Genomic DNA, 218,877 nt, shown 5'->3' with positions numbered 1-218,877 from the left:
TTAAAATATGATTTTCTTATAAAATGGACTTTTTCGGGGGTGTGAGACATAATGCTCGACTTACCATCGTTTTCCATTTGGTCCTATTCAAATTTATCTTTTTTTTTCGACGACGATTTTCCTCACCATTACATTTCCAAATTATGGTCTGAAGCATCAATCACCTTAATGGTTCAAGGTGGCGAGCAACCCACAATTTTATTTCTCAAATTCGTACATATATTTAAGATAACGATTTTTCACTTCATTTAATTCTTAAACGGTTAAATAAAAATCTTGCCTCTTTTCGACTTAAATATTCAACACTACATATTTAGTTAAAGCACACACCAACTTCATTGCTCGATTGTAATCATTTTCAAAACTCAAGCCTGGACCACAGAAAAATAACTGAATATGATAAATACCACACAGATATATCAAATATATACATATTTAAAGATTCATAAATCAAAAGTTATTAAGAAAAGTGTGCTTTCGCATATTCTGCAAAAAAGTTTTGTTAAATGTTTTTATATCCGGCCGTTTCCAAATTGAATCTTTAGGAATAGTAATAATGGATTATGATTTTAATAATCATCTAGATAGATATACCTACTAGTTTTCGTCAAGAAAATCGAATACGTTTTTCGAAATCTATAAATATTTAACGCATAGAAAATTATTGCTTCCTCGTGTAAAATTTAAAATCATAAGATGTGTGGTAACAAATTCTTATTGTATCAACATCATCTCTCTTCTCGTTTCTATAATATATTATTCCCCTTCATGAGTAACTGTGTTTGTGAAGAAGAGGCGAGTCCCACTTTAGTTTCGTGCAATGTTTCAGCGTTGCAAATTTTCGTAATGCCTTCAGTCTCTACATAAATCGTTCGTAGAGAAGTTTTTCTACAAAAATTACTCTTGTTGCCTCGGTGTGCACTTGTCTTTACTAAGACGTCAAACACCCACCCGATAAAATCTTTGTAAAGCGACTATGTACCTTTCTAATGAATCCTAATGAGCGGACGGTCCCTTAATAAATGGGGTCGCCAACATCTGCTCTTTTCACCTTGACGATCATTTAAGCGTGATTAAGTATTTTATGCTCGAAATAAATAATTCGATCGCAACTGTCAATCGATATGGTTGTTTGGATGTTGCGAAAAGGAGTCGCGATCACATCGTCATATCCCTGGGGTGGAGTGCGTTCGAAGGGGGTGGCGGAACGGGTCGGCGGGGGGCCCAACAGGGGCTGGAAGCTCTTAGTGCTAAGTGCTGCTGTTAATCCAGCTGTGGGGTGCGCCGCCCCCGTCTGGGGCCCCCATAACACCCTCGCCCCCCACCCCTCTCCGCCCCGTATGTGGAATGGAAGGCTCGTGACCGAGCGGAATACCCACACTCGATAAACACTATCCACTATGAATATTAATTAAACGTACTCTTGCTACTATCATATCAGTTTTTCTATTATATCTACATATTTACCTTATATAACCGCATACGATCTAGTTTATAATTTTGATTGAAATTCAATTTTAATCAAACAAATGTCTTCGTATAGTAATCAAGTTTGATATGTCGTGATGTACAAACTCGTCAAAAATCTGGTTCGTCGACCTTTGGTAGGTTAAAATAGACCAAATGGTCTTAACAGTCTATGACTGATAAAGGTTACTGATAATGTAGAAAATTATTGTAAAGTTTTATAAAATCCACTTCTTTAGATTCATACATTTCGAATTCGATATGTTTGAAAAAGTTAAACTAAGCCTAACTGCTGTTGAATTTGTGATCTTTTATAAATATATTTTTTAAAATAAAATCATTCTAAATTTGATCAAATAGGATCTATGTAGTTTTAAAAGGCTTTACTTAGTTTTACTTTACTTTATTTTGGGAATTACTGAATTCCAAGCAACCAAATTCACTAAAGTTTTGAGTTGGTATTATATTTAAATTTATTATATTACTAGTGTTTTTACCCGGCTTCGCTCGGTATTTCTAATATAAACCGCTTAAATATGGCTAATCTAATAGTAAACAGTTTATTAAATTTATTTGAATAATTTTATTTTATTTAAATTTATTTGAATATTCATTTATTTTTTTATTAAATTGAACGTCACAGATTCTACGACCCAAACAAACATACATACAAAGTCTCTTTCGAAATTATTATGTATTCGATATTCATTGTACCGTTAGAAAATAATTAATAAATCTTTTTTTTTTTTAAATACCCTGTAATTTTTTTTTTATTTAAATTTCATCAGATTGCTATTTAAGAAATAATGTAGTAGTTATTAAGCAAATCCGTATTCAATTTCTAAATTGATAAAGAAATATAAATATATTGTTTTCGACGTCCATGGGAAGGATGTGAAAATAATACGACCCTTAAGATTTTTCCCCACAATGTGAGTAGCTAGTTCTATGGATTTCCTTCTGCGTGGCGTGGGAGCAAAACATCCCTCTTCCTTCTAATGCCCGGATTTCTCTCTTAGTCTTCGCTACAACTCCCCCGTGTAGACATCGAACTTGTGTGGTCTTTTTTCATTCCCTTTATTTCTTTCCAGAAAACCACCAAAAAGTGTACGTTGATTAATCTCAACGTTCGACTCCAGTCTGCACCGCAAAGATGAGGATCTTTGTTGTACATACATATGTGTATATGTATCTACTACACAAAAATAAAATAAAAGAGACATTTCTTTCTCACACGCAAAATCTATATTCCCGCAAACGATATCTTTTATCGTCATCGATTTTTAAAATCGTACGATTGCAGTTGGTTCACTTCGAATCGTGGGGATAAATTGACCTTTCGGTAAATGCTTTCTCGGTATCGTCGTCTGACAGACCGAATCCAATCCAACCGTAAACTTTTTTAAACTTACAATAATGAAAAAAAATATCGTCTTTCGACGATAAAAAGCTCACGGTAATCTAAAAATTATGCATTTTATTCCGATTCATCGGCGCTTCTTCGAAAAAGTCGCGAAAAATAACGCAGATTACACCTCCGTTTATTCGGGTTAATTTGGAATGAAGCCTCGATAGTTTATTTTTATACTTTTCCATTTTTTTTCATTTGCACGATGAAAGTCCAAGATTCAATCACCATGGGAACCGTTTCGTTCCGTGAAATTCAATTTTCGTCATTCATATTTGTATTATTGTCGATAATTTTCACCTGTCCGCGTCGTGGGATGGCAATGCGCTTTAATCCAATTGCAATTCAGGTGGAAAATTAATCGAAAGTTAATATGGCACTTGAGATTATAATCCTCTCGTGTATGTGACATTTCTGTCAGCTCTTTGGAATTAATCCCAATATCAGGTCGTTCACTATACGAATCATTCTCGCGCAACTAACGTGTGGGGCCTCTCGGTTCAAAAGTGGACCAAGCCCCGTATTTTATATGTAAATTATGAGCCTTTTTTATATATATTATATATCGTATACGCACACTACAGTAGATACAATACTCTTATAATTATACCACATGTGTATAGTAGTTCTATTTCGGCAAACCGAATGGCTTTTAAATTACAAATACATATTTTCTAGAATTCACGACTCAATTTAACGGATCTATTTTAAAATTCAATTTGAATAGTCTCGTCTAGTTTCAGAAATAATATATCTTCGCAAACTTTTTTCCAACATATACATAAGACCACCGTGAATTCAGTAATGTTTTGGCACGCGTTGAATTTATATTGTAGTTTTTCTTGTTTTTTTTTTTGGGCTCGTTCAATGTTATGTTTTTTTTTATTTATTATTTTGATATAATTTTAACCACTATTAAATGTGATTGACATACGACACGTAATGCTTTTGACCGCAAACCGTACCGCTACTTTTATGAGAGAAGTCTTCTTCTAAAGTGTTATCATCAGTTTTTCGGTGGCATTGAATTATTTTCGCCGGATGTTGGTTGGTTCCAGTGCCGCACTTTCGTGCACAAAAAATTATAAAAGTCGGCATTGCAAATGGTGTTTATGATTTAGATATCGCGTTTGGGGCGAATGCATTTGGCTTGATGCATTCGAATGCAACGCGCTCTCGACGATTACTATATAAAAAATCGAAACGCTCTGTACTCGTCGTCAACCATTTTACTTCGTATAATAATTGTATCTATAAATATTTTCGGCTGTTAAAAATTGGAAATCTTTTATTATTTTATTTATTTAAAATTAAATATGGACCATAGTGACTTAACAGGTCGCCCCAAAGTGCCACTACGGTAGAGAACATGTTAACAAGATTCATAAAACATATCATAAAAATAATACAATAATATGAAAAAAAAATTAAATAAAACAATATATAATATATAATAATAATAATAATAATAAAGTAATATATAATAAGCATATAAAATAATAAAAAAATAACAATAATAGTGTTAATTTCTAATATTTTTATTTATTTATTTAACATACTTGGGGGAGGCGGCCAAGTCGATAGACCCAAGGGGTTTGATTTATACATATTTTATCAATTTATGCATATTTGTAAATTAAATGAGAAAAAAGTAAAATACATTCAAAATGACAATATTAAAATAAAAATAAGAGAGAAAAAAAAGTAAACAAGAAACAGAAATAAGATATTGGGAAAGAAGAATTACAGAAATCCTTTAAGTTTAAGAAATACATCAAGCTTATTCTTAAAAATATTAAGGTTGTCAGAAATTACAATATCATTGGGAAGACAATTCTAAACTGAAACCACTGTGTTTAAAAAGAAGAAATCTCTGATCAATTTATTAGATTTTTCTTTTTGGAGTCTAAGCGAGTGACCTCTGTGGTGAGTGTTTTCGTTGACTGTAATAATATTGGACATATAACATTTATAATGATTATTTAGTATTTTAAAGACTTCGATTAAGTCGCCTCTTATGATTCTCGTCTCCAGTGTAGACATTCATTCTTTTAAATCTTTCGTTCATTTTTACTGTACAATGCATATAAGTATTCATGATACATGTAGTTTCAATCGATCATGTGTACTTGTGAATTACCAGACGCATATATGATGCAATATCTGGCAAAATTTACGTACATATTTTATGTATTTTATTGAAAACTGAAATCCTTATCAGCTGTCAAAAATTGACAATTTATCATAAATGTTTTTATTCGTGAAAATAATTAGACAATAAACGCTACATTTTTTTAACGAGTCAATCTCCAATTTTCCTGTTTTATTCCATTTTTTTTGACAATCGCATTGAGAAGAACACCAACGACAAATATACATATAAATATTGTATACATATATACATATGTATATAACCAGATCAGTAACTGCTTACAAACTTAATTTACGATTTCTTCTCCGTTTCTTCACATTTACATGAATATTTTTATGTAGGTTAATGCATATACTTATACATACGTACATAGAGATTGCAAACCATACATATACATTCCTCTACTAAGAAAAATTACCAGGGTCTAAGTGGATATGCCCGCTGTGCTTTAACGTACAATAAAGTTAGCTCGAATATTTTTATTTGTTAACAGAAATTAAAATTCCATTATGGCTGTTTTACACAAATTCATTTACTGCAACAATTGTTTTGTACGCTTTATGAACATTATTGAAATCAACGATAGTATTTTTTGCTATTGATTCTCTAAAAGTAGAATTTTCTCTTTTAATTATGTTAAATATTGATCGTTTGCTTGTCACTTCCGAAAAGTTGTGGACCACTGTCATGTGAGGTGTTGTCGGGCTACAGAGCCGCCAAAATGTCGGAATGCTTTTAGCTGGCGCCCGCGTCCCGCTTTATAAACAAACAATAAACACCAGGGGCAGAGGACAGGGCTGACACCGCACGCCACTGTATAAAAAATATATAACTCGTTTAGAAGAACAGTGACCCAAGTCGTAGCGGGAAAACTCCGGAAATGTCTTGATGCATCGTTAAGTATTCGAAGATAGAATTGGATTAAGAAAACTTCTCAATTATGTATATTGAACAAGTTTCCGTAAACAGATTTTCTTATTAAAGATAATCTTAATATAATATAATGCATTAAAACCGGTGTTACTTCACTACCTCGCGGAGCGTTAATTGCGCCGTAAAGATTTTCCTTCTTCGAGTCTATTATATTAACGTGTCGTTAAAGGCTTTATTTGTCTACCGTGCCTTTTACGGAATCCTGTTTTAATTTGTATTCCGTTTTTTTTTTGGCAACCCTATAAAACGCCTTTCGGCTATTATATACGATCGAAGATTGATTTGTGGCATCAAAACATTTTGTCTTACATCATATCAATATAGCGTAAACAAACATTTAAAATGTAGTAGATATTTGAAATTTCTTGGTTTTTTTTAAGTTCCGTAGCAATTTGTAAATAAAATTATTTTCGAACGTATATTTCTCTGTATTTATTCGATAGGAATACATTTTCTCGCATCGAAAACGAAACATATTTTATTCGTAATTGCTTTGATTTATTGATGACGGTATTTAACGCTCTGAAATAATAATGAATATCGCATTTAAAAGCCCATAGCTTTGACTTTTAGCTACTATAAATATTTGAGATTTTCTTAACATTTTCTTTACCCTGGAGCTATTTTTGAATTTTTATTTTCTTTTTGACAAAATTATTTCCGTCTCAAATATATCGATACTCTCCAGTATTTTCTTGTAACCTCATGAAAGGAAAATAAATAGTAGAAAAATAACTCATTTAGAATCCGTAATATATGTGCATATAAGTAACTTACGTACCTACATATACATACACATGCTAATCAATGTAAGTTTTGTCATCGATTGAAACTTTTCCAAGAGACGGCTAATTTTGATTTTAGTGGCATTCAAATACCGAAAGTTACTTTTTATAGGATCAATAATATACACAGTTGTACAATAAAATTCCTTCCTTATAATGGAAATGTCGGAAATGTTCTGTAAATTTTAGATTTTTTTATTAGTGACTTTATACATATGTACATACACCCAACTTATAAATGTTTTAATAAAAAGCTCTAACTACCGGACTTCTCCAATGGATGAATCGTGGATCTTACAGTCTACTTGCCAGACATAATGGCAGTGGAATATAATTACTCCGTTTAAATATTTTAAACGAGTAAAATTTTCGAAATATAGTTTGCGTGCGTGTCCGATCTAAATCAACGGCATTGACACGCGATGGCGCGAATTTGAAATTTAAAATAACTATGCAATCGCACACATCCAGAAAAACCACTTGTCTCCTGTCAAAAAGCAGGATGTGACATTATAACAATAATGGACGTGAAGTCCACTTAACAAAATGTATACAATATTACATATACATAATGCACCTACCAATTTCCCAATTGACCTATAAGCGCGTGACATATTGTCTGAAAATTATCGGTCATTGTCTTCTTCGTCAATTTTTCATTTTACCATAATAATATACTTCGCTCGTTGTAACATCGCGTAATTAAATAAAGAGCTTTCCCGCTGATCGATGACGTTAAAGTGTAACACTTTTTCATTGTTCAATTATTCATGTGCCATCGACGCAAAGTGGCGATCGTTATGTTTAATAACGTATTAACGACGTTAACAAAACAATAAAATGTCGTACATTGAACGGGTGAAGTTAATAAAATAATGCATCAGGTTCGTTTGTCGTCACTCCGAGTAATGAATGTAAATATGACATGACTTTTTCCTACTGTCAAAGCGTTGATAATTTCAATTACGAAAGTTGTTTATGCCGCTTTCAAAACTAAAAAGCTCTATTGAATAATTAAGAGGCAAGTGAACATGTGTTCTGAATAGCTTTTTGTCCTTGCAAACGTCGTTTTGTCCCCAGAGTCCCTACGGGTTGTTCGTTCAATGTATTATATGGTACGTAAGTAGGAAACTAAAGCTCTTTGTTTACACAATTTCGCATTGTTTTCGAACATGGATTACTTTTCGATTTGTATTTCGGGAGTAAAATCATCGTTTTAGTTTATTGCGTCAATGTATTCAAGCGTTAAAATATCTGAAACAAGGGTTAGACATTAGAGAGACGTCTTCCATATTTTCTTCTCTAAGTGTCTCAAACTACATACATATGTACGTACGGTTTCGTAATTTACTACTTAATATTTGAACAATATATGCACATATATATATATATATATATATATATATATATATATATATATATATATATATATATACATGTATATATATATATATATATATATATATATATATATATATATATATATATTTATTTATATATATATATATATATAAATATATATATATTTATATATATATATATATATATATATATATATATATATATATATATATATATATATATATATATATATATATATATATATAATTCTATCTGTGACGGTGGGAAAAGTTGAAAAAGTTGTTAAAATTTTTAATATTAATTTATATCATGTAAAAATTATTTACTATGTATGAACACACAGTCAGCTCCATTGTATTTTTGTGTAAAATAAATAATAAAAGCCCAAAAAACTATTAATATTGACTTATTGTTTAAATTTAAGGTACATTTTTAGCCCATTCTCAAAGAGTGTTTGTCTGTAATAGTCCCCTGTCCAAAAAATGTTTTTAAGTTAAACCAATGAGTGGTGACTACGAGCTTGTTAAAATACAAAGTGTTCTATGGCTCAGGTCACGCAGGGCTGTTTTGGTCCTTCGGACAAATGTATCTCCGGACTCCGGAGTTAGATGCAGTTAGATTAAGCGTTTCTCACCCGGTGATTTCTTAGTCGTTCACATTTTTATATACATTTGGTCTGGTCGGTGAAACCGAGAGCTATGTTCCTGGAACATGTGTAATGAAATTAATTATTTATAATATAATACTGATTCTTCAAAAGGTATAAAATTCCGACTGTTAAAATATTGATCAAAATGTATAAAAATAGCATTAATTTATGTACAAGTCATATGAGATGATCGAAGCATATGTATGTAGTCATATTTATACATAATAATATGCAAATTAAACATCCTCATTCAGCTGTCACTTTGACACTTGGCCACGCTGTCCAGTTCTAAAAAACAACACCGGAGCGCTGCTGTCTATTTGCCGACTCCACGCTTTGAGCAGACAAATTCTTGCCGAATACACGCATTCGCCAAAGAATTTGCCGAATCCGTGAACTGGGCAACGTGCTTGCATTTTTCACGCATTCGGCAATTTTGTTGCCGAATGCGTGTAATAGACAATTTCACGGATTCGGTGTAACATATATATATATATATATATATATATATATATATATATATATATATATATATATATATATATATATATATATATATATATATATATTTATTAACAATATATGCATATATATATATATATATATATATATATATATATATATATATATATATATATATATATATATATATATATATTTATTAACAATATATGCATATATATATATATATATATATATATATATATATATATATATATATATATATATACTAGCTGTATTACCCGGCTTCGCTCAGTGTTTATAATATAAACCGCTTAAACATGACTAAGCTAATTTAATTAAAAAAAAAAAAAAATTAAAAAAAAATTTAAAAATTAAAAAAAAAAATAAAAAAAAAAAATAAAAAAAAAATCAAAAAAAAAAAATTAAAAAAAAAATAAAAAAAAAATTAAAAAAAAATTTTTAAAAAAATCAAAAAAAAAAATCAAATTTTTTTTTTGCCTTCTAGGGCTTCGCCCTCGGCGCCCCCCTGAGCCTTTGCCTTCTAGGGCTTCGCCCCTCCACGCCCCATGAGCAATTGCCGTTTAGGGCTTCGCCCCCCTTAGTTAATGCCTTTTAGGGCTTCGCCCCTCCGCGCCCCCATGATTTAATGCCGTCCAAGGCTTCGCCCCCATGATCAGTTGCCTTTTAGGGCTTCGCCCCCCGCGCCCCCAAGATTTATTGCCGTTTAGGGCTTCGCCCCCCTTAGTTAATGCCTTTTAGGGCTTCGCCCCTCCGCGCCCCCATGATTAAATGCCGTCTAAGGCTTCGCCCCCATGATCAGTTGCCTTTTAGGGCTTCGCCCCCCGCGCCCCCAAGATTAATTGCCGTTTAGGGCTTCGCCCCCCTTAGTTAATGCCTTTTAGGGCTTCGCCCCTCCGCGCCCCCATGATTAAATGCCGTCTAAGGCTTCGCCCCCATGATCAGTTGCCTTTTAGGGCTTCGCCCCTCCGCGCCCCCATGATTAATTGCCGTCTAGGGCTTCGCCCCCCTTAGTTAATGCCTATTAGGGCTTGCGCCCCATGAGGCTGGGCCCCCCGGGCCCCCTTCGGGGGGGCCCAGCCTCATGTTTACCATATAAAAATTCCCCGGTAGTATTAGGAAGTTCATTGCACATTGCGGAGAAAAGACACAAAACTTTGGAAAGACGTTTTTTAGCCAATAATAATTTAAAAATGGAATACAATAAAGTTTTAGAAGAGTACATAAATTTAGGACATATGTCAGAGTGTGAACCTCCGGAGGCACATGAGGTTCATTGTTATTTACCTCATCACGTCGTGGTTAAGGAGTCTAGCCTTACCACTAAATATCGTGTAGTTTTTGATGCGTCCGCAAAGACAACGTCTAATATCTCACTAAATAATATTTTGATGGTGGGACCTAATGTCCAATCAGATTTGTTAAGTTTACTACTCAACTTTCGACTCCATAAATACGTGATTACTGCGGATATTAAGCAGATGTACCGACAGATTCAAATAGCAGAGAAAAATAAAAATGTACAACGAATCATTTGGCGAACAGATCCCCAGAGTAAATTCAAGCATTACAAGCTTAATACAGTAACATTCGGAACTGCTTCAGCCCCATTTTTAGCTACTAGATGTCTAAATCAGTTAGCAGAGGAGAATAGAAACAAATATCCCATCGCTAGTAAAGTGATCGAACGTGATTTTTATGTTGATGATTTGCTCACGGGAACTAATACTATTGAAGCTGGTCAATTATTAAAGGTTCAACTGGAAACCATATTATTATCAGCCGGTATGCCCTTAAGCAAATGGACATCGAACAACTCCGATATAATCACGGATGTTAAAGCTGACGATTGTTCAGATTTTAACTTCTCTAACGAATCACACAAAACTTTAGGTTTATTTTGGAAACCGCGGGAAGACGTTTTTGTATTTAAGGTTCAAACCGAAGTCGAGACTGAAAATATAACAAAAAGAAACTTTTTATCAGTAATCAGTCAGATCTTCGACCCATTAGGACTATTATCTCCATTGTTAATTAATTATAAGATATTAATGCAATCTGTCTGGCAACAAACCATTGGTTGGGATGAATTCATTCCTCAGACAATCTTCAAAAAATGGAAAGATTGTCAATTATCCAATACAGTCATGAAACTTTATAAAATTCCTAGATTGATAATACTAAATAATGTCATTAATATACAGGCACACGGATTTTGTGACGCATCCGAGAAAGCTTATGGTGCTTGTATTTATGTAAAATGTACTGATCAATTGGGAAATTCCAAATGTCATCTTGTGTGTTCTCGTTCGAGAGTCGCTCCGCTCAGTTTTGTAACTATTCCGCGTTTAGAGCTGTGCTCCGCTATGTTATTATCAAAGTTAATGAAGTCAACAATAGACCAATTAACAATTCATATTAATGAAAAATATTATTGGACGGATTCAACCGTCGCATTGCATTGGATTAGAGGAGAGTCATGTAAATGGACCACCTTCGTTGCCAATCGAGTGGCCGAAATCCAATCAATATCTCAACCCATTGAGTGGTACCATGTCTCCTCTACAGACAATCCAGCAGATTTAATTTCTCGAGGGACTCAACCATCAGAATTAAATCATAATTCGTTATGGTGGGACGGCCCTAGTTGGTTGAAATTAGACGAATCACGATGGCCTCGAAGACCTCCTGAGATCACAATAGATCTTCCAGAGAGAAGGGTAGTCACTAACGCTACCCTTGTGAGGGAAAATAATTGGATAGATAAACATTCTCATCTTCCAAGACTCCTTCGAGTTTTATCATATGTTCGTCGGCCACTAAGGAATAAACAATTAAACGTTAAAGAAAATAACGAACCGTCCGCTTTAGAATTAAAAGATGCTTTAAATAATTTGATAAGGTTATCGCAAATGGAATCATTTCCATTGGAATATCGTTTGCTGAGCAAGGGACATCCAATTCCCAGTAGCAGTAAATTAGCTAAATTGTCCCCTCTATTCCACGAGAATTTAATTTGTGTTGGAAGTAGACTTCCTCTGGGAACAACTCTATCAACGTCACCCATTATCTTGTCAAATAAGCATAAACTTACACACATGATTGTCCGAGATGCGCACTTGAAATATATTCACTTGGGTACTCAAGCCTTACTGTCGTTATTGCGGCAGACCTATTGGCCATTGGCCGGACATAATACTGTCAAAGGAGTGGTGCGTTCATGTGTCATTTGTTTCAGAAATAAACCACTGTCACACAATAGATTAATGGGATTACTCCCGCTTGAACGTACCACTGCGAATTTTCCTTTCAGTCATGTGGGGATAGATTTCGCAGGACCTTTTCCTGTGAAGAGTGGTTGCAATAAGAATTCTAAGATAATTAAGGGTTACGTTTGTGTCTTTGTGTGTTTTTCCAGTAAGGCAGTTCACTTGGAACTTGTCGGAGACTTAACGAGTTCAAATTTCTTAAATTGTTTAAGAAGATTCGTAGCCAGACGTGGCAGGCCCAATACGATATATTCCGACAATGCTACTAATTTTGTCGGTGCAAGTCGTGAACTCGTTAATTTAGTAAAATTAATTTACGAACGTCCTCATGAGGAGAAGCTACTACGGTATGTAGCCTCCGAAGGGATTCGTTGGAAGTTTAACCCGCCAAGGGCGCCTCACATGGGAGGGCTGTGGGAAGCAGCGGTTAAATCCATGAAGATTCATTTAAACAAGGTGTTAAAGGCCACCACCTTAAATTTCGAATCATTTTGTACGGTATTGACTCAAATAGAAGCTTGCATGAATTCCCGTCCTCTTAGTCCCTTGTCTTCGGATCCACTAGACCTTTTACCCCTCACACCTGGACATTTCTTAATTGGCAGATCCTTACTCGCTCTTCCAATGGAGGTTAAATATAACACTAATGTCCATGCCAATCTGCTTCAGATACAATTGACCACAGCAGCATTTTGGAAACGTTGGTCGGCGGAATATTTACATTCTTTGCAGTTACGACACAAATGGAAGAAGGACTCGAGCAACAATCTGAGTGTGGGTCAAATGGTCCTGTTAAAGGAGGAACACATGCTGCCAACCCGATGGGTCTTGGGTCGAGTCACTAAATTGTATCCCGGACCAGATGGCAGAGTTCGAGTCGTCGACGTCTTTACTGCCAGCGGAGAGTTTCGTCGGTCCAGTCATCTAGTGGCGCCATTGCCGATTCTACCACAAGGACCACTTGACAGGAAGGAAGATCAGCAAGAGGGAGGAGAAACAGCAGCTTCAATTCCGTCAACTTCGGTAGCTTAGTTTAACCCGAAGACACTACCCCCAACTCATATTACTTATTAGATGTAATCATGAGTTTAAATCATTCAATGTTAATAGTAGTACTCCGTAATTCACTTTAATTGTGTTGTGTGTATAATTTAAGCTATTTTCATTTTAACATTCGGCAGTATATATCTCCGAATTTAATCTAATCATTTTGTCTTTATAATATAAGACTTGTCTCATGTCATCACTCGGAAGGATTATATCCGAGTTTAAAATAAACTGTTTAAATTTGACAGTTAAAATTAGATTCATGATTTGTTAATGTTAGTCTCCAAGCCACACTTAATGGAGCATCTTAAATTATTTCATGTCTACTTAATTATAACCTGCCGGGAGTCATCCGCAGGTCTTATGTTTCTTGTTATGAAAACGTAAGTTAACTCTTACTGTTTATAGTATTTATGTGAATCATAGAATAAGTAAATATTATAATACTGAACATTTCGATGTTTAACGTAGAGACATCTATAATCATAGTTCGCCTTCATTTCCTGCTTGTAGGAATGAATGAATGACTTTCCAATTTACTTTTAATTTAGCAATGTTTGTGCTACTTGTTGATGAAATCAAGTTAACTTAGGAGCATTACACTCACTAATCAAGTTTAGTTGATCGGTAATAGCTGATCTGTCTTGACAACTGTAACAGTGTCAACATTGTATTGTCTAAGTTAACATCAAGATGAGGAATGCTTAAGTTTTAAACCATATACAGTCCACTCTCTCTTCTTTAAAGTAAACTTATCTTGTAATGCTTATTCACAGCTTCAAAGGAGATTTCAAAAATTTTAATGTAAAGAGAAACAACATTCACCAGAGGTATACCTATAAGTTGAAATATTACTGAACCAATAAATTGATTTTATCCTCACACTGGATGAGGCAAAGGTTTCATTATTCACCCTCTATCTAATTATTTTAAGAGCTATGATTTATTGTAAACGACTCGTCAGTAATGCTGTAACTCTGTAGAATAACTGTATTGTTCAACAGTTTTCCTATGTGGGACTATGTTCCGACTTTTGTAATGACGTGTGGCAAACAGTCTTATTAACTGATTGTCGATTGGCATTATTGACGAGTTGGCATTAGTGTCGGCCCAAGCGGAAATACGCGACGGTCGACAGAGTCACCGAGTAGACGGCGTACGGACAGCTTGTGTTCCGTACGCTCCGCTGGCCCACCACGTGCAAATTTTACATTTCAATAAACTACATCAAACCATTATCGAAGTCTTTTCCAAGTTTCTTCCATTGTGGAATTGCCAATACAAGAAGGATACACTCGCTTTACATATAATAGTTTCACCGTAGGAAATACATATGTAAACTTTCTTGAACCATTTAAAGAACGTTTTGGTTGAAATATTTTTCCCAGGGTTCGAGATTAGAATTCCCGGGACACGGGACATCAAAAATTCGGTAATTTCCCGGGAATTCCTATCTCAGGTCAACCCGGGCAGAAACCCTACACGATACATCATTCGTTTGCAGATTCATTATACGCCCAACTCTATTTCCCCTTAAAACAAACTCGTAGAATATTTTTGTGTAACCAAACTTGAAACCGTTTAATCTAAAGCGGGAATTTGGCCGGACGATCGTCGAGAGGGTAGATAGATTCACTCGCCCGTCGGGCAAACATTGAATTTTGCTAACCTGCATATAAATTAATTCAATCGGGACGCTCGCAAATATGTTTGCGATAGACTCGAACGTAGAGATAGAGACAGAGAGAGAGAGGGTAGCAAAACAAATTTGAAACTGGGTTCAATATATAAAACAATTTGTAAGCAAATGAAAACACTTGAAAATTTCATTTCCTTTTGTTTGAAGTGGGGACCCCTCGCCTTCTCCCGTTCATTTTGCGCTCAGGAGTGCCCTCCCACCGACCGTAAACATATTCCATCAATCCGGCCCTGACTGAGGCGATGTGTACGTACCTGAGTACCTCACCTTCCAAAGTAAGATTTTCATTTATACTTTTTATATACTTGACGACTTTATCAACTATTTACACTAGGAATTAATTAAAATTAAATCTGCTTAGAAACATATTTTACTTGAAGAACCGCAAACGTATTGTAGTTTGAATTGTAACAATATATGTACATACATATATGTAGTGTATGTGGGCAAAAGCATTCTAGCCGCCGATCTTTGGTAATGAATATCGTATTACCATAACTCTAAGAATTTGTTCAAAACAAAAAAAAATGTGACTTTCCAACATTTTCACGAAAACTTTAACCTCCATTTAACCTAGTACCAACTTAAAGTTGAACTGTATTTTCTGTTGTAATATATTTTGACCAGTTGGATTATAATTTGCCATATGAATCAACTTACTTGCGTTAGACAGAATATATTCCAACTAGTCAAAATATATTACAACTGAAAATACACTAACTATAGCGGTAGTTTGTACCAGGTTAGTTGGAATATATTCCAACTAGTCAAAATATATTGAAACTGGAAAATACAGTTCAACTGTAACATAGACACGGGCATTAATATGTACACTTGTAAAATAATATTTAAACAAAATTAGTTATCGTAAGCCAACTCTATAAAGAAGTAGCAACTGTACGAATCAATGAATGGGGAATTTCCATGAAAAACTGCTATATGTTAATGCTGGAATTGGGATTTTATTACAATTTTTAATTCGCCGGTTTTCAAGTTCGCTTTTTATCTCTCGTATTTCCTCGCTCTTTAGTGTGTACCTGCACTATGACGCTTCACGTTAGTTTAATTTTAAAAATTGCCCGCGGACGTATATCGTACAGTTGTTTACGATGTTAGTTTCGCCTTTAACCGCATCTAAAATCGTGTGTGACATTTATTCGTGTTCTCGGCTGAAAGCACAAAAAAAAAACTACTAGCTCTTCGCTTTTAAAATAAAAAACGGATGCGCTTAAGTGTTTTAGCGTTTCTCGTTTCCTGCCACATAGACGACTCCTTTTTCCCATTGTTTCCCATCAATCAATTAGCTTTAAATCGTGTCTAATTGGCCGTTTTTAATTTTTCAAAGGCTCGTCTTTTATTGCTCGATAATAAAATTAGATGAAAGTAAATTTCGAACGGACACTTATCGTGGGTGAATCATTTTCGGTAGTCGATCTGGCGCTAGCGGCTCCGTAGAAACACAAGTGTTTTTCCCATGACTGGCGGCATTTTTTGATGACTTCAAACATTTCACTGACGGACGTTAAAAACAAGTCTTTCACATCACAAGTGCAAGTATAAAATTTACTTATAAATCACTGCCACTTCAGATATACACGCATATTTCCTTTCATATTTCACTCTCAGATAAGCTTCTACATATTTTATAATACTAAATACATATGTATATGTGTAATCAAATTCAATCTATCATGCCTATACAGTTATATGTACATGCACTAACAATTTCCTCCCTAGCGTTTTCGCATATGCAAATTTTAGCCGACTATGATGATTTTCCAATAGTGTACTATCCAATCTAATAAATTACCCGCACTATATCCGACTTATATATGTAAGTTAATAAATATTAATTTTGATCGTATCAAAATATGATTTACTGCAAATCGATATTGTATTTTTGCCTTTGCGCGATTTTTTTATGTATTAAGTTGAGTATGTATGTATGTATGTATGTACCTCATATCTGTTTATGTTTAATCAATCAGAATTTTCAATAATTCAGTCGGATGCAGTGTACGAAAACAGCAGATTCCGCTGAAATTTCAGCATAGTTTGTTCATGAATAAACCATGAAGGACAGATAGACAAACATTCGAGATGATATGCTGCCCCAGCGTTCGCATAGACCGCGTATTTGAATAAATAAATTTCGTTTATTGGCCAACCTATCGAGATATTCGGGGACTATACCAATATTTTCTTTATTCAAACGCACACATTATTTTATAAAAACTGCAATTTTTTACTTCTTCCTAATCTTATGTTATTTATTTTAAAGCGACAAGTTTACTAATACATTTCAATTTTTTCGATTTTTATTACTTCATTGTGATAAACATTTTTACTCTCTAACAGATAGTAGTATCTCCGAAAACTAACTGAAATTTATTAGTGATTTTTCCAAAGTCAAAAGTGTGTGGATGCAATGCCAACTTCTGATAATCAGATCTGACAATTTTAATAATGATTTCTAAATACCTTTTGGATATGGCATAGAAAAAAGAAGGGTGATAAGTTTGATATGAAAATTGTTTATTTGAATGTTAGCGTTATATAATTGGAAGAGATAAAACTCATATATTTACACATACAAAAACCAATATTTTGGTAAATATCATACATATCTATCTGCAAATTATGCATATAACTATTAAAAATCTTGTATGCATATAACTATTAAAAAGTTTGATAAAAAAGATTTTTTTATCAAACAGTCGATCTGTTAACTTGTTAGTAATATCAAGAATATTTTACGAGGTATTTTTATCGAAATGAAGAAAAGTGGACTTACGCCAATTTCAAATATAAAGGCTCATATGAAAAATAGGAAAATAAATTAAGAGGATCGGCTTAACATAATAACCATAAATACGAAAGTATCAAATGAATAATTTGAGAATTAAAGTATGTAGGTACCTACTGACTAACGTCGCGTCATCATTCGAGCACAACATACATACATACATACATAGCTTATTTTACTACATTTTATGACAGCTGAATATGCCAAGTATTTAGCATACTTTCGTACACCAAACCAAGCCGTTTCAAGTGTGAAATTCTTCACACACAAATTTTTAAAAGAAAAATAAAAAGGGCATCTTTGTGTAGTACGTCAGTGTTTGAGTGTGTTGAAAGAGGAGCGACATTCTTCGTGTCGTGTCGTTTATATGAAATTCAGTTGTGTCCCCTGACACGGCTCTGCGGTGTGAGGGGCGCCTCCTGTCCCTGCCTCCCTTCCTTCCTTTCCTACCCCCCTTCTGCTATTTACATACGGCAGCGGGGCACGGTCCATTAGCGGAATTAAACCGGGGGCCCCGCCCTGCTGGCCTGCTCGGCCGAGGCGACACTCACCACCCCCTTTACCACCCACCACCCACCTCGTCTACCTCACCGGGCAAGGGTTGCGGACACCATAGAGCGATGATTGATGGACAGACGATGACGCGCTGGGAACCTCGCTATATCGACTAAGGAGAATTTTCTTAAACTCTCATTCTGTATATATATGTAGTATATGTACATATATACATACATATGAATGCGGTTTTTAAATCAAAAATACCACTTTGCCTGAAGAAAAAGATCTTCGATCAACGTGTATTGCCAGTGATGACGTATGGATGTGTAACTTGAACAACGAACGCCAAGTTGCTACACAAAGTCCAATGCGCTCAAAGAAGTATGGAACGTTGTATGCTTGGCATAACGAGGAAAGACATGAAACGGAATACGTAGGTGAGAAGTATAACGAGGGTTGTGGATATAGTGGATAGAGTGAAGAGATTGAAATGGCAATGCGCGGGCCACGTGGCTAGAAGAATGGACCAAAGGTGGACAAAAGAAATTCAAGAATGGTACTTGAGAGATAACAAAAAGGAAGACCGCGGAGAAGATGGGTAGACGAAATTAGGAACATGTGTGGAGAAAGATGGATGAGAGTTGCGCAAAACAGAGACGAGTGGAAGCGTGCTGGAGAGGCCTTCATCCAACTGTGGAAAGCGAATGGCTGTGGATGATGATAATGATGGTGATCTGGAAGTATAATTTCAAACAAGATACATCTGATTGAGTACGAACTGTATAAATTGACCTTTTTATTAAATCTTCATCTACATATACATATAGTACACAATTTCAAAAACAATAATATTATAAAGTGCAGAAAAGCTCTTATAGAAAATAAAAATGTATTTCTTGTCTTTTGTTACACAATTTTGTATTTTATGAGTCTTGAAAGAGACAAATTCGTGTGTTTGTTTCATATAATATTTAATGTATGAGGGTCTATTTATGGGGTACCCCTATTTATGCTTATGCGAATTTTGACTCTCTCTTATGACATTTTTCGTTTTACTTAAATTTCGTATTTTCTGACTCTAGATTAACTTCCATTGCGTAAAATAGAGCATTCATCATAGTGATTTCGGAATGCTTTGACAATATTTATTGTATCCCCAATATATTCCGATTAATATATGCATACATATGTATATAGGGACTCGAAGAAAATTTACCACTGCTGGAAAAAGTCAAGACTCTTCATATCGAGGCGCTTAATATCTTTGGTAGATTTGTATCAGTATGTAATCGTTAGGTGTGGTTCAAAATTGTTTCACATTATACAATACATGCATTATTCGACTTGCAGTTTCACCAGACCCCTGTGTGGATTTTTAATCGTACCATTTTTTATTCATACATACATATGTACATATGTATGTATGTTCAAGAACGCAAATTCTTTATTGAAATAGCAGACAGCATACTACGTCAACAATTGGCACTAGGATGACGCGAAAATGATCGTCGAAGCGTCGCCAATTTCCCGGTGCAATGAACATGTCAAAATATTTATTTCCCGTCGCGTAATCTGTAATTTGGGCGAACGCGAGCCTCTAATAACGCTTTGGTTCAGAGGAGGGCGCGACACACGACAATACATTTTAATATCGCGATGGAACTTATTGCTTCTGAACGGTACCGCTCCAAAGCTACAAGACTTATTTTATTCGCAGAACATGATTTTTCATCTAAAAGTCACACCACTATAAAAACAAATCAGATCGTTTCACATTGTATTATCACACCATACTAACAATGATAATTTTCCTTCGTACTCTGCATATAAATCAATATATTTTGAATTGCGTAAAATGATTTTATTTCAGTCTCAGTATTTTTCGGTTGCGATTTCTTTTCACTTGTCACAATTCCTGTGCAATTTTTTTTTATATTTTTATTTTTTGCCCTTGCCGGCATCCGAACAATGGACCACACTTGCTCCGCTTGACAAATGCGACGACAATGGTCGCACTTGGATAGGGAGAGGAGAGCATACGACAAGTAGAACACGCTTTTTAATCACGAACGTCAATGTTCATTATTATACCCAGATTCAGTGTCGGTGTGGTGCTCATTGTAATCCTCCGAAACGAGACGTTCAAATTCAACAATGGACCCGTGTGCAGTTTTGATTCTGAAATCGAAATGAAACAATGCCTGAAATCAAGAAATGAAAATAGTAGTTCAACAATTGTTCCTAATTTTTATACATGTGTATACTGATGGCGTAGGATTTCTTTTCTGTTTGAAAGTGCTTATTCTTCCTATTAATTTTGTTTTTATATGTAGAAGATGGTTTGTTTATTAAAGTTTAATGATTCGGTTTTGATTCGTTCCATGTATAGTATACTCAGTGATGTAATACATATAATATGTTGCTAGCGACAGAGAAGTCCCGATTTGAAACTCTGGATAAACCTCATATGAAAAGAATCGTTGTATGATTTGAAGTAGATATAATATTCCTGAGGTGATACTCGTCTGATTTGGATATTTGTGACTCCCAGTCGATCGTTTCTTCTCATAGTTGGCCAATTTATTTGACTCGATTGTTGAAATGTTTCGTCACAAATTAGCTACCTACCCTCTATTTGTCACCACTATTTGAATTAACATAATTTAAATTTATATCCATACATATGGGTGTATACAGTGCATACAGATGTAAAAAAAATTGTCACAAGTGTCGATTTGGAGAAATCTGTTTGACACTATGGTAAAAATTTAATAGAAAATAATAAAATGTTCTTAAAATATGTACGTGCTTCTGCATTGTTTAACATATACTTACTTTCTAGTAGGAAAAACATCATTGTGACCTAAATTTTCCAGCACAAGTGTTTTTTATATTTAGTTTTAAATATAACGTGACAACACGATACATGATATGTTCGATCTTCACCTATTGATTCGTTCTTACTTGCCTTCACCTTAATATTGACTTATGTACATGTGTACATAATTCTGCCTAAAGAAACCAGCTTAAACGTTTTTTTTTCTAAGCTGCTACTACTTCATAATATACTAGTGGTTTTACCCGGCTTCACTCAGTATTTGCAATATAAACCGCTTAACATGGCTAATCTAATAGTAGACATTTTATTTAAATTTATTTGAATATTCATTTGTTTTTTTTATTAAAGTTAACGTCACGGATTCTTTGAACCAAAACTTACATACATACAAAGTCTATTTCGAAACTATATATTAGATTATACATATTGATGATACAGGTTTCTAGAAAATCGTTTTCATTTATTTACTTACATAGACCGTTTGTATTGGGTTTCTATAGAATCATTTTTTTTTTTATTTGAATGAACTTTTCCATAAAAATATTGTTTTCCACCCCTCTAGTCGTACATGAAATACGTGAAACGAGTTGCGGGGGTGTCAAATTGACCGCCCAAGCGAAAATTCCGGATGGCCATGTTGCGTCAACAGTGATGAGGTCAAACAATGGACGTGCTCCGGTGCCATCTGTCGTCACCGGTCAAAAATCAAACGATATCGTTGATTACGTCTTTGCACGCGACTGACACACGTCCAGGGACGTGCAACCACCAAGCGATGGTATGTATAGCACGAAATATATGACAATAATATCATTCACACTTATGTACCATATTATGTATATCTAAGTAGAAAAGTAATTTTTTTTCGTTCCGTTTGTTTGACTTTGCGGGGAACAATGGGAATGACTGTTGGTATCGATTTTGAGCACAAGGTAAACAGTACGTGCACATCCCGACAATCCATGATTATACAAATGTCCCTCAGGTTATTCAGGGATGCGTAAATCCAGGGGTGTGAGGCAATGACCCGTGGACCATTATTTAATAGGTGATCATGTGACCCTTTCGTTGAATCGAATTTTTTTATTGCTCCCCGTTCATCATTATGACTATTTACGCTGATCGGATAAAGGTACAGCGTGTTGCAAACGTACGCTTTTTCTATTATTTTTTTTTATTATATTATATATATACAAATTCGCGTCAACGATTTCGATCCTTTTAAGATAAATGAAACGAAAATTTATTGCACTGCGTGCGCATTTATCTCGTTCGACGTGTGTATGTGGAAAACGCACGTGTGTATAATCGACAGCCGTAGCATATGTCGGTTCGATTTGTCTAAAAAAAATAAAAATAATATATTTCGTTGATTAATTAGTAAATGAAATAATCGGTGGATTATTTTGTAATTAATTACAGTCAAGGACTCTCAAATTATTTATTCGTAGTGAAATTCAACTGTTTGCACTTTTACATTTTCAACCTGATCATTTCCATTAATTTCAAAATTATTCCTACTCATCATTCACAAGCACTGATTGAATCCATCTTCACCGTGATTAAAATCAGCTCACTTATACTAAAGCAAATACTCGCCGAATTAAGTGTTCTTCAACCTACTAACTCCTATCGGCAACCTTTTTTTTTTCGGATACTCGCAATATCATCAGTATTATAAAAGCTAACAATGTTTCGATAATTAAAAAAACTCACTTGAATATATTCTTAACTATACAATAAATTTTTAACTTATATAGATACATATTTTACCACGTCAACCTTTTCATTCATTTATTTCCCGTCACCTTATTTTTGGCAAGACAAAATGAAAAATGATTTTGTTGAATTGAATCTGTGGTGCTACTTTTTTATTGTTAATAAGAGACTAGATCAATATCTAGAGTCTAGATCAACCGTATAGATTCTAGACATTATATCCAGATCTTATAAGTAGTCTTAGACACTTTCAATTTCATTTAACCTCCTCAGACCTAGTATACATTGTAATGTACAATAACTTTATCGCTTCTTATCGAACTATTTTCGATTTATTTTTTCCGGGACCTTTTATATATCACAGTTTATACCATATTACATATATCGTTGAGTTTTATTAGTGTCGTCATATGTATATCTTACTAGAATTATGTTTTATGGCAATTCGTGCACGATGTCTCCGCTCGATCACGCCGCTCCAGAGAGCCATGTTTATTTTCGTTGTTTTGTCATGAAAATAGCACAAATAAATTCAGAAAAATACAAAAAAATATTACTAATACCCCTATAGTGTAGGTACTAATAGAAACATCAGGACTGAGGATGTTTAACTTATTTCTATTATTACCTGAATTTGAATCCATCCTATCTTCGAACTACGTTTATGTTTTATATATTACTAGTTGGTTTACCCAGCTTCGCTCAGTATTTGTAATATAAACAGCTTAAATATGGTGAATCTAATAGTAAATACTCATTTGTTTTTTTATTAAATTTATTAGAATCGAAAAAAAAATTGAATCGTCATAGAAACTTTCCCAACAGTTCCCAACCAAAGATATATACATACTTACATACTTACATACATACAAAGTCTCTTTCGAAATTACATATTAGATTTATTTAATGGAAGTCGATTACCGACATAGTTGATTGAATGGAATCTTCTTCTTCTTCCTCGTTTGCTCAATGCTGAGCGTTGTGGTCATTGATGTCGTCTGGAATTTGATGGACAATCCACCTCTACTCTCCTTGTTAATGTACCAAGTTGAAGGCAGCGAAGTTAAGAGACGATCCCGTCAGTTCTTTGATTTGGTCTGACCATCTCTTGGAAAACCATCCTCTCGCTCATCTTCCCTCCAACGTTCTGATGACTACCAGCCTCTCCAGACTCTCTACATTCTTGGCAATATGGCCTAAGTAGAAAATAACCCGTTTCCTACATGCTTTGGACAATCTCTCTGAAACTACCACCTCTTTGAGGATACATTTGAAACAGTAAGTTTCAAATGCACTTAGCATTTCTCTTGGATGGAATGAAATATAAATTCCATAATGTAAAAAGATTTCTTGCATTGAATCTACTGCCCTTATGTTTCATTTCCTTTAGAATTTTCTTCATTTAAATTTGGAATACCCATGGTTAAATGCCCTTCTGCCTTTTAGTAGATCTGACATCTGATAAAATTTTCCTTCTTTCATTCAGAAGGTAGCCCAGCCAGCTTAATTACAATCTTTCTTGAATCTGAACGAACCGTACGCATTTTAGCCTGTTCGTAAACTTTTATTAAACGCGCTCTAATATGCAAATTATTTTACATAGTACATATGTATTCTACTTGTGCAAGATTTGTATACATTCACCCGTATAACTAGGTGTGTATAATAAAGTGAAATAAATCGCAATTACCCAGTGCCTACTTTAATGTCTCATTACGGTCACGTGTAATGGGTTGTGCCGTTAAGTGGTCGTCGGGGCTCTACCACCAACCGTTGCCCATTTCTGAACTAACGACTGAAAGAGCTCGCCCATCGTTCGAGTACCCACTGAGTAACCCTCTTCATTCCCATAATGACGTTTTCGATTGCCACCGCTGGGATTCGAACCTGAACGAGCCGAGAGGGAAAGAGAGGCTCGGAATCGGGGGGGTTAATTCGTCTTTCACTTAACAGCTTGCTCACTGGACCACGAATATGAACCACATGTTTTTATTTTCGCAACTGCGTAACTATTCGCCCGCCACTTCACTTAATCAAATCGAAACAATTCAACACATTTTTTTATTTGCCATTTTTTTTCTGATCATTTTGGCAATGTATGAACGTACGTACGTATATTCAGGGCCTTTTCGTTTAATTGTTCAATAGTGAAAAAAAAAATTCGTTTTACAATCAAAAGCGCTGTCTGTTCGTGCGCTTGAAACTTGATAATGTAATAATAAAACAAAAGTGCGTTCCCTCACAATAGTTTGTCTGGAATCGGGGGGCTCGGATTTATTTACGGGTGCGTTGGTATAGTGTTTCTTTATATTAACGAGTGAAGAATATCTGTTTTGACACGCCGAAATGGCGCCCTTTAATTTGAAGCTGTAAAAAGCTCAGTCATGTAAAAGCTTTCTGTGCCGAGATGCAGGGCCGTTATTAAATTATTGCCGCCCTTGATGCAGCGACCTGGACGGAAATCACGATAATGCATTTTTTTGTGTTGTTGTTATTCGTATGTGTGTAATATTTCGTGCAATCTGCACAACATGGTTCGATTATGAATTGAAATATGTATCAATAATATTCAATTTACGTTTTTTTGTACGCTGTAAGCACCTTGGCATTTTAATTTTAACATTATTTGAAAGGTATTACGTATGTCAATCTGCATAGTAAAAGATCTTAAAATAGCCATTTCAATTAATCGCCCTTGATAAATTTTCATTGAGGATGTACATATGTATGTATATGTTACAGTGCAAGTGTACATTTCGTTCGTTCATGAACATACTAGTTTGTTAATACCCGAACCAATCTAGCCAGTTTTAGTGTACACAAAAATTGACAAACGAATTATGTAGTTTGTTCATGCACGAAATATTGGGCATAGGTTTAAGTATTATCAATCGTTTGTCCCATTATCTATGTATGTATATAAAAGAGTATAAAAGGGAAGTATTGACAACTCTTCAATTTTGTCGGAGCTTAAATTTTGGGCGCCTGAATGCGGTAGAACTTTGCGTAATCGTTGACTTTTCCAACCTACTGTTGCGATAACGTCTACTTTCGGTAATTCGTCTCTTGCAAAGACTGTTCGGTTCCTTAATGTGATAGATGAGCATTTGGACCTGTTTGATTGTCATGCTGATAAACTGGTCAGTTTCATGAGATTCAACACTAGTCTATTTGAATGAGATGAATGATTGCTAATTTGTTACTGTTCTTGTTTTATTGTAAGACTGGTGTGACGCATTGGGGCAACCTGTCAGGTCACATTCGTCATTAATTTGTAATTGTTTTTATTATTCTTTATTCATTTTTATGTATTAATTATAGATAATAATAAATATAATTATGCTTACCCTGGGTAACTTTAAATTAGCGGATATGGGAATTAAGCAACTTTCTAATGAAGTTTAGGATTTACCTTTTAAATACTATTTGACATCTCAAAGGTTTTGACAGCTAAAATTTTCATGCGACACCTGGTGAGTCTTTTTAAATAGCTTTTGACTTAAAACCGACAATTCAAACATGAACAAACTAGTAGGTATGTTCATGAACGAATAATTTAAATCTCTAAAATCAACATTTAAAGTACTTAAATGTTTATCAAAATTTTGAGTTTTATTATAAATATGTACTTAATATATGTAGATGCAATGTATGTAAATGGTAAGTAGATTAATGTGTTTGTTTAAATACGTGAATTTAATTTTTGTTTAAATTTTATAACTATTATTAATTTTATTGTATGATTTACAATGGCGTTTCTAATTGTAATGAATTAATGTCTAACATAAATCAAAATCGATATCTATTTTCCATCAAAATTTAACTCGCATACTTTTACTTTGAAACCACATAAATGTCAATGATAACAACTTATAATCAAATATGTAGAAGGTCTAATTATAATGCACTTTTATAAAAAAAAAGGCTTATTTGTATAGATACCAGTCATATATACATACATTCTAATTAAGGCTTTTAATTTTTTTGAAAATTATCAAAATATGCTTTCAATTTTTTATAACATCAAAACCTATCTCTATAATTCATGGACATTATTTTGATAATTTAAATATGTAAATCAAATTTGAAATTAGTTCAATAGTACACTGCAGTAATTATACAGAAAACTGCCAATGCAACTTTGAAAACGGATAACAGATAGCACGCGTGTGCATGCCATGCGTCAAAGTCAAACAATAATTACGACTTTCTTACCAAGTAATTAAACCAGTGGCTCTCAAAATTCGGTAGCAGAAAACACGTCACTCTACACAAATTGAATATGATGTGATGAATTACGTATAGTGGGGTACGCGTGCCCTCTCACCCACATTACATCTGTTACATCAATTTCTTCACCGAAATTAAACGCAATTTCGATCGATTCAATTACCGGTCGGTAATTGACCGGTAGCCCGCAGTCCAGCGGTCGCGTTCTCAAAACTCACGATGCATGTACATTCATATTTTCATATTGTATGTATGTATGTATATATATATATATATACGGCCGGTCAAAAGTAACGGGTTCGATCTTCGAGGCGTGATGCCTCAATTAATTTTTTCTCATTACACCGCCAATCAAGCGCCAAAAGCGAGTACGGCGAATGCTTAATGTGTTATTATTGCTGTTTAAAAGTAGTTCGTGACCGACGTCGGACGTTTGCACACATCATCCTTAAACTCGTGTATAATAATAAAGGCCGAAGACTAGTTTCTGTAAAATAATACATCGGACCGTTCTCGACTGGTAAATAATAATTTAAAAAAAAATTGAAATCTGTGGAAGAAGGGTTGAAACGTGAGTTACTTGATATTATTAAAAAAAGTCTTGCATAGGGCTCCAGGTTATAATCAGTCTAATGGAAATGACCTCGAGCTGAAACTAACCCTTTATTATGGCTGAAAGCGCCGACCATCCCCCACGCTCAAAGGGTTAATCTTTCCCCCCAATTTTCGTGTAAAGCTATATTTAGCGAAAAGTTACAATGATCATATATCACCTGTGTTATTCTGTATGTTGGACGGGTGGCGCAAATCGCATTTGCAATGGATGTCACATTAATTGAATTTCATATTTATTTATTATCGCCAATGGTCTTCGTTTCGAATCGAATTTTTTTCATGTTTTTGAATTTTCGTTTTAGTGTTATTTTGATGTATCATACATTATTTATTTATTTAGTGCAGGAAAGAATATTATGAAATCCGTATTAGATGATTACCAAATATCAAACTGATTAGAAAATTCATAATCATACATATAATAATAAAAATTGAGATTAAAAACGCTTACTACAATATTTTGGGTCCGTTTTACATACATATTACTAATTTCCCGGACCTTTTGAAATACCGGGATACAAGACAAAGCTCGGGATCGTTCCTAGGATTCCCGGGATCCCGGGACATGTGTATATATGTACATATCTATAGTGTTTTTTTTTCAATTGAATTTATTTTTTATTCATATTAAATTTATTTGTTTATTTACAAAATACATATAAAAAAGTGAACAGTATATTTATAGACTGGAAAAAAATATTTTTAATTAAAAATAAATTTATTTGAAATAGCTTCTTCAGAATACTAAAATATTTAAATGAAAACTCGAAAGCCTATTATTTTCAGCGATTATAAATATTTCAAGCAATAAAAAAACCTCTTTCAGCATGTATTGAAGATTTGTTAACTGTTTTTCTCCTGTCAGAATTTATATTTTTGTTTCAGAAGCTATATTTAATTCTTCAGTCATCATCAAAGACACAATTGTTTCATCTTCATCGGAATCTAAAAGAGTTTCTTCTATTGTGCCTAAGAATCGTCAATACATGAAGGATACTCTCGCTTCATAATAGTTTCATCCTAGGATATGCATTCGCCTATATCATTTAAAGAATATTTATCTCGGGATTCGAGATAAGCATTCCCGGGACACGGAACATCAAAAATTCCGTGAATTCTTGGGAATTTCTGTCCCGGATTACCCGGGTCAAAAACCTTATACATATGTATATGTCAGAAACCTTAGTACATTGTACATATGTATGTACTTAGTACATATATGTATGCAGTGGTCGCTGCCCTGGTACTTATTTTTAGCCAAGTCGCCGCCCTAGCACTGATATAAAAATTGTTTTTCGAGTACAATTAAAAAATATTTTTGCTTATATTTCTTATAAAATTTTGTATATCACTCAGGTCCATTTGAGTACAGAAAAATTTTTAAAAACAGCCCAACAACAACCCATTTAAAAAATTATAAACACTTTGAATGATGTTCAAATCGAATCATCTAACAAAATTTTCAGAACTTTATATTATATTGCAAAAAATAATAAGCCTTATTCAGACCACTTTGGCGGGGTCGTAAAAACTAAACACCGACCTGGTACTTTTTTATTTAGTACTACACTACTGCATATATGTATGTATATATTTAATTCATTTATGTATATATCTATTACATTTATATAATAGTTATTGGAGATTTCATTTCTCATACATACATACATACATAAAATACAATTTCTGAATAAATTTCAGTTGTTATTTCACCCACACCACAAAATTACAAAAGCTATTTTAATATTCACTTGCTGATAACATATTCTTTAAATGGTTCACATTCGAGTTGCATATTCTTTAAATACCTACGCATATTGTATTTCAACTTTCTGTTTATTCTGTACTATGTCATTTATTTGCTTTGCATTAAGATTACTTTATTTTAAATATATAAAAGGCATACATACCTACGTACATACTTACACGATATCAATTCGATGTCCAGAGCTAATGATTCCGTACAAATAACATCGAAAGTGTGTTAATTTTATGCAATCCAACTTCGCTTTATTCAAAACGATAATACTTATCTGAATTTCAACCGATAAGTTAAATATTATCTGTCGTCACGACTGGACTTCAAAGGACGGATCAAATGCACTTAAAACGCAACCTTTCCTTCGGCGCGAGAGTGAGCCATACCCACCCAAGTCTTCGTGGAAAACTTGGAAAATCCACACAAATTATTAATTTTTTTACAAGATGCACATTCGACATGTAGAATTTGTCATAAGAGGAATTCTTATGCGGTATAAAATTGCACCCTTAGCCTCCCCCTTTCCGTTCTAAGGGCTCGTACACATATACGGAGCACCGGAGCGTGGGGCGCCTGTAAATTCACTTAGTAGCCTTACACAGATATCCTTTTATCATCCCCCTACTTAACAGACCCCATTCGGTCGACATATTTTTATCATCACTCTATTTTTGATGCGAACGCCCTAAGCTAACGCCGTAGGAATACGTAATTTCAACGCTCATGTACGAATTCGTGTAAAATCTCTCGTTATTCATACCCATCAAAACAGTCAGTATTATTATAATGTACATTCAATGTGACATTTTTATTACAGGAGTATTGGACTTGTTTTGGATACTATGTATGCTGTTTGGATTGGAACTGAATCAAAATTCATTTTGAAAATAAGTAAGTACGATTTTATGTTGAAATCGCGTTCACTTCTGTTCGTATGTATGTAATTGTACATATGTACATACATAGTGGCTCAAAAGTCGGTTCTGCTTTTTAATTCTCACCGGCTATTGTAAAATTTTCTTTGCAATCGAATTTTGTAATTCAAGCTGATATTTTCAATACACATATGTATATGTGTACATATGTATATAATACATACATATGTATATGTATATACACTTTACTACAAAAAATAAATAATTGAATTCGACATGTTGTGGAACTTATTTTTTTTTTTTGGCAATACAAAGTTTTAGCTTTCATTTCAAATTACGTATGAATTACTAATTAATAAAGCCACCCATTTTCAATAAAACACGAATATAAAGTTATGTGTCTAAAATAAATGAAAAATCTTTAGACTTGCGTACGTAGATATAGCAATATAAGAACGCTTCCATGAATAATTAGGCTTTGTAGATTTACCTTTGCGCTTTAACGAAACGATAGATATGTACTAACTCTATTAATTAAAGGTAGTTTATTCTTATATTTACTTGCTTGCTTTGTATATTTTGCGAACATTATTGCAATTGATAGTACTACCGTGAATATCAGTCCTTTTTTACAAACTTCAATATATTATTGAAGAGAGATTCGCGTTTCTCCACCTTCTTGTATACAAATATTCGCAATCGGTCCGAATTTATCTCTCGCCGTTCAGATCGTAAAAGATTGTTATAAAATGTCGAACAAATCTCGTAATGAATTTTAGTTTAGTGCTGACGACGACTATGTTTCGGAAACCGAAAAACGGATAAATCGCAAAAGTGTCGATTACTTGCGTGATTTTGATTTTACGACACTGTCTTCAATCTCGTAACCTTATCCGTTTGCACTTTTTGTTTCGGCTGATAAATTAAAATTAAACCAATTTCACAATTAAGCGTATTCTAATTGAGATACCTTTTAAATTTTATCTGCACTATAACATTAACCGAAAAAAACTACCATATTGATTTTTTTTATTCGCATGGCAATCTCTTATTCCAATCGCCGTGGAATATTTATTCGCGAATATGTCAATCGTCCTCCCGGAGGATTTATTTGAATCGGCAGGCAGGGAAAGGCCAATTCTAGGGCCGTAATTCCAACACCATCAGATAAACGTGTGATGTGCCACAAAGATACTGCCTCCAGATAGCTAATAGCCTAATAGCCGTAGCACGTGGGTAGAAAGCACACCACATGGCGTCAAACATGTGCGACTTTATCATCAACCCCACTTTTTTATTTAAAAAATACATATACCGTAGTATCGATCGTCGGATGCGCGTCAAAGCATATTTATTATTATTGCACGGGTGAAAAACACGTGTGCTTCTCTTTCCATTTCGGGTGCTCAGAAGTCTGGTCTGTGAATTTCTATTGAATAATTAACTATTTCTCGGCAGTAATGTGGAAGAAAAATGAGCGTTTTGATAGTGGACTCAGTTGCGCAAGTGCTGTATGTCGGTAATGTAGCATCCCTCGTTAGCGCCACCACCTGGTGTCGGTGGTTAATTGGTGACGTCACCGACCACACCCTGCTTACACCCTCGTTGCCAAACATACATAATTAATTACACGCCTCATGCCAAACGATTATATCGGAGAATCTATATACTATGTACCTGACTGGAACGTAGCATCTTTTATGGCGAGCTTTATGGCAACAAAAATCAAAATCATTTTTATATGTAATATCGTTATCAGTGTTGGGTAAATTTTAAATCGGAGGAAATTGTTTTTTTTACTATAGTGTTCATTTTTATTATAATATTTATGGTAATCCTTGTAAAGCTGCTTATCTACAATATATTTGATACAATTGAAAGGAAATATTGTATTTTATTTTTTGAAAAAAAAAATTGCTTATACGGTCCAGATAATTGCCTCTTCTTTTGAGGTAAGACGTGTATACTTTTCCTTTGACATATATCGTTGCTAAACTGTTTTATTTCTTGTTTTTATTGTTTTTAGGTACAATTTAAAACATTTATTAAAATATACAATGCAGATTTCAATTAATATACATACATATATACAGTTTTCAATATACATATGTGAGGACCACCAAATTTGGTATACTATTTCAAGGAGGGGTTTTGGAAAAATTCGAAGCTTTTTTTTAAATTTCAACGCCGGAAATACATAGATATGTTTGGCTGCTATGCAATTTCAATTTTAACTATACACAAATTTCTTAATTATCGCCAATCATGTTTTGGAAGAGGGTAAAAGGATTTTAAAGATTTTTTCCCCAACTTAAATCTGTTCGAGTTTTTTTTTAATTTATATTTTTTCTATGATGCCATTACGGATTGCCCCTGATTGGCACCCATGGTATCAAACTTTTACATATATAAATTTTTAACCCTTTGAATGCTGACCAATGCCGATCGGTATTTTGCCAACAAGTCCATGGACCTGAAAAACGCCGATAGGCGTTGTATTTTTAGCATGTACAAAGTAAACAAGAATACTACCCGCTAAGCCTTTCCAGGTAGCATTGAACATGGGTCGTGTTATTCATGTCATTCATTTGTCAACGTTTATAAAGACTGATTTATACCGGAATTTCTGAATTTATAACCATAGCAGAATTTCCTCAGAATTGCTGAGTATTTTAGATTGTGGCTTGGCATTTAGATTGTGAGCATTACATTTTAACAACAATGAAGAAGATGGAACTACATATGTAGTTTTAGAAAAATACATTCATTAATAGACTTCTTTTGTTTATTTTATATCGTTCCAAGATATATTAGAGAGTCTAAAACACAACTTTACAAAACTCAAAATCCTCGCCGATAGTTATCTAGAGGGTAGTGATCTACGGTTTGTTTGGATTAGCTACAATTTTTATTCCTGCTTTCTATTGGATTTATAAATAATTCTAGTTGGAAATGTTGGCGAAATTTTCAGCTTGGCGGGCTTTCAACAGTAAAGACGTTACCACTCAGAGGGGAGATATTCAAATAGTGGCGACATAGTGGGTAGGATGGTTTTTGCCAATTTGATGAGGAACCATTTCAACAATGAAATCATATAAATTGGCAAACTCAACCCAGGGCTTGTACTCGGGAACTTCTCGGTGGTTAGCATTAACGCAACCATTGAAATTTACTGATTGCTTTTAAAAGTTTATGGTACATATGTATATATTCTAATTCTTAAATGATCTTTGCCTTTAAATTTTTAAATTTAAATAATTTAGTGGTTGGTGACTCGATCATAGTGCAATTTTATTTTACCGCAAAAGTTATATTGTGTATAGGTTGCATATTTCACGATCGTGCGGCCTCACCTCTAATTACAATTATGTTCAGATTAACTTTACCGTCTGTCATTATATATGACTCGTCCCCGGAAGTTTGCCTTACAAAGGGGGATACTACATATACATATGTACCTATAGGGAGTTTTATCAAATAAAAATCCATTCATTTTCAATATTCGAGCATATATAATTTGTACGCAATTGTTTCGATACTAAAATCGATATTTAGTATTCGCCTGTGATTAAGTATTAATGGAAAGTAATTTTTATTGTTGACTATTTGCTTATTTACCGATCAATTTTTGTCCATTATTTTGTCGGCGCGATAATAACAGCGCCCCGGCCTAAAAAGGCTTCCGCGCATTTTCAATCTAATTTTCCCCGCTCGACCCGAAACAAAAGGAAATATTAAATCGCATATTAATGATATGAATTATTAAAAAAATAACGTCGATTCGTAGAGAATGACTTTGTATAGGAAAAAGCTTTCAGTGTAATAACAGTAATCAGGGCCGGCCTAGCGTCGACTCGCAATACATTCATTAGTACGGAGTTATTCCACAAATGTGTGACGCTGAAAATGTACATCGAAACGTATACATATTTTATCGTAAATTATCGAGTGTTCATTTTAGATATTTATCTTAAATAATATTTTTTTCCTTGTTAATTAAACAAAAAAAACAACAATCTGTAGCCTTTTTATTATACATACTATGTATGTATGTATGTACATAAAGTGCCGGTTTTAGGGGGGGGCTAGGTTGGGCGGCGCACGAGGGCGCCAAATAAGTTAGGGCGCCGCTCGATGCGTCAAAGGCGCATTAAATTTTAAAATTAGAGCGCCAAAAGCCATACAAAATTTTAGATTAGAGCGCCATAGGCGAATTTTTTTTCTAAGGGTTTTTATTAAAATATATGTATGCATTCATTTATATTTTTTCGTTACAATTTTTTCGTTACATCTTTATTTCGATAAATATCGTATTGTCAATATAGTCGTGTAATCTGTGTTGATTATCCTAAACCACATTTTCCGTGTTTTCAAATGTGTTTTTATGTTAAAAAATTCGATACCACTTATTTAGCTAAACAACTGGCCACTAGTAAATCGAGCTTTTTAAGCATAATACTCGCAGGTAGTAAAATACAAAATACTGGGTAATTTTATCCAGAAAACGTCGAGTACTTTCAGCTCGTATTAAATGATAATAAAATAACACCATTCGTGTTGGTGTGAGATCGTAAATAAATTGTGTGGAATCGTGAACAAATTGCTCAGTTTGGTTACACGTTCATTATATCGACGTGTGTCCCAGCGATGTTCAACCGTGTACGAACACCGTCTGCGAACCTCGTTTTATTACACCTTTCACGAAGAACCGAGTCAATTGAAAAATTAACCGTAGGAACAACTTGGGGGAGAATAACCATATATTTTAATACCGATTCGATAGTCACACGCGATACTGTTCTATCTGATTATGTACATATTATTTGCATTGAAAATATTTACCATACCTTTTCAATACATTCGAAGAAAGTTGCGTGATGGTCGCGTTTTATATTATTATATTATATATTTTTTGGATACGTCTGTCTGGTGACTGGTTCGCGCCGATTTTATCGACAGATCAATCTCTGGGCGTACAGATAGATACAAGGGGTATTAAAAAAAGAAGCATCGCGAGATGTGGTGTGTTTCTCACACGGTTAGATCGGCGTGTCGATAAGAGAGCGGCGTAGTAGCTGTGTTAAAGGTACCTAGTGAGTGAGTGAGGGTACCCAGGGTCCCGTATTCACAACACGTCCCGGGGCCCCACGTCTCCAGGTGAACGTGCGTCATCAGAACAATGCCTGTCAGGTGGTTTCGGCTAATGAAGACGCATCAAGATCACACACTGACGATCGCAGTCGAATAGAGAGCGATCTGAATCATTTCCAATACACTTTGAACATTCCTGAGAAATGTAGCTACTTCAAACGTGAGAATCTTCATTTGGTATGACGGATTTCAATTGCTATCGCTGTCGCTTTATATTTTACATTTGTATACCTGCAGCAAATTGTGGAAAACTTTTCCATCATAGGAAAAATCCGTCTTAAGTCTTAATATTCCGAAATAAAATTTTGCAGTAATTTTTTTCATCAAAAATTTCCCACTCCATTTATTTAATTACACTGGGAAGGAAAAGTTACGTTTTGTATCTTCTTCTCATAGCAGTTTTTTTGTTCTGATAAGTATGTCTTTTTATTTTTTTTAGTCTTGACCTTTGGGTGACCTTAGCACATGCGTCCATCTGACTGTAATGTGACTATTTTTCTCGTAATTAGTGAACATATACATATGTATGTATTATACTAAGGGCTCGAAAAGGAAATTTTCACGAATTTTCATAATAATTTTCAAAAAATGATTTAATTTTTTTTTATTGTACCTATATTTTTGTATACATTATATGCATACATATCAGAGCCGGTACTAGACATTTTTTCAAAGGAAAAATTAGCTTCCTTATGTAATTTAATTTATTATTTCTTAATAATAAATTAAATTAAGATATACACTTAGTTACACAAAATGTAATTAAATTAATTAAGTGTATATCTTAATCAAAAATAAAGTATTATCCTAATTCAATATGTTCAATTAAAAAAATTATACGCAGGTTAAAATTTTTTTTTAATGTTTAAGAAAGCCTGGTGTAGAATATGAACTTGATGAGCCACTGTTCGAAGAAGAGTATCTTCATAAGTTTTCATATGTATATTATATGCATTCATAATAGATTGACATATTTCTATGTGATGACTGATGAGTCAGGGTTTTTCAAATTAATCATTACTGATTTATTTGATACGTCCGTTAAACTCAAGTTTTCTTATCAGAGGCATATGCAAAACTGGGCGATTTTTAAATTTGCGAAGGGGTATGGAAATATTTGATTTTTAATTAACTATTAGAAGACTAATTTATACCACATATTTATTTACAGACACTTATAGTATAATTATTGGTAAACCTATCGATTATATGTAGATATAGTAATTTAATCGATACACACTAGCTCTTACATTCATATGTACAAAGATACACAGTATATACATACCTCAAATATTCGTATGTATACTTATTCACGTTTAGTTAATATCTTCCCATGGACCTTTGGAAAATAGTTTGGGGTTTCAAAGTATATTTTTATTACAAACCTTACCGTTCTGATTTGAATTTAACATTTAAATTCATAACAAAGCTGCAAATTTCAACATAAATGACTACATATTATATATGTATGTACATATGTATATTAGTTGACTGATTTTTTTGGAAATTTAAAGGTATCTATTCTTCAATATATTTTACTAGTATTTATGCCCGTTAAAATTTCAACGGGTGGTTTCGAAAACAAATTGATACATTATTTAATAAAGTTACAATACAAATAATTAATATAATAATTAATCGGAATCGGAACTGAAACAGGGATCGGAAATCGGAACTGAAACAGGAATCGGGATTCGGACCTGAAACAGGAATTGGGAATCGGAACTGAAAAACGAATTGAGAACTGGAACTGAAAAAGGAATCAAAATCGATGTATAATAATAATTAATAATACAAATAATTAATAATAAGCCTGATGAAATATCATCGCATAGGTTATGCCAGCTAAATTATGCTCATAAGAATAATTATATTTATAAATAAATTGAAATAAGCTCATTTTTAACAGGTTTATATTAGTTTTCAATAAAGTTTATATACATATGTATAGAGAAAAATTTGGCTTATTGCGTGACATTCGATTATGCAATTTCTTAAAGTTTCTGATTACGTGTTTTGTTAACATGTAAGCTTTTTCAAATTAAATTCTATGACACACCTATATGTGTATTTAAAATAATATATAGGTATGTATAAAAATATTTATTCATGTTAACATTTTACAACGCTTTCTGCGGAGTATACCCGATTTGTAGTGTGGAATATTAAATCAAGTTCGACGCGTTCACCTTTTGTCCACACACGGTCAAAGGGGTCCGACGTGATTGAATTTATTCTAAGAATTCGTATTGCCACCGTATCTCCCAAACTAAAATTCATATAATACTTCGATAAAATAAAAATATATAATCACTTCACAGCGACAATTTACCATATCACTCCATCTCGAGACGTAGCGTCGCGTGTAAGAGTGCTCCGTGCAGTTAGTTGCATCCCGCGTATGAAATTATGCATTCGCGGCATAGTGCAACCCTCTCAGACGGGAATAAAAGCATCCCGACGCAAATAACAGGGGTGGGTGGATTGATGCACTCAAAACAGAAGTAACCTAATAACGCAGCGGCCAATGACGTTGCACTAGTGCTTTTGTGTTTCGCCGTGCGCCTTTTGTTTCTGTCGGGGCCCCCATTTCACGGGGACCAACCCTGGCTACTTAGACCCCTACAGAACGCCCAGACATCATCTTTACACGTCAATTTTGACTGCCATGTCAAATTTTTTACATTTTAAACGAAATTGAAGACCGAAAGAGCCGTTTCGATGATTCTTATGGGTGCCAATCACAACCCGAAAAGTACAAATTGAAAGCCTTACAAAATGGTGCAATTATTATACTAAAACGCTTTTTTTCGAATATATCTATATTTTTTAAATCCAAAAGCATATATTTTATATGAGTTCACAACTATTTTATACTAAAAGTACGTTTTAGTATAAAATTAAATTGGTCTAAAATTAGCCTTTGACATTTCGGATTCGATTTCCAGTGATTTTTAGTCTATGGAAAATGCAGCAATTTCCCAATAGGTTTTATTCCAAAACACTAATAATTTTAACCTTCTTTCTAAATATACTAATAAAGATTATTAATATGAATTTGGAAAGTCAATCAAATCAAAAATCTTGTATCTCAATTCGATACTGGTGAGTTTGCATCTACATACATATAATATATGCATATGTATATATTATAAACAATATGAATTCTTATTGTCAAAAGTATTTTTTCGAATATCTACTATCAATTTTTCAACCTCATTCATCTTATTTTCATTAAAATCACTTTTATATGAAATGACTATTTCTTTAATGGAGACGACTATGTACCTCTAGCTCTTATCGAGATAAATATAGAAACTTTGTAAAGCTAGCTGTGTAAATCATATCAATTATATGTGCTTGCATATTTCACTAGCGGAACCAGAAAATGGTCAAGGAGTGGTGGGGCTATTCAAATTTAAAAAAATCTTGTTAAAATAGATCTTGATAAATAGATATTAAAATATTTGATTTGAGAATAGCGCGAAGGATAACTTTAATCTTTAATTAAACTTAGTCTAACTACCTGAAGGGATCGCAATAGAAAGAATCATGCAATTATGTAATATTAAAATGGAAAGAACAAAAAATATATATATATATATATATATATATATATATATATATATATATATATATATATATATATATATATATATATATGTACATATATGAATATATACATATCAATATCTGTTGTGAATAATGTATTTAAAAGTGAAAAATCAAAGAAAAAGTATGTGTATGTGTATATGAAATTAAACTCTAATGATCTCCCTGATCTACACCCAGTCATTAAATTCATAATAACACTGTCAAAATTTTATTGAAAAATTCCCAATATGTACAACATACATATTTATAATAAATGCATTATCCACATCCAGTAATAAATTGGTATTTAATACGTGTGACGGTGTAAAAATATTCAGTATATGTAGTGCGCACACTGAGTAATCCCGCTAATGCATCGCAGGAATTAGAGATTCGTCTCGGTGTATGGGGGTGTGGATGCAATGGCACAGGGGCTGGTTAAATCTGAAGCCATATGCCCAAAAAGGGATTGCAACAGTGCAAACATTCAATGCGTGTCCCGCACTTTATGTAAAACATGCCGATTATAAAGGATTACGCGGAAATTTGGTGATATTGTAGTATTCACATATTGTGTATTTTAAATTACATCGTTTTATTACTCTAAGCTTATCTTGGACTCTTAATTACTCACTGGGGTTTGGCGATTGCCATTTTCAAGTCCACATCACACTGACCTTACCTTTAGAAGTATTTTTTCACTCATTCACAGAAAATGCTCCAACCAGCTTGATCAAGCTAGTAGGATGTATTCTATACAAAGAGATCACCATATTTCTCAATATGTTTTTCCAAAGTAGTACAAAAACTTTTCTGGTAGAACTCTATTATCTTCACTGTTATACATATATATTACATAGATTTCTATTATTCTGTATGGTATATGAAAATAAATTTTCAAATCTAAATGTTCCTGAAGAAAAGGATCTTCAATTAATGTGTCCTGCAAGTGATGACGTATGAATATGAAACTGAAGCATTGAATAGCAGAATGCTGCATAAGATCTTGTGCAGTCAAATAACTATGGAACGCTGTATGCTTGGCATAACGAAGAGATATAGAAAACGGAATACGTGGGTTAGATATATGACGATGAATGGTTGATATAATGGTGATAGTAAAGAGATTGAAATGACGATGGGCGGGTCACGTAGCTAGAAAGACGGACGATAGATGGAAAAAATAAGTGCTTGAATGGTACCCAATAGATTGTAAAAGGGTGCAAGATCGGCCGCAGGGATGGATGGATAAACTCAGAAAAAATTGTGGAATTAGATGGATGAAAGTGGCCCAAAACAGAAACGAATGGAAGAATATCGGAGAGTCCCTCGTCCAACAGTGGATGGCGAATGGCTGTGAATAATGATGATATGAAAACAAATAACTTATATTTCAAAAGCATCATAAAGCAGTGCTATTTTTTACGTATAAATCTATAGATCTAAATCTGTTATATTCAGATTTAGTTGTACTAAAATTTATATTCATAACATATGTCTCAACATTCAAAAGATTCATCCATAGTTATTATAGACTTTATTGCATAGATGCTAATTAGCCTAAAAAATATTCTATAAAGCCTAATAATCGTATTTTCTTCAGAGCCTTGCCAAATAATATGTACTATGTATATAGATAGTTGAAATTAAAAACCATCTATGTATTTATTATCTGTTATGCAAAATAATATATTCATGAATGTTATGTGCCATTTTATTCCTACTATATAAATATAGTGCCTCCATATTAGCAAATATAAGTATATTTATTTTGTTGTAGTTTTTTCGATACAATATCTCGCAATTTGTCATAAAATGAAAAATTGCACTTATTATAATAATTGAGTATGGAACAAATGTGGTCATTGATTCGAGTAGGCAGATAAAGTTACATTAACCGCATCGAAAATGTTAATACGTGTAATGTATTCAGAGTCGGTGCAGTAATCCCATTCGCGTCCGTGTTTGCTAAACATTGGCTTTTACGCAAAACCGCATATTTTCAACATATCGACATAGGGAGAGAAGGGGTAGTTAACTATTATTAGCGTTTATACCCTACGCTAGCATTTTATCCACGGAGGGGAGGATTATCACCCAATCAATCAATCCCTTAAGAAGATTAAGGGAGCAAAGCCGCCACTCGCGTCCATCGCACACCACCGAAGCCACTTCTATATCGATTTTTCATGGAAATTCGATCGGAATTCGTTTCGAGCTCTCGCTGCAGACTATGCGAGGAGTTTCTTGCGTTTTTTATCCGGCTTTTTTTACCTTCACTGGGTAAAATTACCGGTCACGATTGGTGGAGATGTGCCGATTGGCTGTAACGCCATTGGTCGAACCCATCAGACCGGCACAACAAGACGCAACAAAAACGCCGTGGTAGTAACGAAAAAAAAATCACCGGTTTCCAGAAATCACGCCTCTGAACTGATTTACTTTTAGATCGGTTTTTCTTTTTTGCCGCCCCGACGAGTCGGCGTGTTCATAAATTCGATGAAAACCGACGTCAACGTAGCGAGAAAAAAAATTACGAAAAAATACGCTCGCCGTCGTTTTTATGCACGCGAGCATATAAAACAAAGTGTGTTAATAAATAAAACATTCACTTTTTATAGCACTTCATCGCATTTAAGCGAAGGCCAACAGCTTCTAGGCTGTGTTGTTCTTTTTTTAATTTATTCTACAGACGCGTGTGTGCATGTATGCGTTTGTTAATTATTGTCGGTCGCACTATGCACGGCTCTTTTTTAACAATGGAAATGTAATGTAATGTAATGTTTGTAATCGGCGCCCGTTTTCAGATGGCGCCTGGGGCGGCCGTCTCGCGTCACCGTTGATCGGCGCGCCCTTGTACAATTGTGCAATTGCATTCTAACATACTATATATGTAGAACTAGATTCTGGGCGAAATCGAGATTAAATTAGCTATATGCAATCAAAATTCATTTCAACAGAGAACGAATCAATTTTACTCTTTTAAAAATGGAGATATTTTGAATACTACTCGAGAATATTTGTAATTACACTTAAAGCCGATTATTCATTCTCAAGGAGCAAATGTTCATAAAATCCTAAGTTTTAACTTTTTCTGTGTTCTTTAAATAAAAATGTCTTAATCCTATGCATTAGAGGACGCTGAAAATGGTCAAGGTGTCAGTAAGATCTTGTTGAAAGACGAAAATTGTAAGGACTTATTTTTTGAATTTATAATACCGCGTAAGGTCACTTTCTTTCATCTTAAATTGAACTTAGTCCATCTATCTAAAAGGGTCGTAATAGAAACAATCGTGCAGTTATTTAAAATTAAGATACATAGAATGAACTTAAATATATTTATAAAAATTAAAAACAGTTGTGAATAATGAATTTTAATGTGAAAAATTAAGATAAAGTAGGCATTTAATTTAATAAATTAAATTCGTCCAAGTGCAGGGCATAGCACCCATGGCACCACCCTTGGATTCGCATATGATCCGGGGCGCCCAGAGGGGGGGGGGGGGGAAGTTGGGATTTAAGTTCCAGGCTACTTGAGGGGCCCCGAGATGGACCGTTCGACTGATCGATATTGATATTTTATATTATTATACATAAAAATAACTATATTTCTTTAATGCTAAATGATTATTATTTTTTGATCCGTGCAATCTTTGTGTCCATGTGAAATCGTACCTGTTATATCATACTTTATTATTCGATTTATCATATGTTAACATATAAGTATTTTTCTAATAGTTCTGATAGATTTTTCACGTATTAAAAATATATCTATAAGATTTTTTTTTTGGTTTGTCATAGGGTATGGAATTATTTTTCCAGGGCCCGGGATTTCTCTCGGTGGCCCTGCATATGATCCTATGTTACAAATTAATCGCCGGCTTTATATCAATGTAATTCACATACCACAGTGTCTCCACAGTTTACCCCAATAACACTGCCAGACAAAAAATACAACTTTGTATACGTATGATTATATACAAAATAATACAAAAGCAGTAAAAAGAAAACAATACTTAGTTACATATAATATGCACTAGATTTTCATGTTTGAATTCGATTTAGTTTGGATTGATTTTATTTTGTCCATCCTTTTGGCGTTTAGTTATAAATTTTAAATAAACCTTAACAGTAGTTACCTATGTACATATTTAAGTATAAACTATATGACTTTTACCATGGTAGTTTGAATTGCATGTACACTTAAAAAAACAATCATTTATCAAACAAATGAGGGCACTCTTATGATATTTTAATCAAAAAGTTCAAATTTTATAAATTTTCCTTTCATTCGTTTACACGTTTATATCCTTTTATTCGTTTACTGTCAAATTGAGTCAAAAAATATTATATTATTAATTATTGGAAAAAAATCATATGAGCCATTGAAATGGGTATCTATATAGTACAATATGTTAAATAAATAAATAAATAAATATGTCACTCATAATGTTAAAGAGACAGTTAATCTACAAATTTTAATCAAATACTCTGAATATAAAATAAATCAAATTGTAAATACATTGTATTTATGTATATATGGTGCGATACATATTTCTAATTCTTGTGAGCATTATTTAATTGTGATTTTCAATAAAGATTGCCAAATTCGTTTCATTGGCGCGTCCGCATAAAGTGGAAGGAAACAGCCAGGGACCGGATATTGAAATGACCGGAAGTAAGAGAAAATAGCTCGCTGAAACTACCGGATGTACCGTTGCAAAGATAAATTGCGCACGTACACGCCGTAGTACATTCGTATATAAATAAAGCTATTTCGTTATATCGTTCTACACATACATACATACATATATACAATTTACAACCTATTATTTTTGTGTTTATATATTGGGCGTCTAAAATCTCCGTAGCACCGATTATTTTATTGAAGCACTGAAAATCGTGCGGTCCCTGTTATCTCGGTCGTATAAAAAACACTGGAGACTTCAGTCCGCCATAAAGGATATATAGTGAAAATAAGAGATAAAACCGGCGACCCATGTTAATTAGTTGTATTTTTAGTATTAACTCAGTGTGGTCTTAGATATGTTAATTTTAGATAAATTTTATTTTATGGCCGGGCTATGATAAATCACGTCTTGTTGACTTTTTAAATTCGAACGCTTTAGGTAGATATGTATGTAGGTATTCGTTCTAAGAAATTTGTTCGTAAATAAATTATATTCGATTGATCTCGATATGCATACATATGTACGATGTTAAGGCAAACATGCAAGTAGCCACGGATTATTTCCGTCTATCAATGTTTAGCTACCCTTAATCCATTTTCATTGTTGATTTCATTACTACAAACAAAAGCGTTCTGTTATCTATTATTTGCCGGATCGTACCAGATAGAGAAGCGAACGTTTGCTTATCAAAATAAACATCATATTTAGATTTGTCGTATGTCTACATATATGTCAATAAACTTGATTTTATTTAGGCATACGTCGATTTATATCAGCAGAACGTTATAAAGCTCGGTAATTTGATCTGAGTAAAATCGCAAAGCCGAGTATGACCACTAACTAGTATTATATTACAAATATTGTATGTATGTAGATATATATGGATTTATTTAAGTGATCTTTATTCTATAGGAAAATTTATAAATATATTATTATTTCAATGTATAATAAATATAAAAATACGAACTAACCTTAGAATTTTTACAGAAATGAAAATATTAAAGTTAATTCTAAGATTAATTTATTTTATACATAGTTGTCACCTTTTTTATGAATTTACTTTGCAAAAAAATGTAATTGGAATTAGCAATAGTTTAATTTATTACGATCGTTTACGGGACTTCATAAATTTAGGCTAAGTCTACCACTAATACGTAAATACCCCCATGAATAGACGTAGCTCTATCTCATTAAATGTAGTATATATTAATTTGTTGACTATAAACGGGGTCTATATTTTATCGATTGATTTATTATATAAAATGCGTTTTTGACTTTAAAAGCTTCAAGATCCTTGACAGACAGATGTTGTCTTTTATGGATATCTTCAATCTACTTATACTTACATAGAATGAGGGTTTGATTTCCAATTCTTTGAAATGCTTAGAAATTTTAAAGCTACAACTTATGTATATAACATGTACGCCCCTGCTTGTATGTGTCAGATAATTTTTTTCGAACTCTTTATGCAAAATTTGGCATTGACTGATCATATTATGAATAGTGCGCTTTTTTACATTGCATTATTATTATTATTTAAAAATAATGTTAAAAATCATCATCATACACTATAAACGCGTACCCTCGATCATCTCGTGTGTGGGGTGTTGCCTACTTGTATTATTGATATTAATGGCCTTTTGTAAATATTAAATTAGGTGAGCTTGCGCATCATACCAAACCCACCCCGTCCTTATGGCGTTGCATACATCACGCATATAGCCAAATATTTTTTTTAGTTTCGTAGATATAGGGTGAACCGCAAATACTCGTACTTACCGTGCATAATCCCCAATGGGACTTCGCACGCAATGCATACTTACAGAAGAAATATAATACACCGAAAGATAATCGTATTGCATAACATTCATAATTCGAGTGAAATATTCCAAAATTTTTACATTTTTTTAGTAACGTAAAAAAAATTGAGCGTATTTTGTAGGGACACCCGCTACAAAGTGTACCTACGAGCGTCGAAACAAGTTATGCAAATTTTTATATGCATCTCTACCTTTGGTTCTATGGATTCCATTATGCATCCATCAAAATCTGTCTGTCAGCAATTTTTGTTTTTCCTGCAAACTTTTGCCTCTACATCCATGTATGCATTTTTATTTTTTGTGTATCATCGCCATCCATGGCGAGATATTATTCATAGGTACTGTGACGATTCAGACTTAATATTTAATTTGATATAAATCGACATTTTACTGGTGCAATGCTTGAAATTTCATCGTTATTCTATAGTTCCACAAATACTGTGAAACATTAAAAGAAGTCAATAAAAATAGTTCAATCCTCTACTCGGTTCATCGAGCATTATTTCTTATGTATGTACATATAGCGCGACATTTGACTGACTCGGATATTTCAACCGGTGACTTCAAGGGAAGAAAACAGTTTACAATAATAAAATCACATGGTGTTCTGGGTTTTTATCTTCTTTGGAAGCACACATGTAATAACTTCGTATACTGCCTATAATAATATATTTCGTATTCTTTCTCATAATATAATTTTATTTTTTATTTATTTGATTCTTAATAAATAAGTGAACAAATTTATTAGTTTATTTCAGATATACATAATTATTCAATTTACTGATAAACTGGTGACAGAAAGCCAATCGTTGACACTAAAAATCATATAAATAGCTAAATACATACATATATAGGTATGTACATATATTGAATCGTGTAAGAAATTAATTTTTTTATCAATACGTTTTCAATATCTGTCCAAGCAAATTGTTCACCCCTTTAATCCTCAATATATTTGTGAAATATGTCCATAATTCAATGAATACATTATTGCCACCTTACGAGTATAGTACGCTCTGAATAAATTGAATAGAATTTTTAATACTTAGCTATGATGTATCCATATTATATTAGATTGGGGGAAGGGGTTGAAAATTTATCAGCAAAAAAAAGTATAAAAAACATTGAACATTATGTTCAATATTTTTTATACTTTATTGATGTGTCAATTTTTGTATTACATGTATGTAATATTCTTATCAAATAATTTTTGTTACATACATGCATATTTTCATCCCTGATATTATATGTAAAAGTACAAACTATTGTTACCTTTACAATGGCTACAGATGCATTGAATTTCTGGTCGGACACCCTTCATTATGTATGCATATTTAATTCACCACGATGCACTTTTTTGGATAATGCATTTTTCTACTCTCGCATTCCTATTTAATAAACACATGTTACAAGCTATTCAATATTCATACGCAACTGCTCATTTCTTTCACATGAAATTTCAAAATAAAATTTTACTTATTTATAATCTTTGTCCTTGTTAGATTCTTACTAAAACTATTTAAACTAAAAAAATATATTATTAATTCAATTGTTGCGAACAAATGCTATCAAAATTTGCCTTATCATTGCACATTACACTTATCCCATATGGTGCTATACGCGTAGGGAACTAAATGGATACAAGCAATATCCTTATTATTCAATGAATAAATTTATATTCATATTCATGATTTATAACAAAACAGAAGAGATTTGTCGGAAAATTTTATTACACACACATACAGTATAAACTTTAAATATATTTTCACATATCGATTTTTAATAAAGCAACACATCAATCACAATTTATTCACGACATTGAATGACGTGCCCCAATACTTTCCGAAAAAGCAAGTATCGTATAAGATTGATTTATTATAATATTTTCTGAACAAAACAATATCTGAAATTTTAATCAAATTGATACATATGTACATGCATATAATCTAATTTTATAAATGCATTGTTTGTTGCATTTTCACACGGTAGTACAATAAACATGCGCGACCACGTACTGAAAACTTTTCACCTGCTCGAACGCGCGTCGCACACGTGGTCGAGCACGTGCCGATCACTCTACCGTGGAGATGATGAGCACGAAAATCGAAAATGGGTATACTGTCCGAATGAATTTCGGTAAAATGGCACGTGACAAATATTGATACTGATGAAATAACAATTAATTACTTCGGAAATGTTTGTCTTGAACGACTAACATAACGACCTTTTAAGAAGTCGATTTTTTTACGAATCTACATACTTACCTAATAGTTTTTCATGGAATGAAAGGCATAGCTGTAAATTAAATTTTTACGATTTAAATATAACTGACTCACTTATCTTAATGCTAATTTCGCTAAAATTTAAATGCATAGAATATTATAAGTGTACAAACGACGCCGCAGCTCCCACTATCAATCATTTAAATGCCAGTTTCTTTACAGAAAACTTTTTGTTCGAATTTTCTTTATTTCTTATTGGAAAATATTCTGTTTTATAATGGAATATTTCTTTTTATGCTTAAGAATATATTTTATATACCAAGTTTTTGTTTTGTTTTTTAATACGATTCATCACAAAATGTATCATACATATGTAGGTACCTATGTATGTTTGTGTTGTAAAAGCATTTGAATTTTTGAAGAAAATACGTGAACATAGTCATAAAAGTTGTTTCGTACATTTTCATCTGCCTACTTTGTTTGGATTCCTATAGAAATTATTTTAATTTGTTTTTTTCTGAAAATTTTATCTTGCATTTTTATTAACACCTTACAGCCAGATCAGAGTTAGAATTACCTCAGCACAAAGAACATTGACATGACATTGATTTTTTTTTTGAAAACCAGTCCCAAATATTCATTATAATATCAACTTTAGTTTATCAACTTTTCCTTTTACAGTATATGAGAAAAAAGTCAGCATTGCAATTTGATATTATTATTTGTATGTTCATATACATAAATAGAGTTCTTCATTGTACGAAGGTGTGTTTTATAAATTGTATTGGGCAGGTTTAAAATTTGATTTTTATTTGGCAACTAGCTGAACCCGGCATGTGTTGCAATGCCATAATAACGCATGCAATTCCCGTTCCCGCTCCCGTTCCCGTTTCCGTTTGCGTTCCCATTCTCGTTCCCGTTCTCATTTGTCGGAAAAACGCAGACAGCGAACACATTTGAAATTATTGCGTTGCAATGACACTTTTTATCCGTTTCCGTTTCCGTTTTTTCCCGTTTTTTTTCACAGTAATCTTCCCGGAAACGCATACAACAAATCCCGAAAGTTCTATCATAATCGGTTCAGTGGTTTAGGAGCCTATTCGAGACACACAGACATTCATTTTTATATACATATATAGATTATAATATGCCCGATCATCTTTCAAACTCGAACAATGAAAAGCTAATCTTAAGTTAAATATATAGTATGTATGTATGTATGTATGTCAGTCGAGTTTCAAAACACTTTATACAACGAATAAATATTTTATAGTTTAATAAAAGTATTGGTTGCTTCAATGTGTAGGAATAGCATTTTATGTCACAGTGGATGCCTCCTGCAGTGTTAATCGAAGAATATTGTTTTGATAACCGTGGCACGTGTCGGCACGTGCGCCGAACGTGTGCGCCCCTGCATGCAGCACGTCGTCATCGGTACTATGCAGTCTCCATTGTACCATCGTTCACTATCGCTGACTCTCAATTTGAAAATTTACCCCCATGAAAGTCATTGTGGACTGTGACGCAACGAAATTGCAATTTTCATATTATTTAATTACGAGATTCGCACTTACCGCATTGAAATACGTACCTCGAATAGGTGTATTGTTGTAATAAAATTCGAAAATCGTACGCGTTCGCTTTCTCCCCCACGGACAAAAGAACAAATAGGAATCAAGATAAAGCCGGAAAAATAAACGGGAACTCATCGCACGCAAGCATAGAATCCCGGAATGTATTTGTTGATTTTATCCCGGATTTTTTTATTCAACCCACACATGATGGGGGATGGGGTTTGATTTCCCCCAAATAAAACTCGCCGCAAATAAACGGCAATAATTACGCGAGACGGTATCCGAATTATTGATTTCGATAACCTGAGCAATCGCATATTCCCAAATAATACGACACGAGCTTTCAAACTTTTTGGCATTCATATCTCCCAAACCTAAAATTATGTATATGAATATTAGTTTTTAGTTCTATGTATTTTTACTAACATTATAAAATAAATGACGTTCAAATTAAATGAATTTTTTATCTTTCAAATAATTCTTATGCAAAAATTGTCTGGCTCTTACATTCCCAAAAAGGTGTTGTATACGAAACTTTACCGAACTATCGAATGAAATATTATTATACTATTAATGATGAAAGTAATAAACAGGCCATTTTATTATTAGCCAGTAATAAATAGCCAGGATGCTTTTACCCACAAAAATAGTTCAATATTGTCAATTACTATTGTCCTACAAAGCAAGAGAGCAAAAAAAGGTTGATAATAGTAATTGACAATAATGAACCATTTTTTGTGGGTAAAGCATCCTGGCCGCCTAAGTCTGGTGATAAAGTTTATTTTGATTAACAGATTCAAATGTGTTCTGTAAAATTATAAAATTTCCTTAATTTATATTTTAAAATAATTTTTTGATAGCTTTACCTTAAACTCAACGCATATTCTTTAAAAAAATGTGTGCATCATAAGAATCATTCAAATGTTTTTCTTTTACATACAGATGAAGTTTTCTAGTTGAAATTCGGTCCAACAGCTGAAAAATGTCTCGTTACTCGTTGCGTTACATGTTTGTTAAGTTTGTTTTATAAATATTATCAGCCAAATACATATCACAGTTTGAAATCCTCTGGTAAAAACCGATAAATAGATGCAATAAATCCGACATGTTATTTGATTTTAGCAAACGCTTTGACGTTTAATTACTTGTGTATCGGCGTCATAACATTTGCAAGAGTCGTGTCGAGTATTTAAAAATAAAATAGCAATATTATCGCTATTAAGTTTAGATAACAGAATATATATTTTATTTTAAGTGTAACGGCGTAATTAACATTTTATGAGAGGTCTACTATTTATATTTAATCACCAGTGATATGTGTGGAATACAAGAAACAATTTAAAAAACGCATATAGGTAAATACATACATATGTACATAGATGCGTACGAAGATATCTAGGGGTAAAAATGCAATCGCGATGCACCTACCCTAATGACAAACACTGAGTTGATTAGTCACGTGACTTTGAAAAGTCAATACAGGAAGGGTAGTGCATTTGACGATGTTTATCTGATGAATCAAATCAAAGTTAAATTTCACACATTGATTTTTGTATAACAAGAATCTAAAAATTTCCCTTTTCGCACAAGTCTATCTGTTTCAATTCCTGGGTTTTTTTAATTTTAAAATGGATTAGTTGTGGTTTATATGATATACATATATCCACGTATATGTATATCTTACGGTCTTCAAGTTTTCACTCCGGTTCGTTCATAACATACATACATAGATACTAGTTTATTTATACAGGAACTATTCGTTTAAGTTTAAGTGTTGACAGTCAAATAGATTCGCGTCAGGTATCGTACAAAAAAACTGTCAAAGCCTTTGAGATGTCAAAATGCCAAGTATTTAAAATAGAAAATCCAATGAAACCGCACTACAACGTTTATTCTAATTTTTGAAATATTGCAACTTGGGCTTTACGAATACATAAATACCTATGTATGTATGTACATATGTAGATGAAAGAAAATTAAAGATAGGACAAGCGATTGTGAATACTTAAATGCCTAATAGTTTGTGTATGAACAAACTGGTTCATCTGTTAATTTGTTATTTTGTATACAATATGACTGGCCAGATTGGTTCGTATGTGGAGAAACTAGTATGTTCATGAACAAACGAAATATACACTTGTACAGTAACATACAGTAGCGGCTGGTCAGTTGCTATACCTCTATCGCACAGTCCATAGTTGCATGCGTATGAGCAGTGTTTCCGAGGAGCTCTACGAAACACTCCTTCGAAACAATAATATTATTAATAATTATACAGTATTGTAATACATATGTAGTTACATATGTATATGTGGATTGTTGTGAAATTTTATATGTAAATCGAGTACTAACTTATGTTATATTTCTAACTAACTGCATAATGAAGTTGTAACTTTGACAAGAAACTAACTTCATCGGACTATATAAACCAGCTATAAATATGTAGCTTCATCGGACTATCGGACTATATAAACCAACAGAATTGACTAGCGGTTGTCATATAATGCTTTGAGCAAAGTGGTCAAATCCCACTGGTTTCTGCTGGCCACACCTTGGATTGGTGACTCCAGGTCGATCGTTTCCTATCAAAATTTGCTAATTTATCTGATTTTTATTGAAACTGTTACAACAAATTGGCAACCTTACCCATTTTCTCGTAAATATTGAGTTTTCAGCGATTTCGAGTTTCGCTGAATTGTATAAAATGCTGCAAATTTACAAATTTGACCATAGATGTCTCTGTGGATGCTAATTGATATTTATTTACTTTGTATAATTTTAATAACACTTGTATCAAATATACAATGCTTCTGACCGAGAAGGCGCATTGGGATTACCTGTTAGACCTTCCTGGTATAAATTAAAAATAAATAAAATTAAAATATCAAACTCCATGTTGATGATGAAAGAAGTTTCTCAAAAAATGTTCTTCATCCTTTTATTATATTTAATATATTCCTAATTGCATGTCCATACATACATCATTTGGATGATGGTTTCTAAGTATTAGTTCTCTATCAATTGAAAGTTTGACAAACTATGAAACCCAAATACAACTAAATACTTAAGAGTAATCCGACTAGAAAATTATATGCAAAAACTATTCTAAAATTTGTATATGGGCCTCAAAGCATACATTGCCAAAATAAACGTGTACTCGAACTTAACCTATGGGATATGTAATAATACATATGTATGTACATACATATGTATGTTACAAGTTAATATTGAAACAGACACTTCTTAGAGATTCAATGAGAAAGCTCTCGTTTGATATTGAGTAAAAGTAAATTTTGTAATATATCTATTACTATTCGTATGTCTGTAAGTACAATACACTCGGCCGCGAAATGCCTTCCGCAATTAGGTCCATTCATGCGGCACGTGGCTCGCGATTCTGTCTGCCACGTGCGTCGCTAATTCACTTGATAATGTCATTCATACGAACGTGCGTGTAACGTGCACGAGCTCGCGAATTCGTAATCGAGGGTTTGTGGTAAATGTGTTTATACACAACAAATTTAAACAATAACCAATCGAGTTGAATTTATTTTCTATTTTCAGATTACACTGGGAGGGGCAGCTCAACTGAGGCAGATCCTTTTCAGTGCTTTACATAAATAAAAGGTATGGTCTATTTTGTGTTTGAATTTTTTCTACGTATATTTTGTTAGGTTGTAACCTAATGTGGGCAATTAATCTCACGGTTCCCCAATATCGGAACACTCAAGACGTTTCCCCCGGATCATGTTTATTGTCGATGTCTGTTGCTCGCTAGGGACACGACCTTACTGAGACACGTGGCCTGTCTGAGGACACGTGGCTAAAAGCATTGATACTGCTTATGCGAAAATCCCACATTAGGGACAATTCGCATGTGCAGTGAGTTTTAGACGTCGATACAAAAGCATATGAGAAATTAAGCTGTTCAACAATTCCGGTGCGCTCCATTCTACCAACTTGCAATATCTCGAGACTTGTTTTCTCAGCTATATCTTTCATTTCGTAGTATGTCCCAGAGAAAACGGACCAAAATTCTTATTTTTATCTCATTTAAAACGTCTAAATTTTTAACCAGAGCTGCTGGTTGGTTTTGGGGAAAAAAAGCCAGAGTGGAAAAGGTTATATAGAATTTTGTATATTGTATATCATTTATTTTTTGTATACATGTATGTAATATCTTTAATATATGTACAATACATTTATGATCATTAATAAAATTAATAGTAATGTTATTAATGATCACAAATATCTTTCTCAAACTTCACAAACACACCTTTAAAATATTTAAAAATCAATTCTTACTATGTATTTTTTAATGATTAATGTTTATCTCGTAAAATAAGTATTTCACTATGTAAAACATTTTCGTATGTGTTTTGTATATATACGAATTCAACGGTGAAATACACCGAAAATGTTGGGAAAACGAGTCTTAAGATATTGCAAGTTGCAACTATTCACACTCATTTTAAAACATACGAGTATGTATACTTATTCTTAATGGTGTGTTTCAATTTTTAATATCGATATAGGCACCCTCAATTTTTTCGGCCGGCTGGAAAACGGGAAAGAGTCTACCGGAAGGGGGTGTATTTTTTGTTGGTGACGTCACGTGCCGCGTTCAACCGCACCATACCGGAAGAGTGCGACCGCCATTACCCGCCATTAGTCGCCATACGCCGTTAGCTATACCGGATACTATTGCAAATTCAATAAAAGCATGCACACACATTAATTTGAGATTCATTGTCAACACTGTGATTTATTAGAAATATTTTCGTTCAAAAAAAAACCGACGCCGGTGAGTTTTCCTTGTGAAAATATTGAAATAAATGTTTGTATCACACTCGTATCCGAAGGGAAAACGACATAGCTAAATTCAGGGACGTAATTTCAACTTTTTCCAGGGATGGGGGGCAAAAATTGGCTTTTTGGAAAAACCTTCAGATCGACATGTTTAAACTTGTTGCAATTTCTGCAGGCCTAAACATTTAGTAACGAACAATATATTGGATTAATATAGTATAGTATTTGAAATGACATGCATGTTCCTGGCCTGGCCAAACCTAAGGCATTCAAATGCCTCCCCTCTGAACCCCAAATAACGTTCCTGGCTAAATTGAATAGTTTTGCCATAATGGCCTCACAAACTTTTTTAGTTTATTTGTTGCCATTTTTTATTTATATTTTTTTATTGCCATTTTTAAAATAAAATTTAATTTTGCGAGTACCCTGAGTTTTCAAATACAATAAAATGTCAAAAAAAGTTGTAGATGTCTGGAATTGTGGAGGGACAAAATAATGGATCCATGATCTCATATGTACATACATACATACATTCATATGTATTATATATGCATATTCCAACCATGTAGACAATGCAATTGCTATTTCTATTACCGGTTCTCTTTATAGTCGTAAAAAACTCTATTCTACATAGCTCCGGTTAATATTCCGATCATTTTTTTTTCGTACTAGGTACGTGTGTTTTGCACTATTTATTGGACACAATATTGATAGATTAAGAATATATAAGAATTAAGAATATCATATAAAACCCTTTTATAGGATGACATAACAAATGAAACAAATGACAAAAAATAGATTGTTTTTCAATTTTCATAAAATTTTTGAACACATTCAAATTAGCAACTTAACACTAAGTAATCATATTTCCTGATCATAAAAATTGACATACCCTTACTATCTGAATATAAAAATGATAATATTTCATCATTCATTAGTCATTAGTTATGCAATTGTAAATTCCTGCGGATTTTATTTTCTACTAATATTTTTCCCGTTGATATTTTATTGGGTAGTTTTGAGTTGATGCGTGATTTGAAATTTAAGTTGAAACTTAATACTTTTGTATCATATACATATGTATCTATTGCTAAAAAAATGGAAAATATTTTGAAAAGTTACCAATGCGCTCTGATGAAATATAAAATTAAATACAAAACTGCATATTAATATTAATTCAATTTGTGGAGTCATCACCTTTGCGCATCTATAGATTTTTATATATTTAATATTAATCGAATCTCAATTATTTCAGGACATATTCAAATGAATAGTCCAATTATTTCACTAAGTGCCTGCTGACACGATTCTTCGCGTTAGGTCAAGTATTCCTAACCCACTCATGATTACTAAAAAAATGGAAGATCGGTGATCGGTATTTTTGGTGGCACAGACAGACGGTGTCGTGCATTTTTTCGTAACGATCAGGACGAGACATGTTTTGAGTGACAACGCGTACGACCACGGTCAAATTTATCTGTCGTCGCGGTTGTTTTATTGCTTTGTGAACCCCCTTATCTCGCGACATTCGGTATTAAACAGTTGACTCACCCCACAAAACCGCAGACTTGCGTGGCGCCGCGCCTGGTAAGTCACGAGCCGATCGAAAAAAAGAAATCTACCACAAAAAATAAACGCTTGGGTGGTTGGGTGGTGTCGTCGGACCGCCTCCTTAATGTCCGAATCACGAGCTCTATTCAAATTTTTATAAAAGCCTCTCTAAAAGCGTCATTTGATCTTCAGATGATGGGGGCGAGAAATGTCTATAATTTCGACCACGATCGATCGAATCGTCTCGATGACTATTCGGCGCTTCTGGCTGTGTTAACCGAAGTGCAAGCAAATGGAGAAATCTCGCGTGCAACCGTTAACCGCGTGCTTAGAGTGCATTAACGCTATTTGTTTTGACGTTTGCTAAGAAGGTTCAATTTGCGGCGACTCTTGTTCGACGGCAGAGCGGTGTGAAATTTATTTATTATACTCAATTGTAAAACAAATATGTTTAGTCGGGTTTAAACAATGCACTACTATCCGGCAAGCGATGCGCAATAATGCATGTCGACTGCTATTGGCTCGTATGAACCGTGTTGTTAATCACAGTTGCTAAACGACGGCATTGAATTTTAATTATGGTGTAGTTAACACATATTTTTCATAATTAAGTAAGTATTGGAACATTGTGTCCGTGTATGATGTACATATGAGCCGTTATAATTAAAAGTGGCATGTTAAAAGGCAATTAAAAGTTCACTTTTCTTCATTTCAAAAAACATAACAATATTTAAAAATACTGGTGGCCTGTAATACTTTTATTCTGCTTTTCCAAGATTCTGGACATATCGAATTAAAGGAAGTGATAAAAATTTGTAAATTAAGTCAAACAGAAATAGTGTCTTTTGGAACTGAAAATTGGACTTCCGCCACTCTCAAATATGACGGCTCATATGTTTGCAAAGATATAAAAAAGCTGCGAATTATTGAAATCTTTTTACTTTGAGCTGATGGAATGAGCGATACACAAATATATCCATTTTACTTGAGTATGAAAGGCTTTACAGAATTGTAATTTAATTCAAATATATGTATCTGTGTATTCATATGTCTACCCAATTTTAAGATCTTTAAGCTATATAATACAATGTTTATTAAACTCTTTGTGTGTGCAAATCAGCCAGTTATATATGATTAGATCGGTGGATGCATTTTTCTTTCTATTGAAGTGTTCTCCCTTTTCTCTTTATTTATTTCAGGAAGAAAATCTCACAATAGATATTAAACGTCTTTTTACATTTTCACTAAATTTTAAACTCGGTATATAATTTTGAATTTAAAACAGTAATCCTACAATATCATTCCAATTGATATGCGAATTTTTTGTAGGTCCAATCGGTCAAATCAATTTATTTTCAATATAAGCATTTGACGAAATAAAAGTGAAATAATAAAAATTCATACCTGAAATCCATTTGAACACACTAAAACCAATTTTTCCTTGCGATTAATCACACGCACATTGCGGTTGATATGTCAACTTAAAAAGATTACATATTATTAAAATTTACACCAAAATGTATTACCTCCGTTCGAATTTTGGAGTTGTTAATTAATCTAAAATTTAATAATCTAAGTATACTACCGAACATTTAAAAACAGCTGCCATTAAATTTCACGCATTTATACATGTGTAGTTATGTACATATGTACATAGGTATAAATACATCATTTACTAAAAATAGTCGCCAATCTCCGAATTCGGAATTAAATTGTCATTTAAAACCTGTTTTAAATAAATGTCAAGCTCGCCCTGACGAAAAATGTATTTATGATAAGCAGCCAAAGTGATCTATTTATTTTGGTGTTTTTGAGTCTCATCATGTAAATTTTCCAAGCACGCGGAACTGGCCACTTCAGAAGTAGACGTATCCGGATTCGAACATATCATACGTGCCAGCACGTACGATTCGTATGTATGTATGTAATTTTTTTTGAAACACGTGAAAACTCAAATCTCACGGGAATGGACGTTATGACACGACCCATGACTTCCAACATGGAAAAGTCGTAAATTACGTCGACAACGTATAGACAGTCGCCTGAATACCATAAATTTTATGTAGTTTAATGGTCATATATAATACCTACATATATGTATGTATGTATGTGTGTATGCCTCAAGTGGATCTCGCCTTCGGTTGCCTTTGAATATATAATTGAGTTATAGCAGAATAATGTACATAATTAACTTGGTATGTAGTCTTCTCTCTCAATACGTAACTATATTATAATCAGAGCTTGCTATATTGTAACGTACAATGTGCAGGAGGAAACTTCAAAAGCGCAACAATCTGCATTGTGATGCAACTGTTCTATGTATTTTGCACACCTTGAATGAATACGATCACAATACAATGTGTATCCCTTGTAACGATACATTAAACAGACGCATTATTATACTCTCTCGACCCTTTGAACAATTTAATCCTCTTCGCGCAGCGGTTTCAAACTTTTTAATGTAGCATATTAATTTAACATGTACTAATTCGACTGACTGAAGTACTTATCATTTAGTGTTAATTCATATATATGTGAATCTAGTTGGTTATAAATTTACTCGGTACTCGAATTTATATATATAAATTGATTAGGTTTTAGAAATACCTCCGGCAGCAACGACTTTTGCTTGATAGTTTGAGACTGAAAGATTCAAATCCTGTAAGGAGATTTATTGTTTTCATTTCAAGTTTTCCCGTACAAGCATCATTTTGATAAAAACCAGGTCAGTCAACGTTTAAACATAAATATGTTCTTCTGACATGCGTTCTACCATTTTTTTTTAATTTGAAAACGCTTCACTATTGCAAACCTCTTATACTATTCAGGTCCTGGATTTCAATATATTCAGTTATCTTATCTAAAAAAACTTTTCCTATACCAAATCTAAAACATAAAACTCATGGCTAATCCGTATTTTTATCTATTTCACATTTTTTTAACTGAATTTTTATGCTTTGTTGCATACTTATGCATCATACAAAAAGAATCTTGTTCTAAACATCATTTTCAATTATGATGTTATCCTCACATTTTTTCTCACAATCATCAATTTCAGAATCACGAAAGACAATTCAAAAACTAAATATTAATCCAATCATTAAATTATTGCATCTTTCGTAAGTCTTGTATTCCTTCTGAAATAATTACTTAAAAGTGTTTTTTAACCTACATTTGAAAAATATGAAGTAATAAGTAGCAAAAAAAAATACACGTACTGAAGTTAATTCAAGAATAATAGCTATTTATTGCTTTACAAAGTTATTTTATTTCATCGTTTTCATTATTGTGTTGTACATTTGCTGTCAACATCATTGAGATAACAATCGTTTTGTTCATTACAGTCATTTACAGTATCTTTTTTTTCGCATAACTTTGACACAATACTGCGAATTGACTGTAAGTAATCAAACCCCGAATTATCAAATTATTGTTTCACATCGTATTCGTACCTAGCTATCGTATATATACATACATATATTTTATAACATTTTTGTAACATTTTTTCGTGTTTAATATTTATACTCACGAATGTACATTTAAAAATTTCAATAACTTTTGGATAACGTTTCATTGGTCCAATTATATTAGAAATATTTGAAATATTTCTAATATTAAAATTTATTACGTATGCTTATGAAGTGGTTTGTGTCTATCTTTCAACGCTTGGTTTCGCTTCGCGCCCCCAGAGCCGGCGCCCCTTGAACGATCGCTTGAGCGTGAGTTAATTGTAACCACGGGTTGTCACTTCTGTACTGTTACGCCTCTTTACCCGCATTCACGGCAAGCGGACCAAAGCTCGCCTATACAATGCCAATGCGCTTCTGAATAAATACCATCACTGTGTTGAGTCTGGTAATCCCGACAATGACATCGGATAGAATGCCGACTGATGTTCATTTCGTGGATATTCTCTAGATAGGTATGAAGTATCAAGCAACTTTGATACATACAATATGAATCTCAAAGAGATCGAAATTTCATCTCATTTCGAGAAGTTCCGTCCGTGTAAAGTATTCCGAATGTAAAAATGACGTATTTAGCGTATTTTAAAAGTATGACTCATGTGTAAAATATTCATAAAAAAACTCATCTCGCCTATTACAACGAAATATGCAGGTACTTACTGGAAATACTTACCTGGATTTTTTCCTTTTTAAATTACAAAATCGTAAAAAATGACAAGTTTCGCAACGATTTCACCCTTTTTTGCGATACTTCGCAGAATTAATACACGGTAGGTATCTGTAAAAATATATTTTAGTTGCTTTCCAAGAATTCTTATCTGTTGAAAATACGTTATCTTACCTGAATAATTCTTGACTGAGACAAAAAAAAATATGAATGAAGGGTAGTTTGAATTTGCAAATTGTCGCCAGACGGTTGTAAATTTTTTTTGACTCTTATCTGAAAAAAAAATGGTACCCAACCTTCTCGTCGAGAGAGTAATACAGGAAGTTTTGACCATAAAACAGTCGGGGATGCCATCGATGCGATACTCAATCTATTGCAATCGTTAAATACTTCCGTGCAATTTTTATTATATTTTACGAATCTAATTAATTATAAATCAATTCGGGACTGTCTCGATTTGTTTAAACATTTTTAAAGATAATCTCTACGGTTTTTGTACATCAATTGAAACGTTGATCCGATGAATTTCGATCATTGAGATTTGTCGCGTGTTTGAAACAACATTGATAACAAAATACGAGACACGTTTTCTTTGTGAAAAATGTATTTTAAGACAACGTTGAATAATTTAACACGTTTGGCAGTTTTGGGATCGCTATTCGAATACACACTGAGGTAAGGTGACCTATCCATATAAATCTGTCAAAACAGTCTCAAGGGTGGCAGACTGGCGCCTAGTAGCTGTCGTCCGACAGATTAGGACTGGACATCCTTACTAACATGGTTATTGAATTGCACCGTTCACTCGTCTTCTTAGAATTCCTACGTTTTTACTAGAAATTCATTACTTTAACGAAAAACAAGTTCTAAAATACTACGCATTTTTGTCGACATGAAAATAATAACAGAAAATACATAACTATTTATTTATTATATACATACAAGTATCAACAACTTCTATATATGCTCATAGGTATTTTATTTATTTTATTTTTTTTTATTTTTTATTTTATTAATTGAAAAATCAACAGACAGGATGTACAGAGATAGGTATAAAAAAAACAAAAAGTAAATAAATAATATATGTAACATCCGAGTCCAATAATAGATTTTTACAAAAATGAAAAAGATAAATATAAGGAAAACAAATTAAAAAGTAAAGAATAAAGGCATGACAAAATATGCAGTACATTGCATAATTAAACTATAGTATTAAAATATTTGGAAAAGGTTATAAGATAGAATATAAGAAGAAATTGAAATTTACAAATATAAAAAACAAATGAAAAAGGTAAATACAAAATAAACAAATGAAAAGGAAAAGAATGAAAGCTATAATATGATTAAATAGCACATTACATAACTAAACTAAAGTATAAAAATAATGGAAATATTGAAAAAATAGAATAGGAGAAAAAATGAATCAATCGGTCAAGATTCTCTTGATGTTAGACCTGAATTGATGTAGGGAAATACCAAACAGATCAAACATATAATTAACATAAAGGTATGTATGTATGTTAATTATAGAATAAAATGGAACTAACATAACTGCATAATAATCACTTATTTAAATGAACTTTGTTTTCATATCAAGAACCACATGACTTTTTATTACTTAATTTTTCCTTATTACCACAAAAATTTAAACCATTACAATTATGGCATACTTAATATTTTTTAATAAATATCATATGTGCTTGTGTAAATAAATTTGTATTATAAATATCTAACTCTGCGGTTACAAAATACATAAGCAATTCCTTCTTATCTATTAAATGGACATTCTAGATTGTATACCAAAACACATAAATAAATATATACTCGACATGATTATATGTAATATACGCGGATACTTTCGTGATATAAGTAATGCTTGTAAGCGTTACGGTAATCCAATAATGTAATAAATGCATTCTACTTGAGTACTATATTTTATCTGCGCGTTATATTCGTGCAATATTTAATGCTGAAGCTGCGTTTTGTTCAAAATAGTGAAACATTATACTCAGAAATTTCGAATTTTCACGATAAACATCTAGGTTACGGGATTATCCTCAACAATAGTCCTCGAACAGATAATGTGACACGTACCTACTTTTAATCCTCAGAGCAAAAAATGGATGTTTTTGTATGCAGAAAAAATAATATATACAGGCACACATCACACCATCTGCTAATCAGCCTTATTAAATACATCCGAAGCGAGTCAAATGTTTTTATAATTTTATATTCAAAAAAATGGTACATATTTATTACATGTCTATGGTGGAACTTTGATTTTAATTTTCACTGCCGTTTTGATTCATTTTATTGTTTGTTAAATTACGTGTTTTGGACTGTTCTGTCATGGAAGAAAAGGCATGCTGTAAAAAGTCCATTTTTTAAGGTTTTACTGTCTTTTTTAGGGATAGTATATCCGACTCTTGAAAGCCATCTTTTACCGACGAATGATCTACGATTTCCAGTCAAAGAAAGCCGACTGCGAAAGTGCTCAAAAACGTGTGATGGTGCGGGCGAAACATTCGCGCTTTATCTCGTGCTCATCTTCAAAGCGGGCAACCGAATTTAAGAGGGTTATTTTTTTGTTGTAATTTTTAAAAGCGTTCGCGTGGTCTTACTCCGAGACGGCTCGGTTTCGGCTTTGTTTCATCCTCGACGATTCCGCCAAGTCACAATCGCCTAAGCGCCAAATACAAACACAAAGCGTCGAATTTTGAAGCGAGAGATTATCGAGCGAGATAACCGAACTAATTTTGCTTATCGATCTCTCCGAGCCGCCGACTTTTTCACGTAGAAACATCGTATTGTAAAAACAAAAGGGGAGTTATCATCGTAAACTTTTAATTTGGTGTGAAAGTGTGGCAATGCCGATTATAAAAGGAACGTTACTGTATTCGAGTTGTCATTATTTTATTATTCTATTTAATTTCATCTTGTACGTCTACATAAGTATAAGTAGATATAAATAAATAAGAAAAGAAGACAAGTATTTAGCTGTGACGACTATGTATGTCAAAAACGTCAGAAGTTTTGTAATTAGTTGCTATCGCGGAAACCGATCTGGAGAATGGTTGGTTCCCTTCGTAAAATACCTACCCGACAAATTTTGACACACATAACACAGAAATTTAAAAGTGCTCACAATTGCAATGTTCGTTTTGATTTTAGATAACAAAAAATCTAGTCATCCTGTTTTTTTTTTGTCAATTTACCTGCGAGTAGACATTTCATCTTTTTTGTCGAAGGAGCATCCTACTTTTATTTCCAAGGTGCTATTTTAACAAATTCCTATATTTGCAATTTTTTTTCGACTGCAAAAAAATCATCTCATCTAAGTATTTATCAACTCGGATCAATGACAAATCAATGACAAAAATCCCATTGAATATATCTAAATAACACACACGCTTAATCATATATCTTTTCAAATACATATATATATACAGATACATACATAAATTATATCATTTTCTTTGGATATCTACATATGTACATATATGTTAAAATACTTCGTTTTATTTCAATTTTCAAATTTTATTCATTTTGACAATTTTAATATTTAATATAAAACGAATATATATATGTACATATTTGATTTTAAATAATACAATAATGATTAATTGTCTTCTTTTTCTTTATCGTACCACTTTTTTATAAATAAAAATTGTAGGTAATCCTCTACATTTGGGATTGCAATACCAGTTTATTGGTGTACCGGTAAATTTTCAAATTTACCTGTAATTACTTTAAACTATTTTATTGCGAATTAAGTACATATACAGGCACGTTATTTCGAAATGTTACAAAAAGTGTATTGTAGATTAGGTAGTCTGGAATTTGTTTATTTTCATTAAATGTAGTTATTTCAAATTGACAAATTGACCAACCAAATCGTAATAAATGCAATCAGACGGTTGTTTCAATATTATGATAGTAATAAATAAATATTATTGGTTAAAATATAAAAAATAAAATAGTAAAATCATTGATGATAAAATCATTGATACACTAGATCCGCCCTCACGCTTTATACTGGTCTCCCTTTTGGCGCATGCAAAATACATGGCGCATGCACAGTTTCTCTCAGTATACCGTTGCGTCGTAGGGAAAAAAACATTTTTTTCCCAACTTCCCCGCTAGTTAAACCCCCCGCACTCCTCAGTTAGTGAAGACAAGATCTCCGACCAAAATCACACGGCAGGGCCCATCTATGTGTATTATACATCAATGAGTAAAATTTATTAATTATTATGAATTTACTTTAATATACCTATCTGTTTATATGACATTATTCACCTGAGATTTATTTTTAATTATATACGATTCAATAAAGGTTAAAATTTTTAGAAAAAGTAACGGTACACTGGTAATAGGAATAATGATTTATCGTTTACCGGTTTATGAAATTTGACGGTTAATTGCTACCCCTAATCTGCATATATGTAAGTAAGCGCTGATCCCCAAAAACCAAATAATAAATGGAAAAGTAGAATATTTTTCCAAAAAAATCAGGATGGATTTTTTTTATGTTTAACTCTGGTTCCTATTAATTTTAATATTTCTAGTTTAGTTTTATGTGGGATACCTTTTTTAGTCGGGTTTTACTCGAAAGATTTTTAAGATTTAGAGATTTTTTTTATGTTTCACTTCGCAAATGATTGAGCTAAATTCATAGTCTTCCGATCGTTTTAACACAACGATAGAAATTTCAATCGATTTTTATATAAGTAGTTCGATAGTGAAAAATAATCGTAATAAACACTTCTAAATTTTCTAAATTTTTGAAGATGGTGACGTTTAATATGTAGTAACCTTATATGTTTGACTTTCCGCCACCCACTCGTCTTGTCATATTTTAATGTTTAAACGACTAAAACTGTTTCTTTTTCACACTATGTATAGATATCTTATAAAATTTCCACAATATGTAGGTTCTCATTATTATATCATTACTTACACACTTATATCACATAAACCAAATAATCGAACTAATGACTAAGCATCGGCGCGACCCTGCGCACCATTATTCATTTTTATAGTGAACCTCTTTTTTTGTTCTCTAGCTTTGTAGTTTGTCCTCTTTCCTGGAGAAAAGGCCCAAAACTCAAATTTTTTGTCCAAAAAGCACGCTCCCACGCCTTTCTATACTAATGACTAGATATGGGAGCGTAAGCGTGCCGTTCATTGTTAATTGTTCGCTGTGCTTTGTCCAATTTTATGAAGAACCTTTTGTTTTGGACTCTAGCTTTGTAAATAGACTCAAAACGCCCTAATTCCTGGAAAAAGCACGCTTCCTATCCGCCCTTTACTAATGACATATATATCTATGTATGTATTTGTTCGTTTCATCCAAAAAGTTAATAAATCGTATTAAACACTCAAACTACATTCTATGGATCATACAAATACATTTTTGAATTTTTTACATAGATACATATTTTTATATATCTATATACAAATATACCAGGAAGGCCTAACAGGTAAACCCCAATGCGCCTTCCTGGCCAATTACAAACAATGCAGCATTTTCATTACACAAGTTGCTGAATTACGAGTCACTGAAAACTGGCAATTAACGAGACATCTATTAATTTTTACATTAATTATAGTGTATATAATAACTAGAGGTAGGACCGGAAGCGTGCCGCTTATTGTCCAATTGTTGTAAATCCTTTGTAAAAAAGGTTCGGCAAACCTTTAACAATGCATTTACAACATTTGACCAATATATAGCCCCCTCAGGGTCCGGGCTTTAATAATAACATAGTAGGTAGGATGGTTTGTAGCCAATTTAATCAGGAACCGTTTCAACAATGAAATCAGAAAAATTGGCAAACGATCGACCTGGAGTCACAAATGCCAACAACATTACAGATATACATATGTACGTTACAGAATAAATTCTTTTTTAATCGGGATCGAACCCGGCGTCCTCTCGGCGCTAACCAAAAGCCCAACCACCGAGTCATGCTGCTGGCTATATATTCATATATCATATAAATACATATATATATATATATATATATATATATATATATATATATATATATATATATATATATATATATATATATATATATATATATATTTATATAACAATGGGTTGCCTGTCGCCTAGTTTTTAGACCAGTCAATTTTTAACTGGTCATGGCCACTTTTAACGGCAAGCTCGCATCTATGGGCTTGGTATCTGAATCCTTTTATCCGTGTTCTTTTCCGGAGCAGGATGCAGATCATATTCTGTGGTCCTGTCCTGGGATGGAGGCTGAGAGGAGGGTTCTGCTGGACAGCGTCAGGGGTTCTCTCATTGGCCCCCTACATCATGGGGATCTAATAATGAGTAAAGCATCGTTTAGAGCTTTCGAAAAGTTCGCGGAATGCTTTGGGAAGCTGTGTTCCCCTGGATGCTACTACTCCACTTAATTGCAAAAGCATTTATGTGTTGATTTATTATTATTATTTTTTTTTATATTATATTCTGTGAATGTGTGTGTGTGTGAGTGTGCGTTTGCTCTTTAGGTGAGTGTATGTATTTGTGGTGTAAGTGTGTGTATATATATGTGTGTGTGTGTGTGTGTGTGCTTGCGTGCTTATGCACGCATAATCATGCGTACATGTATGTTTACTTGAGGTGTGCGTGCATTCGCACGGCACATCTCAGGTTTTGTTTCCTACCGCATGCGCGCTTTATGTGTTCATGCGTTGTTGTTAATTTTGTACTTGGTTATGTACAGTGCGGTTTTTTTATTAGAACAGTGATGTGCGGTTGTTCTTGTGCGATATTCATGAACAACCGTCTCGTTCTCCGACGAAAGGGTCTCTTGGACTGTATTCGTCGGGGGGGTGGTGGCCTCATGTTGAGGGCTTTAAGGGTCAAATTCCGTGACCTTTAAAGCGGGCTTAGAATATAACAATGGGTGTTTTTCTATAATCAATTAGATCAAAGAGGGTGCAAATCGAACGTTACACCCCTGACGGTAACTTTGCACCTAATAAAACTTTCAATCAAAGAACTTCACGGCAGTAAATAAATATATCTATATATGTATGTATGTATGTATTATTTGTGTTGATCCAAACATTGGCCACCAAAGGTAAATAAGCTGCAGGTTTGATGTGCGGCACGTGAGCTTTTGTCGGCGGCCGTACTGCGAGTATGCGCCTTTGAGTTGGCAGCCATTTTGCGGCAAGCAGCTGAGCGAGCGGATAGGCGGAGCTTGAGTTGCGCGCGTCGACCAATCAGAGAGAAGGGGGGCGGAGCTGCCTCGAGCGGTTGCTCGACCGCTTCGCCAGTTCGCGTTGCGTTGTCGTCGTCGGGCCACGCGTTGCCACGCGCACGTCGCGGTTACTTCCATCTGTTCCGCGTCTCTCGTTCTCATCCTTTTATTACACTATTTTATATATATGTATGTACATCTGCTGAGAATATTGTTGAAACACGACATCGGTTCGTCGTCCTGGTTGGCTTGCAGAGTCGTTGTTGTTGGAAAGAGACGTGTCCGTACACACGCAGCGTATTCGCGTCAAATCTGTGATATACGGTGTAGTTTATTATAATTAAGTAGTCTTATACTTGATCGATAGTATCAATCCGCATAAACAAAATGACAAGTGTTGTCGTCGCATAAAGTGCTCTCGTTATTAAGTTCTTCCAAATATAAATTTTCACTTAACATTAGTTGCCAGTGCCTTAACAAATTGTGTAAGTTTAATCATATTATTTTTTTTTATACATGTATAATGTACCTGCATATATTGTATAAATGTATTATTATTTGAAAATAAATCAATATTGTATTAGGTAACACATTTGATAAAAAAAATGAATTATAATTATAAACAAAAAAGTTGTTCGTCTATGTATGTATGTATGTACATACATAAATTATTTTAACAATCTATAGAGTACTAGTGGTTTTACCCGGCTTCGTTCGGTATTTGTTATATAAACCGCTTAAACATGGCTAATCTAATAGCAAACATTTTATTTTATTTGAATATTCATTTGTTTTTTTTATTAAATTGTACGTCACGGATTGTACGAATCAAAATTTACATACATACATACAAAGTCTCTTTCGAAATTATATATTAGACAATAGCTTCTACGACAAATATTTTTTTCATCAATATTCCTACCTTCTTGCTAACAGCTTCTTTTATAATTCTTACTAAACGTCAAATCTACCCTTCAATATATAATAATTTTTGTATCAAATTACATGCATATCTATATACTTTTTACGTGTTTACCTATGTATTCTAAAAAGTCAAAATACGTACCTACATACATCACACCTGAGACCTGCTATTCCACACTGCGAACAAAAAGAATAATTTAAACATTTGCATAAAATTCCGATTCGTAAGAGCTTTGTATCGGTTTAGATCAGTGTTTATTTCAGTAGCAAGTCGTGAACTTGATAATAATAATACTGTGATGAAATTTTGCATATGGCAGTGTTGTCTCTTAGTTTTGTTAGCAGTTATTCGCTAATCGTGTGTAATAACAGTGAGCTAGAGGCCCAATTTGCCACTATGAGTAGCACCAATGTAGAGAGATTCAATTCAACGATAAAATAACATATCTATCAAACGATTATTACTTGTTTTATAACCTTATACAGGAACAGGTACATAAACCAACCTATTATAACTAAAGGTAGGACCGGAAGCGTGCCGTTTATTGTTCAATTGTTGTAAATGCTTTGTAAAAAAGGTTCGGCAAACCTTTAACAATGCATTTACAACATTTGAACAATAAACGGCCCCCGCAGGGTCCGGGCTTTAATTATAACAATATATTTTCTCATAAAAGTATTCTGAAATACTATAAATATGTTGATATGTAGGTCCTACCTAGATCTGGTAGGATATATTATATGTATTTATTTAATATAAAAATTTCCGTACAATAAGATTTGTGATTACAATCGTGCTTCTAAAATATAACATGTTATTTATTTAATATCCTTTGGTTTTATTTTTTGCATACAACCAGATTTATGTAGGAACACACACGATGTATTTGGGAATTAGTAGATACCTGCCTATGTACATACGTATGTATCTTCAGAAAATACATTACCAATATTTTTTTGTCTACTCTTTCAAAACATAATATAAACTTTTTATATCTTTTATTATGACTTACTATACAACTAAGTTTTAAACCACATTTCGAATTTGGCAATTATATAGCTAAATTTCCATAAGAATCTCCTATACATACATACAATACAGTATTTACATTTGCCTAGTTTTTATTTTAATAATGTCGACCATAATTCAGGTGAAGCTTCAATAGTGGTTCTCAAACTTTCAGATCGTTCTAATGTATGTTTTTGTTTAATATTTTCAGTTAACGTCGATTGAAAACGTCACTTTTGAGAAGATTCGAGAAAAGCGTGAGATAAGAAAACGTTGAATGGTGATGGCGAGTGCGGGGGTGGCGGGCGCGGGGGGCGCAGAGGGAGGCCTCCGCCGCGCGCCACACTTGCAGGTGCAGCCCTCACTGCTCGTCAACACAAGGCACCACCTAGACTGCGACATATTGCCCAGTAAGTACTCAAGTGTAACGATAACAAGTACAGGTGCTTTCGGAAGCTTGCATAAGTGTATATATATTCGTGGCCTCTATCTTAAAAATCAACTTTTTAATCGTTTTACAATGACTTCCGTCAGCTTGATATTATCTTGAGACTTTGTTATGCGTAATTTGTTATATTCACAATACACATGTGTGCGTTATTTATACGTTAAAATGAAGTAGTTGAGCTTACTTTATACGTCGATCTTGATTTTATTAATATATGAATATTGAAAGTAAAAAAGGGCCTAAGTGCCAAAAAAAATCCAAAATCGGTTTTATGCCCGAAATACGTTATACATACATATATGCGAGTGACAATGTTTTAAAATATGGTTTAAGTCTCCAAACATTGTACAACAATTTGATTTTGACATACCGATGTATATCAAAATTTTCAAAATTTTATTTCCGTTATTCATGTATACTTACATACATATGTAACATTTTGAACGTTCTTTTTTTCTTCAAAGCCAACTTTTTATATTTACTGGTTGAGACACTTTTTTCATTCTCTAATTTGTTTACTACTGTAATTCGTATATTAATTAGTCATTTAATTAGCAAAGATCGGTGTTGAGATGATGCTTTTGGCATAAAAATGGTTCACTATTGTCAAGGATTCGTTTTTGATCTCTTGTTTCGTATGTATATAAACTGAGTGGTCTATTGTTATTTGACGAGTACCCAGCCAATGCCGAAGACTAGTCATTGGGGTAATTTATTTATGAACGTATAAATAGGGACCAATTTTCTACAAGTTTGTAATACAATTTTCGAAAATATATTATTTGCTATACATACATATGGTTCGACACTTATTTTTGTTTATGCATTCCAATTCACGTCTTATAAAGTCTGAAATTAAACAAAAAGTAGTTTTTAAATATAAATTTACAACGTCTTCATAATAATCAAATTATTATATTCGCTTAAATAATTGTATATTATTATCGTAGTTATGAATATGAATACCTAAAATTGTCGCATTTTATGTTATTATTGATTTTTCTGTGGGCATTTTCATATATTTTTGTATATTCGATAGCTTTTTAACTTATCTGAATTAAATTGAAATATTCAGAATTGCATTTTATTTGAATGCCGAAATAACTTTCAAGTTTATCATATCAATTGTTTACTGCTACATATATAAAAACGAAATCAGGTTCACTCAAATTTTAAACATAAAAACTAAAAGCAATCTGATGAAAACGAGTAGTATATAATCTCAAATTTGTGAAACGAACTACTTTGATATCTAAATGAAGGTTTCGCGGCTAATTTTTATATCGCAAATAATGTCGCCAAACCTTTTAGTTCACTTCGTTTCAATTAATACAAGTTCTTAATGTAATATGAGCATTTAGATAAAAACTTCAAGCAAAATCGTAGGTCGATATTATTCGGGTTTCGTTGGCTTTTATCTCTAGTATAATATACACGTTTTGTAGATATCATAGTATTTAAATTGCGGTTACTTATTTTATTTCGAAAATACAATATTTCACACGTAGGTAAGATAATGGATTTTAAATTGAAAAGATAATACGAAATGAAGTGCTTGCAAATTTGTCTCGTTAACACTACAGATTTAAAATCATTCGAACAACAGAGGCAAGTACATAAACGATTATTTTAAAATCGCATAAGTGTTTTAAATGCATTTTCTCTGCGATAAATTCATATACAAACAACGGGTGAGCTCAAAACGGTCATACAATTTTTTTTGTAAAAATAATACAATACTAAATACATTGCAGTTATTCTTCGTTTGAAGGCATATGTGTATGTATACTTTAGTATGTATTGGAATTTTCGCAAAGCGGATTATTTTCCTTAGTTCGAAAAAAACTGTCAAGTTGTGACTATAAACATGAATGGCGATTGTATGGGTACAGTTGGAAAAGCCACAATCACAGGTTGAACCTTGGAGGCATAATTTGGGATTGTTGAAAGACCAGCATGAAAAAACGTGTCCACAGCTAGACGGGTCCCTTGTAAGACGAGCTGCAGGCGCCGGCAGGAGGAATGAAAAAATACTACGTATCGTTAGAACAGAGGAAAAAAAATAAGATTTCATTTACACTCTTTCTTGAACAGGCGATAAAATTCTGAGCAGCCGGCGCCAAACCAGGACCCGCGCGCAGTCCTTTTGTCCCTGTTTCGTCAGAGGAATGTGAAAAATAAAAGTGAAATGAATATTGTGGATAAAGGTGTCGCCTGGTCATTTACCGAACAGTGGCGCTACTAATGCTCTTTTTTATAATAATAACAATATTATTTTTTCGATACACAATTTTCTATGCTAATTATCGCGTTAGATTTTGTACCAAATTAGATCGTACGTATTGATAATTCCGTAGTGGTTAGTGTTCACATGCGACCGATCGCCCACGAAGCGATCGAACACGACTCTCGCCATATGTAGTAAATAATATGTACATTTTTTTTCGTCATATCAACATTTTGACTTTTAATCTTGATGGAAAATTCACTTCCGTTCGCATCAACTGAAAATTATGCTCGCACGGTTTATATTGAAATCGATATGTGATTATTATCGTATCTTGGTCATCATTTTAAAGCACTCGTCAATATTATTCTTGCATTGAAAAATTCACGTACGATGTATAAATAATGACAGATTAAACGTGTTCGTGAAAAATAGAGCTTCGTAAAAAATCATACATATCCTTATAAATATATACTTGATTATTTTTCTTCTGTTGACTTTTTTGAACTGTGTATGTACATATGTATGTACCTATATGAAGGATGACCGCAAATAAATCCCCCCCACTCGGTTCCCGGAAAGATGCACTAAATTGCACTGAATAGTAGCGCAGTTTCGAGAAGTCCTAATTTTCAAAGGCGCTCAAAAAGAAGTGCAACTATCTCGAGTGCAGTTTTCCAGTCACCCTCCCCCCACTCTATATATATGTATATAAAAAATGTGTTACAAGGAATTATAATTATATGAATATAATATTGTCAAGGAATTATATATTTTTTTCAGAATATATGTACAATTCTTTTGTACAAGTAAATAGAAACAAGATAAAAAACAAATAATATGACATTTGATGTTCATGCGCCACAGGCTGATATTTTTCTGAAACGTGTAAAATTAACAAATAAAATATCTAAAAAAATTCCAAAAAGATATTCTCGGCTCCTTTTAATTGAAAAAATTATGTGCAATAGAAATTTTTAATTTCTTCTTTTGTTAAGTAATATATTTTTTACCAGAACGTTCATTTCTTTAAAAGAAGAATATGAAACAAGATAAAAAATTAAATACAATTTAATATTGTATTTTACAGTTATTTAACAAAACGGGACTATCCCGGCCAACATGGGACGTATGGTCACCCTACCCTATAAAAGGCAAAATTTAAGTAACATAATCAAATACATAATTCTTTTAAAATAAATTTTATTTATAAAAGTGTCATTTGACTAATATTCAATAATAATCAACATTATTTAATCTTGTACAGATTTTTTTCTTCTAAAATATTCTATTACATTTCTTGAAAAAAATGCACACGCAATAAAACAAGTCTATTTATAGCAGGTGGTAATTTTATTTGCTATTGAAAATCCTTATTTTTTTTTAATTTTACGTAAAGCGTTTAAGATGACTACTAAATTTGCAACTTTCAGATAAGGAGCCGCCGGTTCTCGATCTCTGCTTAAAATCCGTTACAGGTACACATTTAAAATTTAATTCTCATTTATTTATTGAACATCCAAAATCAAATTTACCGTTCTTGATTATTCAAAATATAATATTATAAAATCTTTTTTTTTACATGTGGTACAAACCAATATATTTCAATTGTAAATTTATTACTGATTTGTCCATTGATAGAAAATCCATTTATTTCGTGTAACCAATTTTTAAAATTTTAATTGTGCTTAACTAGTTGCTAAAATCTATATACATATGTAAACATTATTTCTTTACATACAGAATTCACATAACACTGACTGCATATTACATTGCATATTATAAGTGGAGGCGAGCTTTTTAGCGTTGTCTATTTTTTGTGTTAGTTTTTTGTCTTACATATAATAATGATGCAATCGATCCAATTAGCAAATTTCATAGCTTTATAAGACAAATTGAATTTCAATCGCTTTTTTTTACACAATTGGAAATTATAGTTCACCTCACATGCATGGGTATTCAGATATATGTATGTAGTTGGGTATGTTGAACTTTGACCCTTGATATAAATTGAATTTTATATTGGAAATATTCAAAATTCGCTTTTGAATTGGTCACGATTCAAAGTGCAATTAGAAGGTTGCAATGTGCGATGCGGCCACGTGCCTCAAGCCCGTGCTACAATACATAATTCGGCCTGGTTAAAGAGACCGATGCGGCCACGGAACAGGCGGCGAGCGGGCCGCGTGCTCGCAGACTCTCAATGGACCGCAATGACGCACTATAAATCCACATCATACGCGCTAATTGTTACCGTGGATAATTCCTACAACATTTGTTTCATACGAAACGTACAAAAATTAGACGGCAATTAGACCGTCGGGTGGATATTGAACGTTATACATTATTTCGGTTTCGACGAATTTCAAAGAAATAATTGTGTGTATGTACATACATATGTAGGTGCTTTGTATGAATCGAATCGTGCCTATGTATGTCCGAAATTGAATCAAATCGATTTTTTTTTTTAGAATTAATTTTGTTATGTATGTACGTCTCTGCCATGCTAATTTGGAATTCGGCTGTGCAACTCTTCGATCAAAGATACCGCCTTTTTTCTTGAATGCAATGCTTACTATTAAAATTTTGTATAATAGCATGACTTTCGAAGCACAGTTAAATTTGTTTAATTATTTCGTATCTGTATGTATGTACCTATACATACATATAACATATTTTTTTGTAATAGCCTACTTATCTACCTATGAACTATGTATGTATGAATGTATATTATTTCACATATACAATGTTGGTATAAATTATTTATTAAATTATCAATCAAATTGGTATAAATATATTTTTTTATATGCATATACATATTTATATAAAACATCCAGGTATGTACATATATTGCCGAGCTAAAAAGTAGCTCTTTTATATTTTAACACGCTAAAAATTTCGTTTCTTTGAAATAACCTACCTAATTATTACCAATATGTGTGTAGATATACATATCTACATATGTTCATATCAGTAGCGTGCCGTGAATATTTGCCTGTTTTAATCGCACAGCTTTATTTAGGTGTGCGCGAACTAGACATAAGGGGACCAGGTGACGTCATACCGAGTCCCCTTGCATCCTGCTCGCGCACACATGGTAAGGCTGTGCGATAAAAACATGGAGATTTCCGCGGCACGCCCCTGGTACCTACATAGTACATACATACATATATGCTTCACAAACGAAATTATTTCAATGTGTGTTGATACATTTTTGAATATCTAAATGAAGAACTTTAATAATTAAAATAAAAAAATTCTCCATACATACATACATATGTAGGTAGGTATGTATGCGACTAGTATTTTACTATGAAAACAAAATTATGAAAGCAATGTGCCGAAGAAAAAATTTTTTTAGGTATATGTATCAACAAAAAATCGTAATTTCATTTGATGCTCAAGCGATTATACAAAATTATACCTTAAAAAAACACAGCTGATTTTTTTTACATATAACTACCTATTATATGTATATTCATAACTAAAGCCCGGACCCTGAGGGGGCTGTATATTGTTCAAATGTTGTAAATGCATTGTTAAAGGTTTGCCGAACCTTTTTTACAAAGGATTTACAACAATTGAACAATAAATGGCACGCTTCCGGTCCTACCTCTATTCATAACCGTTTGATTGAAAAAAATCATTAGAATACAATACAGTTCATTTCAATCTATATCTACATATGTATAGAAACAATGCCCCGATATCAATATTATTTCAAATAAACGCATTTTCTAAATAGTCCGCCCTTGTAAGATAACTCATTTACCAGACCTCACGCAACATCTCTGTACCTAATTTACATACAAACTCTATTGAGAAGCAAATAAATAAAATTTATAAATAGTGCAAGATTTCGTTTCTATGTACATATACATATACTCGTACATATGTAATAACAAAATAAATCTAATTTTGCATTTAGTTTTTATACAATACATTAAATTTTACACTTACATAGCGACACGTACATATGTTTGTAATATAGATGAATATGCATAGGCGACAATTACAATACTCACTTTCAGATCGGCATATCTCATTGATTTGAAACTTAGTAAAAAGGTAGCGCATTGTACGAGTAGACCTCCTGGTCGCTAAGGCCGGCAACACGTAAAGACGGAATTAACATATTGCCGCGAAGTTTCGGACCCTAAACGTGGCCAGGGCCGGCCTTAATTTGACCGAGGTGCCGCTGGCTGCAACTTGTCCGGCTGCCTCTTATCTCGACATAAGAATGTGGAAAAAATTGTCGGTACCGTTCTCCATTCGACGGAAAGGTCACAAATTGCGGGTCACTGCGCACACACATATCCACATATTAGCACGTTGTCCGAAATCCCCTCCTACCGACCCCTTTGAAATGACTAAAAATCCGGAAACCTGCTAATTATAGAACGATTCGTAATCTCATTTCGTGCGATCGAGTGCATAAAATGATATATAAAATCATAAGTTGTCAATTATAACATTCAAATCTGAACGTATTTATGTACTTAGATTTTGCATTATATAGAATGATAATTTTTATGTGATGCAAGCCGTCGTTCCGTGTCTTCTCCGTAACTCGTGTACGGTTTCGGTTCGTAAATTTTAGGATGGATTATTATTATACGTATACACTCGCTGATGCTATTATCCTGACAAATTAATTCTCAAAATGTATGGTTACTTGCCCGCGTTCAATTGAAAAATTTAAATATTCGCAAATTATTTCTGCAATTAACAAGTGTAATGCTTGTTTGGTGCTAAATTTGTATTAAAATTCTGTACGTACTTATACTTGTATATATGTAAGTGAATAACTGGTCTTCTTTTGTTGTATATTTGGATATATTATACGAAAATTTTTGTCTCGAACTCAAAAGACAAAATGTTATATATCATTTTTCAATATTAATGACAGTAGCAATCGCTTAAAATCTAAAAAACCAAATTTTTTCCTTAGTATGTATGTGTGTTAGTTTTTCGTTGCTTTTCATAGGGAAAATTTAATAAAAAATAAATAGTCGTTACCATATAGTATGGAACCATATTAACTCATTATGAACCATCCGAATTTTCCGAAAACTCTATGCGAGAGTTCTCGTATTTTTCGCGAAGTAACGGTAAAAATAGTAGGTCAATTAAATATTACTCCTAAACCTTTCTATCAATTAAATCGAAAATTATAATACAGTTTTATTTAACCTAATAAATGATTAGATCAGTATTTCTCAAACAGGGGTGATTGTTGTATTCAATTTTGTATAATTTTATATACATTTCAATATATTTTCACGAAATAAACGATCTAGTATATCTTTTATATCGTTGTGTTTTTAATTTGAATGAATCAATTAGAGAAGATGCAAGTACGAATATGCAATTAGATTCAATAACCTGAATTTGAATGATTCAATTAGAGAAGTGTGCAAGTATGCTACACGAGAAAAAAAAAGTAAATCGATATCTGAAGTTTTGAAATATTTTCTGAATTTTGGAATATTATCGATAAATTCCATACAATTATTTTTTTAAATTTATCTATCGATATTTCGAATAAAAGTATGCTGGTATGATATGTCTATGAATGGAAGTTTGATACTAACTACGAAACCATGTAAGTCTTTTGAATAATACTTTATTTTTGTATGAAGTTTGGAGAATTTATAAACACACACGCTGTGTTGGCGGCATTTTAATGAAGTTCCATTAAATACACTGCATATGTATGTATGTGTTTACGGCCTATGGTTAATAAGCAAGTCAAAAAAATATTGAAATTTAAATCTGGATTTTTATTCTATAAATACATTTTATTGAATTTGCAAATGAAACGTAAAGGAGGTAGATATGTAAAAATGCCCACATCCAAAATTTTAAATACCGGGCATTTAACACACTTCATGAAAGATGGTACATCGCTACTGTATATAGATATATAATTGTCACATTTGTTCAAAAAATGTAGTTAAAAAAGTCTATTAACCTTATTTACATACATACTTATGTATTATATATAGCATTTGTATGTTGCGATACATTCCAAGTATACCACAATTTCTTTCAATTTGATTGATTCGTTCCGTCTGTTACTACACAATTAACGTTAATTAGATTAATTGAAGAAATCTCAAAAATTAAATTATCGCATTAATTTTTATAGCCATGTATAAAGCTTCAGTATAGTCCCTACATATATACCTACGTATACGTACGTATATCGGGGTAATTTATTCATTAGGTAGCATTTTAGGGGCTGACGCCGAGATTCGCGAGATTCGCAACGCGCACGCACACGCACACGGACGTGGTCAATAATGGACAACCCTTAAGTTAGTTTGGCACGTGTACGAAAGCCGTGCACATCTTATATAGACGGAAGAAATCTTGTTTGTTGGTCGTGCATAATAAATAGGGTCCGTGAAAGGGCCCCGCGTGACCAGAATGTGCCCGCCATCACCGCCAACACCAAATCACATCACCCTTTGTGGCGGACGCCGACCGATCCTTATCCCTCTTCGCTGTTTTGTTTTCCTCCTTTTCTCCAGATTTTATTTTAAATAAAAACCGAATTTCCTAAATAAAAGAGTGAGCGTGGAGGATGGCGTTAATGTCCCGTGTTCGGGAATCGTTACCGCGCCGATGCTGTAAAAGGATTGCGATCTCGCAATAGCCGCGTCTATAGGTCGGGTTTACGTGTATGGGCAAACATTATTGATTATTGTCGACACTATTTTTCGATCGATTATTAAATTATCGGGTGGTTTCGATGAGAGTAGGTGGTTGTTGCTGAATTAGGGCTCGTTTTCTGCAACTTGAGCTTTTTTCATAGTTATGAGCTGTTTATGCAAATATTTGGTGGATGCAAAAATGAATACATATGTATGTATGCATGTTTGTACATATGTACGTGGGTAGGTGTGGGAGTCGATATACGCACATGAAGCCTACAACCCATACTAAAATTATAAAAAGTCAAAACGTTGAGCAAAAAAGTCCATCAACATTTCTCAGATAAAAATTAAATCAATGTATTTTGACCTCATTGATATACATACATACATATTATGTTTCTATATTGAATAAAATTTATTGCAAAACTACTTATGTACAGTATAATTGTACTCAATTATCATGTTATAATTTAATATTGCCGTGGGATTTTCAAATAAATAGCATTTAGTGTTGGATTCACATTGGTGTTAAAAAACGAGAATCTGTAAAGATTCTTGTTATTCAACACATTATCAGTCCAGAAGCGAAAACAAAAGGATAAAATACAATTTTTCAACATGCTACTAGATCTTTCTAACATCCTTATAAGGAAACTCGGTTCCTGTAGTAACCTTCGAGTCAAGTCTTTTTACATTATAAATTATTCGAACATCTTCCTATATTAAATACAGTGTATTCAAGCAAGTATAGCAAAATCGCTCAAGTCTAAAGTCTAAGAAACGAATGTAACGTGTGTGCTTGTATTCTTTTTTTATTAAAATAAAATAGGTTCTAAAACAGTATATACAAATAATATCCAGATAGTTTGGTTCTGTTCGTATCTTATATGGACGTTATAAAAGTGTAGATTGCTTTTAGATGCGGCATCGCCTTCGGATGACTTCATTTTTACGATGATGATATTAGTTTTAAGGTTCATCATCATCATTCTTCCGTGCGAAATAATCATTCAGTGTCAATTTAGAGAATCGTTATCTCGGTTCGACTTGCAAAACGACGCGAATAAAAACGAGATCTATTAAAAGTCGTTTCGATAGGCTAAATCTGACTTGGATATTTTTGGCTTTTTGCAAGCTTTCCCTCGCTCTGTTTTCATATATGACTATTTATGATTTTTTTTAATCATGTACCTATTTTCGAAGAATGTCTTCTTCTCAGATACATCCATATTCAGATTGGACTGTAAAGACGCTCAAATTGTGAAAGAGTGCAATAAAAGTATACTTAAGCAGACGAATCCATTTTACGTCACGTTCCTTATACTGAGCATAGAACATTTTTAGTTTTATTACTTCGTTTTTTATGTTCGCATCTTGATATTGAACAATGACTGACCAAAATACATACTAAAAGTGTGTTAAAAATAGTTTTATAATCCGTTCAAAATTGCTAGAAACTTGTTAATTACAATTTTCAATTTTTCGATTCGTTTCCATTTTAATTTCCATGATAATTTTTATTTAATTGTATAATATTTATGCATATATAGTTATAATATAAAATCAATGCGGACGGTCGCATTTTCGATTCAATTTATAATATTATTAATCGATGCGAGTTAAACCCTAAACGTCCGAAATTTTATGGGATTTTTTCAATCACGAAACGCGGACGTTTGTTTAGACACAATTAAGACATAAAAATGTAAGAATGAAAAGCGATCCTCGGGTGTTTTATTGGACTTTTGGGTTTCGGGGAACCGCCAAAGACCAAATACGGTAGCCTCAATAAATATCGAACCGGGCAAGCCTCTCTCTCTTTCCCGCCCAAATGTAAAGGGGTAATCCCCCGCTAATTGGGGGTTTTCTAACACCGTAAATATACCACAGATAGGCAGATACATATATAGGCATACCATGCCGCTTTTATGGACCTAAATTATAATAACCGCATAAAAATATGATCTATTCGTTAACTCCGGCCCGTCCTTTTGCTTACCTTCTCGTATTGTTATCGAATAGCTCGTGTGCCATTCATCCTTTTCGGTCTGCAACGAATTCTTTGAATTATTTCAATAAAAAAAAGTCGTATAACATCGGATAAAAATAACTGAAAATTCAATATTTGCTCATTCGTATATAAAACCACATAGTTTTTGGTTTTCTTGTCGTGTTAGAATTTCAAAAGACGTGTTTTTTTATTATTTATTTTATGTTAGTTGAATTCGCATTTTGCCGTTCAAAGTAGGTAATGTCAATCTCAAAGTCATAATTTTGTCTAACCATTTGAAAATGATTATCTTTATTACATTTTTACGATCATAGAACATATCGTGGTCAAAACGTTGGTACGTTTTATTGTTGATTGAGGTTTTACTAACTGAAATTCAAACAATATTCGAATTTTTAAAAAAATTTCTACTTAAATACAATTTATGTTTTTAAATTTATAATATACGAGTTTATTTTATCCTATTAAAATTTAGCGATTTCAAATAAATTACCGATTTCAAGAAATACATATATTGTATTCCTCTCCATATCCGTTATAAAGCAATGAAGAACATCTGGAAAAATAAATACTCTCTGGCATACATTATGGAAAAGTATTTTAAGTTACTGTTTAAAAAAACGTTTTAATTTCTGCCAAATCCCATCCAAACTTTTTCTTATCTTTTCCAATTTTTGGTCGAATTATTTGACGAAATTAAATATAAAATCAATAAAAATTCAGCTACTTTACACATAAATAATATAATCGATGCTAACTATTGTCATATTGAGACTGAAATGAATTGAATAAATTTATCCTTCTCATTATCAACATACAGTTAAGTCGCAATTCAACGTACGATTTGTATGTTAGTAATTCAGTTTCTCTAATGATGCAAATTATTAACAGTATCGAATTCTCCATTTGCTTGGAATTTCAATTATTAATTTTTCCTCAAATTTCAAACTCGTATCTCAATGGAAATAAAGTAAAAATCAACAGTAGCGTTTTTTTACCTAAAAAAATTTACAACCAGATCATAAATATTCTTGGACAGGCTTCACAGTTGTAAAAATTAAGCCGCATACTAATTTTATTTCGATGCTTATTTCTCCAGTTACAAAAATAATAAAAAAATAATACAATGTCACAATTTCCATTCCATTTGCGCAAAATCCTGACATTACAGATATAAATTTCCGTATTGAGAGTTTTAAAGTTGTGTTTGCACAACGCATAATCTGTGTATTTTCGAAACTATTTTTAACATTTCCAAGGTACATACAACAACGCTAGTCGCTTGTTGTACGTCTCTCTATATTCAGCATATTAGATGTGTTATAATTGATTATACTAACAGCTACCATGTTACGCGCAGCGCTTGTAAATCAGTCTTCCTCAAAAATCTTGCGCTTTAAATACACTTTTGAGCGGCACCGAGTGAGAACTGGTTCTACGACTACATTTTTATATCCCTACACATGGACCATTTTATGGGGACAAAATTTTGAAAATAATTTTCTATGCCTACCGTGCTGTGCTTTAATTTTAGAAAGTATTGAGAGGCTTTCGACTGTTTTACTTATTATTACTACACACACGTGTAAGTATCCGAGTATGTGTGTTTCGTATTCGATAGTTGTATTTCAGGCTTCGGCGGTTTTGTGCCTTCAAACAAAACCGAAAATCAGAAAAAATATTAAGGAATAACCGCGTAAGAAGTAGACAAACAAGGAGAGCGTCTCTCAAGTTGGTCATAAAGAAAAAATATTGAAAAATCAACAAACACTGTGAGAACTGTCATACGCCGCGAGCCAATCCGCTCAGGGACTGGTTCTTATACCCTAAGGCCAAAATACTCTATTTAAAATTTTATTAATTCAATAAAATCAAATTAAAATTGGAATTCGAATATCATTCGCTAGATTTGCATTCGATTTTTTCATGTCACATTCGAGTGCGTGTGCGTGTGTATGTGTGTATGTAGGTGGAAGGAATTTAACACCATTAAAAGCCGGGAAATTCTTCAAGACTAACGTCAAAGTTTAAAGAGGAAACCTTGACTAAATGACGAATCGTTATCAATGATAATTCTTTTACAGAAAGTTTTGTCAAAAACACCATAAAATGTTTTAGGCGGCCAACACACGACTATATCTATTATACAATACTAAAAATTCAATTTTGTTCGTCTTACTTTTATGAGTTTTTATACTACATTTTTTTTACAATATCGGAACTTTTCCCAATTCTACCGGTTTAAAACAATTCAAAATAATTAATAATAGTTAATTATGTATGTATATAAAATTAAAAGTGTGTTCGTATATATGTATGTATATATTTTATATTTATTTTTATTCATATACATATGTACATATATACATACATACCTATGTACCAGGAATATCTAACAGGTTAATAAACATACAGTATGATTGTTATGGAATTTTTAGTATCAGTTAATTCCAGATGTGGGTAGCATTTTATAATATCAGCAAATTGGAGATGCTTATAAACTCAAATTTTTATGTACATTATATATGCATGTATAATATATGTGTATACAGTAATACATAAAAGAAACAAAAAAGGTATATGCATATATTTACATACATACATATATTCAAATACTCTATTTATTTATATAATTATGTGTATGTATATAGGAATATTAATTATATATCAATCACTTGTTTTTATTTTATATCAAGGAATTTATTTATTTTATATTAAGGAATTTATTTACCATTATATATTAATGATCAAATTCAAAAATGCTGCTTCTTCACTCAAATCAACCAGGATCAACAAATCAAATCAATCATATATATGTATGGTATATTCCAAATATATTCAAATCAATCATATATAATTATGTATATTCCAAACACGTCTACTATTTGAGCTAGGGTATGCCGAATTTGATAGTTTGATTTTAATAGATTTGATATACATAGCGTACAAACACACTCGCCCAGCGTCGCCCGAGTGATTTGGTATGGAAGCCCTTCGATCTCTTCTGAAATGTGTTCGTCCTATGTTTAAAACTGTAGCCATGCATGGTGTATGTATGTATATATAAACAAAATTTAATTTATATATACATAAGTGTGTAAATTGATTATTCAGTTGATGACTCCATTTATTCAGCTGCATAAATATAAATTTACTAATGTAAAGATTGATTTATTTTATTATTGGTAACAGATGATATGATACTTATAATTAAAATTTTATATTGTGACAAGAAATGTCATTACTTGCACACTTTTTTACTTGCCAGGAAGTTATGCCATGTACATAAATACATACATATATCGATCATGTAGTGCAAGATAACCACAAGTGCAATTTTGAAGTTTTAAAATATTTTAAATATTAAAAATATTGTCTGGAGTATGCAATTATTTTGTTGTAATGGCGAAAAGAAAGGTTGTTTTAAATATTTTTATTAAAAAAAAAGTCTTATTTTAGCACTTCTGGTCTTTTTACAGATGTGCCAAATTTTGTACACCAAAATTATGAAATACACGAGTTTTTTTTTGCGTTCTCAACCCAAGATTTCCATTTTTGCACTTATGGTCCTTTTGAATGACTTGTCGATGTGAAACATTATATCTTCTATATGTATGTATATATATAAAATAAGAAACAAATATAGTAAATAGCTAAATAATATTTTTCTAATACTATTTAGCTTATAGTAGCGTCCGATACTTCAAACAAACTTTCAATACATAGTAGCATAGAATAATATAAATATTATTTTGTGCGTTATTTGTATACAAGCCAACAATAGAAGTTTCGTGGTCATTAGTAGAGGTAGGACCAAAAGCGCGCCGTCTATTTTTCCATTATTGTAAATGCTTTGTAAAAAAGGTTCGGCAAACCTTTAACAATGCATTTACAACATGTGAACAATGAACAGCGCGCTCTGGGTCCGCTTTTTAGTCATTAGGCATTTTAAGACACGATATTCAGGTCAATATACTATAATGCCTATAGTAAAAAAGTGGTATGAAAAAAAATTTACGACGTCATGTCGCTTAAAGTGGACCCAAAACTTTACTCATCTTTAAAAAAATGACAAGTATATAACCATCCACATGATTTAAGTTTATAGCACTACTCGACTAAGCTACTGCCTCCGTGTAGATAGGACCAATTATAAACCAAAAGACAATTATCCACCAAAGGGTACGAAATTAATTTTCACAACTCCCAACGTTCAAACCCTAATCCGTTTATGTATAATACCAAAGAAAGATGAGAAATGAAAAATGGAATTGTATAGTCTGTTGGCAACCTTAGTTTGTCCAGTGTATAGGTGTAAGATAGTCGGCTGGGCGGTCTGTTGACACAGGCCGGCCAGAATTAGCGCCCTCTACCGCGGCGGCCTTTGTCTGCATATACACATATATACACATCTATATATGTATATACCTATACACACTCAAATGTCAGTGTTTGTCAGTTACCTGTTACCCGACACTGCTTCTCAACCCTGGAAAGACAGGTCGATCTGGCGCTCGCTCGCCTTTATGTCGATTAACCCTCAAAGATGATCCGATGATCCGAGCCATAGACTGAATAACTGATCTCTATTTTATATTATAGAAAAACATACATATATTTGGGCGTTTTAAATTAAAAATTAAATTAAATTTTCTTTCATTTCTACCAGTATCAAAACAGGTTGCCCCAAATCGATACTTATGGCCAAACCTGTAATTTTGTAATATACATATACATATGTATGACATTGGTATAAATGGATATAAGTCAGACAGAAGTGACAGATTGAGGGGAGGTATCCAATTTATGAGGAACCGTTTCAACAATTAAATTAGAGAAAACTTTGATAGGAAACGATCGACTTGATACAAATCTAACCAGCAGCACCACAGATACTTCAAATCACACAATGTATGATTTTTTCTATCGAGGGCTTAAACTTGGGACCTTTCAGTTGTTGCAACATACTCTAACTACTGAGATGCTGGTTTTGAATCCATGCAGTACCGGCCTTACACCCAATGGCGCCCTCGGGCAATTTTTTTCTAAGCACTCTTAGAAAAAAATATTCCTTCAGCGCTCTGATCTAAAATTTTGTATACTAAGCCCGCTTTAAAGGTCAAGGAATTTGACCCTTAAATCCCTCAACATGAGGCCACCACCCCCCCCAACGAATACAGTCTAAGAGACCCTTTCGTCGGAGAATGAGAACTTTTGGCGCTCTAATTTTAAATTTGAGAGCGCCTTTGGCGCATCGTGCGGCGCCCTAACTTAACTGGCGCCCTCGGGCGCCGCCCGACCCAGCCCCCCCCCCCTAAAACCGGCACTGAATCCATGAAGGCGAAGCAAAACTATACATATACATAAATGTGTATGTATGATTGTACTGATAGAAAAGAAAGAACATTACATTTTGTAGTATGTATGTACTTTTTCAAATGGATATATTCATAACTATATGTATATTATATTATTGAACTTTTTAATACGCATGAAAATTTAAGATGTTTTTTTTAACTAGTTTTTCTATAATCAATGAAAGTTTGTGACTGATGAACAAATACATTATATTTTCGAATAATTAATTGTTAGGAAGAGTAATGAATAATATTTTAATGACCAACAACTTTATAATACTATTTTTTATATAAATAATACTGAAAAATATATTTAAAAGGAATAAACTTTTTTAAATACTTTTGCAATTGTAAAAAACTGACTTCGATTAGTCTACGTTGAATACGTCCTTGTGTTGACAGGGAAATTACAGTGATTAATATTTCCATGCACACGTGCACTCTGACCGACTCAGATAGTGTATTTTTCTGTACATTCGGTCGACCCTATGTTTATTCCTAACGCGTCCAACTTTATTTGTTGGTGCTTTTAATTTCATCGCATATAAATACATTTAAATATTACTTTGCACATTTATTTCTCATATTTTATCAATTTTAATGTATTGAATTAAATAAATAAATTAGACGTCTTTGATAGATTCAAAATAAATATATGTACATTGAGCAGTATAACTTGCCGTGTGATTATTGCTCATTACCCATAATAAACTAATAAAAAGTTTGACACACTTCAATGCAAATGTGCAATTAAATGGCTATTTTGCATTAATTATTGTAAAATATATCTTGAATGTAAGTAGACATTAGGTCACAAAAAAAATGTAAATATGCACGGATTGCCATGAAATCTCGATAGATACTTTTACAAAAACAAAACCTAGCTTTGTACTCAATTCGCCATAAAGTATAATGTATATAATTAAAGTCTCCGCTATGCATTCAAGTATAATATTGCGATCGACAAATAAAATTATCTTTAATGATTTTTTTACGATTAGCCTCATATATGTATGTATAATATGTACATATATATGTATGTATGAACACCAAAGCCAACTACACCCCCAGGTGCATGTGAATTACTTTTACTGTCCAATACCTTTCTAATATTGCCGTATAAAAACTTTCATATGCTTTTAATGAAATTTTTGAAACAGGAATCACACGACACGTCCTACTTATTAATTAAATGTGTATGTATGTACATATATCGCACGAACTAATTTCCTCGTGTTTTCCTATTCTTCATACCTTTCGTAAATTTCGTATTGATGTATGCGACTGTTTTATAATGGTGAGACAATGTTATTTTATATCCCAAAGAAAACAAACGACCCAAAGAGATCGTTTGACACCACAGCAAAACCAAACAGGGTAATTTGAAACGCCATACCCCTACTTCAAGACGATCCCTCCCGAACTGTCTATTTCAGATCGATGTTTGCCTTTTTTCGGCTTATTTTTCTCACAAACGCATAAAATATATTATATGTACCTTCAAGAAATATATATATAATATTTAGGTAATAAATTATTGCTGTCGAACAGTTTTGCACAGTATTAGATTCGATTCGATTATAGATATTTGATGTGAAAATAATATAGAAGTATTCAATTGTTGAAATCGGGAATCATTGAAATCAAAAAAATCACTAAACGACGAAAATGAATGGAAATTACATACCTATGTATTCAAAAAACCTTTTAATCGCAATTTAAATAATAAAAATATATAAACAATATTGAAAATATATTGCTAAAAATCTGAATAAAATGTAGCAATTATAATTGCACTTTTCCTTGAAATAAAAATCTATTTTTTATTTATTATTCAACAACAAAAATTATGACCTAATAAACAACTAAAAATATTATATGATACGTACAGAATTGTGCAATTTGATTATTGTATCGACTGCGTCATAGTCGGAAAAAGTTTACACTTGTAAGAAAAGCTATTAATGTATAAGGATATGAATGAAATATTTTTAAAATAATTATGAAACAATGATAGGTGTAAAATATGACGAAAGACTGCGTACAGCAAAAAGTTCTGTTAACTTTCAGTGTCATAATCAGTTTACAGCTTCAAATTAAACCTCCTGTCCATAACAAAGTACTACACGATACGATTATGAATTTGAACATGTAAGTAAGTAGTATTGATATATTAAAAAGGCATAACTTTACAGCGGTTCGGTTTGTTCAAATAGGAAGCGGCTCGAGTTTTGAAGCCTAGAACAACATCTGAACTAGTTTTTCTCATTTTTTTTTCGAACTTCGAAGAGTGTATAAGCCAGGTGAGCCTCACAATAGGAAACGCTTAGATCACACGTTCGAAAATGTGACGCTACCTGGAAATCGACAGAAAATTGTGAGAAAAGATGATAAAACCACATCGGAGCATCTCAAACATTTTCCGTTCTATTTTTATTTACATATGTATTCTCTTCTTTGGAACGCGCGTGTTATATTCTTTGATGCCGTTGAAACTTTACACGAGATGCATTCGCGTTTATTTCTGTGAACGTCCAGTACTGTATATGTATGTATGTGCAGATGAATGTTATCTATTCGTCTTCATTCAAGTGGATGCCACAATGGTGGAATGTGAAGATGCATTCTCGATCCATTCAGATGCCGATTGAGACGGATTTAAGACTTCGAATATGAAATTATATGACGTTCACTTCAAGCTATGCTACATACTTCTAAGGTACAATACGATACATTTTACCTTTATAACCTTTCTTTCAAAGTTCTAAAAGTAGGTTTATAATACATAGAAGTCATTTGTGCAGCAAAATCACACATTGTAATACCAGAGATGAGTTCGAAGCACAACTCTATGTACCTATATTAGCTGCTGGTGATAACATATATATGTAAATACATACATACATACATACATACATAGCGTATTACATAGTTTTAGGAATTGATAAAAAATCATTAATATCACCGATGGAAAAGTGTCGATGGCCTACGCTGCATTTTTCATGCCGCTGCCATATCGGTTTGGTCACCAATGGAGATTTAAATTGCTTCCGCTAGTTCGATGGTGAAAAATAAACGTAATAAACACGTTTAAGAATCCAAAAAATTTGGAAACAGTAACAGCTCATTCACCGCCAATGGCCAGTAGCCTTGTTTGTTTGACTTTCCACCCCCCCACTCGTTTTGTCAGATTTTAATTGTTTAAACGCTCATAACTTTATCTTTATCTCCCATTATCACTCATATATATTTTTACTTCACTAATAGTTAAATGAAAATTGTTAAATCCATAGCAGATCTTTTTCATGACAAAACATTAAACATTGAAAAATAGGTTTTCGAAATTCAAAATAGCATCATATAGATACATACATACCTACAAATCATAAGCTGATTATAAAAAGTACACTCTTTGGGAAAAAAGGGTCTAAAAAATTAAATCCTGTTTTGGATCCACATATTTGTGCGAATCTTTAGCATACGAAAAGCAATTTCAAAAACCGCATTAATTGAACTGTTATTTCTTTATTTATAAAAATCTGTAAATTCAAAATAAAACAGTACCAAATATGTAAAAAAATAAATATTCAATTTTAATATTTAATTTTTTTTAATCCGGCTTGTGCCCGCCACTATTTTTCTCAATCTCGAATGTGCCCACACCACATTAAAGTTGGGAACCCCTGCAATTACGTTCTAAAACATTAAATAGCTTTTACTGTATGCAGATTGAAATTAGATCTAAAAGATTTAGTGACCCATAAAAATATAACGATTGTCATTTCGCTATCAAATTGAAAATAGGGTTCCTATCATCGGTTTTATACATTTGACATCGGTAAAACTCTCTAGATGCGAGCACTGATTTAATTTAATGACATAAATTAGTTAATTAGTTGCAATGTATGTATGTCATCGCGATGTTTTTTGCGCCGATTTTTTTTTCATCCGCTTCAATTTGTATATAAAATTGCCAACGGGTAATAAATATTTCACCATGTATAATATGTACGTATTTAATTATCGTCGTACGTTTCGCGGTCAGTTGGAGCTTAATCGATACGAGAGTAAAATAATTGACACTTTTGTAATCGCCAAGGAGCTACTTCCTTTTCGGAAGCTTTGACCGCGCTGAAATACGTCGACAAGTCGCGAACGAAGATTCATATTAATTAGTTAATTAATCAACGAGTATTTGGCCCCGTTTGCTTTGGCGACTTTTTCAAAATTTAATTGGATATATTTTCACGTGCGAACTTTTTGGCCGTTTTGCTACGCGTTTGCATGTGCAGATGCATTTCGGGAGCAGGTGAAAAAGATTTTGCATAAATCAATCGGTCCGGAATGCGTGGCATCCACCCGGTGAGTTTTATCTGCGCTTGTAATGAGCCGAGAACTGAACTAAGTTTGTATGATTTTCGATTGTCGCATTTTCGCTACGAACTGCATCACATCTTATCGCTTTTGTGCAATTTATCGTTTTTTTTTCATTGATTGTGTGATAAAAATGTTGTGTAAACACTGCACGATTTGATCGATACGTATCTCACTTCAAGATTTGTGTTTGTAAATAAAACTTTTTTCATACGAAATAATGTAAACAGAAATCGAAATAAACTTGACCTATTTTTTTATATTTTCACCTTACTGTTAAATTGTATCTAATATCATATACATACATATAATCCAAAAATGGGTTTCTTCTGTTAACCATATGTACACATTAGACATGTATGTATGTATGTCAATCGTTATAAATTAAATGATGCTTTATTTCCTTATACTTATAGGTATGTACGTATTACACATTTTCGAAATATTATTTTAATATTTTCTTCTAAATCCGTATATGTATAATATGTAGAGATGTACCCATATATCAATGAATGCTTGTATGTACATATAATATATATATATACACTATGCAATTCTACAGTTTGACAATTTATCACTTTGGATAATTGGAATAACCCCGTTGCGTCGTAGTCTAAGGAATACCGACACTTTAATATATTTTTAAAACAATATGATCCTTAGATACCAACGTATTAAAATAATATGGTATTGTGAAGACGTATTCAACATTAAAAGTACATAATTTAGAAATTATATATTTAATAAAATAAAGATACCTATTGAAATGGCAATGGCAATCACAGAGCTAGAAGAACGAACCATAGATGAACAAAACAAGTACTAGAATGATACGTGAGAGAACGTAAAAGGATGCATGAAAAGCCACAGGGTAGATGATTAGATGAATTAGAAAAAAAATTGGGATTAGATAGATGAGAGTTGCCCAAAACAGAGAAGAATGGAAGCGTGTTAGAGAGGCCTTCGTCCTACAGTGAATGCCAAATGATGATGATGACAATGATGTAGTATTTCGCATATTTCAATGTAACTATCTAACTTTCAAAATAAACTAATCGTATAATGAAAACCTTCAATACACCAATACACAGTTCTATAGGTACATACATAGTATATTACTTATCTGCTTACAATTTAAAAAAAATAATACGTTATCAATTCTTGTATGTTCAAAAGTGTGTACTCAAATACGATTATTAGTATCCAAAAAACATAGGCTTGGTTGTTCAAATATTATATCTATATACATATCATTGATTTTCCAAAGAAAGATTGTGGATTTCAGAAAATGGTAGGTAGGGGTATTTCAGAAATCTTCTATGTAGAATTTGAACGATATCTACTTTCATATATTAGTATATACGAGTACAACTGATAAAATTAGAGGACGCCATTGCTTAAAAAAATGCACTCTAACATTCAATGTAGTATTAGAAATGGATAAGGTTCGTAATGATATAATTAAAACGGGTGATTTTAATTCTGAAACAAAGAATGAAATATTGTGAGCAATATGGTGTCCATAAGAAGTCGTGTAACCGCATTCTTAGCACGTGAATCATTGTCAATCACGTTATTTGGTTGACGGTGAACAGTTCGCTCTCACGTGTATAAATAATTATTATCAATTCCCAAACATTAGCGAGCGAATTGAAAAACAAAACATAAAATACTAATTCCGCATTTCTAAAATATCGAAATCAATCCATTGATTTTTGCGATATCGTAATTTTTTTCACTAGACTCTTCAATAATAATTTTTAATTATCACATTCGCCGAGTATTTTTAAGAAGTGGTTCTTGCATACGCTTTTATATACATAGGTATATGAATGCAGATCGTCTTCGAACCGGTTATAATCCGATCATTGCACACACACTGACATGCATATGAAAAAAACGAGCATTTCGTAAGGGTTGTCTAAATACAGATTTGCATCGTTTAATTAGCGACGAGTGCATTTATGCAACTTCCATTTGTTTTAAAACTCACTATAGTGGCACTTGACGGTGAAAATTTAAACAATAAGTATATTTCGTAATCAATTTCTTATTGATTCATGTTAAATAATCTGGAGTGTAAGTAACTGTGTTGATCAATTTACCTACTCACCACCTACTGTTGAATGAAAGCCTCTCCAATTTAATGGCTCTATTCTTCAACTACTCTGGGGTACATTCATCGATCTGATTTCACTATTAAGTATAGTCCACAGTGCTTTCTCATTCATTTATTGTCTTACGACTCATATTCAATTTCATTTAATTAATCATTTATCCCGCCTATTTTCATATTAGTATCTTCACTTGCTTCTCTAAATCTAAAATAAGGCATATTTCCATAAATACATTGGATACTACAATACTTACAATCAGTTAGTCTCAGGAAATATTCATCAGTATTAATCCAATAACTTCTAGAGAAACCAACGAACGATACCTATGATTCTTTTGCGCCAACTTCAGCTTTTTTTCATAATTAGTAAAGTATTGATTGTGCTATATTTTAACTCATTTACATACATATATGTACATGCAAATTCTACATATATATTCTCAAATAAAAAAATATATAAAAATAAACAGTTTCTGAGCCACTTGGTTGATAAAAAAAAAAATATTATCATATTGAGCTTTAATTGGAAGAAGTATTAAAATTTTCATCATTTGTATTACTCAATTTCCTTATATATTAAATTAAATAATAGAGATACTTACTTTAGTAAATATGTAGTAGGTATGTATATCTATATAGTATCAAATTAAAACATTCGAAGGGGACTTTCTATACAAAACTCATTCAGCAAGTATATACATCTATGCTAATATCATGGAGTGCTTGTATGTAAATACAGTAGTTAACTTTATATGATATTGTGTATTTTTCATTTTTGAAATATAACTTCTCTTAATAAACAATACGTTTTTCAATATATGTACATACTCGACTGAGTGCAGATCTGTAGTATGTATGTTGCTTGGGAATTGTTCATCAATCTGAGTTGTACACTTCAGAAGTGCATCTCACATGCCGGCTAGTACTTTCTCAAACATATCGTAATATTACGCAGACTGGATTTGTTCCTGTCAGATATCTCGACTATGTTTACTATTCCTGTCTCGTTTTGTCTCGTCGGATCGATGTACTAATGGCCATCGACAGCGCTAGTAGCACTGTGGCGCGCGTTATATAATATGTAGTAATCAATCCGCTGAACGATCAATTCTGTAAATTCATCTTACATATTGTTATTATGGCTTAGATTATTTGCATGTTATTTTTCATTTACATTTTGTGGAAAAAGTTTTCGAGTTGTGAAACTGGGAAAGTTAGATAATAAGTTGCAAAAGATTCTTCTTTTATCGTTGTTCTTCGTAAAACTTTCTGGAATGAGATGATGTGAGACGATTTTTCCATTTTTTTTGGCATTCCACGGCATCATCGACTCCGATTAAGGGTCGTTTTGTTTTCCTCTCTGTCCATTCTTGTTTTCAGTCGCCACTAACTTTGCAATATTATTTAATTACTTAAAAATGTGTTTCAATTGAAAATAGTATTTTCAATTTATTTAAAAATACTGCAAGCTAAAATAAAACATTGTCATTTACTTTGATTATTTTAAACTATTTATAGTACAGAGTAGTTCAATTGAGTCTATTTCCTCAATCTCTAAAATAACAACGGACCTTTTATCATTCTACCTAGTTACTCAATTTTCGCTAAACGTGGCATTAAATATTTTATCATAGTATAAAAAAGATCTACTCTAAATCTTTTTAAGAAATTTGACTATTATATCCTCAAATAAAATGCCTTTTTTTCTAAGAAGCAATACCTACGTATGTAGGTATTTAGATAATTCGTTTAGATATGTGTTTTTGGCAACCTCGATATGTACACGAAGCGTTCAACCCATATTGATAGCTCTACTAGTAATAATATGCATACATATGTACGTATACATATATATGTAAATAAATAAATAAAACAAAATTCTAATACATAATTCAGGCGTATTATATAATAAATAATTTCGAAAGAGACTTTGTATGTAAGAACTTTGGGTGGTAGAATCGGTGACGTTATCAAAAAAATCAAATTGTCTATGACGACAATATCGACATCGATTTCGATTCCAATTCAGATTAACCATGTTTAAACGACTTATACTACAAATACCGAGCGAATCCGGGTAAAACCACTAATTATATCATAAAATAGTATAAACGAGACCTTTTTCTAGAACCAAACTAACAATGAGTCAATAAATACAATACATACAATCAAAGCATAACAATTTGAAATATTCGTATATTGACCTGGAAATTCAACTAAGCTTTATATATTTATTCATCGGCTTAATTATATCACAATGAAACATAGACATACCTGGCATAAAAATAAATACTCATCGTTACTTTTCTCATACTACTGACTTGTTGCCAATTCAGCTTAGTTAGTACTGTAATTAAAACTCTCTAACAAGGTCTAATTATAACCCTTTACTTTACTATGAATGCGAGAAACACAATATTTCTGTTCACCTTGCACTCACCCTACCAAAGAGCCAAAAGTCGACTTCAAATAATCAGTTGATTCGAATGTGGAAACGGAAACTGGTTGCTATCTACATATGTATGTACATAGGTACATATAGAGATTAAAAGGATTATTGCGAGTTTGCGTCGAGAGCTTCATTGTATGCAATTGTTGATCGATACAAAACGAAGGTGCGTGTTTTGAGGAAGGTAGCCGTGGTGAAGTTGTGGAAGTTGTGTGTCTGTCGACCAGCGTGGCCCGGCTCCAGCGTTATCTGCTTCGCTTCTTTTTCTCGTGTTCGTCTGCAGATGTAGCTCGGCGGAGGCTCCTCGAGGCCCCTGTTTATCTTGCGGGACGTGATTCCATCCTATTATTTATTTTATTCAATCATGCACATCGCCGCGACAAACACACCATTTTACCAACTCGCAGCGAGGGATCAACGTTTAATTAACGAGCCTACTATTTATTGTAAGCACCATGACAATGTATGTACGTATGGACTACAGTGCATTATGTGCCACCCCTCCTTAAATGCTCATAACTCGGTGAATCTACCCCAAATATATATACATATATACACCAGTGTACTTGAGACAGTATATATAACCAGCGGTGTCGACTTGTGGTTAGCATAGTATAGGTCACGGGTTCGTGTTCCACTGGAGTCCCGCTGCTGGCCAGACCTAAGTTTGTGACTCTAGGTCGATCGTTTCTTATCAGAGTTTGCCAATTTGTTCTGATTTTCATTGAAAAGGTTCCTGTACAAAAAAATAGCATCTCCATTGCTATTCCCTTTTGATAATCTCTAGCTATTCATCATCTTGAGGTTCGTCAATTTGATTATAAAATGCTGCAAAAATTTCTCCATAGATGTCACCGTGGATGTTTGTATTAATTCGCATTGTATACAACGTACATATATTGATTGACTGTATTGTATCTGTATAAGTGCACTCGTCGCTTTGGAGCGATCTGTAAAGGCGAGTGTTCATGTTCTATGAAATAAATATTTTTCGATGACTTCAATTTTAATTTGCTCCATCTGTACTGCTCATTACTGTATGGAAGTCTCATTAAGTCAAGAATTACAACGCTCTTGTAATTCGTATTGCTTACTGCCAAGTACACTCTCTCGTGTATTCATATATGTACATATGTATGCTAAGTGTCGATTTAAGTTTCGATTTCTATCAGCTAATCATTGTTAATTTATCTGGATGAAAGCCTCTCCAACAAGCTTCCATTTTGTCTCGTTACACTAAAACGTTCGTGTAGTCTACCTAGTTGAATTGGACTTACATTCTCTTAGGCACCATTCAAGTATCGTGCTCGTATATCTTCTATCTTCTTGTCTACTCACACCTCTTGGTCCTGTCCATTGTCAATCACTCGCTCCATTGTGTGTGTATGTGTGTTAGGCATCCATCTATGCTACATACTTTAGGCATCTGAAAGATTTCACAGTTTCTTTATGTCTTAAACGTATCATTTTTCACATCTGCTGTGAAAATAAGTAATATAATTATAATGAGCTCTAAGAATCGTAATTTTTTTGTAATACGTATGTAGCTTGACTCGAGATGTTATACTAATATGTTTCGTAGAATAATCAAATTCCTTGTTTATACGTATTCTTCTAAGCAATTATTCATCAAATTGAACCTACTTTCCTATAACTTACTAAAATTATTTCGGAAAATCATGTCTAGCTTCTTTGAATTCAATGAAGTGATAGCTTCTAAGAAATTATCTAAAAAACTTAAGGAACTGCTTTTTAAGAATCATTTAGTATGTTTTTTATTATTTTTTTTAATTTATATTTTCTCATGATGCCATTACGGGTTGTCCCTGAGGTGCCCCTATGGTATTTAACTTGTAGGTTTATAATAAACTTATAGCTTACAATATTCAAATAGTGGTGACAAAAATAGTAGGTAAGATAGTTTTGCCAATTTGATAAAGAACTGTTTCAACAATTAAATAAGATAAATTGATTAACTCTTATAGAAAATGATTGACTTGGAGTCTGACAAGTAGCACTGCAGAAATACTCTGAATAAATTATATTTAATCGAAGTCAACCCAGGAACCTCTCGGTGGTTAGCTTTAACACAACAATCGAGCTATATGTGCTGTGGCTGAATTTTAGTTTGAATCTTTAGTGATTTTAAAACTACTAGGTGCTACTACTGTAAAATGGTAGAATATATATTTTCTGTATAGTGCCAAGATTTTATTAGTTTTATTCTAACATTGTACTATTTGAATGTTTCAATGTACGACTTGAAGTATTAACAAAAAAATATTAAAGATATGTGGAACGAGTCAGTTTTGAGCTGCTTTCCAATATTTAATGACCTCAATTAACGAGGATATTTGCAATGCCATCATGTTTAAATCTTACAACTTTTTTAATCGACACGTCTTTTGTTTTTTAAAAAAAAACATTTTAAATAATCTTTTTAATACATTTTTGCACTTAAAATCTTATAACATTACTGTTCTTTTTTTAGAATTGCACTTAATCGTGAAATCAAGTCCTCTTCACCTCGCAAATTTCTAGTCCATTGCAATGTTGTCGCGTGACTTCTTTTAAAAGCCTTTTTCTACACTCAATTAAGACTTTTAAATTCAAGATATTCATTTATTCTGAAAACAAAGGTCTATAATTTAATAAAACAAATGAACATTCGTGTTTTCCGAACTTACTTATATTTTAAACATAAAGGACATATTTCGCATTACGTGTAGGTGTTTTAAATTGAAAAAGTGACCTCATAAACCCAATCGTGCAAACTTTTGAAAGGTTAAACGATTTTGAACGACTTCGTGATACGTTTGTTTTTTTTTTATTGCTACACAACTATAATACTTACATACACACACCTACCTACCTATCTCATGTACGATTTTTCCTCATTAAATATTTAATTAGTTCCGGCTCTTTCGTATCAGTGCTGAATTGAATTGACGACCACCTCATCATCGATTCAACTCATATCTGTAATAATATTTTGAACCTACCATTACAATTTTCACACAAACATCATTTTTTATTTTAAAATAAAACACTCGGATCGTTACGAAGCTCGCTTAATCACCGTCGAGCTTAATGTTTTTACTCACTGTGTCACTGTATTTCAAAAAAATATCTCACGGATGTCTCTCGATGCCTAATCGTATTATGTGAGATTAAGTTCAGGACCTCGTACGGGGCTTACAAGCGAGCTTATTCCGTATAATATTACACGGTAGCTATTCCAGTTATTTAAGGTATGGTTAAGACAATATTTATCCCTCATAGCTTACGTATAAAAATAATATGAATTTTTTGTTTATAAAAATGAATTTTTCCTCACGGTCATTGCTTGGTTTGGTTTATAAGCGTATGAAATGAAATATGGAAGTTTTTGGGGGATTGATCCGACTTTGTGGTTACTTGAGTGCAGAATATCTTGTTTGCTCTGTGTTTACAAGTGAGAAGTCCTTGCTTGTATGTTCTCGTCGTGCTCTGACAGCATGTGCTGCAATATGTCAGAGAGAGATGCATAGATTATTGTTAGTGCGAATAGTGCAAGACGGAATGCGAGCTCCGCCCTACACTCCCTCTCCAGCAGCTTTGCTACACGCCTTGAATATCAATAGGAAATTATCCTCGGAGACTGGCTGCAGAGGTCAAATACCTTTTTTTTGTATCCTTTAATTGTGGAATTTGAGATTTGTGTACGCATCACGGTTCGGTATTGAAAGGATTTTTTTTAATATTTACACATTTCTACGTAGATGTTTTCTCGATACATACATTGTAATGGTATCGGTTTATCTATCGTGTTTTTTTTAATCAGTGATCAATCGGAAATCTTGTATAAACTCGTTTGTTTTAAGTGTCGAACTTTATTTGGAATAAATGTCAAATATTTGTATAATATTAAAATATATGTAAGTAAATACGTCTTTCAGTAAAAGTCGGAATTCTCGACAGGGCGGACCCTCTAGGCTCGGAAGCGAGGCTCGGTCGACCCGCTCCTTCCTGTCATTGGCTACTCTTTGCGATACCAATAGTATTTCCGTGCCCTGAATTAACTCGACTTTTACCTGATGAAATACTCCGACATATACTGCCTGGTTCGCATATAATTTCGGACGGTTGGGCTGCGTACTGAAATATCATATTTAGATGAATTTGTATTGAACCACAAACGAATGCGTGTATATTCCATTCGTAATATGTGGAATATTTCCGTACGCTGGCCAAAAGTCTGAAATTATATGCGAGTATTTCATCAGGTAAAAGTCGAGTTAATTCAGGGCACGGCAATACTTATAGTACTCGCCAAGAGCAACCGATGACAGGAAGGAGCGGGTCGACCGAGCCTCGCTTCTGAGCCTAGAGGGTCCGCCCTGTCGAGAATTCCGACTTTTACCGGTTTATCTATCGTGTTTTTTTTAATCAGTGATCAATCGGAAATCTTGTACAAACTCGTTTGTTTTAAGTGACGAATTTTACTTGGAATAAATATAAAAGTCAAATATTTGTTTAATATTAAAATATATGTAAGTATAATAGATACGTCTTTCAAGAATTTCGTCTTTGTTTGTTCGCTATAATAACTAGTTTGATTGTAATGGAAGCTTATTCGGAATTGTTCGATTATTATTGTCTTGTCATTGTGTTATGGAACGGTGTTCGAATTAAATGCGTCATAAATTTGAACACAAATTCTAAGAAAAAAATGGTTAATAATTATATTTGTGTAATTTAATTTACGTAATCAAATATTAAAAATGGGCTTTGTTTTGATGTTTTTCTTTCTAAGGTCAAATTTGAAACAAGGTTTTGTAAACAGAATTATGTAGAGTACATTTTATTTAAATACTTATACGTATAAAAAATACATTGTATAACCAAACATTTCCTGAAAATTTCGAAGGTCTGTGAAGTTTTTCGTAAAAATTTGCCATCAATCGGGTAACAAATTTGGCTTTAATGTTAGATATGTTACAGTCCAAGCGTACATTTCGTTTGTTCTTAAAAAAATTAAAAATTAAAACCAATAGTTCGTGTATGAACAAACGAGTATGTTCATGAACAAACTGGAGTGAACACTTGACTGTAACAGATAAAATGAATTCCAAATAATGTATATCGTATGATTTTTTTGCGAATATGAAAATTCATATTTCTTTTATAGACTGCTGCGTAACTTTTTTTTTGTTTTTATTACTTGATTCGGGGAGATTAACATGGAGCTCGTACGAAGTAGCATTTTTTTCTTATGGAATACATGCGTGGCACAAATCACTAATTTTAGCATCCAAAAATGTACAGTGGATATAGCTCGAGATACTGCGAACGAACTTTTCCATCTAATATGTTATGCTTACAAACACATTGTCTACTTAAGTGAACTCAATTAGTTAGTGCCAAGATATGTAATACGACTTATCCTTGTTTGTTGTTCTAGCGTTATTTTGACACATGTGCAACGTGGGCGTTATTCATTGAATTGTCCGAATATTCATCAGTTTTTGAATTTTGTATTTGCAGAAAAACTTCGCTTGTCGTTATGTGTCGGATGCGGAGGGCAAATCCACGACCAGTACATCTTGAGGGTGGCTCCAGACCTCGAATGGCACGCAGCATGCCTCAAGTGCCAGGAGTGTCGACAATTTCTGGACGAGTCCTGCACCTGCTTTGTTAGAGACGGAAAAACCTATTGTAAAAGAGATTATACGAGGTATTCACACTCAATATGATAATTCCACCCACCCAATTCATTGTTGTAATTAAATTTAATGAATTTATTCGCTGCAACTGTCGGAAACGCTGCGTTTCGAAGGTTTCGTCCACCGAACGTGGCGTGCTTCTAGCTTTAATTAAAAATGGATCATTATCAATTTCACATCACGAAACATTTATCGCGATGCCTAGGTACACGTAGCGATGCCTGTTTTGTTAATTAATACCCATACATATGTATATAAACATATAATATACAATAGCCTCTTTCCGTGGAAATAAATCGGTAATCGTAAAACGCTAACATTTATTACTTATATGGAAAATTTTACTACATTTTTAATTAATAACGTAATATTTATTTAAAATACACATTTATGTTAAAAAATTACTTCTGCTTACAACTAGATAATACTGAAAAAAATTAGGGTGCTTCTTAGCATTTTTTAGTCCGATATACATATGTACATATGTATGTACCTACATACGTATGAAAATTCTTGCTTTTTTTTTCTTACAAATTTACAATGGGATTGGTATTTATTTTATTTAGAAAGGTGATTGATATACATGTTTTCAAAATATATTTTTTTGTTGTTTTTGTGGTCAGATGCTAGTAAAAATAAGTAAAGATTGTAATTAATAAATGTTTGACAAACACTGAGAAATTCTAAGGAAAGTGTCTAAAAATAATTCGCTCGTTTTGTATAAGCTTACTATAAAATGCTACAAAAAATATTTCTCACTGGGAAAAATATTACATACGCTCTGTAACGGTAAGGTTTATAAATAAGTGAACCTTCCACGTATAATTATTTTTTCCTGTTATAATAAATCATATCCATTAAATATTATTGAAATTCTTGTTAAATATGATTTTTTAAATCATAAGAAAACTATAATATTACTTACGTTCTATTTAAAAATCTTTCAATTAATTATATTTAATAAAGAATGGTCTTATTATATCGATTTTGATTGAATGTACCTAAATATGTATGTAACTTGATCGTACATATGTATGTATTTCGAAATGAATGCATATCTACTTATAAATTTGCTAGCATATGCAATTTTTTTACTTTATATTTTCTTCTTATAGCCAAAAAAGCGTTCTTCTTAGAAATTTGTAATTAGGGAGAATTTAATCTAATTTAATATAAAACAAAAAAATAGTTATCATAAAAACGATACTAATAATTATAGAAAAGTTACATTATAACATTTCTAAAAAATACGATGAATCATTTTTATTTACACACTCAATTTTTTCATTCAACTGATTATTGTAAAATCTAACCATCATTAAAAAAAAAAATAAGCCAGTAATCCAGACTTCTTTTATGTGCTCAATAAATAAAAGCACGCGGTAAAGGCGAATAGGTGCATTTTCCGAAAGCACATTTTTCGCTCGGCTGTACCCAAAATCAGTATTTTATAGTACTTTCCGAATAATAATGCCTTATAAATGGGGTGTGCACGGAAAGTCAGAAACTCCCCTATCGCATTTTGTCCTTTTCTCCTTAACGCTCATTGCGGCTTATTGGCGCGTGTTTTCGTCCCTCTTTATCGCTCGCATAATATTTTCGAAACGGCCTTCCAAAATATTTCCATCCGGACTACGCTATTCCACACTTCAAAGCACTCCGGCCACATTTATCTACGTCGAAGATACAAAACAAAAACAAAAAAAACCTCCCGCAAAAGATCTTTGAACTCGAGCTGTAAAATATCCATCTTTCTGAAACACCAACTACATATGTATGTTTGTACCTATGTGTACCCACATATGTATATTCACGTTACGTTGCACCTGAATTCACTCTATTTGTGTGATTGCATTTGCACACTCCGCGTATGAAAAAAAATCTATCTAGAGGGTTTCGTCGATCTGAAAGTTGCAGAGCCACTGGTGCACAGCGGCCCTCCCATCGACTGCATCGTTCGTTTCGCTCTAGCAGATTGTCGATTGTGTGGTTTTGTCTCGCTCGCACTTATGGGAGGGCCCGTGGGGCTCGTGTGTAATCAACCTAAAAGCTTTTTTCTCCACGGGCTTGGCACGCGATGGCAGCCAGCGATCATCAACCAGCTACGCAAACCTCCCTCGTATACGGATATGTGAGGTGTGTGTGTGTGTGTGTGTATGGTATACACTCAAATTTACGTTTGACTTCACTTACCTATGGGTACCTATAAAACGAGCGAGTGAACAGAAGCCCTCCGAAGCGGTCGTTTCAAAGAAAAACCCTCCGTACTTACTTCGTCAATAGCATCGGCAAACATAGGATGAAATATGAAAATTGACTGATCGTATAGTGCGAGCGTTTGTATGGGATTTGAAATACTCGTATGTATTTGTTTCAATCGACTTACTTATAGGTAGTTAACAATAAAAATATACCGTCGGATTATACATATGAGCCGTTATATTTGAAAGTGGCGGTGTTTCAATTTTCAGTTTCGAAAACGCTATTTATGTTTGATTTAATTCACAAATTGTAATCACTTATTTTAATTCGATATATCTAGAATCTCGGAAAAGCAGAATAAACGTATTACAGGTCACCGGTATTTTTAAATATTTTTAAACGCAAAACGTTATATTTAATGTTTTGCGAGATATTTCTCAAAATGTGGAAAAGTGGGCTTATGTCACTTTCAATTATAACGGCTCATATGTGAAATTAAGTAATAAATGCTATGAAGTTCAATTTTATTGATAGAAACACTTTGTATGTAAATATATGTCGTAAGTTGTGTTGCATTTTAATAGGTGACAAAATCATTACATGAAAACTGATTGATAAATAAAACAATATAATATATGTATGTACATATAAATAATACAGAAATTTATTTTTACTGTCTAATTTTTCACAATACATATTATTTACTAAAAATATTTTTTCCTACAGTTAATTCATATTTATAAATCTATGTACGAAATATCAAAGAATGTTTTGATAAAGAATCTATACTTGACTGTAGGTGTAGGTGTAGGTATTCATTATTTATCTCTTCTTTTCATTTTTTACTTTTGTATGCGTACGATATATCTATACATACATATATTATATAGGCAACAAATTAAATGGTCAGAATTTAAATCAACTTTTGGTCAGAATAAAAATCAAATGGTTGAAATGAAAATAGTATATGGTCAGAATAAAAATAGCAAAACTATTGCCAACTGAAAAAAATGATTCTTTCAGAATAAATTATGACAGTTTAAATTCTGACCATTCAATATAAATTCTGACCAATGTTATATATACATATATGTATGTATATATAAATTCTAACCAATGTAATATAAATTCTGACCATATACATACATATATGTACATACTACATATATTTGATCGGTAGTATAATTCTATAGGGTAGAAGTAGTAGGCAGAGTACTGAAAAAGTTGAAGGTAATTTTGTCAATTAGAAATAATCCTAAAGACTTAGCAATTATTTTTTTGGAATATATAAATTCCTACTAGTTCTTTTATTGCTCAAATTCAAATTCATATGATTTGCGTCAATATTTGAAAATTGATAATCGTATTGCAAGCTAATTTTGTATTGTTTGGGGGTTCATTACGGACGATTCAGTGTTTTAAAATCTATTTATAATTTGTGAGTCTTCAATTTTATTATGAGATAAAATATATGCTGAAATGAGACTACAAACATTTTTATTTATAACTATTTACATTAGTTTAAATTAAGCCAAATTTTCTCATGATTTTACCTTCGTAGTACATACATATATACATCTATTTATAGTACGCAGGGATAGAAGTTATATTTTTTTTTTCAAGAGAATTTTATATAAAAATATATCGAGTTCGTGTATTGGATTCTGTCGATTATATAAGCGACTTAAATGTATGTACATACCTACCATTTATTTTTAGACTTGAAAGGAAACAAGTAGACAAATAAATCGAGGGGGAAAATGCTTTCAGAAAATCCAAATATGCGATTTAAATGAGCCGATATATCACTTCCGAATATAAGATCACGTAAAGCTAAAAAAAACTGAAATTATAGGGGATTCAAATATGTTCTTTAATATTTGCCTTGTCAATGCTACAGATATTCAAACAAACATAAATAATTATCTAGAATTGTACAATAATTAAATTTTCTTTTCGTTTTATGTATAAATGAGTTCAACAGTATCATTGTTTTGTTCCGAAAACCGATCCAAATATAAATAGTCAGCTGCGGCCTCTCAGTCGCTGATGTGTTTGCTTTGCCATTTTGCTTCCGTTGTCAGGACCGAGACCCCTCCCGCGTTTCCTACTTATTCCCTTCCCATGCCTGCTCTTCAGCTTCGGGGTCCAGCCAACTGTGCCAACAGTGTAACCTTATATTGAACATACAACTTTGCGGTTCGCTGGGGTTAAATGCGCCCCCGCGACGCGTAACCCTATCGCGCTGTCTATACACGTCGTTGAACTCTACTTACTATCACATATGTGTATGTACGATTTATAATATGTACCAAGTTTAAAATTGCATTGTTTTTGTTTCAGATTATTCGGCACGAAATGTGACAAATGTGGAAATTCGTTCAATAAAAATGATTTTGTTATGAGAGCCAAAACGAAAATTTACCATATAGAATGCTTTAGGTGTTGTGCGTGTACAAAACAATTAATTCCAGGTATTTATTTACTTTGAAATGTGTGATTATAATTTAACTATGTATGTAAGTATGCATTGTACGTAAGCAACGGCGAATCAAATTCGTGCTAGGAAACATTCGATTAGATAAGCTAACGCGTTTAGACCCCTGATTGGCTTTTAGTTTTGTTTATTGTTTATCTAATTGGTACCTTTCTTAATCTCTCCATATATGTATGTTCATATGTACATATGTATGCTCATTTTATATCATGTAATTTTTGATTAATTACAAAAACTCTCCTCCCCCACATTTCAGCTCTTTAAATAATAGTATAAACTGTTTGTAAATTACTATTATAAAATAATCAAAGAAAGCACGGTATTTTCGAACAATTTAAATATTGAAACCGTTTTTAAAATTCGTTGACATTTTTTAATTAATTCAGATTTATATTATTCGAAAATACGTACATTTGAGTTAATTCCAAAAAAAAAATGCTAGATTTTAAGTGTTGAATTTACATTCCATATTATATTTTCAATAATAAGAATCTACATTATTTATAAAAATATTTTCGAATAGCTTTTTAATTTCAACAAAATTCAAACTTTGAAAATTTCGAAATTCAAATTTTAAATACTAGTTATGACGTTTAATAATAAAAAAAAGTGGTTGTGTACCATATTTATGCATCACAACTTTAGTGATAATGTTTGAATGGCACATCATTGACAATTTCACGTCATCCCTGATAGTAAAACCATACATTATTTTATATACATTTATTTTACAGTTCAAGTGTTCACTTCGGTTCGTTCATAAACATACTAGTTTGTTCATACACGAACTATAAGTTTAGTAGATTCCTACCAGGTGACACCCAAAACCTTTGATATATCAAACCGCCAACTATTTAAAATGGGAAATCCTGTGGAAACCACATTAAAACGTTTGTTATAATTCTTATTTCTGCCGATTTTTTAAAACATTTCAATCTACGGTAAGCATACATATCTACATACGTAGAGGATGGAACAGATGATTGTGAATACGTAAGCTTTTGCCTAATAGATAATTTGTGCTTGAACAAACTAGTTTGTTTGTTTTTGTTGTGTACAATTTAACTAAACTTATGGTTCGTGTATGAACAAACTAGCATGTTTATGAACGAACGAGAAGTACACTTGTTCTGAAGCATATACGTATATGTACATACAAACATACTAAAATAAACTATTATTTATTATGCATACATAATAGTCACATTTTAATGATATTTTTATCTACACTTTGGGGCATACGTATGTATATTAAACATATTATATTTGTGAAGCCTTGTTTATATGCGATGCGTACTTAATTGTGTCGAACCAAACAACGCCATATGGGCGATGCATATGCAGTTTTGATTTATTAATTTTTTTTTTGTATTTTCGCACAGGTGACGAATTCGCGTTAAGGGACGGTGGAGCTTTATATTGCAAGGAAGACCACGAGGCAGGGGAGAGAGCGACGGGGTCCGCGGCCGGTAGGGAGTCCAACAATAACACTAGCCTTAGTAATAATAATCACTCGTCGGGACCCCAAGAACTGGCATCCATGTCAGGTGGGATTTATGAAAAATTTACACGCATTTCTCTCATATTTTCCTATAGGATAGGTACAATGCCAAATTTTCAATCGATACCTCCCCCCCCCCACCCCCACCCAATTGTCGATTCGGTTCCTCTCGCACGAGAGTTTCCCGACGCGAATGTTTGTTTTTGTTACCTATTCGTATATTGTTATTTTTGTCCTTAAAATATTTGAGCGGCGGCGAAACACAATCGACACAGGACACGCCTTTATACGTGACTAAGTTAGTGTTTTTTTTTCTTTATTTAATCAAAGGTACCGCTCTCTGTGGACACAAAGATACACGCGTGTATCGAGATATGTATGTATGTCTGCGGACGTTTTGTGTCAATATTACTATTTTGATAAAATATAATAAGTACATACATATATATGTATATATTATATATTTATTCCTCTGGTGCATGAATAATTAATTGTTGTCAATTTCGCATCGTTCGATTTAATAATGTTTTCATGTATTTTGATCCTTTTTTAAAATCGTACTTTTCTATGAACTTGCTCTGTTTATTTTGTTCTAGTAAACCGTAAGCAATTCCGGTTCGGATTCAAGTATGATATTTTATATTAATATTTTTTTTTTTACCTTATCGGAATTTTTTTTAATAATTCAAGAAGTATATATGGAAATATTATTTGCTTGTTTATTTAATATGCTAATATATTTTTTTATTACCTACATATTAACGTAAAGGTTTTGCTTTAGGTTGGTTTCATGTTGTTTTGTTTATTTTATGGGAAAAAAGATATATATTTTTTATTATAAATAAATTTTTTTTATTTCTTTTAAATATAATTTGTATCGACTAACAAAATATACTTATAATGTGATATTTCAGATTATTCTACATTTTTTTCAGAGATGGAAAGATTTATCTATACTTTAAATCTCATTTTAACATCTTAAAATTTAATATGTCAATCTTCTAGGACAAATTTATTTAATAGTATACTAAAAATTGACTCAAATTTTTTAAATACATAATTTGTCAATGGAATAAATATACATACTACAAAATTTAATCATCTACGTATTTCGGTGAACCGACAATGCCGCGCCGACAAACCCGCGCAGAACTACTCCGTCAATGCCGCGAAAAATAGAACTACAAATTTAAATAAAAAGAAGTTTGAACTAGGTTCTTGGTGAATATTAAAAAATAGTCGAAATATCGTATTGTATTAATATTTTCAGTTATAGAGCAATCAATTTGTTTTTATTGTATTAAATTCTGAACTTTTCTTCAAAACGTTATTTAATTTATCTAAATATGTATGTGTTTTATAATTTCATAAAAAGTGTGAAGCCATCATTAGGCTGTATCAAAAGTTTTTTTTTTTGTTAATGTTGAGCTTACGTGATTCCAATGTTTAATTATGAGTATTCTTTTTTGGATATTAAATATAATACATTGGAATTTACTTTTTTCTTGCGTGGCTATGTCGGTGCGGCACTCTCGTGCGGGGTTGTGGGTGCGGCATTGTCGTGCGCGGCTTTGTCCGGGTGCCACTTATTTCAATGATCATAAGCAGACATTGGCGGACAAGTTTATTTTGCCCACAGAAATGGATCACTATTGTCAACCTTCTTTTTGCTCTCTTGCTTTGCAGGACAATAGTAATTGATAAGTTCGCTACGTAATTGTATTCAGAACATTCCATAAAAATATTCCGGTACTATAATTTCTCCCAGTCGTTTGTTTGACCAATTTTGTACATTCAAATGGTGTTCTAACCAAGATATTGCACTATTATTATTTTTTTTTAAATATTTCAATGGCGTCACTTTTCTGCGTTCTTGCGCCACGATTTTCAACCCCTTTCCGCCCGGCGCACGTCAAAACCAATTATTCACCACTTTTCCGTTTATTATGTCGTCGCGATCAGATTAACACAAATAAGCAATGTTTTCACAATATATTTATATATATGTATAATATATAAATGTGTGTGTGTATGTGCCGCAATCTGTGCCGAATGTATGCGATCGGCAATCTGTGACCGAACAAATAGAGCCGCTATCGGGCGCCCACTCGAAATCGGTTTTGATCGTGCCGCTTTTACAAGAGGCGGCTCGTTGTGTCGCACAAAAGTGTAACAATTCACGATAAACCTGCGTTCCGATATATCATCGGCGATAAATAGGCGATTACTCTTAATTTTCCGTAATCGCAAACGCGAAACAAATCCGATGGGGTTAATATGGCGCGACTTTCTCTAATAGGTACACCGCGATAGGATAATCTTTACATTTATAATATGTATGTATATTTTAATTGGATATAAATATGTACCATATATGCATATATTCAACACTAACTATTGTATCATTCTAGTAGTAAACATTTTCCTCACCCAAGCATACATATAATATGTACAGGTGATTCAACGATTTTGGTTATTTTATTTTTATTTCTTTTACATGTGTACATGTATATATGTATATGTCACAGTGAAATTATATTTCAAGAGAAAATATATTTTCACTGACGTTTCATTGAAATCATAACCAGTTACATTTTCTGGTAGGTTTTATTCATTTAAGATTATATTGTTAGTGTTGGTATTATTTAACGGTGAGGATAGGTTAGGTTACGTAAGGGTTGGCCGTATTCATTTAAGATTGGGTTGTTAAGGATAGATTTATAGAGTTAAACGTTATAAATTCATTGTTTGATACATTTTCACTGGTGAAAATATGTTTTCACTAGTGAAAATATATTTTCACTTGAAATATGCTTTTACTGTAACATATATACCATGAAGCATAACAAGTTAAGGGCGAAAACACATAGAGATGAACGGAACGGCATGCGGTCTTGGCTTCGAGTCAAGAATGGGCGTTCCCAGTCCATTGTTAATTCATAAGTTTCTACTACATTTCTTCAAATATGGCACTTGCCGTTATCACTGTCAAGCTTATCTCAATACAAGAACAAAATATCACCGAAAATCACTTCAAGGGGTGATTTTGAGATGTGCTAGGCGTGCCACATTTTTTTCGCGCGTTTAAAAGTATCTAAAAAAAATCATGTGCCGGGTTCCTTTCTGTGTGATTTCGCCCTAACCCCAATGCGCTTTCCTGGCCAATTACAAACATTATTAAACAACTATATTTATACAGTATCAAAGAGACAGAGGGTTAGCATTTTATAATATCAGCAAATTCGAGATTTTATATTTGTTATATAACTTGAATTTGTAAGAGATGAACATATAAGCCGTTATATTTTATAGTGGTGGAAGTTCAATTTTCAGTTCCTAAAACACTATTTTTGTTTGATTTAATTCACGAATTATTATCACTTATACGATATATATCGATACGTCCAGAATCTCGGAAAAGCAGAATAAATGTATTACAGGCCGCCAGTATTTTTAAATATTATTAAACGCGAAATATAATGTATAGATATATACACATATAATGGTTAGAGGTAGAATAACCAAGGTGCCGTTTATTGTTCAAATGCATTGTTAAAGGTTTGAACCTTTTTTACAAAGGATTTACAACGATTGAACAATGAGCGGCACCTTGGCTATCCTACCTCTATTAATGGTAGATATATATATATATATATATATATATATATATATATATATATATATATATATATATATATATATATATATATATATATATGTATATATATATATATATATATATATATATATATATATATATATATATATATGTACATTAATTAATAGGTTCTCAACCTATGGTTGAAGGGTTTTCTGTGGGGTCGTCGGTCGCTAGCTGAATCAATGAATAAAAAAAATATTGATTTATATAATATAGAATTTTCATTTTGAGTCCATGTTTGTATTTTTTAATAATATTTCATATTAGTACATTTAAAATGACTTTTCAAACGTATTGGGGGTCGCGGATCACTTAGCTTTTGTAAAAAGATGTCACCATCCGAAAAAGGTTGGGGCACTAATTGTTTATTTAAAAAAAAACTTGCTCACTAAAAATATTATATGCGAGTGCCTATCTCTAAAACATTTCGCCCTGCAAATAAAAGTATTCCCCTCTCTAAAATAACTCGCACGACAGATTCGGTGTTCGCCCGGAAAATCAAATGTCAAATGAGTTGCCAGTAACAAAAATAAATACCGACACTAACAACCTAATATTCAATGAATAGGGCCAATCCTAACCTAACCCTTAAATAAATAAGTGTTGGCTGCTATGATATTACGATGTGTGAACCATGAGGAGAGTGGGAATGGACAGGAGCTGGCCGACGCGCTATCATCCAATTGTCACAAATTATTATTTCATTGATAAGGGCTAGTGAAAATGTAATTGGATATGATTTCACTGAACTCAAATTAAATTGTTTAGTAGAAATTGTCTAGATCTTAGTTCCAAAGTTAGTTTAGGAAATTGTTCAGATCTTAGTTCTAGATTCAAACTTAAATCTTGCAAATTTTCCAAATCTCAGTGCAAACTGTTTAGTGGAAATTGTCCAGATCTTAGTGCAAATTGTCCAAAAGTTAGTGCAAACTGTTCGAATTAAAGTTAATGTACCAAGTGTATACTATCTAAAACTAAGGGCAATTATATATTCCCCATATTTTATTAGCAAAATCATCAAGAAATAAAGATTAATTACTATATGTACGTATGTAAATATGCCGATTTAAAATAGCAATAGATATCTCGGAAAAAGAGAGTTTTTTTATGTAATTGATGTATCAATTGAAAATATTCAGAAGCAAAGGGTTGAATCCAATGCAACCCTACTATATACGAGTAACTCTTATAATCCACCCAATCCAGCGATTGCTGTGCACTTCGCACTAATAAACACATAAGCTTTGCCGTCGCAATGTCGCAATAGCCTAATTGAAAACGGTCATCGACCAAAGTCTGATAATACCGAAAGATTAGCAACGGCGCTAAAATTCACACCCCTTTAACACCTAGCCAACGTCCGAGCCTTTGACAGACTCGCCCCCCGAAGATTAACATTTAAATCCCTCCGGTCCACCGTCATCATAACCACCCCCCTCTTTTGTTCCGTGCATCATTTTGCGCAAATCCACCAGCGATTCTTACTTAGTCCATCTAAAATTAAACACAATACTCCAATCTATTTAGACAGATGTACATATAATAGAAGGTGTTAACAAGTGTGTCGTAAAATCATTTGCATAAATTCTTATTGTCTTATTGAAAAATTTACACACACATTTGACTCGCAAGCGTACAATTGCATCAGTTTTACAACTGTCAAACCTTTGAATATCATCATGAGTAATTTAATCACTTTTAAGTACCTAAATAAATGATAAATTTGTGGAGTTTCAAATGTTAAAATAATAGAAAAAAATTATTGACATGTTTCAATATCAAAACAATCATATACTTTTCAATAGACTACAAGCCTGCCCTAGTTGCTATGTGGAAATGTTTCCATTGCCAGAATGAGTGAAAAAGGAAACTTTTGTATGTATGTATGTAGATAAATACTCAGTTTGACAAACGGATCAAAAATGTTGAAACTGAATCGCTGGCTTTCCAAAGCCATACAATCGCTAGTTTCTCATGTCTAAATTTTGGCATATGTATGTATGTATGTATGTACCTAGTAGATATATCCATATATTTACACATACGTATAAGGAAACGGTAGTCGCGTCGTTCGTATCGGCTCTTGTCAACATTCGAAGCTCTATTAATCAAGTTTTCGAACGAATTTCAGATTCTGGCAGTGAATCCGGGTCGCACAAAGGGGGTGCCAGGGGCAAAGGCACCGGCTCGGCCAGCGGAGGCTCCGGGGGCGACGGAAAGCCGACCAGAGTGAGGACGGTGCTAAACGAAAAACAACTACACACGCTCAGGTATCTATAATATGTACATATATATATGTTGTGTTTGGTTGAATGCGCGTTCGAAGTGTGTTTGTTGTGTTTGCAAAAATTATGATTTTAAACAAAACGGCGTGTTGTTAATTTTCAGAACGTGTTACGCGGCAAATCCGCGACCAGACGCGCTAATGAAAGAGCAATTGGTGGAGATGACGAGTCTCTCGCCGAGGGTCATCCGAGTGTGGTTCCAAAATAAGAGATGCAAAGACAAAAAGAAGACTATTCAAATGAAGCTGCAAATGCAACAAGAGAAGGTAGATAGTTATTACAATTATCACATATGTAGGTACATATAAGATTGTACAGGAAAACATTTAGTGGAAAAACACCTACATATGTACATATCAGTGGCGTGCCGTGACTTTTAAAACAAGGGACTAGGTATGGACAAAAAATTTTTTGAATTATAATAATCTGTCTTGACATGATGAGTATAATTTTTCATTTTTGTGCTAACAGAAACATCCTAAGTAGCCCACTTTTTTAAATAACATCTTGTTTGTCTTCAAAATTTAATCTTCTGAATGATTTATCGAACAGTCGATCGAGTGTACAACATTCGAAGGCCTCGTTATTTGTTTCCTCGCGCTCCACACTGATTTGTTCTAAGGGAATCGTTTCGCGAGCCAAGTCCCTTGCCATATTTGTACTCGAGAAGTTCTGTATAAAGAGATGCTGTTCTGTATAAAGAGATGAAACTGCTTGAAGAGATGGGTAAACTGTAATATATATATATATATATATATATATATATATATATATATATATATATATATATATATATATATATATATATATATATATATATATATATATGTATAGTACATAACAATTTTCCAGTACCGGGAAGGGAATGGCATAATTGAGATGGCGAGTCCGTGTAAGCGAACGACGTAGTGGACCATACCATAACAATCCACTGGCTTAGGTAGAGCCGATTCTGGCTTCTGAACTTAGCTTATCCGAGTAAACAATATCAATATGTACAACGGTTTGAGTTGATGTTTTTAAATTTGAGGTAAAAGGTTTTTATTAGACTAGCCTAGTTCCTCTAGTCCAATGATGGCACGCCACTGATTTGTATTAAATAGTAGAATATTTAAAAATAATACCATAATGTTTGCCACCATATTTGCATTCAAAGTAGGTGATATTAAATTTATGTATTGTAATACAATTACCAACAGGAAGTTCATTTCGTTATATATTATCGAATACATATAAGAAAATACGTAAGCTTTATAGTGAAATGAATTGGCGTGTACAAACGTCTTTATCGCCTTATATTTAACGATAAATTGAAAATTTTTCGGTTTGTCCTCATTGAAAATGAGTGAAAAAATTCTTCAATAGTGAGCAAGATGAAAATTATAATCCTTGTAATAGCCGGCTTTTCCGTGATCTAAGCTTCTCGTTAGTCAACGACAAAGTACAAGATTTATATAATTGTAAACTATAAACCTGTCTTCATACTAGTACATATATCAGCGGTGTATTTTTCTCGATTTATTATTTCATCAAAGTCGGTATATACATATACATATAGGTATAAGTTCTATTATAAATAAACATTAGTGACTGTTTATGAGACGTCACTACCGCTACCTACAAAAACGGATCGAAAACATCGAAAACATTTTTTTACTAACTTCTTCTTATTAGATAGTGGAAAAATATCTTAAAAAACAACACGTACGGCTTGCCTCTCTGTATGTCTTTACCTTACTGTTTTTATCTCCAGTAAGTCTGCATCAATATAAGATTTTTACATTTATTAGTTACTAATATACCACGGCCGTAGCCAAATTTTTTTTAGAGAGGGCTGAAATACATGTGCTCCTCCCCCCCCTTCCCCAGCGTTTTTCTCAAAAGAAAAAACGAAACTGTTTTTGTTCCTAGAATTTGTGGAACTTATTTGTACCAAATTAACAAATTGATAAATCATGAATGAGTCTTATTTATTGAAAAAAAAAATAGCCCGAGGCGTTGAATTTAAATTTTAATTTGTAAATTATTATTATTTAAATTAGGGGGTTGAGGATGGCGCCCCCATGGCCCCCCTGGCTATGGCCGTATAATATACATACATACATACATACATAGTTTGATGCTTTATTTTTAGATGCTTTTTATTATTACGAAATTATGTTCATAATACATATTATATCTATTTTAATAGCTACTGATCTACTGATCATTTTCTATTTTACAATTTTAATTTAATTTTGTTAGTAATCATAGTATTATATTATTCTAATGTTAATACACAGCATAGTAGGAAAAATAGCTCAAAAACCTATTTACAATTCTTATAAATGCTCATAATACATCTAATACATAATATTAATTAAAGACTCTCTAAAGTCGATGACCTAAAGCAGATTGTGTTTAGGTAATCTGTGCTATACACAGTGGTGTCACCCCAATTTTGGAACAATGTGTTTCCAATTTTTTTTTCAATAAAATTATTTTGAAAATATATACATACAGTTCTTATATATATATGAAAATATATACATACAGTTCTTTTTCGTCCAATGCACTAACTATTACATGAAAGTTCATTCAATTTTTCAAGATTTGTATAAATTTTGATAAAAATTATATGAATTTTTAGATTAAATAACGGATTTCCGGAAACTTTTGATTTTTAACAACGGGTTTCTGGAAACCCATGGAAACCATTAGGGTGACACCACTGGTCATTCACAGTAGGTACTTGTTTCCTATATAGGTATTTAAAAAAAATGCCAATTAGAAAAATTAAAGTACACGTTCGTGAGATGAAAACCTTATCAGACATTCTAAATTGTAAATGATTTAAAATTTTAACCATGAATTTTTTAATCCGAATTCTGGCGGTCCCTACTGTTCCATGTCCCTTTCCCAATTTTCATACTCTTAATAAATGACGATTTTCATTAATTCCACAGTATCTGGCGCAGGAAGGCCGCAAACTGGGCTATGGAGGAATGCAAGGAGTCGCCCTGGTGGCAGGTTCTCCGGTCAGACACGACTCTCCATTAGGGTTGGCACCTTTGGAAGTCACCGCCTATCAACCGCCGTGGAAAGCGCTCAGCGATTTCGCTCTGCACACGGACTTGGACCAAGGAGGACCTCCCCACGGACCCGCTTTCCAACACCTCGTCAATCAGGTAAAATATATCACCTACAATGTACTTTTCAGATTGTTCAGATTGTGACAAATTTTCATTTGTTTTTCTTTGATTTACAGATGCATGGTTACGATTTAGGAAATATGCATCAACCTCCGCCACCTTTGCACCCGCCCATGATGCAAGATGCTCTCGTGCATCCCGACAGTGCGGATAGCTACGTCACATATTTGGAGAGTGACGATTCGATGCCGGCCAGTCCCTAACCTCTTGTGGTACCATGGCACCATAACGAGATGGCTACTTGTAATCTCAACTGATCAAATTAGTTTTATGACTATCCAACTGATAGTAAACATGACAAATCAACAGTAGTAAAACAAATTTACCTCTCATCGCAATACTCATGAGTTAACAATACATTTAAACGTATCATCAATAATGTGACTTTGCCCTACTATGTAATGATAAAATTAATAAAAAAAAAAAACTTTTGAGAAGTACCTACATAGGTTTTAATGACATTTTTATCAAAGTCAAATATTGAATTGTGAATAAATTCTTAATATACATTGTATTATTTAGGAATTTGATAAAAAAAAATGGTATTGTCACATGTTTGATGATGTAGTGATTATACACTATTACTTGATAATAATTTTAGTTCCAATTCTTATACTTGTATGTAAATCAACTTTTTCATATTTGCAGTAAAATAAGTGTGTACAGTATTATTCTTTTTAAATAAACGTAATTGATGTGAATAAAAACGGGCTGCTTACGTTTAATTTACGTTGATGTGTTGCAAAATATATGTAAGTTACATATTTCATCTGGTATGTACATATATGTATGTACATACAGACCGTTGAGAAATTACGTTTCATGAATTTCATACCAAATTTTATTTTATATTTCTTCGTTCCAGTGTGTGTGAACGACGTGTTTATAAAAATTTGTACTTAATTATATGCATAGGTGATCAAAGTAAATAAAAACTGTTATATAAATGTGTAAATAGTAATTGTATCAAATGTAAATACTGTGAATTTGTGTGATAATAATAATAATAATAATAAAAATAATAATAAAGACCTACAAATGGAAAGGATATCTGAAAACTGTGAAATTTTTGAGATTAGTTCAAGCTTTGTTATATAAACATATGTGAATTTAATCACTATTTTAAACAATACTACAAATAATGTGAATAGTGAAATTATGTGTAGCTTAAATATTGTTTTACTGTCTCTTATTAAGACATATTTTGTATAAGTATGAATTGAATTTTCATCGTGTTATTTGTGTATCAATTGATTAAGAACTACATAATTAAGCATGAAAATGAATTACGAAGACGATATGTTTCCATTATTTTGCATTTTAATATCCTTCACCTACAAACATATTTCCTTATTTATCTCCTCCTTAGCTACATACATACATATTGTATACATTGTTATATGCAAAAATACATACACAGTGACTAGGTACATATATGACATTAACAATACAATAGATATTTAACACTTATTTCAAGGCCTACTCTCACATAAATCAAACACCACTTATGTTGAACTAAATACGCTATTATTGTTTATAAACTAATTATTACTAAGAAATAAAAATGTATTCATGTTGATCAAAAGGTAAGTATTACCTACAGTGGGTGGCCTTAACGGGGGGGGCATAAAAACATCTTTTAAAATAGTATCAAGTTATTAAATCGTTGGTACTATTTTAAAATTAAAATTTTAATTTAAAAATAAGAACTCTGTAATATTTGGGAGCATCTTTAATTCTCCTTGATAGTATTTCTTAGTAGTCTTATTATACTGTAATATAGTAACTGATAACAATATATTAAATTGCCATCAATGAATTATTTTAATTCATTGATGGCAATATTTCCACTACTTTGCACTAGCACTTATATCTCGTTTATGCATTTGCAATCTTTTTTACTACTACCAAGTTGTTTTTTTCTTCGGGTTTATTAATTATAAGTTTTTGGCCCTCTTAGGCAATGGTTATCAATGGTTATTAACATCGACTGGTACCCCTTTCTCGTCAGACCTGCCTAGAAGAGTGCATGTATGTATAAATGATTAATATGGCGTGCTTAGGTCGAGTGTATGTTTAAGTTGGTAAGCTGCATAATACCACGACCGAAAGATAGTTCGTTGCGGCATGTCGAGTAATAAACGTGTTTTATAGCGCTAAACGAGTCTTACTGGCCTGTATCACGTGTCTCTTCCACAGAGTCAATTCTACATTACATATATATCTACATATGTACTGTTTTTATGAAAATAAAATAATTTAGAGTTGCAAAAAGTCCCGGAATCAAAAATGTTCGGGTAAATACTTAACATGGAGAAGAGGGACTGTGTTCCCTAATTTTACTTTTGAATTGTACAAAAAATATTTATGAAACTGCAGTTGCCAAAGTATTACTCGTTTGGGTTGGTTTCATTGGGATAAATTACGTAGTTAATAATAACCTAAATAAAAAGAGCTTGTATTTTAGTTTATTATTGTTAGTATTTAAATATGAAAGGTCAGTATTTATATTAAATGGCCTGTATTTATATTAAACGGCCAGTATCCATGGTACAGTATACAAGTGGTCAGATAAATGGTAAATAAAGGAGGTTTGTAAAGAGATCAGTATTTATATTAAATCATCAGTAGTCAAACATAACTGGTCAGTATTAATGTTACATGGTAAGTTTTATTTTGACGAATGGCCAGTATTACTTTTTGGTTGGTATCACCACAAGATTAATACGACGTTAATAAACAATTCCATCAAACAAGCATTGCTCTTTGTTCTGGTGAATCTACGTCAGATTTTATACTGTCCATTTGTTATTTATATATACTAACATTAAATAATATAATACTGACCATTTTGTTAGTAAAATACTGGCCGAAAACTGATTTATATACTTACCGAAATTCATTAAAATATATCGCTGTCGGATCCCTCATCATTGAGGATCGTGACTATGATGTACAGTCAACCAGCTGCCTCCATTCAGTTCTGAATTCAGCCAGGTGAAGACTTGCTATCATGGAAGCCCCCGTCAGATACTTGGTACTTGGACCAGATACTTAGTCAGTCTAGCGTGCGGGGGATCTGCCTCTGGCTCTTCTGCCTTCGACGCCACCAACCACAACCAATCGCTCCAGGCTCTCTTCACCTTTTCGTACAATGTGACTGAAAAACTGTAATATACGTTTTAGGCATGTATATCCTTGATTTTTATTTTTTCAAGGATAGACACATTTGTGTGTTTGTCGGTTCAAGGCACGCGCAATAGCCGTCTTCAAGACCACATCTCGAAGGCATCGATTCTCCGTCTATCCGCCGCCTTTATAGTACACGTCTCGACTCCATAAAGGCAGACAGAAAAAAATGGGAAAGTATGAAAACGATCGGATAGGAGGCAAAATTTTTCTTTAATAGTAATCGTAAGTGAAAGTAAGAAGAGGTAAGTAAAAAGAGACTCTTCACGAGACGGACTTTGACAGCGGTTGTAATAGCAAAAACTTAAATGGATTAAAATACTAGTCGTTTAATTTGTTTCCAATAAAAAGAGATTGATGAAACAAATATTTGGCTGTAAACATACGGGCTTACGATCACTTAATGTTTTGTGCAATAATATTATTTATCGTTAGATTGGCGAACGTGGCGATAGCGTCGGGAAACGTCAAATTGACAGATCAGCGGGTGGGGCGGGTGATTTGCCGAATTGTGATGTGGCCACCTGCAAATGTAGTTGGGGGCGCGGGGGGCGTAGCCTCAGATCGGTGGACACGCCGTTTCTGCTTGGGCCCTACTACTACCCACCCACGCGGCTTTTCTCTCTACCAAATCACTTCATACGTTCGTTACTCACTTATTACTCATTCCCCATATTGATAATGAAATCTATTTGCGATTCACATATGTAGGTCAACGTTCGATATTTGATATCATTCGGTCTGTTTCTCCGATTCAGGTGTTTCCCAACAATTCTCCTGAAGCGATCACTACTGTGACAGTATGGAAGCGGTATAGCGATCTTCAAAAGCTTCAAAGAAAAATGCGCAATATGCACCAAGACCTTCATTTGAGAGGAAACTGTCCATATTATGCCAAATGGAGCTACTTTAACAGATTTGACGCTCAAGTCATCGAAGAGAGAAAACAGACTACTCAAGCTTTATTAGAATTCATAGCAGTACATCCCCCTCTGTTTACTAGCACCGATTTTGTTAATTTTTTTCAGGTATATTTTAATCAATTATATGGTATTATTTTAAACCCAGATATAATAGTTTTAAATTCATTACAGTCGTCGCATCCTGATCCGAATCTCGGCAACCCCAAAAATCAACCTGGTAAAATTGAAGAAATTCGAAATTCGTTACTACTACCCACTGATGCAATGAAACCTTTGGAATATCAAAGCTCCGAAGAAGAATCTTTCTCTACGGCAGATTCTCCTTCTGGTACATTTAAATCTTTTTTTCATTTCCCAGTGAAGAATTTCTTTAGTATTTGAAAAATGTTTATGTGAAAATTTATTTTTAGTTTCAACAATGGATTCAGCTAGTGTAAATAGTTCTATTATCAATAACGATTACTCAATGGAAGCAGTGTTAAACCAGCGTGAAAATAGATATACGTATCAAAATATTGATTCTATAGAAACTTCAATTAATGCGATTTCCGCTGATAATTTGAAAGTCGACAGTAAAAGTATTTCTCAAAATCGAAATTCAACTGATAATTTAAGTAAAATATTCTCAAGAAATAATTCTTCTAGGCATATTTCAAATGATGCAAAACAATGTATAAACAATGTATCATTTAAATCTAATTTACCCGATTTAATATTATTTGATAATGTGAATTCAATGGAAAGATCTCAAATTAGTATTGATTCTGATGAAAGCATATATTTTGTAAATTCAATAGCGGGTGTGAATAATGAAAAGGAAAAAAAATCTTGTAGCGACAGTATTGAGGCTCTTGATTGTGTTGATAATATTCGGCAACATCAAAATGATTCAGAAATTGGTAATGTCAGCATACCAAAGGAAACAGAAAGCAGTCTTCAAGTGGTTGATAAAAATACGAAAGTATTCGATGGGCTAACTCTCAACCAGAAAAATAAATATGAAAATATGAAACTAAGCTTTAAAGATAATAACATATCGGATGTTAAAAACAATAATTCTACCAATTTTATGTCACTCGAGTCTCACATTCAAAAGAATGCAAATTTGGAAAGTAGTGCAAATCAATTGGATATTTTTTCATCATCGACAGATCTACAAGAAAATTATGTATTTGAAGCTGGATATCTTCTCAGTTTGGGAGCTAAAAATGAAGCCAAAGGAGACTATGAAACCGCATTCGATTGTTATAAGCTTGGAATCGAAAAATTATTGATAGGAGTTCAAGGTGTGACATTCTTTTAAATTATTTTTCGCTTTCTTTTAAACATTTAAATATATTCATCATCAATAACCAGCATGAATAATATTTTTGTAAACGTTTATGAGCAAACTTATAAAATTTAGTTACAGTGAGTAAAATTGTTTTTGCTGCTATTACCAAATTTTGTAAGTTTACTTTTTTTAAAAAAAAAACCTCCATCTATTGTTACTTCGTACATTTATAAAGTGTAAATTCGAAATATGTATGTACATATTATTGATGTGGGCTAGATTTTTGCAGAACTTTGTCCATCTATCCATATTATATGTAGTATAATTGCTTTTAAACCCAAACAATATTTACATACATATATTATAGTAGTGCTATCAGTACATTATATATTTGAAGAATGACGAACGATCTGTTTATTTAGAACAGAATGAAAATTTTGATTGTCATTCGTGTAGAAAATTTTGTAAGAAATGGACACATTAAATATTTTCTATCGGTGTTTTGCAGTTTTGCGTAAGTTTATTCTTTCAATTTAATGGTTTTGTGGCTTCTTTGTTTTGGACTGGCTATTTGTAAAAGAACATTTAAAAATATTTAATTTAAAATTTATTTTATCATAGTGTTATTACGGGATTGGACAACTTTGTATATACATATGTACTATATCTATAAATTTGAAATTAAATTCAAATAAGGGTGACAAATTATGGTAGATGGCCAACTTGATAGGAACTGTTTCAACAATGAAATTAGATACATTGGCAAACTCTAATAGGAAGCGATCGACTTGGAGTCACATATATCCAAGGTCTGGCCAACAACACCGGATCGGGGATCTAACCCGTCACCCCTCAGTTGTTAGCATTATACGCCAACCATTGAAATATATTGCCATAATGTTGTTCCTGAAGAGTTATTATACAATGTAAATTAATTTTATAATTTTTTGTCTTTAGGGGATCAAAATGAACATCGTCGGCAATTTGTTAAAGACAAAGTTTCCAAATATTTATCACACGCTGAAAAAATTTACACTCAACATTTAAATTCTGAAAACGAGGTATGTATTAATGTATTTATAATTTTGTTGTTTCGTGTGTTTCATTCTTACACATGCTTTTTATTTTAACACAGCTCTCTGTGGATGGAAGCCTTTATATTAGAATGAACAAACCTATGATTACGGCAAAGCCCAAAAGATATATAAATAAAAGTGATCTCTGTAAACCATATTGTAACTTGAGTGAATATAGGGTACTTGGTATTTTAAGTGGACAAGTTATGTTCGTATTGCATTCAGAAACTCAAGAATGTTTTGCAATGAAGGTTTTTATTATTATTTATTTAAATAAAAATACATATGAATATATTATATCTACATATATACCCACTTACATATACATATGTATGTTGCTTTATTTAATTTTATTTTAATTACAGGTGATACAAAAATCTTGCAATTCAATATCAGATGATGACTATTTTAATAAAGGCCAAATAGAAAACCTACTTCCGATCCTTCCAACTGACATTCCCTATATGGTCAAATTGAAATCGTATATTGAGACTCCAAATTTACTATTTCTTGTTTTACAATATGCATCTGGTGGAAAATTATTTGAATATATACACACTCATTCGAAAAGTGTTCCAAATACACCAATCAGAGAAGTTAATTTAGAAAATATATTTATAAATTTAGACGACTTGCCTAAATTTAATAAGAACGACGTCGCTTCAAACTATCATCCAGATCTCAATAGAAGTATTGATAGTAATAAAATTGTTAAAATTGAAAATGATCAAATCGTTAATACAGAATTTAAAAATGATTCCATTGATGAAATTGCCAAATCTGAAAATTCTACAAGAATTTGCGATTTTGATTTGTCCGTTACGGACATGGTTATTAATTCTCAAAGATTATTATTAAATGTGGATGATGCTCTATCGGGAAAGTTTTTAAAAGACAAAGAAGATTGTATAAAAATATCTACTAACGATATTCAGGGTGATTTAAAAAAGCCTTGTAACAAACTTGATTTAATTGAACAAGCATTTGATGGAATACAAGCGAAATTACAAAAAATAGAAAGTTCCATACAATCCAAGGTTAGCCATTTTTCAATGCTTAGATCTTATTCAATATGCAAACATAATCTTATCGTTGATTTATTTTTTCAAGGTTCCTCTTTGTTCATTACCACCCAAATCAGTGTGTAAATGGGGTGCAGAATTACTATTAGCAATCGAGCATCTTCATCAATGTGGTGTTATTTGTTGGTAAATTATTCATTTTATATATTAAATCTAATAAATAGTTATACTTTATCACTATTTTTAATGTTAATATCACTTACTTATTCTTTATAGGACACTCAATCCTGAAAATTTACTATTGGGTGATGGCGGTCATCTATTTCTAACGTATTTTACAAGTCGTGATTGTCAGGATGTTCTTCTACCATTCCTCAACACCTTCAACAATGGACCTATTTACAATTTGTATATAGCTCCAGAATTGCAACGTTTTCCGTTCTTGAAAAAAAATGAATTCGACGAGAATGTGTGTGACTTTTGGAGCTTTGGTGCTGTTATGTACGAGCTTATCACAGGAATGGTAATATTTCAGTATAAAAATGTTTCAATTGATATTTGTATATTACATATATGTACTTTAATTAATAACGAGATCGTATTTTTAGCCTTTATCTGCCTTACACCCGACTGGGTTTAATTCTCATACTATATTAAACTTTCCCAATAATTTATCACAAGAAGCAGAAAGCCTCCTATCTCAGGTAGAAAAAATACCACCACTTAAATAATTTCATTAGAATTGTATTATAATATATAAAATTCATCATCATTATATTTTCCAGCTACTGACTTTTAATCCAAAGGAACGGCTGGGAAGTGGACCTTCACAAGAAGAGGAAATTAAAAATCATCCATATTTTAAAAATATAAATTGGAAAACAGTATTAGAAGACTTTAATGTTAGCGATAAGTAATACGTACGTGCATACTGTCATTTATCATTGAATGATTAATAGGTGTGTGCTTTTATTTTGCAAAAACTTCGAATATGTATGTATGTAGTTACATGTGTCAGGTTTTTTTTTAAATCTAAAATAACGAATATATTCTGCTTTGAATTTTAATGAAATTTTGAATGTGCAACAGACACCTTTCTTCCAAATTAGTCGGCAATTTTTTTTGTGCTCTACATACTTGCATACTTTTTATTTCTATGTTATTTATTTATTCAATTCCTAAAAGATTTTTATTTATCTATTATATATGTATGTATTTATATTTAGCGTAGTTTATTTTATTTTGCAATCATCATGGTGATACTATAATTTGAAACCTTATTTATCATTCACAGAATATTTTATTTTCAAATAAACTTTCTATTTAAAATATTACGCTATGAATCTACTTATATAAGTTAATACTTATTTTATTTATTTAAAAATGTTACTATTTTTCAAATTTCTATCATTTGCATACATTTTCACTTTTAAAATGTGTGTAATGTCTCAACACAAATTTGAGACTCACCTTCATAGTTTATTGTTAAACGAAAAGTATAAAAAACATGTATTGTTTGCACTTTGTGTACATTGTACCTATATGTTTTATAGTGATATATAATAAACATGTGAAATGAGTTTCATAACATTGTTTTCTTTTATTTTTCCTAGTAGTTTCTACAGCTATTCTAATAAATAAATAAAAAAAAAAAAAAAAAATATATATATATATATATATATATATATATATATATATGGAGTTCGGTCTTTCGTGTCATGTGAGGAGGACGTGCTTCTGCGTTCCTCCCGCTATTACTCGCTTAAACCCGGCTATTGCACGAAATTTAACTTAACCATCTAATCACTTATTTTACTAATTGCATCCTAGTATAATTTAAGTGTAAAAATAAACAGCAAATCGGTCGTAAAAAGCGGTTTTATATCAGTTATTTCGAAAAATATTGTGCTAATTTTTGTGTCAAATCGGTGTCAAACGAGATACATCTCCCTACCTGAATACAAAAAAAGGGTCCTTCGCCAGCCAAGTCGGTCCCACAGAAGCAATAAATCTTCCACATAATTGCTTCCAGCCAAAAATCTTTAACGAACTTTACTTAATAGCAAACAGAAACGGTGTTTCCCAACTGTCTATCAGTTCTTTTTCATATTTAAATTATATTAAAGTAATTCGTGTAATTTTATATACTTTACTAAAGTTATTATTAAAATATTAAATTGCAAACCGCACTCACATATATAAATCCGTTGTCTCCAAAGAGGCGTCTCACGATAAAGATCTGTAAAAAAGTAGTATAACAATTGCTAATCTATTATTATCATAACTAACTACTTTCACTTACAAAGTAACCCTGTTAAATGGCATGTAATAACTCATAAGTGATCCAAGTGATACCTAGGATGACTATATGTCAAAGCTGACCACAGAGAAGAGTTTATGGCGGTAAGAACTCACTCCTTGAATGGAAATCTCTCTCAAGTACCGCCTTTTTCTCAACACATCTTGGATAAATGCGAGAAAAATAATATCCAAACCTCCAACAAGGTAAGAGTGACGATGGATGATAGCTTAGCTAATAGAAACCTGTATTTAGCCACGTACAATGTAAGAACGTTATCGAGTGAAGGAAGTGTGCTTGCATTAGAGAATGAACTAGAAAGTATCAAATGGGATTTAGTAGGACTTAGCGAAGTAAGACGAAAACAGGAAAACCAAATAATCCTAAAAAGTGGTAACTGTCTCTACTGGAGAGGGCTACCAAATGGTAGAATAGGAGGAGTAGGGTTTCTTATCAATAAGAGAATAGAAAGAAATATTATAGAAATAAACGACATATCGGAACGTATATGCTATGTAGTATTAAGAATCTCGAGCAGGTACACTTGTCAAATCTTCCAAGTGTACGCCCCCACATCTAGCCACCCAGACGAGGAAATAGAAGACTTCTACGAAAAACTACAGGGCGCATACGATAATAGCCGCCACCACTTTAAAATAATCATGGGCGACTTTAACGCAAAAATAGGACAAAAGGCAAACACAGAAAGAGCAGTAGGCAATTTTGGTACCGGCCAAAGAAACGACAGAGGCGATCGCCTCATAGAATTCGCAGAACACAACAGGCTCTTCATCACTAATTCATTTTTCAGGAAAAACACCAACAATAAGTGGACTTGGGAGAGTCCTAAAGGAGACAGAAACGAGATCGATTTCATCCTAACAAATGCCCTGCACTCCGTTAAAGACGTTAGTGTTCTAAGTAAAGTAGATATAGGCAGCGATCACAGATTAGTCCGTGCCAAGATGGCCATTAATATAAATTGCGAACGTAGGAAATTAATAAAAGGATGCAGTAACTCTCCAGATTTCGCTCAACTAAGGTCTAGGAAAAAGGAATTCGAACTCGAACTTGGAAATCGATACGGGAAATTAAACCCAGAAGCAGACATCGAGGAATTGAACACTGTAATTAGTTCGGTTCTAACCTCAACAGGTAAGAAATTAGGTGGTTTCAGGAAACAGATTAAATTAAGCAAAATTTCAGCGGAAACAAAAAACCTAATTAAGCATAAAAGGAATTTAGATAGGGATAATAATAAGCAAGAATACAATCTAGTAAATAAGGAAATTAAGAAGAGAATAGTCAGGGATGTCAGGGATTTTAACAGCAAGCTAATAGAAAATACCATTAAGAATAACCGTAGCCTGAAAAAGTGCAAACAGGATCTTTTCTTAGGCAAAAACCAAATGATCGCAATCAGATCAGAGAGCGGAGTAATAATTAGGAATAGAGAAGAAATCATAGACAGAGTTTACACGTTCTATGCAAAACTATACGAGAACGACAACGGCCAATTCCCCACTCTGGAATCGACACACGGCCAAAGGGTTCCTGCAGTATTGCCTAGCGAAGTAGAGGCCGCGCTAAAAACTGCAAAGAATGGTAAAACCCCAGGGGAAGATAATATTCCCATCGACTTACTAAAATGTGGCGGCCCCCCCCTAATTAATATCTTAGCTAGGCTTTTCAGCAAATGCATCCAGAACCAAGCTATACCAGAAGGATGGAATAACGCAACTATCATTTTAATACACAAAAAAGGCGACAAAAGCGATATCAAGAACTACCGACCCATTAGTCTACTTTCAGCGGTCTACAAGCTCTTCACGAAGGTTATTACAGAAAGGCTGAAGAATATCCTCGACGAGAACCAACCTATAGAGCAGGCAGGGTTTAGGGCAAATTTCAGCACAATGGACCACCTCCAAGTAGTTGGCGAACTAATCGAGCGCGCCAACGAATATCAACGGCCACTGTGCCTAGGTTTCGTCGATTATGAGAAAGCCTTCGATACAGTTAGTCATAATGCAGTACTTAACGCTCTAAAAACACAGGGAGTGCCGGAACCCTATGTGGGACTGTTAGCTACAATATATAAGAATGCCACAGCTTCAGTTAAAATTTTTTCAGGTACAGATAGATTTAGCATAGGAAAAGGAGTAAGACAAGGAGATACAATCTCGCCCAAGTTATTCAATGCGGTGCTTGAGGGAGTTTTCAGGAAATTGGATTGGGATACAGCCGGAGTAAGCATCAATGGTCGCTTTTTGAGTCACCTTCGGTTCGCAGACGATATAGTTTTAGTAGCTCGTGATTCAGCTGACCTACTTATCAGACTAACACAGCTGGACAGGGAAAGTAGAAAAGTAGGATTAAAAATTAACGTAGATAAGACTAAACTAATGTTCAATAGTTATTGCATGCCTGATAGCATCCCCTTAGATGATAAACCAGTAGAAGTAGTAAATAATTATTTATATTTAGGTCAAATAATTGACATGTCTGGTAGTAAAAATGAAGAGATAAAGAGACGTATGAAACTGGGGTGGAGTGCATTTGGACGGATGAATGCTGTTTTTAAATCAAAAATGCCACTCTGCCTGAAGAAAAGGATCTTTGATCAATGCGTTTTGCCAGTGATGACGTATGGATGTGAAACTTGGACACTGAACGCCAAGATGCAAAATAAAATCCAATGCACTCAAAGAAGTATGGAACGCTGTATGCTTGGCATAACGAGGAAAGACAGGAAGCGGAACACGTGGGTGAGAAATATGACAAGGGTAGTGGACATAGTGGATAGAGTGAAGAGATTGAAATGGCAATGGGCGGGTCACGTAGCTAGGAGGATGGACGAAAGGTGGACAAAAGAAGTGCTTGAATGGTACCCGAGAGAAGGCAAAAGAGTAAAAGGAAGACCGCAAGGAAGATGGGTGAACGAAATTAGGAAAATGTGCGGAATGAGATGGATGAGTGTTGCGCAAAACAGAGACGAGTGGAAGCGTGTTGGAGAGGCCTTCATCCAGCAGTGGATGGCGAATGGCTGTAAATGATGATGATGATGATATATATATATATATATATATGCATACATATGTACATATATATGATAGGTTTCTACAGCTATTCTAATAAATAAATAATAAAAAAAAAAAAAATATATATATATATATGTATATATATATATATATATATATATATATATATATATATATATATATATATATATATATATATGCATACATATGTACATATATATGATAGGTTCGTATTTTTCGGATCAGACTTTTAATACGTTTGTGGTCAGGATTTATATTACTTGGGTAATCTTCTTTATCTCAGTAACACTAAAATTATACATACATATGTCAGGTATCATAGAAATATTTCCTCGCTTTAATCTCACTCTGATATCCCTTTAGCTATTAAAACTTCTTCATTAGAAGGACGAACTAAAAAATATTAATGACAATCTTTTACACTGTTTAAAAGTAATTAATTACAATCAGTTAAAATAAATTTTCATACGCATTTCATTATATATTTGGTACACTTCGGGGTCATGTGATGATGTTGATTGTCCCATATTTGCATTTTGGTTTGTATATGCTGTACCAATTACTATTGGAATGATGGATTTTAAATTAGAGTGGAAACCTGATATAACAGCTTTTGCCTGCGAATTGAAAACATATATTTTATAATAATAGTTTTATTTATGTATATTATTACAATACAAAAATCACACCTTTAGTTCATATTTAACTTCTATTATTGATGACATTGTAAAGCTAGATGGAGGTAATTCCGGCAGCAGCAGCGACAATTCAAATATTTTTTCTTCCCCACAATTAACTCCACCACCTAGATAGCGTGATACTTTCACCATCTCTACCTTATGTTTTCTAATTGGATATTTAGAAGTGTATAAAATCATCTAAAATATTAATATTACTACGACGATAAGAATATATAATTGATTATTGACTAATACAAAAATGATTATGCAGAATGTTCTTAACATACTTTGACAAGTTGTAATTTTATACATTCAACCTTTATTTTACTTTCATTTTTTATATTACATATTACTGGAATAGATTCTCCGGAGATAAATCCTAAAGAAGGAATTTTTATTGTCATTTCCAGCATTCCGTTGTCAACAAGTAAGTAGTTAAAATTCTTTAATAATTCATGTGTCATAGGCAGCTGAAATTTTTCAACTAATTAGAATTATTTTATAATAAGACAAATCAAAATTTATGACACAAAACAATCAAATATCACACTAAGTTGTCTTTAATTCTAACTTTAGTGTGTGTATATGAAAAATTTACCTGTATACTGGGTAATTCATTAAGATTAAGGTGTGATAGAACGGTAAATACATTTTTAGAGCTAAGATCAATTTTATAGGGTCTTTTTAGTTTTACTTCAGCCAGGTATCTCACGTGTCCGTACATACCCTCAAATGATGATGGTAAATTTGGTGGTAGAACAATTGTAAAATTGAATGTGTGTTTACCTGCAACCAGATCTGATGCACCAGCTGAAAATACACAACTCTTGTTTTCCAATGATTACTTTTATCGTTTTAAGCTAATGTGTAAGAAATAAATTATGTGTACTTTGCACATGTTGCTCTGCCATTAAATTGTTGAGCGTCTCAAAATATACTTCATTTCCTAAGAAAACTTTTTTTCCAATTATTTGTGATTCCGTCCAACTACAACTGGCCACTCCCAATACCTTTAGCATTAAAGCTGTGAAAATGAAAATTATTATAACTAATCGTATTAAAAATAGCACACTTCTTCAACTTAAAAAATTTAAAATTGAATAAATTGCACTCACCTTGACATTTTTTATTTTTCTCTAATGTTAAGCTAACTACTCCCGTCACAGTCTCTCCACTGAAAAATACTTTATCTGGACGATTATCAAATAAAATAATACAATTTCTCAATGTCATTATGCCTTCACTTAAAGAATCAATGCTAAACTGAGTAAATAACAAAATAAATATAAAAGCAAACTTTGATTTGTGACGTACATTAAATACGTATAGATTTCTAAATTATCTAATCAGAACAATCAAACAATGTGATTCTGATTGACCAATTCATATACATATATTGACGTAATCCATGGAAGATAACTACCACAGCCGTATGCTATATTATGTTATAGTACCTAGATAAGTAATTAAAATATTTAAATTCAGTGAAATTACATAATTTTTCGCAAAATATTAAGTGGGTATAATATTCCGCAATATCTGTAATGGTAAACGGATTATTCCGCAAAAAGGCACTCGAGTTTTCATTACTACATTATTTTGCCTGATTGATGGAGTTTTTGGGTGCCAAATGTTCCGTGATCGATATTTTAGTGACTTGCACGAGATCGCTTTTTGCGGAATAATCACCAGGGTAAACGGGTAACATCCCAAATGTGAATCGCTACCAGGATAACCTCCGCTACGAAAATCGCTCGCGCGGTCTCCTGTCGCACAGGAAAATTGCCGTACAGAAAACTGCCCAAATATTGCTCAGCTTTTTTTCCGTGCTTTTTCGTATTTTTTTTCATGCCTTTTTTTACGAGATTTGGGCAGTTTTGAGTAATATTTGAACAGTTTATCGTACGGAAATTTTCCTGTACGACGAATTTTGTGCTACAGGAGACCCATGCGAGTGATTTTCGTAGCGACAGTTGTCCTGCTTCGGCAGGACATATACTAAAATTGGAACGATACAGAGTAGATTAGCATGGCCCCTGTGCAAAGATGACACGCAAAATCGTGAAGCGTTCCACATTTTTAGACCGGTGTGACGCTTTGGGGCAACCTGGTCATTTTATTGTTGTTATTATTTTAAAATAATAATAAATTAAATAAATAAATCCTGGCAGCGATTCACATTTGGGATGTAATTACCGAACCAATCACCAAACCATCTGTAATAAAATAAAATTAACTTATTTAAATTTATTAATATCTGTATAGACGATACCGATATGTATATACACATATTACGATATATATAATCCGTTTACCGCTTAAATGATATCAACTAAATTTTTATCAGCTAATAGTGAACAAGAAAATTATTGAGGGCACAAATGCACTTAATAATATCACTGGGTTCCTCAAGTGACCTACATTTTTAGCAATCCTAAGATCCAATCACACAGGGAAGAACGGCACGTCATGTGCTTGACTCCTCACTGTGGGGCTTCTCCTACATTCCTTCAAATATGGTACAGGGTGGGTTAATGGTTTGGACCGTTTCCCGGCCTATGGAAATTCAGTTGAATTTTGAAGAGGATCTTTATTTATTCGATTAATACAGGTGTATTTTTATGTACAGCGAAGTAGGTAGGGTATAGAACAGGTGGTCGAGTGAAAGGTTTCGACCGTTTCCCGGCCTATGGAAATTCAGTTGCGTTTGAAAGAGGATCGTTTATTTTTGTTCAATTGGTACAATGGTTATTGTATGTACGAAGAGGTTTCTTCGGAAATGTGATCTAGTTGAACTCCAGAGGCTCACTCTGCCGGTGGAGGTTGCTGCGTTGCTTTATAAACGTTTTGGGTTGAAGTGTGTCGTGTGCACATCTTTTGATCTTGGTACTCGCGCTGCCCTAGTTATGCTGCGAGCGTGGTTTTATGGGTTCATACGCCTGGACGTAGTTCGTGGTTTTTATGGGTTCAGTGTGTTCTTCCTTTGTTTCCCAGACAAGTGTATAGAAACACGTGTCGACCTTTTGACGAGGCGAGCGTGTGCCATGCGTTAATGACTTTCCTGGATATGTGTCGCAGTGACCTGATGAGATCATTTCAGTTGTACTATATGCCTACAAGGGGATTCGCTGGAACGAGCCAAGTCGAGTTCCTAAAGTTCACTGGCATCTGGGGACGATGCGCTGGTTTATAAAGGTGTTGCTTGAGCAACGTGTAGCTGGGCTGGTAAGATCACGTTCTGGAAGATTCCAACGGGGTCGAGGTTTTCCTTTGTGTTCTATGTTTGATGCGTAGTTGCATAGCTCCTTGCGATTTCCCGTTTACTCGTGATTGCATATCTGGAGCGAGTTGAATCGCCTTTATGGGTAAGTTGTTCGGCCAAGGCTGACTTTCGTGTACGACAACGGGACGTGATGATGTCATTTGTACAGATTAAGTTCGATGAGGGAAATAGGTGACATCATCGATCTAGTTTCGTATGATACAAGTCGTGCTATATCCCTACAATGGGATGCACCGTTATCGATCACTGTCAAGCAAGGATGAATACAAGGGTAAAATGTTACAGAAAACACTCCAGGGGGTGATTTTGGGACGATGTGTGTCGGCGCTTACTATGAATGTGTGCAAGGCATGCCACATTTTTTCACATGTTTAAAAGTATCTATGAAAAACCATGAGCCGCGCCTTCCTTACTTTGTGATTTCGCCTTAATATTCCCATGCACCAAATTAATGGTCGTAATATGTGATGTTAAGTAGTATACCACGAAGTGACAGTTGGCGGTATAGTAACAACAAGAGACATCAATAATACGATGACTGCGATTGAGAGTGTAAATCCGTTACCAAATGGAAGTTCTAGCAAGTGTTGTTGTTGTCTAGGCACTTCCAGTCCCCGTAGTTTGGTGCAACCTTACTTAGATGATGGAGAGGTAGAGGTCTATTCCGAGATGATTCACAAATGTTTTGGTTTACAGGTTATTTTATTTTTACATATATATATATATATATATATACCAGAAAGGCCTGACGGGTCAACCCCAGTGCGCCCTCCTGGCATCAATTAAAAACATCGACATACAATTTTAACAAAGCATCATATATGTATAGAGACGTTTATAGATATTTTTTGACAATTTTTTGATAAACTTACATTGTCTGAGCATTTTTTACTTTATCTGTGTGCGTAGTAACAATAGATGAAGTTTTGTGATCATGCGAAAATTCGAACTCGAGATTTTGACTGATTCGAACTCAGAATCGATCACTGATCACGTTTTCATGATCTAGATAAAAGTGTGTGTGACTGTGTATTTTTTGAACACCGTTTGTCCTATCGAACTGAAACTTTAATCGGGTACTGAAATTCTTATCAATACGAGGTAAATTTTTTTCAAATTTTTAAGTTGACCGGAAATGGTACCTCCCTTATAGGTGTCCTCTTTTTTTAGGTTTTTGAATTAAATTATCTCCCAATCCGCCGAAATAATCAGACTGAATTTTTTTTATATGAAATATAAATTATAAATTTTATTCCCTAATATTTTTTAAATATTTTTACCTGAACCGGAAGTAATACTTTTACTCTAGAAAATCGAGGGTTTTTTTATGTATAATACTGATAGTAATTAAAAAAAATTTAATTACTCAGTAAAGTTAAGTAATTAAAAAAAATTTTAACCAATCCGACAACTAGAAGTAGAACTTTTGTCTTGTGCAAGTTTCCTTACATATTTTGCCCTCAATCTGTATAGAAAATGCTGTCATAGCTATTAGTATTTCATAATGCAGCCGGTATGTGTGAATGTGTCTGTACGGTTCAATATCGAATTTTGTTTTGTGACCTTCTTATATTCCTCAAATACATATGTAGATAAAGTCATGGGTTGGTCACATCCGATTTTTTTCGAAATGCTTAGAAACTCGAAATTTGCGAGACATTAATGGACAAATTTGCAGCATTTTTAAACGAATCAGTGAAATTCAAGAAATGGGTAAAGGTTACCAATTTGTTGGAACCGTTTCAATGAAAATCAGATAAATTGACAAACTCTGATAAGAAAAGATCGACCTGGAGTCACAAACCAAGGTCTGGCCAGCAGCAACCAGTGAGACTCGAACCGTGACTATATTTGAAAGAATATATGGTAACCACTAGTCTTCGCTGCTGGTTCGGCTTTCCACTATACCACAACTAACTCCAATGATCTATGTACAATACTCACATTCTTAAAGGTAGATTCAATAGCAATGATACATTTAATGGTGTTTTGTTTCAGATTGTAAGTCCACTAAAAGATTTGTATGTTATATGCGATTTTTGTGTAACGAGAGTCAGAAACGCCACATCATTTCGACATCAAATTGAGATTGCTCTGGAAACGATTAAAAAACGTAAATATAATATATATATATGTATATAAAATATCGTAGAGAAAAGTTTATTGAAAATTTTGTATTACAGTTTATATAAAAAATGTGTCAATAGTAATTGAACATTTGAATTACTCACCTCTTTAAATTTTTATGTTTTTCAGATACTATCAAACGCACATTAGATAATGCAGTAGTTTGCGAGCGTGATAATGAAAAGTATTTCAGCGATGATGATAATCATTCTGACATTAATTCCAGTGATAACTATTCTACAAATTTTGAAATTGAAGGAAAATTTTGCAAAACAACAGAAAAAATCAACGAAAGTGAAACTCATAAAGAACGGTCAACAAATTTAAAAAATTACAGAATAAAGACACAGAATAAAAAAACGCGAAAAAGAATTAAAAAAGACGTCTCTAATTTAAAACTTCCAAACGATGCTACAGAAGTAATCATTGAAAGAAGACAAGCAATTGGACTACAACCATTCGAATTGCAAACGATTGAAAAAAATGATATCACAAGTAAAAAATCCGAAGCGCTCGACGAAAGTAATATCACGTGTAAAGTTTGTAACGAATCTTTTGCTTGGTCTAATTCACTCGTACGTCACATGTCCGTTCATTTCCCTAACCATATTTGTGATGTTTGCGGAAAAAGTTTCCTCACCCTACGCAGATTGCAGTGTCATGTTCGAAATCATCTCGATACTAAAGAGAGCGTTTGCAATATTTGTAAAAAAACTTATGCCAGTGCTGGAAGACTTAAAATGCATTTGCGGATCCACAGTGACGTGAAATTAAACAAGTGTCCACAATGTCCGGAACGGTTTAAAACATTTCATGAAAAAGTAAAACATTTAATTTCCGTTCACAATGATGAACCAAATAAATATAAATGCAAACTTTGCCCAAAGCGATATTTAATATCGGGGCATTTGAAGGGTCATGTGAGAAGAGTGCATGCGCAGGAAAGGAATTATAAATGCCAAGAGTGTTCTTCGTGCTTTTATAATCTAAACTCTTTAAAAATGCACATATTGACGCACACTGGTGTTAAAAACTTCCCATGTGACGTTTGTAAGAAGTCTTATGTCAGGCGTTCGACTTTGAAAGAGCACATGAAAATACATAACAATGTTAAGACTTATATTTGTCATATTTGCAGTAAGGCGTTTACACAAAAATGTACATTAAAGGGTCATATGAAAATTCACGGGAAGGACAATCTAAGTGAAAATGGAAGTAATGAAGGTAATGAAAATATTTGAAAGTCTATGCATGTACATATGTATGTATGGCCCTTCTAAAACTGGATAGCCGTATTCCTATACTCCATAACAGGATATTGAAAGTTTGTTTGTCAAAAACAACGTTTTTTATATTTTAATTGATTGTTAATTTTTTTTATTTAAACTTTTATAAATGAAAACTGGAAAGAGTAACAACGAAATGCTTTAAACTTCAAAGTTTAAGACTATTAAGAAATGAAGCCACCGTTCCTTAATTTTTATGTTTATTTTTAACTATTCGTTTTACCCGGCTTCGCTCGGTATTTGTAATATAAACCGGTTAAACATGGCTAATCTAATAGTAAATATTCTGAAACTAAAATTAAAAAAAAAGGATTCGGGATTCGAAACTGAAACAGGATCCTGGATCCGGAAATGAAAAAAAAATCCGGAACCGGAATTGAAACCAGACCCGGAAATCGGAATCTAAATAGAAAACGGAATCGAAATCGATATCGATATCGTCGTCATAGAAAATTAGATTTTTTCGATAACGTCACGGATTCTACGAACCAAAACTTACATACATACAGTCTCTTTCGATACTATATATTAGAAGATATACTTTTTATTGTAAAATAGCTTGATTATTTTGAAAATAAAGATCAAATTTAACATTTGAACTTTAAATGTTTTTTTTTCACCTTTAAGCATACAATTTCAGCAGCAAAAGAAGTTCCATATCCTGGCTTATATTATATTTGTAGAGAAGTTATACTGAAAGAAAGTTAATGCTTCTGGCTTTGAGAGTGAAATATGCACTGCTTCCTTATTATTATTCCTTTATCATTTCTTGGTGTAAATTTCCTCATGTAATTAATTAGTATTGTTACGTACGCCGTGGATTGAGCGAATTGTATGTACTTAGACCAACGGATATCTGTTATCGGTTAACTAAATGCATGCACTTACTTCCAAAGATTATATCTGGACTCTAAGTGCATTTAGGCTAAACAATGACCGTTATTAGTTATTTCTCAGAATCGGTACGGGAAGATCCAATGTCTTGGAAATACATATCCGAATACGTGACTATACAACAGGTAAACAGATTAGGCGTCCTGAGAGATCTACCCTTTATAAGGCGGTACGTAGGCGATATAATGCATTTCTGGACGGAGCAGTGACAGTGCGTGTAACTCCTGAATCATCAATAAATGCTGTGAAACGACTGTTGGCTTTTACTTGGATCCTCCACCCACCCTTACGCAACAGTATTAATAGTGTTGGGTAGAGGTGGGTGGAAGATTCAAATGAAAGGCCAAAGTCGCTTCAGAGCATTTATTGGATGATTCAGGAGGTCCACGTGCAGCCAGCGCACGTTCCTGAATGATCTGATATGGCCTAAGTACCTCCTTAAAAAGTGAAGATCGCTCACTACAGCTTCCTCGATCCGTTTATTTCTCCATTGTTTAGGCACGTACAGTTTTAAGTGAGTCTCGCGCTTTTTCGGTCGTTAGGCCAATTTGGAGGTCTCCGTTGTTAGCCACCGAATGCACTTTAGGCGGCGGTTAATCTCCATAATGTCCCCACGTTATAGTAGTAATAAGTATTTCATGAATACAGGAATTTCATTTAGTAATTACTAAAAGACGGATACTCGTAAGAGTAATCTTAAAATACAATTCAACAGTGTAGAAAACAGGAGAGCAAAAAAAGGTTTCGCTACGAAGCTAACAATAACCATAACTCCAAAAAGCCGTCTTGCCTTGTGAAGGCTACTTTTAGTAAAAAGAATAATTGGTGATTTCTGCATTATCTCATGAAACATAAAAACGTCGTAGATTCCTTTTTTCTGGTTCGGTGATTACTAGTCAAATGTGAACTGGTCACAGGACAACCGGACGCTCTAGATCGGTCACACTTGATCACCCGTCACACTAAAACTGGTCACACCCCAAAACTGGTCACAACCTAAAACTGGTCTTAAATGCATACGGTCACGGACCACGGTCCATACAGTCACGGTCCACATACGACCACGAGGGCTTTTGGCTCGAACATATGTCTAGTCGATAATAGTAAAAATTTCGTAAATAAAAAGTATTTGCGAATAATTTTTTTGTGTGACCAGTTATCATACGACGAATTTTTAATTTTTGGGTGTAACCAGTTTTCTCGTAACTGATTTTAGGGTGTGACCAGTTTTCTCGTGACCGATTTTAGGGTGTGACCAGTTTTCTCGTGACCAGTTTTAGTGTGACGGGTGATCACGTGTGACCGATCTAGGGCGACCGGTTGTCCTGTGACTGGTTCACATATGACTAGTAGTACGTTTACCGTACCGCCTTCCTTACTTTGTGATTTCGCCCTAATGGTTCGGTGATTACTAGTCAAATGTAAACCGGTCACAGGACAACCGGTCGCTCTAGATCGGTCACACGTGATCACCCGTCACACTAAAACTGGTCACACCCTAAAATCGACCAATCAGTTTTCTCGTGACAGATTTTGTGGTGTGACCAGTTTTCTCGCGACCAGTTTTAGTGTGACGGGTGATCACGTGTGACCGATTCAGAGCGACTGGCTGTCTTGTGACTAGTTCACATATGACTAGCCGCTTAGACGCCCAGCCGACGAGCTGAGCGTATAATAGATACGGCTGTTTGCGCCTTAAGGCGCTTTGGGCAGCTAAGCGGCTAGTAGTCCGTTTACCGCCCTAATATTCCCATGCACCAAATTAATGGTCGTATTATGTGATGTTAAGTACTATATCATGAAGTGACAGTTGGCGGTGTAGCAACAACAAGAGATGACTGCGATTGAGAGTGTAAATCCGTTACCAAATGGAAGTTCTAGCAAGTGTTGTTGTTGTCTAGGCACTTCCAGTCCCCGTAGTTTGGTGCAACCTTACTTAGATGATGGAGAGGTAGAGGTCTATTCCGAGATGATTCACAAATGTTTTGGTTTACAGGTAATTTTATTTTTACATATATATATATATATATATATATATATATATATATATATATATATATACCAGAAAGGCCTGACGGGTCAACCCCAGTGCGCCCTCCTGGCATCAATTAAAAACATCGACATACAATTTTAACAAAGCATCATATATGTATAATAGAGACGTTTATAGATATTTTTTGACAATTTTTTGATAAACTTACATTGTCTGAGCATTTTTTACTTTATCTGTGTGCGTAGTAACAATAGATGAAGTTTTGTGATCATGCGAAAATTCGAACTCGAGATTTTGACTGATTCGAACTCAGAATCGATCACTGATCACGTTTTCATGATCTAGAAAAAAATTGTGTGTGTGTGTCTGTGTATTTTGGGGATTTTTTGAACACCGTTAGTTCTATCGAACTGAAACTTAGAATCGGGTAGTGAAATTCTTATCAATACGACGTAAATTTTTTTCAAATTTTTAAGTTGACCGGAAATGGTACCTCCTTTATAGGTGTCCTCTTTTTTTTAGGTTTTTGAATTAAATTATCTCCCAATCCGCTGAAACAATCAGACTGAATTTTTTTATATGAAATATAAATTATAAATTTTATTCCCTAATATTTTTTGAATATTTTTACCTGAACCGGAAGTAGTACTTTTACTCTAGAAAATCGAGGGTTTTTATATGTATAATACTGATAGTGATTTTAAGTAATTAAAAAAAATTTAACCAATCCGACAACTGGAAGTAGAACTTTTGTCTTGTGCAAGTTTCCTTACATTTGAGCTCAATCTGTATCGAAAATGCTGTCATTGCTATAAGTATTTCATAACGCAGCCGGTATGTGTGAATGTGTCTGTACGGTTCAATATCGAATTTTGATTTGTGACCTTCTTAAATTGACAAACTCTGATAGGAAATGATTGACCTGGAGTCACAAACCAAGGTTTGGCCAGCAGCAACCAGTGGGACTCGAACCCGTGACCACTATATTTGAAAGGATATATGTTAACCACTAGTCTTCGCTGCTGGTTTGGCTTTCCACTATATCACCACTAACTCCAATGATCTATGTACAATACTCACATTCGTAAAGGTAGATTCAATAGCAATGATACATTTAATGGTGTTTTGTTTCAGATTGTAAGTCCACTAAAAGATTTGTATGTTATATGCGATTTTTGTGTAACGAGAGTCAGAAACGCCACCTCATTTCGAAGTCAAATTGAGATTGCTCTTGAAACGATTAAAAAACGTAAATATAATATGTATATTATATCGTAGAAAAAAGTTTAATGAAAATTTTGTGGTACAGTTTATATAAAAAATGTGTCAATAGTAATTGAACATTTGAATTACTCACCTCTTTAAATTTTTATATTTTTCAGATACTATCAATCGCACATTAGATAATGCAGTAGTTTGCGAGCGTGATAACGACAAGTATTTCAGCGATGATGATAATCATTCTGGCATTAATTCCAGTGATAACTATTCTACAAATTTTGAAATTGAAGGAAAATTTTCCAAAACAACAGAAAAAATCAACGAAATTGAAACTCATAAAGAACGGTCAACAAATTTAAAAAATTACAGAATAAAGACACAGAATAAAAAAACGCGAAAAAGAATTAAAAAAGACGTCTCTAATTTAAAACTTCCAAACGATGCTACAGAAGTAATCATTGAAAGAAGACAAGCAATTGGACTACAACCATTCGAATTGCAAACGATTGAAAAAAATGATATCACAAGTAAAATATCTGAAGCGATCGACAAAAGTAATCTCACGTGTAAAGTTTGTAACGAAACTTTTCCTTGGTATAATTCACTGAAACGTCACATGTCCGTTCATTTCCCTAACCATACTTGTAATGTTTGCGGAAAAAGTTTCCTCACCCTATGCAGATTGCAGTGTCATGTTCGAAATCATCTCGATACTAAAGAGAGCGTTTGCAATATTTGTAATAAAACTTATGCCAGTGCTGCAAGACTTAAAATGCATTTGCGGATCCACAGTGACGTGAAATTAAACAAGTGTCCACAATGTCCGGAACGGTTTAAAACATTTCATAAAAAAGTAAAACATTTAATTTCCGTTCACAATGACGAACCTAATAAATATAAATGCAAACTTTGCCCAAAGCGATTTGTAATATCGGGTCAATTGAAGAGTCATGTGAGAAGACTGCATGCGAAGGAAAGGAATCATAAATGCCAAGAGTGTTCTTCGTGCTTTTATAATCTAACCTCTTTAAAAATGCACATGTTGATGCACACCGGTGTTAAAAACTTCACATGTGACGTTTGTAAGAAGTCTTATGGCAGGAGTTGGACTTTGAAAGAGCACATGAAAATACATAACAATGTTAAGACTTATGTTTGTCATATTTGCAGTAAGGCGTTTACACAAAAATGTACATTAAAGGGACATATGAAAATTCACGGGAAGGACAATCTAAGTGAAAATGGAAGTAATGAAGTTAATGAAAATATTTGAAAGTCTATGTATGTACATATGTATGGCAATTTAAAAAATGGGTAGCCGTTATACTCCATTACAGGATATTGAAAGTTTGTTAGTCAAAAACAACGTATTTTTATATTTTGATTGATTGTTAATTTTTTTATTTAAACTTTTATAAATGAAAACTGGAAAGAGTAACAACGAAATGCTTTAAACTTCAAAGTTTAAAACTATTTAGAAATGAAGCCACCGTTCATTATTTTTTATGTTTATTTTTAACTATTCGTTTTACCCGACATCGTTCGGTATTTGAAATATAAATCGGTTAAACATGACTAATCTAATAGTAAATTTTCTGAAACTAAAATTAAAAAAAGGAATCGGAACTCGAAACTGAAACAGGATCCTTGATCTGGAAATGAAAAAAAAATCCAGAACCGGAATTGAAACCAGACCCGGAAATCGGAATCTAAATCGAAAACGGAATTGAAATCGATATCGATATCGTCGTTATAGAAAATTAGATTTTTTCGAAACGTCATGAATTCTACGAACCAAAACTTACATACATACAAAGTCTCTTTCGATACTATATGTATATTAGAAGATATACTTTTTATTGTAAAATAACCTTGATTATTTTTAATAGTCATTTTGGAAATAAAGATCAAATTTAATATTTGAACTTTAAATGTTTTTTTTTCACCTTTACGCATACAATTTCAGCAGCAAAAAAAGTTCCGTATCCTGGCTTATATTATATTTGTAGAGAAGTTATACTGAATGAAAGTTAATGCTTCTGGCTTTGAGAGTGAAATATGCACTGCTTCCTTATTATTATTCCTTTACATACCTCTTATTGGCGTAAATTTTCTCATGCAATTAATTTGTATTAATAGTGTTGCGTAGGGGTGGGTGGAAGATTCAAATGAAAGGCCAAAGTCGCTTCACAGCATTTATTGGATGATTCAGGAGGTCCACACGCAGCCAGCGCACTTTCCAGAATGATCTGATATGGCCTCCTTAAAAAGTGAAGATCGCTCACTACAGCTTCTCCGATCCGTTTGTTTCTCCATTGTTTAGGCACGTACAGTTTTAAGTGAGTCTCACGCTTTTTCGGTCGTTAGGCCAATTTGGAGGTCTCCATTGTTAGCCACCGAATGCACTTTAGGCGGCCGTTAATCTCCATAATGTCCCCACGTTATAGTAGTAATAAGTATTTCATAAATACAGGAATTTCATTTAGTAGTTACTAAAAGACGGATACTCGTAAGAGCAATCTTAAAATATAATTCAACAGTGTAGAAAACAGGAGAGCAAGAAAAGGTTTCGCTACGAAGCTAACAATAGCCATAACTCCAAAATGCCATCTTGCCTTGAGAAGGCTCCTTTTAGTAAAAACTCAAAGAATAATTGATGATTTCTGCATTATCTCATGAAACATAAGAACATCGTAGATTCCTTTTTTCTCTATCTTAAGAGTGATGCCTTTGGGCGATTATACAGCTGGCTATCGCGGGCAGAACAAATATTAACAAGTTGATCATGGTGTCGGCCAAGCGCGAAGAGGTATGATATGATTAAAAAATGAAATTCAGTTCAGATATAATTAAAAAATAAAATTGGTAACACCTAAAATACGTAATATCCAGTTATGTAGAAGGACGGGCACAGCCCTTTACTTTTAAATATAAAATTTATATTTAACGTTTCCAATATTTATTTTTTGCAAAACATTTCAAAAAATAAAAATGTTTTAATAAAATCAATTTTGGCCAAATTTAATTTTTTTTGTTGGAAGGGATACACAGATTCAGTATTCCGAAACTTATTTTTTTAGCACTCTACCATTGATAATATATGAAGGTCAGCAGAAATATAACAGAGAACGATCTCTTCTTTCCATATCAACTATATGTCCTTGGTATTGTTGCGTGGACGTGAAGAGGGGGTTTCCAGAATCGGAGAGAAAGACGCAGAGGGTTGTAGAAGTCGTTTATTGGTCTGCTCTCGTCGGCGCTCCAGGTCGGAATGGTTTCCAGGCCGAGAGCGCCCCATATTTATACCCGTTGGGCACAACATACATACATACACATTAGTGGCGTGCGCTGAAATTCTCTCTCTTTTTGTCGTACAGCCTTACTCAAGGTGCACGAGCAGGATACAAGAGGAACAGCCTGTTCCTCTTGTATCCTGTTCGTGCACATTAAGTAAGGCTGTACGACAAAAAGAGAGAGAATTTCAGCGCACACCACTAATACACATGTAATACCTATTGGTCAATGAGTGGGGCGATCCCATTGGCCGTTATATACGGCTTATTCATTCGGCGAGGACATTTTGGCGCGAACGAGAGATCAGGTGATTAGCACTCGTAAGCCATCGGTCCACGAGCACCACCCACCTAATATTTACGTTACAGTATCTTGTCGGAGGGTAACTTTTTTGCATTTAAAATAAAAATTGTCTGGTTTGGTCCTTGCGATTTTTTCATTCTAGCTCTACTGAAATCCGATTTAGATATGATACACCTGGGCGGTTATTCCTGTCGGCATCATCGTCTGGCCGTCAAGTTATAAATCATCCAGAAAAAATTATCGTTGAATAATGGTCGTTATACGTGGTATTGAGATATTGTAGCGAAAAGTGACAGTTGACAAACTCACGTTAAAATCTGCCAAATGGTATTTTGATGTATGATGGCTTCGTTTGTGAGTCCAGGACCTTTAATCAGAAGTGGAAATATTTGTTGCTGTTGTTTGGGTAACTCCAATTTGCAAAGTCTGGTTCAGCCCCATTGTGACAACGACGATACTGAAGTCTACTCTGATACGATACACAGATGCTATGGCATACAGGTGCATATAGTCTTTTTTTACATTAGAATAGAGAATCAAAGTAATACGAGAAATAGTCGATATGTAGGTAAAATTAGTGAAAATTGTAAACTTAAAATTATTGTTTATGGGCATTATATGTATAAAGCTGATGATAATATGCAATACATAATTTCTTAACACGAGAATCAAACTCAAAATAATGTTAGATAAATAATGATTATGACGTTTTAATTTCAGATGATAGGAAATGATGATCCAATAAAACATTTATATCACATATGTGACACTTGCATCATGCGATTGAAAGATGCTTCTACATTTAGGCTTCAAATTGAGATGTCTTACGAGTCATTACAAAAATGTAAATATGTACAATATATTTAAAATCTTAGCAGTACCCAACCTGCCAATCAAATTAATCTATATGTATTTTCAGATCTCATACATGAAAATTTCGTCGAGGAAGTGACTTGTAAATTTGAGACTACTTTTAACGACGCTGAAAACAATTTTGACGCTGACGATAGCTTTAGTTATCCTACAAATCTAAAAACTGAAGAATTATTTGAACCGTCTCTCAGTAATGATCTCAAGATAGAAATGAAACAAAATGAGATTAAAACCAAACCAAATAATGTTATAAGTAATAGTATAGACAAAAAATTGAATAAAAGTGTTTCAAAAATTGGTGGAAAAACTTCCAGAAAAGATAAAAATGGAATTTCAAAAAAAGTTAAGAAAATCGTCACACAAACGAAACCAAATATTCAAAAAATAAAGGCGAAACGTGTTAGGAAAGTAGAGGTGAAACCATTTAAATTAGATGAAAACGACGTCACATGTAAAATTTGTAATGAGACTTTTCCTTGGCATTTCACACTTAAATGTCACATGTCTGTACATTTCCCCAATCATATTTGCGATGTATGTGGTAAATTTTCTGTAACTAAAAAAAATTTCCAAGCTCACGTCCGCTCTCATTTACATAAATCGGAAAAAACATGCGAGATTTGTAATAAAACATGTGAAGCCCGTAATTTCCATTTGCACATGCGAAATCACCGCGATATAAAAATAAATAAATGTCCACAATGCTCGGAACGATTCAAGACCTTTCGTCAGAAAGTAAAACATTTAATCGACGTTCACAATGATGAACCAAATAAATACAAATGCACACTTTGCCCAAAACGATATTTATTGCCCGGCCCTTTAAAGAGCCATGTAAGGAACGCTCACTTAAACGAAAGGAAGCATGAATGCACGGAGTGCTTGCATAAGTTTTTCTATCTAAACGATTTAAAAAAGCACATGTTGAAGCACACTGGTGAGAAAAACTTCGAGTGCGATGTGTGTAAAAAACGTTATGGCAAACGCTGGACCTTAACAGAGCATATGAAAATACACAATAACGAAAAGAATTATGTTTGTCCAACTTGTAGTCGGGCCTTTACGCAAAAATGTACTTTAAAGGTGCACATGAAAACTCACGAAAAAGAGAAACTCGAAAGTGATTTCACATAAAACAAATGGATTTGCCACAAGTGATATTTTTTAGAGTAAGTGTGCACGTTATAAAATGTTTTCCAATATCAAATTAACAAATTTTCACGCCACATCACTGACAATTCTAATACAATTGGGTGAGACGTTTTACAAGTATATTCAAATATAGTATTTCTATTATATATGTATTAAATATGTTTATTAATTTTAGATATTTCTGCTCGAGGAATTTCCCAGTCGGGATTCACATGTATAGTAGCCTGTTGTTGACTTTCACCCTGCATCTTGAAAGTACATACAATAACTTCATTGAGTGCAAAATTACTTAATCGCAAAAAACTGGCGATCGAAGCTAACGGTACGTATTTATATACCTATACAATACATATATGTCAATTTTGGTGATCAAATAATGCTCACAGAAATATTTTACTATTAGAATGATTATTATTACTTATTGCTTTACTATTTTATAATTTTACAGATCCTCTAGTAATGCAGTGCAGTGCAACTTTGAATAAAACAGAAAACTTTTTCAATATACCTACATATATTGTATATGATATTATGTTTTAAATAAGCGCATTCAACTCATATCTATTATAGCTTTAAAATATGTATTGTCAATGGTTACACAAGTACATAAATTGCCAAAATATTTACATATATAAAGGCAATGTTAACTGTGAAACTAGCAATAATGGAGGTACGATTGGTTTGTTTTAAGAAATTTTATAAAATAGCATGAATTAGATGTATGTATGTAATTATCTATTTAATATGCTACTTCACATTGTATGACAGTAGCATAAAAGGAATTGAGTAGTATTTATCCAAGAATGGAGAAAAACGAGAGTCAAAACTTTGCCTTTGCCTATATGTATGTATATACTAATTACATAAAATATAAAGAAAGCTGGCTCTCAAAATTAAAAATTGAAGTGTCATTTCGGCTAATAAGTAGAAATAGCTCTAGTTTTATTATTAAATTGGACTATTCCTTGTTTGTCCAAAAAACTTACTTACAATGTACTTACTAAGGTATTACCCATTATGAAACATTTAAAAATGTAAAACGCTTATTTCGTCACACTGTTCCTACAAATTTTACACCGACAATGCGCATGCGCACACTGATTGCTCGGTAAACGGGTTACATCTCAAATGTGAATCGCTACGAAAATCGCTCGCGCTGGTTTCCTGTTACACGAAAATACGTCGAACAGGAAAATTTCCGTACAGAAAACTGCTCAAATATTGAAAACTGCCCCAGTTTTGAGCAATTTTTGGGCAGTTTTCTGTACAGCAATTTTCCGGTGCGACAAGAGAGCCGTGCGGTCGAGTTTCGTAGCAGCGGTTATCCTGGTAGCGATTCACATTTGGGATGTTATCAACCGATTTTTTGAACATACGTTGTTACGACAATCTGCAGTATTTTAAATGGTGCTAACTTTTTATAAAGTGGTTACTAGTATATAGATATAATATAATTTTTCATACTATGTGTAATATTATTTCGACAATAAAAATAAATCGAATCATTCATGGTATTTATTACAAATATGTCTTCAAATAGTCTTTTTTGTTTTAATTTTTATGTGTATTGCTAGCCAACAGCATGTATGCATTTACTATGTCGATCCAACACCTGGTAGTTTTTTTATTTTTATCCATTTTATTACCATTAAATTACCATAATTTATTTTTCATAAATGAAAATAATTCAAAATCTTATAGCTGCATATGATCCTATTTTCTTTATATGCGATAACATGTGTATTTGGGGGCAGGAGGGGCATTTCCCTCCCCCCCCCACTTAAATTTTGGCCACATTAGGAACATGCATGTCATTTGACAAAATACCATGAATCTTAATCAAATCTAAAAATTAAGAGTGACTTATAAGGCGGGTGATAGGTTTCCTCCGTTTTCAAGAACTTCGTCAACATACCCGCTTCATTAACATAGACATACTTATACACTTGTATACCCAAAATTATAATAAACCATAATTTATTCTAACAATAAAAATAAGTGTAAGGGGGAGTAAAGATCACGTCGGGTGAACCAGTGTAGCACGCGGGACAGGTGTATTGACCGTATCCCGGGCTTACGAAACACAGTTTGTGTAGTTTGTAAGAGGATCGTTTATTTTTGTTCAACTGTTACAATGGTTATTGTATGTACAAAGAGGTTGAGCTTCGGAGAAATGAGCTGGTTGAACTCCAGAGGTTCACTCTGGTGTTGGGAGCTGGTGCGTCGCTTTATATACGTTCTGGCATGTAGCGTGCCGTGTGCGGACGCTTTGTCTTCATTTCCAGGACACGTGTGTTGGAGACACGTGTTGACCTATTTTCGAGGCGCATGCTTTATAGTGTGGCGGCGGCTCAACTGGCATGTTAATGCACGTGTTTATTATATGACAGCTGAAGACAGAGTGAGTAGTAGCTCTCCGAACCCAGCCGAGTTGGTTCCCACTCGCAGGAAGGCAACCAAACTCGACCATGTCGTATAAGCGAGCCGCCACAATAGCTATGGGGTTAGCGCCAAGACGTCGTTCATTTGAGAATGGGGTCGAGTGCCACGAGTAAATGTCTTTTTAAGACACGTGTTACGGTATCCTGATGACATCACTGTTGGGTTTCGTTCGTTTTACGATCGAGCGATGAACTCTTTCTTCTGGAATGGTTGAAGGGGACATTGCCCTTGAGTTATGCATGTTTGTACAGGATCGATGATGAGCTCACTGGTTTTGATTCGTAATAGCCCAAGTCGTGCTATATTCCTACAGAAGCTTCTAAAAAACACAATTGTGTTTCGTTAGGCCGGGATACCTACCAGGATAACCACCGCTACGAAAATTGCTCGCGCGATCTCCTATCGCGCTAAAATTCGTCGCACAAGAAAATTTCCGTACAGAAAACTGCCTAAATATTGCTCAACAAATGCTTTTTTATACGAGATTTGGACAATTTTTCTGTGCGACGAATTTTCGTGCGACAGGAGACCCGCGCGAAACTGACATATTTTGAATGGTTGTTAAATCTCGCGTTTAGATGAATCTTTTTTATACCCGTTTGACAGTCTAAACATCAAAGTGAGTTATCAACATTGGTGTTCACAATATTAATACGAAATTAATAAATGCAGAAGTATGGTTTTAAGTAAAGCTTGCTGCTGCTGCTTGGGCGAGTCAAATCTTCACAATCTTCTATTGCCGAAACATCATCATGGACAGAAGGAGATCTACGCCGATATAATATACAAATGTTATGGCGTACAGGTGAATATGGGTCACTGTACAATATTGGGATTGGGCTCCATATATTTTTACCCCGAATAAAATATATACATTTGATACTGAATATTGCTGCTCAGATTTGGAGATTTGGATCGACTCTGAATTTGATTTATGTACAATATGTAAAAATTTATAATAAATTTATATAGTCTAAATCCATAGATTTCTCTATGGATAAATAAATAAATAAATTGTTAATTCCGTTTTCTTCAGCTTTTCGAAATACAGCGATTTATGTAATAAAAAATGCTGCAATGTTTCGAATTAATTGTCTAGGAAGGTGCATTGAGTTTACCTGTTAGGCCTTCCTAGTATATATATAATAATAAAATATCAGGTTAACAAAACCCCAATTAATACAAACCAAATTAACATATAGGCTGATTTTTATCTTGGATTGAAAACTTAAAATTGATAGTTCTCACTGTAAATTTTATTTTAGATGGTTACTGGAAGTGATTTACGAAACGATTTATATCTCATTTGCGATATATGTATAACACGACTGAGAAATGCCTTTTTATTTCGACTTCAAATGGAGATTGCTTATGAAACATTTCAAAAACGTAAATATACAATATTTTAAAATGTGGAATATGTTAAGCATTTGATTTTTTTCTACAGTTCATTTATTTAAGCGAAAATTTTTAATGTTGCACAATCAAACAACTATGTATGCTTTCAGACCTCATCAGTAACAGTCACTTAAACAAGGATTTGTGCATATCCGATGAGCAAGTTTCTTTAAACAATGGTGCTGATGAGAATTATAAGACTGAACACAGCGACAACTACCATTCAGATGCTAATGATGAAGAATTTTGCATGTCATCTCAAAATGAAACTTCCATAGATACAACTAAATTTAGCGACGCTAAAATTACACCAAATACTTTAATAAATGACCATTCTGATTTAGTGTTACAAACTAATATAATAGGAAACAAAGTAAAGCCTTCGAAACATAATAGAAAGAAACAAAATGAGATCAGTAATGGTAATGAAATTGGAAAAATCAATTCTGAACACAAAAACCGTATGCTTTGTAAAGCCGGACGTTTTTCAGATATTAATACCCACGGTAAATTAATAGTAGATACGAAACAGTTTAACATAAATAGCACTGATCTTACATGTAAAATTTGTAATGAAACATTTCTTTGGAATAGGACACTCAAAAAACACATGTCTGTTCACTTCCCAAATCACATTTGTCATGTGTGTGGTAAAGCTTTCGTTTTTAAAAAAGGCTTCCTTTTTCATGTCAATTCCCATTCAGATAAATCAATGAAAACCTGTAAGATATGTAAAAAATCTTATGAAGGCTTAGGTAAACTGCAACTTCACATGCGGTCACATTCTGATTTACATCTACACAGATGTCCACAATGTCCGGAGCGATTTACAACGTTTTTAATGAAAGTTAAACATTTAATTGATATCCATAACGACGAGCCTAATAAATATAAATGCAAACTTTGCCCAAAACGATTTCTCATGGCAGGATATCTAGCAAGACACATTCGAAAAGATCATTTACAAGAAAGGAAGATTGAATGCTCCGAATGTCACGAGCGTTTCTATTCTACTTCTGAATTGAAAGGGCACATGTTAAAGCACACAGGTGTTAAAAGTTTTCATTGTGACAAGTGCACTAAATCTTACGCCAGACGAAAAACATTGAAGGAACATATGAAAATTCATAATAATATCAAGAATTACGTTTGTATGATTTGTAGCAGGGCGTTCACACAAAAGTGCACTTTAAAGGGGCATATGAAAGTACATGGCAAGATTAAAGATACCAGTCAAGAAATTGATAAGACTTAGCTCAGTATATGCTTGGATACATATGTATATGACCTATGGGTCACCAAGTAATTCGTTATTCAAATCACCTAAAATACATAGACTTTAATGAAACGGGAAATAAAATTGCGCTTAGTAATTTTTACCCTCTGATCATGTAAGGTTTTCAAAACTCAAATAATTTACCTACATAGTTAAACAAGAAGTTGCTGACCACTAAATGTTAATTTTATGTTAATAGTGATATGTAATCAAATATGTACATTTACAATATATGATGTAAAATTAAATATATAGAAAAGCAATCAATCCTTTTTTTTTTTCAAGATACCTTACAATTCGGTTATAATAAATTTATTATGCAATAGTAGCAATATTGTCTCCAAAACAATAAATACATGTAAATATTAATGAAACATGTGTCTTGGACACAAATTATACACATGAATATGGTTAAAATTAAAGTTCAATTAATTAGTCCCCTATAATATATCATCATCATCATCACTTTTGGCACTCGCCATCCATTGCCGGATGAAGGCATCTTCAAACACGCTTCCATTCGTTTGTTTTGGACAACTCGCATCAATCTCATCCCACACATTTTTCTAATTACATCCACCCATTTACCCCGTGGCTTCCCTTGAACCTGTTTATATTCTCTCGGGTATTGTTCGAGCACTTATTTCGTCCATCTATCATCCGTTCTTCTAACTAAGTGACCCGCCCAGTGCAATTCCAGTCTCTTTATTTTATTGAATATTATTTTTAAATTACTTCTAATGTCGATTTAGATTAAACCAAATGAAATAACTACTCTTGTCATACTTCTCCCCACGTATTTTGTGTACTACTCTTCGTTAAGCCAAGCATATAGCGTTTCATACTTTGAGTTGACTAAACTTCATGCAGCATTCTGATGCTCAATGTTCAAGTTTTGCATTCATAACACTTGTCGAAAATCTTTTTCTTGAGGCATTTCAGATTTGAAAATGTAATTTATCCTCTCGGTTCGGTGATTATTTCGCAAAAAGCGATCTCGTGCAAGTCACTAAAATCTCGATCACGGAACATCTGGCACCCAAAAACTCCATCAATCGAAAGCTACCTACGCGGAATATTGTTCTAGCGAAAACTCGAGTGCTAGATGTTCCATGATCGAGGTTTTAGTGACTTACTTTAGTGACTTACACCCTAAAATCTGTCACGAGAAAACTGGTTAACCAATTTTAAGGTGTGACCAGTTTTCTCGTGACCAGTTTTAGGGTGTCACCAGTTTTCTCGTGACCAGTTTTGGTGTGATGAGTGATCACGTGTGACCGATCTAGAGCGACCGGTTGTCCTGTGACCGATTCACATTTGACTAGTAATCACCGAACCTTATATTTGTATTGTATTTAGCTGATAGTTCGGAGATTAAGGCCAAAAATTTTATATGTCAAAGCTGACCATAAAAAGCCTGAAAAACCGAGTGAGGCTAATAAAAAGCTCGTAAAAAGTAATAAGCTTTCGTATATATTTGTTTTATATCACAGATCGATTAAATATCTACAACTTTCGGATAAGTATTGAATTTTTAACACGTTTCGTTTTAGTACTTTATATTACGTGTTGCACGATGTAAACAGCGTTCAATTTGACAGATCTTATTACGGAATGTCATTAACAAATGTCAAACTTTGTTATGATGTCTACTCGTAATGCACAAACTCGAAAAGGATGCTGCTTTTGCCTTTGCGGTTCCAGTCTTCTTAGCTTACTATTGCCAAATTCTCAATATGGACGGGCGGAAATATATGCGGACATGATATATAAATGCTATGGAATCCAGGTAATATATGTATATATAATTAAGGCTTGAATTTTTCTGGTAAGTATTTAAGTCTATATTTGTCAGTATTTAAATATGAAGGGTAAGTAATTATATTAAATGGCCAGTATTTATATTAAACAGTCAATATCCATCGTTCCGTATACAAGTGGTCAGTATTCATGTTAAATGATAAGTTTCATTTTGACGAATGACCAGTATTACTTTTTGGTTGGTATCATCACAAGGTTGATATGATCTCGATAGACAATTCCATCCAACTATTTAGCGAATGTACGTTAGATTTTTATACTATCTTGTTATTTATACTGACATTTAATAATATAATACTGACCATTTTGTTACTAAAATACTGGTTGAAAACTTATTTATATATTTTCCGAAATTGATTTATATACTGTCCATTTAATTTGTTGTCTATAATTACCTGGATTTTCTAAATTCAACTTCACATTACAAAGTATTGTTTTAATTTTTAGATGTTCGTTGGAAATCATGATGTTCCAAAAAATTTATGCTATATTTGTGGTTCTTGTGTGACACGATTGAGAAGCGCGTTTTCATTTCGGCTTCAGGTTGAAATTGCATTCGAATCATTGCAAAACGGTATGTACATATGTATAAAATCTACGTTCATACATTTCTAAACAGCTTTAGTTGTTCATTATTTAATTTCGAATGAAGGATTCTCAATTTTTTTCTTTTTTAGAATTGTAATAAGAAAAAAATCTTTGGCATGTTAACTGATAATAGCATTCATACTGTTTTTTTCCTTTACTTTTTAACCATATTGTAATTTAATTTTTCTTTATAGAGCTCATCGATTGCAAATCTTCTAATCAAGATAGTGGTAGTTTTGACCGAATAAATGATGTTATAGAACATTCTGATAATGATTCTGTTGACACCGATTTCACCGATGGTTATGAAAACAAAATATGTATTCCATCTGAGATATTGAAAGTTGAATTCAGCAATACTGACACAGAAATTAATAATACCGATACAATAGACAAATTAAATATTGATGACGATGAAACACAAAGTATAATTCCAACAGTGAACCAAATCGAATTAAAAACAACGACTTCTCTGGAAAATAAAAATATCTTTCCTAAAATAACCCATGTTAAAACAATAAGAAGGAAAGTAATAAGTCAAAAAGAAACTTTACAATTAAATGAAAACGATGTTAAAGAAGAAGCTATTTCTCCGAAGAATGAAATTGTCCTTTCTAAAACGATCAATGCTAAAAGAAAAAGAAGGAAAGTAATTATTCCAAAAGAATCCTTTCAATTAAATAAAAATAATGTTAAAGAAGATGTTTCTTCGAAGAATGAAAATGCCCTATCTAAAACGGTCAATGATGAAAGAAAAAGAAGGAAAGTAATAACTCGAAAAGAATCGTTTCAATTAAATGAAAATGATGTTAAAAAAGCTATTTCTCCAGAGAACGAAATAGCTAAAACGATCAAAGCTAAAAGAAAAAGGAAAGGGAAAAGATTAATAAGTCACGGAGAATTGTTTCAATTGGATAAAAACGACGTTACCTGTAAATTTTGCAATGAAACATTTCCATGGCACAATTCATTAAAACGTCACATGTCTATTCATTTTCCTAAATACATTTGCCATGTATGTGGTAGGTTTTATCCATCAATAGAGCATATGAAATTGCATGCGAAAACACACGAAATGAAAAAGTATATAAAAACATGTGAAATATGCAACAAAACGTTTAAGGGTTCACATTATTTGTGGATGCATATGCGTACTCATTCAGATTTCAAACATTTGCATAAATGTCCCCACTGTTCAGAAAGATTTACAACTTATTATATGAGAGCTAAACATTTGATGGATGTTCATAACGATGAACCAAATAAATTTAAATGCAAACTTTGTCCTAAACAATATTTAATGTCGAGCGCCCTTACAGCACATGTGAAAAAAGCTCATTTACTAGAAAGAAAACACAAATGTCAAGAGTGCGACCAACAATTCTTTTATCCCATGGAACTTCGACGGCACATGATAAAGCATTCTGGCATTAAAAACTTCCAATGTGAAGTATGCAAAAAGTCTTACGCTAGGCGGTATACATTACAAGAGCATTTGAAAATTCACAATAATGTTAAAGACTACGTCTGTTCTATCTGTAGTAAGGCATTTACTCAAAAATGCTCACTGAAAAATCACATGAAAATGCATGATAAACCTAAGGATAGTAACGAAAATTAAGATGTCGCCAATATATTTACAGAATTTTTAAGAAAAATCTCTTTGTAGTGAGCTTTGCAAAAACCAGCTGATGTTAGGATCAGCAAAATGTTAATCAAACTTCTCTTGAACCTTTATTCAGTTAGCCGGTGTAATGACCCCCAAAATATCTGCATCAACGGCAAGTTTACTGGAAAACTGCCTCATGAAATTTTATTTGAAAAATTGAATATGTACATATGTTCTTTCATTAGATAATAATTACCTTTAATCTAACCATATGGCCTTCCAGTAAACTGATCACAAAGCCAGAAACAGAAGTTGCATAATTAGACATACATATGTATATTATGTATTAAAAAATTGAGTTTCTAATATTATTAGCTGTGTTGATATTTGATAATTTCATTTGGGATTGAAAGAAGAAAAAATGCAATTTCATATTAATAAAATAAAAAATAAAAACACATTTTCAATTTTGTTTTAATTATTAAGAAATAAAAATGAAAATTTAATATTTATTATTGAATTAACATTTTTAAAATGTGTGAATGGTCATTGAGTTACATAGTTAAAGAGCTATCTTTATTAATTTAGCGCCTAAACAAAAACTAAGTTCTCATCACACTTAAAAAATGAGCTTAAAAAATACAATAATCAAATATTTGTTCACAATCAATTATTTTTCGCGATTAATAGGCATTTATAGTAATTAAAATTATATACAAAATGACTTGATAGCATAAAAAACTGATATATACATAATAGTAGTGTATATCAGTTTGTAGTAGTGTATATCAGCGTAGTGATTTTGTTTAATGTTACTAGATTATGACTTTCGTTTTAAAATAGTATTTATCAATCAACCGTAATGTAACATCGCTTTGTTCAATATAATTTTCACGGTTCGGTGATTACTAGTCAAATGTGAACCGGTCACAGGACAACCGGTCGCTCTAGATCGGTCACACGTGATCACCCGTCACACTAAAACTGGTCACACCCTAAAACTGGTTGACCGATTTTGGGGTGTGACCAGTTTTCTCGTGATCAGTTTTAAGGTGTGACCAGTTTTAGTGTGACGGGTGATCACGTGTGACCGATCTAGAGCGACCGGTTGTCCTGTGACTGATTTACATATGACTAGTAGTCCGTTTACCAATTTTCACATCGCTCCACTATATATGGAGGCGCTAAAAAAAAGTTTTTGGCGTCACAAAAAATAACTGAAATGTACATAAAGACAATTTAAAACAGTTAGCGCAGTCGTTAACCTAAATGGTAATGCCTTACTTTTACAAGATTTTTATTATTATTTTAAAATTGGTTCGGTGATTATTCCGCACAAAGCAACCTCGCACACGGAACTTGAGTGTCAGATATTATGCATTTGCGATTTTCGTGGCAACAATTGTTGTGTGCGCGATCACAGTGTGTCACAAAATCCGTTTACTGTTGAATTGTTTTATATAATCCAGATAATAAAGGTTCAACTTTAATTATTTAAAAATTGTATTGAATTGAATTGAAGACATTATTAAAAGTATAATATAATATATCAGATTCTTAAATACTAAAATAATTCGAAATCAAGTGAATTACTTTATTTGGTGGATATTGTAGAGGTTAGAGCCAAAATTCAGACATATGTCAGAGCTGACGCTCGCTCTTCAGATATACATATACAAATGTTTCATATCTTAGATTAAATTAATACATATAAATTCTACAACGCTTGGATAATAAGTATTATATTTTTTTAACATGTTTTCCTTCGTTGTGGTACTTCATATAACGTATCTCACACCGGAGTCAGTTCAATTTTGACAGATCTAGTTGTGAAGTGTTATTAGCTGTCAAACATCGTTGTGATGTCTACTTGTAATGCAAGAACGCGAGGGGCTTGCTGCTTTTGTCTTCGAGGCTCCAGTCTTCTTAGTTTAGTATTGCCTAATTCCCACAATGGACAGACGGAGATATATGCAGACATGATATATAAATGCTATGGCATTCAGGTTCTTACATAGTATTTCCAACGGGGACTAAACACGTTAAGAAAATTAAATAACAATTTTATTTCGTTCTACATAAATAATAAGTAGGTACATAAATAATTTTACATAATACTGAACACATCGCATTGAATCAAATATCTGAGCCAGAATGGGAATATAAATTGACTCCTGTGTTAATATACCACTCTATAAATAATGTCTGTAGAATTCAAACAAATATTTCTAAATCTATGTTAAATTGACTTAAGTGTAAAGTTACTTCCACAACGCATTTAAGTACACTAAACAAACCTCAATTGAAAGAAAAATGAAAATGAAAAAACTGGTCAGTAAAATATGTAACTATTTTATTATTGATAATATAGCAATATTATTAATAATATTTAAAATTGTGAATTTAACTTTCTACTGATCTTTTTATGACAATCTAAAAAGTGTAAAACTGTTTCCCACTGAATATGAAAGGATATCACAAACAAATAATATATTTTTCGTTTTAGTCCCCGATTTAAAGTGACTTTTTCCTATAAATTGAGTCCATTTTCAAAAGTTTTGTCAACGTTTTTAGATTTTCGTTGGAAATTACGACATTCCGAAAGATTTATACCTCATTTGTGATACGTGTGTGGCAAGATTGAGAAGCGCGTTTTTATTTCGACTTCAAGTTGAAATTGCACACGAATCTTTTCAAAACGGCAAGTATAAAATTTTTACACATACTCATAAATAGTTATTAGTTGTTCATTATTCAATTTTTAATGGAAGATTATTAAATCATTTCCCTTTTCTTATTTTTTGTTTGAGAAGTTTTATCTGATGTATTCAGAATTGTAAATCATTCAAATATCTTGAAGAAACTCTCATTATATTATATTTTTATCGAGCTTCTTAGTTCATTTTTCCATTATTTTCAATCTTACTGTGATTCGATCTGTACATATGTATAATATAATTGAGATAACATGTAAATTGTTTTTGGTTATAGAGTTCATCAATTGCAAATCGTTCAGTCAAGATACTAGTAATTCGGACAAAATGAATAATGTTGAAGAACTTTCTGATAATGATACCGGTGATTTATATTCTATTGATGATTATGGGGAAGAATTTTGTATACCATCCGAGACTTTAAAAGTCGAATTCAGTGATTCATACACTGCAGTTGATAATGCCTTCCAAAATAATACGAACGTGATAGAAAAAATACATATTGACAATAGGCAAAAAGAAGGTAATGTCGTTTCAACGGTGAATGAAATCGAACACGAAGAAACCAGTTATAAAAATAAAAATACCCTTCCTAAGATAACTTATGTTAAAAGAAAAAGAAGAAGAATAACAACACGCGAGGAGTTGTTTCAATTAAATAAAAACGATGTTATCTGTAAAATTTGCAACGAAACTTTTGCCTGGCACAATTCGCTTAAACGTCACATGTCTATACATTTTCCCAATCACATTTGCCATATATGTGGTAAGTTTTGTCCATCAAAACCGCATATGACAATGCATGTGAATTCACATCATAGAAGAGACACTATAGAAACATGTAAAATATGTAACAAAACGTATAATGGTTCAGAAAATTTACGGTTGCACATGCGTAATCACTCCGACTTCAAACATCTGCATAAATGCCCCCAATGTCCAGAAAGATTCACAACTTTTTATATGAGAGTCAAACATTTAATCGACGTCCACAACGATGAACCAAATAAATTCAAATGCAAACTTTGTCCAAAACAATTTCTAATGTCGGGCGCTCTTACTGAACACGTGAAGAAAACTCATTTGCAAGAACGAAACCACAAATGCCAAGAGTGCCACCAACATTTCCACTATGCAGCTGAACTTAGACGACACATGATGAAGCACTCTGGCATTAAAAACTTCCAATGTGAACAATGCAACAAATCTTACACTAGACAGTCCACTTTAAAAGAACATATGAAAATCCACAATAATGTTAAAGATTACGTTTGTCCAATATGTAATAGGGCGTTTACACAAAAATGCACTCTAAAAGGGCACATGAAAGTACATGACAAAGTTAAGGATAATAGCAGTGAAAGTACTAAAGAACAGTGAGATCACAAGAGTATCTAGGAAAATAAATTCGAAATGTAGAAACCAGCTGACGTGAATGGTTAAGCTACAAATTTAGGTCTTCATTGCAAGCAAGTTCAATAGAAGGCTACTTGACAAAAACCTATCTGAAAATGTCAAACATCTTCATTTATTAAATACAAAGCTTGAATGATCGATTTTTATTTATTCGTATGTAATTGCACGAAGTGGACTTTCAGATAACTGGTCTGATCTACAATGTCCTAGCAACTGCCTTTAAATCAGAATGTCCAGTGTTGTTGAATGTGCAACGCTACTGATGTTCTTTGTTAAAGAATGGAAATAATACAGTATTTAATAGTCAAATGATGTAATTTTATTTATTACCCATTCTGCGTAAATAAAATTGAAAAAAATATATGAATTTCTGTTTTAGGTTTAGGTTTACGTTTTTGGTAAATAGCTAATATATTCGTGCCTACCAATAAATATATCTGAAAATTAGAAGCATAAAGGCACGGAGAAGTCATTGCATTTTCATTCGATTTTCGAAAAAAATTATTGCTTTATCTAAATGGCACACCAAATAATCACTCTTTCGGGATGAAGAGGTCTTAAATATGTATATTGCCATTGATCGAGTAAACGATGTCTTAAACTGAAATGAAGTAAAAAGTATTTCATATAAAGGTTATTTAAAACAATTTGTTGTCTGTAATACAAAACATAAAACATTTTTATCACTAAGCAGTACAATTCTATATTTTGTTTGAAAATTAAAACAAATGAAAAATGTATAGCTTTATATTTGAAAATATATTTGAACCGAATGAATACACTTAATTGATTTTCACGGAATACAAAAAGGAACTGATTCAAATAAGCTTCAATTTAGAGGTCTGATATCTGACAACAAGGTACACATACTGGTGTAGTTTCAATAAACATTTTATTGGAATAACTTAAATACTATTTGCGTACATATGTATGTAGATACATATATTATAAAATGACTATATGCAATAAAATAATCATAAATGGAAAAGTTCATTCATCGGGATTTTCCGTTTCACTTTCATCACCAACGCACGGTTCTTGTAAGGTGTCTTTTAGTTGAGAGCAAGTGGGCAAGTTTAGATACCATGCATGAAATTCTTCTGGAATTACACTTGAATGGCAAAGACTCACCAAGTCTCTCTTTTTGGCTTCACTTATGGGTAACTGATTTTTATATAATATTTTTACTTTATTTGGAATTTGGATTTGACAACTATCGAAAACATTTATTGTGCTATATTGATCAGCATGTTTATATTTATATTGTATTTCACCCCAATTTTGCTTAGTATATTTTAAGGACTTGATTTTAAACCATTTTACAACTTCACCATTAATATCCAAAGTGTTCTTTATAAGCCTCCTTGATAAATCCTCCAAGTCGAGAATGTTATTAAATTTCATTTCTTGCGTTTGATACGTGGAATTAGCTTTAGTTCGTTGTCTATAAACGTTAAATATTGACAACCAGTCGTGCATTGTATACACGGATACATACTTTTTAACCTTTTCAATACTGTTATGCATAGAATCAATCTCCATATCATTATGACCACTCTCGAGGAATTTATGTTCTAAAATTTTGATATTTGTAACTTGAACTACATACATCATTAAAGCTGCTAAATGTTGGTTTCTATTCTGACCGCCGCACGAATCGGAAAACATTGAAACTTCAGTGACATGATCCGGAAGATATTTCGTGAGATATTCAAAAAGGCAACTTCCAATTTCTGAACTACCTCTTTTCCCATTCAATTCAGTCCAGCAAAAGCAAAATACATTATTCGGAGCCATAGATTCGTAAACTGTTAAGTTGTACGTTGAAACTTTGCGGCTGTAATACATGGGACTTGCATCTGCCGATGGAATCTGTAAAACGGAATTTAAATCAAACGTTAAGGATACAAAGTTAGGATTGCCTGTTGCCCTTTTCTTATCATTTATTTTTGCCGTATTACATTCTTCTTTACTCAACTGATGTTGATCGTATTTTGTTTGTAATTCAATTTTTGTATCGTCTGACGCTTGATTAAATTTAGTGCAAAGTGTGCATTGATTTTTTTTAGGCCTAAAAAAAGATAAATTGTAATCATTTCCTAATATTCTCCGGTACGATATAGCAGAGCAAAATTCTTTATTTTCTGTTTTACATTTTTCAACGTACAACTCGTACATTTTAGTGATACTCAGTGTGCCATCTAAATATTTTCGCTTGGTTGATTTTTTATAGTAGTTTAATTCCATCGTGGGAAAACTTTCAATATGGCGTTTAGCGAAAGCTAGGATATCAGGACTGGTCTTATTAGCTGGTGGTTTTTTACCTCTACCATCAATACCACCGTATGTTCCTAATGGTCCTTTATGTTGAAAAGCATTAAGAATAATATCGGGAGATATCGAAAGAGTTGATCTAAAGAAGGTCTGGCACACTCTGATTTTAGCATTGTCTTTCTCAAAATAATATTGTTTGGAGTCAACTCTTGCTTTCCTGTTGCTCGATCTTGTTTCGAGTCGCCTTTTAGGTGGACATGACACAACCGATGACAGAATAAAGTCCTTCTGCAGTTTAAAATCTGCTAATTTCCAATAATTTGCACATAGAAATCTTCTATTTTCTTCGGTAAAGTGTTCAGCGCATTTAAACCGACAAGTACTACAGTTGACGCTTTTCGGTGCTTTGGCATCACGCATTTTGTTTTTAATAGTGTAAGGTAAACATAAGCTGCGCTGCTTCTTAGCCACGTTTTGTTTCCATTTAGTTGGATCGCTTTTTTTTCCATCGATTTCCTCGCTTTTCTTTCTGTTTTTGAGAACTTTCGATATTACAATCATCTGTAGATGGAACTATGATAATTTCTTTGTTGAAAGAGAGTACTTCTTGAAACTGAGTTGTTGATGTGACAGAACTTTTTCTTTGTGATTCCGTAGTGTGATGTGTTGATGAATTATTTTGTTTTATAAATGAAGGTTCTTGGGAAGTTGAAGGTTCAGGACATTTTTTAAGAGATGTGTAGTCACAAGAACCTTCGTTTTTGATGTCGACCACATTATTCTTTGAAATAAATTTATCAGGTACACAAGTTGGGAAATATATATCATTCAGTACATCCATTTTACTGTCATCAAGATCTGACATAGACGCGTTGCTTGGATTTCCATTATCTTTCCTGACTGCAAAGTAACAAATCGCAAGTTAACGAAAAAAAAATCTTTTCGTATGTATTAAGAATAATAAAATTATTAGTATTAGTTTTTACCTTTTATTAGATTCAATGCCATATCAACGATTTATTTGCCATTTGATTGTTTCATAGTCATATAATATTATTAAATATTGATTGTATACACCAGGCTCTAAAAATAAAGTCATTTAACTTTTATTGATGTAAAAATCTAGTTTTTTTTTTTAATAATCCATAATAACTGCTCTTGATAATGCTACTTAAACCGAGTTCATATGATATAAAGTACAAATATACATACATTCTAAATTTCTCTTTTAAAGCTTGCGTGCAAGTATGTATGTATTTTTATATAACATTGAATATTATATTTATTTATTATTGTCCTTCATATTATATGGGATAATCTTTTCGATTAAACGTTTTAATAGATAAAAATATTTCATTTAAAAACTGCTGATTGAACCATCGTGTTACAAAGAGGGATAGCAATTAAAAGCAATCATATGCTAATTTTGTTTTGGTTATAGTATCGATCATTCTGTCGATTGTTTTTTTTCTTTTCGTTATTTTTTGAGAAATGCTATTTTTTGGGGTGTGTTTGGCTTGTAATATATTTTTGGTAGTAATTATTACAATAATATTAGTTTAAGTTCATAAAAAAAATTAAACTCGCAACAATGTGAATTAAACAAGGTTCTCATTCAGGTAAGAGTGTAAAATTGCATCAGTAAATTGTCAAAAATATTTTACGCACGGATATAATGAGTTCAAGAATGGTAATGTTTGCGTGTATAAAATCAAAGCAACAAGTTGTGGGAGCAGCTGAAATAAATGAATAATGATTACACTAGTGAGCAAATTAGCGATCATTGATGACTAATTTCATTTCAATTCGATAAATCTTTGACACATACCGCGCGTCAACAAATTTTCGAATTTACTGAGATGGGCGTTGAAGACGTCATTCTGACAGTTGTACTAAGTGTTGCTATCATGCAAAAACATCGATTATATTGACGTTGGACCAACGCTGAGATAAATGCTTAGTGTACAATAATGCTTATTGCTTAATAACTCCCCTAAGGGCCGGGCCGCACCGTGCAACTTTGTCGGCCGACTAGTTGCGCGACACGACAAAATGTATGGAAATGTGTGCGACAAACAAATTGACGGGTGTGGCATGTCCCATCTACCTGCATGCATTGGTCTGGTCACCCGCAACCAAGTTGCTCACAAGTCGCACGGTGCGGCCCAGCCCTAAGAATATTCCATTGTCTCGGAATGCTTATTTACACGAGGCCAATATTGGTTTGGCTTAGTGTAAATAAACATGCAAAGCAAATACACCAATACTGTGTAGGAATATAGTACAACTCGTGCTATTATATCAAAACCAGCGATCTCATCATCGATCCTGTCCAAAAACGCATGAACTCACAGTCAACGACTCTTCGACCATTTCAGAAGAAAGAGTTCATCATTCGATCATAAACAGCACGTGTAGCACGCTCGCCTCGTAAAAAGGTCATCGCATGCATCGAACATACGTGCCCCAAATACACACGGCGCGTGACCCCATTCTCACACGAACGACGTCCCGGCGTTTTGAAGACAGGTCAACACACGGATAAGACACGTGTCACGAGGACACGAGCCCTGAGAACAAAGACATTTACACGTGAAAAGTCATTAACTCGTGGCACACGCTCGCATTCTCAAACTAACAACGTCCTGGCGCTGAACCCATAAAACCACACATGTACCGAGCACGCGCCTCGAAAATAGGTCACACGTGTTTCTAACACATATGTTCTGGAAATGAAGACAAAGGATATGCACACGGTACGCTCCAACCCAAAAGGTATATAAAGCGATACAGCAGCCACAAACAACAGAGTGAACCTCTGAAGTTCAACCAGATCACATCTCCGAAGACACCTCTTCGTACATAAAATAACCATTGTAACAATTGAAAGAAAATAAACGATCCTCTTTCAAACTCAACTGATTTTCCATAGGCCGGGAAACGGTCGAAACCTTTCACCTGTCCTATAACTGTATCAAAGTTGTTGGATTAAATAGTCTTATAAGGCGCTGGATCGGCTTAGTAAAAAGGCGAAGAAAATGTAAGAAATGAAAAAAAGTATAATCGTAAGAGGGTATAAAATATTGTTGCGTAGGGGTGGGTGAAGGATCCAAGTAAAAGGCCAAAGTCGTTTATTAATTCACAGCATTTATTGATGATTAAGGAGATACACGCACTGGCAGTGCTCAGTCCAGAATGTCTTGATATCGCCTTACAAGGGATATGTCTCTCAGGACATCTTCGACTTCCGATTTGTTTACCTATTGTTATGGTCACGTACTCGGATATGCATTCCCACGACACTCAGACCCACGGTATGGGTCACTTCTGAGAACTCCATTGGAATGCGATCGAGTACCGCTATCGCCGCATTGTTTAGCTTACTTCCAGAATCCTCGTTTGCAGATAATCCTCGAAACCAATTATAACGGTCGCACGGTGTCAGGGATGCGCCTTGGCTTAATCCGATTGCACTTAACCGTCAGTTCTTTACTAAGCTCTTATTTTAGTATACATAACAATATTTAAATATTATATGGTGTTATACATTTCTGTACAAAAGCCACACTCACGTAGCATTTAAATAACATAAATTTTCTATTTGTAATAAATATGAGAGATATTTGTAAAGGAATTCCTGTACTCGAGATGGTAATAGCACATTCATGAATAAATTTCATAGACAATGCTCATAAATAGGGTTATTTGGGCGTAGCAATCGAAAGTGACAGCGATTGTGTCAAATTGTCAGCCGTTGATGGGGTCATGTATGTGTTTGGAAGTGTTTGTTGCTGCTGTTTAAGCGGATCCAGCTTACGTAGCTTATTGCTACCACACCCTCATAATGGAGAAATGGAAGTTTACGCAGACATGATACATAAATGCTACGGTATTAAGGTACTACATACTAAAAATTGTTAATATGGAAAAACAGTCAAATTTACTCAAAACCAACATGGGTTTTGTATATATATAATACGAATAGTTCCAATCATTTTGGTTCAATCGCTTTTCCGTATAAAAGCTCAGCTACACATGTAATGAACTCTGTAAATATACTATTAATATTTTGTCGTTGCTTTTGTAGTTAGTGTAATATTTTTTTGTGTATTATAAATCGGCTAGTTGGCTAGTAAACTTATAGCCCATCCAAATTAAGACACGAGATGCGCACAGACGCAAGGCACGCACATTCGGTTCTAGATATTCAGACTAGCGCGCTGTGTCTGTGTGCGATTTCTTAATTTGGATGCCGATTTTGATTGTGCAACTGTTTTATTTTTAGATGATATCTCAAGATAAAAACGTCGATATGAATTTATTTATGATTTGCGACAGTTGCGTGTCGCGATTGAGAGAAGCTTTTTTATTTCGACTTCAAGTGGAAGTCGCATGTGAATCTATCGAAAAAGGTATAATTTAAGATTTTATTTAAACAAAAGAGGCATGTATATGTATGTACAAAAGACTGGCTAATTCTACTTATATATGTTTTACTTTCAGAGTTGAAAAATTGCAATTATTTTGCTGAAGAGCAATCTGCATCGAAGAAAGTAACTTGGGACGTTCACAAAGTTGAAGTAACTTTTGATGATGGACCATCTGGGAATGACAGCGATTTTGATTACTGTCAAACGAGCAATGATGGTTATCAATCCAATTTAAAGAATGAACCTATGAATATTGAAGACAAATGTAGTAAAACATTGAATCATTCCAATGTGGTTATTGAAAAAATAGTCAGTACATCAAAAAAATATGACCGAAAAAAAAACGATTGCAAGAAGTTAAAAAACATTAAAAATCAAACCAATTTAAAAGTTAAACCTATGAATGTTGAAGAAAAGTGTAATGAACTTTTAAATAATTCCAGCGTTATTACTGAAAAATTAAATACTATATCCAAAAAATACAACAGAAAGAAAACCAAAGACAAGAAACCGAAAGATATTAATGAGCAACCCTTCAAATTAGATAAAACTGATGTTACATGTAAAATTTGTAATGAAACATTTGCGTCCAATGTTACACTATTACGTCACATGTCTGTCCATTTTCCCAATTATGTTTGCCAAGTTTGTGGTAAGTTTTGCATAACGAAAACTAGTTTAGTAAACCACGTTCGACGTCACGAGGAATCACCTTTACAGACGTGTGAAATTTGCAATAAAACATACAAGAGCGTTGATAATTTGAAGCAACACATGAAGCGTCACAATCGGAACACACACAAATGCCCGCAGTGTACTGAAACGTTTTCATCATATTACTCAAGATGCAAACACTTAGCTGTCGTCCACAACGAAGAACCGAAAAAGTATAAATGCAAAATTTGCCCCAAACGGTACTGTCAAGCAAATGCTTTAAATCGTCACATCAGAAGTAGTCATTTACGGGAAAAAAAGTTCACTTGTAATGTGTGCTCTGCATATTTCTTCGTTAAATCCACATTAAATCGCCATATGATAAAACACACTAATGTAAAAAAATTTAATTGTGACGTTTGCAAGAAATCTTTTGCAATGCGATATACTTTAAGTGAGCATATGAAAATTCACAATAACGTTAAAAATTTTGTTTGCACCATTTGCAATAGAGCTTTTACACAAAAATGCACTCTTAAAGGTCATATGAAAGTGCACGAAAAAGAAACGCAATCAAATTTGTCGTTGAATGATGATAATTGAACTTCTTATTAAATAAAAGATAACTAGGCAAATTATTTTAACAAGAAACTAATATAAGGTATAAAAAACAAATCTAACATCAAATACATATTTTTTCTTTGTTCTAATAAAAGCATTTTTAAAATATTTCATACTAGTAAATTATTTTCTATTGACGACTTGTATTATATACCGGTTCCACCATGTGATCGAATTATATCAACTTACAATTTCTGTTAACACTTGTTTATTGGATCCGAAGAGGCTCAATTACAAAAGCTGATTTTCATCAGCACTGTCTTCATCGTTCAGAACGTTCGATTCGTAGAATAAATATAAACATAGTGAGTGTGACTATAAAGTCAAGTAAGGGCGAAATCACACAGGGAAGAATGGCACGTCGTGTGCTTGGCACCCCGCTGTGGGGGTTCTCTTACATTTCTTCAAATATGGGATACACCGTTATCGATCACTGTCAAGCAAGGATAAATACATTCAGGGCTAAAATTTTACCGAAAACATCCCAGAGGGTGATTTTTGGACGGTGTGTGCTGGGCGTGCAAGGTATGCCACCTTTTTTTCGCATGTTTAAAAGTATCTATAAAAAACCTGTGCCGCGTTCCTTCCTGTGTGATTTCGCCCTAAAGTATTTGGGATTGAAATATAGCTATGTCTACATTCAACGAATGTTTGAATACTCTTATTTGTATACAAATGTAAAGAATATATTTATATAAGAAATGTATTCATATAAATATTGTAGAATATATAAGTCCAATAAAATATATATGTACATACTTACAATTTCGAGAAATCCATTTTTAAGAAAAAATTTCAACTGCAAATTCAAAGATCTGTATTTGCTCGTGGTTTCTTTTAATTCATCAATTGCTGATCTTTAGTGCTGATATTAATAAAGAAAAATAAAATTAACAATGCTCACATGCTTAGGTAAATTTTTCTCTCTGTATCAAATATTTTGTAAGACGGGGAATCAAAAAGTAACTCAATTGTCGAATTTTCAACTAAAAGCAATAGAATTGACAAGATTAAGACTGTAGAATGTTGCGATTTTACCAACAGAAAGACACCAGACTTTAAATGTCTCATCCCACTTTATCTTAATAGGCCTTAACCTATTTTTTTTCAGTTTGCTGTCGATCGATGAGCCATTCGCATTGTATTAGCTCTTTCATAAATAATATCTAATTAAAAGTAAACAGTCTTAAAAAAATCTGCCAAAAAAAAAAAATTTTGTTCCTGAAGTGCTATTTTTAAATCGTACTTATAAAATATACTCATAATAATCAAAAAAAGTATCATTTCAAGTTTCAAGTGGGTAGCCCGTACATTCTCGTTCGCAGAGTGAATTTCATAGATTGTCAACCTTCGCCGTCATTGGATACACTACTTAAGGAGATCCTTGATATCAAACGTAACATATCCATGCCTGCCGTCTCTTGCAGAAGACATAAAAATTAAAAAACTTATATTTGTGACCTCAAAGCAACATGTGAATTTAACAGTTCAAGGATCATTGAGGCTGAAAATAGGATAAGCGCAATAGAGGATGAAGTAAAAGGCGTTGAGTCACTTCAGAATCTTGTTGATGTCCTACAAAATACAATCGCAAGCAATGAACAGAGATTAAGGCTCAACAATGTTGAAATAAAAGGAATTCCTTGTAAGAACAATGAAAACGTCTTCAATATTTTTGACTCGATCTCCAAAATCGCAAATCAATTATATCGCAAGAGTACCCACCCACACTTCTTCGGATAAACTACTTTTAGTGATATTCATCAACAGGTACGTGAAGGAAGATTTTATTGCGGCTGCAAGAACTCAAAAGGAACTTCCGCTAGCCTGTATACCTGGATTCGAAGATAAGTTCCATAGAATCTTTGTTAATGACCATCTCACACCAGCCTCCAAACAACTACTCAATCTTACCAAGGCCAAAAAAAAAAAATATCAGTACACTTGGATCAAACATGGTAAAATTTATTTAAGAAAGAACGACACATCCAAAGTTTTGATCATAAATAAAAGCAGTGACATTTAAACAAGTTAATTTAATTTATCTCTTATGCAATTTATGTAATTTTTTTTTCAAAACTTATTTGTTTAGTTATAATTCCTACTTTAATGAACGTTTTATAAAAGTTTGCTTGTTCTTTTCAATTTTAAAAAGGTTTTACGCTCCCACTTTGCCATGTGCCATATTAGCAGTCTCTTTTGTTCGCCGCATGCTCGTTAGATATCAGATAGTATCAATATTATTTCTTATATTATTTTGGTTAATTTTTTCATTTAATGGACAATTCGATCAGTACCAATAATAATGTAATATACTACCAGAACGCTAGAGGACTGCGTACTAAATCTGCTAACTTCTACCGGAACGTATGCCTTAATCATTATGCTGTAGGAATCTAGTACAACTTGTCGATCGAAACCATCGATCCTGCAATCGAAGCAATCGAAACCACCTTTCAAACTACACAACATGTTTTTCGTTAGGCCAGGATATGGTTCACATACCTTCCCTGCCTTACAATGCTGTTATAATAATTACGGAGACATGGTTGTTGGATGGTATCAAGGATTCAGAATGATTTGACTGTCGGTATGTTGTATGGCGCCGTGATCGTCAGTATGCCCGCACCCACCAGAATAAGGGTGAAGGTATACTTATCGCTATGTTATGAAATATTACTGCCTCTCAACAACCATCTTTTTTCAGTTATGCAGAAGATTTATTGGTCACCATCTCGCTAAAAAATCATTCCACCAGAAACGTCTTTGATATCCAGCTGTGCGCTATTTACCTGTGTACCGAAAACTTAATTCGTATTCACAAAAGTTATCTAATTTTTTATCGAAATTAGAGCAAATTATTTATTCTAAGCTGAATGATTTCTATCTTATCATTGGAGATTTTAACTTAAAAAACACTAATTGGATATCCATCCTCACCATAGTGCTCTCAATATAGTTGTTGATTTATTTCACTGTCACACCTTATCCTGTAAACCACACATGCAATATTTTTATCATAAGGGTGATTTTACATCAATTAATCTAGTAATATCTTCAATGGATTGGGACAGTTTACTGTCTAAAAAATCACTTCATAGCGCAGTTGACTATTTTTATGAAGTCTATGAAGAGTTAAGAGAGAAATATATTCCACATTCCTCTGTTTCCTCTAAGAAGTATCTGCCTTGGTTAACCAGAGCTATGATTAAAGTAGTTAAGGAGAAGTTTAGGTACTCTCGAAAGTTCAAAACATACGGTAATAAATCAGATGAGACTTCTTATAATATTTTGCGGGACCGACTTAAGAAATAAAAAGCTGAATCTCATCGTAATTACTTGAACTCAATTGAAAATTCTTTAGTAAAGAACCCTAAAAAATTTGGGTCTTACCTTAAAACAAAATCCGATAACAACTGTATACCTAGCAGCGCCAATTATGGCAATTCTACTTTCAATACTGGGGAGTCGATATGTGAACTTCTCAATAAGCTCGATCCTCATAAGTTCGCTGGAATCGAAGAATTCAACAATGCAACATATACACCAAACGTTTAACCTAACCTAACCTAATCCAACCTAACCCAATCATCACCGGAATCGAAGAATTCAACAATGCAAGATATACACCAAACGTTTAACCTAACCTAACCTAATCCAACCTAACCCAATCATCACCGGAATCAAATAATTAAAAAATGGTAGATATACAACCAACGTGCTAACCTAACCCAACCCAACCTAACCATCACCGGAATCAAAGAATTCGATAATGCAAGATATACACTAAACGTTTAACCTAACCTCACCTAACCTAACCCTGCAACCACCGGAATCGAAGAATCCAACAATGCAAGATATACACCAAACGTTTAACCTAACCTAACCTAATCCAACCTAACCCAATCATCACCGGAATCAAATAATTAAAAAATGGTAGATATACAACCAACGTGCTAACCTAACCCAACCCAACCTAACCATCACCGGAATCAAAGAATTCGACAATGCAAGATATACACCAAACGTTTAACCTAACCTCACCTAACCCAACAATCACCGGAATTGAAGAATTCGACAATGCTAGATATTTAACTAGCGTGCTAACCTAACCCAACCCAACCTAACCATTACCGAAATCAAAGAATTCGACAATGCAATATATAAACCCAAAAGTTTAACCTAACCTCACCTAACGCAACCTAACCTAACCATCGCCGGAATCAAAGAATTCGACAATGCAAGATGAACCAAACGCTTAAAATAACCTCACCTAACCCAACGTAACCCAACCATCACCGGAATCGGAGAATTCAACAATGTTAGATATACAACTAATGTGCTAACGTAACCCAACCCAACCTAACTATCACCGGGATCAAAGAATTCGACAATGCAAGATATACACTAAACGTTTAACCTAACGTCACCTAACCCAACCTAACCCAACCATCACCGGAATCGAAGAATTTGACAATGCTAGATATTCAACCAGCGTGCTAACCTAACCCAACCCAACCTAACCTTCACCGGAATCAAAGAATTCGACAATGCAAGATATACACCAAACGCTTAACCTAACCTCACCTAACCCAACCTAACCCAACCATCACCGGAATCGAAGAATTCAACAATGCTAGATATACAACTAACGTGCTAACTTAACCCAACCCAACCTAACCATCACCGGAATCAAAGAATTCGACAATGCAAGATATACACCAAACGTTTAACCTAACCTCACCTAACCCAACAATCACCGGAATTGAAGAATTCGACAATGCTAGATATTTAACTAGCGTGCTAACCTAACCCAACCCAACCTAACCATTACCGAAATCAAAGAATTCGACAATGCAATATATAAACCCAAAAGTTTAACCTAACCTCACCTAACGCAACCTAACCTAACCATCGCCGGAATCAAAGAATTCGACAATGCAAGATGAACCAAACGCTTAAAATAACCTCACCTAACCCAACGTAACCCAACCATCACCGGAATCGGAGAATTCAACAATGTTAGATATACAACTAATGTGCTAACGTAACCCAACCCAACCTAACTATCACCGGGATCAAAGAATTCGACAATGCAAGATATACACTAAACGTTTAACCTAACGTCACCTAACCCAACCTAACCCAACCATCACCGGAATCGAAGAATTTGACAATGCTAGATATTCAACCAGCGTGCTAACCTAACCCAACCCAACCTAACCTTCACCGGAATCAAAGAATTCGACAATGCAAGATATACACCAAACGCTTAACCTAACCTCACCTAACCCAACCTAACCCAACCATCACCGGAATCGAAGAATTCAACAATGCTAGATATACAACTAACGTGCTAACTTAACCCAACCCAACCTAACCATCACCGGAATCAAAGAATTCGACAATGCAAGATATACACCAAACGTTTAACCTAACCTCACCTAACCCAACCTAACCCAACCATCACCGGAATTGTAAAATTCAACAATGCTAGATATACAACTAACGTGCTAACGTAACCCAACCATCACCGGAATCGAAGAATTCAACAATACTAGATATACAACTAATGTGCTAACTTAACCCAACCCAACCTAACCATCACCGGAATCAAAGAATTCGACAATGCATGATATACACCAAACGTTTAACCAAACCTCACCTAACCCAACCTAAGCCAACCATCACCGGAAGCTAACCTAACCCAACCCAACCTAACCATCACCGGAATCAAAGAATTCGACAATGCAAGATATACACCAAACGTTTAACCTAACCTCACCTAACCCAACCTAACCCAACCATCACCGGAATCAAAGAATTCGAAAATGCGAGATATACACCAAACGTTTAACCTAACCTCACCTAACCTAACCTAACCCTGCAACCACTGGAATCAAAGAATTCAACAATGCAAGATATACACCAAACGTTTAACCTAACCTAACCTAATCCAACCTAACCCAATCATCACCGGAATCAAATAATTAAAAAATGGTAGATATTCAACCATCGTGCTAACCTAACCCAACCCAACCTAACCATCACCGGAATCAAAGAATTCGACAATGCAAGATATACACCAAACGTTTAACCAAACCTCACCTAACGCAACCTTACCTAACCATGGCCGGAATCAAAGAATTCGACAATACAAGATGTACCAAACGTTTAACCTAACCTCACCTAACCCAACCTAACCCAACCATCACCGGAATCGAAGAATTCGACAATGCTAGATATTCAACCAGCGTGCTAACCTAACCCAACCCAACCTAACCATCACCGGAATCAAAGAATTCGACAATGCAAGATATACACCAAACGTTTAACCTAACCTCACCTAACCCAACCTAACCCAACCATCACCGGAATCGAAGAATTCGACAATGCAAGATATACACCAAACGCTTAACCTAACCTCACCTAACCCAACCTAACCCAACCATCACCGGAATCGAAGAATTCAAAAATGCTAGATATACAACTAATGTGCTAACCTAACCAGTGGCGGCTCGTCCTAATGGGCTGCCGGGCTGCAGCCCCTCCTATAAAATTCTAAGATATATGTTTAATAATACATTTAATATTTTATTAGTTGGATGGACGAACTATTGGGGCCTTCGACAGAGTAAATATTACTTACAATATCACCCATATCCAAAAGGGTGATATTGTAAGTAATGTAGACCGTTTCGAAGACCCCACTTACTTATATGGTGACAGATGAATTAAAATGTTGCTGTACTGGCTGTAAAGTGTTACAGCGCCGCGCTGAACGCTGCGCAGCCCGGAGTTTCGGAACGAGAAAGAGAAAGAGCTATTTGCAACTGCAGATAGCTCTTTCTCTTTCACTCACTCTGCCGTTTTGGGCTGGACAGTCGGCAGCCTTCGCCTGTTAAACGACATTCATCTGTCAGTTTGTGTAAGATTTCGCGCGCTTGATTAGTTGAATCGCACGATCAAACCTTACTCGTTTTCGTTAATTCGTTTTCGTTGGTTGCGTACGAGCCCTCATCAAATCTTCGGTGAGTCGTTTTCATTTTGATAACAGCAAACTTTTTTCAAATCTGTTTAACTTTTTCTCGTAATTTTTATTTAAATATATTAAGATTTTTTTTCTTTTAAAAATGGAAGAACAAAAGAATTCAGTAAAATATTTACAAAATTTGCACTTTTCGCGACTAGAACTTACCGAAAAAGTCGCTATAAAAGCATTAGGCTGCCTCACGCCCAATTTAATTATTTCACAGCCTGCAACTAGTAGATATTTTAGTTACTCGCGAAAATTTAATCCAGACATTTATAAAAAATACAATTGGTTAACGAGATGTACAGAAAAAAACGCGTTATTTTGTTATCCGTGTCTTTTGTTTGGAGGCGAGTCGCCAGGCGAAGCATCTTGGACGAAGATAGGAGTTATTGACTTAAAACATTTAAACGATAAATTTAAAAACACGAGGGAAGTGTCGAACACTTACAAAATGTGTGTAATCTCACGATTTTGGGATCGGCTAACATAAAACCTATTTCAGCGAAGCTTGTCGGCGGGAAATAGATAAGCATAACGAAAACGTCAAAAAAAAAATCGGGATGTTTTATTTAAAATTATTGATTGCGTTAAATTTTGCGGTAAATTTGAAATGCCAATGAGGGGACACGATGAAACAGATAATTCAAAAAATCCAGGAGTTTTTCGGGGGCTTCTAGAATATTTTGGGGTTTTTTTTTAATCCGCGTCGCGAAACCAGCAAGAGCGAATTTTTTTTAGCAATCTTACTGGAGTAGCAGCGTATTTTTCGAAATCTTCATCGCGTTTGGACGCACCCCTTTAATGGGTGGTGAATTTTGCTAGTTTTTTTTCAATAATACTTAAATCCACATGTAAGTGGTCGTACGCCAAAAGTTGTGCTTATTTTGTCCTGTTATGACATGAAAGAATAATTATGGTGACATTTTTTCAGTGCAGCCCGCCACTAAAAATTATCACGAGCCGCCACTGAACCTAACCCAACACAACCTAACCATCACCGGAATCAAAGAAATCGACAATGCAAGATATACACCAAACGTTTAACCAAACCTCAACTAACCCAACCTAACCCAACCATCACCGGAAGCTAACCTAACCCAACCCAACCTAACCATCACCGGAATCAAATAATTCGACAATGCAAGAAATACACCAAACGTTTACCCTAACCTCACCTAACCCAACCTAACCCAACTATCACCGGAATCGAAGAATTCGACAATGCTAGATATTCAACTAGCGTGCTAACCTAACCCAACCCAACCTAACCATCACCGAAATGAAAGAATTCGACAATGCAATATATACACCCAAACGTTTAAGCTAACCTCACCTAACGCAACCTAACCTAACCATCGCCGGAATCAAAGAATTCGACAATGCAAGATGTACCAAACGTTTAACCTAAACTCACCTAACCCAACCTAACCCAACCATCACCGGAATCGAAGAATTCAACAATGCTAGATATACAACTAATGTGCTTACTCAACCCAACCCAACCTAACCATCACCGGAATCAAAGAATTCAACAATGCAAGATATACACCAAACGCTTAACCTGACCTCACCTAACCCAAACTAACCTAACTATCGCCGGAATCAAAGAATTCGACAATGCACGATGTACCAAACGTTTAACCAAACCTCACCTAACCAAACATAACCCAACCATCACAGGAATCGAAGAATTCAACAATGCTAGATATACAACTAACATGCTCACCTAAGCCAACCCAACCCAACCATCACCGGAATCAAATAATTCAACAATGCAGGATATACACCAAACGGGTCTACCCGTCATGACAAAATTTAATTTTTACAGAATGTTAAATTACAGAAAAACGGCGTGGTCAGGGGTGGAGTGATGGGTGGAGTCAACGAATCCCCCGTCATAACCCCCATACCCCCCAGTTCGAAAATTAATTAATTAATTTTTATATTTTCAAATATTTTCCATTCTCCTAGGAGTACACGTACAGGAAGGAGATGAATACGATACGATAAAAATACTGCGTATAGTATTTTAACCATATGTTGTAGTATTTAAACATGCGTAATATTGTCGAAATTATAAAAGATTGTTGTAGTGCGCAGGTCAGGTTAAGGTGCATCTCTCGCTCTATCGCACACATGTACTCGGATATACTCTTCGCACGCATGTGGCTAGCTCTCTTACCATTCTGCTATCCGGATACATAAACAACGAATTTCGACAATATTACGCATGTTTAAATACTACAACATATGGTTAAAATACTACACGTAGTATTTTTATCGTATCGTATTCATCTCCTTCCTGTACGTGTACTCCTAGGAGAATGGAAAATATTTGAAAATATAAAAATTAATTAATTAATTTTCGAACTGGGGGGGGTATGGGGGTTATAACGGGGGATTCGTTGACTCCACCCATCACTCCACCCCTGACCACGCCGTTTTTCTGTAATTTAACATTCTGTAAAAATTAAATTTTGTCATGACGGGTAGACCCGTTTGGTGTATATCCTGCATTGTTGAATTATTTGATTCCGGTGATGGTTGGGTTGGGTTGGCTTAGGTGAGCATGTTAGTTGTATATCTAGCATTGTTGAATTCTTCGATTCCTGTGATGGTTGGGTTGGGTTGGGTTAGGTTAGGTTAGGTTAGGTTAGGTTGCAATGCATTCGACAATGCAAGATATACACCAGACGTTTAACCTAGCCTCACCCAACCAAACCTAACCCAACCATCACCGGAATCAAAGAGTTCGACAATGCAAAATGTACCAAACGTTTAACCTGACCTCACCTAACCCAAACTAACCTAACTATCGCCGGAATCAAAGAATTCGACAATGCACGATGTACCAAACGTTTAACCAAACCTCACCTTACCCAACCTAACCCAACCATCACCGGAATCGAAGAATTCAACAATGCTAAATAAACTACTAACGTGCTAACCTAACTCAACCCAACCTAACCATCACCGGAGTCAAATAATTCGACAATGCAAGATATACACCAAACGTTTAACCTAACCTCACCTAATCAAACCTAACCCAACCATCACCGGAATCAAAGAGTTCGACAATGCTAGATATTCAACTAGCGTGCTAACCTAACCCAACCCAACCTAACCATCACCGGAATCAAAGAATTCGACAATGTAAGATATACACCAAACGTTTAACCTAACCTCACCTAACCCAACCTAACCCAACCATCACAGGAATCGAAGCATTCAACAATGCTAGATATAAAACTAACGTGCTAACCTAACCTGACCCAATCTAACCATCACCGGAATCAAATAATTCGACAATGCAAGTTATACAACAAACGTTTAACCTAACCTCACCTTACCTAACCTAACCCAACCATCACCGGAATCGAAGAATTCAACAATGCTAGATAAACTACTAACGTGCTAGTCTAACTCAACCCAACCTAACCATCACCGGAGTCAAATAATTCGACAATGCAAGATATACACCAAACGTTTAACCTAACCTCACCTAATCAAACCTAACCCAACCATCACCGGAATCAAAGAGTTCGACAATGCTAGATATTCAACTAGCGTGCTAACCTAACCCAACCCAACCTAACCATCACCGAAATCAAAGAATTCGACAATGCAATATATACACCCAAACGTTTAACCTAACCTCACCTAACGCAACCAAACCTAACCATCGCCGGAATGAAAGAATTCGACAATGCAAGATGTACCAAACGTTTGACCTTACCTCACCTAACCCAATCTAACCCAACCATCACCGGAATCGAAGAATTCAACAATGCAAGATGTACCAAACGTTTGACCTAACCTCACCTAACCCAATCTAACCCAACCATCACCGGAATCGAAGAATTCGACAATGCAAGATGTACCAAACGTTTTTTTTTTTTTTTTTTTTTTTTTTTTTTTCCGGCGGGGGGAAATCTTCTAGAAGACACCACCGACGTGTTTAATTCCGGTGGTAGTGTGGGATTTTTACCCACTAAAACCCCCCTCCTCTTCAGCTACCACCCGGCTACTAATTAAGTATTGCTCAAGGGTGGCAGCCAGAATAGCCATCTAGGCTCTCGTCATTTTACAAAGTCCGACTTTTTTTCTCTCGATCGCGTTCTGCCTCTTCTTTCTCCCGCATGATGCATACTGCAAACGTAGTGCATGCTGTCCACGCCTCAGCACTCTCAAGCATAGCAGGAATCATGTTAGTCGTCGTTAATGAGTTAACACCGAGTTCATTTTTTAGATTGGTTCTATGTGCGTTCCATGCTGGACAATCGAATGCAGTGTGTTCAGCATCGTCGTTTTCTGCACTGCAGTGATGACATCCTGGTGTTGCTCTTTTTCCTATCTTGTGCAGATAGCTTCCGAAGCAGCCATGTCCTGTTAAAATCTGAGTTAGGTGAAAGCACAGTTCACCATGTTTTCTCCGGCTCCAAACCCTCAGGTCTCTGATGAGTCGATGCGTCCACCGACCCTTAGTTGACGCATCCCATCGAGTCTTCCACAAAGACAAAGTTCTTTCTTTTGAGTCATTTTTTTGCTCCCCTCTGTAGACCGCTTTCCGCTCTTCTGCGAGCAGATCGATGGGTGGTATGGCTGTTATTGCGAGGATGGCTGCTTCGGATACCGTGCGATATGCAGCAGCAACTCTTAGCGCAATTCTTCGCTGAACTCTTGCTATGTTGAGTCTCGCCTTTTCTGTTATCATTGCATCCGCCCATATCGGAGCGCCGTACAACAGAACCGAGTGGACTACTTCATTATAAAGTTTTCTTCTGTTTGTTTTGGGTCCTCCTATGTTGGGCATCAACCTGGCCAAGTCTTCGGCAACTCCTGCTGCTTTTGCCGCCGCCTTTTCTGTATGTACAGTGAAGCGAAGTTTGTCATCGATCCATACTCCCAGGTATCGGATAGATCTATTATATTTCACCTCATGCCCGTCGATGAAGAGTTGCGGCGGTATTAACTTCCTTCGTCTGGTGAAGAACACGGCCTCAGTCTTTTGAACTGCTAATTCCAATCCAGCGTCCGACAGCCATCTCCTTATCTTTCCGATCGAGTCTTCACAAATAGCTCGCAAGAGTTCTACAGATTTCGCCGCAACTAGCAATGCTACATCATCGGCGAAGGCGATTATCTTCGCCTCTGGGCGAAATGGAACACGTATAAAACCATCATACATGACATTCCACAGTGCAGGTCCAAGTACCGAGCCCTGTGGAACGCCTGCCGTGATCGTTCGCTGTCGTTGAATGCCATTACAGTTGTATTCCAGCTGTCTGTCCGAAAGATAACTTTTGATTATCCGCTCCAAGTATGCTGGTGTCTCAATTCTTTGGAGCGCTTCAAGGATCAGGTTCCATTTGCTGAGTTGAATGCATTCTTAATATCAAGTGCAATCATCACGACATGCCCGCTTGCTTTGACACTTCCCTCCCATGCTTTCTTAACAGTGTCAATGACCTGTTGTATTGCCTCAATTGTCGAGCGCCCAGGGCGGAAGCCAAACTGGTGTGGCCAAAGTCCCTTCGTAGGATCCTCAAGGTACTTCTGTAGCCGCTGGAGAATCAGTCTCTCCAAAAGCTTGCCAAGTCCGTCCAGCATGCAAAGCGGCCTGTATGCAGATGGGCTATTCTGGACCTTGTTTCCCTTCGGAATAAGTACCAATCTTTGTCTCTTCCAAACGTTTAACCTAACCTCACCTAACCCAACCTAACCCAACCATCACCGGAATCGAAGAATTCGACAATGCTAGATATTCAACTAGCGTGCTAACCTAACCCAACCCAACCTAACCATCACCGGAATCAAAGAATTCGACAATGCAAGATATACACCAAACGTTTAACCAAACCTCAACTAACCCAACCTAACCCAACCATCACCGGAAGCTAACCTAACCCAACCCAACCTAACCATCACCGGAATCAAATAATTCGACAATGCAAGATATACACCAAACGTTGAACCTAACCTCACCTAACCAAACCTAACCCAACCATCACCGGAATCAAAGAGTTCGACAATGCTAGATATTCAACTAGCGTGCTAACCTAACCCAACCCAACCTAACCATCACCGAAATCAATGAATTCGACAATGCAATATATACACCCAAACGTTTAACCTAACCTCACCTAACGCAACCAAACCTAACCATCGCCGGAATGAAAGAATTCGACAATGCAAGATGTACCAAACGTTTAACCTAACCTCACCTAACCCAACCATCACCGGAATCGAAGAATTCAACAATGCTAGATATACAACTAATAAGCTTACTCAACCCAACCCAACCTAACCATCACCGGAATCAAAGAATTCAACAATGCAAGATATACACCAAACGTTTAACCTAACCTCACCTAACCCAACCTAACCCAACCATCACCGGAATTGTAGAATTCAACAATGCTAGATATACAACTAACGTGCTAAACTAACCCAACCATCACCGGAATCGAAGAATTCAACAATACTAGATATACAACTAACGTGCTAACCTAACCCAACCATCACCGGAATCGAAGAATTCAACAATACTAGATATACAACTAATGTGCTAACCTAACCCTACCCAACCTAACCATCACCGGAATCAAAAAATTCGACAATGCAAGATATACACCAAACGTTAAACCAAACCTCACCTAACCCATCCTAACCCAACCATCACCGGAATCGAAGAATTCAACAATGCTAGATAAACTACTAACGTGCCAACCTAACTCAACCCAACCTAACCATCACCGGAGTCAAATAATTCGACAATGCAAGATATACACCAAACGTTTGACCTAACCTCACCTAACCAAACCTAGCCCAACCATCACCGGAATCAAAGAGTTCGACAATGCTAGATATTCAACTAGCGTGCTAACCTAACCCAACCCAACCTAACCATCACCGAAATCAATGAATTCGACAATGCAATATATACACCCAAACGTTTAACCTAACCTCACCTAACGCAACCAAACCTAACCATCGCCGGAATGAAAGAATTCGACAATGCAAGATGTACCAAACGTTTAACCTAACCTCACCTAACCCAACCATCACCGGAATCGAAGAATTCAACAATGCTAGATATACAACTAATAAGCTTACTCAACCCAACCCAACCTAACCATCACCGGAATCAAAGAATTCAACAATGCAAGATATACACCAAACGTTTAACCTAACCTCACCTAACCCAACCTAACCCAACCATCACCGGAATTGTAGAATTCAACAATGCTAGATATACAACTAACGTGCTAAACTAACCCAACCATCACCGGAATCGAAGAATTCAACAATACTAGATATACAACTAACGTGCTAACCTAACCCAACCATCACCGGAATCGAAGAATTCAACAATACTAGATATACAACTAATGTGCTAACCTAACCCTACCCAACCTAACCATCACCGGAATCAAAAAATTCGACAATGCAAGATATACACCAAACGTTAAACCAAACCTCACCTAACCCATCCTAACCCAACCATCACCGGAATCGAAGAATTCAACAATGCTAGATATACAACTAATAAGCTTACTCAACCCAACCCAACCTAACCATCACCGGAATCAAAGAATTCAACAATGCAAGATATACACCAAACGTTTAACCTAACCTCACCTAACCCAACCTAACCCAACCATCACCGGAATTGTAGAATTCAACAATGCTAGATATACAACTAACGTGCTAAACTAACCCAACCATCACCGGAATCGAAGAATTCAACAATACTAGATATACAACTAACGTGCTAACCTAACCCAACCATCACCGGAATCGAAGAATTCAACAATACTAGATATACAACTAATGTGCTAACCTAACCCTACCCAACCTAACCATCACCGGAATCAAAAAATTCGACAATGCAAGATATACACCAAACGTTAAACCAAACCTCACCTAACCCATCCTAACCCAACCATCACCGGAATCGAAGAATTCAACAATGCTAGATAAACTACTAACGTGCCAACCTAACTCAACCCAACCTAACCATCACCGGAGTCAAATAATTCGACAATGCAAGATATACACCAAACGTTTGACCTAACCTCACCTAACCAAACCTAGCCCAACCATCACCGGAATCAAAGAGTTCGACAATGCTAGATATTCAACTAGCGTGCTAACCTAACCCAACCCAACCTAACCATCACCGAAATCAAAGAATTCGACAATGGAATATATACACCCAAACGTTTAACCTAACCTCACCCAACGCAACCTAACCTAACCATCGCCGGAATCAAAGAATTCGACAATGCAAGATGTACCAAATGTTTAACCTAACCTCACCTAACCCAACCTAACCCAACCATCACCGGAATCGAAGAATTCAACAATGCTAGATATACAACTAATGTGCTTACTCAACCCAACCCAACCTAACCATCACCGGAATCAAAGAATTCTACAATGCAAGATATACACCAAACGTTTAACCTGACCTCACCTAACTCAAACTAACCTAACTATCGCCGGAATCAAAAAATTCGACAATGCACGATGTACCAAACGTTTAACCAAACCTCACCTAACCAAACCTAACCCAACCATCACAGGAATCGAAGAATTCAACAATGCTAGATATACAACTAACATGTTCACCTAACCAAACCTAACCCAACCATCACAGGAATCGAATAATTCAACAATGCTAGATATACAACTAACATGCTCACCTAAGCCAACCCAACCCAACCATCACCGCAATCAAATAATTCAACAATGCAGGATATACACCAAACGGGTCTACCCGTCATGACAAAATTTAATTTTTACAGAATGTTAAATTACAGAAAAACGGCGTGGTCAGGGGTGGAGTGATGGGTGGAGTCAACGAATCCCCCGTCCTAACCCCCATACCCCCCCAGTTCGAAAATTAATTAATTAATTTTTATATTTTCAAATATTTTCCATTCTCCTAGGAGTACACGTACAGGAAGGAGATGAATACGATACGATAAAAATACTACGTGTAGTATTTTAACCATATGTTGTAGTATTTAAACATGCGTAATATTGTCGAAATTGTAAAAGATTGTTGTCGTGCGCAGGTCAGGTTAAGGTGCATCTCTCGCTCTATCGCACACATGTACTAGGATATACTCTTCGCACGCATGTGGCTAGCTCTCTTACCATTCTGCTATCCGTATACATACACAACGAATTTCGACAATATTACGCATGTTTAAATACTACAACATATGGTTTAAATACTACACGTAGTATTTTTATCGATTTCGACAATGCAATATGTATACCCAAACGTTTAACCTAACCTCACTTAACCCAACCTAACTCAACCATCACCGGAATCGAAGAATTCGAAAATGCTAGATATTCAACCAGCATGCTAACCTAACCCAACCGAACCTAACCATCACCGAAATCAAAGAATTCGACAATGCAATATGTATACCCAAACGTTTAACCTAACCTCACTTAACCCAACCAAACCCAACCATCAACGGAATCGAAGAATTCGTAAAAAACCTAACCTAACCTAACCTATCCTAACCTAACCTAACCCAACCATCACCGGAATCGAAGAATTCGACAATGCTAGATATTCAACCAGCGTGCTAACCTAAGCCAACCCAACCTAACCATCACCGAAATCAAAGAATTCGACATTGCAAGATATACACCAAACGTTTAACCAAACCTCACCTAACCCAACCTAACCCAACCATCACCGGAATCGAAGAATTCAACAATGCTAGATAAACTACTAACGTGCCAACCTAACTTAACCCAACCTAACCATCACCGGAGTCAAATAATTCGACAATGCAAGATATACACCAAACTTTTAACCTAACCTCACCTAACCAAACCTAACCCAACCATCACCGGAATCAAAGAGTTCGACAATGCTAGATATTCAACTAGCCTGCTAACCTAACCCAACCCAACCTAACCATCACTGAAATCAAAGAATTTGACAATGCAATATATACACCCAAACGTTTAACCTAACCTCACCTAACGCAACCAAACCTAACCATCGCCGGAATGAAAGAATTCGACAATGCAAGATGTACCAAACGTTTAACCTAACCTCACCTAACCCAACCTAACCCAACCATCACCGGAATCGAAGAATTCAACAATGTTAGATATACAACTAATAAGCTTACTAAACCCAACCCAACCTAACCATCACCGGAATCAGAGAATTCAACAATGCAAGATATAAACCAAACGTTTAACCTAACCTCACCTAACCTAACCTAACCCAACCATCACCGGAATTGTAGAATTCAACAATGCTAGATATACAACTAACGTGCTAACCTAACCCAACCATCACCGGAATCTAAGAATTCAACAATACTAGATATACAACTAATGTGCTAACCTAACCCGACCCAACCTAACCATCACCGGAATCAAAAAATTCGACAATGCAAGATATACACCAAACGTTAAACCAAACCTCACCTAACCCAACCTAACCCAACCATCACCGGAATCGTAGAATTCAACAATTCTAGATATACAACTAACGTGCTAACCTAACCCTACCCAACCTAACCATCACCGGAATCAAATAATTCGACAATGCACGATGTACCAAACGTTTAACCAAACCTCACCTAACCAAACCTAACCCAACCATCACAGGAATCGAATAATTCAACAATGCTAGATATACAACTAACATGCTCACCTAAGCCAACCCAACCCAACCATCACCGGAATCAAATAATTCAACAATGCAGGATATACACCAAACGGGTCTACCCGTCATGACAAAATTTAATTTTTACAGAATGTTAAATTACAGAAAAACGGCGTGGTCAGGGTTGGAGTGATGGGTGGAGTCAACGAATCCCACGTCATAACCCCCATACCCCCCCAGTTAGAAAATTAATTAATTAATTTTTATATTTTCAAATATTTTCCGTTCTCCTAGGAGTACACGTACAGGAAGGAGATGAATACGATACGATAAAAATACTACGTGTAGTATTTTAACCATATGTTGTAGTATTTAAACATGCGTAATATTGTCGAAATTGTAAAAGATTGTTGTAGTGCGCAGGTCAGGTTAAGGTGCCTCTCTCGCTCTATCGCACACATGTACTCGGATATACTCTTCGCACGCATGTGGCTAGCTCTCTTACCATTCTGCTATCCGGATACATACACAACGAATTTCGACAATATTACGCATGTTTTAATACTACAACATATGGTTTAAATACTACAGGTAGTATTTTTTATCGATTTCGACAATGCAATATGTATACCCAAACGTTTAACCTAACCTCACCTAACCCAACCTAACCCAACCATCACCGGAATCGAAGAATTCGACAATGCTAGATATTCAACCAGCGTGCTAACCTAACCCAACCCAACCTAACCATCACAGAAATCAAAGAATTCGACAATGCAAGATATACACCAGACGTTTAACCTAGCCTCACCCAACCAAACCTAACCCAACCATCACCGGAATCAAAGAGTTCGACAATGCAAAATGTACCAAACGTTTAACCTGACCTCACCTAACCCAAACTAACCTAACTATCGCCGGAATCAAAGAATTCGACAATGCACGATGTACCAAACGTTTAACCAAACCTCACCTAACCAAACCTAACCCAACAAATTTAAATACTACAACATATGGTTTAAATACTACACGTAGTATTTTTATCGATTTCAAAGCAATCGACATTACAAAAATATACAAAAAACTCGCTTACCTCACCAAACCCAACTCTACCTTTACTTAACCATCACCGGATTGAAACAATTTGACATTGCAAAAAAACCTTACTAACCTAATCTTACCTTACCTTACTTAACCATCACTGGATTGATATTCGACATAGCAAAAAGTTCTTCACAAAACTCGCTTACCTCCCCAAACCAAACCCAACCTAACCTAACCATCACCGAAATCAAATAAGTCTTACAATCTCGTATTTTTTGATTTCGGTGATTGTTAGGTTAGGTTGGGTTAGGTTTGGTAAGGTAAGCACGTTTCATGTATATTTTGGCAAAGTTGAATTCTTTCAATCCGGTGATGGTTATGTTAGGTTGGGTTGGGTTTGGTGAGGTAAGCAGGTTTTGTGTAAATCTTACAATCTCGAGTTTTTTGATTTCGGTGATGGTTAGTTTGGGTTGGGTTAGGTTTGGTGAGGTTAGAGAGTTTTTTGTATATTTTTGCAATGACGATATCTTTGATTTCGGTGATAGTTAGCCAAGGTTCGGTTCGGTTTGGTGAGGTTAGCGACTTTAGTGTAAATCTTTCAATCTCGAAATCTTTGATTTCGGTGATGGTTAGGTTAGGTTGGGTTAGGTTTGGTGAGGATACCACGTTTTATGTTTATTTTAGCAATGTCGAATTCTTTCAATCCGGTGATGGTTAGGTTTTGTTGGGTTGGGTTTGGTGAGGTAAGCCAGGTTTTTGTATATTTTTGCAATGTAGAATTCTTTGAATTCGGTGATGGTTAGGATAGGTTGGGTTATGTATGGTGAGTTAAGCGACTTTTGTGTAAATCTTACAATCTCAAATTCTTTGATTTTGGTGATAGTAAGGCTAGGTTGGGTTAGGTTTGGTGAGGATGAAGAGTTTTGTGTTAGTCTTTCAATCTGGAATGCTTTGATTTCGGTGATGGTTAGGTAAGGTTGGATTAGGTTTGGTGAGGTGAGCACGTTTTAAGTAAATCTTACAATCTTGAATTCTCTGATTTCGTTTATCGTTAGGTTGGGTTGGGTTAGGTTTGGTGAGGTAAGCGAGTTTTTTCGATATTTTTGCAATGTCAAATTATTTGATTTCGGTGATAGTTAGGCTAGGTTGGGTTAGGGTTGGTGAGGTAAGCGAGTTTTGAGAAAATCTTACAATTTTGAATTCTTTGATTTTTGTGATGGTAAGGTTAGGTTGGGTTAGGTTTGGTGAGGTTAGCAAGTAAAATGTATATTTTTTCAATGTCGAATTCTTTCAATCCGGTGATGGTTGGCTTAGGTTGGGTTGGGTTTGTTGAGGTAAGCGAGGTTTTTGTATATTTTTGCAATGTAGAATTTATTGAATTCGGTGATGGTTAGGATAGGTTGGGTTATGTATGGTGAGTTTAGCGACTTTTGTGTAAATCTTACAATCTCAAATTCTTTGATTTCGTTGATAGTTAGGCTAGGTTGGGTTAGGTTTAGTGAGGATGAATAGTTTTGTGTAAGTCTTTCAATCTGGAATGCTTTGATTTCGGTGATGGTTAGGTAAGGTTGGATTAGGTTTGGTGAGGTAAGCACGTTTTAAGTAAAACTTACAATCTCGAATTCTCTGATTTCGGTGATAGTTAGGTTAGGTTGGGTTAGGTTTGGTGAGTTAAGCGACTTTTGTGTAAATCTTACAATCTCAAATTCTTTGATTTTGGTGATAGTAAGGCTAGGTTGGGTTAGGTTTGGTGAGGATGAAGAGTTTTGTGTTAGTCTTTCAATCTGGAATGCTTTGATTTCGGTGATGGTTAGGTAAGGTTGGATTAGGTTTGGTGAGGTGAGCACGTTTTAAGTAAATCTTACAATCTTGAATTCTCTGATTTCGTTTATCGTTAGGTTGGGTTGGGTTAGGTTTGGTGAGGTAAGCGAGTTTTTTCGATATTTTTGCAATGTCAAATTATTTGATTTCGGTGATAGTTAGGCTAGGTTGGGTTAGGGTTGGTGAGGTAAGCGAGTTTTGAGAAAATCTTACAATTTTGAATTCTTTGATTTTTGTGATGGTAAGGTTAGGTTGGGTTAGGTTTGGTGAGGTTAGCAAGTAAAATGTATATTTTTTCAATGTCGAATTCTTTCAATCCGGTGATGGTTGGCTTAGGTTGGGTTGGGTTTGTTGAGGTAAGCGAGGTTTTTGTATATTTTTGCAATGTAGAATTTATTGAATTCGGTGATGGTTAGGATAGGTTGGGTTATGTATGGTGAGTTTAGCGACTTTTGTGTAAATCTTACAATCTCAAATTCTTTGATTTCGTTGATAGTTAGGCTAGGTTGGGTTAGGTTTAGTGAGGATGAATAGTTTTGTGTAAGTCTTTCAATCTGGAATGCTTTGATTTCGGTGATGGTTAGGTAAGGTTGGATTAGGTTTGGTGAGGTAAGCACGTTTTAAGTAAAACTTACAATCTCGAATTCTCTGATTTCGGTGATAGTTAGGTTAGGTTGGGTTAGGTTTGGTGAGGTTAGCGAGTTTTGTGTAAATCTTAAATTTCGAATTCTTTGTTTTCGGTGCTGGTTAGGTTAGATTGGGTTAGATTTGGTGAGGTGAGCGAGTTTTGTGTTAATCTTACAATGTCGAATTCTTTGATTTCGGTGATAGTTAGGCTAGGTTGAGTTAGGTTTGGTGAGGATGGAGAGTTTTGTGTAAGTCTTTTAATCTGGAATGCTTTGATTTCGGTGATGGTTAGGTTATGTTGGGTTAGGTTTGGTGAGGTAAGCACGTTTTACATCGCCATACTTCGCCGCGAGTGCTTAACCTGCAGACGCCGAGCACAACGACGGTCAAGCAATGAACAGCACAGAGTGAAATATCAAGAAGCCAGGATAGCTTTACGAAAAGCTATAAAAGAAAGTAAAGAGAGATGCTGGAAAGAGCTCTGCAAATCGATTGATGTGGATCCGTGGGGGAGCCCATATAAGATCATAAGGAAAAAGCTCCGAATTGGAACTGTCGATCCATATCTTGAAAATAAGGCGAGTCTTGAATTGGTCATAGATGGCCTCTTTCCGCAACACCTTGTGATGGAAAGACGATCGGCGAGCAGTACTGGTGATGAGATGCCGATTTTCACGGTGGAAGAAGTCGTAGCAGCCGCCAAACGAATAAATATTGAAAAGGCGCCGGGACCGGACTGCATTCCAAACGCAGTTATTAAAATAATTGCCTTGAGCGATCCTGCGTTGCTGTTGACGACCTTCAATGCTTGTCTGTCGGAAGGAACCTTTCCAAAACCATGGAAAAGACAAAAACTCGTGCTGATTTCAAAAGGAAAGGGAGGCCCACCAGGACCTTCATCATACAGGCCACTCTGCCTACTTGATGGGGTAGGAAAGTTACTAGAGAGACTTCTCCTACAGCGACTACAACAACAGCTAGAAAACAGCGACACAGGACTGTCATCGCAGCAATTTGGATTTCGACCCGGTCGCTCAACTATTGACGCGATCAGTGAAGTCGTAAACACCGTAAGACTTGCATGGCGTGGGAGCGTCAAGGCGAGCAAACATGTTGTGATGATCGCGCTCGACATAAAAAATGCATTCAACACTGCCAACTGGGGATGGACTCTCGATGCATTAGTCACTATCAATGCTCCGGAAAAACTTATCAAGATGATCGAGAGCTATTTTTCGGACAGAATCCTTCTGTATGAATGCATGGGCAAAAATACGAACGATCAGTCACTGCAGGCGTACCACAGGGATCGGTCCTGGGCCCGGCGTTTTGGAATGTAATGTACGACGGCTTGTTGAAGATCCAAATGCCAGATGAAACGAGCCTGGTCGCCTTTGCTGACGATGTCGCGTTGCTTGTCACCGCAAAGAACACAACATCTTTACGCCTAAGAAGCGAAGAAGCCATAAGAAGGGTTAAAAAATGGCTCGTGGATGCGGGCTTGGAGCTCGCCGTCCAGAAAACCGAAGCTGTATTCTTCACAAGACGTAGAAAGCTGCTGCCTCCCCAAATAACAGTCAACGGTTTTGAGGTGACGTTCAGCAGATCACTGCGGTATTTGGGAGTGCAGTTAGATGACAAACTACGCTTTGCAAAACATGCGGAAAAAGCGGGAGCTAGGGCGGCCCAAATAGCAGAAGACCTCGCCAGACTGATGCCCAACATCGGTGGACCGAAACAGAGGAGAAGAAAACTATACTGTGAAGTAGTACACTCAGTCCTCCTGTACGGTGCTCCGATTTGGGCGGAAAAAACAAAGGTTGAGAGGACGAGGCTCAGCCTCGCTAGAGTACAAAGAAGAGCTGCATTAAGAGTCGCAGCGGCATACCGAACAGTATCAGAAGATGCCATCCTGGTGTTGTGCGCCATTCCACCGATCGACTTACTCGCTCTAGAACGACAAGCGATCTACAGAGGTGAAAAAAAGAGTACAGCCAGAGAGACAACGATGATCAAATGGCAAGACAGATGTAACAACTCTGAAAAAGGTCGATGGACACACCATCTCATCGGAGACCTAAAAGCGTGGTGCCAAAGAAAGCACGGCGAATTGAATCACCACACGACCCAAATACTCACAGGTCACGGGTGCTTCGGGATCTACCTACACAAAATAGGAAAGGAAACAACTCCGAAGTGCCACCACTGTGAAAACGAGAAAGACGACGCGGCCCACACAACCTTTGATTGTCCAGCCTGGGAAGACGACAGAAGAACATTCAGAACTGTAATCGGCGTAGAACACCTGACGCCGATAAACATAATCTTCGTCATACTGGATAGCGCAACTGCCTGGTCAGCGTGGGAAGCATTTGCTTCGATGATAACGAAAAATAAAGAAGAAGCAGAAAGAACCCGAGAACTCGAAGGAAGAGCCATAAATGGCTAAGACAAAACTGCTTTCCCGAAGCAAAACATGAAAATGTGTCCGGGGAGCAGAGGTGTCAAGGGGGTGGGGTTTAGTCGGTAAAAATCCGACACTATCCTCCAGTTCGGGCTGGAGGATGTCTTTGGAAGATTCCCCACCTCCGACGATAAAAAAAAAAATAAAAAAAAAAAAAAAAAAAAAAAAAAAAAGTAAGCACGTTTTAAGTAAATCTTACAATCTCGAATTTTCTGATTTCGGTGATGGTTAGGTTGGGTTGGGTTAGGTTTGGTGAGGTTAGCGAGTTTTGTTTAAATCTAACAATGTCGAATTATTTTATTTCGGTGAAGGTTAGGTTAGGTTGAGTTAGGTTGGGTGAGGTTAGCACGTTTTGTGTATATTTTTGCAATGTAGAATTCTTTGAATTCGGTGATGGTTAGTTTAGGTTGGGTTAGAATTGGTGAGCTAAGCGAGTTTTGGGCAAATCTTACAATTTTGAATTCTTTGATTTCGGTGATGGTGAGGTTAGGTTGGGTTACGTTTGGTGTGGTTATCAAGATTTAAGTAAATCTTACAATCTCGATTTCTCTGATTTCGTTAATGGTTAGGTTGGGTTGGGTTAGGTTTGGTGAGGTTAGCGAGTTTTTTGGATATTTTTGCAATGTCGAATTATTTGATTTCGGTGATAGTAAGGCTAGGTTGGGTTAGGTTTGGTGAGGTAACCGAGTTTTGTGTAAATCTAAAAATGTCGAATTCTTTAAATTCGGTGATGGTAAGGTTAGGTTGGGTTAGGTTTGGTAAGCTTAGCGAGTTTTGGGCAAATCTTACAATTTTGAATTCTTTGATTTCGGTGATGGTTAGGTTAGGTTGGGTTAGGTTTGGTGTGGTGAGCAATATTTAAGTAAATCTTACAAACTCGAATTCTCTGATTTCGGTGAGGGTTAGGATGGGTTCGCTTAAGTTTGGTGTGGTTACCAAGTTTTAAGTTAATCTTACAATCTCGAATTCTATGATTTCGGTGATGGTTAGGTAGGGTTGGGTTAGGTTTGGTGAGGTTAGCGAGTTTTTTTTTAATTTTTGAAATGTCGACTTCTTTGATTTCTGTGATGGTAAGGTTAGGTTGGGTTAGGTTTAGTGAGGTTAGCACGTATTATGTATATTTTTGCAATGTGGAATTCTTTCAATCCGGTGATGGTTGGGTTAGGTTGGGTTGGGATTGGTGAGGTACGCGAGGTTTTTGTATATTTTTGCAATGTCGATTTCTTTGAATTCGGTGATGGTAAGGTAAGGTTGGGTTAGGTTTGGTGAGCTAAGCGAATTTTGGGCAAATCTTACAATTTTGAATTCTATGATTTCAGTGATGGTTAGGTTAGGTTGGGTTAGGATTGGTGAGGTTAGCGAGTTTTTTGTAAATTTTTGCAATGTCGACTTATTTGATTTCGGTGATGGTAAGGTTAGGTTGGGTTAGGTTTGGTGAGGTAAGCACGTATTATGTATATTTTTGCAATGTCGAATTCTTTCAATCCTGTGATGATTGGGTTAGGTTGGGTTGGGTTTTGTGAGGTTTCCGAAGTTTTTGTATATTTTTGCAATGTCGAATTCTTTGAATTGGGTGATGGTTAGGTTAGGTTGGGTTAGGTTTGGTGAGCTTAGCGAGTTTTGTGCAAATCTTACAATTTTGAATTCTTTGATTTCGGTGATGGTTATGTTAGGTTAAGTTAGGTTTGGTGTGGTGAGCAAGTTTTAAGTAAAACTTACAATCTGGAATTCTCTGATTTCGGTAATGGTTAGGTTGGGTTGGTAAGGTTTGGTGAGGTTAGCGGGTTTTGTTTAAATCTTACAATGTCGACATCTTTGATTTCGGTGATAGTTAGGCTAGGTTGGGTTAGGTTTGGTGAGGTTAGCGAGTTTTGTGAAAATCTTACAATTTTGAATTCTTTGATTTCGGTGATGGTAAGGTTAGGTTGGGTTAGGTTTAGTGAGGTAAGCACGTTTTATGTATATTTTTGCAATTTAGACTTCTTTGAATTCGGTGATGGTGAGGTTAAGTTGGGTTAGGTTTGGTGTGGTTAGCAAGTTTTATGTAAATTTTTGCAATGTCGAATTATTTGATTTCTGTGATAGTTAGGCTAATTGGGTTAGGTTAGGTTAGGTTAGGTTAGGTTAGGTTAGGTTAGCGAGGTTGGAGAGGTAAGCGAGGTTTTTTTTATATTTTTTCAATGTCGAATTCTTTCAATCCTGTGATGGTTGGGTTAGGTTGGGTTGGGTTTTGTGAGGTTTCCGAAGTTTTTGTATATTTTTGCAATGTCGAATTCTTTGAATTGGGTGATGGTTAGGTTAGGTTGGGTTAGGTTTGGTGAGCTTAGCGAGTTTTGTGCAAATCTAACAATTTTGAATTCTTTGATTTCGGTGATGGTTAGGTTAGGTTGGGTTCGGTTTGGTGAGGTTAGCGAGTTTTGTGTAAATCTTACAATGTCGAATTCTTTGATTTCGGTGATACTTAGGCTAGGTTGGGTTAGATTTGGTGAGGATAGAGAGTTTTGTGTAAGTCTTTCAATCTGGAATGCTTTGATTTCGGTGATGGTAAGGTTAGGTTGGGTTAGGTTGGGTTAGGTTTGGTGTGGTTAGCAAGTTTTAAGTAAATCTTACAATCTCGAATTCTCTGATTTCGTTAATGGTTAGGCTGGGTTGGGTTAGGTTTGGTGAGGTAAGCGAGTTTTTTGGATATTTTTGCAATGTCGAATTATTTGATTACGGTGATAGTAAGGCTAGGTTGGGTTAGGTTTGGTGAGGTAACCGAGTTTTGTGTGAATCTAAAAATGTAAAATTATTTAAATTCGGTGATGGTAAGGTTAGGTTGGATTAGGTTTGGTAAGCTTAGCGAGTTTTGGGCAAATCTTACAATTTTGAATTCTTTGATTTCGGTGATGGTTATGTTAGGTTAAGTTAGGTTTGGTGTGGTGAGCAAGTTTTAAGTAAAACTTACAATCTGGAATTCTCTGATTTCGGTAATGGTTAGGTTGGGTTGGTAAGGTTTGGTGAGGTTAGCGGGTTTTGTTTAAATCTTACAATGTCGACATCTTTGATTTCGGTGATAGTTAGGCTAGGTTGTGTTAGGTTTGGTGAGGATAGCGAGTTTTGTGAAAATCTTACAATTTTGAATTCTTTGATTTCGGTGATGGTAAGGTTAGGTTGGGTTAGGTTTAGTGAGGTTAGCACGTTTTATGTATATTTTAGCAACTTAGACTTCTTTGAATTCGGTGATGGTGAGGTTAAGTTGGGTTAGGTTTGGTGTGGTTAGCAAGTTTTATGTAAATTTTTGCAATGTCGAATTATTTGATTTCTGTGATAGTTAGGCTAATTGGGTTAGGTTAGGTTAGGTTAGGTTAGGTTAGCGAGGTTGGAGAGGTAAGCGAGGTTTTTTTTATATTTTTTCAATGTAGAATTCTTTGAATTCGGTGATAGTAAGGCTAGGTTGGGTTAGGTTTGGTGATGTTAGCGACTTTTTTGTAAATCTTACAATCTCAAATTCTTTGATCTCGGTGCTGGTTAGGTTCGATTGGGTTAGATATGGTGAGGTGAGCGAGTTTTGTGTAAATCTTACACAAAACTCGCTCAAGTCTTTCAATCTGGAATGCTTTGAATTCGGTAATGGTTAGGTTAGGTTGGGTTAGGTTTGGTGAGGTTAGCACGTTTTATGTTTATTTTTGCAATGTAGAATTCTTTGAATTCGGTGATGGTTAGTTTAGGTCGGGTTAGGTTTGGTGAGCTAAGCGAGTTTTTGGCAAATCTTACAATGTTGAATTCTTTAATTTCGGTGATGGTGAGGATAGGTTGGGTTAAGTTTGGTGTGGTTAGCAAGTTTTAAGTAAAACATACAATCTCGAATTATCTGATTTCGTTAATGGTTAAGTTGGGTTGGGTTAGATTTGGTGAGGTTAGAAAGTTTTTTGGATATTTTTGCAATGTCGAATTCTTTGATTTCGGTGATAGTTAGGCTAGGTTGGGTTAGTTTTGGTGAGACTGGAGAAATTTGTGTAAGTCTTTCAATCTGGAATGCTTTGATTTCAGTGATGGTTAGGTAAGGTTGGGTAAGGTTTGGTGAGGTTAGCAGGTTTTAAGTAAAACTTACAATCTCGAATTCTCTGATTTCGGTGATAGTTAGATTAGGTTGGGTTAGGTTTGGTGAGGTGAGCGAGTTTTTTGTAAATATTAAAATGTCGAATTCTTTGATTTCGGTGATATTTAGACTAGTTTGGGTTAGGTTTGGTGAGGATAGAGAGTTTTGTGTAAGTCTTTCAATCTGGAATGCTTTGATTTCGGTGATGGTGAGGTTAGGTTGGGTTAGGTTTGGTGTGGTTCGCAAGTTTTATATAAATCTAACAATCTCGATTTCTCTGATTTCGTAAATGGTAAGGTTGAGTTGGGTTAGGTTTGGTGCGGTTTGCGAGTTATTTGGATATTTTTGCAATGTCGAATTATTTAGATTCGGTGATAGTTAGGCCAGGTTAGGTTAGGTTTGGTGAAGAAACTGAGTTTTGTGTAAATCTAACAATGTCAAATTCTTTGAATTCGGTGATGGTTAGGTTAGGTTGGGTTTGGTTTGGTGAGGTTAGCGAGTTTTTTTAAAAATATTTGCAATGTCGACTTCTTTGATTTAGGTGATGGTTAGGTTAGGTTGGGTTAGGTTTAGTGAGGTAAGCACGTTTTATGTATATTTTTTCAATGTCGAATTCTTTCAATCCGGTGATGGTTGGGTTAGGTTGGGATAGGTTTGGTGAGGCTAGCAAAATTTTTGGATATTTTTGCAATGTCGAATTCTTTAATTTCGGTGATAGTTAGGCTAGGTTGGGCTAGCTTTGGTGAGGTAAGAGAGTTTTGTGTAAGTCTTCCAATCTGGAATTCTTTGATTTCCGTGATGGTTAGGTTAGGTTGGGTTAGGTGTGGTGAGGTAAGCTCGTTTTATCTAAATTTTTGTAATGTGGAATTATTTGATTTCGGTGATAGTTAGGCTAGGTTGGGTTAGGTTTCGTGAGGTAAGCGAGTTTTAAGAAAATCTTACAATTTTGAATTCTTTGATTGCGGTGATGGTTAGGTTAGGTTGGGTTAGGTTTGGTGAGGTTAGCGTGTTTTTTTTATAAATATTTGCAATGTCGACTTCTTTGATTTCGGTGATTGTTAGGTAAGGTTGGGTTAGGTTTAGTGAGGTAAGCACGTTTTATGTATATTTTTGCAATGTCAAATTCTTTCCTTTCAGTGATAGTTAGGCTAGGTTGGGTTAGCTTTGGTGAGGTAAGAGAGTTTTGAGAAAATCTTACAATTTTGAATTCTTTGATTTCGGTGATGGTAAGGTTAGGTTTGGTTAGGTGTGGTGTGGTTAGCTCGTTTTATGTAAATTTTTGCAATGTCGAATTATTTGATTTCGGTGATAGTCAGGCTAGGTTGGGTTAGGTTTGGCGAGGTTAGCAAGAATAATGTATATTTTTCAATGTCGAATTCTTTCAATCCGGTGATTGTTGGCTTAGGTTGCGTTGGGTTTGGTGAGGTAAGCGAAGTTTTTTATAAATCTAACAATCTCGATTTCTCTGATTTCGTAAATGGTAAGGTTGGGTTGGGTTAGGTTTGGTGAGGTTTGCGAGTTATTTGGATATTTTTGCAATGTCGAATTATTTAGATTCGGTGATAGTAAGGCTAGGTTGGGTTAGGGTTAGGTTTGGTGAGGTTAGCGAGTTTTGTTTAAATCTAACATTGTCGAATTATTTGATTTCGGTGATGGTTAGGTTAGGTTGGGTTATGTTTGGTGAGGTTAGCACGTTTTATGTATATTTTTGCAATGTCGAATTCTTTCAATCCAGTAATGGTTGGGTTAGGTTGGGAAAGGTTTGGTGTGGTAAGAAAGTTTTAAGTATATCTTAATATCTTGAGGTAAGCGAGTTTTTTCGATATTTTTGCAATGTCGAATTACTTGATTTCGGCGATAGTAAGGCTAATTGGGTTAGGTTAGGTTAAGCGAGGTTGGAGAGGTAAGCGAGGTTTTTTTATATTTTTGCAATGTAGAATTCTTTGAATTCGGTGATGGTTAGGATAGGTTGGGTTAGGTATGGTGAGTTTAGCGACTTTTGTCTAAATCTAACAATCTCAAATTCTTTGATTTCGGTGCTGGTTAGGTTAGATTGGGTTAGATATGGTGAGTTGAGCGAGTTTTGTGTAAATCTTACAATGTCGAATTCTTTGATTTCGGTGATAGTTAGGCTAGGTTGGGTTAGGTTTGGTGAGGATGGAGAGTTTTGTGTAAGTCTTTCAATCTGGAAAGCTTTGAATTCGGTGATGGTTAGGTAAGGTTGGGTTAGGTTTAGTGAGGTTAGCACGTTTTAAGTAAAACTTACAATCTCGAATTCTCTGATTTCGGTGATGGTTAGTTTGGGTTGGGTTAGGTTTGGTGAGGTTAGAGAGTTTTGTTTAAATCTAACATTGTCGAACTATTTGATTTCGGTGATGGTTAGGTTAGATTGGGTTAGGTTTGGTGAGGTTAGCACGTTTTATGTTTATTTTTGCAATGTAGAATTCTTTGAATTCGGTGATGGTAAGTTTAGGTTGGGTTAGGTTTGGTGAGCTAAGCGAGTTTTTGGCAAATCTTACAATGTTGAATTCTTTGATTTCGGTGATGGTGAGGTTAGGTTGGGTTAGGTTTGGTGTGGTTAGCAAGTTTTAAGTAAATCATACAATCTCGAATTATCTGATTTCGTTAATGGTTAGGTTGGGTTGGTTTATGTGTATATATACCCACAAATATTGATATTTGAAGAATATTTGAATATAAAAATATTCGATTTTTAAAATGTGTTTTAATCACCATCACCGGATTGAAAGAATTCGACATTGAAAAAATATACATAAAACGTGCTTACCTCACTAAACCTAACTCAACCTAACCTAACTATCACCGAAATCAAAGACGTCGACATTGCAAATATTTTTAAAAAAACTCGCTAACCTCACCAAACCAAACCCAACCCAACCTAACCATAAACGAAATCAGAGAATTCGAGATTGTAAGATTTACTTAAAACTTACTTACCACACCAACCCTTTCCCAACCTAACCCAACCATTACTGGATTGAAAGAATTCGACATTGCAAAAATATACATAAAACGTGCTAACCTCACCAAACATAACACAACCTAACCTAACCATCACCGAAATCAAATAATTCGACAATGTTAGATTTAAACAAAACTCGCTAACCTCACCAAACCTAACCCAACCTAACCTAACCATCACCGAAATCAAAGCATTTCAGATTGAAAGACTTACACAAAATTCTCTTTCCTCACCAAACCTAACCCAACCTAGCCTAACTATCACCGAAATCAAAGAATTCGACATTGTGAGATTTACATAAAACTCGCTTATCTCACCATACCTAACCCAACCTAGCCTAACTATCACCGAAATCAAATAATTCGACATTGAAAAATATCCAAAAACCTTTCTTACCTCACCAAATCGAACCCAACCCAACCTAACCATTAACGAAATCAGAGAATTCGAGATTGTAAGACATACTTAAAACTTGCTAACCACACTAAACCTAGCCCAACCTAACCTAACCATCACCGAAATCAAAGAATTCGATATTGCAAAAATTTATAAACACCTCGCTTACCTCACCAAACCCATCCCAACCTAACCCAACTATCACCGAAATCGAAGAATTCGACATTGCAAAAATATACACAAAACTCGCTTACCTCACCAAACCTAACCCAATTCAGCCTACCCATTAACGAAATCAGAGAATTCGAGATTGTAAGATTTGCCCAAAACTCGCTAAGCTCAACAAAGCTAACCCTACCTAACCTAACCGTCACCGAATTCAAAGAATTCGATATTGCAAAAATATACAAACACCTCGCTAGCCTCACCAAACCCAACCCAACCTAACCCAACGATCACCGGATTGGAAGAATTCGACATTGCAAAAATATACATAAAATGTGTTAACCTCACCAAACCTAACCCAACCCAATCTAACCATTAACGAAATCAGAGAATTCGAAATTGTAGGATTTACTTAAGACATGCTAACCACACCAAACCTAACCCAAACTAGCCTAACTATCACCGAAATCAAATAATTCGACATTGCAAAAATATCGAAAAAACTCGCTTACCTCACGAAAACTAACCCAACCTAACCTAACCATTAACAAATTAAAGAATTGAGATTTTAAGATTTACTTAAAACTTGCTAATCACACCAAATCTAACCCAACCTAACCTAACCATCACCGAATTCAAAGAATTCGACATTGCAAAAATATACGAAAACCTCGCTTACTTCACCAATCCCAACCCAACCTAACCCAACCATCACCGGATTGAAAGAATTCGACATTGCAAAAATATACATAAAACGTGCTTACCCCACGAAACCTAACCCAACCTAACCTAACCATCACCAAAATCAAAGCATTCCAGATTGAAAGACTTACTCAAAACTCTCTATCCTCACCAAACCTTACCCAACCTAGCCTTACCATCACCGAAATCGAAGAATTCGAGATAGTAAGATTTACACAAAACTCGCTAACCTCACCAAACCTTACCCAACCAAGCCTAACTATCATCGAAATCAAAGATGTCGACATTGTAAGATTTACACAAAACTCGCTATCCTCACCAAACCTTACCCAACCCAATCTAACCATTAACGAAATCAGAGAATTCGAGATTGTAGGATTTACTTAAGACATGCTAACCACACCAAACCTAACCCAACCTAGCCTAACTATCACCGAAATCAAATAATTCGACATTGCAAAAATATCGAAAAAACTCGCTTACCTCACGAAAACTAACCCAACCTAACCTAACCATTAACAAAATAAAGAATTCGAGATTTTAAGATTTACTTAAAACTTGCTAATCACACCAAATCTAACCCAACCTAACCTAACCATCACCGAATTCAAAGAATTCGACATTGCAAAAATATACGAAAACCTCGCTTACTTCACCAATCCCAAACCAACCTAACCCAACCATCACCGGATTGAAATAATTCGACATTGCAAAAATATACATAAAACGTGCTTACCTCACCAAACCTAACCCAACCTAACCTAACCATCACCGAAATCAAAGCATTCCAGATTGAAAGACTTACACAAAACTCTCTATCCTCACCAAACCTAACCCAACCTAGCCTTACCATCACCGAAATCGAAGAATTAGAGATTGTAAGATTTACACAAAACTCGCAAACCTCACCAAACCTAACCCAACCTTGCCTTACTATCACCGAAATCAAAGATCTCGACATTGTAAGATTTACACAAAACTCTATAACCTCACCAAACCTAATCCAACCTAACCTAACCATCACCGAAATCGAAGAATTCGAGATTGTTGGATTTACACAAAACTCGCTAACATCACCAAACCTAACCCATCCTAGCCTTACTATCACTTAAATCAAATAATTCGACATTGCAAAAATATCGAAAAAACTCGCTTACCTCACCAAAACTAACCCAACCTAGCCTAACCATTAACAAATTAAAGAATTCGATATTGTAAGATTTACTTAAAACTTGCTAACCACACCAAATCTAACCCAACCTAACCTTACCATCACCGAATTCAAAGATTTCGACATTGCAAAAATATACGAAAACCTCGCTTACTTCACCAATCCCAACCCAACCTAACCCAACCTTCACCGGATTGAAAGAATTCGACATTGCATAAATATACATTAAACGTGCTTACCTCACCAAACCTAACCCAACCTAACCTTACCATCACCGAAATAAAAGCATTCCAGATTGAAAGACTTACACAAAACTCGCTTACCTCACCAAACCTAACCCAACCTAGCCTAACTATCACCGAAATCAAAGAATTCGACATTGTAAAAATATCGAAAAAACTCGCTTACCTTACCAAATCTAACCCAAACCAACCTAACCATTAACGAAATCATAGAATTCGAGATTAAAAGATATACTTAAAACTTGCTTACCACACCAAACCTAGCCCAACCTAACCTAACCATCACCGAAATCGAAGAATTCGAGATTGTTAGATTTACACAAAACTCGCTAACATCACCAAACCTAACCCAACCTAGCCTAACTATCACCGAAATCAAATAATTCGACATTGTAAAAATATCGAAAAAACTCGCTTACCTCACCAAAACAAACCCAACCTAACCTAACCATTAACAAATTAAAGAATTCGATATTGTAAGATTTACTTAAAACTTGCTAACCACACCAAATCTAACCCAACCTAACCTAACCATCACCGAATTCAAAGAATTCGACATTGCAAAAATATACGAAAACCTCGCTTACTTCACCAATCCCAACCCAACCTAACCCAACCTTCACCGGATTGAAAGAATTCGACATTGCATAAATATATCGAAAAAACTCGCTAACCTCACCAAACCTAACCCAACCCAATCTAACCATTAACGAAATCATAGAATTCGAGATTGTAGGATTTACTTAAGACATGCTAACCACACCAGACCTAACCCAACCTAGCCTAACTATCACCGAAATCAAATAATTCGACATTGCAAAAATATCGAAAAAACTCGCTTACCTCACCAAAACTAACCCAACCTAACCTGACCATTAACAAATTAAAGAATTCGAGATTGTAAGATTTACTTAAAACTTGCTAACCACACCAAATCTAACCCAACCTAACCTAACCATCACCGAATTCAAAGAATTCGACATTGCAAAAATATACGAAAACCTCGCTTACTTCACCAATCCCAACCCAACCTTACCCAACCATCACCGGATTGAAAGAATTCGACATTGCAAAAATATACATAAAACGTGCTTACCCCACCAAACCTAACCCAACCTAACCTAACCATCACCAAAATCAAAGCATTCCAGTTTGAAAGACTTACACAAAACTCGCTAACCTCACCAAACCTAACCCAACCTAGCCTAACTATCACCGAAATCAAATGATTCGACATTGCAAAAATATCGAAAAAACTCGCTTTCCTCACCAAAACTAACCCAACCTAACCTAACCATTAATAAATTAAAGAATTCGATATTGTAAGATTTACTTAATACTTGCTAACCACACCAAATCTAACCCAACCTAACCTAACCATCACCGAATTCAAAGAATTCGACAATGCAAAAATATACGAAAACCTCGCTTACTTCACCAATCCCAACCCAACCTAACCCAACCCTCACCGGATTGAAAGAATTCGACATTGCAAAAATATATCGAAAAAACTCGCTTACCTCACCAAACCTAACCCAACCCAATCTAACCATTAACGAAATCAGAGAATTCGAGATTGTAGGATTTACTTAAGACATGTTAACCACACCAGACCTAACCCAACCTAGCCTAACTATCACCGAAATCAAATAATTCGACATTGCAAAAATATCGAAAAAACTCGCTTACCTCACCAAAACTAACCCAACCTAACCTAACCATTAACAAATTAAAGAATTCGAGATTGTAAGATTTACTTTAAACTTGCTAACCACACCAAATCTAACCCAACCTAACCTAACCATCACCGAATTCAAAGAATTCGACATTGCAAAAATATACATAAAACGTGCTTACCTCACCAAACCTAACCCAACCTTACCTAACCATCACCGAAATAAAAGCATTCCAGATTGAAAGACTTACACAAAACTCTCTATCCTCACCAAACCTAACCCAACCTAGCCTTACCATCACCGAAATCGAAGAATTCGAGATTGTAAGATTTACACAAAACTCGCTAACCTCACCAAACCTAACCCAACCTAGCATAACTATCACCGAAATCAAAGATGTCGACATTGTAAGATTTACACAAAACTCGCTATCCTCACCAAACCTTACCCAACCCAACCTAAAAAATCACCGAAATCAACGAAATCCAGATTGAAAGACTTACACAAAACTCTATAACCTCACCAAACCTAATCCAACCTAACCTAACCATCACCGAAATCAAAGAATTCGAGATTGTTGGATTTACACAAAACTCGCTAACATCACCAAACCTAACCCATCCTAGCCTTACTATCACTTAAATGAAATAATTCGACATTGCAAAAATATCGAAAAAACTCGCTTACCTCACCAAAACTAACCCAACCGAACCTAACCATTAACAAATTAAAGAATTCGAGATTGTAAGATTAACTTAAAACTTGCTAACCACACCAAATCTAACCCAACCTAACCTAACCATCACCGAATTCAAAGAATTCGACATTGCAAAAATATACGAAAACCTCGCTTACTTCACCAATCCCAACCCAACCTAACCCAACCATCACCGGATTGAAATAATTCGACATTGCAAACATATACATAAAACGTGCTTACCTCACCAAACCTAAGCCAACCTAACCTAACCATCACCGAAATCAAAGCATTCCAGATTGAAAGACTTACACAAAACTCTCTATCCTCACCAAACCTAACCCAACCTAGCCTTACCATCACCGAAATCGAAGAATTCGAGATTGTAAGATTTACACAAAACTCGCTAACCTCACCAAACCTAACCCAACCTAGCATAACTATCACCGAAATCAAAGATTTCGACATTGTAAAAATATCGAAAAAACTCGCTTACCTTACCAAATCTAACCCAACCCAACCTAACCATTAACGAAATCATAGAATTCGAGATTAAAAGATATACTTAATACTTGCTTACCACACCAAACCTAGCCCAACCTAACCTAACCATCACCGAAATCGAAGAATCCGAGATCGTTAGATTTACACAAAACTCGCTAACATCACCAAACCTAACCCAACCTAGCCTAACTCTCACCGAAATCAAATAATTCGACATTGCAAAAGTATCGGAAAGACTCGCTTACCTCACCAAAACTAACCCAACCTAACCTTACCATTAACAAATTAAAGAATTCGATATTGTAAGATTTACTTTAAACTTGCTAACCACACCAAATCTAACCCAACCTAACCTAACCATCACCGAATTCAAAGAATTCGACATTGCAAAAATATACGAAAACCTCGCTTACTTCACCAATCCCAACCCAACCTAACCCAACCTTCACCGGATTGAAAGAATTCGACATTGCATAAATATATCGAAAAAACTCGCTAACCTCACCAAACCTAACCCAACCCAATCTAACCATTAACGAAATCATAGAATTCGAGATTGTAGGATTTACTTAAGACATGCTAACCACACCAGACCTAACCCAACCTAGCCTAACTATCACCGAAATCAAATAATTCGACATTGCAAAAATATCGAAAAAACTCGCTTACCTCACCAAAACTAACCCAACCTACCCTAACCATTAACAAATTAAAGAATTCGAGATTGTAAGATTTACTTAAAACTTGCTAACCACACCAAATCTAACCCAACCTAACCTAACCATCACCGAATTCAAAGAATTCGACATTGCAAAAATATACGAAAACCTCGCTTACTTCACCAATCCCAACCCAACCTAACCCAACCATCACCGGATTGAAAGAATTCGACATTGCAAAAATATACATAAAACGTGCTTACCCCACCAAACCTAACCCAACCTAACCTAACTATCACCAAAATCAAAGCATTCCAGATTGAAAAACTTACACAAAACTCTCTATCCTCACCAAACCTTACCCAACCTAGCCTTACCATCACCGAAATCGAAGAATTCGAGATTGTAAGATTTACACAAAACTCGTTAACCTCACCAAACCTAACCCAACCTAGCCTAACTATCACCGAAATCAAATGATTCGACATTGCAAAAATATCGAAAAAACTCGCTAACCTCACCAAACCTAACCCAACCCAATCTAACCATTAACGAAATCAGAGAATTCGAGATTGTAGGATTTACTTAAGACATGCTAACCACACCAGACCTAACCCAACCTAGCCTAACTATCACCGAAATCAAATAATTCGACATTGCAAAAATATCGAAAAAACTCGCTTACCTCACCAAAACTAACCCAACCTAACCTAACCATTAACAAATTAAAGAATTCGAGATTGTAAGATTTACTTAAAACTTGCTAACCACAACAAATCTAACCCAACCTAACCTAACCATCACCGAATTCAAAGAATTCTACATTGCAAAAATATACGAAAACCTCGCTTACTTCACCAATCCCAACCCAACCTAACCCAACCATCACCGGATTGAAAGAATTCGACATTGCAAAAATATACATAAAACGTGCTTACCTCACCAAACCTAACCCAACCTAACCTAACCATCACCGAAATAAAAGCATTCCAGATTGAAAGACTTACACAAAACTCTCTATCCTCACCAAACCTAACCCAACCTAGCCTTACCATCACCGAAATCGAAGAATTCGAGATTGTAAGATTTACACAAAACTCGCTTACCTCACCAAACCTAACCCAACCTAGCATAACTATCACCGAAATTAAAGATGTCGACATTGTAAGATTTACACAAAACTCGCTATCCTCACCAAACCTTACCCAACCCAACCTAACCATCACCGAAATCAACGAAATCCAGATTGAAAGACTTACACAAAACTCTATAACCTCACCAAACCTAATCCAACCTAACCTTACCATCACCGAAATCGAAGAATTCGAGATTTTTAGATTTACACAAAAGTCGCTAACATCACCAAACCTAACCCAACCTAGCCTAACTATCACCGAAATCAAATAATTCGACATTGCAAAAATATCGAAAAAACTCGCTTACCTCACCAAAACTAACCCAACCTAACCTAACCATTAACAAATTAAAGAATTCGAGATTGTAAGATTTACTTAAAACTTGCTAACCACAACAAATCTAACCCAACCTAACCTAACCATCACCGAATTCAAAGAATTCGACATTGCAAAAATATACGAAAACCTCGCTTACTTCACCAATCCCAACCCATTCTAACCCAACCATCACCGGATTGAAAGAATTCGACATTGCAAAAATATACATAAAACGTGCTTACCTCACCAAACCTAACCCAACCTAACCTAACCATCACCGAAATAAAAGCATTCCAGATTGAAGACTTACACAAAACTCTCTATCCTCACCAAACCTAACCCAACCTAGCCTTACCATCACCGAAATCGAAGAATTCGGGATTGTAAGATTTACACAAAACTCGCTATCCTCACCAAACCTAACCCAACCTAGCATAACTATCACCGAAATCAAATAATTCGACATTGCAAAAATATCGAAAAAACTCGCTTACCTCACCAAAACTAACCCAACCTAACCTAACCATTAACAAATTAAAGAATTCGAGATTGTAAGATTTACTTAAAACTTGCTAACCACACCAAATCTAACCCAACCTAACCTAACCATCTCCGAATTCAAAGAATTCGACATTGCAAAAATATACGAAATCCTCGCTTACTTCACCAATCCCAAACAAACCTAACCCAACCTTCACCGGATTGACAGAATTCGACATTGCAAAAATATATCGAAAAAACTCGCTTACCTCACCAAACCAAACCCAACCCAATCTAACCATTAACGAAATCAGAGAATTCGAGATTGTAAGATTTACTTAAGACCTGCTAACATCACCAAACCTAACCCAACCTAGCCTAACTATCACCGAAATCAAATAATTCGACATTGCAAAAATATCGAAAAAACTCGCTTACCTCACCAAAACTAACCCAACCTAACCTAACCATTAACAAATTAAAGAATTCGATATTGTAAGATTTACTTAAAACTTGCTAACCACACCAAATCTAACCCAACCTAACCTAACCATCACCGAATTCAAAGAATTCGACATTGCAAAAATATACGAAAACCTCGCTTACTTCACCAATCCCAACCCAACCTAACCCAACCTTCACCGGATTGAAAGAATTCGACATTGCATAAATATATCGAAAAAACTCGCTTACCTCACCAAACCTAACCCAACCCAATCTAACCATTAACGAAATCATAGAATTCGAGATTGTAGGATTTACTTAAGACATGCTAACCACACCAGACCTAACCCAACCTAGCCTAACTATCACCGAAATCAAATAATTCGACATTTCAAAAATATCGAAAAAACTCGCTTTCCTCACCAAATCTAACCCAACCTAACCTAACCATCACCGAATTCAAAGAATTCGACATTGCAAAAATATACGAAAACCTCGCTTACTTCAACAATCCCAACCTAACCTAACCCATCCCTCACCGGATTGAAAGAATTCGACATTGCAAAAATATATCGAAAAAACTCGCTTACCTCACCAAACCTAACCCAACCCAATCTAACCATTAACGAAATCAGAGAATTCGAGATTGTAGGATTTACTTAAGACATGCTAACCACACCAGACCTAACCCAACCTAGCCTAACTATCACCGAAATCAAATAATTCGACATTGCAAAAATATTGATAAAACTCGCTTACCTCACCAAAACTAACCCAACCTAACCTAACCATTAACAAATTAAAGAATTCGAGATTGTAGGATTTACTTAAAACTTGCTAACCACACCAAATCTAACCCAACCTAACCTAACCATCACCGAATTCAAAGAATTCGACATTGCAAAAATATACGAAAACCTCGCTTACTTCACCAATCCCAACCCAAACTAACCCAACCATCACCGGATTGAAAGAATTCGACATTGCAAAAATATATCGAAAAAACTCGCTTACCTCACCAAACCTAACCCAACCCAATCTAACCATTAACGAAATCATAGAATTCGAGATTGTAGGATTTACTTAAGACATGCTAACCACACCAAACCTAACCTAACCTAACCAACACCGAAATCGAAGAATTCGAGATTGTTAGATTTACACAAAACTCGCTAACATCACCAAACCTAACCCAACCTAGCCTAACTATCACCGAAATCAAATAATTCGACATTGTAAAAATATCGAAAAAACTCGCTTACCTCACCAAAACTAACCCAACCTAACCTAACCATTAACAAATTAAAGAATTCGATATTGTAAGATTTACTTAAAACTTGCTAACCACACCATATCTAACCCAACCTAACCTAACCATCACCGAATTCAAAGAATTCGACATTGCAAAAATATACGAAAACCTCGCTTACTTCACCAATCCCAACCCAACCTAACCCAACCTTCACCGGATTGAAAGAATTCGACATTGCATAAATATATCGAAAAAACTCGCTAACCTCACCAAACCTAACCCAACCCAATCTAACCATTAACGAAATCATAGAATTCGAGATTGTAGGATTTACTTAAGACATGCTAACCACACCAGACCTAACCCAACCTAGCCTAACTATCACCGAAATCAAATAATTCGACATTGCAAAAATATCGAAAAAACTCGCTTACCTCACCAAAACTAACCCAACCTAACCTAACCATTAACAAATTAAAGAATTCGAGATTGTAAGATTTACTTAAAACTTGCTAACCACAACAAATCTAACCCAACCTAACCTAACCATCACCGAATTCAAAGAATTCGACATTGCAAAAATATACGAAAACCTCGCTTACTTCACCAATCTCAACCCATTCTAACCCAACCATCACCGGATTGAAAGAATTCGACATTGCAAAAATATACATAAAACGTGCTTACCTCACCAAACCTAACCCAACCTAACCTAACCATCACCGAAATAAAAGCATTCCAGATTGAAAGACTTACACAAAACTCTCTATCCTCACCAAACCTAACCCAACCTAGCCTTACCATCACCGAAATCGAAGAATTCGGGATTGTAAGATTTACACAAAACTCGCTTACCTCACCAAACCTAACCCAACCTAGCATAACTATCACCGAAATCAAATAATTCGACATTGCAAAAATATCGAAAAAACTCGCTTACCTCACCAAAACTAACCCAACCCAACCTAACCATTAACAAATTAAAGAATTCGAGATTGTAAGATTTACTTAAAACTTGCTAACCACACCAAATCTAACCCAACCTAACCTAACCATCACCGAATTCAAAGAATTCGACATTGCAAAAATATACGAAAACCTCGCTTACTTCACCAATCCCAAACAAACCTAACCTAACCTTCACCGGATTGACAGAATTCGACATTGCAAAAATATATCGAAAAAACTCGCTTACCTCACCAAACCAAACCCAACCCAATCTAACCATTAACGAAATCAGAGAATTCGAGATTGTAAGATTTACTTAAGACCTGCTAACATCACCAAACCTAACCCAACCTAGCCTAACTATCACCGAAATCAAATAATTCGACATTGTAAAAATATCGAAAAAACTCGCTTACCTCACCAAAACTAACCCAACCTAACCTAACCATTAACAAATTAAAGAATTCGATATTGTAAGATTTACTTAAAACTTGCTAACCACACCAAATCTAACCCAACCTAACCTAACCATCTCCGAATTCAAAGAATTCGACATTGCAAAAATATACGAAAACCTCGCTTACTTCACCAATCCCAACCCAACCTAACCCAACCCTCACCGGATTGAAAGAATTCGACATTGCAAAAATATATCGAAAAAACTCGCTTACCTCACCAAACCTAACCCAACCCAATCTAACCATTAACGAAATCAGAGAATTCGAGATTGAAGGATTTACTTAAGACATGCTAACCACACCAGACCTAACCCAACCTAGCCTAACTATCACCGAAATCAAATAATTCGACATTGCAAAAATATCGAAAAAACTCGCTTACCTCACCAAAACTAACCCAACCTAACCTAACCATTAACAAATTAAAGAATTCGAGATTGTAAGATTTACTTAAAACTTGCTAACCACACCAAATCTAACCCAACCTAACCTAACCATCACCGAATTCAAAGAATTCGACATTGCAAAAATATACGAAAACCTCGCTTACTTCACCAATCCCAACCCAACCTAACCCAACCATCACCGGATTGAAAGAATTCGACATTGCAAAAATATACATAAAACGTGCTTACCCCACCAAACCTAACCCAACCTAACCTAACTATCACCAAAATCAAAGCATTCCAGATTGAAAAACTTACACAAAACTCTCTATCCTCACCAAACCTTACCCAACCTAGCCTTACCATCACCGAAATCGAAGAATTCGAGATTGTAAGATTTACACAAAACTCGCTAACCTCACCAAACCTAACCCAACCTAGCCTAACTATCACCGAAATCAAATGATTCGACATTGCAAAAATATCGAAAAAACTCGCTAACCTCACCAAACCTAACCCAACCCAATCTAACCATTAACGAAATCAGAGAATTCGAGATTGTAGGATTTACTTAAGACATGCTAACCACACCAGACCTAACCCAACCTAGCCTAACTATCACCGAAATCAAATAATTCGACATTGCAAAAATATCGAAAAAACTCGCTTACCTCACCAAAACTAACCCAACCTAACCTAACCATTAACAAATTAAAGAATTCGAGATTGTAAGATTTACTTAAAACTTGCTAACCACAACAAATCTAACCCAACCTAACCTAACCATCACCGAATTCAAAGAATTCTACATTGCAAAAATATACGAAAACCTCGCTTACTTCACCAATCCCAACCCAACCTAACCCAACCATCACCGGATTGAAAGAATTCGACATTGCAAAAATATACATAAAACGTGCTTACCTCACCAAACCTAACCCAACCTAACCTAACCAACACCGAAATAAAAGCATTCCAGATTGAAAGACTTACACAAAACTCTCTATCCTCACCAAACCTAACCCAACCTAGCCTTACCATCACCGAAATCGAAGAATTCGAGATAATAAGATTTACACAAAACTCGCTTACCTCACCAAACCTAACCCAACCTAGCATAACTATCACCGAAATTAAAGATGTCGACATTGTAAGATTTACACAAAACTCGCTATCCTCACCAAACCTTACCCAACCCAACCTAACCATCACCGAAATCAACGAAATCCAGATTGAAAGACTTACACAAAACTCTATAACCTCACCAAACCTAATCCAACCTAACCTTACCATCACCGAAATCGAAGAATTCGAGATTTTTAGATTTACACAAAAGTCGCTAACATCACCAAACCTAACCCAACCTAGCCTAACTATCACCGAAATCAAATAATTCGACATTGCAAAAATATCGAAAAAACTCGCTTACCTCACCAAAACTAACCCAACCTAACCTAACCATTAACAAATTAAAGAATTCGAGATTGTAAGATTTACTTAAAACTTGCTAACCACAACAAATCTAACCCAACCTAACCTAACCATCACCGAATTCAAAGAATTCGACATTGCAAAAATATACGAAAACCTCGCTTACTTCACCAATCCCAACCCATTCTAACCCAACCATCACCGGATTGAAAGAATTCGACATTGCAAAAATATACATAAAACGTGCTTACCTCACCAAACCTAACCCAACCTAACCTAACCATCACCGAAATAAAAGCATTCCAGATTGAAAGACTTACACAAAACTCTCTATCCTCACCAAACCTAACCCAACCTAGCCTTACCATCACCGAAATCGAAGAATTCGGGATTGTAAGATTTACACAAAACTCGCTAACCTCACCAAACCTAACCCAACCTAGCATAACTATCACCGAAATCAAATAATTCGACATTGCAAAAATATCGAAAAAACTCGCTTACCTCACCAAAACTAACCCAACCTAACCTAACCATTAACAAATTAAAGAATTCGAGATTGTAAGATTTACTTAAAACTTGCTAACCACACCAAATCTAACCCAACCTAACCTAACCATCACCGAATTCAAAGAATTCGACAATGCAAAAATATACGAAAACCTCGCTTACTTCACCAATCCCAAACAAACCTAACCCAACCTTCACCGGATTGACAGAATTCGACATTGCAAAAATATATCGAAAAAACTCGCTTACCTCACCAAACCAAACCCAACCCAATCTAACCATTAACGAAATCAGAGAATTCGAGATTGTAAGATTTACTTAAGACCTGCTAACATCACCAAACCTAACCCAACCTAGCCTAACTATCACCGAAATCAAATAATTCGACATTGCAAAAATATCGAAAAAACTCGCTTACCTCACCAAAACTAACCCAACCTAACCTAACCATTAACAAATTAAAGAATTCGATATTGTAAGATTTACTTAAAACTTGCTAACCACACCAAATCTAACCCAACCTAACCTAACCATCACCGAATTCAAAGAATTCGACATTGCAAAAATATACGAAAACCTCGCTTACTTCACCAATCCCAACCCAACCTAACCCAACCTTCACCGGATTGAAAGAATTCGACATTGCATAAATATATCGAAAAAACTCGCTTACCTCACCAAACCTAACCCAACCCAATCTAAGCATTAACGAAATCATAGAATTCGAGATTGTAGGATTTACTTAAGACATGCTAACCACACCAGACCTAACCTAACCTAGCCTAACTATCACCGAAATCAAATAATTCGACATTGCAAAAATATCGAAAAAACTCGCTTTCCTCACCAATACTAACCCAACCTAACCTAACCATTAATAAATTAAAGAATTCGATATTGTAAGATTTACTTAAAACTTGCTAACCACACCAAATCTAACCCAACCTAACCTAACCATCACCGAATTCAAAGAATTCGACATTGCAAAAATATACGAAAACCTCGCTTACTTCAACAATCCCAACCTTACCTAACCCATCCCTCACCGGATTGAAAGAATTCGACATTGCAAAAATATATCGAAAAAACTCGCTTACCTCACCAAACCTAACCCAACCCAATCTAACCATTAACGAAATCAGAGAATTCGAGATTGTAGGATTTACTTAAGACATGCTAACCACACCAGACCTAACCCAACCTAGCCTAACTATCACCGAAATCAAATAATTCGACATTGCAAAAATATCGAAAAAACTCGCTTACCTCACCAAAACTAACCCAACCTAACCTAACCATTAACAAATTAAAGAATTCGAGATTGTAAGATTTACTTAAAACTTGCTAACCACAACAAATCTAACCCAACCTAACCTAACCATCACCGAATTCAAAGAATTCGACATTGCAAAAATATACGAAAACCTCGCTTACTTCACCAATCCCAACCCATTCTAACCCAACCATCACCGGATTGAAAGAATTCGACATTGCAAAAATATACATAAAACGTGCTTACCTCACCAAACCTAACCCAACCTAACCTAACCATCACCGAAATAAAAGCATTCCAGATTGAAAGACTTACACAAAACTCTCTATCCTCACCAAACCTAACCCAACCTAGCCTTACCATCACCGAAATCGAAGAATTCGGGATTGTAAGATTTACACAAAACTCGCTATCCTCACCAAACCTAACCCAACCTAGCATAACTATCACCGAAATCAAATAATTCGACATTGCAAAAATATCGAAAAAACTCGCTTACCTCACCAAAACTAACCCAACCTAACCTAACCATTAACAAATTAAAGAATTCGAGATTGTAAGATTTACTTAAAACTTGCTAACCACACCAAATCTAACCCAACCTAACCTAACCATCTCCGAATTCAAAGAATTCGACATTGCAAAAATATACGAAATCCTCGCTTACTTCACCAATCCCAAACAAACCTAACCCAACCTTCACCGGATTGACAGAATTCGACATTGCAAAAATATATCGAAAAAACTCGCTTACCTCACCAAACCAAACCCAACCCAATCTAACCATTAACGAAATCAGAGAATTCGAGATTGTAAGATTTACTTAAGACCTGCTAACATCACCAAACCTAACCCAACCTAGCCTAACTATCACCGAAATCAAATAATTCGACATTGCAAAAATATCGAAAAAACTCGCTTACCTCACCAAAACTAACCCAACCTAACCTAACCATTAACAAATTAAAGAATTCGATATTGTAAGATTTACTTAAAACTTGCTAACCACACCAAATCTAACCCAACCTAACCTAACCATCACCGAATTCAAAGAATTCGACATTGCAAAAATATACGAAAACCTCGCTTACTTCACCAATCCCAACCCAACCTAACCCAACCTTCACCGGATTGAAAGAATTCGACATTGCATAAATATATCGAAAAAACTCGCTTACCTCACCAAACCTAACCCAACCCAATCTAACCATTAACGAAATCATAGAATTCGAGATTGTAGGATTTACTTAAGACATGCTAACCACACCAGACCTAACCCAACCTAGCCTAACTATCACCGAAATCAAATAATTCGACATTGCAAAAATATCGAAAAAACTCGCTTTCCTCACCAAATCTAACCCAACCTAACCTAACCATCACCGAATTCAAAGAATTCGACATTGCAAAAATATACGAAAACCTCGCTTACTTCAACAATCCCAACCTAACCTAACCCATCCCTCACCGGATTGAAAGAATTCGACATTGCAAAAATATATCGAAAAAACTCGCTTACCTCACCAAACCTAACCCAACCCAATCTAACCATTAACGAAATCAGAGAATTCGAGATTGTAGGATTTACTTAAGACATGCTAACCACACCAGACCTAACCCAACCTAGCCTAACTATCACCGATATCAAATAATTCGACATTGCAAAAATATCGATAAAACTCGCTTACCTCACCAAAACTAACCCAACCTAACCTAACCATTAACAAATTAAAGAATTCGAGATTGTAGGATTTACTTAAAACTTGCTAACCACACCAAATCTAACCCAACCTAACCTAACCATCACCGAATTCAAAGAATTCGACATTGCAAAAATATACGAAAACCTCGCTTACTTCACCAATCCCAACCCAAACTAACCCAACCATCACCGGATTGAAAGAATTCGACATTGCAAAAATATATCGAAAAAACTCGCTTACCTCACCAAACCTAACCCAACCCAATCTAACCATTAACGAAATCATAGAATTCGAGATTGTAGGATTTACTTAAGACATGCTAACCACACCAAACCTAACCTAACCTAACCAACACCGAAATCGAAGAATTCGAGATTGTTAGATTTACACAAAACTCGCTAACATCACCAAACCTAACCCAACCTAGCCTAACTTTCACCGAAATCAAATAATTCGACATTGTAAAAATATCGAAAAAACTCGCTTACCTCACCAAAACTAACCCAACCTAACCTAACCATTAACAAATTAAAGAATTCGATATTGTAAGATTTACTTAAAACTTGCTAACCACACCAAATCTAACCCAACCTAACCTAACCATCACCGAATTCAAAGAATTCGACATTGCAAAAATATACGAAAACCTCGCTTACTTCACCAATCCCAACCCAACCTAACCCAACCTTCACCGGATTGAAAGAATTCGACATTGCATAAATATATCGAAAAAACTCGCTAACCTCACCAAACCTAACCCAACCCAATCTAACCATTAACGAAATCATAGAATTCGAGATTGTAGGATTTACTTAAGACATGCTAACCACACCAGACCTAACCCAACCTAGCCTAACTATCACCGAAATCAAATAATTCGACATTGCAAAAATATCGAAAAAACTCGCTTACCTCACCAAAACTAACCCAACCTAACCTAACCATTAACAAATTAAAGAATTCGAGATTGTAAGATTTACTTAAAACTTGCTAACCACAACAAATCTAACCCAACCTAACCTAACCATCACCGAATTCAAAGAATTCGACATTGCAAAAATATACGAAAACCTCGCTTACTTCACCAATCTCAACCCATTCTAACCCAACCATCACCGGATTGAAAGAATTCGACATTGCAAAAATATACATAAAACGTGCTTACCTCACCAAACCTAACCCAACCTAACCTAACCATCACCGAAATAAAAGCATTCCAGATTGAAAGACTTACACAAAACTCTCTATCCTCACCAAACCTAACCCAACCTAGCCTTACCATCACCGAAATCGAAGAATTCGGGATTGTAAGATTTACACAAAACTCGCTAACCTCACCAAACCTAACCCAACCTAGCATAACTATCACCGAAATCAAATAATTCGACATTGCAAAAATATCGAAAAAACTCGCTTACCTCACCAAAACTAACCCAACCCAACCTAACCATTAACAAATTAAAGAATTCGAGATTGTAAGATTTACTTAAAACTTGCTAACCACACCAAATCTAACCCAACCTAACCTAACCATCACCGAATTCAAAGAATTCGACATTGCAAAAATATACGAAAACCTCGCTTACTTCACCAATCCCAAACAAACCTAACCTAACCTTCACCGGATTGACAGAATTCGACATTGCAAAAATATATCGAAAAAACTCGCTTACCTCACCAAACCAAACCCAACCCAATCTAACCATTAACGAAATCAGAGAATTCGAGATTGTAAGATTTACTTAAGACCTGCTAACATCACCAAACCTAACCCAACCTAGCCTAACTATCACCGAAATCAAATAATTCGACATTGTAAAAATATCGAAAAAACTCGCTTACCTCACCAAAACTAACCCAACCTAACCTAACCATTAACAAATTAAAGAATTCGATATTGTAAGATTTACTTAAAACTTGCTAACCTCACCAAATCTAACCCAACCTAACCTAACCATCTCCGAATTCAAAGAATTCGACATTGCAAAAATATACGAAAACCTCGCTCACTTCACCAATCCCAACCCAACCTAACCCAACCCTCACCGGATTGAAAGAATTCGACATTGCAAAAATATATCGAAAAAACTCGCTTACCTCACCAAACCTAACCCAACCCAATCTAACCATTAACGAAATCAGAGAATTCGAGATTGAAGGATTTACTTAAGACATGCTAACCACACCAGACCTAACCCAACCTAGCCTAACTATCACCGAAATCAAATAATTCGACATTGCAAAAATATCGAAAAAATTCGCTTACCTCACCAAAACTAACCCAACCTAACCTAACCATTAACAAATTAAAGAATTCGAGATTGTAAGATTTACTTAAAACTTGCTAACCACACCAAATCTAACCCAACCTAACCTAACCATCACCGAATTCAAAGAATTCGACATTGCAAAAATATACGAAAACCTCGCTTACTTCACCAATCCCAACCCAACCTAACCCAACCATCACCGGATTGAAAGAATTCGACATTGCAAAAATATACATAAAACGTGCTTACCCCACCAAACCTAACCCAACCTAACCTAACTATCACCAAAATCAAAGCATTCCAGATTGAAAAACTTACACAAAACTCTCTATCCTCACCAAACCTTACCCAACCTAGCCTTACCATCACCAAAATCGAAGAATTCGAGATTGTAAGATTTACACAAAACTCGCTAACCTCACCAAACCTAACCCAACCTAGCCTAACTATCACCGAAATCAAATGATTCGACATTGCAAAAATATCGAAAAAACTCGCTAACCTCACCAAACCTAACCCAACCCAATCTAACCATTAACGAAATCAGAGAATTCGAGATTGTAGGATTTACTTAAGACATGCTAACCACACCAGACCTAACCCAACCTAGCCTAACTATCACCGAAATCAAATAATTCGACATTGCAAAAATATCGAAAAAACTCGCTTACCTCACCAAAACTAACCCAACCTAACCTAACCATTAACAAATTAAAGAATTCGAGATTGTAAGATTTACTTAAAACTTGCTAACCACAACAAATCTAACCCAACCTAACCTAACCATCACCGAATTCAAAGAATTCTACATTGCAAAAATATACGAAAACCTCGCTTACTTCACCAATCCCAACCCAACCTAACCCAACCATCACCGGATTGAAAGAATTCGACATTGCAAAAATATACATAAAACGTGCTTACCTCACCAAACCTAACCCAACCTAACCTTACCAACACCGAAATAAAAGCATTCCAGATTGAAAGACTTACACAAAACTCTCTATCCTCACCAAACCTAACCCAACCTAGCCTTACCATCACCGAAATCGAAGAATTCGAGATAATAAGATTTACACAAAACTCGCTTACCTCACCAAACCTAACCCAACCTAGCATAACTATCACCGAAATTAAAGATGTCGACATTGTAAGATTTACACAAAACTCGCTATCCTCACCAAACCTTACCCAACCCAACCTAACCATCACCGAAATCAACGAAATCCAGATTGAAAGACTTACACAAAACTCTATAACCTCACCAAACCTAATCCAACCTAACCTTACCATCACCGAAATCGAAGAATTCGAGATTTTTAGATTTACACAAAAGTCGCTAACATCACCAAACCTAACCCAACCTAGCCTAACTATCACCGAAATCAAATAATTCGACATTGCAAAAATATCGAAAAAACTCGCTTACCTCACCAAAACTAACCCAACCTAACCTAACCATTAACAAATTAAAGAATTCGAGATTGTAAGATTTACTTAAAACTTGCTAACCACAACAAATCTAACCCAACCTAACCTAACCATCACCGAATTCAAAGAATTCGACATTGCAAAAATATACGAAAACCTCGCTTACTTCACCAATCCCAACCCATTCTAACCCAACCATCACCGGATTGAAAGAATTCGACATTGCAAAAATATACATAAAACGTGCTTACCTCACCAAACCTAACCCAACCTAACCTAACCATCACCGAAATAAAAGCATTCCAGATTGAAAGACTTACACAAAACTCTCTATCCTCACCAAACCTAACCCAACCTAGCCTTACCATCACCGAAATCGAAGAATTCGGGATTGTAAGATTTACACAAAACTCGCTAACCTCACCAAACCTAACCCAACCTAGCATAACTATCACCGAAATCAAATAATTCGACATTGCAAAAATATCGAAAAAACTCGCTTACCTCACCAAAACTAACCCAACCTAACCTAACCATTAACAAATTAAAGAATTCGAGATTGTAAGATTTACTTAAAACTTGCTAACCACACCAAATCTAACCCAACCTAACCTAACCATCACCGAATTCAAAGAATTCGACAATGCAAAAATATACGAAAACCTCGCTTACTTCACCAATCCCAAACAAACCTAACCCAACCTTCACCGGATTGACAGAATTCGACATTGCAAAAATATAT

At 34.4% G+C, this 218,877-nt stretch overlaps 11 protein-coding genes and 1 non-coding gene across 26 annotated transcripts; 10 read left to right on the top strand and 2 right to left on the bottom strand.

Annotated features, from left to right (window-relative positions):
• The first annotated feature begins 30,537 nt into the window (after positions 1-30,537).
• tup (LIM1_Isl and LIM2_Isl domain-containing protein tup) lies at positions 30,538-117,270 on the top strand. 5 transcript variants are annotated; one of them, XM_077440272.1, is made up of 10 exons: positions 30,538-30,611; positions 53,212-53,274; positions 69,506-69,704; positions 100,465-100,654; positions 105,189-105,319; positions 106,725-106,889; positions 112,636-112,774; positions 112,893-113,055; positions 115,735-115,956; positions 116,037-117,270. In XM_077440272.1, exons 3-10 carry the CDS (start codon positions 69,572-69,574, stop codon positions 116,181-116,183), a joined length of 1,290 nt encoding a protein of 429 aa, XP_077296398.1. In that variant the 5' UTR covers positions 30,538-30,611; positions 53,212-53,274; positions 69,506-69,571; the 3' UTR covers positions 116,184-117,270. The 5 variants fall into 5 exon arrangements, with proteins under 5 accessions (XP_077296398.1, XP_077296401.1, XP_077296397.1 ...); XM_077440275.1 differs by lacking the exon at positions 30,538-30,611 and having other exon boundaries at positions 106,725-106,811; positions 116,037-116,976; XM_077440271.1 differs by lacking the exons at positions 30,538-30,611; positions 53,212-53,274 and adding an exon at positions 67,436-67,846.
• Positions 117,271-119,587: 2,317 nt separating this feature from the next.
• Positions 119,588-125,055, top strand: LOC143918473 (uncharacterized). The gene is made up of 11 exons (XM_077440435.1): positions 119,588-119,812; positions 119,928-120,197; positions 120,264-120,420; positions 120,503-121,378; positions 122,323-122,426; positions 122,501-122,692; positions 122,807-123,478; positions 123,552-123,649; positions 123,740-123,986; positions 124,072-124,167; positions 124,249-125,055. Exons 1-11 carry the CDS (start codon positions 119,684-119,686, stop codon positions 124,378-124,380), a joined length of 2,973 nt encoding a protein of 990 aa, XP_077296561.1. The 5' UTR covers positions 119,588-119,683; the 3' UTR covers positions 124,381-125,055.
• Positions 125,056-129,136: 4,081 nt separating this feature from the next.
• On the bottom strand, positions 129,137-130,737 carry LOC143917687 (arrestin domain-containing protein 3-like). The gene is made up of 7 exons (XM_077439267.1): positions 130,620-130,737; positions 130,394-130,528; positions 130,103-130,314; positions 129,792-129,974; positions 129,514-129,702; positions 129,294-129,441; positions 129,137-129,217 (listed from the first exon to the last, which is right to left on the bottom strand). The coding sequence occupies exons 1-7, from the start codon at positions 130,735-130,737 to the stop codon at positions 129,168-129,170; spliced, it is 1,035 nt and encodes a 344-aa protein (XP_077295393.1). The 3' UTR covers positions 129,137-129,167.
• A 742-nt stretch (positions 130,738-131,479) lies between these two features.
• On the top strand, positions 131,480-131,585 carry LOC143918491 (U6 spliceosomal RNA). The gene has a single exon (XR_013261135.1). It is a non-coding gene; the product is annotated as a U6 spliceosomal RNA (small nuclear RNA).
• A 1,684-nt stretch (positions 131,586-133,269) lies between these two features.
• On the top strand, positions 133,270-136,708 carry LOC143917937 (uncharacterized). Its single transcript, XM_077439572.1, has 3 exons — positions 133,270-133,483; positions 134,786-134,900; positions 135,044-136,708. Exons 1-3 carry the CDS (start codon positions 133,322-133,324, stop codon positions 136,153-136,155), a joined length of 1,389 nt encoding a protein of 462 aa, XP_077295698.1. The 5' UTR covers positions 133,270-133,321; the 3' UTR covers positions 136,156-136,708.
• Positions 136,709-138,884: 2,176 nt separating this feature from the next.
• Positions 138,885-142,231, top strand: LOC143917638 (uncharacterized). 3 transcript variants are annotated; one of them, XM_077439217.1, is made up of 3 exons: positions 138,885-139,090; positions 140,222-140,336; positions 140,470-142,231. In XM_077439217.1, exons 1-3 carry the CDS (start codon positions 138,929-138,931, stop codon positions 141,579-141,581), a joined length of 1,389 nt encoding a protein of 462 aa, XP_077295343.1. In that variant the 5' UTR covers positions 138,885-138,928; the 3' UTR covers positions 141,582-142,231. The 3 variants fall into 3 exon arrangements, with proteins under 3 accessions (XP_077295343.1, XP_077295345.1, XP_077295344.1); XM_077439218.1 differs by having other exon boundaries at positions 138,887-139,045; XM_077439219.1 differs by lacking the exon at positions 140,222-140,336.
• Positions 142,232-144,170: 1,939 nt separating this feature from the next.
• On the top strand, positions 144,171-147,472 carry LOC143917818 (uncharacterized). The gene is made up of 5 exons (XM_077439412.1): positions 144,171-144,406; positions 144,626-144,749; positions 144,825-146,031; positions 146,106-146,252; positions 146,379-147,472. Exons 1-3 carry the CDS (start codon positions 144,245-144,247, stop codon positions 145,910-145,912), a joined length of 1,374 nt encoding a protein of 457 aa, XP_077295538.1. The 5' UTR covers positions 144,171-144,244; the 3' UTR covers positions 145,913-146,031; positions 146,106-146,252; positions 146,379-147,472.
• Positions 147,473-148,947: 1,475 nt separating this feature from the next.
• Positions 148,948-151,311, top strand: LOC143917797 (uncharacterized). Of its 3 annotated transcripts, none has more exons than XM_077439387.1 (4): positions 148,948-148,991; positions 149,060-149,177; positions 149,638-149,761; positions 149,881-151,311. In XM_077439387.1, the coding sequence occupies exons 3-4, from the start codon at positions 149,638-149,640 to the stop codon at positions 151,023-151,025; spliced, it is 1,269 nt and encodes a 422-aa protein (XP_077295513.1). In that variant the 5' UTR covers positions 148,948-148,991; positions 149,060-149,177; the 3' UTR covers positions 151,026-151,311. The 3 variants fall into 3 exon arrangements, with proteins under 3 accessions (XP_077295513.1, XP_077295511.1, XP_077295512.1); XM_077439386.1 differs by having other exon boundaries at positions 148,949-148,991; positions 149,065-149,177; XM_077439385.1 differs by having other exon boundaries at positions 148,948-149,177.
• Positions 151,312-152,361: 1,050 nt separating this feature from the next.
• On the top strand, positions 152,362-155,120 carry LOC143917796 (uncharacterized). 3 transcript variants are annotated; one of them, XM_077439381.1, is made up of 4 exons: positions 152,362-152,569; positions 152,648-152,835; positions 153,315-153,441; positions 153,650-155,120. In XM_077439381.1, exons 2-4 carry the CDS (start codon positions 152,674-152,676, stop codon positions 155,074-155,076), a joined length of 1,716 nt encoding a protein of 571 aa, XP_077295507.1. In that variant the 5' UTR covers positions 152,362-152,569; positions 152,648-152,673; the 3' UTR covers positions 155,077-155,120. The 3 variants fall into 3 exon arrangements, with proteins under 3 accessions (XP_077295507.1, XP_077295510.1, XP_077295509.1); XM_077439384.1 differs by having other exon boundaries at positions 152,380-152,502; XM_077439383.1 differs by having other exon boundaries at positions 152,387-152,502; positions 152,600-152,835.
• A 1,563-nt stretch (positions 155,121-156,683) lies between these two features.
• On the top strand, positions 156,684-159,903 carry LOC143917975 (uncharacterized). Of its 3 annotated transcripts, none has more exons than XM_077439619.1 (4): positions 156,690-156,801; positions 156,947-157,070; positions 157,639-157,765; positions 158,056-159,903. In XM_077439619.1, the coding sequence occupies exons 2-4, from the start codon at positions 157,044-157,046 to the stop codon at positions 159,156-159,158; spliced, it is 1,257 nt and encodes a 418-aa protein (XP_077295745.1). In that variant the 5' UTR covers positions 156,690-156,801; positions 156,947-157,043; the 3' UTR covers positions 159,159-159,903. The 3 variants fall into 3 exon arrangements, with proteins under 3 accessions (XP_077295743.1, XP_077295745.1, XP_077295744.1); XM_077439618.1 differs by having other exon boundaries at positions 156,703-156,801; positions 156,872-157,070; XM_077439617.1 differs by having other exon boundaries at positions 156,684-157,070.
• On the bottom strand, positions 159,494-163,509 carry LOC143917974 (uncharacterized). Of its 3 annotated transcripts, XM_077439613.1 has the most exons (4): positions 163,297-163,375; positions 163,137-163,204; positions 162,455-162,551; positions 159,494-162,368 (listed from the first exon to the last, which is right to left on the bottom strand). In XM_077439613.1, the coding sequence occupies exon 4, from the start codon at positions 162,027-162,029 to the stop codon at positions 160,185-160,187; it is 1,845 nt and encodes a 614-aa protein (XP_077295739.1). In that variant the 5' UTR covers positions 162,030-162,368; positions 162,455-162,551; positions 163,137-163,204; positions 163,297-163,375; the 3' UTR covers positions 159,494-160,184. The 3 variants fall into 3 exon arrangements, with proteins under 3 accessions (XP_077295739.1, XP_077295738.1, XP_077295740.1); XM_077439612.1 differs by lacking the exon at positions 163,137-163,204 and having other exon boundaries at positions 163,229-163,509; XM_077439614.1 differs by lacking the exon at positions 163,137-163,204 and having other exon boundaries at positions 163,297-163,377.
• A 1,640-nt stretch (positions 163,510-165,149) lies between these two features.
• Positions 165,150-167,474, top strand: LOC143917789 (uncharacterized). The gene is made up of 3 exons (XM_077439373.1): positions 165,150-165,365; positions 165,754-165,880; positions 165,972-167,474. Exons 1-3 carry the CDS (start codon positions 165,234-165,236, stop codon positions 167,153-167,155), a joined length of 1,443 nt encoding a protein of 480 aa, XP_077295499.1. The 5' UTR covers positions 165,150-165,233; the 3' UTR covers positions 167,156-167,474.
• Positions 167,475-218,877: the final 51,403 nt, after the last annotated feature.

This window comes from Arctopsyche grandis, chromosome 10 (assembly GCF_051622035.1).
Source record: "Arctopsyche grandis isolate Sample6627 chromosome 10, ASM5162203v2, whole genome shotgun sequence".
Classification (NCBI taxonomy): domain Eukaryota; kingdom Metazoa; phylum Arthropoda; class Insecta; order Trichoptera; family Hydropsychidae; genus Arctopsyche; species Arctopsyche grandis.
This window is presented reverse-complemented; position numbering and strand designations above follow the sequence as displayed.

What these genes read in the sequence shown, in the direction of transcription:
- tup (XM_077440272.1), top strand. Translation starts at nt 69,572, where the DNA reads ATGGTGATGGCGAGTGCGGGGGTGGCGGGCGCGGGGGGCGCAGAGGGA. An exon ending in TGTAAAAGAGATTATACGAG is followed by an intron (nt 100,655 to 105,188) that starts GTATTCACACTC and finishes TTTTTGTTTCAG; the next exon opens with ATTATTCGGCACGAAATGTG. An exon ending in AAACAACTACACACGCTCAG is followed by an intron (nt 112,775 to 112,892) that starts GTATCTATAATA and finishes GTTAATTTTCAG; the next exon opens with AACGTGTTACGCGGCAAATC.
- LOC143918473 (XM_077440435.1), top strand. Translation starts at nt 119,684, where the DNA reads ATGTGGCCACCTGCAAATGTAGTTGGGGGCGCGGGGGGCGTAGCCTCA. An exon ending in AAAGTTCCATACAATCCAAG is followed by an intron (nt 123,479 to 123,551) that starts GTTAGCCATTTT and finishes TATTTTTTCAAG; the next exon opens with GTTCCTCTTTGTTCATTACC. An exon ending in CAATGTGGTGTTATTTGTTG is followed by an intron (nt 123,650 to 123,739) that starts GTAAATTATTCA and finishes TATTCTTTATAG; the next exon opens with GACACTCAATCCTGAAAATT.
- LOC143917687 (XM_077439267.1), bottom strand. Translation starts at nt 130,737, where the DNA reads ATGACATTGAGAAATTGTATTATTTTATTTGATAATCGTCCAGATAAA. An exon ending in GGCAGAGCAACATGTGCAAA is followed by an intron (nt 130,315 to 130,393) that starts GTACACATAATT and finishes GTGTATTTTCAG; the next exon opens with CTGGTGCATCAGATCTGGTT. An exon ending in AAGTTAAATATGAACTAAAG is followed by an intron (nt 129,442 to 129,513) that starts GTGTGATTTTTG and finishes TTCAATTCGCAG; the next exon opens with GCAAAAGCTGTTATATCAGG.
- LOC143917937 (XM_077439572.1), top strand. Translation starts at nt 133,322, where the DNA reads ATGACTGCGATTGAGAGTGTAAATCCGTTACCAAATGGAAGTTCTAGC. An exon ending in ACAAATGTTTTGGTTTACAG is followed by an intron (nt 133,484 to 134,785) that starts GTTATTTTATTT and finishes GTTTTGTTTCAG; the next exon opens with ATTGTAAGTCCACTAAAAGA. An exon ending in TCTGGAAACGATTAAAAAAC is followed by an intron (nt 134,901 to 135,043) that starts GTAAATATAATA and finishes TATGTTTTTCAG; the next exon opens with ATACTATCAAACGCACATTA.
- LOC143917638 (XM_077439217.1), top strand. Translation starts at nt 138,929, where the DNA reads ATGACTGCGATTGAGAGTGTAAATCCGTTACCAAATGGAAGTTCTAGC. An exon ending in ACAAATGTTTTGGTTTACAG is followed by an intron (nt 139,091 to 140,221) that starts GTAATTTTATTT and finishes GTTTTGTTTCAG; the next exon opens with ATTGTAAGTCCACTAAAAGA. An exon ending in TCTTGAAACGATTAAAAAAC is followed by an intron (nt 140,337 to 140,469) that starts GTAAATATAATA and finishes TATATTTTTCAG; the next exon opens with ATACTATCAATCGCACATTA.
- LOC143917818 (XM_077439412.1), top strand. Translation starts at nt 144,245, where the DNA reads ATGATGGCTTCGTTTGTGAGTCCAGGACCTTTAATCAGAAGTGGAAAT. An exon ending in ACAGATGCTATGGCATACAG is followed by an intron (nt 144,407 to 144,625) that starts GTGCATATAGTC and finishes TTTTAATTTCAG; the next exon opens with ATGATAGGAAATGATGATCC. An exon ending in TTACGAGTCATTACAAAAAT is followed by an intron (nt 144,750 to 144,824) that starts GTAAATATGTAC and finishes ATGTATTTTCAG; the next exon opens with ATCTCATACATGAAAATTTC.
- LOC143917797 (XM_077439385.1), top strand. Translation starts at nt 149,049, where the DNA reads ATGGTTTTAAGTAAAGCTTGCTGCTGCTGCTTGGGCGAGTCAAATCTT. An exon ending in ACAAATGTTATGGCGTACAG is followed by an intron (nt 149,178 to 149,637) that starts GTGAATATGGGT and finishes ATTTTATTTTAG; the next exon opens with ATGGTTACTGGAAGTGATTT. An exon ending in TTATGAAACATTTCAAAAAC is followed by an intron (nt 149,762 to 149,880) that starts GTAAATATACAA and finishes GTATGCTTTCAG; the next exon opens with ACCTCATCAGTAACAGTCAC.
- LOC143917796 (XM_077439381.1), top strand. Translation starts at nt 152,674, where the DNA reads ATGTCAAACTTTGTTATGATGTCTACTCGTAATGCACAAACTCGAAAA. An exon ending in ATAAATGCTATGGAATCCAG is followed by an intron (nt 152,836 to 153,314) that starts GTAATATATGTA and finishes TTTAATTTTTAG; the next exon opens with ATGTTCGTTGGAAATCATGA. An exon ending in ATTCGAATCATTGCAAAACG is followed by an intron (nt 153,442 to 153,649) that starts GTATGTACATAT and finishes TTTTCTTTATAG; the next exon opens with AGCTCATCGATTGCAAATCT.
- LOC143917975 (XM_077439617.1), top strand. Translation starts at nt 156,927, where the DNA reads ATGTCTACTTGTAATGCAAGAACGCGAGGGGCTTGCTGCTTTTGTCTT. An exon ending in ATAAATGCTATGGCATTCAG is followed by an intron (nt 157,071 to 157,638) that starts GTTCTTACATAG and finishes CAACGTTTTTAG; the next exon opens with ATTTTCGTTGGAAATTACGA. An exon ending in ACACGAATCTTTTCAAAACG is followed by an intron (nt 157,766 to 158,055) that starts GCAAGTATAAAA and finishes TTTTGGTTATAG; the next exon opens with AGTTCATCAATTGCAAATCG.
- LOC143917974 (XM_077439612.1), bottom strand. Translation starts at nt 162,029, where the DNA reads ATGATTGTAATATCGAAAGTTCTCAAAAACAGAAAGAAAAGCGAGGAA.
- LOC143917789 (XM_077439373.1), top strand. Translation starts at nt 165,234, where the DNA reads ATGTATGTGTTTGGAAGTGTTTGTTGCTGCTGTTTAAGCGGATCCAGC. An exon ending in ATAAATGCTACGGTATTAAG is followed by an intron (nt 165,366 to 165,753) that starts GTACTACATACT and finishes TTTTATTTTTAG; the next exon opens with ATGATATCTCAAGATAAAAA. An exon ending in ATGTGAATCTATCGAAAAAG is followed by an intron (nt 165,881 to 165,971) that starts GTATAATTTAAG and finishes TTTTACTTTCAG; the next exon opens with AGTTGAAAAATTGCAATTAT.